At 41.6% G+C, this 288358-nt stretch overlaps 15 protein-coding genes and 1 long non-coding RNA gene across 25 annotated transcripts; 9 read left to right on the forward strand and 7 right to left on the reverse strand.

The window, feature by feature from the left end:
* Positions 1-7445: 7445 nt before the first annotated feature.
* LOC109416555 (intraflagellar transport protein 140 homolog) lies at positions 7446-30123 on the reverse strand. Its single transcript, XM_029854965.2, has 5 exons — positions 29740-30123; positions 29291-29664; positions 29007-29228; positions 15060-16063; positions 7446-11422 (listed from the first exon to the last, which is right to left on the reverse strand). Exons 1-5 carry the CDS (start codon positions 29884-29886, stop codon positions 8742-8744), a joined length of 4428 nt encoding a protein of 1475 aa, XP_029710825.2. The 5' UTR covers positions 29887-30123; the 3' UTR covers positions 7446-8741.
* A 7884-nt stretch (positions 30124-38007) lies between these two features.
* On the forward strand, positions 38008-54160 carry LOC109405082 (uncharacterized). Of its 2 annotated transcripts, none has more exons than XM_029855539.2 (7): positions 38008-38158; positions 38221-39307; positions 39413-40147; positions 40208-40735; positions 44846-45253; positions 45313-45705; positions 53035-54160. In XM_029855539.2, exons 1-7 carry the CDS (start codon positions 38152-38154, stop codon positions 53996-53998), a joined length of 4122 nt encoding a protein of 1373 aa, XP_029711399.2. In that variant the 5' UTR covers positions 38008-38151; the 3' UTR covers positions 53999-54160. The 2 variants fall into 2 exon arrangements, with proteins under 2 accessions (XP_029711399.2, XP_062701042.1); XM_062845058.1 differs by lacking the exon at positions 53035-54160 and adding an exon at positions 46306-47402 and having other exon boundaries at positions 38009-38158.
* On the reverse strand, positions 54048-62170 carry LOC109405083 (sesquipedalian-1). The gene is made up of 3 exons (XM_019678080.3): positions 61610-62170; positions 61246-61545; positions 54048-59497 (listed from the first exon to the last, which is right to left on the reverse strand). The coding sequence occupies exons 1-3, from the start codon at positions 61812-61814 to the stop codon at positions 59127-59129; spliced, it is 876 nt and encodes a 291-aa protein (XP_019533625.2). The 5' UTR covers positions 61815-62170; the 3' UTR covers positions 54048-59126.
* Positions 62171-62850: 680 nt separating this feature from the next.
* Positions 62851-67155, reverse strand: LOC134288760 (uncharacterized protein K02A2.6-like). The gene has a single exon (XM_062854612.1). The coding sequence runs from the start codon at positions 67153-67155 to the stop codon at positions 62851-62853; it is 4305 nt and encodes a 1434-aa protein (XP_062710596.1).
* A 4288-nt stretch (positions 67156-71443) lies between these two features.
* Positions 71444-72220, forward strand: LOC109416551 (frataxin homolog, mitochondrial). Its single transcript, XM_019690632.3, has 2 exons — positions 71444-71790; positions 71851-72220. The coding sequence occupies exons 1-2, from the start codon at positions 71479-71481 to the stop codon at positions 72121-72123; spliced, it is 585 nt and encodes a 194-aa protein (XP_019546177.3). The 5' UTR covers positions 71444-71478; the 3' UTR covers positions 72124-72220.
* Positions 72221-72387: 167 nt separating this feature from the next.
* Positions 72388-73717, reverse strand: LOC109405090 (uncharacterized). Its single transcript, XM_029854686.2, has 3 exons — positions 73482-73717; positions 72615-73421; positions 72388-72553 (listed from the first exon to the last, which is right to left on the reverse strand). Exons 1-3 carry the CDS (start codon positions 73622-73624, stop codon positions 72445-72447), a joined length of 1059 nt encoding a protein of 352 aa, XP_029710546.1. The 5' UTR covers positions 73625-73717; the 3' UTR covers positions 72388-72444.
* A 3235-nt stretch (positions 73718-76952) lies between these two features.
* On the forward strand, positions 76953-87322 carry LOC109405088 (late secretory pathway protein AVL9 homolog). Its single transcript, XM_019678085.3, has 6 exons — positions 76953-77430; positions 77622-78094; positions 85040-85201; positions 85269-86011; positions 86091-86274; positions 86422-87322. Exons 1-6 carry the CDS (start codon positions 77365-77367, stop codon positions 86846-86848), a joined length of 2055 nt encoding a protein of 684 aa, XP_019533630.3. The 5' UTR covers positions 76953-77364; the 3' UTR covers positions 86849-87322.
* Positions 87323-87957: 635 nt separating this feature from the next.
* Positions 87958-120602, forward strand: LOC109405078 (glutamate [NMDA] receptor subunit 1). Its single transcript, XM_062845060.1, has 5 exons — positions 87958-88770; positions 117641-117790; positions 117856-118754; positions 118812-119311; positions 119373-120602. The coding sequence occupies exons 1-5, from the start codon at positions 88596-88598 to the stop codon at positions 120445-120447; spliced, it is 2799 nt and encodes a 932-aa protein (XP_062701044.1). The 5' UTR covers positions 87958-88595; the 3' UTR covers positions 120448-120602.
* Positions 120603-124243: 3641 nt separating this feature from the next.
* Positions 124244-167364, reverse strand: LOC109416544 (protein Mo25). Of its 5 annotated transcripts, none has more exons than XM_019690628.3 (7): positions 167208-167364; positions 158210-158471; positions 131887-132003; positions 131560-131702; positions 131159-131492; positions 126540-126644; positions 124244-126469 (listed from the first exon to the last, which is right to left on the reverse strand). In XM_019690628.3, the coding sequence occupies exons 2-7, from the start codon at positions 158336-158338 to the stop codon at positions 126287-126289; spliced, it is 1011 nt and encodes a 336-aa protein (XP_019546173.1). In that variant the 5' UTR covers positions 158339-158471; positions 167208-167364; the 3' UTR covers positions 124244-126286. The 5 variants fall into 5 exon arrangements, with proteins under 5 accessions (XP_019546173.1, XP_019546172.1, XP_019546170.1 ...); XM_019690627.3 differs by having other exon boundaries at positions 158210-158468; positions 167208-167361; XM_019690625.3 differs by having other exon boundaries at positions 167154-167297.
* A 1757-nt stretch (positions 167365-169121) lies between these two features.
* On the forward strand, positions 169122-194567 carry LOC109416543 (vacuolar protein sorting-associated protein 4). 3 transcript variants are annotated; one of them, XM_029856104.2, is made up of 6 exons: positions 169122-169281; positions 169558-169743; positions 169872-170260; positions 192779-193489; positions 193650-193781; positions 193884-194567. In XM_029856104.2, the coding sequence occupies exons 2-5, from the start codon at positions 169608-169610 to the stop codon at positions 193749-193751; spliced, it is 1338 nt and encodes a 445-aa protein (XP_029711964.1). In that variant the 5' UTR covers positions 169122-169281; positions 169558-169607; the 3' UTR covers positions 193752-193781; positions 193884-194567. The 3 variants fall into 3 exon arrangements, with proteins under 3 accessions (XP_029711964.1, XP_019546166.2, XP_019546167.2); XM_019690621.3 differs by having other exon boundaries at positions 193650-194567; XM_019690622.3 differs by lacking the exon at positions 169122-169281 and adding an exon at positions 169329-169494 and having other exon boundaries at positions 193650-194567.
* Positions 194568-203866: 9299 nt separating this feature from the next.
* On the forward strand, positions 203867-206189 carry LOC109416561 (vacuolar protein sorting-associated protein 4). The gene is made up of 3 exons (XM_019690640.4): positions 203867-205199; positions 205259-205960; positions 206025-206189. Exons 1-3 carry the CDS (start codon positions 204975-204977, stop codon positions 206121-206123), a joined length of 1026 nt encoding a protein of 341 aa, XP_019546185.3. The 5' UTR covers positions 203867-204974; the 3' UTR covers positions 206124-206189.
* Positions 206190-211117: 4928 nt separating this feature from the next.
* Positions 211118-260455, reverse strand: LOC109405079 (vesicle-associated membrane protein/synaptobrevin-binding protein). Its single transcript, XM_029855036.2, has 5 exons — positions 259657-260455; positions 225124-225276; positions 224813-225052; positions 224593-224747; positions 211118-217300 (listed from the first exon to the last, which is right to left on the reverse strand). The coding sequence occupies exons 1-5, from the start codon at positions 259715-259717 to the stop codon at positions 217049-217051; spliced, it is 861 nt and encodes a 286-aa protein (XP_029710896.1). The 5' UTR covers positions 259718-260455; the 3' UTR covers positions 211118-217048.
* Positions 247034-248221, forward strand: LOC115256442 (uncharacterized). Of its 3 annotated transcripts, none has more exons than XR_009996312.1 (3): positions 247061-247585; positions 247642-247936; positions 247996-248221. It is a non-coding gene; the product is annotated as an uncharacterized LOC115256442 (long non-coding RNA). The 3 variants fall into 3 exon arrangements; XR_009996310.1 differs by having other exon boundaries at positions 247062-247585; positions 247645-247936; XR_009996308.1 differs by having other exon boundaries at positions 247034-247936.
* A 4725-nt stretch (positions 260456-265180) lies between the features above and the next one.
* On the forward strand, positions 265181-267421 carry LOC109405092 (protein Spindly). Its single transcript, XM_019678090.4, has 2 exons — positions 265181-265585; positions 265647-267421. The coding sequence occupies exons 1-2, from the start codon at positions 265354-265356 to the stop codon at positions 267314-267316; spliced, it is 1902 nt and encodes a 633-aa protein (XP_019533635.3). The 5' UTR covers positions 265181-265353; the 3' UTR covers positions 267317-267421.
* Positions 267422-273771: 6350 nt separating this feature from the next.
* On the forward strand, positions 273772-275890 carry LOC109405096 (probable 4-coumarate--CoA ligase 3). Its single transcript, XM_062845947.1, is given in 4 exon segments — positions 273772-274695; positions 274755-274880; positions 274943-275670; positions 275673-275890. Coding segments are annotated over 4 exon segments (1461 nt in total). The 5' UTR covers positions 273772-274156; the 3' UTR covers positions 275741-275890.
* Positions 275891-280146: 4256 nt separating this feature from the next.
* On the reverse strand, positions 280147-282136 carry LOC109405076 (uncharacterized). Its single transcript, XM_019678067.4, has 2 exons — positions 280720-282136; positions 280147-280661 (listed from the first exon to the last, which is right to left on the reverse strand). Exons 1-2 carry the CDS (start codon positions 281902-281904, stop codon positions 280215-280217), a joined length of 1632 nt encoding a protein of 543 aa, XP_019533612.2. The 5' UTR covers positions 281905-282136; the 3' UTR covers positions 280147-280214.
* Between the last annotated feature and the right edge of the window lie 6222 nt (positions 282137-288358).

Below are 288358 nucleotides of genomic sequence, written 5' to 3' on the forward strand. Positions count from 1 at the left end.
TGCGTCAGGCCCCAGGACTTTCGTCCCTGCTGCCCTGACAGTGACGCGTCTTGTGACGCGTATCTGTAGTAGGCTATAATCATAATTATAATTAGAGTAGGCTGAAAACGAGGAGGAAGTAAATAAACGTCATTGTGATTATTGTTTACAACCGAACAACACGGTTTATTACTATTCTACATTGGCGACGAGAGTAAAGTTCAGTTTTTCGCGTTTGATTTGATTATTGGCCCTGGAGAGGAATAGCAGATTATTACATTTGTTAACAAATAGTAGTATGTGCAGTATTTTAAACAAGGAAGAAGATGTTGTGACTTGATATAGTTTGAATGAAAGTGGGTGTTTTGGCTAAAACAATTAAAAAGGAAGGAGATAAGGAAATATCATCCTTAGTGAAGCTTGACAATGTGTAGAATAGGGAGAAATAATGTGGATCTTTCAGATTTGAACGGAAGAAGCTAGAAATGTGTGGGAAATACTACTCCGGTTTGATTAAGGAGCTGCGCAACAGGAAGATAGTGATGGTTCTGTTGAAGATCAGATCAGGAGGCTCCTGAATCAGCTTTTTAAATCTGGTATGTAATATAGAATGTGATAAACAGCGTGATATCGAAGTGACGTGTTTTCTTAACCGTTATTTACGTAGTTGCTAAACAACGAGATGGTGTACACAGTTGTTTTGTTTGAAAGAAAGTTAGAACAAGTTTACTGAGTGTGAAGGATTTAATTGATTTAAAAATTGAAAATTTATTGAGCATTAATAATGCAGTCTCCTTTAAGTAATATTGGTTATTATTTGCATTTCTTGGTTTTTGTGCGTATCAAGTTCAAAATGAGCATGTAATTGCATATGTTACCGTATCACTGTTGCTTTGCTTTGTCAACGGAACTGTTTCAGAGAAGATCATTTTTCCAAACGATCTAAATTTAGTGTTTTTAGATTTTCTAACTCACGTGTTAAAAAATTTCAACATGCATATAAAGTCATACTCAAATAAATCAAATAGTTTATATGTATTTTTTATTCTGTTTTGGACATTTTCCACCTTAGCCGGTACGGAAAACAATTAGTTTTGGTGATACAATATTATCTTTTTGCATACTCTTTGTTCACGTTGCAGCAAACGCAATTAATTAGACATTATGATTTCTGTTTTATTATTTCTGACGTACGTAAAATATTATGCAATGAAAATAAATATCATTTGATTCGGCAAATTAATTTAATTAAATATTTAGCTAGATGACGATTTAGTGTCAACATAAATACTGTTACATAATTAGCATTTGAAGAAAAAAAGCTATAAAATGTTTGGATTTAATCCATAACAAGTAATGTAGTGTGCGATAATCTCTAGAATATTTCTTGAAAGTTTTCTGACAAAATCGGGTCCTTACTGTAACATTTGATTAGATTAAATTAAACAGATTTTTATGTTCAATGTGATTTTATGAAATCTCGAACTAACATATAAGCTGCAATATAAAATCAGCTGAACATCAATCAGTTTAACAATCGTTTTAATGACAGAACAGAGGTGAAGATAAAATATATAATCGGCGATTTTGCTAAACAAATGGCTTACAGCAATTGTAAAAGAATGTTTTTTTATTGAAAGCTTCGGAAAAATGGAATGTGTCTGAAATAAGGTTTTAGAGCCAATGGATTCACTTGTTCTAAAGCTAGTTGATTCTTTATTTGGAAAAAAATAAGCAAAATCTAACAAAAATAATTGAACATCTTAGTGCTTAGGCAGATATCATATAAGTAAGCGTTAAACGCGCGGGTAATTAGTAAGACCAGGATGAGGGCAACGGGTTCTGTGTCGGTTCTTGGGTTCTTGATCAGACCCCAATCTTATAGCAAAGAAAATAGGGTATCGGTTCCCTCATTAAGCATGGGGCTATCATTTCCATTTGACAAATCTTGATTATCTGGACTAATTGTGACAGCGCAATTTACAGATGTAATGACATGCACAGAAGTCATTAAACTGTGTGAAAAGCATTACTAAACGTTGGCTATTCTTAGGCAAATCAGTTTCTTAAAAAAAATATGCAAATGTATGAAACTGGCAACACAATGTATGAAAACACAGTAACAGAGAAAATTATAAATCATCAAACAAGTCTCTGATTACGTATTCAATTTGACGCGATTAAATGGCGCAGTGTAGGAAAAGCAGGAAAAATGTTATCCCAGTTAATATTCTAGTAGTCAGCCATCAGATATATTGAACAGAGAAGTTCTGTCTAGTACGCAGAATATGGTTTGACATTCGTCAGAAGGGCTGTAAAATATGGTAAAATACCATAGGAAGAATTGATGTAGAGGTCTGTCAAGAAAAGCAAAATATGAAAATTACGAATTCGCGTCACGGAATTTAAAATAAATATTCTTATCAAACACTATATGAAACCATTAAATAGCTCTAGTATGATTCTATATCCAAATACAAGGGAAATAAAATGGAATGTAGGGGATAATAAATCCTAGTCCATTCCTTGCAAGAAACGTAGAGAACTAAGAGAGTTCTAGTCCGTTTCTGTATCCAAATATAGGGGATAAAGTTATCCTAGTCTATTTGGAGTTCGAATAGAAAAAGTAATGGAATGTAGTGGGTCACGGATCCTAGTCCATTCCTAGCATGAAACGTAGGGAGCTTTTGGCAAGTTCTAGTCCGTTTCTGTTTCCAAATATAGGGGATGAAGTCATCCTAGTCTATTTGGAGTAGAAAAAATGGAATGTAGGGGACTACAAATCCTAGTCCATTCCTAGCAAGAAACGTAGGGAGCTCAGAGAGTTCTAGTCCGTTTCTGTAACCAAATATAGGGGATAAAGTTATCCTAGTCTATTTGGAGATAAATGGATGAAGAAGACCACGAATCCTAATCCATTCTCGATTCAAGTTGATTTTATTGTATTACAGACCAAAATGAAGGAGCACAGCTCAGTTCGTTTGGCGTAATATCTAGTAATGTTTATGAATGAGAATCTGTGAATAATGTATCTTGAAGTCTATTTTAGATAATCATCATTATGAGAAAAATGAATTTTGAAAATTGAAGAATATATCAAGATAAAATCAGAAGCTGGTACATAGGAGAATCAAATGAAGAAATTTTTCAACTACTGTGGTAAGAGTATTCAACCAAATCAAAAGAAGGAGGTAAACGTATGTAGAGGCGGCTAAGTAAACGCTAATTACATCAATATATTGATTAGTTTAGTAATAGCAATTTCATATTCCTATACAGGATATTGGAGAACATAAGAAGGATTGCGTCATGAACATTGACGAATGACGAACGGATCTCCTGGAAAATGTCTCGGATATCACAATATTTGTATGCAACGTGATTTCGATCGAAAATCATTAAATGTTGTTCAATACAAGGTTTCGCATATTGAATAGGATAGTTTTACTATTTGCAGAAAGGGAGGGATGTAGTAGGCTATAATCATAATTATAATTAGAGTAGGCTGAAAACGAGGAGGAAGTAAATAAACGCCATTGTGATTATTGTTTACAACCGAACAACACGGTTTATTACTATTCTACAGTATCCGAAGCGAAATTATCGATGCCCAGCAGGGAGGTTTGAAAACGACTCTGGCCCAGCACCATAATCACAACCATCAGCATAATGAGAATGCTCAAACCACGACCAAACTCACACCTGACCCATTCCGTCGTGACGAATTCACTCAAACAGCACACACCACACACCAGGCGCACAGAATCATGAGACGGTCGTAGCAACCATCAGTTGCCCGTACAGCAACTTGTGCATGCACGCGCGTGAAAGCACTCGACGGAATGGTTTGACGCAGCTGCCGACGCTGTGATTCGCGTTCACTCTGACTGGTCAACGCGTCTCACCATGTGTTTTGCACTGGCGCTTACAGAAACTGTTCGAACGCAAACGCGTTGCACTGCGCTTCGCATCACGCAACTCTCTACTATGTCACCGCCGTAAGGTGAAGAGATCATTTCACGTACTACACAAGAGTTTGTATGTGTTAGTGCACTAGTTATGTTGTAACATAGCAACCCCTAACCTCTCCTTACAGATTAACAGTGTCTGACGTCATACAAGCTGTTATTAATGTTCTCCTCACGCTAAACATTTTTACGCCAAAGCTATTGGTAAGCTTTAACATTCACTTTATATTAACCGCCACTCACCTACTATTTATTCATTCTATTCAATGCAGTTTTGGATGACATTCATTCCATTTAATAATTTAAAATTGAGTTCAAATTACAAAAACATGATTCAATATTAATTTTGAAGAGTAATTTTGGTACGAATGAACAAAATTTTGCGATAATGGTTTTTAGCGTGCAGTGCATTGCAAACCGTGCTGTAGTTTCTAAGGGTAACCAGGGAATTGTTATCAAAATACAAACAAGGAAAATTTTCACTGCAGTGACTGATGAAGTTTCGGGTACCTAATTTAAGTTATTTAAACTTTTTTTTAATCGTTTTAGATTGCGGATTTTTGAGCCACAACAAACGACGGAGCATTCAGTAAACAATTTGGACATGATCATTTGGACTGATTGACTATTCATGATTTAAAATCGAAAGCGAATCGACGTCGAAAGTATCTGGGAAGTGCTCCGAAAAGCATAGTTTCTCTTCCATGCTCTTGGGAAAAAACGAATAGTTCAATTTCGTGTGCTGCTGTTGGGCTGCATTTACCGTTTTTATCATAATATTTGCCATTACTAAGTGTATGTTTGCACTGATCGACAAAAGCAGTTGCACATCGACCAATTTCGTTGCCAGACAAAATGGCATGCATAATGGTGACTTGTTTTTGAAACTGTATGACGTCACCACCTTCCCCTTAAATTTTGTTTATGATTTAGGTTTACTAATACAATCAAACGCCGGCTTCCTCCACACCTTATATAAATCACATTGACGGAAAGGGCCAGCAGGGACACAGATTCAGCTACCTGTGGCGGACGTCAAAAAGTCCGTTAAAGTAGGGAGCATAAAGGTGGGTTGGTGTGTATGTCACCAGACATTACACGAGCCACCAGAGGTTTGCTTCAGGTGTCTGGAACCAGGACACAAGTCGTGGGACTGCAAAGGCCCCGACAGGCGCAAACTGTGTAGGCGATGCGGCACTGAAGGTCATAAGGCCCAAAGCTGCACGAGTCCGCCCATCTGCATGATCTGTACCGGGAAATCCTCGAACAACAGTCATCCGATGGGTGGTCCAAGGTGCCCGGCCTTCAAGAAAGCCGCAGTGAACAACAAATCACAGTGCAGGTAACGCAGCTGAACCTGAACCACTGTGATGCGGCTCAGTAACTGCTTTGTGATGCAGTTTCTGAGTGGGAGACGGATATCGCCATCATATCGGACCCATAGATACCGAGTACCCGCCGGCCGGCAACGGCAACTGGGTCGCGGATGGGACCAGAAAAATGGCGGCGATATGGACGACGAGTAAATACCCCGTGCAGGAGTTGGTGTCTACTACCTATGAGGGCTTCGTGGTCGCCAAAGTAAACGGGGTCTTCTTCTGTAGCTGTTATGCGCCTCCGCGGTGGCCGATCGAGCAGTTGACGCAAATGCTGGACCGATTAACGACCGTGCTAACAGGGCGAAGGCCGGTGGTAATAGCGGGCGACTTTAATGCCTGGGCCGTGGAATGAGGAAGCCGTTTCATGAACCAGCGGGGTCAGATCCTGCTAGAAACACTGGCCATCTTAGATGTCGACTTGGCTAATGTCGGTACCAAGAGTACCTTTAGTCGAAACGGAGCGGAGTCAATTATTGACGTGACCTTTTGTAGTCCTGGCTTAACAAGTAGTTCGAACTGGAGAGTAGATGATGGCTACTCTCACAGCGACCACCTGGCGGTTCGCTACAGTATCGACTACAATAACAGCGGATAGAAGAAGAGGCGGCTAGGCCAAGGCCAAGCCCTCGCAGGTGGAAGACATCATGCTTCGACGAAGGGGTATTTAGGGAGGCGCTCCGCCGTGAGCGAAACTTAATCAGTTTAGACGGCGACGAGCTGATAGCGGTGCTCTCACGTGCGTGTGATGCGACCATGCCTAGGCGAGTCCACCCTAGAAATGGGAGGCCACCGGCTTACTGGTGGACCGACGCGATTGCGGACCTGCGCCGCGCCTGCCTACGGGCTAGGCGACGGATGCAGCGAGCACGATCAGAGGAAGAGCGAAACGAACGGCGGGTGGTGTTCGCCGCTGCAAAAGCCGCGCTTAAGACCGAGATAAGAGCAAGCAAAAAGGCCTGCTTTGAGGGTCTCTGTCAGAGTGCCAATACGAACCCGTGGGGTGACGCCTACAGGATCGTTATGGCCAAGACGAGAGGTGTGATGGCTCCTACAGAGCAATCTCCAGAGATGTTGGAGGGGATCATTGGAGGACTTTTTCCGCGTCATGATCCTAATCCTTGGCCTCCTTTCGTAGGACAGCCGGGGACTGGGGCTGGCGATGAGGAGAGGGTCACCGATGTGGAACTTGCGGGGATAGCTAAGTCCCTTAGCGTAGGTAAGGCCCCAGGTCCGGACGGAGTTCCGATAGCTATTGCAGAGGCTCCCGAGATGTTCAGGTCTGCTATGGAGAAATGCCTGGACGAGGGAGTTTTCCCAGAAGCTTGGAATAGGCAGAGCCTGGTACTATTGCCAAAGGCGGGGAAACCACCCGGAGACCCGTCGGCATATAGACCAATATGCTTGATTGACACGGCGGAGAAGGTGCTCGAAAAGATCATCCTCAATAGAATGTTGCGGTTCACCGAGGGCGAAAATGGTCCGGAAAATGTTCACTACAATTTACAAACGCAACACACTCTGAGTACATACGCAACAACTACTTTACAAACGTAACACTTTTATTCGTAGTAGAACGAAGTACGGCTCAACAATCTATAGGAAGGCTAATGCCAAAACATATCGAAACAAACTCCAAGTACCGTCTACCCCCGTTCGTTTGACCGCATCTAATCTGAACACTTTTTAATTTGACCCCCTCTAATCTGCACATCGTTCAAATTAAAAATGGCTCAAACTTCATTCTGCTAATAGAACGGGGTGAAACGGAACGCAGAATCAAAACAAAACATAAAATGAGGCTGCCAGCAGTGGGGTTTTTCGTCGTCCACAGGGTTGCTAGAAGTTCAAACTAAAAATGAACCCCGTTGGTTTGCATGAGGTGTCGTTCAAACCAACGGGGGTAGACGGTACTCCAGAACTCGTACATACCGAAGGTGATGACCTACCTCAGCTACACCCCAGTACATGTCATGCTAGCGGAACCGATGCAGCTTTCGATGGATAGAGTATTGAAAGTTTGACAAAAAGATAATTGGTAAGGACATCAAACTAAGATTATAACATACATCTGAATTCTGGGAGTATTCTTCAAAGTAAATCCATCGGACAGGTAGCTTCCATGTTTAACCCTCAGAGCCCCAGGACAAACTTTTTATTTTTGACCGGCTGATACTCAAAATCTGTAAAATATAAAAATAAGCGGTTTTCAGTATGATCGATGGGAAGAGTTGTACTTCATGCGAGGGTAGTTGTCAAACCGGGAGTCCATGCTTGAACCTGATTTTGCACCGGAAATAAGTGTTCCCTGGTGCTATGTTTGGCGATATGTTCTACAGCTGCCTTTAGGCTACTTTTTCAATAATTAGTTGTTAATTCTCGTTAGATCAATCAAGGTGGAATCTCAATCAGGCCTTAAATTTCTTAGCGAAGCGTGCTTTTACAAATTGGAATCAATTTTGTAAATTGGGACAGAAACCGATAAACGCCTAAAAGTTTGCAATGATCTAGTAATAATTCGTTGGCTAAAAGTAAGACCCGTGTTTGAATTTTAGGTGGATTAATCACATGAGTGATACTTTTAAAAGAAGGGCTTAAATATACGAAACAAATTCTTCATAGACACCAAACTTCTAAAATCATCTTTTCAGGTGCAAAATGATTATGATCACGAAATTGGGTCTTAGGGAGTCCTACCGGAAGTACACTCCTGGGACCAAGTTTCAGATGCATCTCATGCCAGAAAGCAGCCCCAGCATTGTGTTCTTGCATTGGCCTACCATTTCAAGTTGTTAAAGATTTCAGAATTTTTATAAAATACCAGATTTATAGACGACTCGCCAAAACATTGCCCCAGGGAACACTTATTTCCGGTGCAAAAACAGGTTCAAACATGGACTTCCGGCTTGACAACTACTCTTACATGAAGTACAACTCTTCCCATCCATCATAGTGAGAACCGCTTATTTTTATATTTTACAGATCCTGAGTATCAGACGATTAAAAAAAAGAAGTTTGTCCTGGGGCTTTGAGGGTTAATGAGAATACGTACCTTTTGAAGAGTTGAACTGGACAGAACTGTAAAAACAACGTAAAAGGTCAAAATTAAGAGAAGCGAACGGTACCGGAATATGGAAGCGTACCAAGCAAAGTAAATGAACGCCGAACTACTCGGACTTTTGTAAGCACTGGAACTCAGCAAAACAAAATAATACAGCACCGTCAACGCCAATAAACTATTCCACGACTGTCGGGCTCTCTTGGATTTTAGTTACAGAATAAGTTAGACATCGTCGTTTCAAGTCGCAATCTTTCCCTAAAACTCCAAACGAAGGGCTGTCATCACTATCAAGAAAACAAACTCGCCATTTACGGTTACAATCTACGTATAAGTGCACTTTATTCCACACGTAAATCCTCACTGTTCAAATTCCTCCTGGATCTCTTCCTCATCGCTGTCAATGGTCACCGTCGACGAAGTTAGCGGTCGCTGCACTCTGGTTGCACTCACGTACGGTTCCAAGTTGATTCCCGTCTCGGTGACCAACTTGTCCAGTAGCGTTCTCTCGATCAACTCCTGCTGGTACCAATCCGCTTTCTTCTGTGCCAACTGTTTCAAATAGTACAGCGCCTCCGAGTATTGGCTGGTGGAAACCAAACACTCAACCAACAAGGCCAACAGATCCCAAACTCTCACCGGAGGAGCCACCGGCTCTTCCAATTTCACCTTCAGGATCTTGATCGCAGCCAGAAACTCCCCACGTTCCACGGCGTCCTGCAAATCGATCACCTTCCTCACCTCCATCATAGCCCCTTGTAATGTTTCGTTTATCTTCTGCGAGGGTGGAGTAGCTCGCGAGAGGCATTTTCCGGCCTCTTGCAACGCCTTCAGCGCCTTATCGTAATCACGGAACTCGTCGATCTCTGCCTGAGCACAGTTCGCATAGAAATTCGCCAGCTGGTTGTAGGCCTGTCCTTTGGTGTAGAATGTCACGATGTTCTTCAACACCTTGGAGTCACTTTGCCAATTCAGAGCCTGCAGATAGTTGGCTGCCATTACGTAGACTTCCTTTTGGCGGGACATACCCGCAAAGAAGATAATCTTCTCCGTGTCACCAGACTTGAGTAGACTTTTCATCGCCCGTATCTTGTCTCCCGCTTGGGTGAACTTCTTTGTCGCTGAGTGGTAGTCGCCTTGCTCCTGGAGAACTTCTCCGAGTTTGATCAGGATTTTAGCTCGCAGTTCGTCTGAGACTTCATCCTTGGCTGGGGTTAAGAGCTCCGCCAAAGTTTCCGTCAGAGGAACTGAATGATCGGCGGCTACCTGAAGAGCTTTCTCGAGTTGGCGAGCGTTCGCCAGTAGCTGCACCGCCTTGTAGTTCTGCTCAATTCCGATGAAGAATTCGGCACAGCGTGCCACAAGTTCTGGATCAGAATTTGCGTCCAGTTCCGAAGCAATAACTTGCAGAGATTCCGGCTGTTGCGACTTGAAAGCCATTTCCACTGCCTTATGAAGCATTCCTGCGCGGTGGTAGAGCTCAACCGCCCTACGATAATCCCCGTTCTCCTCAAAGTAGCTCGCTGCTGATGCTTTGTCTCTTGGTCTAGCCGTACAAGCCACCGTCCAGAGGTCGTCCTGAAGATCGTTCTCTTTGCAAATTCTTACAGCATTTCCGTAGGTTTGGGCTCGAGTATAAAACTGAATAGCTTCCGAGAACTTTCCACTGTTCTCGTAGTATCTGGCAAGGTGATAGCAAGCAGCTCGATCCCCGCTGTTGCGAGCGATCTCATCCGCTTTCCCAACTTGTCCGATGAAGCACAGGATTCTCACCTGCGAGAACCAATCTTCGGACTTTTGATAGATCTTGAACGCTCCTTCCATGTCTCCACTGCTTTCGATGTACTGGGCCCACCATTTCAACAGCTCCGGATCTTTAGTGTTTTGCATGTACTTCTTCAACGCTGCAGGGTCATCAATAAGCAACTGACTGACATTATGCATCAGGTTATTCGTTTTCTCGTAGTACTGAATGGCTTTCTGAGTTTGGCCGTTCTCTTTCAACCATTCCGCAAACTTGTGATAGGTGTTTTTCAAATGTACACGATCGAGATGTTCAGCGATTTCCAGAGCTTCATCGAATCGTCCCGCCGCTTGATACATCTTGTTTAGCAGGTCGTATCTTCCGACCTTCTTATAGAGAGCCTCCGCTTCCGATATCATGTTCAACTCAATAGCCAAGATAGCAACCTTGCATTCATGTTCCAAGGTGGAATCTTCCATGGCCTTACGCAGGGCTCTCACCGATCGTGCGCGCTTCAAGTGGCCCAAACAGACCTTTGCGACGTCCAGGCGACCCGTGTTAACGCACAACTTGGCCAAATTAGTCCAAACCGTGTCCGATTTGAGCGATCGAATACAACTGAACGCCTGATCCATATTTTCCTGGGCTACGTTCAAACTGAAGTTTAGCACCATATTCCTCGTGGTCAAATCACAGTCTTCCAATCCCTTGAAATCCCTAAGTGGAATGCGCTCGATCTGATTCAACTTCAAGATCACAACGTGTGGAATGCATAGGTTGATCAACTGTTCACCACTCCCCAATTCGATCAGCTCAAGCTCCTTGAGCTGCGATTTCTGATCCACAAACAGTATATTGATTTGCGACTCCGGAATGCTGCTACCCTTCCCCGTCATTCCCTTCTGGCCCTGTCCGGGAATAGGCTTCGTTTCGCACGCCAGCATCCTTGGGTCGTCCGAATCCCAAAAGAAGTTGATCGGCAGATGCTGTATCACAGTGTTCGTTCCAGTCCTACTGGAAAATTCATAGTACTTGAGATTATTGCTCTCCAAATTCCACAGATAGAGCTTCCCATCCGGGAGCAGCTGTTCATTGGCGATGGTTAGGGCCAGGTGAGTTCCGGTGGAGTTTGCCTTGGCCGAGATGATTTCGCCAAACTTTTCAAACAGATCGTAGGCACATTTGGGCGGTTGGACCAGTTTCATTTCGTGGCGGGAAATGTCGAACAGCTTGAGATAGCCGTTCAGGGTAAAGATGGTGAGAAAGTGACCGAGCAGATCTGCTCCTATCGGTTTGCCTGTTGGAGTTGGGTTAACAGAAATAGACACTGTAGAACTAGAAATGTACACCTTTTTGTGGAGAGAGGGTCTGACCTCCATCTCCACGGTCTACGCTCCATTCAAACGTTAACCCTAGTAGGGTGTTGGAGTCAATATGACCCAGACAGGATCGCGGAACGTGCACCACGCCTAGCTCAACATCTTAGGAGGGTTAAAACTTTTGTTTAGACAAAATTCTACGACGGGAAGAAGGGTCTGAGATTACCTAGATCTGGGCTACAACCCCCAAGTGGGACAAGACAATCGGAGTTGACGATGAAAATCGAGGGAAATCATCTAGGGATATCTTGGAGGATTTCGCTAAAGTCAGAAATAAATTTATGTACGAATATGATGAGTATTCAGCGGTTGCAAAAGGATTTAAAAGAGGTTTCAGAAGGATATCAGTAACGATGGTCTCTGAAAGTTCTAGGGGATGGTTTCGGACGGTCGAGCACATGAAGGGTTTTAGAGGATTACGAGGGATTATCAGGAAGCTTCAAGAGAATCTCTAGGAGTTTCAGTGGATGAGTAATTTCGGAGGATTACAAGGGGTTTTGAGAGGGTTTCCAGGTGTTTCAAGGAGGTTATGGTTGGAGCGGTTTCAGATGTGATATAGGGGATTCCTGGGAGTTTCAAGTTGGCATAAGGAAGTTCCATATCAGGTATCAAGCGAGTTTCAGTCGGGTCCAGAAGGTTTTCAGAGGATTCCAGAGGGTTCACCGGAGGGTCTCAGAGGGTTTCATGGGGGTTTCATGGGATTTTAAGATGAATTATGCATAAAACTGCGGGAGAGCATGCATGTTATTAACGCTTGTAGATCCGATGACTCTGGACTCTGACAGCTCTGTATTTCAGAAGATTTAGGAGGCTTCGCACACACGCACCATGATGGTGAGCCTGTCTCGGTAATATTGACCCCAACACCCTATAGGGTTAATAGGGTTTAAGATGTTTTAGCGGGAGCGGTCCAAGACATTTCAGCGATTCAGGTGGATTCTTACCAGAATGTAGAGAGATTTCAGAAGGTTTTAGATGGTTTTAGTAAGTTTCAGATGGTTGCGCGTTTAAGAGGGCTACGGTGGGTTTTAGGGGCATTTCAGGAGCGTTTCACAGGGTTTCAGAGGATTTTCATGGGACCTCAGAGAGTTCCAGAGCATTTCCAGAGCATTTCAGATGGTTTGAGGAATTTTCAGAGGCTCTGGGCTTCAGGAACGCTTCAATGGGTTTCAGGACCATTTTATAAAAGCTTAGGGAGAGATTAAGTGACCCATCGGCCATAGATACCTGGAAGCTCCATGACATCCTCTGAAATCTCCCGAGAGCGTTTTACGAGATTGCAGTAGTATTTCAGGGGTATCGTGGGCGTTTCAGGGATGTTCCAGGGGGTTTCAGGGGCTTCACGGATATTCATGGTTGTTCCATGGGGTTTCAGGGGGTTTATTGGGCGTTCCAAGGAGGTTTCAAGCGGTTTCAGTCAGATTTTCAGAAGCGTCCCAGAAGATTTCTGACTCGTATGTAATGGCCCTAAAACCATCTTAAGCCGACGAAAACACCCCTGTAACGCTACGAAAACCCCTGAAAATCCTCTGAAACTATCTGAAATCTCTCAGAAAACCCCTCGGACGCGTTAAGCACCTGAAACTCTCCTGAAGTTTCTGAAATGCCTGCAAAAACCTCCTGAAACCCCCTTGGACCGTATGTAACGCACCTGAGACCCCCAAAACCCCCGAAGACACCCCTGTAATACCTTCGAAACCCCCTGAAACTTCCCGAAAACCCCCTTAAATCCCATGGAACCCTCCTAAACCCACATAAACACCCCCGTCCCCCATAACGCCTCCTGAACCTTTATGGAAATTCTCGGAAACTTCCTGAAATGCCTCCGAAACCCTCCTCGAACCTGAGACCCCGCCAAATCCACGAAAACACGCCAGTAACGCCTCCGGAACCCTCTGAAAATCCTCGGATTCTTCCTGAAATGCCTCCAGAAACCTCGTCATGTAACGCACCTAAGACCCTCCGAAATTCCCGAAACCATCCCTGTAGCGTCTTCGGAACCTCCTGAAAATCCTCGGAAACTTCCTAAAGTGCCTCGAAACCCCCATACACTCATAGAAACACCCCTGTAAGGTCTCCGAAACCTCGCCGAAATCCCCGAAAACTTTCTGAAATGCCTCCGAAATCCTCTGAAACTCCCTCGGACCCCCTGTAAAGAACGTAAGACCTGTCGAAACCAACCACTCAAAAACGCCTCTGAAGCCCCCTTATATCAGCGCCTCCAAAGGCGTTCAGACACCCACCTGCTGTGTAATCATGTCTTGAATCGCGTCTTGAAAGGTTAAAGAAGTTGCACTGGAGTTCAGGAACGTTTCGAGGGGTTTCAGGACCATTTTATAAAAGATTCGAGTTAGTTTAACCCTTTGGAGCCGGATAGTTTTGCCACTGCTGCCGCAACCTCGCTAGCCTCGAATAGGTTTGTTCTGAAATAGATAACTCGCCAATTGTTGAACCTATGACATGGAATTGCATTGTATTCATAGCAGTTGAAGAACTCATCTAAGATGAGATTTGGGTGGGCTTGCGGGAAAGAAGCGGCTGTGGATTCAAATATGTCAGGAGCGTATCAAAGGCGTTCTAAGGGGTTTCAGGAGTATCATAGGCGTTCTAGAGATGTTCCAGGGGGACTTTAGGGGGTTTCATTATTGAGCGCTCCAGAGAAGTTCGAAGCGGTTTCGGTAAGTTTAATGGGCGTTGCTGGGGGTTTCTCCCCAAGACTAGAAGAGGTGCTTAGAACGATCATAAACCGAAATAAAAGATATTGGGTTTTATGACAGTTCTCAAAACCTCTACAAGACTAACTGGTCATCAAAATGTTACTTGGGATGAGCGTCCCAGGAGATTTCATGGGTTTTCATGGCATTCTAGGGGTGTTCTAGGGGTCTCAGGATGTTTAATGGGGTCTCATGGACGCTCCAGAGCATTTCAAGGGATTTCAGAGGGGTTCCAGAGGCGTTCCCGAGGTGTTTTGAAGCTCTCAGATGGTTTGAGTACCACTCTGGGGTTTCAGGTTTCTGGGGCGTTTCACGGATGTTCGGTCTAGGGAAATTGAGCGAGTTTCAGAGGCATTGCTGAGTATTCTGAAGCGATTCAGGGGGTTTCAAGAGCGTTACAGAGCGTTTCAGGGGTGATCCAAGTAGTTTCAATGTGTTTCAGGGGCGGTCCAGGAGAATTCAGGCATTCCAATGAGTTTCAGGGGCATTCCAGGGAGTTCCACTAGGTTTCTCAGGCGTTTCGAAAAGTTTGGAGAGCATTTCGGATGATTTCAGAGCATTCTACAGCCTCCGGAAACCAAATAAGCCCCTAATGAAAATTATGTTTCCCCATAAATCCCATAAAATTACATTATGCATAATACGGGGACGCAACCAGTTGCACCTAAATTTAGTAATTGTTTTGGATGTTGATGAATGTACTTGATTAGGATGCCAATATATAACAAAAGAAAAAAAACATCAAGATTTGTCCAGAATCAAATACTAGCACATCGAACACTAGCACTAGCTCAATGCCTCGAAAGCTTAACACAACAGCACCTTTCAACACCCAACCTACCTTCATTTTCGTTGAAAAATATCTCCTGCAGTACGAGCCCGCTGAGCGAATAAATCTTCACCTGCTCCGCCCCCAGCGCCACCACCTGCTGCTCATACAGGTAAATCGCCACACAATCAACGCCGAAACTGCCGGTATGCGTGATGGATAGTGCATCGGCATCTTCATCAACCCTAGACGCCGCCGCCGACGACGACGACGATGTCAACCCAGCGCCACCTCCGCCGCTTACTCGATAGACGGCCACCGTACGGCCATTCGTTACGACAAGATTTATTTCGCTCAACGCAAGATGGATGATGGAATTATCGCTTTTCATCACGGCTGTCCGTCGGTCGCCGGTTTTCTCACCCCCTGCCGAGCTGCGGGAAGCATTCTGCTGCTGCACCACCAACAGTTCGTTTGACTTTTTCTGGGTGGCCCACACGGTTCGGGTGTGGCTGGACAGCAGAGCCTGTTCCTTCAGAATGAACACATTCGACAGACAATTGACCATCATGCAGGGCCGATTTGTGTCCGTGATGCCCCAGGTGAGACTTTTAATCGTTCCTCGGACCGGAGTGACATTCGTAAGCTGCCACTGATTCTCCGGATAGTCGTAGGACCTATTGATGTTCAATCGGCGCCAGGTGTATAAATTGCCTTGGTTCGTTCCGGCGCTCAGCGTTTGGTTATCTTTGCAGTAGGCCACACATGTAAAAACTTCTACGACTGGATTTCTGGTCGGCAAATTGTTTCCAGTCAATCCGGCTAAGCCATTATTTAGTTCCATTGACAATACATAGTTATCATTGCTTTCGATGTCCCATATTCTTACCGACAGATCCCCTGTGAGAATCGCCAAAGCAGCCCCCACGCCAGCCACCCAAGTGATGGCACTTTTGTAGCCAGATACTTTGACCGATCCGGACAGCTTAACTCGATCCAGTTCGGTGATTTGTCCACTGCCGTCCACTTCGTAGTGACCGATGGTAATGTCTTCCAGGAGCAGAACGATGGAGTCCCTGTTGAGAAAGTAATTTTGCAAAAATAAATAGAGGTAGGAGAACTGCTTCAGCATTAGAAGATTACAGAAATTTATTGAAACCTGTCTAAGTTTCACACTCAACCACACGCATGTTGTCAAAGCGTCCACCAAACGACCATTATTGCTCAACCTTCGTCTAGCGTGGCAATTAGGGTTTATAACAAGGGACAGAAACAAATTGTCTCTCCAATGCAGTTCAGTTCGAAAAAAAAAATATTTTGGCGCCCGCCATTCTAATCAGCGTTTTGTACATAGTTTACTTCGTGTGACAGCGAACTTTGTTTGATCGTAGAGTTCTGCGGAGTCCAAAGTAAGCTCGATTTCCTGCCACAGTGCGTCTCTGAAATTCTCTGCTGGTGTTGTCGGCGGTCACCAGTGAGCCCAAGTCGCCCAAGTACACGAATTCTTCAACCGCCTCGATTTCACCACCGTCGATAGAAATTTGGGGTGGCGGGCGCGGTGATTCCTCCCTAGATCCCTTTGCGATCATGTACATTGTCTTCGACACACTAATGACTAATCCGATTCGCCTGGCATTCTTTAATCGGATGTACGTTTCCGCCATCGTCTCGAATTTGCGAACTACTTATGATATCTATATCATCAGCGAAACCGAGCAGCTGAACGGACTTCTTGAAAATCGTTCCACTTGTATTTATCCGCGCTCTCCTTATTACACCCTCAAAAACAATGTTAAACAGCAAGCACGAAAGACCATCACCTTGCCGTAACTCTTTGCGAGATTCGAGGGGACTCGAGAGTGTCCCTGATACTCGTACTGATCATACGCCGATTTAAAATCGATGAACAAGTGTTGTGTGGACAATTTGTATTCTCGGCATTTCTGCAACACCTGTCGAATGACGAACATCTGGTCCGTTGTAGCGCGTTCACCCATGAATCCAGCCTGATATTGCCCCACGAACTCTCTTGCAATCGGTGATAGACGGCGGCATAAAATTTGAGAGAGCTTCCTGTAGGCACGGCTCAGTAGCGTGATCGCGCGATAGTTCCCGCAATCCAACTTGTCGCCTTTTTTGAAGATGGGACACAAGATACCTTCCATCCATTCCTCTGGTAATACTTCCTCGTCCCAAATATTGGTAATGACCCAGTATAGTGCTCTCACCAGTGCTTCTCCACCGTATTTTAGAAGCTTGCTTGGTGGATAATCTAATCCAGCGGCTTTGCTGTTTCTTAACCGGCCAACCTTTTCCTCAATCTCTTGGAGGTTAGGGACTGGAAATCTTTCGTCCTGCCCATGTACTCCGAGATCTGTTACCACGCCACCTTCGGTGTTTGCAACGTCGCCATTGAGGGGCTCTACGCGAGCGGTTCAGCTTCTCGTGAGCTTCCATGTGTCCTTTTAAGGCGGTAAAGCTCTTCCATCGCTTCGCGATCTCGTTCTTCAAGCTGGCGCTTCTTCCTCCGGAAGACTGAGTTCTACCGATTCCGTGCCTGTCTATAACGTGCCTCATTCGCCCTTGTAGGTTGTTGCAACGTTCTCACCAATGCTGCATTCTTCTCGTTTTTCAACTGTTCACCGTCGTACCAGTCAGTTCTGTGATTCGGAGTCGCGAAGCCTAGTGCTGCAGCCGAGGTATTATCAATCCAGCTGGAACTCGGTATTTTCGACTAGCGAAGTTGGATTTTTCTCCAAGTCCTTGCGTCGGACCTAACTTCTGAAGTAGTGCGCTGTATAGCGGACCTGGTATACTATTTATTTATATAAAATCCAACTTCGCTAGTCGAAAACTCCGATTTTCAACTGGATTGATAATACTACCTATGGCGGATCGGATATCCCTCCAGCCATCTTCAAGTGTAGATGCGACAAGCTGCTCTGTCGTTGGTATGGCCGCTGCTATAGCTGCTGCGCGTAGTTTTGAGCCACTTCTATGTTACGCAGCTGCTCGATGTTGAGCCACGGCGTTCGACTTCGACGCGTGGTAATAACCGTCGAAAGTTTTGAGCGCATGCATACAGCGACTAGGTAGTGATCCGAATCTATATTCGCACTGCGGTGTGTGTGGACATTGGTTATATCCGAGAAGAACTTAACGTTGATTAAAACGTGATCGATATGGTTTTCTGTTTGATGGAGTGTTCTCCGGGTGACTTTGTGGATATCTTTGCGGGAGGAAGAAAGTAATGAATAAATGTTTTGACTCAAATAAAGGTTACATGAATTTCTGGAAAAAGAGAGGGTCGGTAAAAGATAGACGGCAAACCATGCGGTAAGATCTTTCTGATTTATTTATCACGTGTTATTTTGTTAATACTTGTGAATTGATCACGTTCAGCATTGTCATGTCGTGGTAAACGAGTGTAATGTTTTGATTCGCGATTAATAATGCGCTCGCGAAGAAATACCCTTCTAAACCTTGGACGACGAACGCGATCTATTGTGCCTCAAAACTCACCCTACATAAGTTATTCATTCGCAACTAAGGAGAACACAATGCTAAACACCGACGCATCTGTAGTTTGCGTTTCCGCGCAAGTAGTTTGCATTCGGACGCGGCCGGCGCTGGTATTGCTTATTGAAAAGTATTGGGATTCCAGCATTTACACAATGAAGAGAAAGCTAATCCCAAGCATCATCTGTTGGTTCTTTGTGTAAATGCAGTTGTCCTTGCAATAACAGAGGAGCAAGCGCGGGCGGTCAATCATGCTCATGCTCATCTTTGCGGGAGAAAGAAAGTGTTTCGGATTATCATACCACGGGAAGCTGCAAAGCTTACGCATCGATAGCAGTTATTGTTCTGACTGCGCGTAGAACGCTTCTTTCTCGTCATCAGGTCTCCCTTGGAGTGGACAGTAGTTGAAGAAACGGCCCTTAACTCTCAACATACACATCCTTGAGTTGATCGGCTGCCACCCCATCACACGTTGTCGCATCTTGCCCAACACTATAAATCCCGTCCTAGTTCATTGGTAGTGCCACAGCTTTGGTAAAAGGTAGTCGCTCGATGTCCGCTTTTCCACACTTTCTGTCCAGTCCAACAAAGTTGCTGCAACGCTGCGATGTCGAAGTAGCGGGGATGTAGTTCGTCGTAGACTATCCTGTCACATCCTGCGAAACGAAGTGACTTGGAATTCCATGTTCCAAGTTTCCTATCGTAGTCCTTTTTTCGTCGCGTGGGTCTTTGCCGATTGTATCGAGTCGTATTGTATTCTTTGTTATTCGTAATGGGGATTTTTACGGGTCAAGGGAGGGATTGACCAGGATTCCCTGACGATCGCGGAATAGAAGCTGTGGCGGCTTCCTTGGCAGCCTTTTGAAAGTCATCTATGTTGTTTACGGCTGAGTCGAGAATTTTCGAATTTATTGATTCCTGGAATTGATACCAATCTGCTTGTTCATATTTCCAACGTAGACGCCGTGACATAGCTTGGGGTTGTTGATCGGTTAGGATAGTGATTAAATAATGATCACTTCCCATTGGGTCCTCAGCTGCTACCCAAAGAAGTCGGTTAACTATACATGGGCTGGCTAAACTGACGTCAATGGCTGAATTTTTCTGACCTCTGGCGAATGTTTGAGATCCTTCGTTGAGAACGACTAATCCGAAGGCTTCTGCAATCTCCAGTATTAGTAAACCCCTACTGTTGGAGACTTCCCCATTCAGGATGGTGGCCGTTGACATCCCACATGATCAGGATTGGTGTATCTAGGTTTCGGATTACTGAGTTTCCGGAGAAATCCGGAATATTTCCATTGGATATAACCGTTAGACGGAAGGGATAACCAAGTTTGATTCCCACTATAGGTAGATCAGTTGTCAGTTGAAGAACATGGTGAAGGTATCCCGACTTGAATAGGGTGGGGCGGGGCAAGATGGGTCAGTGCCATTTTCGGGCGCATTACTCATGTTTTGATTATGTTACTAATTTTGTTAGATGACCAGCATGAATATACAAAGGTTTGGGGCATTGATTGAAAAATTATTCACTCTCATTGGAAATAAAAAATAGAATGGTTTTTAGCCATTTTTCTTATGCGATACATTCCATATAATCTCCATATAAACGGCCGCGGGGCAAGATGGGTCACCTTCAATTTTGAACGTATTTTTGGAGCATTCAAAAGTTATTTATTTTCTATTACAAGACTATCTCATAAATGACTTCAATCAAGCGGAATGAACGCTCAAAATTATAACATAAAATGATGATAATTTTTTAGTGAAAACATCGATTTTCAAGTCGCCTTAGGACCACTTAAATCGTAAAGTATTTTATATTCCAAATAAATTTATAAAATGTTTACTAGTAGCTCTTGTTTACTCAGTATGGATATGGAGCATATATGAATGCGGAACAAATCTCATATTTTGACGTTTTTCGTAGAGTAAATATGAATTACTTAAAAGGTGACCCATCTTGCCCCGCACTTTTTTCACGGCGCAAAATCGATCACTTTTTATAACTGCTTGTTTAACATCATATTTTGTATTCAATGAACTTTTTATCGACTTTTAGCATAGCTAACTAGTGTATTAAAGAGTAGCGGACGAATACAAACCAATACGATTTTATGGTGATCCATCCTTAGGTGACCCATCTTGCCCCGCCCCACCCTACCAACCGCAGCTGAGTGGTAGATGTTACGATTACATTTTAAATTCCACTTAAACTGACCAGGGGGCTGTAGCATAATGAAAAAATTACTAATAATATTAGTCTTGTAGCTTGTAACTTGTAATTTTCTGTTGCATAAAAATACAACAAATACAAGTTACAAGTCCAATACTACAAGTCGGTTGGACTAATATTATTAGTAGAATTTACAAGTGTGTGTTGCATAAACAAACTACAAGTATAAAATATTAGCTATGACTTGTACTTTTGATTACAAGTCTCAAAGGTCTTGTAGAATAATTTACAAGTTAGATCTAAAGTATTGCAGAAGTCATATTTAGTTTTGAATATATCGATTTTGATGATTATTTATCTAACATGTCAACCTTAATTCCAGTTTTCGACGATTAAATTTGGCAATATGTAATCGAAACTCATTGAAGAGAAAATTGCGTTGATGTACACTTTTTATCCAAAATATAATTTCTGCTGAGTCTCTCAAGTTCTCCAAAGTTTCTACAATACCCATCTTTGATTGGAGGTTCTTGGTAAAGTTGCAGATGCGAAATAAATTTGAATCAATTACTTGTATTGCGCATCATTAAGCTAATCAAGAGCTACAATATACATACACTAACTCGAATCGAGTTGCGACATATAAAAGTAGGTAAAAGCTCATTTTTTGCATCCCAGATCACTTCGGATTTTAAAAAGAAGCATAATACATGTTGCTAAATCTTTATACATTGGTTTTCAACCAGTACTATTAAATCTTTGGGACATTTTACTAAAAATCTAGGTACTTGCAGTGCTATACTTTGTATAAAAATATTTCGTCAGAGCGGTCGAAAATGATCCAAACAGCACATGCTTTTCTTCATGTATCGTATAAAGAATGCAAAACTTCGGAATAAATGAAGTTATTTCCGGATGTTACGCGGAAAATGCAGAAAGTAAACAAACATCAACTGCCATTTCAAATTAATAGTGAACTGTCGGATGAATTTTGAAGATGTCTGTCCAACTGATGGTGAGTGGTAATATACTTCAGACTGGTGAGCGCCTACTGTCGTTGCAGGGAAATCTGTTTGTATGCCAGGGACTAATAGATCTGGCAAGACAGAAGGCCATGGGATGGGAATACCCTTCTGGAGTTGGAGTAGATCGTATAATGTTGGATCTTCTTCTTCTTCTTCTTCTTCTTCTTCTTCTTCTTCTTCTTCTTCTTCTATGTGGCTCTACGTCCCCACTGGGACTTGGCCTGCCTCGCTTCAACTTGGTGTTCTTTGAGCACTTCCACAGTTATTAATTGAAGGGCTTTCTTTGCCTGCCATTGCATGAATTTGTATATTGTGGGGCAAGTACAATGATACACTATGCCCAGGGTGTCGAGAAAATTTTCCCGACCGGAACGGGAATCGAACCCGCCGTCTCCGGATTGGCGATCGATCCATAGCCTTAACCACTAGGCTAACTGGAGACCCAATGTTGCATCAGAACTTGCTATTAATTGCAGGGTGCTTCTTGAGCCTTCTGACGAGACGGCATGTTATTCCACATTCGATCTATGTTGGGTGTTGGTCGAAAGCGGTGCGCTGACTCCCACGTCGTCCTTAGGGGTCTAGGATTAAACCCCCTTTCCGTCCTTCTTCTGGCCACCAAAGAGTGTCCAGGGTTGTCCGGCTGTACTGGTGTGGAGTTGACGTCCGCACTGACGGTGCCTGAACTACTCAGTGATTCCACCAGGTAGTGCGATGTAATTTGAGAGGGGCTTCACCGAATGAATATTCTGGAGGCTGATCCGCTGTTGGCGGGCAAGTTCCGCCAGGCGATGCGTTGATTCCCACGTCGTCTGTAGAAGTATTGGAATGAACTCCCTTTCCCGTCCCTTTTTCGGCCGCCAAAGAGTGTCCAGCCTGGTCAAGGTTGTCCGGCAGTACCGGTGTGGAGTTGACGTCCGCACTGACGGTGCCTGGACTGCTCAATGGCTCCACCGAGTACATTCGTTGAGCTCTAATGTGTTTGGATTTTCGGGATGCATATTTGTGAGGCGTAGTGCCATTCGGATCATCGGCTATGGTTTTGATGGGATGGGATTTGGGTAAAGATTTGCTAGTCCACTCATCATTCGTGTGTTTCTTAGTGTCAATGTCAATTGGGTGGTGAGTAGGCCGTCCCTTATTTTGCAAAAAATATAAATGTTATAAGTTAGTGGAAAATGGTCGTTTTAGCTAACAAATGATCGTGTCAAAATTTGAAGACCGTATCTCAAGGCTAAGTGGTCCCTCAAGGGGCCTGAAGTTGTCAAAAATTGTATGGGACCAAAATAACATGAAATTTTTTTTTTGACGAAACAATTATGCTCTACCACTAAAACCGCTGATTTTAGGACCCTAAAGGGCCAAAAATGTGCTTAGATTTGCGATATCTCTACTCGTTTCCAAGATATTGACAAAAAACAACCGAAAAATCAGCATTTTTGATCATTTTTTTTTTAGATTCCGAAGGAAATTTACCTTATTTTGTTCAATAACTCAAAAACGAGTAGAGATCGCAATTCTAAGCACATTTTTGGCCCTTTAGGGCCCATATAGCCGAGGCGGTAAACGCACGGGTATTCAGCATGACCATGCTGAGGGTGACGGGTTCGATTCCCGGTCGGTCCAGGATCTTTTCGTAAAGGAAATTTCCTTGACTTCCTTGGGCATAGAGTATCTTCGTGCCTGCCACACGATATACACAGCGTATGTGGAAGACATCATACTTCGACGAAGAGGTATTTAGGGAAGCGCTCCGCCGTGAGCGAAACTTACTCGGTTTAGACGGCGACGAGCTGGTAGCGGTGCTCTCACGTGCGTGTGATGCGACCATGCCTAGGAGAGTCCACCCTAGAAATGGGAGGCCACCGGCTTACTGGTGGACCGACGCGATTGCGGACCTGCGCCGCGCCTGCCTACGGGCTAGGCGGCGGATGCAGCGAGCACGATCAGAGGAAGAGCGAAACGAACGGCGGGTGGTGTTCGCCGCTGCAAAAGCCGCGCTCAAGACCGAGATAAGAGCAAGCAAGAAGGCCTGCTTTTAGGGTCTCTGTCAGAGTGCCAATACGACCCCGTGGGGTGATGCCTACAGGATCGTTATGGCCAAGACGAGAGGTGTGATGGCTCCTACAGAGCAATCTCCAGAGATGTTGGAGGGGATCATTGGAGGACTTTTTCCGCGTCATGATCCTAGTCCTTGGCCTCCTTTCGTAGGACAGCCGGGGACTGGGGCTGGCGATGAGGAAATGGTCACCGATGTGGAACTTGCGGGGATAGCTAAGTCCCTTAGCGTAGGTAAGGCCCCAGGTCCGGACGGAGTTCCGAACCTGGCCTTAAAAGTAGCTATTGCAGAAGCTCCCGAGATGTTCAGGTCTGCTATGCAGAAATGCCTGGACGAGGGAGTTTTCCCAGAAGCTTGGAAGAGGCAGAGCCTGGTACTATTGCCAAAGGCGGGGAAACCACCCGGAGACCCGTCGGCATATAGACCAATATGCTTGATTGACACGGCGGGGAAGGTGCTCGAAAAGATCATCCTCAATAGAATGTTGAAGTTCACTGAGGGCGTAAATGGTCTCTCGAGCAACCAGTATGGCTTCCGGAAGGGGAGGTCCACCGTAGACGCTATCTTGTCGGTTACAAAAACCGCCGAGAAAGCACTCGAGCCTAAGAGGAGGGGAATTCGCTTTTGCGGGGTAGTGACTCTGGATGTAAGGAATGCATTTAATAGCGCCAGTTGGGCTGCTATTGCTGATGCGCTCTTGCGTCTGGGGATACCGGAGTACTTGTACAAGATTCTCGGAAGTTACTTCCAGAATCGCGTACTAGTATACGACACGGAGGTGGGTCGGAAGTGCTTTCACATAACCTCAGGAGTCCCGCAAGGTTCCATCCTGGGTCCGGTGTTATGGAATGTCATGTACGACGAGGTGTTGAGGTTAGAGTACCCAGTGGGAGTGGTGATTGTCGGATTTGCCGACGATATTACGCTCGAAGTCTACGGTGAAACGATCGAGGAGGTGAAGTTGACTACCGACCACTCGATCAAGGTTGTGGAGGCGTGGATGCGGTCCAGAAAACTGGAGCTGGCTCACCACAAGACAGAGGTGACGGTTGTTAACAACATGCAGTCGGCGCAGCAGACGGAGATCAGTGTAGGAGAGTGCACTATCCTGTCGAAGCGCTCTGTCAAGCACTTGGGCGTGATGATCGACGATAAGCTTACCTTCGGTAGCCACGTCGATTATGCCTGTAAAAGAGCCTCCACAGCTATTGCGGCACTGTCCCGGATGATGTCCAATAGCTCAGCGGTGTACGCCAGTAAGCGCAAGCTTCTGGCTAGTGTTGCTACGTCCATACTTAGGTATGGCGGCCCGGCGTGGGGTACCGCGCTAAGTACTGAATGCTACCGACGGAAGCTGGAAAGTACTTACAGGCTTATGTGTCTGAGGGTTGCAACCGCGTACCGTACCGTGTCACACGACGCTCTCTGTGTCATTACTGGTATGGTGCCCATCAGCATTCTTATCAGTGAGGATATGGAGTGCTTCGAAATGCGCGGCACAAGAGGCATACGCAAGACTGTCAGGATGGCCTCTATGGTCAAATGGCAGCGCGCGTGGGACAGTTCCACCAAAGGAAGGTGGACCCATAGGTTGATACCGAGGGTAGATAGTTGGATTAATAGGCGCCATGGGGAAGTTTCATTCCACCTGACACAGGTCCTTACAGGTCATGGTTGCTTCCGACAGTATCTACACCGTTTCGGGCATGCGGACTCTCCCGAATGCCCAGTGTGCAATGGTTTAGAGGAAACGGCGGAACACGTTTTGTTCGTGTGCCCGCGTTTTCGCACAATGCGTGACCGCATGCTTGCCACATGCGGGGAGGACACAACTCCGGACAACTTGGTCCAGAGAATGTGTAGGGATGAGATTAGCTGGAATGCCGTTTCAACGGCTATCACCCATATCGTCTGGGAGCTACAAAGGAGGTGGCGCGTGGACTCGGAGAATGGCTAGTCCAGATGCAGTACAAGAGGTGGTCCAGGGGTTCGAAGTCGGCTTCGTAGGTCATACCGGTGCCCTGCGGTCGAGATCGACCCTTACAGCGATTAAGTGGCCGCGGAGAGGAAGTCCCGGTAGCGGTGCTGTCGTGGCGTCAGTCTACTGGGTTGGATCTGAGCCCGCGGTTGGAAAGGGGTCCCCGGCAAGGGTCGGGGTAGGTGAGACCCTGCTGTCTGCAACCTACGGATGCAGCTGATAAGGCCTGAAGGGTAGTGATACCCTTGCCTTCAGCAGGTCAGATCGGGTTGCATGTGGGCATCAGTTCTTGATGTCCGCTCAGCAGTAGGGCACGGGCGGGGTTGACCCTGCCCGCCTTCCGAGGACAAAGGGAGTGGCGAGGACCACTCGGGAAACTGGCTAAGCGCCAGCATGCTATCGTGATGGACTCTCCAGTGCGAGTCATCGATGTTCGTTGCTGCTAGGCTACGGCAGCTAACCTTGAGGGTGCGATATGCACTAGCCCCTCTCTGAAGCAATACCTTCTTGGTGGTTCCGGAGAGACGTAGGGTTTGGCGACCATAGGAATGTGTTTTAGTGGGTCGAGGAGAGAGTAGTCCTGGCTTCTACCGGCATTGTAGAAGACGGCCTCATCCCCACACTACCCTAACCTTCCTGTTAGGGTGTCTGATGAGCAGATTTATCCCCCTATGGTTTAGAAGGAAAAAAAAAAAAAAACACGATATACACATGCAAAATGGTCATTGGCAGAGGAAGCTCTCAGTTAATAACTGTGGAAGTGCTCATAGAACACAAGCTGAGAAGCAGGCTTTGTCCCAGTGAGGACGTTACGCCAAGAAGAGAGAGAGAGGTCCTAAAATCACCGGTTTTAGTAAAATAGCGTATTTTTTCGTCGAATTTCATGTTTTCTGGTCCCATACAATTTTTGACAACTTTGGGCCCCTTGAGGGACCACTTAGCCTTGAGATACGGTCTTCAAATTTTGACACGATCATTTTTTAGCTAAAACGATCATTTTCCACTAACGAACTTATAACACTTCCAATTTTTGCAAAATAAGGGACGGCCTATTATCCATTCATCAGCTTAATAAGATGCAGACAAATGTTTTGTTAAACTCTTTTGTTAAGGAATCAATGCTTGTCGAATAAATTTCTTGTTAAACTTTTGAATAGTGTTTTAATTTATCTTTGTTGATACCGATGAGGAAAGTCGAACATTGACTATTTACTCAATTGAAAAATCATTTAAACAGTAATGTGTAGAGCATAATTTTAGTTCAGCTATCATAACCATTATTAAGCAACAATTCAGCAAACTTGCTTGTTTGTGACTTGCAATTGTTAGTTGGGTGGTGCCCAAAATAGATCCTCCTGCCCAAATGGTCCCAGACCCTACACACTCAAAACAGATTCGCGGGCTCGGCAAAATCGCGCACAGCCGTCTGCTCAGCAAAATCTTTATCTGGTATCTCAGCAAAAAGTGACGATTGTTAGCTGATTCTCAGCAAAACGATTGCCGACTATTAGTAATGAACTGTCAAAATTGCCGAGATCCCGGCAAAATGATTGTTTGCTGATTGCCCGGCTGTGCGAATCTCGGCAAAAGTTTGAAAAAATGCTGATATCCCGGCAATCTGAATTAAGTGTGTATGATGCTCCTCGTGATTCGGGGTATGCTCCGTCAGTTTTCACTCCTAACAAGGGAAGGTTACGGTGGTGTCCCCCGGGGATTTCGACCGGACTATTTTTGTTGCATTCTACATGTGGAAATATGATTAAATCCAAAGCCTTTTAGGTGATGGGCCAGTGGTGTAGTCAGGAGGGGCCCTCAAAGGGGCAAATTCGACAAAATATAACATTTTGGAAAAAGCTCAAACGTCATCAATATGCAAATTTCAAAAGATATTGTAGTAGAAACAGGCAAAATATGCATGAATACATGAACACTTTTAATTTACCATAGGCCTTATTTTTGTTTTTTTTTTTTTTTTTTTTTTTTTTTATGTCTTTATTTATGAGATTTTCAGCCCGAGGCTGGTTCATCCTTATTTTTGTTAAACCAAATTAGGATGATAGTGTGTAAGTTGTTCGATGTAATAAATTCTTAATCATTTGCATTGCAAATGTAGATTATGAAAAATAATAATAAATAAAATAAAATCTCAATACATATAACTATATAGAGTAACATCTTTTTTGGCCAGTCGTCTATTTTGGTCATATTAAGGGGTTATATATGTTGAGGTCGAGCACAAAAGCGATTTTTTCTATTCTTTTATCTTAAAGTATGGGTTCTTAAGAATGCTGAGTCAAATTTTCATAGAGACCCAAGTAGTACAAGCAAGGATATAATGTTTTGCGCCTCGCTCCCTAATGGGCACGTAGTGCAAACTTGAAACTTTAAACGCGATTATCTCGGGATTAGGTTTTTTTTTCCAAAAACGTCGATGCGGTGACTGCGATTGCGGAAACAGTTCTCTACCGATTTCAACCAATTTTTTTTAGTGTTTGCTATTTATGGGTCGTGTCCTTGAACGATCAACATGAGCATGAGCATGAGCATAGATGACCGTACAATTCGTAGTTGCTACTCCGTGATTGACCAGAACAATCGAAATTGCACAAGGAACCAACAAACGGAGCTTGGGAGTAACTACTGCTCTCAATGCATCGAGGAAGGAAAGGAATGTTAGTGTGACGTACCTTCCAACTAGAGACCGAGATCACCTCATCTTCTCCACGACTGTCACGGGAAGGAGTTTTTTAGGGGGGGGGGGGGAAGTCACATGATTTGGATTCACTTTGGTAAGTGATGTGATTCATACGTTTTTTTTCTTTTTCTTCTTCTTCCTCTTCTTCTTCTTCTTCCATATGGCTCAACGTGCCCACTGGGGCTTGGCCTGCCTCGCTTCAACTTAGTGTTCTTTGAGCACTTCCACAGTTATTAATTGAAGGGCTTTCTTTGCCTGCCATTGCATGAATTTGTATATTGAGACGCAAGTACACTATGCCCAGGGAGTTGAACCCGCCGCCTCCGGATTGGCGATCCATAGGCTAACGGGAGACCCCGGTCGTGTCCTTGAACGATCAACATTTTTCAAAAAAAAATCATGTCAGTGTTATCATTTTTTTCATACATTTTTGCATGAAAAAAAGGTGATATTTTTTTTTTAATCGTCCCCGTTTGAAAACTAAAAACATGTTTAAATATTTTAACAGTTATACAATCCTTCTGTACTCTGATTCATCGTGTTGTAAGAATAAATAATACTCACTGTCTAGGATGCCACAGGATCTGTATAATCGGTATGCTGTCCCCGCGAACGATTTCTGTACAGGTGCCTGTTTGGTTTATGTAATAAAGCACCCCAGTTTGCGTACAAGCGTAGAAACAGTAATTGTCCTGCAGAGTGGAATGACCCAAGTTGCGCACGGCCGTCCTCGGTCTCCATGTCGTGAGGGTGTCCAATGCTGCCTCATCACCTGCCACCGCTGCCCTGTGAAAATTACAAACCAATTATTACACAAAATTGGTCCTAGAGGTATGAATCTTGCATACTTTGCCAAGCTGGTCAGCTCTCTATTGCTGGCGCTTTCGATCGACTTCCTGAACGTTATATGCAACAGCGGATCCCTCAGGTCGTGATTGAACATGGTCAAAAACTGTCCATGTCCGTCGTATCGCCATCCGGTCAGCACTCCCATGGCATCAGCCGTAATAACCCGGCCTCCCTTCTCGCTGAACTCCAGCAGCACAATGGGCGACTTGTGAGGCCCATTGATGGTAGTAAAATCTCGCTTTCCCTCAAACCAAGCATGGATTTCCCCATTCTCCCAACCGCTCAGAAGGATCTTTTTCTCCGGATGCCACGTGAGAACCGTGGCTTGCGACGTCAAATGAACCGGGTAGGTTACGTTCCTCAGCGGGATGCCCTTGAATGAAGAAAATTACGCATTTAAAATTCGGACGAAAACAGAATCATTTCCTGCTCGCAAAAGTAAGCTTACCGTATCGTCAAAAATGGTCACGGAACCACCCCGTTCGTTGCTGTACGAAGCGACCGCAAAGATCGACTCGTTCGGGTGCCAGCTGCTAACGGTACTTATCGCTTCGCTGTCCAGAAATTGGACTTTACTGTCGAAATAGAGCGTCATTTTCGCCGCTCAACAGCACACGGAACTAAACGTAAATTGCACAGTTTGTCCAAGAAAATTCGTATTGATTTAACATTATTCGCAGTGATGAATCGTTGATTCAGATTTTGGTACTGAATGAAACGGTACTTTTTCATTCATTAACTGTTTGTTTACAAATAATCACACAACAAACCGTTGCCAGGCGAGATGGACCGTTATCGGTCTTAGCCGTGTCTGACAACAGACCCCACAAAGAAAAAAAAACCGTTGCCATGGTGCTTGTTTGCAACCGGCGTCAGGTCAGATCACCAGTTTCACTCATAGTGGTTTCGCAGCGCGGTGTCTCGAACACTAATGCAAATCTACTGGTTGAAAATATGCCCATTTGATTTTGCTGGGAACAGCTGATCTTTGTTTACTATTTTCAACCAGTAACTCAAGTGGTGTTCGTGTAATGCAGCGTGTACGTACACGCAACACTACTAAAAGCAGAAACCACTATAGTGGTTTCTGCTTTTAGTAGTGTTGCGTGTACGTACACGCTGCATTACACGAACACCACTTGAGTTACTGGTTGAAAATAGTAAACAAAGATCAAGATTGTTGTAAGAAGATAGGTTATCTGAGTTGGTCATTTTATTGGCGAGGGACGCGCGGGGGAGGGTGGTAGGTGAGGTAGGTTGTTGCTGTTGTTTGTTATTGTTGCTTGGTGTTGTTTGTTGTTGTTGGAGTTGTTCGATGTTGTTTAGTGTTGTTTGGTGGTGTTTTCGTGACGTTTGGTGTTGTTTTGGTATTGTTTGGTGTTGTTTGGCGTGTTTTTGGTGTTGTTTGGTGTTGTTTTGGTATTGTTTGGTGTTGTTTGGCGTGTTTTTGGTGTTGTTTGGTGTTGTTTTGGTGTTGCAACCCGGCAACGCCAACAATATCACAACGTGAAAAGTGCCACAACCCCACAACACCGCAACCCAACAACGGGCAACGTTGTGTTGCAACAACAAAAAAATCGAAGATGGCCGCCATGCAACATTGGCGATCTGGATAACCTATCTTCTTACAACAATCTTGAACAAAGATCAGCTGTTCCCAGCAAAATCAAATGGGCATATTTTCAACCAGTAGATTTGCATTAGTGTTCGAGACACCGCGCTGCGAAACCACTATGCGATGCGACCTAGAACGATGCAACGAAGCTTTGCGATGCTACATGAAACATGTTTCAAGCACCAAACAAAAAAGTCTCTTCGAAATTTAAACTTCCAGCTCGCTAATCTTGTTCATTGAATATTGCAGACTACATCCCAAATTGGACTAACACACTTTTTTTTTGGTACGCCTAAAAAGTGTGATAAAAGTGCACATTTGCCTCGGATCGTCTCGACGTCTTCGGTGCACTTATTCCTCCATTTACAAGGAATAAGTGCACCGAAGACCTCAACTCGATCCGACGTGGCCCTGCGCTGCAATCACACTTTAAAGGTGTGTGCACACTATTGTGTCAGTCCAATTTGGGGTGCAGTCAGCAATATTAAATACCTACACAGAAAAAAACTGTTGTTACATCTGAACCACCGACGAACCGACGTGACAGTGGCGATCCAAAACTGTCCCCCCCCCTAATTTATCGGTCGACCAGCGAAGCGAGCGATCGCTTCAGTCAAATCAGCACAGACGCGAACCGTTTCCTTTATTAACACACGGGGGTTTGGTGTCAAATCATCGCGAGCCGTTATAGAGGTGGCGATAGTGTTCGGCTATTTTTCATCATGGCGTCGTGGACAACAAATTTGAATTTATTTGTTCTAGCTGTCACGTCGGTTCGTCGGTGTCTGAACTGCTGCAACCCGATCAATCCGTCGGTTGCATGAATATTACACAGGACGATGTACACATAAGAACAAAACATTTTACATCAAAACGATGTAATCGTACATAGGAATCGTGATTACATTGATTAATAATAATCAATTATTATTACATCGGAATGTATTCCATCGGGCGGGTTGCATTTATTTTTTGCTGTGATTTTACACGTATTCTACAACCGGCTACTTGTATTCCACCGGTCACAGCCAACTTATTTTTAAGTTACTCTTTTTACCAAACGGATAATTTGGAGGCCTCGTTGGAGGCCATACTGAAGTGACCAATGGAAAAAAAATAAGCGCAAATAAGCGCAGTTTCGAGTTCAAAAGGAATCGCCCAAGAAACTTTTTGAGTGATTCCTGGCAGAAACTTTCTTCTATGACTGCCATTTCTTCGCTACTGCGTACTGCGATCGAAGAAAAACCGGTTTCTTGAGCGATTCAGGCAAGGAATTTCCCATGCATCAAGATTGGCTGAGAAATTCCCTCTGATCTACAAACAGCGCTATAGCCAGTAAATCCACAATACTTTGAGCGGTGTGGATTTTCGATCTGTATATTAAGGTGAATGAGCCATTTTATACCCCAGACAGACATGTGATACGAGTGAGATTCCTGTACAACGGTACGCAGTGTCAAGAAAATTCTGACAAGACTGACTTGAACTGAAAGAATTTTCAGTATGGCACTCATTTCAAGCGCAATTGTACTGTGATTCTTGTATCACATGTGTGTCATAAGTATTACGAGACGTTTCGGATCAGCTGATCGCTCATTTCATGAATGAAAATTTGACAGGAGGTTGCGCCCAAGCCCATGAGTGTTAATATCAATATCAACACTGTTGTCGTTTCGTAAAATAGACTATATAGAACGAAGCCACACCTTGAATTTTCAAAAGCACAAATCTGACGAACCAAGTGTTGCACTAAGCTGAAAAGTTGTTCGATTGGTCACCACCGGCGGGAGACCAATCGATTAACTTTTCAGCTCGGTGCGATGTTTGGTTCCTCAGATTTGTGCTTTTAAAAATTCAAGGTGTGGCTTCATTTTACTTATATTCACCTTAAAGGATTTTCAATATGAAGCAAGTGGGAAATATTTTCAGATGGTTTTGCGATGATAATTGTTATATTGGAAAACAAAAACTAAACTGGGCACACTGGGTGCAAGGGACGGGGAAAGAGAGCAGAAATATATAAGCAGTCAAGTAATGTAGACACGTGTGTTTTGATTGAATTCGTTTCCAAATTCCGAGGTCCTAAATGTAACATTTGGCGACGAAGGTGGTTGCAAAAGTGTTCTGAAATAGGCACGGCGAGTTGTTGATTAAATTCTGTCGGAAAAGACTGCGAAAATTGCATTCGGAAGAAAATTCGTTAAATTGCATTCGGAGGAGGAAAAGTGCACGAAGAAGTGGTGGTGGAAGAACACGAAAGATGAACTACACGAAATATACTATGTGAAGAAATTGGAGATGTGAGTGGTGCCAGTGTTGCTGTACCGTCTACCCCCGTTCGTTTGACCGCATCTAATCTGAACACTTTTTAATTTGACCCCCTCTAATCTGCACATCGTTCAAATTAAAAATGGCTCAAACTTCATTCTGCTAATAGAACGGGGTGAAACGGAACGCAGAATCAAAACAAAACATAAAATGAGGCTGCCAGCAGTGGGGTTTTTCGTCGTCCACAGGGTTGCTAGAAGTTCAAACTAAAAATGAACCCCGTTGGTTTGCATGAGGTGTCGTTCAAACCAACGGGGGTAGACGGTAAATACTGCTTTCAAAACAAAACAAAAAGGAAAGTGTCGAAGGTGTTTTATAGTGCGCGAAACGGTCTGCATAGCTCAGTCCGTCGGAAGATAAGTTATAATGGATAACCCTGCCACGTCCAGCCTCCCGAGGTTCGATCCCAGCGATACATCAACAGTGTCCAATCGTTGGAAAAAATGGAAACGCTGCTTCGAGATTTTCCTGGAAGTGAACAACGTGACGGTACCCTCACGAAAACGCTCGTATATGCTGCACTATGCGGGCAGTGACGTCCAAGATATCTTTTTCAACTTGCGTGGAGAGCAGGAAGTTCCCGTACCAGCCGGCTCAGATCTGTACACGGAATCAGTGAAATTGCTCGACGACTACTTCCTACCGCTAAAGTGCTTGCCCAGGGAGAGGCATATTTTTAGGAACCTCGAGCAGAGCCCCGATGAGTCTATCGAGAAATTTGTGCTGCGCCTGCGAGAGCAGGGAAGCCTGTGTGACTATGGGAACTGGTTGGAGGAGAATATAAAGGAGCAGATATTCGAAAAAGGTTATTCGGATGAATTAAGAGCCAAAATACTTACGAAGCCGAATATGACCCTGGCGCAAACAGTTGAAATGGCTCGATCTTTGGAGACTATCGAGAAGCACCGAAGGAACCTCTTCAAAACTGAAAAGGTGAATCACGTTTCCGGTGCAAAAGAAGAATGTTTTCGGTGCGGTTACTCCGGACATTATGCCAACGATGACGACTGCCCGGCCCGGGACAAAAAGTGTGAGAAATGTCACCTGATCGGACATTTCAAGAGATGCTGCAAGACGAAGGGAGTTCGAAATGCCGGTCGTAACCAGAGAGACTCCAAATCACGACGCAAGAATACGGTGAAGCAAGTAACGAAGGACGATTCAGAAGAAGAAGAAGAATATTTCGATGAAGACGATTCATCCGACGATGAGGAGCAAAGTGTCAACTATGTCTTCGCGGTAACACCGAATGGCGGCGATAACGTTTCTTGCAAGGTGGGAGGAATCAAGCTAACATGGATGGTGGACTCAGGAGCGGGTGTCAACGTTATCAGTCAGTCTGCGTGGGAGTATCTCAAGAGCCAAAGAGTAAAGGTGCAGTATCAAACAAACAAAGTCAAGAAAAGGTTGCTGGCTTACGGAAACAACCAGCTCAATGTACTGGGTATGTTTGTGGCGACAAAGCAGTCGACTCTCAGTGATAAGATCTTCGTAGTGAAGGAACCAGGATCAAATCTACTGGGACGCAAGGCAGCTACCAATTTGGGAATCCTGAAGATTGATACTTCTATATGTGCCGTTCAGCCCGGTTCAGAGAAGATTGGGAAGCTAAAAGGAGTTGTAGTGACGGTTCAGATCGATCCAGAGGTGAAACCAGTTCAACATACGCAGAACCGTATCCCAATTCCGCTACAACCGAAGGTCGAGAAGGAGATAGCCAGACTGCTGGAGGAGGACGTCATCGAGAGGGCTCCACGAGATTCTCCGTGGATCTCACGTGTTGTGGTTAGACCAAAGCAAGGCAGCAACAATGATGTTCGATTGTGTGTGGACATGCGCGACGCCAACAAAGCCATCGTGCCGCAGCATCATCCACTTCCAACGTTTGATGATATCGTACCCCATCTGCACAACTGTAAAGTGTTTTCAAAGATCGACTTAAACAAGGCCTTTCATTGGCTCGAGTTGGCAGAGGAGTCGAGACCGATCACTACTTTTGCCACGCACAATGGATACTATCGCTACAAACGCCTGACATTTGGGATGAATTGCGCTTCCGAAGTGTTCCAGAGCGTAATGGAACGAGTTCTGGCAGGGATACCAGGTGTGAAATGTTTCATCGACGATGTGTTGGTGTTTGGTCCGGACAGAGAAAGTCATGATCGAGCGTTGAGAGCAGTTCTGGAGCGGCTAGAAGAAAGTGGGATGACCGTGAACAAGCAGAAATGTGAATTTGCAAAATCCGAAGTGAGTTTCATGGGACATCAGCTGAGTGACAAAGGCATAAGCCCAGCTGACGAGAAAGTCGAGGCCATTCGTCAGTTTCGGAATCCAGCGTCTGTGGAGGAGCTTCGCAGCTTTCTTGGGCTGATCAACTATCTTGGTAAGTTTATCCCAAACCTATCAGCCCTTACGGCTCCATTAAGAGAGCTGCTATGTAAAGAAAGGCGTTTCAAGTGGGAAGACAAGCATACATTAGCTTTTGAAAAAATCAAAGATGAGGTTGCTAATCCAAGAAATCTGGGATACTATTCACCAATGGATGAGACTATTCTGATCGCCGATGCTAGTCCCACTGGACTGGGAGCTGTGTTACTCCAGGAGAAGCAAGGTAAAATGCGAGCAATATGCTACATAAGTAAGGGATTGTCCCCCACGGAGCAGGCATACGCACAAAACGAGAGGGAAGCGTTGGCCTTGGTATGGGCGACGGAAAGGTTGGAAACGTATCTTCGAGGGCTGGAATTCAAACTGATAACTGATCATGAACCATTAAAAGTCATGTTTGGAACAAAACGTAAGCAATGCCCTCGAATTGAACGGTGGGCATTAAGGTTACAGTCTTTCCGCTTTAAAATTGTGCACGTCAACGGAAAAGCCAACATCGCCGATCCGTTGTCAAGGCTACCTCAGTTCCGAAAATGTTCAACGTATGACCAAAATGGCGAAGCAGTGCTGCTCAGTATTCTTGAGTCCGCTAAGCCTACAGCAATCTCTGTGGAAGATATTGTGGAGAAAACCCTGAACGATTCCGAAATGGTAAAATTGAAGGAGGCGGTCAATACCGGTCGATGGGACGATAAGCTGAAAAGTTTTTACCCATTCAGAGAGGAAATAGTAGTGGTAAACGATGTCATTATGAGGAGTAATCGCATTGTTATTCCCGTGGCCCTGAGAAGCAAGGTGTTGAAGCTGGCCCACATCGGCCATCCTGGAATCGAGAAAACCAAGCAACGTCTTCGCAGCAAGGTTTGGTGGCCGAAAGTCGATAGAGATGCTGAGAAAACGGTGAAATCATGCCTCGACTGTCAGTTGGTAAGTTCTACGGTACCTCCAGAGCCAATGACCGTTAGGGAATTACCAAATCAACCATGGCATACATTATCGATGGATATGCTAGGTCCACTACCTTCTAATGAGTCGATTCTAGTACTCATTGACTTGCACAGCCGGTTCCGCCTGACAGAGGTGATGCAGACCACTACTAGTAGGGACATAATCCACCGGTTGAGGCGTACGTATTATAGGATGGGCATACCGGCAGTGTTAGTTTCGGACAATGCGAAGAACTTCTCGAGTAATCAGATGGAAGATTTTTGTAGGGAACTGGGTATCAAGCTCGAACATACTACCCCATACTGGCCCCAAGCTAATGGGGAAGTTGAGCGACAGAATCGCTCAATTCTGAAAATCTTAAGGATTGCTCAAGTTAATGGCAGCGATTGGAAAGCCGATTTGGATGAAGCAAACTATGTCTACTCGTTAATCCAACATCCTGCGACAGGTCGTTCACCCGCCGAAATCCTTTTTGGTCGAAATTTTCGTGACTGGGTCCCGAAAATAGAGAGTGGAATGTGCAGAAACGATGATGAAGTCAGAGATCACGATTGGTGCTACAAACAAAAAGCTAAACTTCGTTACGATGCTGTCCACGGAGCTAAGGAGTCTAGCTTGCGTCCACATGATCGAGTTCTAATGAGAAATTTGGTTCCACAAAACAAATTGTCTACACCGTTTATTGCAGAGCCAGCTGTTGTCGTCGAGAAAAATGGGAACAGTGTGCTGGTCGAAACATCAGACGGAAGAAGATACCGGCGAAATTCTGCACATCTGAAGCGGCTTCCAGAGACTGAAGAACAAGATCAAGCGACCCAGGAGAGCGAAGACGAATCCCAATACGCGAGTTGGGCAACGCCCCAAGGAGTCGGGACGAGTACTCCTGTTCAACCGTGTCCGAGTATTCAGCGCGAAGGAGGACGACCGAAACAGCCTCTGCGGTTCGAGGACTACGACTTGAATGGTTAAGTTGAAATTTTGAAATAATAACCTATGTAATGCGATTAAATCACAGAAAAGAGAGATTGTTATATTGGAAAACAAAAACTAAACTGGGCACACTGGGTGCAAGGGACGGGGAAAGAGAGCAGAAATATATAAGCAGTCAAGTAATGTAGACACGTGTGTTTTGATTGAATTCGTTTCCAAATTCCGAGGTCCTAAATGTAACAATAATCACAACAAACACGAAGTGAAATTCATTAGAAAATTGTGTCAGTGTCATTTCGATTTTAAAGAAGGATGATTTTCATCCAAGAGGACGCAGTTACAAACCTCATTTTGCTGTAAAATCATTCAAAATTCAGGATTCTTCGGATCTGCACCGTACTGAATGAGAAATCATTCTCTGTACGGCGAGGATTTTGGTTCAGTGCGAAACTTGGCAACACCACGTTTCGATGCCTCAAAATAGGTAAACATCAAACAAAAACTCCGTCAAAATTGTCAACAAACGCCGTAAAAGTTGGAAAAAAAAATTTCTCGCGTATTTTTTCAGGTTTATTGTTCAATTTACGTGTTTTGCGCGGATTTTTTCATTGAATAAACGATGAAACTCTTGGCAAGTAGCTGCTAAACATCATGGAAGGTAAATTGAATCGAAAAAACCTAAAAATAGAAGATAATTCCGGTTTTAATTTTTGTAAACAGCGGAGCCAAAGCAAAAAGTCGATTTGCTGCCGCGGTGTCGCCTCTGTCTGCAGTGGACCGAAGCGAATGACGGCCTGGAGCGGTATGGGGATATTTTCGTGGAAAATGGAGATCTTTCGCTGAAGATACGTGACTGCGTGGGTGTGTTTATCGGTCCGGACGACAGCATCCGTACGGTTTGCGCCAATTGCCAGCAAACGGTGCGCTTCATAGACGACTTCCGGCTGCTGTGCCGCCAGACGGAGGAAATCTACGAATCGGTTCGGGTGCGTTGTGAGGATGAGAACAAATGGGATCGCTATAAGGCGTGCGTCGACGAGCTGCGGGCGCTGGTGCAGCAGCATAAGGATGTCGTCAAAGGCCATCTGGTGGATTGTGAAGTTGCTCCGGAAGCAGCGGAGCAAAATTCCATTTCCAATCCTTTCGTTCCCATGATGGAAGTAAAAGATGAAATGGATTTCGAAGAGGAGTATGACCCCGAGCAGATGGTTGAGCAGGTTGTGGAGATTAAACCGGAATTGGATTCCGATGACGAGGGGAGGGAATATGACGACGACGACGATGACGACACAACTATAGACCTAGATATCACTAAACTGAAATCACACCGAAGAATTCCCATTGGTCTTAAGCTAGCCATTGCACAGGAGGTCGAGAAACATCCATTTATTTGGGATACGACGCTTGCCAAGTCTGTCAGGTGTAAAGGAAAAGCGTGGAAGGAAATTGGCCGAAAGTTCAACATAGATGGCACAGCTTTGAGAAAAAACCAATGGCGCGCGCTCATATCGTTCTATCGAACTAAGAAAATACACCGAGCTGATCAACTCGAACCGGACGAAAAGTTGCGCGAGTTTATGCAGATTATGCAAAAAATCACGAAAGGACCGTCGGAGGCGGACGATGATGATGAAGACGACAAGGCAACACCAGAACAAGATAAGAAAGAATCACTGATCGAAGAAACCGTTCCATCCGGCGGATCGAAGAAATCGACAATTTTCTCGCTGACTACTCCCAGCAAGCGAATGCAACTGGCGAAACTGGTGTACGAACACGAATTCATGTGGAATCGGCAGCATGCAGAGTAAGTAGCTACTGCAAATAGACTTGAAGCAATCGTTTTAAATGTATTTGAGGGTGAAGGATTATTTATGGCTTACACAACTCTTCTATTTGTCTCTCTCCACAGCTTTAATGCTGCCTACACAAAAGAGGAAGTGTGGAGCCAGATAGCGAAGCAGTTGAAGGTAACACGAGATGAAGTTAAATATGCGTGGAAATGTTTGCGGGATTTGTATCGCGGCCGGATGAAACGGGTGATAAAAGGCGAGCTGGATCGTGATGCCCGGCTTTTGCAAGATCCCCTCTTCAAGTTGTTGGACCGCATGTTTGCGACCAATATGCGAATCGGCGCCGTCGGGTCCCTTGCGCTTGCGCAACACAAACCGGAATCGAATGACGATACCACGGAGGCGGCAGAAGGGGAAGAAAGTTCGGCACATTACGATCAGCAAGACCACTCGGAAGGTGCGATCGAGGAGGCGATCGAAAGTACTATCGAAATCAAGGAAGAGGATGTGGCGGCAAAGAGCGCCGAACCGTCAAGTTACGAACTGCAACTGATGTTTGCTCGGGAAATGCTTGAGCGCATAAATGACCCGAGCAACCCGAAACACGATCCTGCAGGTTTGTGGAAGAGAACTGCGGAAAGACTGCAGTTAGACCAATCGGTTGCCAAAACCCGTTGGAACGTTATGAGGGCGAACTATAAGGACAATCGAAGACGTATTGTCACAGCGGGGATTATGAAGCGTCTTCGGATGCAGGAGTGTGAACTGTTCAATCTTATGAATCAGATCATTCCAAAGCTGGAAGGTTCCGAACCGTACGTTGCCCCGCAAGCCAATGAAAAAATAATAGAAAGGTAGGTTATCCGGACTGGACTTAAAATTTCCTTCGTGAATTACCATACCCCCTTTTCCAGACAAAAACTTCCGATTCGATACAAAATTGCCATCGCCGAGGAACTCAAGAAGAATCCAGAAATTTGGGACACAAGCCTGGCAAGTTCGTTACAAACGATAGAAAAAGCCTGGAGCGCAATTGCCAGCAAGTTTGAAACGGATGTGATTACCATTCGGCACCATTGGAAATCGCTACAGAATGTCTATCGGTTCCACAATAGACGGGAAAAGGAAGGCGGCGTTCCCTTACGTAACAACTCGAACCAAAAGTACCGGAGGCTGATCGCACTGTTGCGGTACATGCGGGAACCAGCAGAGAATCGAGGCGATGCTGGCGAAACGGCAGAAGCGGAAGAAACAGGAGCCGAGGAAGAGCAAGAGTCGGACGATGGCGAAGAAGATGAAGTCGACGAGATGGACGTTGAGTGTCAGCTCAGGGATAAGGCACCGAAATTGGCTGAGCTGGCGTTGGCTTCCGATGTGAAGAAAATGGAACTGGCACAGTTTGTACATCAGCACGAGTTTCTGTGGAATCATAAGCATCCTGAGTAAGTATTGGATTCAACTTCTTTCGAACATGAGTGTTCTTCAGAAACCTCTTCAGATGCTACATGGGAATTCGTCCAGGAATTCCGCTGGAATCGCTCCAGGGATTCTCCAAAAGTTCTACGGGAATCCCTCAAGAATTCCTCTAGCATTTATGTAAGAATCCCTCCAGGATTTTCCGGGGAATTTCTCGAAAAAAAATTCAGGTAAGTTCTACGAGAATTCCTCCAGGAGTTCCACGGGAATTCCTCCAGGAGTTCCACGAGAATTCCTCCAGCAGTTCCACGGGAATTCATTCACGAGTTCCTCGGGAATTCCTCCAGAAGTACCTCGGGAAGTCCTCCAGGAGTTCCTCGGGAAGTTCTCCAGGAGTTCCTCGGAAAGTCCTCCAGGAGTTCCTCGGAAAGTCCTCCAGGAGTTTCTCGGAAAGTCCTCCAGGAGTTCCTCGGGAAGTCCTCCAGGAGTTCCTCGGGAAGTCCTCCAGGAGTTCCTCGGGAAGTCCTCCAGGAGTTCCTCGGGAAGTCCTCCAGGAGTTCCTCGGGAAGTCCTCCAGGAGTTCCTCGGGAAGTCCTCCAGGAGTTCCTCGGGAAGTCCTCCAGGAGTTCCTCGGGAAGTCCTCCAGGAGTTCCTCGGGAAGTCCTCCAGGAGTTCCTCGGGAAGTCCTCCAGGAGTTCCTCGGGAAGTCCTCCAGGAGTTCCTCGGGAAGTCCTCCAGGAGTTCCTCGGGAAGTCCTCCAGGAGTTCCTCGGGAAGTCCTCCAGGAGTTCCTCGGGAAGTCCTCCAGGAGTTCCTCGGGAAGTCCTCCAGGAGTTCCTCGGGAAGTCCTCCAGGAGTTCCTCGGGAAGTCCTCCAGGAGTTCCTCGGAAAGTCCTCCAGGAGTTCCTCGGGAAGTCCTCCAGGAGTTCCTCGGGAAGTCCTCCAGGAGTTCCTCGGGAAGTCCTCCAGGAGTTCCTCGGGAAGTCCTCCAGGAGTTCCTCGGGAAGTCCTCCAGGAGTTCCTCGGGAAGTCCTCCAGGAGTTCCTCGGGAAGTCCTCCAGGAGTTCCTCGGGAAGTCCTCCAGGAGTTCCTCGGGAAGTCCTCCAGGAGTTCCTCGGGAAGTCCTCCAGGAGTTCCTCGGGAAGTCCTCCAGGAGTTCCTCGGGAAGTCCTCCAGGAGTTCCTCGGGAAGTCCTCCAGGAGTTCCTCGGGAAGTCCTCCAGGAGTTCCTCGGGAAGTCCTCCAGGAGTTCCTCGGGAAGTCCTCCAGGAGTTCCTCGGGAAGTCCTCCAGGAGTTCCTCGGGAAGTCCTCCAGGAGTTCCTCGGGAAGTCCTCCAGGAGTTCCTCGGGAAGTCCTCCAGGAGTTCCTCGGGAAGTCCTCCAGGAGTTCCTCGGGAAGTCCTCCAGGAGTTCCTCGGGAAGTCCTCCAGGAGTTCCTCGGGAAGTCCTCCAGGAGTTCCTCGGGAAGTCCTCCAGGAGTTCCTCGGGAAGTCCTCCAGGAGTTCCTCGGGAAGTCCTCCAGGAGTTCCTCGGGAAGTCCTCCAGGAGTTCCTCGGGAAGTCCTCCAGGAGTTCCTCGGGAAGTCCTCCAGGAGTTCCTCGGGAAGTCCTCCAGGAGTTCCTCGGGAAGTCCTCCAGGAGTTCCTCGGGAAGTCCTCCAGGAGTTCCTCGGGAAGTCCTCCAGGAGTTCCTCGGGAAGTCCTCCAGGAGTTCCTCGGGAAGTCCTCCAGGAGTTCCTCGGGAAGTCCTCCAGGAGTTCCTCGGGAAGTCCTCCAGGAGTTCCTCGGGAAGTCCTCCAGGAGTTCCTCGGGAAGTCCTCCAGGAGTTCCTCGGGAAGTCCTCCAGGAGTTCCTCGGGAAGTCCTCCAGGAGTTCCTCGGGAAGTCCTCCAGGAGTTCCTCGGGAAGTCCTCCAGGAGTTCCTCGGGAAGTCCTCCAGGAGTTCCTCGGGAAGTCCTCCAGGAGTTCCTCGGGAAGTCCTCCAGGAGTTCCTCGGGAAGTCCTCCAGGAGTTCCTCGGGAAGTCCTCCAGGAGTTCCTCGGGAAGTCCTCCAGGAGTTCCTCGGGAAGTCCTCCAGGAGTTCCTCGGGAAGTCCTCCAGGAGTTCCTCGGGAAGTCCTCCAGGAGTTCCTCGGGAAGTCCTCCAGGAGTTCCTCGGGAAGTCCTCCAGGAGTTCCTCGGGAAGTCCTCCAGGAGTTCCTCGGGAAGTCCTCCAGGAGTTCCTCGGGAAGTCCTCCAGGAGTTCCTCGGGAAGTCCTCCAGGAGTTCCTCGGGAAGTCCTCCAGGAGTTCCTCGGGAAGTCCTCCAGGAGTTCCTCGGGAAGTCCTCCAGGAGTTCCTCGGGAAGTCCTCCAGAAGTTCCTCGGGAATTCCCCCAGGAGTTCCTCGGGAATTCCCCCAGGAGTTCCTCGGGAATTCCCCCAGGAGTTCCTCGGGAATTCCCCCAGGAGTTCCTCGGGAATTCCTCCAGGAGTTTCTCGGACATTCCTCCATGAGTTCATCGGGAATTCCTCCAAGAGTTCCTCGGGAATTCCTCCGTAGTTCGTCGGAAATTCCTCCTTCAGGAGGTCTTCCAGGAGTTCCCCGGGAATTCCTCCAAGAGTTCGTCGGGAATTCCTCCAGGAGTTCGTCGGAAATTCCTCCAGGAGTTCGTCGGGAATTCCTCCAGGAGTTCGTCGGGAATTCCTCCAGAAGTTCGTCGGGAATTCCTCCAGGAGTTCGTCGGGAATTCCTCCAGGAGTTCGTCGGGAATTCCTCCAGGAGTTCGTCGGGAATTCCTCCAGGAGTTCGTCGGGAATTCCTCCAGGAGTTCGTCGGGAATTCCTGCAGGAGTTCGTTGGGAATTCCTCCAGGAGTTCCTCGGGAATTCCTCCAGGAGTTCCTCGGGAATTCCTCCAGGAGTTCCTCGGGAATTCCTCCAGGAGTTCCTCGGGAATTCCCCCAGGAGTTCCTCAGGAATTCCTCCAGGAGTTCATCGGAAATTCCTCCATGAGTTCATCGGGAATTCCTCCAAGAGTTCCTCGGGAATTCCTCCGTAGTTCGTCGGAAATTCCTCCTTCAGGAGGTCTTCCAGGAGTTCCCCGGGAATTCCTTGGAAATTCGTTCAGTAGTGCCTAAGGCATTTCTCCAGGCGTCCTTCGGGAATTCCTCCAGGAGTTCATCGGGAATTCTTCCAGGAGTTCCTCAGACATGCGTATTGGGAATTTAGCCAGGAGATCTACGAGAATTCTTCCACGATTTTCACGAGAATTCCACCAGGAGTATCGCGGCAATTCCAGCCGTAGTTCGTAGCGAATTCCTCCAGAAGTTCCTCTGGAATTCCTTCAAGAGTTCCTCGGGAATTCCTCCAGGAAATCCTCGGGAATTCCTCCAGGAGTTCCTCGGGAATTCCTCCATGAGTTCCTGTGGAATTCCTTCAAGAGTTCATCGGGAATTCCTTCAAGAGTTCATCGGGAATTCCTTCAGGAGTTCCTCGGGAATTGCTCCAAAAGTTCTCCGAATTTCTTCTAGGAATTCATCGGGAATTCCTGCAGGCGTATCTCAGTAATTCCAGCAGCAGTTCTTTGGGACTTGCTCTAAAAGTTCTCCGAAAATTCCTACAGGAGTTCTTCTGGACTTCCTCTATGGTTCATTGGGAAATCCTCCAGGAGATCTTTGAAAATTCCATCAGCAGTACCTAGGGAATTTCTCAGGAGTTCCTCAGAAATTCCTCGGGAATTTCTCGGCAATTCCAGCAGGAGCTCCTCAAGAATTCTTTTAGGAGTTCCACGAGAATTCCTCGAGAAGTTCCTAGAGATTTCCTCCCAACGTCAGGAATTCCTCCAAGGGTTCATCTGGAATTGCTCCAGGAGTGCTTTGGGAATTTCTCCAGGAGTTCTCAAGAAGTTGCTCGGGAATTCCATCCGGATTTTTTTTTCAAGAAATTCGTCGGGAAATCCTCTAAGTAGATCCAACAGGAGTTTCTCGGGAATTCTTCCAGGATTTCAACGGGAATTCCTTCAGAAGTTCCACAGGAATTCCTCCACAAGTTTCGGGAATTTCTCAAGGCGGTCCCGGGAATTCTTCCAGGACTGCCACATGCAGTATAGTTGCCCCATGTTCTATAAGCGTCTCTATTAGACTAATGCCGTTAAATCTTTACAGCTTCGGTAACCTGGTCCTAAAAGACCACACGTGGGATGTTGCTGCCACGACGATGAAAGTCACCCGGGACGACATCAAGTACGGCTGGAAGTGCTTGCGCGATCTGTACCGCGGTCGAATGAAGCGCGTTATCAGCGGAAAGTTGTCCAGCAATGCATCGCTGCTACAGGATCCACTCTTCCAACTGTTGGACGTGATGTGCGCGGATAATATGAAAATTGGCGCCCACTCGGCCATCCCCAAGGGTCCGGCAACGGCAACGGCTACGGGCGCGAACGAATCCGCATCCAACGACGCTGGCGACGACAGGGAGGATGAATTTTCCGTCAAGTTCGATGACCCCGTCAAGTTGAAGCTGATTGCGCTGGTCGAGCAGCATGAACTGCTCTGGAACAGCGATCATTCGGAGTGAGTGCAAATCGTCGATGTCCTAATTATCATTATATTCGTTACATTTATTTCCTCAGGTACCTAAACTTGGAAAAGCGTGACCTCGTCTGGGATGGCATCGCGGAACAGATGAACGTCGCGAAGTCCACCGTGAAAGCACTGTGGACTCGCTTGAGGAACATCTTCCGTGGCCGAAAGTTACGCCTTCTGAAAGGTCTTATGCAACCAAACAGCCCACTTCTGAGCGAACCGATCTACGTGAAGCTGCATTCATTGCTGGATGCGCACATGCAGCTGGGAAAATTCACCAATGTTAGGCACCAGCTAGCCCAGCACACTAAGCCAAAAGCAACGCGCCCCGTTCAGATGGCCAAGGTCGAATCGGGTCCGTTCGGTACCATCGATGAGAAGGTCCGGCTGGTGCAGGAGGTCATGAAGCATGAACTGCTCTGGAACAGCAACCATGAAGAGTGAGTATCGTCGGGGGGAGGGGGTTCATAAAGATTAGACAGTAGTGCGCCGCCGCCTTGTAGTCGATAAACAGGTGATGCGGTTAGAACTGGTATTCACGGCATTTCGGGAGGATTGGAAAATTTTTTGTATATTTCTTTACAAGTACCCAATCTGTTCAGATGATTATAAACGTTTATTTTGAACTGATATCACTCTGGTGATATCGTTCCAGACCAAAGTATTAATAACTATGTATATATATAAATAGACTAAATCTTAGTGGAGTTTATAGCATAGAAGGATTCAGGGAAATACGTTGGTGGTTGGTATAGTAGACTCAAAATTGGGCATTGAAATTTTTAAGTCAAAATTGTTATTGTTATTTCTAATAAGAATTGTAAGTCTTTTCCCACAAGCTTTTTACAAAACCATTTACCGAAAATACTATTAGTCTCGGTGGTTTCTAATCTAGTAGCGCAATAGTATGTGTAAAACAACGAACACTTTATAATATCTTATAAAACTTCTAAGAAAAAACTTAAATTTAAGCTGTAATTTTGAGCCTTCATGTCAATATCTAACCATCAACCTGTATTTCACCTCTACCTTCTTTCCAGCTACCACAGATCCGACAAACGTGGCTCCGCCTGGGCCCAGGTTGCGGCCATGTTCGCAAACTACCAAGAGCGTGATGCCAGAAAAATGTGGTATCGGTTGCGCAACCATCATAGACCGCGCAAAGCCTACGCAAGAACTGGACTAAAGTTTGTCTATTCCGATGACGAAGAAGACGGCGAGAGCTCCAAAGGACCTTTGTTTGGACTTTTCGCCAAAATGGCGGAAAGCTTAACAGTCGGCGACGATTCGTCGGAGGTACCTGTCAAGCTCGGAAAGCGGCAGCTGCAGGAAGTAACGGAAAAGTTCATGACGCACAAGTGCCAATACAAAAAGAAGAAATTTTTCGACGATGAAGGTTGCATCAAGGAAGTAAAGGACGGTGTCGTGCGGTATATGAAGACTTGCGAGTTGTGCGGAAAGCAAGTGCAACGGTCTTTGTTCGAGGTTCATATGAACCTGCACACAGGCGCAAGGCCGTACGCGTGTACGTACGAAGGCTGTGATAAGACGTACCCCAGCACGATTAGTCGGGACAAACACGAACGTCTGGTCCATCGCCAGGATACCTTTAAATTCAAGTGTGACCAGTGCGATAAAAAATTCAGTCACCGCGGCAAACTCACGTACCACATTGCAGCCCATCATCAGAGTCAAGATATTCCGTGTAACATTTGCGGCAAATTGATGAAGCATCAAAAAATGCTGCAGAATCACATAAAGCTGCATTTTGGGCACTATCCCTGCAAAGTTTGCGGCAAGGTATTGCAGAAAAAATATTCGCTAACCGTGCACATGCGGGCGCATAACAATGAGTTGCCGTTTTATTGTGAGCTCTGCCAGAAGCGCTTCAATTCGAAAGTGCAGTTGAGAACCCACTTGCCGAATGTTCACCAACGAACGTGGGAAAACTATGCAGAACAGTACGGTGACAGTGGTAGAAAATAGTAATTGGTTTTGTCCAACATTTCTCCGCTAAGTAGAAACTGGAAGTGAATTTTGATTATTGTTGGTAGTTATTCCGAGACTCATTGATAGACTAATTACGAATCCAAAGGAAATTATGAATTAATAAAAAGGGAAACTATAAATCTCACAAACTGAATTTTTACTACTGGTAGCGGGTTTTTAAGCTCCAACTAAATTAATTGTTAGGCTTCTTTACTTTGGTGGTGTTCCAAACAAAAGAGAAACTTTTAGTCAAGGAATTCTGATTAAGAAATCCTTAGAGGGATTGATAATTGCTCAGAAGTTAGACATTTTCTAACAAGATGCTTTGATTTGATAATATCTCAGTCCAACAAAAATATAAAATTTTTGATGTTTTAAGCAAATATATTTATTTGGCCCAACAGTGCGATAGTGTAACTATTAGAGGTAATCAAGGATTGGAAAAAATCATTCATTTATTCCGTATACCTCACTCACAACCACGCACAATCTGATGCGAGTGTGCTTCTCCCCCAGCCAAGCAAAATCTTTCCACTTCCATTGCCCATTCATTTTAATCGCCGAGCACCGGGCGACGCAAACAACGACGGCCGAATGAGTCGTTACTGAATCTGTGTGCCGAAGACGAACGAACCCATATTGAACGAATGTTTGCATTCTGAGTCGGGTGCGAGAGCATTCGGTTTGGAACGTTCATTTAACGTTCAGTGGAAGCATTCAGTACTGGGAATTGAATCAGTGAGCGCGTTTTGATTCAATCAGCTGAATGCCACTCGGTAGTTGAGAGAGCGAACGTTCTTTTCGAATACATCGATGCAAAGTGATTCATTTCACACTCTATTTGTTTCTCTCCTGATTCGCTTCGATGGCGTCGGTGGCGAGCCGTTCGTGCTGCGTTCATTCTCGGTGCGCCGTGCTCTCAGTCAGTATTGGGTTGTTGGCGTACTTTTTTGCTATTTTGCATCGCCGGCATTCGGGTGAGCGAATGAGTTTTCCCATGCTTGGAGGTAATTAGTAAAAAAAATCCTTCGAAACTTCTGATTCAGCTGAGAAATGTGCGCCGAAGGCAGTTCATCCGCAGACGGGATCCACTGATTGGTGCGGTGGTCAACCATCTGAATAACGTCATCAGCGTTAAAAGCGCAGAACACCGTTACAGGGACTTCGGTTCGATGTTGAAAAATCTGGACAACGGCAGCAACAAATTCTGGAAGCTAACCCGCAGCCTCCGAAAAACGGTCAAGTACAGCCCACCGCTCAACGTCGATGGAAATCTGATTGTGAGTCCATCACAGAAATCCGAAGCGCTTGCAAGGGCGTTTGCAACTGCTCACAACAATGAGGAGCCGGGAGATCCTGAAACTTCGGCTGCAGTGGAAAATGCACTCGTCCAGATCCGTGCTGCAAGCTCTCCAGTGCCTCACGCTGCTCTGGTAAAGCCGAAAGAGGTGAAGTCAATCATCCGAACGCTAAAAAATCGGAAATCTCCCGGGCAGGATGGCATTCGGAATATCTGCCTTAAGCGCTTGCCAAGAAAAGGGCTGGTGGTGCTGACCAAAATCTTCAACGCATGCCTGGTCCTGAGTTACTTTCCAATTAGATGGAAACACGCCAACGTGATAGCTATCCCGAAAGCGAACAAGGATATCACCAATCCAGGTAACTATCGACCGATAAGCCTCCTAAGCAGCCTGAGCAAAGTGCTCGAAAGGGCAATCCTCGCCCGTTTGAACCGTCACCTGGAGACAGTGCAATGCATTCCACCCGAGCAGTTCGGCTTCAAAACGGGGCACTCAACGGTGCATCAACTCGCTCGCATAACCCAAAAAGTGAAGCGCGGGTTCCAAACGGGAAAGTCGACTGGTATGGTTCTCCTGGATGTCGAAAAAGCCTACGACACGGTTTGGCAGGAAGCCGTGGTTTTCAAGCTCTTCCGCTCGACTCTACCTCTCTACCTAGTTAAGATCGTGCAGTCCTTCCTTTCGAACCGATCTTTCTCGGTAACGGTAAATGGTGAATACTCCCGTGCCCACAACATTCCTTTTGGCGTGCCCCAAGGTTCAGTGCTAAGCCCGACTCTTTACAACGTCCTTACCTCTGACGTACTGATGGTCGACGGTGTAACATACGCATTTTTTGCGGATGACACCGCTTTCCTGGCGTCAGACAAAGACCCGCACATCGTCGTCACTCACCTACAAGCGGCAATGAACAACCTTGAGGAATTTCAACGCAAATGGCGGATCAAGCTCAACGCGGGGAAAACACAGTCCATCTACTTCACCAGGAGACGAGTCGCTCGTCACCTCCCACGTCGATCAATCATGGTCAACGGCCAGCAAACTACGTGGGATGACGAAGTAAAGTATTTGGGAGTGATTTTTGACCAGAAGCTCAAGTTCGATAAGCACGTAAACTACATCGCTGGAAAGGTGGATCGGTCGACCAAAGCCCTATACTCTTTGCTGAGTCGCCGATCGAAGCTGCGCGTGAAGAACAAGTTGTTGGTGGTCAAGTGTATCATCCGGCCAATGCTAATCTATGCGTCCGCGGTTTGGGGCAACTGCGCCAAATCGCACCGTAAACGACTACAGGTGAAGCAGAACAAGCTGCTCAAGATGGTCTACAACCTGAACCCGTGGTATCCGACCGATGATCTCCACAAGCTGGCTGGTGTCGATACAATTGACGCAAGCATCGAACGTGCTACAAGATCCTTTAGGACTTCCTGTGCGATGTCCGCAAATCCGCTCATCGAAGCACTCCATCTTCAACATCTGTGATATTAGCGTTAAGAATCATGAAATCTAGGGTTTTTTCAATCTTAAACTCGTTTTCCCTAAAAAAAGCTACTCGTAGCTAGCAATTTCTAAATGTTGTACATACGTCTCTATTAATGAAATTGAATTGTTCTCAGTTGTAAGGTTATCCAAATCTCTGAATTGTTAATGTTAAGTTCTTTCTTTAAAATAGTGTTATTGACTACAGAAAAACAAATTGAATTGAATTGAAAATCCTTCGAACGGGTTGCTCTGAAGTAAAAATAACAGAGACGTAGTCCTACGTCAAAAACTCTTGGTAATATCTTGACTATTTGGGACCCCTTCAATTATTCATCTACGCATATATCCCGGAATACCTCCCTGAATTCTCATCCCGACATTCCCAAAGGGCTCCCGAGATTTTTTTCAAGGATTTCTCCAGGAATCTTTCAGGGATACCTTTCGGAATTGTTAAAGGGCTTCTCCCAAGGATTTCATTCGGGTTTCTTTCATTGATTTCTTACAAAAACTAGCTGTCCCGGCGTACGTACAATCTACTTACAGTGTTTTTGGCATATAGCTCCAGGGAGAAGTCCCCCGCAAATGCATTTGTATGGGAGACCGCTTTTCCAGGGGTCTCAGACCATGTTAAGAACTTTCCCAAGCCCCAAAAACTCTCGCATATAAATTTTCACGCCGATCGGCTCAGAAGTGTCCTAGTCTATAAAGGCCAGACAGACAAAAATTCATTTTTATAAACATAGATATCTCCTAGGCGTCCATCAACGATTCCCTCAGGGATTCTTTTAGGGATTGTTTCCCGCATTTCCTCAGCGGTTTCCCCTCGATTTCTTTGGGGATTCTTTCCGAAATTCCTTCACCAATTTTTCATGATCCTGTCAAGCATTAATTTAGATTTCTTTTTTCTGGATTTGTTTGTGGGATTCTTTCATTGATTTCTTCAGGGTTTTTTTTTCCGTAATAATATGCCAGAGATTTCATCAGGGATTTTTCCCGGAATTCTTTCAACGATGTTTTCCGGCATTCGAGGATTCCTCCCGGGATTTCTTCATTCATTTCTCCCGAGATTTATTAATTTCTTCCGACTGTTTTTCGGGATACTTGCAGTAATTTCAGTGTTAACGAGATTTTTTGCTCGGTTTGTGAGTTTGTAGAGAGTGGAATTCTATTCCATGTTCTCGGCGTAATAGTCGCGGGCTACAACCACCTACAACCATCACACCAGGTCCGCTACACAGAGGATTCTTTGCGACATTCTTTCTAGAATTCCTCCACTGATGCTTCCCGAGTTTTCTTTAGATACTTTTGCTGGGATTCCTTCAGGGATATTTACAGAATTCTGTCAAGAATTTCCCTTGTTTTTTTTTTCAGGGGTTACTCATAGATTACTTTTCGGAACTCTTTCAGCAGTTTCTTAATTGATTTTCTCGAGTTTCCTTTCAGGTTGCCTCCCAAGATTCATTCTGGGATTTCTTCACAGATTTCTCCCCGGATTCCTTTTGTCATTCCTTCATTAATTTATTCCAGGATTTTTTCCGACATTATTTCAGAAGTTTCACCCGGGTTTCATTAGGAGTTTTTTTTATGGGTTCCTTCAGGATTTCTTCATTTGTTTCTCCCGAGATTCTTTGGATTTCCTCCGGTATTTTTTCCGGGATTTCTGAAGTGATTTCCCTGGGATTCCTTTTGGCATTATTTTCAAGATTCCTCAATTGATGCTTCCCGAGGTTTCTTTATATATTTCTCCTGGGATTATCCTTGTAGAAATCTCAAGAGAAATCTGTCAAGAATCACTTCAGGAATTCTTTCTAGGATTTCGTTAGGAATTATAATTCTCTCGGGGTTCCTTCATTGATACCTCCCGGGATTTCTTCATTGATTCCTCCCGGGACTCCTTCAATGATATTTTCCGGCATTCCATCGGGGATTTCTACCGTGATTCCTTGGGTGTTTCCCGGTGTTTCTTTTCGGACTTCTCCCAGCATTCCTACATTAGTACACCTTGGGAATCCTTCAGAAATTCACTCAATGATTCCTTCAGGGATTTCTCCCGGGATTCTTACAAGGATTCGCCTAGAATTCTTTTAGCGATCTTTCTGGTACACGTACACACCACGATATTCAAAGGAAGGTCTTTAGAGATTCTCTTTAGGGTTACTCAACATTTTTTTTCCTTTAGGGCTTCTTTCATTGATTCTTCCAAGGATTCCTTCAGTGATTCCTCCCAGAATTTCTTCAATGAGTGCTCCCAGGATGCTTTCGGGATTCCTTTAGCGAATTCCTCTGAAATTCTTCCAGTTATTCTTTTAACCTTCCGGCAGTCGCGCGGTTGGCCACACCTATTAGCACCACGCTAATCCTAGGTACAAAAAGCGAGATTTTTTCAACGTGTTGTACAAAATACAACAGCGCGATCGCTCGAGGATTAAGCACTACCCTCAAAATTCCTTTTGGGGATTTCTCCCGGGGTTGTTTCCGGCACTTTTTCAGATATTCCACCCGAATTATGTGTAGTTTGCTTCTGCGATTGCTCCCTGATTTTTTCAGAGATTCGTTCATTAATTCATCCCGTATTTTCTTTAAGGATTTGCCCCACATTTGTTTAGGAAATCCTTTCGATTCTAATGATTTCTCCAGCAATCCTTTCACGATTTTTTCAAGACTTTCTCTCTGAATACATTTCTAGAGCTCTCCTGAGATTCTTTCAGTGATTTCTTCCAAGATTAATTCAGAGATTCCACCGGGATTCTGTCAGGAATGCCTAGACATTCCAAATAGAAAATAGCAACTACCAAGGCAAAATATTAGTTAATTTTGAAGACGAACCTAGCCCCTCTACAATTGGGGGTCATTCAAATTCTTCTATTGGGTACCGTACCTGGTTCATTGCGGATCGTTTATCCGGCAGGACTTTGTCATCAATGTTATGCACTACGTGCAGATCTTATCACGAATATGTTATAGCCTAATTCTTATCATGTGTGTTTTTCTTTGTAGCTACTTCCGGTCAGACCTGCGGGGTGGCGCCTGGCGTCAGATTGCTGCCCAGCTCCAAAACTGCGAAGAGCACGAATGCAAGAACATGTGGCGCCGATTGCGCAACATGCACAGGCCCCGAAAATCTCGTAGTGTGCACCAGATTCCTTGGAAGGACCAGAGCAAAGACGATGATGATACCGAACCCATTGAGGCCGTCAATAATCCATTGTACGAACTGTTTGCCAAAATGGCGAGAAGTTTGACTGGTAATGAGGATTGTTCGCAGGATGCGCCCAAGATCGGAAAACGGCGACTGCAGGAAGTTACGGAGACGTTTATGACTCACAAGCGACGCTTTACGGAGAAAAAATACTTCGACGATGAGGGTTGTATCAAGGTGAAGAAAGGCGGTTCGGTGCGGTACGAAAAGGTCTGCGAGTTGTGCGGAAAACAAGTGGAACGATCTATGTTCGAGTATCACATGAATCAGCACAATGGTTTGAAGCCGTACGAGTGTTCATACCCCGGATGTGGTCGGCAGTACAGTAACAAGGTTACCCGGGATCGACACGAGTTATTGATCCATTGCGAAGATAACTACAAGTACACATGCGATCAGTGCGAGGAGAAGTTCAAGCACCGGAGCGCCTTCAACTATCACTACGCGGTCAAGCATCAGAGTCAAATGGTTCCATGTCCCATTTGTGGCAAACTGCTGAAGCACAAGTCTCTCATCCGGGAACACGTACGGCGCCACACCGGCCAATTCCCGTGCCCCGTCTGTGACAAAATTCTGCAGAAAAAATATTCACTGGATGTGCACATGCGGACGCACACCAAGGAGAAACCGTACTTCTGCGAGCTCTGCAGTCAACGTTTCATGTTGAAGGTGCAGCTGAAAACACATCTGTCGAAGGTACACGCGCAAACGTGGGAACAATATGCGGCAAGCTACGGCGACAGCGGTGGACTGCAGCAGTAACCTAGTCAAAGGGATTTCTCACATTTTCCAGCTAATCCAAAACTGAGAGTGAATTCTGATTAGTGTTTAATTAATAGTAATATTGAAGATAGAAACTACGTAATAATTTACAACTCAACAAGAACGTTATAATCTAATAAAAAGAGTTTGTAATAATCCTAATTGTACAGTTTTGTTCGAGTTTTTGACTGTGTAGTGTTGGCTTAAATTCCTAGACTCTTAACTCAATTTTGGCACTGCAGATTTTTATCGGGGTTCGCCGTTTGACGTTGGGTTATTTGGAATAATCGTAACTTGTAAAAGGAGTCGTTTGATATAACAAAAGATTTGATTATTTTTCATTGGTGGAATAAGTCGAATGCCAATGAATCAAAGATGGAAAAGTCTATGATTGTTACATTAGGCCTACTGGCATTCAGTCAAGTGGCTTTCGGATTAGTGGTATTATAGAACCCTCTACTGATGTTGCTGTTGAAAATTAGTTTTGCAAATCTTTCAATCTTTCGATAGCGGAAATAACTCTAGGTATGTGTCATTGAACATAGAATTGTTTGCCAGAGGATTATTTGGCATGAAATACAGTTAGTATAATGGTCGTTTAGCATAATGGACATTTGACAGAAAGCGATGAGTACATGCCAAATGTCTATTACGCTAAATGACCCGCTCCAGATTTTACATGTTCTACGTTCTATGCCAAATTTCCCCTTATTATTTAACCTCCTAAGGGCCGATTTCTTCACCTCGGCTTAACAGGGTAAGTCAGGTTTACCCATATAGTTAAACCTGGTTAACGCTTAAGCCAGGATGAAGAAATCGGCCCTACGTAAACTAATGTTACGATTCAATCCCAAGTGACCTTTCGCTAAAAACGGCTTCCTGCCCATTCGGAGCATAGCTCCTTCCTATCCCCTACACATAACATGGGTAATAATACATTGGCTTTGATGTTTTGTCCTATTCCTAAAAAGCATGCATCAAGTATAAACAACCTAAACCTAGAACCTGACGAATGTCTCGCACATACATACTAAAAATGTGATTCGAGTGGTTTTCTTTTGCGTTGGCGTTTCGCTGCTGCTGGAACGGAAAATAGACGATGGGGAAGAGAGAGAGAGAGAGAACGAGATCGAAGATTTTGATGATTTTCGGCACGGTGAGCAAAAAAAAAACTGAGTAGTGCGTGTTTTGTCATACATACATAGAAGCAGATAACTGGTAGTAACGCTTGGATTAACAATAGCAAACAGGAAGGCCATTGAGTTAACACATTCTGGCACATGGAACAGGAAACTATAGCGTTGAACAGAACAGGAAAAAGGGATGCAAGCAGTCGCTAACAACCACGCCGCATATTATCACATTTGAATCTGCAACACGCATGTAATATGGAGGGTGACATTTTAATTTCCGGTATCCGACTAAAATGAAGCATGACATGATAGCATGAATGACGCCGCCCGGTTTGATGCTTGTCAAATGGACTTTGAACCTGTTCTAAAATGTTGATATGATAGGTTAGAAGTTGAGCTGATGTGTATTATAACATTTTCCAGGTTACTTACAATAGACTTATTAATCGTGAATTAGTAGGATGCCTGAGGATTATACAGGAATGGTTATTAATGTGTATGTTTCCTAACACAAACGCTGAAATAAGTTACAGATAACAATTTCCATCTCATTCTGATCTACGGATAAACAGCATTATATTCTGAATATTCGTTTTTTAAAGAAACTGTCTTTCAAATATTTTAACATTATTTTTTTTTATTTATCAGATTATCAGATTGTTTTCTCGAGAGTCCTTACCAGAATTCAACCAGGATCATCTGCAAGATCTGCAAGATCTGCAAATGGGCTGCAAAATGGTAAATCCAACACAACTCTGGTCCTCACAAGTTCCTACCTCATGCTTCCACGGGTCAATCGATGACAAAGACCATCAGCTAACAGTTGTTTGCTTATGGTATGGTAGTGCAGCCTGGGCACTGTTGCTCTTCTGACATCAACTAGATGGAGCAGGTCCGTTCCGAGCGTTTGTGCACTAAGTAGGTGCGACTCAAACAGATCTAATCTGACATCCAGCGACTTGGTATGAAATTCTGCATCACGCCCAGCTATATCCCACAGCACTACGATGAGCACCTTAAGGGCGACGTTGCAAGCACCGAAGGCGGTGTGGTAACAAATCTAGGAGTAAGTGCGGATCATAAAAAAAGTCTCGATCTCTTTTCTCTAAAAGATTAAGGAGGAGGCGAGCTTTAAAAAAAAATGGAGAAGCACTGGTGGAAGAGCACTACTCTTAGTCATTACCAAGATTTGGGAGGGATAAATATTACCAGAGGAATATATTCAAGGTGTCGTGTGTTTCATTTACAAAAAATACAAGTTTGATTGCGGGAACTACCGTGCGATCACACTACTAAGCGATACCTACAAGGTATTCTCTCAAATTATGTGTCGCCGTCTATCATCGATTGCAAGAGAATTCGTGGGGTAGCATCAGGCTGGATTTATGGGTGAACGCGCTACAACGGACCAGATGTTCGCCATCCGCCAGGTGTTGCAGAAATGCCGCAAATACAACGTGCCCACACATCACCTGTTCATCGATTTTAAAACGGCGTATGATACAATCGATCGCGATCAGTTATGGCAGATTATGCACGAATACGGTCTCACGGATGAACTGAAACGATTAATTAGGTCGACGATAGATCGAGTGATGTGCGTTGTCGAGTATCAGGGACACTCTCGAATCCCTTCAAATCACGCAAATGGTTACGACAAAGTGATGGTCTTTCGTGCTTGCTGTTTAACATTCCTTTTTAGAGGGTGTAATAAGAAGAGCGGTGATTATCAGAAGTGATAAGATTTTCACCAAGCCCGTTCAGTTGCTTGGTTTCATCGATAATATTGAAATTATAGTTCGCTAATTTGAGACGAAGGCGGAAACGTACATCCGACTAAAGAATGAAGCCAGGCGAATCGAATTGGTCATTGATATGTCGAAGCCAAAGTACATACAGGGAGGGTTTAATTTTGAATCTCTATCGACGGTGATTAGATCAAGACGGTTGAAGAATTCGTGTACTTGGGCTCACTGGTGACCGTCGATAACGAGACCAGCAGAGAAATTCAAAGACGCATTGTGGCAGGAAATCGAGCTAACTTTGGACTCCGCAGAACTCTACGATCGAAACCTATATCTACAAAACCCTGATTGGACCGGTAGGTCTTTATGGGCACGAAGCATGGATTTTACGTGCAAAGGGTCCTTGGAGTTTTGAAATGATAAGTGTTGAATACCATCTACGGCGGAGTGCATATGGAAGATGAGACTTGGAGAAGGCGAATAAACCACGAGCTGCATCAACTGCTGATAGAACCATCTTTCGTCCACAGTCTGATAAAAATGGTTCTCGTGAGCAATCCGACCGGTACGAGAAGACGTGGTGCGCAGTGAGCTAGGTGGTTCGATCAAGTGGAGGACGATTTGCGGACCCTTCGCAGAGTCCGTGACTGGTGATTCACAGCCATGGACCAAGTCAAATGGAAACAACTCTTACGTACAGCATAGGACAATCAGGTAAATAGTTGCACTGCTGTACATGTTATACGTTGTAATGTTCATATGTTCTAGAGATAAGACTAGGCTTTTGTAATTAGGTACAGTTATCTGTACGTTCCATTATTGCTTAGATCAGAATGAGATGTCCAAGAATATCTTCTGCCAATTGATCTGGTTTCCTACAGTTATCGCTTTGTTTCTTGTTTCAACCTAAATTTACTACTCTAAAGAATTTAACCAAACTTCTATTACCGTCAGTGTACCAGTAGCTGCTCGTGTTCCAATAGCCGCTCACCGCCTTGAAAATGATGTTTATTGGCATAAATATGTATGATTGTTTTCATCCGTGTATAATTCGGCACGCATATTTTGAATATCCGTGGAAAAAAGATTATATTTTTGCAGGGAACTTTGTTTTCTACACTCGTGAGCGGCTATTGGAACACGAGCGGCTACTGGTACACTGAGGGTATTATTAAATAGTTATAGAATACTGTGAGGCAATTTGTCATTTCGAGGTTTTCTATCTAATTATGTAGAATTATATTATACACAAAATCTTAATAAGATTTTTTCGTTTTTAAATGTTTTAAACATAGCTGAATCTCGCTAATTTATGTCTTGAAGTGCAACAGTTAAGTCTTTTACAGTGCACTACCGTCGATCTACTTTACGGCCATTTTATCGATTCTGCTTTTTTCATAAATGAATTCATATACTCCATAGGCTAAGACTACTTCTCAGAGTACTTAGCAACTCAAGTTATTATTTAGGAGCTTTCTTTCCCAATTGATCATTCTGACATTCGCATATTGTGTGATGATCAAATCAATGTTCTAGATTCAAGAAAACCAAGGATGTTTCCTTTACAAAAAGATCCTGAACATTATTGTGAATGACGCTTAGTGGGTTGCAGAATGTTATAGAGACTCCACTTTAGTTTGAGGTATTCACTTATGCCTCACTTTATTCTATACCTATCTACACTGAATTGAAGGATCAGCAGATAGATTATACCCTCAGTGTACCAGTAGCCGCTCGTGTTCCAATAGCCGCTCACGAGTGTAGAAAACAAAGTTCCCTGCAAAAATATAATCTTTTTTCCACGGATATTCAAAATATGCGTGCCGAATTATACACGGATGAAAACAATCATACATATTTATGCCAATAAACATCATTTTCAAGGCGGTGAGCGGCTATTGGAACACGAGCGGCTACTGGTACACTGACGGTACATGATGATAAACACATTTTTAGATATCACAATAAATACTAGCTTTCAAAGGAAAGGTCTATTATTCGAGCATGCAATTGCTGTCCCTAAGTGCTAATCTATATGTAAAATGTTACATCCTGATCCTACATAGGAATATTCCCGTTTCACAAACAATCGCACAACCAAAAAGGGTCCTACTTAAAACATAAACAAAGAAATAAAAACTGACACGGTTAGACCAAGCACAACACATTAAAAAGAAATAGAACGTAAAAGTAGCCAGATTGCAGCTGCACTAAAGCACTTTCACACCCTACTGACCAACAACCCCCCCTCTAGAACTCGATGAGTGGTTGTTCGCTCTTCTCCATCGCCATTTTCCGCGCCTTGAGGTCCGCCATAATGGGCACACCGAGCTTACGGTGCATTTGCTCGAAGGTAAAATCTTCCGCGGAGCCGGTTTCTTCCCCGACGACGGCCAGCAGATCGACCACGCTCAAAGCACTGTTGGTGGATTGGGATGCGGCCTTGTTGATACTATTGCTATTGTTAATGCTACTACTAGTGCTGGTCATGGATTCTTCCGATGGTTGTTGAGGTGGCATACCACTACTGGAAAGAGGTGGCGGCGGTGGTGGTGCCTTTCGCGTTACTTGAGGGGAAAAATGCGACGTGGCCATCGGTAGGGCCGCACTCGGGTCAAACACTGTCGTTTCGGATGTTTTCGAAATTTTGGGATTGGATTTAATATTAGCTGTATCTAACTAGTGTAAACCTCGTCCAAAATCTGTAAGTAACAATGATTTAACTCTCCTAGGATGTTAGGATATGCGGTCCATACTGGCGTAGTATACGTTCAGCGTGCCTAGCTGGCTCATATTGAGCCCAACATCTTACTAGGGTTGATGTATGGATATTATAGATATTTTCTAAGTATGTAAAAGAGAAATATGAAATTTCAATAGGCAATAAGCATTTGTTTTGGATTGTGTTCAACACATTTTTGATTGATCACATATTTCACAACTCGAAGTTAAACTTTAAGAAATTGGACGAGGTTTTCGGTTTTGTTGGTATAGATATTATTGAGCACACACGTTAGATGACAAGGCGTTCAAGACTTCGCATTGAGAGATGAATGGAAGTGAGTAAAGAAAAGGCATTCCTTAGAGATCCTGTCTTATGCGAGTTTAATTTCATTTTTAGTTTATTTTCAAAAATTGTGTAGGGAGAATGAGATGAAAATATACATCCAAAATAAAGTTTGTAACACAGATAAGTAAACGTAACACTTGAGTCAGACCATATTAACGAAAAGATATTCGAGATGTACGTTTAGTTCTCAGATCTACATATTAGAAGAGGGCATTTAGGTAAAAACAATTTGGTCAACTGGGTATTAAATGCCACTTGTCAGACTGAGTTATTCAACCATACCATAGATTTCGTCATCAAAAGCTGATAGCGACAGAAAATCGTGAGCGAAAGTGGAGGTGGGTCAGTCACACTCTACGCAGAGGCGTTAACGAAATCTACAAGCAAGCGTTAGATTGGAACCCAGCAGAACATCGCAGCAGAGGCAGCCCCAGAGACTCAAGGCGGCACACCCTCAACAAGGAAACAAAGAAAGTCGATAGAATTTGACCTGGCCACATGCCAAGGCGATTAGCATAAGGTCATTTGGCATAAATCTCTTTTGGCATGATGGTCGTTTGGCATTATGAACATTTTGCATAGAAGGAAGAGTGCATACTAAAACGGTCAAATGTCCCACTCCATTTGGTTCCACGTGGTTGACCCATGATAGTTAAACCTAGTTTTTCACCTAAGAAAGAAGTCATAAAGGGCGTTTAAGTCATAAAGGGCACTTGACAAGGTTTAACCATTGAAGTGAGTATGAGAAAACTGAGAGATCGAAACACTTTACTGTATTTGACTAAAAATAAACGCTAAGCCATGTTCAACATAGTTACTTTATAAAATAATAAAGTATACTATTTTGCAACCTATTTTGTGGGTTAAGATTTTCATATTTTCACAAATGATTCGTTATGAATTTTAAAATGTACGTTCTACATATGAACAATTTCGTACAAATCACGAAATAGAATATATGCAAAATGGGACATCGCAAAACAGGTTAATGCAAAGTGGTTTACCAAGAAGCGCTTGCTTGTGTTGGCTTTACATTAAAATTATTATCCGAGCTAGCTGTAGCTAGTTTGCGAAACTGCTCTTACTTGAAATGCGAGAAGTAATACGTTTGCTTATCTGTGTAACTAGCCTGTCGTTGCAGAAGACAAGATCATCTAGTGTAGCGTCAATTACTAACATAAGCGAACACAAACTTAAAGGCATGCTTAAAACCGTTATTAGACGATTCTAATCGACGAAAATATTAGCGAACTCGGAACCGGAAGCAACCGAAGACGAAGCCTGCTATCGCTCACTCACCTGCATTGGATGCGTACTCGATCGGTGGTGGCCTATTGAAGGGGTTTTGCCTCCGCGGGGGTGCCTTCGGTGCCGGCAGTGGTGTCACTTCCGGCGTTTTCTCCTTGCAGCCTTCGATTTCGTCCAACTGTCGCTGCAGTTCGGCCACCATCAGCTTCATGTAGTCGTACCCGGCACAGGTCAACGCCTTCATCCACTGTTCCATGTTGTCCTGCGATTCGGTGCTAAGGTAGTACGTCCGGTTGTTCGGACCGTGGAACATAATCTGGAAACAGTACTGTTCGCCCTCTTCCGCCAGTTCTGTAATTGAAGAAAATTTGCTTGTTTATTACATTCTAGGAAGCAGCTTACATCACACACTTACCAACGGTACACCCTTCCAGGATGACCATCCCCAAAGGTTCCCGGTCACCCTTGCGCTCGAAATAGAACAGCAGGTTGCCCTTCAGGACGAACCACCGCCGCTGCCAACTTTTGTTGATTTCGCCCCGCTTGTTGAGCCATCCCTCAAGGTCAACCGGGGGCGTAGTCGCAAACATGCACAGGTTCTTCTCGTTGATCTTCATCATTAGCGGTACTGCTCCTGAACTGATGAATGAATCACACGCAATTGCAATCAATCAGAGGATGATTGAGGCTGAGATGAAATTTCGCAGATCTGGATGTAAACAAACTCCACCCAATCGTCGCGAGCGAGGAGGCAGATGCTGAGATCAGCGTCACCACCGATAAAACATTTGAAGCCCTAGCTTCTGCTCACAATATAAAAACTATTCAAACGACGTCAGTCCAAGTAAATAAGCAACACACTCAACCGTCTATTTTTGGATTAAAATCGCGAGTTTTAGCAAAATTTCGTAAATCGATCTGTTTTCCGCTGGCGAATGCAAGACTAATCTGATGCGAAGGCGGAGGCGGAGATTTGTGAATCAGCGTCGCGACGCTTTCTGTCATCATCACAAACAATCATCAAAATACGTTGTCATAAAATTTAATAAATCAAACTTTGGACATTTTTATTGTGCGTTTAGCACTAAATTGAATTCCGAAATTTTTTTTATTGACTTCCGCTGCCTTTCCTATGCGTTAAACATAACGTCGGAAGTAGTGCGCTGTACAGTAAATCTGGTTTTCTATACAGCGCACCACTTCCGACGTAATGTTTAACGCATAGGAAAGGCAGCGGAAGTCAATGAAGTTTTTTCGGAAACAAATTTAGTGCTAACGCCACAATAAAAGTTGCTCAAGATTTAATCTTGAGCAACTTTTAAGGCTCAAGCATCCGTCATCATATTTCGGAAAATAAAAAGCAGTTTTCTCGCTGCAAACCAAAACAAGGATCATGAAAATATATTCACTGCATTATATTCCTCATGTGGAGTACAGTGAATATATTTTCATAGCAAAAACTTTTGTTTTGAACGAAAAAACTGCTTTCAAATGTTTGATGATGACGATGATTTCTGAAATGTCCGTGGATAAGTCTTACTTATTTGAAGGTTGGACAAAGAATGAATTGAGAGTTTATTAAATGTCATAATCAAGTTACATTAGATTGCTTAGATTTATCGGTTGCTTGGTTGCTATGATGTAACATCTCCCCCTTTAAAACAACCAATATCCTTGAAGCTTGGATGGGAGCCTAAGCAATCGTCTAGGGCGTTCCAGCGTTTCTGGGTTTGCACGAGGTTCTTCATCTTCCGATTCTGGTTCGGGTTCATTTTGTAGCTCATCTTGTTCGGGTATGGGTTCTACCAACTCGGGCATCGGTAAGGAAGAAACTTCATCGATTGGAACCATTGGAACATCTACTCCAGCAGGTATTTGAACTTTGCTTCTTGATTCTGTAGTCGGCATTTGTCGAAGACCAAATTCATCGAGGAAAACCGTGAGTGGTGAATCTTGATGTGACGGTTGCTCTTCAACTTCAACTCGATTTCGTAGTTGATTGATGTGCGACCGAATCAGTCGACTATTTCGATTCAGCAAAACGTTGTAATTAACTTTTCCGATACGCTCGATGATCCTACCAGGTATCCAGCTCCACGAATTGCCTTGGTGAACTTGGGCATACACCGTATCGCCTTGTTTGAAGCATCTTGGAGAATCCTGATGTTTGGTAGCATCACCCTTCCGTTCGACTTTCTTGGACTGCTGCTGACGTTCTGGAGGTTTCAAAAGAGCTGCTACTGTTCGCATTGACCTTCCTAGCATTCTTTCAGCAGGTGACTGTCCGCCAAGATCCGGTGTTGGAGTGGAACGGTATACGGTAAGAAACGTCTGAAGTGAATCTTCTAGGGACTCTCCTCCTGAGCAAATCTTCTTCACGCTTCTTTTGACGGTGTCCACAAAACGTTCAGCCAATCCGTTTGATTGCGGGTGGTATGGTGCCGTGCGGATGTGATGGATTCCCAAAGATTCGCAGAATTTCTGGAATTCAAAACTGGTGAATTGTGTACCATTGTCACTTACTACGGTTTCAGGAATTCCAAACGTAGCGAACATCTGTTTGAGGTGCTTGATAGTAGCTTTTGCAGTCATCGACTTGGTGAGAACTATTTCGGGCCATCTCGAAAAGGGATCAACGACCACCAGAAAGTAGTTGCCATCAACCGGTCCAGCGTAGTCGATGTGTATACGTGTCCACGGCTTCTCTGGTGTGGGCCATGGTTCTGGTTTCGCCTTGACGGGAGCCTTAGCAGCAGTAGCGCAGTGACTACAGCGTCGAACATAGTCCTCGATTGCACCATCCAGTCCAGGCCAGTAAACGTAGTTTCGAGCGATAGTCTTCATACGAACCATTCCGGGATGTCCTTGGTGGAATTGATGCAGCAAGCGTCGCCGAAAAGCCTCTGGAACGATCACCCTTTCCTTGAACATCACGCATTCGCTGATAATACTGAGGGATTCACGTCGATTGTAGTACGGAAGAACAGCTTCGGCAACTTGCTTTGGATTAGCTGGCCATCCATCAACAATGTATTTCTTGACTTGTTGGAGAACTTCGCATTTACTCGTGGCATCTCGGAGCGCTGGAAACGAAACTGGAACTGCTTCGATTGTGGTGTTGAGGATACTTGCCATGTCTTCTTCGAGCGAAACGGCAGCAATGATGTAGTCTTCCTCTGGGCGCAAGCTTCTATCGATAAGGCGGGAAAGCATGTCAGCACATCCAAATTCGTTTGTTGAGACGTACTGAATGTCGAAATCGTAATTCAGCATGATGAGGGCCCAGCGCTGCAAGCGATTTGCCGTGTGCACCGGAATACCCTTTTTCGATCCGAAAATTGACAGAAGTGGCTTATGGTCCGTCTGGAGTGTGAATCTTCTACCCAACAGCATCTTGTGGAATTTGGTTACTCCGTAAACGAGGGCTAGGGCTTCTTTTTCCGGTTGTCCATAGGCTTGCTCAGCAGGGGTGAGAGTGCGTGAAGCGTGTTGAATGGCTTTCATGCTACCGTTCGGAAACTTGTGGAAAATTACGGCACCGATTCCAGTTTTTGATGCATCTGCAGCTACGACGATTGGGAGTTTCGGATTGTAGTGGGTCAGGAGAAGATCGGATTTCAGCACTTCCTTGAATTGTTCGAATGATCGCTGGCAATCGGCACTCCAGTTCCACTTGACGTCCTTGCGCAGCAGCTGATCCAGGGGATGACGCAGCTCGTGAATATTCCGTACGAATTTGCCATAGTAATTCACGGCTCCAAGATAGGACCTCAGCTCGGATACGTTCGTTGGTGGGGGAATGCTCGTGATTGTTTCAACTTTCTCCGGGTCAGGGCGGATACCATTGCGATCGGTGATGTGGCCTAGGTAACGGACTTCAGTTTGGAAAAACTTGCATTTTTGAATTTTCAGATGAAATCCGCAATCCGTCAGTCTTTGCAGCAACTTGTTGAGCGATTCAGCATGAGATTTCCAGTCCTTGCTGAAGATGATGATGTCATCGATGAAAGGGCGTACTTCAGGAAGATCCGCGATGAGACTTTCTATCATCCGCTGGAATGCTCCTGGCGCTGACTTGACTCCTGGGGCCAGGCGGTTGAAGCGAAACAATCCCCTATGCGTGTTGATCGTCAGAAGTTGTTTCGAATCTTCGGTTACTTCGCATTGAAGATACGCATCGGACAGGTCGATCACACTGAAGACTTGACATCCTGCCAGCTGGGCAAAAATTTCTTCTGGTACCGGCAGGGGATAGTTGTTGGCTTCCAGAGCGTTGTTCAGGCCTGTCGAGTAATCCGCGCAAATGCGAACTCTGCCATCCGGTTTCTTTACAGCTACGATGGGGGCTGCCCACTCCGAGAAATCCACAGGTGTGATTATTCCTAGGCTTTGAAGACGATTGAGTTCAGCATCAACCAACGGTACGGTATGAAACGGAACGGGTCGTTTTGGGCAGAAAACTGGCTTACTTCCGGGCTTGAGATGCAGCTGTACCTTAGTGCGGTTGCACAGTCCAAGGGTCTCGTTGAAAACTTCTTTGTGCTTGAGTTTCAGCTGCTGAATCTCTCGATCGATTTCACGTTTGGAAGGCATCACGATTTGATTGCAAATGGAATCAAACGGAATTGACCAGAAGTTGAACAAGTCAATCCATTCAATGCCCATCAGATTCAGATCACGTACGGATGTGACGAAACATCTGCCTCGCTTCGTTTCTCCTTTGATGGATACTTCACATTCGAACTCACCGACTAGGGATAGTGGATCACCCGATGCGTTTGAGGCTTGGCTTGATGATGGATTGATCGCCGGCTTACCGAGTTGCTTCCAGACAGTTTCCGAAACAATGGAGATGCCGCTGGCCGAATCGAGTTGAAGAGGGACTGGTACTCCGTTGATCGCCACGGTAACGAACTTCCGCTTGCTTTCCCGGTGTTCAATGTGGTTGACAACGAACACGCCTTTGGCTTCAACACTGGATTTCCCCTTCTTTCGTTTCTTGTTGATGGTTGATTGTGATTGTGTGGTCTTAGCCGGATTTGCTGATTTCTTGGAGCAGGAACAGTATCCTTCCTTATGGCCGACACGGTTGCAGTCTCTGCAGAGGTGGTTGTTGAAAACGCATTCCTTCACAAAGTGCATTTGTCCGCACTGCCAACAAGGTGTCTTCGGCTTCTTACTTTCTTGCTTCGAGAAATTGTTCTGAGACGCTGCACCCTTCCTGTCCCTGATGGCGTGAACCGCTGACTTCGAACTGGATTGCTGTTCGATGATGCTTGTGTCTTCCTTCAGGTTGATGAGGCGTTGATACTCGTCAATTAACGACTGGAGAGTGGCTGGTGCTTCAGGTTTCTCGTGTTCCAGGATCGAAAGAAGTCTTGCTCGAACATCGGCGTATTTTGAGGCTTTGAGTCCACTGACGAACATGAGGCATTTGAAATGGTCCAGGGTAAGGTTTTGGAATTGAAAATCTTCACAGGCTCGGTTGACATGTCCACCATAGCTGATAATATCTTCAGATTCGCTCTTCACCAACTGGAGACATTGGAACCGCTTCCGGAACGTGGAGACTTGATTTCCAAAGATTTTCTTCAGAATCTTCACGGTGTCTTCAAACGTCACGTCTTTTGGAAGCTTCGGGAGTATGTAATTGATGTAACGGCTATGCGAAGGAGTATCCAGCTTCCGGAGGAGCAGGCGAACTTTTGCGGCGTCTTCCAGCTGACGGGCGTCATTCTCGAAGAGGTCTTGATAGCGGTCAAACCAACGTCCAAACGTCACTCCGTTTTCTTCATCGAAGGCAAACTCGGTTATGTTTGAGGACAGGGACTCCAAAATCTGCTCTTGAGATTGAACCTGCGGAAGTGCTTGCTGCTGCTGTTGTGCCATCTGCTGTAGAAGCTGGGCCATTTGAAGAATGACTTGCTGGATTCCAGGAACGGCGTTATCTCCTTCTGGCATCTTCGTGAGTTCTAACTTCTCGTCGCCAATTGAAATGTCCGTGGATAAGTCTTACTTATTTGAAGGTTGGACAAAGAATGAATTGAGAGTTTATTAAATGTCATAATCAAGTTACATTAGATTGCTTAGATTTATCGGTTGCTTGGTTGCTATGATGTAACAATTTCAATGACGAAAAGTTCAACGTTAAAAATGTCCAAAGTTTGATTTTTTGTACAGGGTTCTTTCAAATATTACGTAACGCAATGGGGGAAGGAGGGGGTCTAGCGCTACACACTAAGATCAGCTCGGTATTTTTTCCATCTTTTTACTGAGTTCTCAACAGCAGATTTAACTCGGTACGCTCGGTTATTTCTTTTGCGGATTTTCTGTAAATGAGTTACCGAGCTCAGATAATAAACTGTCAAAAGTTACTGATACACGGTAAATATCATTACTGGTGAACCGTAAATACGATTACCGAGTGTACCGAGATAAATCTGCTGTTGAAAACTCAGTAAAAAGATGGAAAAAAAATACTGAACTCAGTGAAAAAATTACTGAGCTGGAACATCTGAATCTTAGTGTGTATGTTACGCTCGAGTTACGCTTCATACAAAATTTCAAAATCTTCCATACAAAAGTTAATACCTGGGGGAGGGAGGGGATCCAAAATTGGCTTCTTTAGCGGTGTTGAGATAATTCCATATTTTGAATCTGCATGCGAAACTGAGCCGAAATCCAAATTTTCATGAATTTTGGTGACCGGGAACCTATTTAAAAATCAATTTGAAGTTTGTATGGGAGCGATTTGTCGAATCACCCCTCGTCGCATTCTGTACTGGGCGGAGAAGTTTCCCAACTGTCAAGAGGTGATTTCAAAAAATCTCTTTGCAATTGATTTTAGGTATCAAAACAAAGTTCTAAAAATCTGAAAAAAGTGGCTCAGAAAAAGGTGCTCTTTTGTATAAAATTAAAAAATCAATACATAATAGGTCATATGAATAAAGTTGAGTAAATACTCTTCACTAAATCTATGTGAAGCCGTAGAACAAATCTCTGTGAATCTTCACAGAGATCTGAGTAAAGAGTATTTACTCCGTTTTATTCATATGACCTAATACTATTGCGGATTTTGCCCCGTAATAGACTCACACGCGGAAAATTTTGTCCCACCAAAATATTCTCCCACCGCTTTTCCCATAGATTGGGTTTTGTCACTGCTAACGAAAACAACATTGAACGCTCGCTCTCGGTTGGTGCATTGAATACATGGTTCGTTTAGCTGCTAACTTCCATGCAAACTGACGTGTGAGTATTTATTTTTTCTCGTCGAAGATTTGTTCGAAAGTCTATCAACGAATAAAAAATGCAATAAATTTAAAAACCCAATTGAGCAAATGTCTGTATGTGCGTGGTGGTGTGTGTATGTTACAAAAAAATGTCACTCGCGGTTCTCGTCTGTTGACCAATTTGAGTTCTCTTAACTGCAAATGAAGAAAGCTATTGAATTTTATTTTGATTGGACATTTGGTTGCAAAGTTATCTTTCGGAGAGTAATTAAGATTAGTACAATTTAGCTATTTGAGAGATGTTTGACAAAGTGTATTAATGGATTTCTCAACCGTTTGTCCACCGATTTCGATTCTCTTAGCACAAAACGAAAGCTACAAGATCCTAGTACAACGCTATTAAATTGTTTTGGAACGGATTTTGATTGAACGTTTCGTTATCGAGATATCTTTCAAGAGTATTTGAAACAATATGATATGACTATTTGAAAGATATATAACTCAGTGTATCTCAATGAATTTCTCAACTATTTCATATCCGATTCAAGATCTTTTGGTAGTAAACAAATGCAACAATGATTGTTGGGAAAGATTTGAGTTTGGTGAAACTGGCAACACGGTTCAGTGCCGAAGCAGAAAGTAAACTGTTGTGGTAAGAGGTGGATGTAGTGCGAGTGAAGATAGCAAAATCATTGAAGCTGCTCCAACCGAAAGCTGCTTTCAATTTTTGTCTATTCGTGCCGAAGAAAGTCCACCCCGCAACAAACTTCAATAATTTTGCGGACTGCTTAAAAGCTAACAATGGAGTCTGCAGCACGTAGACTGCCATTGCCAGAAGATGAGGGCAAAGATTGGCGGAAATATTATGAAGATGAGGAGCGCCGCATCGAAGAAGAGTATCAGCGAGATATAGCTGAGATTGATGAAGCGTTCAAAAAAGCTGCGGAGAAAATGCAGTTGGAGTTTGCTGCCAGGATAAACGCGGTAAAACAACAGTATGGTGCTAAAAATGCTCGAAAGGGTTCAACAAACGAACCGCACTCGATTCACGAAGCTTGCATATCACCATCTGTTTGCATTACCTCTGGACTCAAAACAAACGGTCAACAGCAGGTTTCTATACGGCAGCCGAACGTTCAATTACGACAGACCGCAACCGAGCAGAACAATAGTGAATGGAGAAAAAATATTAGCTTGTGGAATTCTTCCAAACGCACCCGGAGTCGGATGGTGACGACGAAAGTTGAACATTATTTTCATAACAGCAAGTGCTAGGTAGCTGCCGATATGAATCGGTGCAAACTACGCGTGGCGATGGTGTTAACGGCAAAGGTGCTGGTGGTGTTCGATCCCGGCGGAGATAAACAATTGAATGCGAAAACGAAAGCGACGAAGTGGTGTATATCGGTGACTATAAACAGCGAGAGCACCCATGCTAAAAATGTGAAAGCAATTCCACGGGAAATAGGGAAATAAAATAATTCGACCCGCTACCAGTTTCACCGGGGGAGGCTGTTGGGAAAGATTTGAGTTTGGTGAAACTGGCAACACGGTTCAGTGCCGAAGCAGAAAGTAAACTGTTGTGGTAAGAGGTGGACGTAGTGCGAGTGAAGATAGCAAAATGTAAGAGAGTTTTTAGTATTAATTAATTAGTTTATAGTATAATAAATTATGTATTTCCAGCATTGAAGCTGCTCCAACCGAAAGCTGCTTTCAATTTTTGTCTATTCGTGCCGAAGAAAGTCCACCCCGCAACAATGATCATAAATTTATATGCAAAATTTGGTTATATTAGGTATAATATATAGCTATATTTGATCAAATGTATATCAAATTATTTTTCGGCCATTTGTCAATTATTTAAAGAACCTTCAGCAACAAATAAAAGATACAAAATTTCCAAATATGTTTGCAAAGTTTCTTTATAACAGGTTATTTAGTAATTGAGATGTGAATTAAATAAGACTTACATATAAATAAGGCCGTTACAAATTTTTATTCAACTTTCTGTCCCACCACTCTTTGGGGGGATAAAAATAATAAAGCATTTAATCTGAAAAATAGATTGTGATACTTTGGAGTTTAATTAACTGTTAGAATCTAATAATAAGCTTTTATTTAAATTATATAGAAACTACACTAAGAACTTCGTAGCACTTTGACGTAGGTACGTCTGCACACCAGAGAAACTAATTCACGAATGCTTTACTGTACCATCGGGTTGCTTGGATCAGTGAATCATTCACCACATATATATTAAGGCTTTTTACGGCATCATCAGCATCGGCAGCCATGTTGAATATGTGGCTCGAAATTTCAAAGTGATAATTCTCTACCACCAAAGCAAATTTTCGTGTAAAAAAGTATCATCCTGTATGCTCACTCGCAGTGATTACGATGATACTTTTTCTGCTGCGTTGCTGCAGAATTGACAGTTTTTTATCACTTCAAAAATGCGAGGCAAACAATCATTGAAAAGCAAAAAGTCAATGATTCGTTTGAAAGCTGAGTGATGCATCATGACACCTTAAAAACTCATCGGATTTGTTAAAAAAAAATTAGCAAAACCCGATATTTTGATAAAATATTTTTTTATCTGCCCCCTCGAAATACAAAATCCAGCCAAACAAATTTGAAAGGGGGGAGACAAAAAGCCAAAAAGTCAAAATGAAATTTTTATCCGCCTAAGGAGATTTTGACAGAATAGCAGAATAATTAATTTTCCTTGTAATTTTCAACGATTTGTCTTCAGATTTTATAAGAAGGCCACTTTAATTCAAACACGAAACAACGAATAAAGCGAAATACGAGAAATACAGCGCAGCTTTTGATAAGTGTAAGTAGGGTTCTGTGCACCGGATTCATCGGTTTTCAGGAATCAGGTTTCGGAAATCAGGTTTTCATTCATAAATTTTCATTCCTCATTAGGCAAAATAATAAACAGGTCATTTTAGAAAGTTACGCGAGAAAACAAACGGTGATAATGATGATGATGATGATGACGAAACAGCTGTTCAGTTTGCCCGACTCAGTCCCGTCAGTATCACGCAACATGAGCCTTCTCGTATCTGCTTTCCGGCACGGTTTCCGCCGTTTACCGCGGTGTACCAGTGTTATTCACCGTTCTGATCCCATTGCAATTCAACAAGCCCTTCCCGCGCTCAAAACCGTCGATTACCCGGTCAAGTATGATTCTCAGAGACACCTCAGCTCAATGAATCCGAATGACTTCATTGCGGTTTCGCTGATTGATTCCGTTACATTCGAAACGGTTTGCTCCGACACTCTGGAATCCCTGTGCGACTATTTCGAGCACCTGGTGGAAGAGGCAAGCTTTCTCAAATCGGCCGATATTACTTATGGGGTAAGTCTAACCAGAAACACACAAGATTTCCGAGCGTTTAATCCCAGCTCTGTGTTTTAGGACGGAGTGCTTACGGTAAACTTCGGGAATCCCTACGGGACGTACGTTATTAACCGGCAATCGCCAAACAGGCAGATCTGGCTGAGCTCCCCGAAAAGTGGTCCCAAGCGGTACGACTTCATTCCGGACAAATCCAAGGTCAACGAAGGATTTTGGCTGTACAAACACGACGGCGTTTCGCTGCATGAGCTTCTCCAGAAAGAAATCGCTGAAATAGTGCGGACGGAAGTGGATTTCCTGTCGCTTCCGCACAGCACCCGGGTCGATCATTGAGGGAGTTCAAAGATTGAGTATGACATTAGCTATATTTTCACATGTCAGATACAACAAAGTTGATGCACTGATGAAATAACTGGTTTTCATTAGTATAGTTGGTATATTTTTAGTGGAATCGTTCGAACCCCCAAGCCCTTCTTCGTCATTTGAAACTCTAGTAACTCTTTCGACATTGACTGGAATCTTTGCGTTTTAATCGAGCGCAAGCTTAATACAACAACAGGGATGTTCTTTCAGATTCATCAAACGCGTAGTAATCAATCATGATTAAATACCTGCATGTTTAATGGAAATTCATTTCAAAGATGACCTATTATTTCACGATTCCGAATGAAACGATTCTTGCGAATGCTGCTGACCGATATGCTCCACGGCGGAGGAATCGCGGGTCGATTCTAACAAACTACCATCAAGAATATCCTTTAGACTAAAAGAGTGGAAGGATTCGTTTTTGGGGAAACAGAGAGGAGAGATTTCGTGCCACTTACCCAGATCCGGCCCCTTCTCCGTTCAGGAAACTGATGATATTGATGGCGGCAGAGGTCCCATCGGCGGTCATTCCCGTCATATTGGCGCCTCCTTGCGAGGACTGCGACTGACCGGGGTCCAGAAAGCTCATGTAATCCTCCTCCTTGATTTCCCGGCTGCTGCTGCTGGACTGCAAACTTTGCGCCGCCGACAGGTGATTCTCCTGCAGCAACTTATCGTACTCCTGGAAAATGTCCTTGAATTCCCTGATTTCGTTCTTGTTCCTGTTTCCCAGCTCTTTGTAGTAGTTGTGCAGACTGGTCACGCTCCGCTTAGTTACCGAATGGTAGCCTTTCTCCAACGTCAGCACATCCAGACAGGACTCGATTTCCCGTCCCTCGCTAACCAGGACATCGCGCATCGCTTCACAGAGCATCCTTAGATACTGATCCACGCCATCCACCATCATGATTAGGGCCGACTCGTTGATCTCGGAAAACCCGGCCACCCGCAACAAACCGCAAATGATCTTCCGGTGCACCTGCATCAGCACCGGTCGGGTCAGCTTGGGATAGTTTTTCGGTTCGCCGCGGGTAAATTTACTGTCGTGCGGGTGAACAAACCAAAAGGGGCGGGTGATTTTCTCGTTCCTGCACAGATCGGCTGTGTTGGCCGGCGGGAAATCGATGTTCGGCATCAACTGGCACGGATTCAGTATGTAGCTGTAGCCTGATTTGGTGGAATACGTGTCGATGAGCGTTTGAATCATCTCGGTTTGGTTCATCACTTCGACCGTTTGAGTTACCAGAGGATTCTTCAGCGGAAGCCTGGAAAACAAACCAAATAAACCTGGTTTGGGAGAAAATTGCCGAAATCAACATTCTTACCGAGTATCCCGGGTGATTGTGTAGGGTAGCTTTATCTGTTGGAATTTTTCCATCTTCGTCATGGGTAGAATGATTTCGGTGCTGGAAAGTTCTTTCTTCTTGTCACTTCCATCCTCGAAGGAGCCCCACTGTTTCCGTTTCATCTGAAATACAGGATATTCCGAATTTTTCCGCCGGAAAGCTCCAAACTGCGGTGTACACAAAACTTGAATTTTTGATGATTAATCATCAACCGTCAGTGATTGTTTTGATGCTACGGTGACATCCGTCAGTAAAAATTTCCCTCTCAAATATGGACTAACATTAGAAAAAGGCTTTATTTGATATTTCTATGGTCCACTGCACGAATTTATATTGTACATGGATTTGCTAATACTTATGACACACAGTGGTTTCGCAGCGTGGTGTCACGAACACTAATGCAAATCTACTAGTTGAAAATATGCCCATTTGATTTTGCTGGGAACAGCTGATCTTTGTTTACTATTTTCAACCTGTAACTCAAGTGGTGTTCGTGTAATGCAGCGTGTACGTACACGCAACACTATTAAAAGCAGAAACCACTATGTGATACAAGAATCACTGTACAATTGGCTTCTTTAACGGTGTTGAGATAATTCGATATTCTGAATCTGCATGTCAAACTGAGCCAAGGGGAATGACATATCTTTTTCTAACCGGAATATCCGCATTTATCCGTTTCTAACCGTCGCTAACCGTTGCTAAGCGAGCTGCTAAGTGAGCAGAAGTTAGACGCGGTTAGCGACGGTTAGAAACGGATAAATGCGGATATTCCGGTTAGAAAAGGATATGTCATCCCCCTTGAACTGAGCCGAAATCCAAATTTTCATGAATTGCGGAGCCCGGGAACCTATTTAAAAATCAATTTGAAGTTTGTATGGGAGCGATTTGTCGAATCACCCCTTGTCGCAGTTTGTACTGGGCGGAGCTGTCAAACAGTTACCCAGCTGTCAAAAGGTGATTTCAAAAAATTTCTTTGAAATTGATTTTAGGTACCAAAATAAGGTTCTAAAAATCTGAAAAAAATCATTGTGGCTCAGAAAAAGGTGCTCTTTCGTATAAAATCGAAAAATCAATATATTTTTCTTAATTTAAAAACCCAATTGCACTTGAAATGAGTGCCATACTGAAAATTCTCTCATTTCAAGTCAGTCTTGTTAGAATTTTCTTGACAGTGCGTACCGTTGTACAGGAATCACACTCGTATCACATGTCTGTCCGGGGTATAAAACACGACGAATCATAACCGTCGTTTTTGCAATCGCCGGTCGAATCGTCGTTCGATTGCAGAGCGAGACAGCAGCCAAACTGACACATCGCTTTGACATATTTAACGTATCCTATGGTCCACTGCACGAATTTATTGTGGCCTGCTTACTCTCACACGAAATTTGACGTTTGAGAGGTGTCGGCACCTCTCAAACGTCAAATTTCGTGTGAGAGGAAGCAGGCCAGAATAAATTCGTGCAGTGCACCATAGAAGCAACACGCGCGTGAGATTTTCTCTCTCGGTTGGTGTGGTTTGTTTTGATCCAAGCTGACTTCTTTTACGCTGCTTAGTTGTCCAAAAAAAGTCTCACGAAACCTACTGCAAGCGTATCCATATACGTGAGAACAAAAGATGTTTACAAAGTTCTTACAGATAGATTAACATGGGAAATCTGAACACAAACCACCACCACACAGAAATTTGGATTGGTCAATTACACATAGTACAAACTGGATGTGTCGCCCCCCTCAGTTTTGTCGGAAAACGATGTGGGAATAGGGCACTGCATGAAATTCTCTCCTTCTCTTACACTCTTACAGAAATTTTGTAAACAACAAGGCCAGGAAACGTCAAAATCCCATACAAAATCAAAACAATGCAGTGCCCTATAGGGCACTGCTCTGTTTTGATTTTGTGTGGGATTTCTTGGCCTTGTTGTTTAAGCCTTCAGTACACGCTTTGCCAAGTGTGCAAACTTTTCCGCACGCATCAACCAACATCAAAGCAAACGCTTGACATTCCCGATGTTTTGTCAATGTTGCGACCGCTGTTGGCCTGTTGGGTTATCCGTGCGGAAAAATTTGCACACGTCTTGGCAAAGCATGTACTGAAGGCTTTACCAAATTTCTGTAAGAGCGAAAGAGAAGGAAACAAAAATGGCAGAAAATCACTTCAAGCGATAATGATACAGGATACGAATAATCCAAGATAACCTTGTTCTTGCAAAAGCATGATGCCGACGCCTCACACCGTGCTCGTATCACAGAACAGTTAAAGCATCTGATAAAACGTGCATCATCGCGTGATGACCCGTTATCGGATCATGTTACAAGTCATGATAAATTTTATTCATCACATTGTTTGCCACTTATGCACCCGTAAGCCGCATTCATGATTCGAAATAATATATTCATAAGCATATCTGGAAGTTAAATCACCAAGAATGCTCAAAAAGTGAATGAAATCACTAATTTATCATTTCGACTCCACGATAACGATCGCATCACGCCCGCACATGCAGAGCGAATCATTCTTCTCGGATCGAAGTTTGTTATGATGTTTGACGACAAAATGTTATTGTTCGTGCAGTTGAAAATCGGAATTTTTGACACGCGAAAATCGATTTTTCTCCTAAACCGTGTGTCGGACGTATGTCGGGCACAGAGCGCTGGATAGAGGGCCAGGTCCGCTGTCCAGCGCACTACGTCCGACGTTAGGTTTAACGTATAGATTTTGAGAAAATTCGATTGTCGGCTGTGGGGAAACTTCGGGTTTCAACCGCGACGACAATATCGTTGTTGCTATGATCGCGCGATGCCGTTCGACCGCGACACATTCGAAATCTGATCATGATCACTAGATTTCCATCCTTGGAAAGAAAAAATTTCATGCTGTGCCCTGGACCAGGGCCCCTGGTGAAACCAGCTCATTTTTGTTTTTCCGTGTATGATTGATGCTCGAACCTGATGACGGTGCTACTGAACCCTTTTTGGATCGGTCAGCCCGGCAGCACCGCCTCTTGTCAGTCTAAACAAAAAAAAGCATAAAGTCAGGCCACTTTGAACCAAGGAGAATACATTTTACTCAAGGAGAATACATTTTACTAAGGTGGCGCAGATAAACATTGCAAACCACTGGTTGTCTCTTCCACTCTTCTGGTGTTCTTATGCAACTAAAATAGTGACGTCACTATTTCAGTTCCATAAGAACACCAGAAGAATGGAAGAGACAACCAGTGGTTTGCAATGTTTATCTGCGCCACCTTAGTAAAATGTATTCTCCTTGCATTTTACTAAGGTGGCGCAGATAAACATTGCAAACCACTGGTTGTCTCTTCCACTCTTCTGGTGTTCTTATGCAACTAAAATAGTGACGTCACTATTTCAGTTCCATAAGAACACCAGAAGAATGGAAGAGACAACCAGTGGTTTGCAATGTTTATCTGCGCCACCTTAGTAAAATGTATTCTCCTTGACTTTGAACGCTGCATCGCTGATCGCTACATCGGAGAATTTGCATCATTCTAAGCGCATAGTGTTGATTTTAAAAAGTTGATTAATATCTCATCCTCCCACATAAACAGTTTTATGTTCAAAGAACGCGTAGAATTCCGCGATTCGTGTTTCCCTTTTATTCTGTATTCAGTGCAATAAGTGTTTACTTTTATATCCTTCCCAAAGGACATTACCCCCAGAGAGTCAAAAACCGAGACAAAAATCGATTTTTTTATTTGCGTTTTTGGAAGACGGAAAAATCTGCTTGCCGTAATGTAGAGAAACATGTTTTTCGCCGATTCTGCAGCGGTTTCGATAGTGAGCTAAAGTTAGATTGTGCGTAGGAGATTACTGCGAAGTGGTTGCAGCCGTGCATGAAATGGATACAAAAAACCCAATCCTACACATTTTGGTGGTGGGTTTCCACCACAAGAAAGGATGTCAGGTTAGTGCTCATCGTCAGCAGCAGAGAGTGCAGGGCAATGTGTGGGTTGCAAGACAGGGAAATGATTCATCCGAGGCCTACAATATGCTTTCAAGATAATTTGTTTCATTCGGTCATAATAAACTTCAACACATAACATAACACAGCATACCAGCTTGATGTTTAATTCATAATCAACCTCATCCTTCCAGGTGGAATTCTCCTATCCTCCCTTGATAGCCGGGTCAGAAGGGAAACAGGAATGTCCCTCTGGATGGAAGTATCTTCCAACGTTGGCCCTCCCGGATGGATCTCATAACTTCAACAAAGACTTCGTGTGCTTCAATCTGCCCAGCCTGACGGACCCGCATGAGTCTATCTATGGCATCAGCTGCTACCGTCAGATACCGGTCGAGAAGCTCAAAATCCGTACGGCCGAGATGACCCGCAGCACGGTGCAGAAGGCAGTTTGTGCGTTACTGTCGACCCCAATCTACGGCTATGTGGAAGTTAAGCTGTCGTTGATAGCCCATGCGTTCTTCGAGCAAGGCGATTTTTCCTGTACGGATATTCTGGTGAAGGCTTTCGAGCAGCAGAATGCTTGCCTCTACTCGATGGACCCGCTGGAGCTGGCTCCGGCTAGGTTGCACTTCGTTGGATTGCCACTGAGGGAACTCGTACTGAAGTAAGTATAAAGACATAAAACATGCTCAATTTCTCTAGAATTACCTACCGTCAAAAGGGGTGACTTGCAACGGCGGGGTGACTTGCAACATTTGATGTCTTCTGTCTATGTTTATCAACAAAACATAAAAATCAGACGTTTACATACCAAAACTCAGTTGAACTATGAAGTGCACATACTATCTGAGTAGTAGCCACGATTTTTACTTTTATGAAAATAGTTCCAATAAAATATTTATAAATTTAACATTAGTCTGAAAAAGTAACAAAAATGTGAGCCTCGAATCGTTACCTGCAAAAGAATGAAAACAATATTTCCCAAAAATAATATTCTATATGCGGATTCTATACATAATGAGCTATATGAATTTCCATTTTACTTTTTAAAAATATTACAATATCTTTGTTATATTCATATGTTTTGAAATATTGTGCCTAGACGGAGTGCCTTGCAACACTCATTTTCTTAACAATTCAAAATCCAGAAAAACTAAATATTGTTGTTTAACTAATAATTCACCAGCAAAAGTCTGAAGGATCATCATATGAACTGAAAAATACATGAAAACTTATGGTAAATTAACAATTAGTAACTTGGTGTTTTTGAGCACAATATTTCCATATAAAAATTCACAATTCAATTTCCTATGTAAAAACAAATGTAAAAATAAGTATATCAGCCCAAACAATATCACAATAGTAGCAAGAATACTTATCAAATATGCTTGAAACTAAAAATTAATATCTGCGTGTTTGAAAAGGGATTTACATTGGGTGTTGCAAGTCACCCCGCACGACGTCTTGTATCAAAAACGACCTTAGAGTAAGGTGGGGCAAAAGTTCGACCCTAGTTGAAAATTCAATTTTTTTCAAGAAATCCAAGCAGATATATATAAATAAATACCGTGTGGTGATTCTACCATCCATGAGCTGAAATTATGCTAAACAAAGTTACGCCAAATGTCTTTTCAATTTTGAGTTACAACACTTTATGTATGTGTGTGTCTAATTCGAACTCTTGCCCCACCACTGGGGCAAAAGTTCGAATCTAGTGTTTGTGGTATTTTGCTAACCGTAGCACACTATTTCGACACTTTGGTAATTGAAATACCTAAAACCAATTAATATTTGATGTTGAAACTGGAATACACTTCAAAGTTCGATCTGGTTTTTACCCAAATCAGGGTTAAATTTACTTCACCAAAAATCAGTAGTTTTCCGCCAAATTCAGATAATACAACACTTTTTTTCAACTTTGATCGAAGTTTCTCACTAATTCCATCATTTTTAGAGATAATATGGACATTTTGTAGAATTTTAGGTTTTTACCTAAAGTTGCCACATGACTCGAACTCTTGCCCCACAATTCGAACTTTTGCCCCACTATGTGTAAAATATGATTTCTAAATATTTTTTGCAAAAAGTTATACATGCTAAAGCATCTTCAAAATATACCTAGTTACGCTCCACTATAAAATATCGAGTTCGATTTCATTACAATTCCATTCCATGCGTTGAAAGCACCATCGCATATTACAATTTTTTGATCAAAAACCAACATTTTGTCATAACTTTTCGAAATATTGATCAATTTTCATAATTTTTGGAGTGAAGGACTCTTTCTCAAAAAGGTTTCGAACAACCTTGACACCCGAAAGATATAGTTTGAATTGAGCTCAAAAACTTCAAAAGAAACTCTTGCCCCACTTTACTCTATTTGGCTTTTTCAAGATGAAAAAATAAATCAATCTATAACTTGTTCACTTTATTTTATAGAGGGGCCGGCTATTAAAACTATTACAAATAGTTTGAATTTTAAAATTAAGTTTAATCAACATTTTTTGTTAGTTGAAGCTGAAAAGTGTTGCAAGTCACACCGTTTGACGGTACTGTCAGGTTTCCTAATGGTAACATAGCGGTTTTTTTTTTTCATTATTGCGCATTTCCTTTCGCAGTTACTTTAGTGCGGGATCGTGAATTGAAACTGCGATTTTGCTTCGAATCGTGTCGGTGTCTTCTGCGCACTTACCCCACGTCTCCACTAGACAGATATGTCTTGCCATTTTGCTATCAGGGCCCTGTAGCATAATCGGGCTAATAATATTAGCTACAAGTTACAAGTTACAAGTACTAATATTACAAGTGCTAATAATTTGTGTTGCATAAAGGCTCAATTTTCCACTAATATTATTAGCACTTGTAATATTAGTGACCATGAAAATACAAATTGTTTTGGTTCATTGACCTGTCAAAATTCATCCGACAGTTCACTATTAATTTAAAATGGCAGTTGATGTTTGTTTATATTCTGCATTTTCCGTAACATCCGGAAATAACTTCATTTATTCTGAAGTTTTGCATTCTTTATACGATAGATGAAGAAAAGCATATGCTGTTTGGATAATTTTCGGCCGCTTTGACGATATATTTTTTTACAAAGTATGGCACTGCAAGTACCTAGATTTTTAGTAAAATGTCCCAAAGATTTAATAGTAATGGTTAAAAAACAATGTATAAAGATTTAGCAACATGTATTATGCTTCTTGTTAAAATCCCAAGTGATCTGGGATGCAAAAATTGAGCTTTTACCTACTTTTATATGTCGCAACACGATTCGAGTTAGTGTATGTATATTGTAGCTCTTGATTAGCTTAATGATGCGCAATACAAGCAATTGATTCAAATTTATTTCGCATCTGTAACTTTACCTGTGCTTATGCAGTGACCATAATAACCATAACTTTACCAATAACCTCCAATCAAAGATGGGTATTGTAGAAACTTTGGATAACTTGAGAGACTCAGCAGAAATTATATTTTGGATACAAAGTGTACATCAACGCAATTTTCTCTTCAATGAGTTTCGAATACATACTGCCAAATTTAATCATCGAAAACTGGAATTAAGGTTGACATGTTAGATAAATAATATCTTTTGAGTTCATCAAAATGGTAAATCGATATATTCAAAACTAAATATGACTTCTGCAATACTTTAAATCTAACTTGTAAATTATATTACAAGACCTTTGAGACTTGTAATCAAAAGTACAAGTCATAGCTAATATTTTATACTTGTGGTTTGTTTATGCAACATACACTTGTAAATTCTACTAATAATATTAGTCCATCCAACTTGTAGGATTTGACTTGTAACTTGTACTTGTAGTATTTTTATACAACAGAAAATTATAAGTTACAAGCTACAAGACTAATATTATTAGTAAAATTTTCATTATGCTACAGGCCCCAGAAAGAGAAAACGGAACAGAAATGATCAACACCGCTGCTTTCCATGCAAACAGCGAGAGAACATTGCTAGATTGAGTTTAAATAAGGGCGAAAGTAACATGAGAGAGTTCTCTTCATTGACTCTCTCTTCTTCAAATTAAAGTGATGCAAGATGCAAGTATGGTTCCACTTTTTGGTAATAAATCGCTAGGTTGTGATGCAATCTAGCGTCTAAGTGTAAAAAAGTTCGATTGAATTTGCATCTTGTCACTTTAATTTGCAGAAGAGAGAGTCGATGAAGAGAACTCTCTCATGTTACTTTCGCCCTTATTTAAACTCAATCTAGACTTCTGTCATGACACATCTGTCCAGCAAAATGGCAAGACATTTCTGTCTAGTGGAGACGTCGGGTTATTCAGCATCTTAAAAAGAATAAGTGCGCAGAAGGCACCGATACAATTTGATGCGATATCGCAGTTTTATTCATGATCCCGCACTTATGCTTACTGCGAAACGGGTTCAGTGGGGTGGGAAATGCGCAATAATTATCAGAAGATTATCTTTTATTTGAAACATTTGTACTATCGACATAAATAAAAGACTATTTCATCTGAGGGAATATGGGACATAGGACGAGGAAGAGGGGAAAGGTGATGAAATAGAAAGGGATACCTAGAATAGGGAATCAACGAATTAGCGTAAGTTGAGCTAATAGCGCATACCAAAATGGGTGCCATACACAATACAGTGTCCTTATCATAACGTGAAAATTGCTTATATGACACCGTGCGTCTTTCAATGTGAAATTAACCCTCTACTTCACATGGTTGCTCTAGAGCACCGTCGATTTTCGACGAACTCGGAACAAACGGAAATAGATTATTATGATGCAATAATTTTTAGAATATGCTTGCAACCTCATAATGTTAACCCAACTAATAACAGCTACTAACTACTTGTTTTAATAGTGGAACTATTGATAAACAATCAAAAACCTATTGATTTAAATACATTTTTTTCATTGATTTCGAAAAATTTAGCCACTTTGCAATAACTTTCGTGCAAACATGCTTTTCGGAAATGCTTTTTTGGCATAGATACAGTCGTTCAAAGTCGTGGGAAGGAAAGGGTTAAAATGCACGTAAGCAAAAGCAAAATCCAAGAATACACTCACAGACACGACGTTTGCGAACGCTGTATTGAAAATGCATACAACTTTATGTAATATAGTGTTGTGGACAACGCAAGGTGAGACTAGACATAGTAGTTCACATGAATATGCTTGTTAGCCATTCGGACATTATGGATGTAATGATAGACAATACGTTGTAAGCATTTGGTAAAGAAAGGGGTCAACCTGATACACTGGCGTAGCCACGAGGGGTTAGGGTTAAATGAAAATATATTTCACATATTCTTTATGCCAAACGTCCTTTATGCCAAATGTCCTTCATGCCAAACGTCCTTATGTCAAATGTCCTTATGCCAAACGTACTGAATAAGTTTGAAACTTTTTTCTTCTTCATAGGACGTATGCAGCCCTTTTCGGCATAAACTATAGAGTAACTTCTCGTCAGGATCTGGGAACATACCCAACAGTAACACTACACATTAAAAGCTTTTTGATTCCCTCTATAAGCTCAAAATATGATAAATCCTATTTCCCTCTGGAAGTCTGAAAAAAGTAGTGCCCACTAAATCGATTCTGTGGCTAGCTAGAGATCCGTAGCTCTACAACAAGATTGGTTTATCTTTATTCAGGTTTACTTGTTACTATGTTTTTTTTTGCCAGGTATATTTTTATCCAAACGTTTGTCAATTTTGTCAAATGACCATTATGCCAAAGTTTGAAGTTTGTATGGGAAAATGTATGCATAAATCTTATGTAAAGCCCTTTGGTATTATTGTAGGTGACTATATACCAAACAACTTGTCGAAGACAGTAAATTGATACGACGCCTGTTAAAAAAGTTATACCCTAGGTAAAGTAAGGCGAGACATTATGGTTGTTTTTTCAGTACATGTATCTAAAGGAATAATAAATATCAATAATGAAATCTCAATACTTCACCTCACTCTGCCTAGGGTATAACTTTTCTCACAGACGTTGGAACACTTTGCGGTCTTCGACAAGGTTGTTTGATATATAGGGTGACGATGGGTATTATCGATAGGTTTGTTCTCTTTGTCATGGGGGGTTTTTGTGGGCCGAATTGCCTGAAATTTGGGCATATAACTCAGATTGGTTGGGAAGGATTTGAGGCCAACTCTGAGACCTGAGAGTCAGAGATTATGCAGGTTGGGCATCCGGTTATGGTTGTGATGGCAAAGCGTATTGCGGCTGCCTTGGCCGAAAAAACGGAACACTGATCAGGTAGTTCTCAAGCCATTCAGGCAAATTGCCCTCCAGAGACAGCATTTCTATGGGTGCCGAGCCACTGCGGTATACGAGGAAACAATGAGGCCGACCGGCTCGCCGCAACAGGCCGATCCAGTCGCACTTTCACCGACCTGACGCCAAAAGCAGACTTGAAGACCTGGTGCAAATCCATTATCCGTTCATCCTGCGCCCAGGAATGGGCCTCCAATAGACTCCTATTTATCAGGAAAATTAAAGAGGATACTACAAAATGGACAGATACAACCGACCGATGCGACCAACAAATTCTTTCTCGCTTACGAGTGGGACACAGTCATCTTACTCATAACATGACAAACCATGGTCCTTTCCGCAAACTATGTCTAACCTGCAACACAACTATGACTGTTGAACACATAGTAATCAACTGTCCCTGCTACCAATCGGCACGTGATCATCGCGCTATTCCCCACTCAATCAGAGATGCTCTAGCGAACGAGCCGACCAACGAAGCAGCATTAATATCGTTCCTGAAGGATACTGGACTATACCAAAATATTTGACCACTCTAATCTCAACATACATCTCTGAAGACTCTGCTACTCTCCCGGACAGATTTTAACTAACGTATAGAAACTATTTGTATTGTATCTGTATTGTATTGTAGTGATTTAGTGTCCAATTTAATACTCTGTAGTGATCATCGCCAGGTGGGCCTCTCATTGCGAAGCCCTCTCCAAACCTTCCAGGAGATGAACCAGCCATAGGCTGAAAATCTCGATAATAAAGATATAAAACAAAAACTCTGAGACCTACAGGTTTCAAAAACCCCCCATGCCGAAGAGAACAAAACTGCCGAGAATACGTAAGTTCCCCTATTTACCTACAATAATACCAGAGGGGTTTATCATTAAACGCTTACAGCGCCATCTATCGGCCAAAATAAAAAACTTAGGATTTTTGCATACATTTGACCACATTTTCTCATACAAACATCAAGCTTGTTGAGCGCCCCCTTAGGCTTAACTGATTTTGCTCAAATTTTGAACGTAGTTTTTGGGAGTCCAAAACAACCGATTCAGAAGGTAAGACTTGGCATTTTTATTTTTTTCCGACGGCAGAATGGAACATTGAAATTGCACCAAAACTAATATCAGTGCACTTATACTTCATAGGTGAGACAATTTACTTTTTCAAGCTTTTCCAACAACAAGTTTTCAAAATTCAAATGCCGTTTTTTTTTCAATTCCTTTACTTCTTACAAATGGGACAATATGGGGGATCAGGCAATATGCCAAAAAGGTTAAATGTATTTCTCTTACAATTAATTAATGTTATCATTTTTGTCTTTTGTAGATGGCGACATAAACTACTAATGCTGTACAAGATGCTAATGTTGCAGAAACGTGTTATCTGTTTTGGATCACCAGTACAACCGACGTGTGCATTAATTTTGGGGGTCGTGTCTCTGCATCCGGAGCTGTTGTCTAAAGGATTCCAAGAAGTGGCATGTGTTAAGTATGTCGAAAAGTACCTATGTTTTCAAAGTGTCTACATTAATCTGTTTATTTCTTACGAAATGTAGAACATCTCGACCGATGTCACCGATGCCAAATTTTGGAACGCCCCTAGATGAAACCAAGAAATTTTCCTCCGAACCGAGCTCACCCGTCAAAGAGTGCTCAACCGGGGACCCGGATCCCCAGGGTGAATCATCCGGGTCGGCGTCATCAACGGCTCAAGTGACCGTCCAACAGATGCCACACTCACAGGACACGGATTCCGGCAGCACAAGCACCACCCGGGAAATCACGCCCTGCTCGGATGATGCTCAACTCGGCTCGCTGCAAGAGGACACGACTGCTGGCCGGAATGGATCCGCCCGCCCAGGGTTGGCCCGCGAAACCAGTGTCGATACCATCGCATCGAACTTCTCCAGCCTTTGCGCGGTCAAGCCGGAAGAATGGATGGCACCGTTAAAGATCTTTCACGAGGGAAACCTCTGTCTACCGTATCTGTCGCTGCCATACATGGACCTCCTGACGGATCCGTCGGTCAAGGGCTACATTATCGGGGCATCGAATGTCCTGTTCCAGCAGAAGCGACAACTGGCGGACGTTATGATCGATGTGGAAAATGCCGTGATCGACGTGTATGATCTGGAGCTGAAAAGGCAAACGCAGCTGAGCACCGAGGACCTGCGGTTTGCGGATTTCATCATACGAAACGTACAGAACCCCAAAGAAGATGCCGAAGGGAGCGAAGTTTGGATTCGGGAACAGTTCTACGGCTACATGGTGGCACTGCTCAAGTCGTCGCTGTGTTCAGGTTAGTACGGGTGGAATGGACGGTGACTAAAGTTGTGTTTATATGTACGTTTTCATAATACTGATTCTGGCAATTGCAGAAGGCAGCAAAGAGTTGGAACACTTCAACGTAAATTTCATGAGCGCTCTCAAAGGAACCCAATGCTACCAAGACTGGCTGGAACGGAGCGGTGGCGAAACAAACCCTGCTTTCGAAGCTTTAGCTGTCGGACATCCTTTCGCAGGAACACTCTCAGTCGCTGATATGAAGCTACGCATCGCACAGTTAGTATCCAATAAGCTGCCGTGAAACGCATATCTGTCCCATTTGCATAGGAAATCCAGCAAAGATGGGACTGATATGCGATTCACGGTAGTAAGAGTCTCTATAAAAAGAGTGATCTACCTGATTCATATCCCTATTTTTTCTAGAACCATGCAAAACAGCGAAAGTGGCCGCAAGCTGAACCAAGCTGTTAACACTACTAGTCGAGCGGTAGGTGGAGCCATTAGTACCGCCAAAGGAGCATTCTCCACATGGTGGACGTCGATTACAGCAGCAGTTCCGGCGACAGCCCCAGCAGCCGAACCTAGCGCACAATCCGACAATGCTCAAAGCAACAGTAATAACAACAACAACGGCGATCAATACTCGGAATCGAGTGACTATGACGAGGATGATCCGGATCCGGAGAACAGTAGCTACAGCGATAGCGACCAAAGTCAGAGCGATGGGCCACCGGCATCCAGTAGGCCAATAGCAACGGCCGAACTGACCGCAGAAAGAACCAACAACATCATCGAAATCGGTAAAGAGGCTGAACTTTTGGATCGAAAGCAGAAAATTCTCGACGTTTAGGTAAAAGATGAAATCACCCACCGCTGATTTATTGGAGAAGAGTGCAAGCTAAGCTAGGACGTTCGAAATCATTCCAAATTGACGAATTTAACGGTGGGAGGCAGATTGTTTAAAGAATCATGTTGTAAGTTGCATTGTGTTTCCGTTCCTCTATATTGTACTTACAGCCTACCCCACAGCTGCGCTGAATCACTCAAATTGTAATAGCCAGTAGTAATGGATATTCATCTCGCTTCAATGAGAAGTCAAAGGTACATAAATAATATAGTGCTAGACTCATTTAGGCTTCGTTATAAGTAAAACCATAGTTTGTTTAGAGTCATATTTTAGGTTCTCGCGTCATCGAGAACAATACAATATACAAATGTGTGATAAGACATTATATTCAAACTTCGATAGGTTATCGTCACGAAATAGCTGTCTAACAACATTAAACGCATGTGTTACAAATAAAAACCAATTAAACCACATGAAGCAAGAACCGTGCAATTCTTCGCAAAGTTCTTCGAAAAAGCATCCCTTTATTGAGATTATCTTAGGTATGATGACTCATTTATTCAGTAGAATGTTACGAGGTACGGCAAATAATGGTAGAACATGGTCTTCTGACGAAACGGATTAGGGTGATTAATGCAATGCTGAATGGATGTAAGTCAGGATGAGATTTTGGCGTCCTTTGTAACTGTGGATGGATTGAAGCAGAGTGTTGCACTGTCGAACATGTGGTTTGATGTCGCTCTTGAAGGACCTATTAGGAGAGCATGTGTGCAAAGGAGCGGTACCGTCGTTTCACGGTCGCACATATTACTAGGTTTTGCGTACGATACCGATACCTATTATCAGAAATGAAAGTTGACACGTAGAAGTCGTCTTCCAGACAAGAACATTCCGTAACCAGCCAAAGTTCCGTTTGCTGAAGAAGTCTAAATTCGCGTTGCAAAAGACACTGATCATCCCGGTTGCTCTATACGGCTAAAAGTCATGCACGTTGAAGGAAGTTTATTGAAAACGTTTGGTGTATTTGAACGTTAGATGCTACGAACAATAGTGAATGCATCTTCTTCTCGAAAAAAAAAAACATGTAGGTTTTCGGGTAACAGCCTTCCTGGGAAATGGGGCATTTGGGGGACATTCGAGAAAAAGTAGCATAATCAATGGTTTCAACGCATTATTGTACAGCGGTTTTACTAACAATGATCTAACAAGGTACAACGATAGATCGTGCACAATTCGACACAAAGTATTCCTCGGTCGAGCCAGCGAAATGAAACCCACATCGCGAGAAGGAATGCTGCAGAAACCACGTCGCCTTATTAAATATTCAAACGTGCCATACTGTGCATCTTGGCGGGCCAATTTCATTGATGGACACGATGATTACGCGGTTATAATTTGGTCGTGATTTCTGTTCATTCTTGTTCATTGGCTACCTATTAAATTGCATTGATCGATTTTGACGATTCCTCAAAAATGCATAATGTGGTGCGGGAACCGCGTTATTCTTGGGAACGCCTCTATGGCAGCGTCCAGTAGCTACGTAATGTTAAACATATCAGACATTGATTCCCTACGCATACTGTACATAAACATCAACAGCTCAATATCGGCTGTAACGTTCGAGCCAATTCCGTTCTGTCCTTACAGTGTTACGGAATCAATGGATGACAATATAGTCATAGTTGAAAACGAAGACAAATTTTCTATACTACGTCGACTGATTTAAATATTCCGAGTTCAGGATGGAATTATGTTAGTGTCTTTTGTAAATTCGAATATTGAACACGTAGGGAAAACTATGTGGTGGTCTAAGCGACTAGCGGTTCAGTGGTTAATATTGAAATTTTGCATTGGATACGGCGAAATTGCTGCGCAAAATAGTTCTGCAGTTTTCGACGAAAATGGCAATTTAATGATTGGACTAGGTGATTGATTTTAAAGTTTGTCTGCATTTTGAGAAATATTATTGATTTCTATGGTGGAGTTTATTATTTGTTACGAATGCTAATTATTGCACATATTTTTTCCATAACTTCTGATAATAATGTTAGTAAGCAATAAAGAAATCAATATATTCTATATAGAGCAAGCAGCACGAAGTTGCACTGCACTAGCCTGTGTTCAAGTGACTCCAACTACGTTACGTAATATATGTTTTATTATTTCGGATTATATAGTGCTATTTTTAAATGGATAAAACGGAAATCAGATAAAACTTGAAACTTTGTTGGTGAGCATCTTCTAACGGAACACTTTCCTGAAAAATCCATGCTCATAGATAAGTTATTGGTGGATTCCCTGAAGAACATTCTAGGATTAAATCTGGAGATATTGTCAACTTATTTCCGAAACATTTTTTCGTGAAATTTCTTTGGTGAAACTCCTTGAGTTGCTTTTGTTAGAATTTCTAGAGGAAGTGTAATAGTAGGTTGGTGGAATGCCACGAAAATTTGCCTCGGATTTCCTTTAAAAAATCAGCAAGGCATCACAGATGCATTACAAGTATTGAAGCGGCTTATTGTGCAGCGTCATTGAGGATGAACGGGGAAATATTCGCCATTGCTCTGTTGTTACCGTTGAGATGGTAATCTCAGATTCTACTCCATATTAAGGAATAGACATTCATCATTGTGTAGGGTAGAAGCTTCAGTTTTGGCCAGCCCGGAGTTTTGGCCATAGTGCGGTATTCAGTCTGTTACGATCTAAATCGGCATAAATTTATTTTTTATTAGTAGATTCTAATGCAATATGATGATTAAAGCTGTGAAAACTATACATTTTGATTGAAAACTAGAAGAAAAAAAATAATTTTCCTTAAAAAATCAGCTCCCATATGTCTATTTTGGCCAGGGTGCTTCTAATTTGGCCACTCCCATAAGAAATACACGTGATTGGCCAAAATAGAAACCAAAGTTGAGAATATGGCCAAAACTGCGACAGTGCTTCTATTTTGGCCAGTGCCACTTTTAATACAAAAATCAAGTATCAGCTTGATTTCTGCATTTTTCTTATAAAGTATAGATATAAACCTTTCATTTGACGCATTGGTTGTTCCCATAGGGTTATTGGTTATTTTTATAAAAATGATTTCTCTTAGACTGGCCAAAACCGGTGCCCGCACCCTATGCGTATCACCTTGCATACAATTGAACTAGGTAAATCATAAAAAGCGATATCTCGTCAACTGCTCCATATATGTTATGGATGTTAAAAGCAACAACGTTGAGAGTGACGTTGCTAAGAAAGGCAATGCCACTTCATTGAAGGCCTTCTTCCTGGGATGAGACATAGGAATTTTCGCCAATTGTCCTGGCTCGTAAGATTAGGCTTAAGCGGCATTACTCGCTCTCTAAAACGAGAATAAGACCCAAGTAACCACGCTGTTGAAGCCGTAATGCATGCATACATACTGTGAATTTAAAGCAATAACTTTTTTAACAGGCGTCGTATCACTTTGCGGTCTTCGACAACGTTGTTTGGCATATAGTCACCTACAATAATATCAAAGGGTTTTATCATTAAACGCTTACAGCGCCACCTAGCGGCTTATCGAAAACTTAAATTTCTGCATACATTTGGCCACGTTTTCCCATACAAACTTCGAGCACTTTCAGCGCCCTCTTAGGCTTAATCGATTTTGCTCAAATTTTGAACATAGCTTCTGAGAGTCCGAAACAATCGATTGAGGAGGTAAGACTTGGCATTTTTCAAAATGTTTGTTTTTCATATATGTGTGGCCACCCTAGTAAAAAATGATAAATAGAAGCAAGAGTTGTCCTGTTTTATTTCGCACAACATTGTTTTCTCAATTCTACTGTTGAAAAAAAAAAAATGAAAAAAAATACCCTATCCTATAGGGTCTCATTGCCATTAATAATCTCAAACTCCTAAATCCATACGTCCTTTTTGTTTTCATGCGTGGCCACTTTTAACAAAATATATGTAAAAAAACAAAACAAAGAGCGCTTCAATTCTTTCTTTTGAGTAGGATGACAATGGAAGCCACATACCTACTTAATAAGGGAATCAACACCCTATTTTGACGCACCAATATAAAACGTCTTTAAGAACAGATTCCCCTGAGGCACTTGGGTGGCACCGAAAACGGACATACTGGTTCACTTTTCACAACAATCGTTTCAAAAATCCTGGAGGAGTTCTTAAAAGAATCACTTCATATATTTATGGAGGAATTTTAAAAGATTTTTCTGAACCCTGAACCTTTGGACTTTGGAGGAATTCCTAGAATAATTTCTTCAGGAATTTCAAGATACCTGAACAAAAATTTCTGAAGCAATCCTTCCAGCGTAGATTGAGGTTTCAGGGGTGTTCCCGGAGATTTCCATAGATTTTCCCAATATGCTTTCAGAGTTTCTAGAATGATCCCTCCCGAAGATCTTCCGAAGTTCCTCCTTGAGTTTCCCTTATACGTTAATAGTTACCCCCTAAGATTACTCTCAAAACCTTTTGCCGAGACGCTCCAATAAGTCGCCAGATTTCACATGGATTTCCCATTTCCAATATTTTCGTGATTTTTTTACAATGTATTTCGTAATTCATCCCGGCAGACATTCCGAAGAAAAACTTCGGGAACAACTATTAAAGAAATCCCAAAGGCATCCTGAATCCCGGGAAATTTCTGGTAGGGATTCCGAAAAGAGTTCTGATAATAATCCCAAGAAAATCTGTAAAAAAATAATAATCTAAGGGTGATCACTGCAAGAAATTCGATAAACAACAGAAAAAGCTCTGAGGGACATCATGGGACCAGCAGCGACCTTGACCTCAACATCCTACTAGGGTTAAGAAGCTCTAGGCGACATTCCAGGAATAACTCCTGTAGCAAATCTGGGAGAAATCACGGTAAATTCTTTGGGACATTGGGTTTCAAGGGTTTTCAAGGCGTTTTAGTTGCGGTCCAGAGATTTCCAAGGAGTTTCAGGGGCTGACCAGGGGCTTCAGGGGTGTTCCATGGGATTTCATGGGCGTTTAACTGTTTAAGAGGCTTTGAAGGAGTTTCATAAGTAGGTATTCCAGTTCGTTACAGGAGGTTTTAAAGGTTTTCAAATAATTTCAGGGGTGTTCCAGTGTGTTGCAGAGGCGTTATTATTCTTTTTTATTTATTTATTCATGTGTGTTTTAACATTCAACATTCAATTCTACACTCACCCCAGAGGCGTTACATATGTTTTCAATGAGTATTAGGGGTGTTCCAGATGATTTCAGTGACGTTCCAGGGGATTTTAGGATGTTTCGTAAGCGTTCGATGGGGTTATTCTGCGCAGTATCATAACGTGCGAGGCCATAATGTCCCAGGACTTTATGACGCATTTTTCCGGGGCATAACATCCGAAAATGCAGATGCGTCACAAAGTCCCAGGAAAGCAGGAACATAGGATATTTTGACGAATCTGAGTTTTTGTACGCCATTTCGCAAAAATACTATACGACCGGAACATTATTTCCTCGGACTTTATGATCCGACCCCTCCAGGGACGTTCCAAGGGTTTCAGGAGTGTTCCATGGCATTTAAGAGACATTCTAGAGGTTTTCAAGAAATTCCGGGAGTGTTACATGGCGATTCAGGGGCGTTATACGGGTTTCGAGGGTGTTCCAGGATATTTTAGTAGCGTTCCTGGAGCTGCAGGGGTGTTCCGGAGGCTTCAGTGCGTTCCAAGAGTGTCCCAGGTGATCTCAAGGAGTTTCAGAAGGGTCAAGAGCGATTCAAAGGGTTTCATGAGCTTTCAGAAGAGTTCCAGGGGCGTTTGAAGGGACTCCGGGAGGTTGCAGGGGCGTTCCATAGACTAGCACATAATCCCAGGGCGTTGCAGAGGCGTTCCAGGAGATTTCAAGAGCGTCCCCTCGATCCAACTGAAAACTCTGAAACTCTTATGTGAAACTCCCATGCAGGGTTCCTGGTTCCCACTTTACATCATCTTCCACATTTGAACGCTCACTATCATTCATCACCATTCGCCATTTATTCATTCGCTTGCGATCTAAACTGCGACGAACAGCAACGAATATCCATGTCAAACAACTTGCGCATCGCTTGCCAGTGGTAATGGGGCTGCGTGTTTGATCACGACAATCCTTTTACTGCATCTTTACCGATTCGCTCCAACAAAGAGGAGTGAATATGAATGGAATGAGGCGAATATACCGATCATTGCTCCCAAGAAAAAAAAATGAATTTCTAACACTTTTGTATTTGAACTATCAGTGTGAATCGTTCAACAATTGGGTTGTTTAGTGAATAAAATATTGCTATTGTCTATAGCCTAATCGAAAGAGCTCATTTTTCTGAGTATAACGTGATTTTATAGGATTCCAATACCTTTGTTTTGATGGCTAAATTAACAAAACAGTTTTAATTTTCGTGGATAGAATGACAGTTCAAACGATAAAGTGACAGTTTCACCCGAACAAAAAAATTTCTCCATACAAACTTTAAATTAATTTTAAAAATAGTTCCCGGACTCCAAAAATTATGAAATTTTGGATTTCGACTAATTTTTGGGCGGAGAATCCGATTATGACATAATCATGATACCCCTAAAGAACCCAATTAACAAGTATCGATAAACATTAGGATGAGTTAGCTTGAAAATGCGTTCAACATTTGGATTCACGACAGCGGTGTTCTAAAGGGTTTCAGGAGTGTTCCTAACGGTTTCAGCAGCGTTTCATGAATGTTCTATGGGCTTTCAGGGGAGTTCCAAGGGGCTTCAGGGGTGTTCTAGGAGTTTTCAAGGAGTTTCAGGAGCTTCAGGAGGAGTTCTATGGGCTTTCAGGGGAGTTCCAAGGGGCTTCAGGGGTGTTCTAGGAGTTTTCAAGGAGTTTCAGGAGCGTGCCTAGGTATTTTAGCGACATTCCAGGGGCTTCAGGGGTATTCAATGGGATTTTCGGGGGGTTCTAAAGGGTAGGGCTTTCAGGGGCGTTATTAGAGGTTTCAGGGATGTTCTTGATGCTTTACAAAGTTTGAGGGGGTGTTACATGGAGTTTCAGAGTCGTCACAATCAGAGACGTGCTGTTTTGAAAGGAAAACATAACGCACAAAAGTTGTAGGTAATCGTTTCCCACACACTAAGATTATCTCGATATTTCCCATCTTCTTACTGAGTTCTCAACGGCAGATTTTACTCGACACGCTCGGATATCTGTTAAGCTGAATATACTGTAAATGAATTAACGAGTTCAGCGAATCAACTGTCAAAAATTACAAAAACCCTTTATAAGGCATTGGCAACTATATTGCCACCTTATACACATATTTTTTTCAGTTCATTTAGAAAATTTTTACAACTTCTGTTTTAACTGATGGATACATTAGGTTTTTGTGAACACTCATGATTTTTTGAGCCATAAAAAATATGAATGGGATTTTTTAGAACAAAATATCTGTCCAAAAACTGCCATTTTTAGGTACCGTCAAATGGGGTAACTTGAAACACTTTTCGACTTTGAAGCAATATCATTGAAAATCTAAACATTTGAAACATCCTATGAAGCATCGTGTACGCTAATTACCCCGGGTAGAGTACAATACAGCACTTGGTTTATCAAAATACGTTGTCACCTAATCAGGAGGTGCGAAATACATGCTTGTTGCAAGTTTCCCCATCTGTGGGGTAACTTGCAACATAGGACATGAAGCTAAGTTAGCTATCATTAAACAGCACTAACATTCTAGTATTTAGTCGTATTGTAAATTTTTGATGTTATGCATGAAATATACCATCAAAAGATGTACACTAACCAATTGACATATAATTTTTCATGAAAGGATTGATAGTTATTGCAAGCGAGAGTATATCGTTTAGCAACAGGTCTCACGTCCCTCAAACACAAAATATATATGACTCTCGTGACTTAGCACTCATTACAAAATGTCAACAATGTTTATTGTCATTTCTTGAAAAGGTAGAGTGAGTCATCTTCAAGTAGTTTTAGGTTTGAAGTGGTGTTTGGCAATTTCATCTAAATTAACATGATTGAATAGGTGTGTTTCTACTTTGTAAATGTGAAACTCGCTAATTTGGGTATTGAACTGAAATAATTTACTCCATCTAGGCAGGGCTGGCATTTCCTCACTCACTGCGCGCAATGCGCAGTTTCTAAACGCAAAGCGCAAAGAGCAGGTGGCTACGCAATGAGAAATAAAAAGAACGCAGTGAGCAAACTCACGCGCAGAGAGCAGTTTGCCATTACACACTGCGTTATTTGTTCTGCTCACTGTCAAAGAGTGTGAAAGTAAATTGACAATGAGTGAGGCAAAACGAAGTGAAATCAGAGACAAACAGACGTAACACTGTCGAAATTTGATTCCTATATTTGTCAAGATCCTGATTACTTTGAGAATTTATGTTTTCGGTAAAGTTGTTAGGCTGATCAAGGGCCTAAAGGTTATAGATCGTTTGATTCAGTATTCCACCACTAGGTGGTGCTAGAGGTCAAACAAATTTTATATTTCATATATCTCAGGACTCTGATCACTTAGAAAGTTGGTGTCCTCGGCGATGTTGTTTGGTAAGTCAAGGGCTCAAAGTAATTGGACCACTTGTTTTGAAACTCCGCCACTAGGCGGCGCTAGTTACACATTTGCAAGATCAAGAAAATGATTCATTTTTATCATTAAGTATTCAACATGCTGTAATTTTGTTTTCTTTGAACATATTCAAAACAAGTCAAATGTTTTACAAAGACCAATATGTTAGCCGTAAATGTGCAAAATTTCATTTCATTCGGTTCAATAAATTTTGAGATGTAGCAGTTTAATGAAAAATACTCAAATATGAATCATTTAACTAGAATCGCTCTAACTTAATGTAAAATTATCCAATCAACTCCAAATTTGTACCATGTAGAGCTAACTAGTTGTGCAATAAGCGATAAAAATTTGAGAATTTAGCTAGCGCCGCCTAGTGGCAAAATTTCGAATCAAATTGTCCATGAACTGTAAGCCCTTGTCCTACCAAACAACAATGCTGAAGACACCATCTTTCAAAGTGATCAGAGTCCTGAGATATATGAAATATAAAATTTGTTCGATCACTAGCGCCGCCTAATGGAAGAATTCCGAATCAAACTACCCATTACCAGTAGGTCCTTGACCAGCCTAATAATTATGCCGAAAACACCAACTCTGTAAGTTATCAGAATCCTGAGATATATAGGAAGACATTTTCGTCAGTGTTACGTTCGTTTATCTGTGATTTCTGTCATACCAACTGCGCAATGAGCAGCGCAATGAGTATGCGTGCATCATGTGTCTTTTACTCTTTGCGTGAAACAGATACATTACGCAGTGCGCCAAAACGCAGTGCGCCTCAAAGAGCAAAAGATCCGTGAGAATGAGCATCCGTACGCAGCACATTCGTTTGTGTTGAATGCGCGCAGCCAGTGGCTCACTGCGTTTTTACACTTTGATGAGAATTCCAGCCCTGCATCTAGGTTCAAAATTGATGTTGGTGATTGATTTACAGCGTTCATAAACAAAAAATGAACTTTTAACATGATGAAACATAAATGAAACTTCAAAATGTGGTATTTCCTAACAATGTTTGAAGGTCACGTGCAAAAAAATGTAAAAAATGAATTATCATTTGAAAATGAACGCGTTACGTAATTAATAAATGATCCATTTCGGTTATTTCTGTCAAATATATCGTGAAATGAAGATAAATAATAGAAGATTTCGTCAAATTCAACTGTTGCAAGTTACCCCATAGTGGTTGTTGAATATAATAATGATTTTTTGCATTACTTAGTCGATAAGTTTATCAAACTTTTATTGTTTAGCTAAGCTTACTATTAGGTACCCTAACTGCAAGCAAGGTCATCAGACTTATCGCACTTACCATAAGGGAGAGGTGAAGCACGATTTTCATACTTGTTTTTATGGCATAACAGTGTAGCAGTGTAACAGTGTAGCTAAACCATAAACAAAGAAACAAAGCAAATTTTTATACTAAATCGATCTTTGATACACATAATCTCTATAACCGAAATAGTAGGGCATATTAGTTTTCATTATTATTAGAAAATGCTTCACATTTAGTGTATGTCATCGTGTTGCAAGTTACACCGCTGTTGCAAGTAACCCCGTTTGACGGTACACAAAGGTTTATAAGCTCAAACTTTTGCTGTGGTGAGCGAATTGAAAATTAAATGATGGGGAATGAAAGGCCTATGTTCCTTATACTTGTGGACAACATTTCAACTCGATGGCTTCATTACTTTTAGGAACTCAGCCTTTTGAAAAATTGTACTATTATAAATGGACATGTACTAAAATTGCCATATCGTCCAAAATAATTTATCAATCGAGTTCAAATCCACAAATGTAACTCATGTATATTGGGGCAATAACTTATCAAAAAATCAGAATGAATTATAAACCCATAACAAAATAACAACATTTCAAACTTTGTTGACAAGAAGTTGAAATTTAGACCAATTTTTTTCATACAAAATCGACCATGGAATTTTTTGAAAATAAAATCATTTTTGTTCATTGCACCACATGTACTGTAGAACGAGTGGATTCGGTGCCTGGTTTTCTCGGCCTTATAAAGGGTTAAGCCTGGAACACATAGCATCCGTTCCGTCGAGTTATGCGTTTTTGGCAGCTTTCCCACGGGAAATCTGTCAAACTACTGTCACGCACACGCAAACGTATCTATTATGTGGGGCACTTACTGGTGAACGGTGAAACTTTCCGTGAAACTCCCATGAAATTAGTTTCTAACATATATTTAAACTAGCAGTGTGAACCGTTCAACAATTGGGGTTTTAAATTAAGAAAAATATATCGATTTTTTGATTTTATACGAAAGAGCACTTTTTTCTGAGCCACCATGATTTTTTTCAGATTTTTAGAGCTTCATTTTGGTACCTCAAATCGATTTCGAAGAGATTTTTCGAAATCACCTTTTGACAGTTAGCCAATTGCTTGACAGCTCCATCCAGTACAAAATGCGACGGGGGTGATTCGACAAATCGCTCCCATACAAACTACAAACTGATTTTTAAATAAGTTCCCGGGCACCAAAATTCACGAAAATTTGGATTTCGGCTCAGTTTTGCATGCAGATTCTGAATATGCAAATATCTCAACACCGCTAAAGAAGCCAATTAAGGCTCATATGAGCATCTTATATTATCCAAAACTGCACTTTTCTTTACAATGACGAAAAAGCGAACGAAACCAGCGTGTTTGATTGTCACAAATGACTAAATAAACTAAATTGTCACAAATGACTAAATAAACATTCTAATTTTCTTCGATTTGTGAGTCATTTTGAAAAAAGGGCCTTTTAGTCCTAGAACATTTGCCATTCTCAATTCTCAAGCCTTAACAAGAATCGGTACATATTAGGATGAGATACCTTGTCCTACAATTGGGTTCCCGACTTCCGGAACAAATGGAATTTAGAGGATTCAAATTCAATGGGAAGTGTAAGAGACACGCAGAAAAAAGCATGGTGAAATCAAAAATATTTCAGGTAAACTCAAATAAATTGTCAATTTGTTCTGGCAACAAAAATAAAACTGTTTGGAGCAAATCGAACGTCAAATTTGAAGCAAATTCAATCCATTTTTGAAACAAACATGCATCTTCTGACAGGTTATGTTAGAAACAAATGTAAAAATTTTTGTTTTTTTGTGGCAGGTCGGCCATACGGAAATATTTGTTTTCCAATTAAATTTACAAAGACATTTCCTTCTCTAGGAAAACCCACTTCCCGCGTGGCACTTGCAATGCCAACATCATGTAGATAACATACGCTCCCGAAATCAATGGGATTTCGTGGAAACTTTTGGTGAAACTTGACTTTTTTTGCAAGAGGAAATCTTGTTTGGTGCTGCAGCTGGAACTTGTTTGTTTTGTTTATGTTCTCGACGGCGGAACGGGGGGCTCTTCATACATTGGCGTATCTAGGATTTTTTCCCAGGGGGTGCCTAGGGGGTGCCAGTTTCAGTGGCTTCTAGGTTATTTTGTTTTTTTTTTTGTAAAAGGAAGTACCGATCGTCCCTCAATTTTTTAGTATAATGATATACTGCGTCGCGGAAAAAATAGAACGTAAATTTAAACGCGCTATATTTTAAAGAACAGTTTTTTTTTTTTTGGAAAATCCAAACCGTTGTACTGATGTGAGGTTTGGAAACTTGATAACTTGATTGCGTATAATACATGGAATTTGTATTTTAGAAATTGTTTTGCAATTTATTACAATTAAGACTTTTGCAAATCTCTCAGAAATTCCTTTGGATTTGGCAAATTTCTTCGGAAATATCTTTGGATCCCCTTCGGCAATTTCTTTAAGAATTTATTTGGTAATATGTTTAGAAATTGACACTAAACACCTTTCACGCATCTTTTGATAATTTTACCGGCAATAACTTTGAAAATTTAATCGGAAATTCTTTTATATATCGCTCCAATAATTGTTATGAAAATTCTTTAGAAATTTTTTTCTGTAATTATTTAAGGAATTCCTGCAGCAGATAGTTTTGGAATACCTTCGGCAATCCCGATATTACTTACTTGCATTGAAAATTTATTTGGGAATTTTATCAGCAATTTCCTTGGAAATTTTGGTAACTTCCATTATTACTGTGAGAACTTCTTCGGTAATTCATTTGGAAATTGATTCGACAAATTCCTTAAAAATTTCCTTCGAAATTTTATTTGAAAAAAAAATCTTTGGTGGTTCTTTAAAAATTCTGTCACGGTGATACTACGACAATTACTTCTGGAATTCTTTCAAAATTTTATTCAGGAACTCCTTTGATGATTTCGGAAAATTCTTTGAGGATTTATTAGAAATTTTTTGTGAATGTTTGTGAAAATTTTTAAAGAATATATTTCGGCAATTTAGCCTTGATGTTTTCTTTAGGAATTCCACCGGTAATGAATTCCTTTGCAACTACTTTGAAAGATTTTTGTTATGTCTTGCCTCATGTCGTGTCTCGTGTGTGTCGTGAAGTTCTTACGTTAGCTTAAACTGTAAAAGTTAATAATTCCTTCAGCATGTTTTTTTTTAATTTCTGTGGTAGTTTCATTGGAATTTAATTTATTTAATTTCTTTTTTTTTTTTTTTTTACTTGTTCGTTTATTTGGAAGGCTCGGGCGCCACATGGGCATAACTGAGCCGAAATCTTTTGTTTTTACAATGGTTTTACATTTTACAATTTATTACTGCCTTAAGACCAGTCTTGCGAATAATCGCGACCATCACGAGACAATCACTTGAACCGCTTTCTGGAGTCACCGTTCCCAAGGTGATACGAACCAGCTAGCGTGTCACGCCTGGAATGACAAACATGTTGTGGGTTCCACCCTTCGCAGCTTTGCAGCGATAGCAGTTGCTGAGTATGCTTCAGGCGGGTTGCGAGAAAATCAATCTCTCTGAGCAACGATGCATAACGGGCGAAGTGAGAGCGTTTGCCGTAGCCAGGGCGAACTGCGTGGTGCGCTCAATGTGTGCGTTTAAACTGAGCTATGCAAAACGAATAGGATTTATGACGTAGTACCGTGCTTGTGATAATACACATGCATAGTTTTACATGCTATTGCGCGTGCATCTGCTTGAGGTGACGGAGAGAGTCATGACACTCACATGAGCCGTATCCAAGTCAGGATGATTGTAGCAAAACAAGGGTGACCGGGTGACTATGATGGGATTCTGTCTTTTCTGGTGTTAGCGACTGTAGAGAGAGCGAATCAGAAACCGCAGAGACAGGGTGACACAAGCTTGGTGCTTATCAGCTTTTTTGTGACTTGTACGCTGATGCTTCGCGACACTGCTTAAGACTATGTTAGTTTGGGAAGCCGAAGTACTCGCGGCTGTTTCGAGGTTAAGGATTGAAAAAAAAAAAAATAAAATAATATTGGGAAGGAGGGATTAATGGGTTTAAAACTAAATTATTTGCTAACTTATACTAAAACATTGATGGGACAATTGTCCATATCTGTAATGGAAGAAAGGACTTTATCGGTAGACAACGACAAGAAGAGGACAAACGGAAGGGGGGTGACGACAGACAGGGGCGAACAACAAAACCAAAAGGCGGACAACGAAAACAAGGAATGTACTACATCAAACTCTGACATCAACACGTTTCAAAAACTGATAAATCAGGTTCATGTATTCCAAATCAAGACCTGCCAACACTTCTCTAACGGGTTTCTGTTGTTTTCCTCGGACCCGGAGAATTTCATGCAGCTCAGATCTGACCTCACGATACTCATTGCATCCCCACACGACATGTTCGATATCCTGGTAAGCCACGCCACAGACACAGAGATTGCTTTCTGAGAGCCCGACACGGAAGGTATGTGCGTTCAACAAATAGTGGTTGGACATCAACCGACACATTACACGAATGAAATCGCGGCTCAAATCCAACCCTTTGAACCATGGCTTCTTCGACACCTGTGGAATGATGGAGTGCAACCATCTACCCATCTCTCCATCTCTCCATTTGTGTTGCCAGCTGATCAAGGTCTCCTGACGGGCCAATGCAAAAAATTCATCGAAGGCGATTTGACGCTCGTAAATATCGCCTTCGCTAGCACCCACCTTAGCCAGAGAGTCCGCTTTCTCATTGCCCGGAATTGAGCAATGTGAAGGGACCCAAGCTATGGTGATGATGTATGAGCGTTTGGACAAAGCACTCAAGACTTGGCGTATTCCTTTCAGGAAGTACGCTGAGTGCTTCATCGGTTTCATTGACCGAACAGCCTCCAGAGAGCTTAGACTGTCGGTAAAAATGAAGTAGTGCTCAGGTGGGAGAGTGCGAATGTACTCTAAGGTGTAGTATATAGCCGCTAGCTCAGCAATATATACCGAACATGGCTTTTGAAGCATAAAGGTGGCGCTATGAAATTCGTTGTAGACACCGAATCCAGTCGAATCATCGGTTTTGGAACCATCTGTGAAGAACTGTCTGGCCCCGCTAACATGCCCGAACTTACTTGCAAAAATTTGTGGAATACCTATGGAACGAAAAGATTCCGGTATACCGGTGATCTCATCCCTCATAGAGAGATCAAAATCCACAAAGGAGCTGTCGAAGTCTGAGAAGTTGTCACGATTGGTGTTAACCGGAGATGGGCTTACCTCCAGCGTCATGTACCAGTAGTACACACTCATAAAACGAGTTTGGGGATTCTGTTCGAGCAGCTTTTCGAAGTTTTCTATGACTAACGGATTCAGAACCTCGCATCGGATGAGGAACCGGAACGACAACTCCGCAAAGCGGTCTGTCAGAGGCTGTACACCAGCAAGTACCTCTAAACTCATTGTGTGAGTCGAGTTCATGCAACCTAACGCGATCCGAAGGCAACGGTACTGAACCCGTTGAAGCTTCAGCAAGTGTGTTTTCGCCGCGGATTGAAAACAGAAGCTACCGTATTCTAAAACCGATAAAATGGTTGTTTGGTACAGCCTGATCAGATCTTCCGGGTGTGCTCCCCACCATGTTCCGGTAATAGTTCGCATAAAGTTGATTCGTTTTTGGCATTTCTGTATCAGATACACAATGTGCTTCCCCCAGGTGCATTTGGAGTCGAACCAGACGCCGAGATATTGAGAAGACATGCTATGAGTGATTGTCTTACCCATCAGAACGAGCGGAAACTTAGCCGGTTTGTGTTTTTTAGAAAAGACAACCATCTCAGTTTTCTCCGGAGAGAACTCGATACCCAGCTTGAGAGCCCAAGTAGACAAATTGTCCAAAGTATCCTGTAGTGGTCCTTGCAGATCAACTGCTATTGATCCCGTTACAGAAACAACACAGTCATCCGCAAGCTGTCTTAACGTGCAATTTTCCATGAGACAATCATCTATGTCTCTAACATAAAAGTTGTAAAGAAGGGGGCTTAGACATGAACCCTGGGGGAGGCCCATGTAGCTAATTCGTGAAGCTGTCAAGTCGCCATGAGCGAAACTCATCTGCTTTTCAAACAGCAAATTATACAAAAAGTTGTTCAGAATTGGTGAAAGGCCACTGTCGTGTAGTTTGTCGGAAAGAACATCGACACAAACTGAATCAAAAGCCCCCTTAATATCCAAAAACACTGAGCCCATTTGCTGCTTTTGAGCAAAGGCAAGCTGAATTTCTGAAGAAAGCAACGCAAGACAGTCGTTCGTACCTTTGCCTCTGCGGAAACCAAACTGTGTATCTGACAACATGCCATTCGATTCAACCCATTTGTCCAGTCGAAAGAGAATCATCTTCTCCAACAGCTTCCGTAGACAAGACAACATCGCGATTGGACGGTACGAATTATGATCCGACGCGGGTTTCCCGGGTTTTTGAACAGCTATCACCCTCACTTGTCTCCAATCATCCGGAACGATGTTGTTATCCAGGAACTGATTGAACAAGTTCAACAAGCGCCTCTTAGCGACGTCGGGGAGGTTTTTAAGCAAGTTGAACTTGATTCGATCCATTCCTGGAGCGGAATTGTTACATGAAAGAAGAGCAAGTGAGAATTCAACCATTGAAAAAGGCCTATCCATGTCGTCCCTATATTCAGAAACATCACGAATTATTCGCTCGACGGGCACGGAATCTGGACAAACTTTTTTTGCGAACTTGAGAATCCACCGAGGAGAGCTTTCTCTATCCTCGTTTACCGACGACGCGTTACGCATTCTTTTTCCGACGTTCCAAAGTGTTCTCATCGAAGTCTCGCGCGACAAACCCTCGACGAACCGACGCCAGTAACCGCTTTTCTTCGCCTTGATCAAGTTCTTGAACTTGCTTTCAAGGGAAGCATACCGCTGAAAGTTTTCGACCGAACCGCGTTTCCGAAACACTTTGAACGCCGCGGATTTCTCGCGATAGATTTCTGTACACTCACTATCCCACCACGGATTGGGGGGTTTCCTGCGAACCGACGGACCTGACACTGGTCGACGTTGTGCCTGAAGCGCGCTACTGATGATCAGCTCCGACAGAAACCGATACTCTTCCCGCGGTGGAAGAACTTCTACCGATTGCTCACCGTCGATAATTGCTTCCGCGTACTTCTCCCAGTCAATGTGCTTGGTGAGATCGTAGGTGATATCGATCGATGGAGACTGATGCGACCCGTTGGAAATAGAAACAACAATCGGCAGATGATCACTACCATGGGGATCCTGGATAACCTTCCATGTACACTCCAGCGATAGTGAGCTCGAACAGATTGAGAGGTCTAATCGGCTGTTTCTGGGGCTGCCATCTTGAGCTAGAGGTGCCACTCGTGTAACTTCTCCGGTATTCAAAATTGTCATGTTGAAGTCGTCGCAGAGGTCATATATCAACGTTGAACGGCTGTCATCGTACAGTTCCCCCCAGCCTGTACCATGGGAGTTGAAATCTCCCATGAGCAGCCGAGGCTCGGGCATAACCGAGCAGATGTGAGCGAGATCCCTGCGAGATATCGCAGTTCTCGGAGGAAGATATATGGAGGCAACACTGAGGGTTTTACCTCGGATAGTCACCTCACATGCGACGGCTTCAATCCCTGTCATCGGATAAAAATCGACTCTGTAAAATGGGTGCTGCTTCTTGATCCCTAGAAGCACCCCTCCGTACGGGTCGGATCGATCAAGGCGAATGATATTATAATCGGGAAAAGGTATGGTTACATCAGGTGTCAGCCATAGTGCAAAAACATCGCATTGTAAATTGTTAACTAAAAACTTAAAAACGTCTAATTTCGGTGTAATACTACGACAGTTCCAGTGTAGAACCGAAATCGTATCTTCGACCTCGGTGGTTAAATTAGCCATCGAAAGATACGATTGTCGCAAGGAGGGGCATTTTAGAAGCCAACTGCTTCAAAAGAGGGGTCACACAAGGAAGAAGTCCTTTTACAATGTTCTTCACGGAATCTGAAGCATTGAAGAAGCTGAGGATGATGTCTACGATGCCAGAGAGCGTAAACAATGGCGCACCCTGAGGTTGCTCCTGGTGCTCCGAATGCTGTCTTTCTGGTTGAGAATTCGAAAAACGTGGGACATCTGGGATTTTAGATGTTCCCGGGAGTAATGGAAAGTCTCGTTCGTCCTGGATTTTGAATCCCGGAGGGGAACGTTTTGTGACTTTCTTACCACTCTTGAAATTTGTCATGGTGGGTTGGGGGTCGCTGCTAGGCAGATTCCGAGGTTTTTTGGTGGGTCTCTGGAGCCTCATCCGTTTCCTCGTTTCACCCTTGAAAACAAAGGGAACCCCGTCCCCGACCTCAGAGTCAGAGCCCTGATCATCGAGAGATAAAGACGAGTAGATGTTACGGGATTCAACAGTCGGGGCAGCTTTTTTCAGCATTTCGGCGTAGCTTCGCCGTGATCGCTGCTGCAACGATCGTTTTTGATGTTTTTTCTGCTGTATGTACCTTGGGCAATCAATCAGATCATGTGGACGGTCGCTGCCACAATAAACACACTTGGGCGGCGTTTTACACGCACCGTCCACATGTCTCTCCCCGCATGTTGCACAGCGAGGTTTATTGCTGCAGTACTGGGCGGTGTGACCCAGCTGCTTGCAATTGATGCAATTCATTACCTTCGGTACATACAGCCTCACAGGTAGCCGAAGTTTGCCAATCGCCAGCAGATCTGGTAATGCAGATCCGGAGAAGGTCACACAAAATTCATCAGATGGTGTGTAAACCTTCTTCTCGCCCTCCTGGGATACCGAATGCAGTTGCCGGCAATCCAGTATCTGGACAGGAGGTAGAGAAGGGTTATGGAAACGACCACAGCCTTCCATGATCGTTTCGCAGGTCAAAGATGCGTCGGCGACCTTCCCCGAAATCTCTATCGACGCGCTCGGAAGGTAAACGAAATACTCAAGAGCAGTCTTGCGAATAATCGCGACCATCACGAGACAATCACTTGAACCGCTTTCTGGAGTCACCCTTCCCAAGGTGATACGAACCAGATAGCATGTCATGCCTGGAATGACAAACCTGTTGTGGGTTCCACCCTTCGCAGCTTTGCAGCGATAGCAGTTGCTGAGTATGCTTCAGGCGGGTTGCTAGAGAATCAATCTCTCTGAGCAACGATGCATAACGGGCGAAGTGAGAGCGTTTGCCGTAGCCAGGGCGAACTGCGTGGTGCGCTCAATGTGTGCGTTTAAACTGAGCTATGCAAAACGAATAGGATTTATGACGTAGTACCGTGCTTGTGATAATACACATGCATAGTTTTACATGCTGTTGCGCGTGCATCTGCTTGAGGCGACGGAGAGAGTCATGACACTCACATGAGCCGTATCCAAGTCAGGATGATTGTAGCAAAACAAGGGTGACCGGGTGACTGTGATGGGATTCTGTCTTTTCTGGTGTTAACGACTGTAGAGAAAGCGAATCAGAAACCGCAGAGACAGGGTGATACAAGTTTGGTGTTTATCAGCTTTTTTGTGACTTGTACGCTGATGCTTCGCGACACTGCTCAAGAGTAAACAACTCGCAGGCCACAATCTCATTAGCGTGTTTTCGGTCGCCTACTGTCACCCGAAGCTTAGCTGTACCGACCATGTCAATGGAGACAACGGAAGAATACCGCTTAGTCAGATCCTTGCTGATTTGAACGGTGTTCAAACGTTTGCCTTTGGGTCGGAAGAAAACAACATATGGCCCGCCAAAGTCGGGAGGGTAGGCCTTGAGGCGGGGGGTCGTCGAAACAGATTTACTGTTGGTGTCCATTGGAGAAGCACCAGGGTGAAGGGAGACAAAGGGGTTAGCATTTATATCGCCTTGTTGGCTCGAGCAATCCGATGCCAATAACAAAGCTTCGTTGATGCGGTACGACGTACCCCCGCCATCGTCATCATCGCCCATTGTGGTAGCTAACTACCACCACGGGGCACTCAAAAACTAACACTATCACGGGGATGAGAAATAATCAAAAAAAAACAAGGGACAAAATTAACGCTACAGGAAAAGTGAGAAAAATCTGCTTATGTACCAAATTAATTCTAATCAAAGAGTCAGTGGAGAGGGGGGAACAACGAGGGGTAACTTTATTTACTTATCTTTGTGCACTCTGTTTAGCCACAGGCTCGACGACGACAGGTCCAAGCGATCGGATCGCCCGCTCTGGGAGGAAGCGAGCTGCTGCTGAGCGCCCGTCGTGGTGTGCGGCGGTTGAACGCTCTCTGCTCTTCTCTCGGTGGGCTGCTGCTGTCGACGACGATGAGCTTGGGTACTCACTGGAAGAAGCCGATCACGGCCGCGCGAGCGGCGCGGTGTGCGGGGGGTGCTGCACTTCTGTGCTCGATAGTCGGTCAACGTGATATAATGAAAACGTGAACTTTACTCAAATCAAACGAACTTTTGCGGCAAAAAATGTGGCCTAGCCAACCGCACTCGTCCCACTAGGGACAGTCACTTAATAACTTGATCACTGGGGAACACTAGCACTTTGAAAATAGCCACCGAACTGGAAAGTATCGGGAGACAAACCGGACGAACTAAACCTTGCGACTGTCTCGCACGAACGCCCGCCAAAGAGTGTTTTATTTAATTTCTTTAGTTTTTTTTTATAATTTCAATAGCTATTCTTCTGAAATTATTTTAGAAATTTTTTCCAGGTGTTTCGCTAATCTCTCAGGCAATTTCATCGTGATTACTTTTGAAATTCTTTATGATTTAATTCTAATTATATCTTTTGCTTCCGAAAATTGCTGAATTGAAAAATCAGAAATTCTAAACTGGGCTTGCTTGAAGAAAATCCTATGAAATTCATGGAAAACTTCCGACAAATCCCAAAAGAAATTACTGGAAAAATTTCCATCAAAATTACCTTAGAACTTTCGAAGTTGTGGAGTGAACCTGGTGTGATGGTTAGATCACTTGACTATCACGCCGAGGAGCTGGGATCGAATCCCACTCACAAAACAATGTGAGTTCTTCCTTCGGAAGGGAAGTAAAGCGTGGGTCCCGAGATGAACTCTTCGTTTTTGGACGTGTACGAACAACGTACGAAAATCAACGCAGTCAGTCGGACATTGTCCTGTAGATGGGCTAGATCACGCCCGAATCCGGCAATTTTTATCTTTTCTTGATGATTGTAAGAACGATAAGTGTCTTGTCTCATGCCGCATCTCGTGTGTGATGCTGAAGGAACTTGCAAAGAAATGGCCATACTGTGGTCTAGCGAACACGAAGTCGTGGGTTCGAATCCCACCCATCTCTCAATTTGTCAATTAGCTATAATCTGTGGTTTCTAATTAATTATAAGTTTTTCCCGTACTTCCCTAAAGGATTTCACTAGAAATTTTTCTAGTAATACCTCCTAGAATTTCTCTGGAAATTCCAACTATTCCCGAAATTCGTTTAGGGAATCCTCTAGAGATTTATATTGGAATTTCTTCAGCTGGAATTCCTTGAAGAAGACCAAGAGGAATTCCAGGAGTAATATCATGATTAATTTCTAGAGCAATCCTTTATTAACTCTAGAGGATCTCCTGGATGAGTCTTAAGAAAAATCCCTGGAAGAATCAAATGCATTTCTGAAAGTATCCAAGGAAAATTGCCTAGAAGAATCCCACCAAGAATACCAGAAGAAATCCCTAGAGGGATTCCTGCACGTATCACAATAATAATTTCTGGAGGAGACCTAGGAGGCATTGCTGACACATTAGAGGCAGCAGGAATCGCTTATGGAACCCCAGGAGGAGTTCCTAGATGAAAGTCAAGAGGAATTCCTGGAGGAATCCAATGATAAATATTTAGAGAAATCCCAGGAAAAAATCCTTTGAGATTTCCAGGAAGAAACACTGAAAGCAATGCTCCTATTAAGATTGCCTTGAATGAATAATCCCAGCAAGTTTTTGGAGAAATTCTTAGAAGAATCCCCAGAAGAACTCCGTGAGGTATTTCAGTAAGACTTTCAGGAGGAGGCCTAGGAGGAATTGCTGGAAGAACCACAGCAGGAATATCTTGAGAAATTCAGCTAAAATTCCTGGAGGAAGAGCATGAGGAGCTTATGAAAGAATCCTTGGTTAAAAATTCCTGGAGGAATCACCGGAGAGCTGCTGAAGAAATCACAGGAAAAATCTCAAAAGGTATTATTTGCAGCATTCTGGGATGTATCATTGTAGAAATCTCAGCATAAATCCTAGGAGAAATTGCTGGAGGAAACTACACAGAAAATGACTGGGAGAATTCAAAGAAAAATCCTTGGAATACCTAGAGAAGTCCCTGCAAGAAAAGTATTTTGAAAGAATTTATAACGAAGGCCCTGATTGAATCGCAGAAGGAATTTCTGAAGGAATCTCAGGAAGATTTTCCGGAAGAATTTTAGCCACAATTTCTGGATGTAGTCTAGTAAGAATTTATGGAGGAATTGCTGGAAGAACCGCAGGAAAACTTGTTTGAGGCATCCTTGAAGGAAGGCCAAAAGGAGTTTATGCAGGAATTTCTGGATGAATCTTTGGATAAAATCTCTGAAGGAATTCCTGGATGAGTGCTTGGAGAAATCCGTGGTAGAAGAATCAAAGAAATTTCTGCAAGAATTCCAGGAAGTTTGCCTGGAAAGATCCCAGCAAAAAAGCTAGGAGAAAGCTCTAGAAGAATCCGTAGCATAATTTCTAAATTTCCACAGTTAGAATTTCTGGAGGAATTCTTAGCTGGAATATCTGGAGGAATTCTTAGAATCAGGAATACCGGGGGTATCCTAAAATTAGTTCCCCTAAAAATGCCTGGAGGATGCCTAGAAATCTCAGGAGGATTTTCCGAAAGTATTGCAGCAAGTAAGTATGCCAGGAAAATTCCCTAGAAGTATTTCTGAAGGAGTTCTAATGATTGCTAATTGATTGCTTGAAGAATTCCAGCTGGAATTCATGGAGAAAGGGCAATAGAAGTTCTTGGAGAAATCTTCTGTGGAATTTCTGGAAGAAACTCTGGACGAAGTCCTGGATAAATCCTTAAAGAAATCTCTGGAAGAATCACCGAAGGGATTTTTAGAAAAATCCAAGGGAGATTTTCCAGAATAATGTCTGGAACTTCCCTAGTAGAATACCTGGAGGTACCATATTGAGAATTTTTGGAGGAGTTCTAAGAGAAATTGCTGGAAGAATCGCAACAGGAGTTGCTTGAGGAATCCTAGCCACAATTCCCGGAGGAATGCCAATATAAGCTCCTAGAGGAATTCCATGAGAAATTTCTGGAAAAATCTCTGAAGGAATTCCTGAAAGAATCACCGGAGAAACTTCTGAAAGGATCCTGTTTCTTTACTTTACCGGGACCGTTGGCGAAAGATTCTTCGGATACTGGTTCATAAACTCGCGACACAGAACTTAACTCAAATCGACCGATTTATTGAAACCACTACTTTGCACAAAAACTACGTATTTATTGCTCGACCGATTTATTTGCACAATTCGAGTGCGACGCGATACTGCGAGTGGTTGTATTCAGACTAAACTGCCTCTCGTATTCTCTGCGATACGATGAGGTCAGTGGTGAATATGACACCGAATGATACCGATCAGTAGCTATCGATCGGACTACCTGTGCTATCTACATCTATCTGCTGATATAGATGGGGCAGTTACTAATGGGAAGAAATGGGACGAACTGATCTGCGTTTGTGGAACATGTGTCTGCGTTGCCAGACGGACCGACCTTCAAGGGTCTAAACATGCCGGCCGCCTTGAAATCACTAGGATTTCAACCTATCTAACTAATTCAAATTTTGGTTGCTACTGTAATTTAGAATTCTAGCTATTTCTACCTACATACTACGGTTTCTGTCACACTCATTTCAAGATTTCATTGCTATACTATCACTGGTTCGGTGTAAACAAAACTTCGGGAAACTGCTAATCTGCGACTGTTACTGCTGTTGTGGTGACTGGTGACCTTGACCGACTTAGGTACAGCTGTACTGGAGACGAACTGCATCCTCTGTTTCGGTGACGGTGGGCTTGCCGACCGGAAATGGTGAAAAATTCCAATCGGATACGGGCGACAACTGGGAAACGGACTTCTGCTGGCCTTGGTCATCTTCGGTTCGCCAGGTGGAGCTGGGTGGGTTCAACGTTCGGGGCTGTGTCCTGGTATCTCCTGACGGGCCTCGGCCGCCGATGGGTGCAGGCCTCCGGGCCTGAACTGGTGCACGATTCTACAAGACATGGAGAGCTTTTTACGAGGAAATGAACAATTTTGAAAGAACTTGCCTGGAGCGGAGGCCCTTGCGTCCGGGCCTCCGCGGGTGCCCCTGGCACCGCGGTGATGCTACGGAGTGGTAGCGATTAGATGGATGGTCGCTTGCTAGTGTTGGACGTCTATGGTGCTGATCCTGGTTTGACGATGGCCTTCAGTGCGAGTGATCAATTCGCTTGATGACCGGTCGGGTAGGACCAACGGAACGAGCGAAGGGCCCTTCGCTCTCGGGATGACATTGGATGACGACCTTGGTGAGGTGATGAGGGAGACCTTGTGAATTGGGAATGCAGACCGTGCACCAAAACCTTGGACAGAACATGTGTGACGACACAGGACAAGCTTCATGCGGAACGGACGAATGACGGTTTGGAAAACGGATGAACTTCTGACGACTTCTAGGTGATGACCGGCCCGTCCCGTTGGCCGGGACGCGGGTGTAGCTATGGGGGATAAACATTCCTTGAGCTTTTTGAATTGAACTATAAAACAATTACTTAACTGGACTGCGGAGGACCGCCATTTGGGGCCCTCCGCGGTGCCGAAGCACCTCGTTGGAAAAGCTATTGCTCTTCTGATGGGGACTCCTGGTCGTTGTCCCGGATAGGCAGGATGCAAATCTTTGAAATTCCCCTTTTGAAGACACCATCCTGGGTACGGACGCTCACCACGCGGACGTTTCCGTCCTGACTCGGGAAAATCTCGGTGACTCTCCCTAGCCGCCACTTCTGAGGTGGCAGGTTGTCCTCTTTGACGAGAACCATGGTTCCGACATGAATGTTGTCCCGCTTTCGAGACCATCTCGTTCTATTGTGCAGATCGGAGAGATACTGCGTCTTCCATTTTCTCCACAGTTGCTGAACGAAGTCTTGGGTACGCTGCCAATGGGAGAGCCGGTTTTCAGGAACCTCTTGCAGGCCCGGCTCTGGAACCGCCGTGAGCGGTCGACCTACCAGGAAATGACCTGGAGTGAGCGCAGAGAAATCGTTCGGATCATTGCTCAGTGGAGTCAATGGCCTAGAGTTAAGGATCGCTGCAACCTGATGAACCACGGTGTGGAACTCGTCGTAGGTCAACACTCGATCTCCGATGGTCTTCCGAAAGTGACCTTTAAAGGATTTTACGGCCGCCTCCCAAAGTCCGCCGAAATTGGGGGTGCGCGGCGGAATGAACCTGAACTCAATTCCATCTTCTAGTGCCGCATTCACCATCGCATGTTGGACTTGTTGGTCGTTCAGCAGCCGACGGAGTGCTTCGAGCTCCTTGTTAGCTCCAACGAAATTGGTCGCGTTGTCACACATGACCAATCGTGGCTTGCCGCGAATGGCAACAAACCGTTTAAACGACGCCAGGAAAGCTTGGGTTGACAGGTCTGCTACAATCTCCAAGTGTACGGCCTTGGTGGCCAGACAAACGAAAATGCACACAAAGGATTTTATCGGTGCACTTTTCCGGCCGGGGTATCGGATGTAGAACGGTCCGCAGAGATCGATTCCGACTTTCAGAAAGACTGATCCAGGTGTGACCCGGACGGAGGGTAGATCGGCCATCAGCTGTTCATGGACCTTGGGCTTGTTCCGGAAGCACGACACGCATCGGTGGACAGTCCAACGTGCGACATCGCGGGCTCGTAGTGGCCAGAACTTCTCCCTGACGGAGCTAATCAAAAGTTGCTGTCCGGCGTGAAAAAGCTTACGGTGGTAATGCTCCATTATCAATTTCGTCAGTGGATGTTGGTGATGGAGAATCAACGGATGTTTTCGGCCTTCCGGGATGGGAGCATGCTGCAACCGGCCGCCGACACGAAGTACGCCTTCCATCAGGCTGGGATTTGCTGCGAGAAGTTTCGATGATGGACTGATTTGTTGGTTCTTGGATAATGCCGCTATTTCTGCCGGGAAGGTTTCCGACTGTGCCAACCACACCAACTGCAATTCCGATTCGTTGAGCTCTTTCGTAGATAGGTTTCCGCTTCGTTTGCAGGATCGATTCCTTGAAACTGCGTTGTGCCGGAATCGACGGATCCAGGCAACGATGCGAACGAGCGCCGAAAATGACGATCGTAGCGAAAAAATGGGATTGGGCGGTTTAATTTGAACGGGAACTGATGTTGAAGGCCTTTCCTCCAAGAGCTCGCTGTCCAACTCCGACTGAACAGTAGCTGACTTTGGCCAAGTAGACTGATCTTGGCGCAACCATAAAGGACCTTCAAACCATAGAGTCTGATACGCTAGCTGGGCTGGTGTCATTCCTCGGGAAACTATATCTGCCGGGTTTTCAGCGCCGGCGACATGGTTCCATATTCCAGACTTGGTGATATGCTGGATTTCTGAAACCCGGTTGGCAACAAAGATTTGCCAACGCGACGGCAGCGAGGATAACCAGCATTTGACTATCATGGAATCTGTCCAGAAGTAAGCCTTGGCGGGAATCTGGACACTCGTGCAGAACTTTTCGTAGAGGTGGCTGAGAAGTAACGCTGATGATAGTTCCAGCCGCGGAATCGACTGCTTTTTCTTCTTGCGAGAGAGGTCTTCCAATGGTGCCACACGAGACTTCGAAGTTATCAGTCGAACGGTGACCGATCCGTCGGTGGTTTCACACCGCAAATACAGGCAAGCACCATATGCTGCCTCTGATGCATCGCAGAAGCCGTGTAGTTCTACGGATGCTAACTTGCTATTGGAGCCTATCCACCTCGGCACAGCAAGAGACTCCAGTGCACTGGCGTTCCAACGAAACTCGTTCCAAAAGGCTTGGCAGGAATCTGGCAACGGGTCGTCCCAATCCGACTTCTCCTTCCAGAGTTGCTGAAGGAAAATCTTAGCTTGAACTGTGACCGGACCGATGAGTCCGAGGGGGTCGAAGATACGAGCGGTATCGGAGAGAACGACACGCTTGGTGATTACTGGTTCTGCGCTCCAGCGTGGAACGGCAAACTTGAAGCTGTCCCTTGAAGGCTCCCAGATGAGTCCAAGGGTTTTGACAACGGATGTAGACGAATCGAGTTCTAGGGTTGTTCGATCGTCTCGAAGCTCTGATGGAATCGTCGACAGTAGTTCGGGATTGTTCGAGCTCCACTTGCGCAGGTTGAAGCCTGCTGAATTCGTCAGGGAAATCAGCTCCGATGCAAGTGTTTTTCCCTCTTCTATACTGTCCGTACCGGTTAGCAAGTCGTCCACATAGAAATCTTTACGGACAACCTTTGCAGCTACCGGGTGTGAAGCTTCTCCTTCTGTGCCTAGTCGTTGGAGACATTTGGTTGCCAGATAGGGCGCTGATGCGGTTCCGTAGGTGACTGTGGTCAATTCGTAGGTCCTGACAGGCTGATCAGGCGAATCCCTCCACAAAATCCGTTGAAGTGGCTGATCGTCTTCCGCAACTTTGACCATGCGGTACATCTTGGCAATGTCCGGCTCGAAGGACCAAAATGTTTCTTTACTTTACCGGGACCGTTGGCGAAAGATTCTTCGGATACTGGTTCATAAACTCGCGACACAGAACTTAACTGAAATCGACCGATTTATTGAAACCACTACTTTGCACAAAAACTACGTATTTATTGCTCGACCGATTTATTTGCACAATTCGAGTGCGACGCGATACTGCGAGTGGTTGTATTCAGACTAGAACACACCATGTGGACAAGAATCGTGCTCCACTTCGACGTGTCCTCGCCAATTTTGTCCAGCATCTGGAGATTGCGGTCGTACTCGCTGATCAAATGGCAGAGGGAGTCGTAGTTCTCTCGCTTTAATGGTTCCACTGCAAATAGGGCATCGATATGGGCCTTGACGATGAGTTTTTTATTCTCATACCGCTTTTGCAGCTGTTCCCAGGCGATGATGTAATTTGCAGCGGTAATCTCAATCATCCCTATCTCCCGAAGTGCTTCACCTTCGAGCGACGACCTGAGATAAGTGAATTTATCGATGTCAGTGAGCTGCTGATTTCGGTGGATCAGGCTCCTGAACATGTCCCGAAACGTCACCCAATCTCGGATTTTACCGCCAAAACTAGGTAGACGAATCTCAGGCAATTTCACCGTGGATAAAGCTGTTGGGCCTTGGATTGACGCCACGGATGGACCAGAAGATGATCCGGAAACTAGGTTTGCTCGCAGACGTTGCAGGGACGACTTCAACTCGCAGTATGTATCCTCAGCCTGCTGAATGATCGCACTGTGTTCTAACTGCCGCTTTTCGATGAGTGCTTCTAACTGATCATGCAAGTCCGCTGGGTCGGCTTTCGACTCCATCAACTCCCGTTCATCAGCTTCCTCGGTGAGCACCTCAATCTTCCTCCGGAGTACATAAAACTTCTGCATCGCTTCCTCCAAGATTTCCATCCTTGTTTCGACCTGCGCTTCATGCTTCTCCGGCTTGAATTTGAGGATGAACTGCCGTATCCCTTCAAAGGTACTCCGAACCTGCCGTTGTTGCGACTTCAATTCCTTCAGTTCACTTGCCATTTTTAAATCCCTCTCGAACCACTTCAAATTGTTCTGGAATAGTTTGAGTTGCACTGTTTGTCCACAAAATTTCGCAAATTATCACCTTCTTTAACCACAGTGCACACACCGGGATCTACTTTAGTTTATTGCACTAGCACTTGAAATCACTCACTCCGCGCTCCGCGACTCTACTCGACGACCCACAAATTGACTGGAGACAGAACGACCAAATTTGACTGCAAGCGAGGGGAACCAACCAGGTGAAACAACGAGCCGAAAAATAGCCAGCAGAACCGAAGACCAACCGTCAATAGCAACTCAGGGAACACAAATTCGCATGCAAATAAAAGATCAAATTGGTACCACCATTTTATTCTAAATCCCACAACTTCTTTCGGTGCGCCCTACATGCATGGCGCCACCACAAATAACATGCAATTTACTTCCCTTGCCACAGCCGATCCAGGGTCCTAGGCGAATTCTCGTTGCCTGTCGAATCGCTCCTACGCATTCGCCGTGTGGACGTCCGTCGTCGTCGTCGTCGTACACTGCCGCCGTCAATTAACTGCTATTGCACAGCAGTGCGCCGCGACCGATGATAATCAGCAACCGTTGAAACGTTGATGTATAGCAGCATCCACTTTCTTCGCTCAGTTGAGCCACTTCACGATGGCGGATTTTCGTTCAACGCCAGAGGCACTTATTGTTCACTAGCCGTGTCACTGACCGGCGGGACCACAGTTCGCGGGTCCTTTGCACTAAGTCCACTGCTATCAATCGTCCAACGGTCATCCGGCTCGAAGGACCAAAATGTTTCTTTACTTTACCGGGACCGTTGGCGAAAGATTCTTCGGATACTGGTTCATAAACTCGCGACACAGAACTTAACTCAAATCGACCGATTTATTGAAACCACTACTTTGCACAAAAACTACGTATTTATTGCTCGACCGATTTATTTGCACAATTCGAGTGCGACGCGATACTGCGAGTGGTTGTATTCAGACTAAACTGCCTCTCGTATTCTCTGCGATACGATGAGGTCAGTGGTGAATATGACACCGAATGATACCGATCAGTAGCTATCGATCGGACTACCTGTGCTATCTACATCTATCTGCTGATATAGATGGGGCAGTTACTAATGGGAAGAAATGGGACGAACTGATCTGCGTTTGTGGAACATGTGTCTGCGTTGCCAGACGGACCGACCTTCAAGGGTCTAAACAGATCCCAAGAAGATTGTCTTGAATAATCCCGCCAGGAGTTCCTGAAGGAATCCCAATAGAATTTTTTAGATGAATCCCTAGAAGAATTCCAAGAATTTCCTAAGAAATCCTAGGAGAAAATGCTGGACCAATCTCTGCAGAAATTGTAGAAATCAATATGTAATTGAGTTAATAAAAATTAATATTTTAATTTTAAATATTTATCAGTTTACCGGATGAACATGAATATTTTTGTTTCAAACGAACGAAATTTGTCTCCGTGGATCATGCACGGAAAAACAAATGAAAACAAAAATTCCAGTACTCACTGATAAACATTTGACGAATTACCCTAAGCATTTCTTGGCACTTTGTTAGGTAAATCCGGAAAAATAAATGTTTTAGAACACCAACACACCTGCCTTGTTTTCATTACGGGGCCACCAGTTTTACTTTTAAATAACACTGAAGCAATGAGGAAACTGCTTAGGAATTGCCAGGGCTTAAACCCAGGACCCTATGGATAAGATTAAGAAACTGTAGCGACTAGGTCATCATGCATGTTTTTTTCAATAAAATACCATTAAAAAAAAAATAGGTAAATTTCCACCATAACTGCACTATTTAGCAGACAGCTATGTAATGGCCGCCTTTTTTCTGCACGAATTTTCTAGAGTCAAACGTATTGGTGTAAAAATGTTACACATGGCATGTTACAAAAAATATTGAGTTTTCGGATCGATTTGTTTGGCAGCTCTCTAGATTCATGCTCGAGAAAATGCGAGCAAAATTATTGTTTGAAAAAGTCCCAGTGAACCGCTATCTTGAATAAAAAATTTGCGCATATGTTCCAGATCTGATTTTATATTAGGGTTTTCTCGGTGGCATATATTTCGTCTGACATCTACACTAGGCGTCAGCGCAAAAAACGCATATTAATAGTTTGAATATATTCCCTGCAGTCGTAATTCACGAACGTGAGCAACCGGAAGTTCCCGCGCTGACGTCGCAAGCGATCCGCTCCTTCTTAGCTGGAACCAGCGGCGTATCGATATTTGACTACTACATTGTCTACAATCGAGAACATGTGGTTTTCACAGACAACCCCGAACGTAACTATCCTTCTCATAGACGCTAGAATTATCAAATTTAAAAAGTGTTTCCCAATTTCTTATAGTTTGTTCGGCGATGAACCGAGGCGTCAGCGTTATCGTGGATTTCACATGGACCGACAGCAACCGCATCATGACGGCCGCCAACAACTTCAATGTTCCGTACATCCACGCCGATGCGTTTTCGCAAACCTTCCTGAAGGTAATGGAAAACTATCTACGGGCACGTGGGGCCAACGACGTAGTGCACATCTTCGACTCGACCGAGGCAGCCGATTCGGCAATCTACTTCCTGATCACTGAGTCCCAGCTGCGAACGATAATATTCGACCGGCTTAGCGACACGTCCATCGCACGGATTAAGGCCGTCCGGCCTTATCCGTCGTATTTCACGATTACGGCCAAGACGTCTGAAATGAATGCGCTGTTCAGGAAGGCCACGGCACATGGGTTGGTGCTGAAACCGGACAAATGGAACTTGATGTTTTTGGAGCCCAACACGGATGGATTTGAGTATCACGATTTATATCCGACCATGAGTCGACTGATGTTAGATAATAGCACCTGCTGTATGTTGCTGAACCTGGACAGCGATTGCAAGTGTCCTGCGGGTTTCAAGCCGTGGGAAGCTCATTTGGGGAATGTGGTGACGAGTGTGTTGGAGAAAATCCGGTTGGATCAACATCCGTTGCTAAGTCAGGATGATTGCAGCGTGGATGAATCGGCAAATAGATCCAATAATGCCTATGACATAGCAAAGGATCTCCGGATGGACGCCCGCTTCTGGATGCCTGATGGCAGTCGAATGTTGCGATACAATATGAATGTTTCAATTTGGACATCCACCGAAGAAGACAACTCGGATGCCATACAGCTGGGGACGATCGAGAAAGGCGAGGTTATGCCGTTCGACGGACAGAAGATTAAACCGACCAAGCGGTACTTTCGTGTAGGAACTGCCGAGGTTGGTTCGTAGGTTTAGAGACTGTGTTCGAAGTCTAATACCAAATTTCTTTTGCAGTCAATCCCTTGGGCCTACCGGAAACGTGATCCACTTACCAATGAGATAATTCTGAACTACGTCGGTGAGCCGATTTGGGAGGGATACTGCGTAGATTTTCTGCATCAGTTGTCCAAGGTGATGGACTTCGACTACGATCTGGTATCGCCTGAGAAGGGAACTTTCGGTATGAGAGACAAAGCAGGTAACTGGGATGGCTTGATCGGTGATCTGGTGGTTGGTGAGATCGATTTTGCCATGGCTTCAATGAAGATGACCGCTGAGAGAGAAGAGGTGGTGGACTTCGTGGCTCCGTATTTCGAGCAGACCGGTATTCTGATCGTGATGAGAAAACCTGTCCGTGAAACGTCTTTGTTCAAGTTCATGACCGTGTTGCGATTGGAGGTATGGCTGAGCATTCTACTGGCTATCGTGGCAACTGCCGTAATGCTGTGGCTGCTGGATAAGTTTTCGCCGTATAGCGCTAAGAACAACAAGCAAGCTTATCCGTACGAGTGTCGGTAAATTACTAGGATGTATTTCTCATAATAGATAACAGTTCAAAACGACACTTCATTTCAGGGACTTCACGCTCAAGGAGAGCTTCTGGTTTGCATTGACCTCTTTCACTCCGCAAGGAGGAGGAGAAGCACCTAAAGCTCTCTCCGGTCGTACCTTGGTGGCCGCGTACTGGTTGTTCGTCGTATTGATGTTGGCTACCTTCACCGCCAACTTGGCTGCGTTCCTTACCGTTGAACGTATGCAGACTCCGGTTCAATCCCTAGAGCAGCTGTCCCGCCAGAGTCGCATCAAGTACACAGTGGTGAAGGACTCCGACACGCACGACTATTTCAAGAACATGAAAAACGCTGAGGACGTCCTGTACCAAATGTGGCGTAACTTGACGCTTTCTAGCGGTAACGATCAGACTCAATACCGTGTTTGGGACTATCCGATCAAAGAGCAGTACATAAACATTCTAGCTGCCATAGAATCTGCGAATCCAGTTCCTTCGGCTGAAGTTGGATTCCAGCGGGTTAACGACGGTCTAGAGGCCGACTTTGCATTCGTTCATGACTCGGCGGAGATCAAGTACGAAATATCTCGTAACTGTAACCTTACTGAAGTGGGGGAAGTTTTTGCCGAACAGCCGTATGCAATAGCGGTTCAACAAGGAAGCCATCTGCAGGATGAGCTGAGTTATTATATTCTGGAACTGCAGAAGGATCGTTACTTCGAATCACTGACGGCAAAGTTTTGGAACAATTCGGTACGCGGAGTTTGCCCGAATACGGACGACAGCGAGGGAATTACGCTGGAAAGCTTGGGCGGAGTGTTCATTGCGACTCTCGTGGGACTTGCGCTGGCGATGGTCACTTTGGCCGGGGAGGTGCTGTATTATCGCCGTAAGGATCTGAAAGCCAAGCTGGTTCAGGTTGAACCGATGAACGAAGGAAAGAAAAAGGATGGGAAGGATAAGCATTCGCTGACCTTCAAGAATTTGCTGAACACTGCGGACATGAAGAACAATTTGAACAAGGTCGTCGAGAAGAAGATCCCGAAGGAGATTACCATTGGAAATAAGTTTGTGCCGGCATCGGAGAAGCAGCAGAAAATTAGCTATATATCGGTGTTTCCGAAGAATCCTGTTAATTGAAGATTTCAACCACATCAACCACATCTTGAACCACAGCGATGGTTTTTAGTGGTTTTTAAAGTAGTCGTAGCAACACATTTTGGATTAAGTTTTGCACTTCTTATTTAGATCATAGCTGTACTACATGAATAATCAAAATTATCTGCTTATATGTAACCAAATAGCGTCGTCTCTCTTATTAACCCATACCGCCCAGCATTAAAGATTCCTCCCAGGATTTCGTCATTGATTTCTTCCAGGATTCTTTAAAGAATTTCTTCCGGAATTCGATTTCCCCGCGGCAATCCTTCATTGATCCTTCCCGGTTTTTCTTTAGGGATTTCTACCAGGATTCCTTAAAAGCTCTGTCAAGAATTCTTTCATATTATTTTTACTGTCCGGAGTTCCTCACGAATATTTTTATCGATTGCTTCCAGAATTCCTTTAGGGATTGCTCGCAGGGTTCTTTCGGGGATATTCTGCAGCATACTATCAGGGATTCCTCTCGGGATTCATTTATTGATTCATCTAGGGATTCCTTAAAGGATTTCTTCCGCGATTCATTCCAGGGCCGCTTTTCATAGATTAAGAATTCTTCCATAGAATCTTCCCGGGATTCTTTTAGAGATATTTCACGAGATCCCTTCTGAAATTCCTTCAATGATTTCTCCTAGCATTCCTTTCAGCTTTCTTTCAGGTATTCCTTCCGAGATACATACATCCAGGGATTCCTCTTGGATCCTTTCAGGGATTCCTTTAGAAATTTCTCTCGTGATTTCTTCTTTGATTCTTATCGTTTAGGTTATTTCAGTGGCGATTCCCTATCCTCAAACCCACTTGTTTAACAGGTGGAAATACTTTAATTTTCTAAACAAATTAGCTTGTAATGGATTACCCACAGGGAGTGCGTTCAATGCTGATAAGCAGGAGTAAAATAATGTTATTTTGTATGACGAAAAGCATCTAAACTCGAATTTATCGAAATCAAAAGCTTTTACCGAAAAAATATTTGGTAGGCATCAAACCGGTCATCATTGTGCACAACCGCTACCACATTTTTTTTCGAATAATGTGTTCTACTTCGAGAGATACGCCTTTAGATGCTATTCGCCATACAATATTTTTGAGATTTTCTTTTAGCGATTTTTCGCGCATTGAAGCTAGCGCCACATTGGTCGATGCGGAGAGTAGGAAAACAGCCAAAGCATTTAATTCATTGATAGATAATGACGAGATTAGTTGTTTTCACTAATTTTCAGTTTGATTTTGGTTGTAAATTCTTTGCAATTATAAGTTTTTGAGTCATTGAACAGGTAAAAAGTGAGGTTACGAGACGCCACTGGGTTATTTTCTTTAGGAATTTATCCTGGTATTCCTTTGTGATTCCCTGCAAGTTTTATATAATAATTCCTTCAGCGAAACTTTCAGGGATTCCTTCCGGGATTTTTTAAGAAACTTCTTCCGAAATTCCTTCAGGGATTATTTCCGGGATTGCTTCATGTGTTCCTTCCGAGATTTCTCGAGTGACTAGAGGCAGGATTTCTCACGGGAATCCTACATGAATTCATCTTCTTGGATTCCTCCAGAAATTTCTTCTACTATCCCTTCAGAGATTTCTCCAGAGATTTCCTCAAAGGTTCCTCCAAAATTCTTTCAGTGGCTTCTCCCGGAATTCTATCAGGGATTCCTCCAGGATATTTTTTTAGACTCCTTTACTGATTCTTTCAGGAATTACACAAATATTATTTAAGCGATTCCATCTGGGGTTTCTATCGGGACTGTTTCTGAATTCCTTCGGGGTTTTCTCCCGGAATTTCTCTCGGACTTCCTTCATGGATTTCTTTCGGGGATCCTTCGGGAATTCTTCTTAGTAATCCTTCTATAAGGCTTCCTGGGATTTTTTCATTGATTTCCCCGGGTTTCCATCAGGGATTTCTCTCGAGATTATTTCAGGAGCTCTTCCAAGGATTCCCCTGGGCTTGCCCCTGGGATTCTTTCATCAATTTCTATCGGGGTTCCTTCTCGCATTCTTCCAGGTATTTCATCCGAAGTTCATTTAGGGATATTCTCGGGGATTTCTCCAGGATGCTTTTACAGAGATTCTTCCAGGATTCTTTCACGAGCTGGTTTTGGAATTCAGGGGTTTCAGCCGGAATTCTTCCTGAGGAGTCTTTGGAATTTCTTCCGGGAATCGTCCATGAATGCCTTCCGGGATTCCTCCAGAGATTCTTTCCGAGATTCCTTCGAGAATTATTCCCAGAACTATTTGATTCCACTGGGATTCTTTCATCGATTTCTATCGGGATCAGTCCTGCAAAATATCAGTCTCAGTGCCTGTTTTTCAGCCGAAAATGAATGACTGCGGCGATCGTTTTCAGTTCCTCGATGTGAGAACTGACAGAGTCCGAGAGCTCCATTCGTGAGCGACCCAACAAGATCAATTCTCAATCATCCGCACACTACTCATGCTGAAAGGCCATTCGTCTCAAGCGGTGGCTTGTGAGAGTGAGTGCCCTATACGCTACCACGGGTGAAAACACTCAACTACAGAAAATTGAATGGAAATTTAGCCCTGTCAGCTCTCGCATTCAGTACGCTGCGTGAGAGTGTGAGTACCTATTTCATTTCGCTCTCCTGTTGCTGATCGGAAAGCAACATTGACAGGAAAACCAAAACGGAGAAAATGAAAAAAAGCAAAATATCGCTTTCATAAAGGCCTGTCGAAAAATTGCAGCACTGATCGGGATTCCTTCTCGTATTCTTCCGGGTATTTCTTCCGAGGTTCATTTAGGTATATTCTCGGGGATTTCTCCAGGATGCTTTTACAGAGATTCTTCCAGGACTCTTTCATGGACTGGTTTTGGAATTCAGGGGTTTCGGCCGGAATTCTTCCTGAGCAGTCTTTGAAATTTCTTCCGGGAATCGTCCATGAATGCCTTCCGGGATTCCTCCAGAGATTTATTCCGAGATTCCTTCGAGAATTACTCGCATAACTATTTGATGAATTCTTCCCATGATTCCTTCCAATATTCCTCCTAAGATTTCTCCTGAGACTAGGTTTCTACAGATGATTATCCTCGGATTACTCGATGTGAGGGGATGGACTTTCTTCGACAGTGTAACGAGCCTTATATATAGATGCTATAAGAGGCAGAACATAGGGCAGAAGAATGACAAACATTTGTTAAAATATGCAACATGATTCATGGATTTCCTTTTAAGTTAAGAGCCTGGACCGACCGAAAATCGGATTCAGGGGACCTGTCCTTGAACTACGTAGACTCTTAGGAGAGAAGGGGGTTTCTGGTCAAAGTCTACGCTCCATACAAATTTCGAAAATTTTGTTAGAACAGAAGTCTACGAGGGTGGAGGGGTGGATGTGGTTTCGGAGATAACCAAAATTAAGTCTACGTAGTTTATGGACAGCGCCGTAATGTGATCTGGCAGTCGTGTTTCTATTCGTTTCAAGTAGTTATCATTTCTTTCACATGTTTAGAGTTGTCTTGTGTCTATAGTATAGACTCTATAGGGATCAGAATGCTTCTCAGAGTCTTCAATGTGTAAGTATTGGCCATCTTATATTAATATGACACCTGGTCAAAGAACAGAAGGTAAGGGAAATGATAATGCAATCGCTCGTCCACTGCAGATCGTACAACGACGTCTGCGTGGGTTCATCCGGATGTCAAAGTGTTGAGAAATGACTGTGGCAGAGGAACTGTGACCAGTCATTCGGAAGCATAGTCATTAGATCACCAAGCATGCAAAGTGTTTTAAAGTGCTTTCGAAGAAGTAAAAACAAAATAGTCCCTCGGTATCCGTTGAGACTCGTATGTGTGTCTTTATTTCGTGCCTTTTCGCTTTCAGTTCCTTGTTTTTCGCTCGTTCGCTGTTTCTGTGTATGTGTGTTTGTGTGTATGTTTTGGGACACAACAGTGTAGTCACCTTAAATACTATTTATTTGCTGTAATTTTCTTGATTTTCCTTCTGTTTACCGTATTCGTTACGTTTACGTCCATTCCATGACTTGACTTGGCTAGAGGGTACAGTATACGTGTGAACAACACATACATTTTTTGCTATAGGCGTGGGAAGATTGTAGAGGGAGCTGCATACTTTCTCGAGAAAATTCCAGTTCTGTTTTATGAAGCTTGTAATATAAGTGCACCAACGAAAGATATATTATTTGCCATCAACAAAAGAAACTAAGGGAAAACGATTGGCTTTACGCAGGTAATCGAGTGAACAACGTTTATTCCACAATCCACAATTGCTACTCAGTATACATCTAACGAAACGATTCACTTCATGATATTGCATTATGTTCAGCTCTTGGGGGAGTGCAACTTTTCCTTGCATAACGCATGCCCCTTGCGTGACTTGTATGTGTTGTTGAGCTACTACTTCTATAGACATCCATTTCATCTCGTTTGTTAGGAACAGTTTTCATAATTGTTATTCAGTGACTTGCATGTGTGTCGTGCCTAAATTGAACGGAATCCTGTAGGTTGAACGGCACTACGGTCTTGAAAAGCTTTAAGACCCTAGCGCGTGTCACCTTGCTAGTTTTATTAAGTCTCAAAAAGTACACAAAACGTTTGCTTTCCTAGTCCTAGTATATAATAGCCCTTTTAGAACGTCTAAAACCTAATCGCTCGGGAGCTGTGATGGATCTCTTACTAGTGAATAGCGGGTAGAATGTTCGTTTGTTCGTCGTACCTCTCTAAAGGGAACTAATGAGGTATGGAGGTGTCTAACGAAGATTGTGTATGTGTGTGAGTGTATGCATGCTAGTTGTAAAATCATAAATGGAGGCGTGGCGACATCACCGAAACGTTCATAACTTATGGTGTAATAGAAAATCCTATTTTCTGCTAAAATAATCAAACATTTTTATATTTTTCAATACACATCATCTGACTTCAGATAATAACAGAAAAAAATAAACAGGGCACAGGCTAGAACCACATACTTAAAAGTAGCAATAAAACTAAAACATACTTCAGAGCAGTTTGTTCTCCTCTGGTGCCTTTTCTACCACCTTTTAATCTAACTCTCACTTGCGGCGGGGCAAGTGAGTAACCAAAACTTTCTACACAACAGCAAAAAGGCGCACAAAAACAAAACAAATAAAGATGAAACATAGATCAAACACAGTTTATAGTTTGCATTATAGTTCTGCTTCTTGGCATATCCATTCTATAAGAATCCTCACAATTAACGTTTTGATGCTTCCATCCAGAAACTAAACACGTGCAATTAAAAAAAAGATACAGTAACTGCGCAGCTTCATTTCGTTACATTTTTTTACAGCATTTGAATTACAGTTTTTATAATATATAGGGTTCGGTATTTTAGCAGCCGCGAGAACGTCCGTTTAGTCTTAATAAATATATATTACTCTGTTGCTGTTTAGGGTATTTTTTGTTTATTATTTTTCCTGTGGTTGGACTAAGGTTATGCAAGGTTCTTGCTTTGTTTATCCTAAACACTAGCTTTTAACTTCTTTCGACTTACTAGCATTTGTTTTGTTTTGCTTATTATCTGCTTATACATGCGTGTATGTGGTTTTATTGAGTTTTTTTGTCTGTACTTAGGGGACTGAACGGTTGACCCAAAAATTTAGTTTATAACTTCTAGAGTAGTTAAATTTATCATATGCTACGGGTTGAATTGTATTTATAGATATTACCTTTGTTATTACGATGATTTGTTACAAAATACTAGTGCACGGGGGCAGGGGCAACAGGCGGGATGCGAGTAGGAAAGGGGCAGGAGTGTGGGCGAATGGGGTGTGTTTGTATGCGTGCGCGCGCGTTTGTGTGGTTGCAAAGACATCTAGCTTGCATCGCGCGTATTACTATTGATCCGGAGCCGGTTTCAGCTCCTTTATCTGCTTGATTAGGTACGCCTTTTCGTCGTTGAACTGTTCGTCCTCGGATCGGTCCGTGTGGAATTTCGTTAGGAAGTCTACCAGCTTCTCCTGATTCCGCAGCAGGATGTCGAGAATCGGTTTCGGTTTGTTCGGATTCGCTACAAATACCTGAAACGGGAGGTAAGTGAGGATTTACTTAAAATGTTGTGGTCCAACCCTAGTCAATCGTATGATTTACCTTAAACACGTGAAATGCTTCAAACTGAATATTCCGAGATTTTTCTTTCAGCATATTCATCATTAGCTTCAGGTTGTCTGGGTTGGAGATGTATTTCGTCATTACCTGTTTAGAATTATCATGCATTAGCAAACTACAGGTAACTTAACCTAAGCATAACTAGAAGAAAAATATATATTGGATACATTCTATCGTCACCTTCCAAGGATTTGATGCCCTGATGACACGAAGAATGTTAATAGCGTGACGTTGCAACGTTGTAACGTTCTTTTGAAAATTCATTCGACAGTCAGACAGTTCGAAAAATCTGAATTGATGAAGGAGTTCACAAAGAAATTTGGAAAGGAAGTGCGATTATCAAAAGAACTAACGAAATAATTTGAAAATAGAATTTTCGAATAACTTTTCAAAGGAATTGTCAGAAAATAATAAAAAAAAAAACTGCCTGAGAAAGTTCTAAAGAGATCGCCTAAGAAATTGATATATAAATATCAAAAAATCTCATATTGCCAGGGAAATTCCCAAAATAATTTTTCAAATTGTCAGGGAAATTTCCAAAAGAATCCTCTAAGGAATTACTATATGAATTACCGAAAGGATTATAAAAGAATTTCCAAATAAAAGTAAAACAAAAATGCCGAAGGAATCCCCTGAGGAATTGCCAAAAGAATTGCAAAAAAAATTGTCGAAGAAATTGCCATAAGAATATATAAATTGATTACCGAAGAATTGTCAAAAGCAATAACCGAACAAGTTCACAAAAAATCCCTGAAAAATTTTTGAAGGAATGGATCATTGAAGCCAATTTTTCTAGCTGTTACCGCATCATAACAAAGGAGCTACTGTATATGACAGCAGTCGGGATATGTCAAACACACAAGGCTACGGTAGCGCTATCTGTTCATTTCATAGCGGCCGTTATTTTAATGATTCATTGCTAATGAATTTTACAAGAAATGTTCGAAGCAAGTTTCAAAGGAATTGCCAAAAACATTCCCAAAAGAAGCTGCCACAGGAATACCTTTGATTGCATTTATGAAGAATCTAGGAAGTAACTGACTGAACAATTTTCATAGGAATCAATTTATAAGGAACCCTAGAAAGTTCTGGAAGAAGCCCAAAAAGAACTTCTGGAGGACTCCCAAAACGAACTCCTGGAAGACTAAAAGCAATTTCTTAAAAGCAATTTCTGAAAGGACTCATGAAAGATTTCCATAACTCTGGGAGGGCTCCCAGAACGTATTTCTGGAGCATTTTTAGAATAAACTTCCACAGCATTTCCAAAAGCAATATCTGGATTATTTCCAAAACAAATCTTAGGGATTCCCTACAAAAAAAAAGTCCTGGATAATTCCAAGTATAATATCCTGAAGGGTTCCCAAAGGGAACTCCTGGAGATTTTCAGAAGGAACTCAGAAAATCTTGAAGAATGTACAAACTTGAATCGGGAGAGAATCCAGCTGGAACTTTGGAGGAATCCAAGAACAAACTTATTGATGTATCCCAAAATAAACTCCTACATGTATCCCTAAAACAAATTCTGGAGAAATTGCTATACGAAGACCTGAAATATTTGGAAGCCCCTGAAAAAAGGCCTTTTGGAAGAATCCTAAACAGAATTTCTGAGGGAACCTAAGAAGAAATTTTTAGAGGAGTCTCGGAAATTCCCATAGGAGCATTTAAAGAAAACCACGGAGAAACTATTGGAGGAATTCCAAGCGAAACTCAGAAGGAGCCCCTGGAGAAATTTTAAAATGATCTCTTGGGTAAAATTCAGTATGAAATCCAATTTCTGGTGGAAAACCCTAAAGAAATCTCCATAGAAACCCCATGAGAAATTTCAAAAGAAGCATCTCTGTTTAATTCCCATTCCTGAAGAAATCTCAGAAAGAACTCCTGGAGAAATCCCAAGGGTCAGCAACCTTTTCAGGTTCTTCTTCTTCTTTATGGCTCTAGGTCCCCACTGGGACTTGCCCTACCTCGCTTCAACTTATTGTTCTTTGAGCACTTCCACTGTTATTAATTGAAGGGCTTTCTTTGCCTGCCATTGCATGGATTTGTATATTATGAGGCAAGTACAATGATACACTATGATGCCCAGGGAGTCGAGAAAATTTTCCCGACCGGAACGGGAATCGAACCCACCTTCACCGGATTGGCGATCCATAGCCTTATCCACTAGGCTAACTGGGGACCCCTTTCAGGTGTCCAATCAAAAGTTATCTTGGAATTGGAAGTCTTCTTCTTCTTTCTTCTTTATGGCTTTACGTTCCCACTGGAATTTGGCCTATCTCTCTTCAAATTATTTTTCTTTGAGCACTTTCACAGTTAGTGAGCTTTCTGTGATGCTTTTGCATGAATTTGTATATTGCGAAGCAAGTTCTATGCCCAGTGAGTCGAGAATTTTTTTTCGACCGGAATGGGAATCGAGCCCGCCGTCTGGATTGGCGATCCATGGCCTTAATCACCAGGCTAACGGAAGAATTGGAAGTCCAACTCCAGAAATATTATTGAAGAATCTAAGAAGGAATGCTTAGGGGAAACCTAAAAGTAGTTCTGGAAGAATTTCAAGAGAAACTATACAAAATGCTATGGGACTTTCTAAATGTATTCTAGAAGAAACTCTTAAAGGAATCCGTTATAGAATCTCTGGAGGTATCTCAGAAGAAACTAATGAAATAAATACTGGTGGAACTTTTAATTCAAATCCTAAAGCAACTCATGGAGAAGTCCAGAAGAAACTCCTGGTGGGTGTCCCGGAGGAACTTTTGGAGGGATATCAAGAGGAATTTCCGGTGAAAATCCCAGAAGGAACTTCTTAAGGAATGCCAAAAGATGTTCATGTATTGATAGGCAAAGAGAACCCTTCAATCAATAACTATGAATGTGTCAAAAGAGCGCTAATTTGGGCGTGACAGGTCAAGTAATCACTGGAAGAATGACTGTATAAGTCTCGGCAGAAATCTTTAGGGAAATTTCTGTAGGTAAGTCGGCCACACTCTACGCAGGGACGGAAACGAAATCTGTAAACAAGCATTAGTCTGGACATCGCAGCATAGTCTGACCCAGAGGCTCATGGCGGTGAAGCCTCAACAACGATATCAAGCAAGTCGATAGAAATTTGACCTGGCTACAGATCAAGGCGATGGCTGGCAATCGAAGTAAGTAGTAATTCCTGGTGGAAATCCTAAATGAATCTCCAAGAATCCATGGATCCATAGACATGAATCCAGAAATCTCTACAGGCATTCCAGGAGAAATTTTAAAACAAACATCTGTTTGATACGAAGACAGAAGGAGCTTCTTAAGACATCCCAGAAGGAACTCCTGGAGAAATCCCAAAGGTCAGCGATTCTTTCAGGTGTCCAATGAAAAGCTAATCTTGAAAGTCCAATCCCAGAAATATTCTCGAAGGAATCCGAGAAGCAACCCCTGATAGAAACCTAAAAGTAGTTCTGGAACATTTTGAAGAGATTGCATACAATATCCTATTAAATTTTCTAAAGCTATCCTACCTAGAAGGAACTCCTGATTCTGCTATCGAGTTTCTGAAGAAATCTCAGACTTCAACTTCTAATTGAATTTCCAAAGGAACTCCTGAAGAAACCCAAAAAAAAAACACTGTTGGCTGGTCTCAACCAAGAGGAACTTCTGGTGAAAATCCCAGAAGAAACTTTTGAAAGAAAGCCAAAAGATGTTCATGCATTGTCAGGCAAAGAGAAACTTTCAATCATTAACTGCGGAAGTGCCGAAAGCGACCTAATTTGGGAGTGGCAGTGGAAGAATGACTGTAATCTTTAGAGGGTCTTCGGTAGAAAATGTTGGAGGCATCGCTGGACAAATTGAGGTGACTATCCTTGGATATATTCCCGATTCATCCAGGATTGCTGAATGCCCGGACTGATTATTGAAGAAAGCACTGATTATCCTAGAAGAATTTCCGAAAGAAGCCTTGAAGAAATCACTAGAGAAATTCAAACAATAAACTTGAAAGAAATTTTAGAATGAAAATCTGTAGAAAAAAAAAGTAGTGAAACTAATACAGCAATTACCAGAAAGATATCGCAATCGGTTTACCCAAGAACTCTTCCTCTTTGAGTTGCCACCAAGTAAGAAATTCCTTCAAGATTTTCCTAGTGGAAATATTCTTCAGCAAATAATCCAGAAGAGTTTCCAAAGTTCCCAATAACGAGTGCTGTGGAGATTCGTAAACTATTTTTTAGATATTTTTTCTAGAGTTTTCTTTAGCGATTGCTTTAAAACTCATCCATATTTTTTCAAAAATAACCAGACAAAACTCGAATAATTCCAAAAGTTTCGGGAACTCTGGCAGATTACTATAGAATTTCATGTATGGGCGTCAGCTGGATTTCTCTGGGAATGCCTTTAGAAGTGCATTTTTTTTTAATTTCATAAATAATATGTTAGAGACATGCCGGAAAGCTATCGATAATGCATCGAAAAAATTTCAACATATACGTATGTATTTAGTTTCTTGGAGCATACTTGAAGAAATCAAAGAAATAATTCTTCAATTTTAATTCAAAATCCCCTAACAACAATCAATCATTCTACCTTGTTCTCACATCACCAGAACTGCACGCACTACTCCTACTCACCGTGAAGTTGTGTCGATCCAGCAGCAGCTCGCCGAGCAGCTTTAAGCTCTGCCTCCGCGTCACGTAGTTCTCCGAGTTGAGCAGGTGCTGGTAGTGGTCGAACACTTTGTCGTAGTTCTGCTCCAGGAACTCGGCGCACAGGATTTTGTGCCGCGTCAGCAGCTCCTTGAAGGTCGAGAAGGCATCGGACGCGATGTCGAAGGTGGACACTTCCACGTAGCGGAAAAAGTTGAAGAACTCGTCCGAGTGGAGCATGATTTTGGCGAGCGCCTCGTACCGTGCGCACTCCCGCAGCATCGTTCCGCAGTTCAGTGCAATCTCCTGGTGTTCGTAGCTAAAAAGAAAATGAAGGCCATCGGATATCTTGGAAGCCTGATCTTTTTTTTCCAGAGGACACTTACCCCGCCATCAGTGTGAACAGGATTTCTGGCTTTGTGCAGATGTACTCCACGGTTGGTGACCGGGTGCCGATCTGTCGTCTGAGTACATTGTTGAACACCTGTGCGACGTCTTTCTTGCCCTCAAAATCGATACGACTAAGGTTCTGTCAGTCATCAGTGAGTGGAAGTGAACAAAAGTTATCAACAGTTTGGGAAATCAAGGCTTCAATTTCGTTAGGAAGATGTTCGCATGGGACCAAATCTCTTCGAAACTCATTTTATGAATAATTTCGTTTGACATCAATCCTTCTGAAATCGAGCCTCAACACATCATCGGCGCCCACCTACCTGTATCAGTAGCAAGAGTAGATTACTGTTATACAATTCCTGTGCTAACTGGGACACCACAATTTCCGTCTGTGGTTCTGCGTCTGACGTTCCGTATAGCATATTTTTGATAAGAACCTACAATCAGACCGCGCGAGAGTTGCATGAGAAAGAAAAAAAAAGCTTAAATTAATTCAATATTGCTATACACAGCGTCAGATTACGGTGCGATGACGGAGATGACGATGTGATGCGATGATCATGCTAATAGTGTCGATTGTTGAGCGCCGTGGCGCTTCGATTAATTCATTCATTGATGAAGAATGATCGGATGGGTAAGACGCAAGTTTGTTGCTTTGTAAATGGTTGTATACGTGTCGCACGCAGCTTCACCAATTAGCATCATTTATGGATGTTTCAAAGTGTCCTAGATTCATTTAGGTAAGGTCGAAATCTTTTGGCTTGATTGTTCATTGGAACAAATAGACCAAAAGATTTCGAAACCGGAAAGGAAACATACATTTGTTACGTTGATATCTCGATTAAGAGAAAATATTTGAAGTTGATATCTTATTCAGCAAAATGATTCATAGGGTATATGGATCATTCCTTGGCCTAATTTGCAAACTGCCTTGACAATTTTGACCATAACTCATAAATTAATAGCACTAGACATAATATGTTGACCCTATTACGCACTCTAGGCAATGCATGTTTCACCAATTAATTAATTGCAATTGGAAGTAAACTTACGTAAATATTCAAGAATTTACTTAACTAGGGTGACAATGGGTATTTTCGGCAGGTTTGTTCTCTTCGTCATGGGGGGTTTTTGTCAGCCAAATTGCCTGAAAGTTGGCCACATAATTCAGCTTAGTGGGGAAGGATTAGAGACCAAATCTGAGTTCAAAAGATTTCAAAAAACCTCCAAAGACGAAGAGAACAAAACGGCCGAGAATAGGCAATTTCCCCTATGTTGAAAAGATTCAATGTGATGGTATGCAACGTTGGTCTATGGTACAAAAATTGGCCTATTAGTGGATACAACGTTGGCCTATTGCTTTCCATGCACTAGAACCACTTATTATCTCATTTTTTTCAATATTTCTGCTGAAGTATTATCTCTGTTTGTTCACCAATCATACTTTCAAATTACATTTTCGGAGCCAAATTTTCAAAAAAACTATAAATAAATCACTTATACTAAAGTTCTTTCTTTATTAGTAACGAAAACAATGCAACCCGATTATTGTGTTATATTTTTACAGTCACCGCACACAAAATCTATTTTTCTGTTCGTTCTCTCTGGTTCTTACGCAAGCAATGTTTTTGGCGTCACTTTACTGATGGGCCAAGATTTGAGCATGAGCATGAGCATAGATGACCGTACTATTCGTAGTTGCTACTCCGTGATTGACCAGAACAATCGAAGTTGCACAAGGAACCAACAGACGGAGCTTGGGAGTAGCTTACCGTCCTCAATGTGCATCTTCGAGAATTCCAAACTTTATTAGGTCAATAACAGCGCCGGCCACGTCCTTACGGTCATCGAGGAAGGAAAGGAATGTTATTATGACGTGCGTTGCTTACTAAAGACCGAGATCACCTCTGCGTCTCCACGTCTGTCATGGGAAGGACTTTTTGTTAGTGGGGAGGGGAAAGGGCGCATGATATGAGTTCACTTTGGTAAGTGGAGTGATTCATGCAACCCTATTAATATCAAACCACTTATTTTCATTTGGACTAAAACAAAACACATGCCGACATCGAAGATGACGAACCATTCAGATAGTTTCGAAAATAAAGTGATTTGAACCAACGTGGCTTTGGAACTTGGGCCGACACTTGACGTGACGAACATTTCAATGTCTGTTGACTAAAATCGCAAAAAATGTTGATGTTGCATTTATCGTATCATAAATCGCCCCGTACGAAGATGAGCAGTCAAATAGACGACGACGACGACGACGACCGAATGAAAACGCGGCCTGTACACTTTTCAAAGCCAGCGCGCGATGCTTTGCTGCTGCCGAACTAGAACTACCGCACACTACTGACTGCTTGGCGTCCCGTCGTCGGAGCCCCGCAGAGAAAAGATAAAAAATCGCAAAAATCTAGCAAAGCCAGCGCGCGATGCTTTGCTGCTGCCGAACTAGAACTACCGCACACTACTGACTGCTTGGCGTCCCGTCGTCGGAGCCCCGCAGAGAAAAGAGAAAAAATCGCAAAAATCTAGCAAAGCCAGCGCGCGATGCTTTGCTGCTGCCGAACTAGAACTACCGCACACTACTCTTTACTGATGGGCCAAGATTTGGGTACATAGTGAAAAAAATGTCCTCAATATTCGGCCCACATGTAATTTGTAAAATAGTTATTATTCTTTCAAAACAAACATACAAATTCAAACTAGCATCTTTGACCGTCGCATCATATGTTCAGTTATTTAAAAGGCATTTCGAAATATTCCACAATCATGCCATTTATAATCATGTGTATAGACTACCCACTAAGCCGAAGAATCATGGCGTCTACAAAAGCAAAACAAAGTGACATTTTCATTCATTTTTAATGCTCAAAAGTGCTAAAATTGAAACGAAATGTTACAGTTGTTTGGCGCAAAGCTTTTCCGATATCCAGTTCGGCATGTTTGTTTGAGTTTTTGGTTAACGTTAAGATAGGCCGAACGAGGGGACTATGCCAACGAAGCATCCCGATACCCTACGAATGTAATTTTTCAATTTTAATGATCTCTTATTTGAAATTATCTCGCTAGATGGCGCTTCTGTACAAAAATCTTATTTCGCCGATATCTATGTCCAACGAAAAGATATAATTTTAGTGTTTTCTGAAAGGATGTTTGTCTGGCTTAGCGTTGCCGTTATTAATGAAAATTCCCCTACCATGTTGCCGAAAATAGTGTATTTTACTGAAAGGTTATAAAGTCGACGTCTTTGACGAAATCGTGCCAATTCCAGACTAGCAATTGAAAAGGCCGCAATAACATTGCGTAAACAAACACGATTCTGTCGACTTAGGGGTTTCTGGGATCCACCCACGCATCTCACCACCATTAACAGAAAGCTTGATGTTTGCGCTTTCTGTTAGTGGTGGTGAGGTGTGTGAGTGGAGCTCAAAAGGCCTTAAGTCGACAGAAACATGTTTGTTTACAAAATGTTGTTGTGGCCTTTTCAATTGTTGGTCTTGAATTATTGAGAGCAGCTTATTTGAAAAAAAAAAGGCCTGGTTCGAAATCATCTTACTTGTTCCTTTCCAGATTTTCTTCAGGTATATATTTTTCTATATATTCCTTCAGTGATCCACCCAGAGGATTCCCTCAGAATGCCTTTAAGCTGGTTCCAGCCATTGGCATTGCTTCAGGGGTTCTACAGAATTGCCACCAATAATTCCATCGATAATTGCTCCAGGAATTCCCATGCAGATACCTTCAGGAATTCCCATCCTTCCGGAATTTCTGAAGAACTCAAATCGGGATTTTTTTTTAAATATACAGGGAAATTTCAGTGATTTCTTCTAAGGTTCCTCCTAAGTTTTATCTAGGAAAATGTTTGGAATTCCCCAGAATTTTATTCAGGAATTTATCCTGAGATTGGTTTAGGAACTCCAGCAGCGATTCAAACATAAATTCATAGAGGGATTCCTTCAGAAATTCCTCCAGGAACTTGTCCCAATATTCATCCTGGTATTCCTCCATGATTTTGTTATCCCAAAATTCTTCCACGAATTCCTCCTGAAGTTCTTCTCGGGATCCCTCCAAGGACTCGTCCAGAGATTCCTTATGAAATTCCTCCCGATATTCCTCTAGGAATTTATTCCGGGATTCCTCCAGAAATTTCTTCCGGGATTCATCCAGGAATTTCTACCAGTATTTCTCCCGGGATCCCTTCAGAAATTCCTCCCGAGAATCCTCGAAGAATCTCATACAGCCTATTTTTCTTCTTCTTTGTGGCTCGACGTTTGCAATGGAACTTGGCCTGCCTCTCTTCAACTTAGTGTTCTTTGAGCACTTCCATAGTTATTAATTGAAGGGCTTCCTTTGCCTGCCATTGCATGAATTTGTACATTGTGTGGCAAGTACAATGATAGACTATGCCCAGGGAGTCGAGGAAAGTTTCCCGACTGGAACGGGAATCGAACCCGCCGTCTCCGGATTGGCGATCCATAGCCTTAACCACTAGGCTAACTGGAGATCCAAAACAGCCTATTACGATGAAGAATTGCAAAATAGTAGTTTACGCAACAAGGTGCAGAATGAATATTTTTACAGCACGAGTCGTGCATAAATCGTGGATAAATATGACGAGTGCTGTAAAAAACGAGTTCTGCACTGAGTTACGTACAACGTTTTTTGCAATTTCATAAATTTTCGCTTGAGGATAGTATTTAACAAAATTTTACCTCAAACTGCACACTGATGTTCATAGCCATATTAAAGAAAGTCTGATCATAGCATGTTATACTGTGCAGTTGTCACAATTTTTCAAAGCTGCGTCCAGAAAGCATCAAGAAGTTGATCAAAACTGAAGACAGTGCTGTAATGGTTCATTACGCAACGCAAATCAGTGCTGCAATGAACCATTACAGCACTGCCAATTTGGAGTGGGAAAGTAGGCCTTTTCCTGACAGATTTGCGTGCGGTAAAAAAGTCTATTACGATGAGAAACTGCAAAAAAAAAAATGCATTACTGTAGACACCATCTCTATAAATAATAAGCATCCAGATGTACAACAGATATAGTATATACATGTTCATTAGCACCACCTAATGGCAGAGTTCCGAATCGCATGGTCCATCAACTGTGAATTTTTGACCCATCCAACAATTGATTAACCATGACGCTGTATATAGAGCATTAAGTTCGCTTTATAGTGTATTATATGACATGCGATATAAAGTTGTTTTGTTATATACCTACCATTAAAGTAGGTTTAAAGTTGAAAGTGGCGCTACTATTGTTAATTTAACGCAAGCTTTACTGTGGTGATTGCTAAAGCATATAAAATGCTTGTACCATATAGCTAATGCAATCAAATCGTATGGAATGCATACTTAAGGCATCATGTCAAAAAAGAAAAAAAAGTATGTTTTTCATTTTTCTATCTATTTTTATCTTCTCATACCTGATCCGATGCTCTCACCCTGATGTTTTTTCATTGTATTTCGGGAATTGAACCTAGACTGCTGAAACTGGACCACGATGAAACTCGGACGCGCTAACGCTGTGTGCTACGATTACCATGTATTTTGCACCTGAAAAAATGTGCAACATAAGGTAACGTATACTTAGCTCGTGTCTTATTGAGTTGTGTTTTTAGCAGCTCTAAAAAAAATGTGCTGGGGTCTGAATGCCATCAGTTATCTTACTCTCCCAATTTCATCATATTCGAAAACAAGCAATTACAGAACCGATTGATTCCACAAACGAAGATAATGCAAAGATATAAATTCGTCTGTGTTGATTCTGTACTTTTTGTTTTCATACGAGCTCACTTCTACCAAACAATACAATAAATAAGAAACCATACAAACAGCGCTTTAATCCTTTTTTTATGAAATCGGGGTGCTATGTTAAATAAGGAAACCAATACCCCACATAATTTTTGTTCCCTCAGCATCTGATTGTTTTCATGTCCCAACAAAAACCCAAAACACCATAAATAATATAAATTTTCAAACAGCAACATGATAACACATGATAATCTAAGTGCTACGCAGCAATCCATGAAAATGTTGGTTGTTTTTTCCTTTCTTTTGAATGGTTCTGTTTATAAAAATGTTTTCAGTTTTTTTTCGAACTAAGGGGTATTTTTCTGTTTACAATGATGGAAACTTTAGTAAAGGCATATATAAAGTAATAAATGCTTGCATTATTGTATGCCATAAAGCTTTTAACATGGTAATGCAATGAAGCATTAAACAATGGCCCTATAGAACTATACCGAATTGTCAAAATCCCATAATGCTTCAATGCTTTCATAATGTAGATTAAACGCCTCATTACCTGACAGATGTAGAATAAAAGTTATCTGGCATTAGCTAAACTATAATACGATTGAATTAATGTTATGATATAATGCTTGTGGTTACTTGGGTGTTCTCTCGTCGAGTCGCATGGTTCACGAAGGAACACAAAGAGGATACTCCGATATAAACAAGCTGCGGCGATGAGCGGGCATCGCTAAGTGTAACACTTACCGATGATCGCTCATCGTTGGCTTGGGGCAACTGTGAATAATCGTTATTTTCATCAGTATTTAATGCGTTTTCGCTTTAAAAACATGAAATACTATTTAATTTAACTGTATTCATGACGTTGCAGGTTGTGTAGTCACAATAAAAAAAGAATTATGGCAATAAAATATTCTTACCGAATGCATCGCTTTCATTAGCGTCATCGAGCATCTTCTCTCTTGATTGCGTTCTCGTATCGAACCGGGCAAGAGAATGAACAGCATTTCGGAGAGCGTTCCCGAGCATGTTGGTTCATGAAATGTTACATTCGCGAATGTATCACTTGCTGAGCATGGACCATTCAGTGGTTCGCGATAAAAATCCACACACTGTGCAGGAATATATGTTGGTGAACCATTATTTGGCATTCTTTTGAGGGTTAATGAGAACTATGACAGAATTCTTGAAGTATGTACTTTCCAGCGTATCTTTTCAGAAGATTTTCAGGGAGAACATCGAATAAATAAACGCTAAACTTTTGGAATATCTTGTGACGAAAAGTATAGAAGAATTTGTAACGTAATTTCTCATTATATTTTTTCCCTGAGCAATGCTATCGAACAATTCTGGAAAATTCTATAGAATACAATTTCTTAATTAGGCCGATGCAAATGTTATTTTCTTTGATGTCCTCTCATCGGTTACGAGTCATGGACCACCTTGTTCTTCTTGTCGCCCCTTTAATATTTTGAGATTTTTTAAGTAGGAGGGGGGAGGTGTTTGGTTACATAAAATAATTTAAATTGCACCGGCTTTATCAGGGGAAAATTTCTGATAAATTTTCGAATGGATTTATAATCAATTTTTTATAACATGCTGCGAGAAGTGTTCTGGTTTCTTGTTGACAAACCTTCTCTCTAAGTTTACAATGAAATCTGAAATATTTGTGTAAAAATTTAAAGGAAATGTTTGGCAAATCCTAAAAAAATGTCTACAGTAAATTTGGAAAAATGTCTGAATCTAAAAAACAAACATTTCAAAACTTAAACTAAGGCTCCGCGGCAAATTTTTCAAAAATTTTCATTAATATCATCAAGACCTCCAGGTAGCCTTTAAAAGTTTCTCCAAGAATTAATATCTACTCAATTAATTTTGCTGGTAGACATACGCGTAACTACAACGCATTTGGCCCCACAGCTCCAATGTCAAGCACGCTGACTGTAGTGCATAGTAAGCGAGCATGACATTGGAGCTGAGGGGCCAAATGTGCTGTAGTTACGCGCATGCTGGTAGGTCCATGAACTTCCTAAATAAAAATCCTTCAATATTTGCTAAATTTTCTAGAATATTGTCAATTAATTACTGCAGTATGTTGCCTAGAAATTCGAAACTTCCGTTTGAGTATTTAAATTTCAAATTTATTAAAAAATAAAAGATTTTTCCATTGTTCCATTTTTCACAATAATAATATGAAAATTAACCAATAAACAATTAAATAAAGAAATTGATGAATGAATAAAATACAGCAATAGTGGAGCGTAATAAGCATATCCATGAAACTAGAAGCTCAAATTTGGTGAGCTGAAGTTACAATCACTAGTTTTGACACGTCTCCTTCGAAATTCACAGTAAGGTTTAGTATTTTATTTCACGATGTGTTGTGTAGAACAACTTTATAATAAAAAAAAAGTAAGTCTGAAATTTTGCCCAATGATAGGGAAGTGGAACCATCTCGGCAGGGGTCCTATTTTGGGCACTTTTCTGCTATAACTCAACCAATTCTGAACCAATTGACACAATTTTTGGAACGCGATGAGATACGTATAGTATCTAGCCGTGTACAAAATTTCAAGTCAATTGGTTTGGAATTGACTGAGTTATAGCTAAGAGTGCCCAAAATACCGGCCGCTGCCCAAGTAGTTCACTACCCTACTTTGGGCCATTCCCTTCAATTTGCTGGGTCGGTGGGAAACATCCTTCGGGGAGTCTAGAACAAAAATTTTTTTGAAGGTTTTTCATGCAAAAACTGTTAAAAGCGCATATTGTAAATTATTGCATCTCCTACAAATACTCACAACTTTTTTGTCTTTGAAGATTGTTATGGTTCAATAAATAATTAATGCATAATAATAATTGCAACATAATGACAGTGTGTGTGTTTGCCATACCAATAAGTGATTGGGAGGCAGTGCCCGAAGCTCTCGACAATTAAAAATAACTTCCTCTCCCGTTTGACATACATGTGCACAACAGACAATGTGTTAGATATTCATCTAATCCCATACGAAGGAGGTTTGGATTGTGAAAAGATGATAACCATTAGTGTGGGACACGCTTGTATGGAAAAAATAAATCCTCGCTCCAGTCGACTTTTTAGATCCCATTTAGGTCCCATATGAACTGTACAAAATTTCAGCGCAATCGGTGAAACTATAATTTAGCGCAAGCGGTTCAAAGTTTTCATAGGATTTACTATGGGAAAAGTTACACTTTCAATCAAAAAATCCCAGAGGTCGCCCTTTGCCGCCTTAATTCAAATCGATCAACGTTTCTTATAGAAAAATCATTTGTGAAACTTTCCTTCGAAGACCGCAAAACGATTGGATGCTTGTGGAAAAAGTTATTGATTTATTACCGATTAGTGATCCAACGAACGGCTTTTTGTTTTGTTTTATCAGCAGCACTGCTGCTGCCGTTGTTGCATGGGGTGGCGGGAGGCATCACCACCCCCAGAAACAGCAGCAGCCAAGGCAGCAGCTACAGTGCTGCTAATAAAACAAATCAAAAATCCGTTCGTTGGATCACTAATCGGTAATAAATCAATAACTTTTTCCACAAGCATCCAATCGTTTTGGGGTCTTCGAAGGAAAGTTTCATAAACGATTTTTCTACAAGAAACGTCGATCGATTTGAATTAAGGAGGCAAAGGGCGACCTCTGGGATTTTTTGATTGAAAGTGCAACTTTTCCCATAGTAAATCCTATGAAAACTTTGAACCGCTTGCGCTAAATTATAGTTTCGCCGATTGCGCTGAAATTTTGCACAGTTCATATGGGACCTAAATGGAATCAAAAAAGTCTACTGGAGCGAGAATTTGATGTTTGTCCCATACTAATAACCATGTGCGATTGTGGAATCGAGTTCAGTTCTAGGCCTACTGACGACGGAGATAGTCGAGTGGCTCCGTAGCTTGAAGGAATAGAAGCGCCCGTCTAGCGAATTGGGAGTCGTGAGTTCGAGTCCCACCGGAGTACGTGGATTTCTTTTCATAATTTCAAATCTCAATTTGTTCATCGAGCACATGTTCTGTTGTGCACATGGATGTCCAAAGTTCCTGAAAAAAAGATGGAAGTCATATTTGAATCGACCCTGAATTGTGTGCATTAGATTTTACATATGTCCGTCATGCATTACTGCTCCTTAGAACCAACATAAAACCAAATCAAATCTCTTTAAGGAAAAGGTATTTGGAGTACATTGCTCAAAATTTCTAGAGCACCGTTTTTTTTTAAAGGGTTGAATGGATTTGGATGAAAATGCATCACGCTAATTGTTCAGTGGTTGTCAATAGCGTTCAACGATTCTAAAAAACGGTGCCCTAGAAATTTTGAGCAATGTACTCCAAATACCTTGTCCTTAAGATATTATGATGGTTTTCACAACCTCTCTAATACTTGTTTGATTCGAAACTGTTGTTTGGTTCAGCAATTTCCGTTGCTGAAAAGAGCCGAAGGACAAATATCACCATAAAAATAAAATAAAATAACTTAAGTGGACTGCCTAACCCTAATGACGAAATCCAAAGAAAAATATAGGTCTAATCCGAGGGCTAGAAATCTCGATAATAATTTGATGACGGTATTTTTAGATGGACTACGTATATCGGTAGTCTATAAAATTGCTAATATGTACATTTAAAAAAGCATAACATTTATCTAATAAAATCGTTCTTTAAATAAGACCTAATGTACATTTAAATAAGACCTATGTACATTTAAAAAAGCATAACATTTATTTAATAAAATCGTTCTTTAAATAAGACCTAAAATTTTGGAAACTGACGTAAACTGGCAGACATTTGAACAAGCAAGATTAGTTTGGGGAGATATCCGCCAATTTGTTCGGAAAAGTGCCAGTAAATTAATTAAATCTTTGTTAATATCACCTGAGATTTTTTTCTACATCAACCACGGTTCATCTAGATTTGAAATTTACTTTCAAATGGAAATAAATACTGTATCAAATAGTACATATCAAGTTGAAAGATATTTGTAGTACTTACAATAGTAATTTACGTGTCGATAATTTTCTTCATAAATACCGATGCGTTGTGATTGTTCGTCTTTTTGCACTATCTTGCTAATGTATCATAAATGGGCATTATTTGCGTTATTTTAAACTTATGCAAACAAATAAATCGAAAATATGGTGGGCCTACATAGACCAGGCAGCACTTATACTTGTTCTTGAAATTGTCATAACATCTCAAATGGGACAAAGCCTGTTTCTCAAAATGTTTTTTAGACTACAGTCCCGGTTATCAACGTGCAATTCAGTTTGGTGCATTAGGCAAAAAATAAAAAGTAGTTTTATCATCTAAATTTTACTATCCAGGTTTGAAAAACGGTCAGCTTAATTCTATATAGGCTCATGGAATTGTCGTTTCTGTGTTATTTTAAGTTGAATATAGACGAGAAAACTGCATTTTCAATTTTTGGATATGCAGCAATATGATTTGCTTCATCTGATTGATTGATTTGTCTTTATTAGAGAGACTTTCAGCCCTTGGCTGGTTCGTCTCTTACTTCTTCTGATATTTTTCTTTGTCAATGATCATTTTGCATGTGTATATCGTCTGAAGGCTTGGTGGACCGTCCCCACTGGGACAAAACCTGTTTCTCAGTATTCTATCAGCACTTCCACAGAAATTAATTGGGAGTTTCTTCTGTCATTTATCATTTTGCGGTATACACATTCGTGTGATAGGCCCGACGATACTCTAAGCCCAAGATAGTCAGGGGAATTGTTATTACACGAAAAGTGTCGAATATATGGGCCCTTAGACCAGCACTAACTGGCATGCTTAATTAGAAGACCATTTTGAGGGTCTTTCGGATCGAATACTGATCTGATTGGAAACCTTTTCGGATTGAAAATTGTCCCTGCCACCCAGAGCATTAAGTGACTTTGTGACTACTACCACACAGTATTTGAGTACAGAAATGGTCAGGCATTGGCCTGATGGTAATGTAGAAAATGTAAAAAATAGTTCCGCCTAGGAAGAAGCTAATATTTTAGTTAAAGTAAAAATGCTAAACACATTTTATTAGGGAAGCATGTCTACAGATAACTATCGCAGAACTGGTTATAGAGTAACAGGCTTAAATGCAAGCGCTAGCCAACAACATTTTAATACATTTTTTCTACTAGGGTCAAAGTACCATCAGTAATCTCACGCTCTCAAATTCATCCCATTCGAAAACAAGCGTTTACGGCACCGATTGATTCCGTTCTTTTTGGTTTCATGCGTGCTCACTTCTAACAAGAAATACAAAAAAAACGAACAGCGCTTCAATTCTTTGTTTTTAGTAGGATGAAAATAGGAGCAACTTGTTTAATAAGGAAACCATTACCCTACTTCTGTTTTTTTTTTTTGCAAACAAATACTAGGTCCTTTTAAACCTTTGGTTTAAACTGAGGTTAGTAATTTTGTTGAAGATCGTCCTCTAGGTATTTCGAATGATTCAATTCTATTATTCATCTTTAAAGTCCGTTAGAAACTAATGGAGTAGAATGATTCCACGGTGTTTACGAGCTTTTTTTTCCACAGAAGTACACTTGTCGAACTAGAATTCGAGTGGCAATACTAGAGGATAAATATAGTGACTGAAGGTCGCAGTTTCGTAGTTATTCAGTACTCATTGAGAACACAAAACTGCAACGCTCATTATTTATTCCCCCGTATTGAGTACATCATCCATCATATTGCAGTTAGTCATCGAGTTTTCTTATCAATAATTGTTGTCTTCCTCTGTATATAGATATGTATGTATAATTAGATAACGTTAGTGATGGCATTTGATTTCGCTTCTCCAAGTTATGGATGGGTTGTGCAACGACGAAATCATCATCACATCGAATTTCAGTTATCTCTTTCATACCTATGTATGAATTTGCTATGAGTACTTCCGCTGTTGTACCGAGATAATAAGCTTGATATTTTCTATTGAGCAATTGTTTAAGGACAAACGTCTTGAAATCCCGCTTCAACATTGCATCGAAACTTCAGACGCACGAATCTCAAGAAGCAAGCTTCAAATAACAATGTATTTCATTATTCTGTTCTTGCTCACTTGTAATTAGCTTAAAGTAAAGAGCTCAGGTGCACTGGTTTTGTTTACAAAGAGATTTGTGCCAGAAATAGTGAGTAGAAATAGGTGCCAAAGTCGACCATTTAGGGATTCTAACAAGTCTGTCCTTAATGGACCACGAACTTTTCAAATCATAAACCTAAAATGATCTCCGAGCTAAAAACAAGAGAAAAATAAAAATTGAACGATGCATGACGTTGAGTCTATTACATTCTTAAGTTATAGAGTAATCTAAGGATATCAACAATCACGAACTTGAAAGCTATCTTTACCTATTTATTACCTATTTGTATTATAACAAAAATCAAGGAAATTTCCATTACTAAAAGTTCCTGAGGCGACTGGATATCACACTTGCAGCATGTTCTTGATGAATAGCCACGGCTAGATGGATCCAAAAGGGGCAAATATTGTTGTGAAATTGAGAATTGTATGTCATTCCATTTCGTATGGCAATCAGCTTATTTGAGTTGACATATCGCTGACGTCCAACGCGCCAGACAATACCACCATTTCCATTCAATTTCGAAAAACCACGACGAAAAGGACGACGCCGAAGACGTTGGTGGGATGTTTGATTTCTTGCTGCTGCTGTTGCAGACGGGGGCATCTATTGTGGCACAAGCCACCGCCGTCGAAGGTCAACTTGGCCAAATATCCATTAGAGAATAAAAGAGCCTTCTCTTCATCGGCCCCTGTCTCACTCGTCTTCTTAACCAAAAAAAAACTATTCGTGTCTGCATCATCACGGTGCCAAAAATACTGACTGCAAATGCTGTTTGACAACGCTATTATCGTCGCGAAACGGCTGCTAGTTCTTTCTTCCATTCCATCATAATTGTCACAAGAATTGTAAAACGGGGTAACTTTGATAATGCGAATATGTTTGATAGTTGGACGCAATGTATTCAAATGTTTTTTAGAGGATTTTTCATTCAGTACTTCACAAAGTCATATTTATACGTGAAATCTCGTGGGAAAATCCATATTTTGATAGGGAAATGTAATATTGATACAGAATGCGGAACCATTTGAACAAGGAGTCCTATTTAAGGAATTTACGCTTATAACTCAGTAATTTGTTTACCGATTGGCTTGGAATTTTACAGTGGCGATTCCCTAACCTCAAATCTACCTGTTCAACGAACATAAATTCTTGAATTTTGTCATCAAATAAGCTTGTAATTTGTAGAAACTGACGAGAATTGCCATTTCCGTCCATTTTCTATTTGAAGCTGTTCCTGAAATCTTTGCAAATTTAAGTTTTAGAGTAGTTGAACAGGTAAAAAGTGAGGTTACGAGACGCCACTGGAATTTTATATACAGTTCGATACTGTATGCATCTCATGAGTGAAAATTATCCAAAATCGAACTTTTTAAATGGTTCCGAACCCTGCTTTCCATGCATTCTTTAACCCTCTTAACCCTCTTTTGGTATTTGAGTCATTTTTGACCCAAACCGTACACTGCGACAGTGAGCTGCTCCCAACGGGATGCAAAAGAAAGGTTATGATGTTAGGCTAAGTGCACCGCGATGACGTGGTGCACGTTCAGCGAGCCTGTCTGGGTCAGGGTCATATTGTCCAAAACATCTTACTAGAGTTAATTGTGTTTGTGTTCCAGAGACTTCAATCTAAAATTAAAGATATTATTATGCTGTTTAGGACACTATCAAAGTTAATCCGAAATAGAAATATTAGCTTTCTCTCACTTTTATGAGTCACCCAAAAATCTACACTAACATCCCAAAAACGGCTGAAAAACTATCAAAGTTACTCTATTTTATGATATTTATGTATGGACAGCAGGACCATATATGTTACCTATGATCGCTATAAATGTTCGAAGCAGCAAACCAATCCTTTTCATAATACAGACGATGGTCAACAAAAATAATTCAAACTTTTATTGATTTAGAATACTCTATCTTAAGCGTTCTCATGTTGAATAGGAATCATAACATTTTGGTTTTTTACCTCTTATTACCAATTGAGTAATCGCCCATACTGCCCAAGTATTGACTTCTGCTCAGTCAGTGATCAGGTTGACTGGAATAATCTTCAACGACGGAAACCATCGAAAATGGCGGTTTCCAAGTACTTTCTTTGAATGTGCAATGCACCGTGTCGGCAACTTAAAAGTATATATGCATATGGTTTCGGTGGTGAAGGTAAACCGTGCAAAAAAGAGCATACCTGCGACGTTGCTGCAAACAGAGGACAAATGGAAATTGTGAATCACAGCAGCGACAGCACATATTTGAGTGCATGACGTGTATATCTATCAACCTCTTAGAAGGAAGTATATAACATGCAGTACCAAGCAAGTTGACAGGTTGTCCTTGTACTATATACAACACAGATTGACCCGAGAGGTGTGAAGGTGGACAACAGGTCGAGCACATTTGGCTTATTCGATTCCGACAAATTTGCATATGACTTACGAATGGGGCACACGTGAAACAGATCGATCGCATCCATTTGGAGGTGTGTCCGTAGATTTTCACAAAAAATATATTTGAGAGTGTAATTTACATTTGTTAAAAAAAACCTTGACGTTCGATTGTCTATGTCTAAATTTAAGTGTAGAATTAGCATTTAAGTTAAAATACACGTTAATATAAACAAAAAAAAAATATGTCTAAATTTATGAATTAACCAAAACCAAAATAAATAATTTAAATAGTGGATTAATAGGGGATGAACGACCCAAGTAAAACGTGCAACTTGTTTATGATAGTGATTTTCTCAACTGCAACTTTATTCCTGTCAGTTGCCCCGTAACGTGGGTAGATCACCTTGGAATGGTGCGTTACGGTGTAGGATCGGTGTCAGGCCATTCGGCCGAAGGCTATTCGGCCGAAGGTCATTAGGCCGAATGGTCATTAGGCCGAATGGTCATTAGGCCGAATGGTCATTAGGCCAAATGGTCATCAGGCCGAATGGTCATTGGGTCTTCTTCTTGCCGTTACGTCCCCACTGTACAATGGTCCACGAACCAGATTTACGAGGAAAGATGCATGCAGCGCCTTCAAATGGTTTTTTAGAAAAATATGGTCTTCTACAAAGTTGTCTCTAAAAATAAGGTCCTCTTTTCAATATACATGAAAATTAGGGTGGTCCATATTTTCAAAGAAATTGGTAATCAAACTTTTTTATTTGCAAGAATAACTGTATACAGGGTGGCAACGTAGAAATGATACACTCGAAAACTGATGCAAAATTTAAACTGGATTTAATTTTTTTGCAAATTTACTTTTAATAACACAACAAAGTATTACACTTACAAAGTATTTAGCTCAATTAGAACCATTCCCCTTTGTTTTGAATTACGGCCCGCAAACGCTTCTCGAAGTTATTACAAGTCGCACGCACCTCTTCGTCCGGCATTTCATCCCAAATTTTTACCAAACGGTTTTTGAAGGTATCGAAAACCAAGTTCTTCGCGTCGTCCAGGTTCTCTAGCATGCATTCCCATGAACAAAAGTCCAGTGGGTTTAGATCGGGAGCAGGGATAGGGTGCGACTCAAAACTCTTTGCGTGCCGCACACTCTGTTACGAGACAGCACAACAAACTAGAAGGAGACGAGTACGCGCAATCGGTTGTGTGTTGCTCGCTTGCTTTGCCGCGCGCTGGAGCTCTCCTGTCTCTCACGCTTTTTCGTATGCACTCTCTCGGTGCTTGTCTCCGTGCTTGGCACTTGGCTTGATACTACGCACGATTGGAAAAATTTCGAATCAAACGACCCATCACTTGTCAACCCTTGACAAGCTTAACAACTTTGCCGAAAACACAAATTCTTCAATTAATTTATTAATTGATTTTTTCTGTTTGGAGACAAGCGCAGTCCCAAGCACCGTGCATTACTCCCTGCGCCGTAGAGCTAGTGCTGCGATTGCCTCTCGCACAATTATGAAAGCTCTCACTCATACGTCTCTTGTCTCTCGGCAAAATGGGAGACGAGCACTTGCGATTGTGTGAAGCACACGCTTTTTTCGCACCGCACGGTGCATGCCGCCAATCCCTGATCGGGAGACGAAACCAGCTATTCCGATGAGCTGATGAAGCACGGTAAATTTTGCTTGCATCACTGTTCAACAACCACTGCTTTATGCGTCGGTACTGAGTCCTGCTGGAACCAAAAGCTTTCTTTTCCAAACAGTTTCTTGGCACTGGGGAATAGGTGATCTTTGATGACGTGTTGTAAAAAGTCCTCTTTGTTGATTTTTATGCCCCTGTCGATGAACAACAATGGTAATTGGCCTTTTGTTGATATGACGCCCCAAACCATCACCGCTGCAGCACTTCGATATCGTTGAACCTCTCGTTTGTCGGCAGGAATTTCGCGAAGACTTGCTTTATACACACGATCATTTTGTTTATTCGGAGACGCTTCCAAAGTAAAAAAAAATCGTCCGAAAAAAAATGTTGTGAGCAGCGTGCATCTTGAGCAGAACGCGAGATCTGGCAACCCTGTCGGAAATATCCTTCTGAGTCAATCCGTGAATCCTTTGTATCTTAAAAGCCCCCCATCTAAGATCCCGTTTCCCCAAGCACACTTGTTTTCAATGCAACAGCATGAATGGCAACGTATGGCTCCGAAACTAGTGTATCACTTTCACACGTTGCCACCCTGTACATTCTTCGGGAAAGTTGTAGATCTATCAATTCTGAGCAAGTTTGCCGAAGACACTATTTATGTAGCTTTAAAATTGACCGATCTAGAGGTATTTTTCTGAATAAGCTTAGGGTGGTTCAAGAAAACCAGGTTTTCTGGCGTTAACTTTTTCAGTTTCGATTTTTCATCAAAGTCGCCCAAGAAACACTTGTAGAGCATTTGAAGATGATCGTTATCTCTTTTGGTTCAAAAGTTATAGGCATTTTTCTTAAAAAATCATAGTTTTTTAAAAAGGTGTTTTGACGGGTTGGGGCAAACATAAAAAATATCTTTTGCCCGCATTCAAAAGAAGAAATGTTGTTATAAAACATATCAAAAAATTAAAGGGGTGTTATTTTTGTAACTCAAGTGAAAAATACTTGAAAAGTGCCAATTCTTCCTAGAAAATCATCAATATCTTTTGAACGGAAGGACGTAGCAACATTCTCAGCACTCAAAAATTTGCGTTTTTTAAAGCTCTAAAACTGGTTCTTAGACAACTTTGATGAGAAATTTGAAACAATTTTTTCGTCAGCACAGAGATAGGTGCTGAAGTGATTTCACATTTGATTTTGCTGGAAGTTCGGCACTGGTGCCGGGAATTGGTGCTGGACTAGGTGCAGTGAACTCGTTCAAAACCAACTTTCCGGTATAAAATCTTTACAACAATCACTGTTAACAACAAGTTCACGCAATTAGGTATATGGTTCAGATGGAAGAAGTAGACAAAAATGGTCTTTTCGTCAAGAATTTAATGCACAATTTTGTTTACCTATGGACATATGGAAAATTCCTGTCCTGTTCTTTGATATATTTAATCTTTTTGGGGCAGTATGTTTCATCATCCATTACAACTCAAGGGAATTTTGTGAGAAGTTGTAAATAAGGAATAGGGATTTTCCAAGCATTTTTGCAAGATAGATTTTCTGCGTGCTTACTCAGATGTCGCTATATTGAATACCGAAAGCGAATTTGAGAACAATGTATTTAATTCACGTTTGTTTATGTAATTTGTCTTGAGCATGGCAAGTTTTGGACTAAGAAACAGGATCAATACTTAGTCCGTATTTTGGTGTGAACGGCTTTTAATAACCGTGAAAGTGCGAATGCGTGACATTTTATATGTTTTCACAATCAACATAAAGTACTGGGCGTTCACGTTCACAAAAGATAGTCGCACTCATTTAAACTCCACAGTTTCCTCAAATCAGGGTAGAAATAAATCATTTTCCTTAAAATTTCGGCTTCCTTGCACCCTTTTTCGCCATAGTGTACCAGTTATGGCTAACCCCATAAGGAATGCATGCAAATAGTGCGAAAAAGAACCGTAGTTAAAAAATGTAATCATAACTGGTACAGGGTTCCTATCATTGGCACACGCTGTAATCAATACTAAAAATAGTTTTGGCTCCGTTTCTATATTTTTCCTGTAAAGAATGGAAACTAAGCTGTCTTTTAACTTATTGATGATATTCGTTGGTCTTCTCGTTATTTTTATATAAATAGCTTTCCTTAGGTAGTGCCATAATTGGTACACCCACCCTACTTAAAAGCTAATAGAAATTTGTAATATGTAGGATCGTCCAAACTGCCACGGAGCTGAGTCGTAATAAACTGTAATATCACAATGCATTTCTCGCGCTTAGTATCATATACGGGAGTATCTGTAATGGCCGATTTGTCTACATCGATTCATTCTTCGGAATGTTCTGGAAAATACGATCAGTTTTTGGAAGATCTCTTGATGTAGTCCGATAGTGGGACTCCATAGTCAGAGCGAAACAAAAAGTTGTATCCCCTTTCCAGCACGCGAAACTGTTATATCTTTTATAAAAGGCGTCGAACTGTCGTTTATGTTGGTAAACAAAAACATTTGATCCAACCTGTATTCTAGTTTTGGCAAAGAATACAGGAACGAAGATTGGCATCTAAGACATGCACAAAACTAGCTGCTGGAAATCTACTTATTCATTTTGTCATAAATTAATTGAAATCTGCGAAATAACACATCCACGTTTCGTATATCGATCTGCCGTTATATTTAAGGCTAGAAAACGGTTTTTTAATGTGACTTCACAAAATTTCACACAATTTATATCTTATTTTAGATCTCCACGTGCTGCCAGTCTACATCTATGAGGTCTTTGTTTTACTTCACAGCAATGAAAAATGGTACACATGCTGAAAATTGCTATGACAATAATAATATAACTATTTGAGCCAGAGTTCCACTTATGTTATGTGCCGATAGAGTACGACTAGGATGATTTACTGGTCAAGTTATTAGTAGAAGAGTGGTGTTGGTGAAAACAAATCGATACTATACGCTAGATATTATATTTTACAAACTTGACAAAACTACTCTGGAGTTCTGATCGTCCAGTCTACACTTATGACTAGGTAGTTACACAATCAACCATATTTACTAAGCTTCTTGAAAACCTTTAGGCAATGTAATATATGTTTGTGGTGTTCTGGGTCGTCTAAACTGCCTCGTTCTTAACACCAGAACTACCGTGTGCAGCGTAGTCCCATGTTAATAGGAATTCCCATAGAATATGGGACAACTATGCTGCACACGGCAGAGAAGATCTTGTTATTAGCAGTCAAGTTTCATGAGCAAGTAGATCCATGAACTTCTTGCAATCTTAAGAATCTTTCCAGAATACTTTTGAGATAATTCAGGTTACACTACAATACATGGACCATTAACTCAGAACGTTTAAGCGTTCCCCTTTAGCTTTTTTCATATACTGAACATCGTTACATTTATAACCATGTTGTCTGAACTAAAATAAACAAATAAATAGGCAATGTTCAGGAGCCTCTAGGTTCACTATCGAGAACATAAAAAAATCACAAGTTCTAGGAGCGAATAAAAATTCTCTTAAATACATTTTGTTTTTGGGAGAAAAGGTAAACTACATGGCGTTGGAATTGAAAACGCCAAAAGGTTGGTGATTTATATTGCAAGAAGGATAAGTTTTTAAATATATTTGCAAAATAAATATTTCATATCCTGTCAAATTAAACTTTTTTTACATTTATTTCAAATAGAACCTGTTTGAAATAAATAAATGGCTCGCATGCGTGACACACATTTGGGAATTAAGAGTTTCTGTGGTTTTGTAAATATCATAGCTGCCATTGTCTCACTTGGAATATAAACAATAGGTGCACGTGTTATCGGTGAAGGCTGGGTATTTCGCGCAGTAACAGTAATTCTTCATTACACCAACAAAGCTAGCCATGAAAAGGTTTGACAATTCTCAGGTCATTTTGACAGACCACACACATGCACGAAAAAGACGGATTATATATTCTACTTTATCGATCTTGTTGCCGTCCTTTTCATGTTATATCTGTCAAAATGACGTGAGAGTTGTCAGTCATTTGGAGGTTAGGTTCGTTGGTGTAATAAAGAATAGTAACAGTAACTCGTATCCCTGGAGCCTTTGGACGAAAACGATGTCTCTGGAAAACTCACTAAACTGATAAAAGCAACGATAGACTTTGTAGAAAACTGCTTAAGGGTTTCGGGCGATATGTTTGGTTCGTTCGAATCTCACCGGGACTACGACAAGGTGATAGACTCTCATGCCTGCTGTTCAATATCGCTCTCAAACGTGTTATCCAATGCGCCGGGACACGATTTTTACGAAATTATGCCGATTTGCCTGTTTTACGGATGAGATGGATATTATTACTAAAACATTTGGAACGGTGGCAGTACTGTACTCCGGCCGGAAACGTGAAGCAGAGGAACCACAAAAGAAAGGGTAAATCTAGGCAGCAATGGTATGAGAGACGGGGATACCTTCGAGATGGTGGAGAACTTCGCCTACCTTGGATCTTTTATAACGGCAAAGAACAATGTTAGCTGGAAGAATACGATGAGCAGGACATGTTGTGAGAATTGCGGACAACAGCACTGCTAAACTCTCAAATGTTCGCAAGAGATCCGGACAGTACAAGAACACCTGAAGGGCAGCGTGCAAGGTGGGCGGAGAGATCTGACCAGCGTTGGGCGAGACAGAGGTTTGAGATTGACAGTCACGAACCGTGTGTTATGGAGCAAGAGTGTTGATACGAGCTAAAGGCTTCTGCTTCCTGCTGGGATGAAAATGCGCGAAAGATTGGTTTCGTTGGGATGAAAATTCGCGAAAGGCTTGTTATCGCGTGAAAAAAGTGGTCAGTTGATTGTGCGCGGAGACCAGTATCGATACTAATGGGCATGAATGTCACCATTATTGACCTGACTAAAGCTTTACCCATCTGTACATATGTACGTTGAGTTATTTGAATTTCATAATTTGACCACACGGATTGGTATTACCGAAAATTTGCACTTCAAGTGAGTCGTTTTCGAGCATCTACCTCTACGTAGTTACCCGTCGTATCAAATAGAATGCGAACGACGCGTTTGATCGCCTTCCAGGTAGCATTGTTCTTCCTCTACAAGTGGTTGAGGAAGCGTTGCCTGTACGATAGGCAAACAGTTTCAAACAATAAACAAATCGCTTTCGCTCTTCGTACATATGTACAACAGAGATGGTTATATTTGCGGTTTAGGGGAAGATGATATAGATCGATGAGATTAGAATTGAACCTTATGACAACTAAGTTGCCGGGTCATTAATTGGATCGGTAGCTTAGTTGGTAAAGCACTTGTCTAGCGAATAAGGGTCGTGAGTTCAAATCTCACCTGAGCTGTGGATTTTTTCCCAATTTAAACAATAATTTACCCATCTGTACATATGTACGTTGAGTTATTTGAATTTCATAAAGATAGAAGTTTTCGAACTATGCACATTTATAATGATTTGCGGGTTTACAGCTGGTTTGTGGTGCCTCGTAGTAGCCTCTGATTGCATCATGTTCAATGATAAACTCGAATCGAATTTGCAGGTTATTGTTGGAGTATTTATAATTTCTGAAATAATCTATAGATACTAGTGAATTTTATGCTGGAAAATGCGTAGGGTCATGGTGACGTTAGAAATCTTATGCTTCCAAATTCCTCCTACAAATCTAAAAAAAAATTAACATTAATACAAACATAAGAAACAAAGCAACCAACGCTTCAGTTCTCTGTTTTCACTGAAAACGTTTCAGTAGGATGAATATAGGAGCGCCCTGCTGAGCAGTGTAGGTACGGTGTGCCTACTACGATAGCTTCCATTAGATTAATTTGCTTAGCTTCAGTTTATATCTATGTTTGGTACTCCGTTGTTCGAGTTATAAAGGCATGAGCATTGGTGACCGTGCACTTCGTGCTACTCCGCGATTGACCAGAGCTAGCGGAATTGCACAGGGAATTAACAGATGAGGCTAGGGACCAGCACAACATGTACACGTTCCCAGAGCTCTAACTTTATTGGGTCAAAAACGGCGCCGGCCACGTCCATACGGTCAACCGGGGAAAGGAAGGAATGTTAGTTTGACAACCGTTGCTACTAGAGCTTGTATTGTATATACTACTGTACCCTCCACAGTTGTCACGGGAAGGAATTTTTATTAGTAGGGAGGCATAGATAAGGCTTCACTTTGGTAAGCGATGTGATCCATGCAACTGTGATCATGAACAAAACACATGCACAAGCAATTGCGTCACCTCAAAATTTAGAAGAATGGTGAGACCCAGATGATTTAGCATAGAAATTAGAGGATGCCTTATGTAACGATCTTGTGCTACCTCGCAATTAGGAGGACTAGTGTACAATTATTGAATGTTACTTGCTTTTATTGCCATGAAATCGAGATATTGAACCACGTTAGAGGTGATGGCTGGACTAACACCGTTAGTAGGGTGGCCCACACTTAAATTTCGAAAAATACCAAGTCTTACCTCCTAAATCAGTTGTTTTGGACTCCCAGAAGCTAAGTTCAAATTTTGAGCAAAATCGGTTGAGCCTAAGGAGGCGCTCAAAACGCTTGAAGTTTGTATGGGAAAACTTGGCCAAATGTATGCAGAAATTTTAAGTTTTCTAATTTTGCCGCTAGGTGGCGCTGTAAGCGTTCAATATTCAAACCCTTTGGTATTATTGTAGGTGACTATATGCCAGAGAACTTTGTCGAAGACCGCGAAGTGATCCGACGGCTGTGAAAAAAGTTGTACCCTAGGCAAAGTGAGGCAAAGTATTGAGATTTCATTATTGATATTATTCCTTTACTTTACATGTATTGGAAAAACAACAATAAAGTTTATCCTCACTTTACCTAGGGTATAACTTTTTTCACAGACTTTGGATCACTTCGCGGTCTTCGACAAAGTTGTTTGGCATATAGTCACCTACAATAATACCAAAGGGTTTGATTATTGAACGCTTACAGTGCCACCTAGCGGCAAAATTCGAAAACCTAAAATTTCTGCATACATTTGGCCTAGTTTTCCCATACAAACTTCAAGCGTTTTGAGCGCCCGCTTAATTGATTTTGCTCAAATTTTGAACTTAGCTTCTGGGAGTCCAGAACAACTGATTTAGGAGGTAAGACTTGACATTTTTCGAAATTTTTGTTTTTCATATAAGTGTGGGCCACCTTAGTCTGAAGGCTTCAGACTCAGTTAAACTCAGTAAGTTTAATTTAAACTTGCTTATTTCTCGATATCATAACAAGAGATACCACCACATAAACTCTTTGTACTTCAGCAAGCGACATCGACTCATCCAGTAGTCGAGTGTAGCGTGGCATTACGGCGTTTACCGTCAGCTTTTGTTCTGACCTGGGCTCGTTTTCGAACAGCTGGTAAACAAACCTTGGAGGCATATTTTACGGTAGCAACCCGCGGTAGTAAAGTAAGCACCTGTTTGTACCAAACCGACGACTATCAGCGAGATGCTGGTGGCATTATTTGCTACGACTACGAGGTATTGGCGCGCAAGGTGAGGTGAGATAGCGGAAAAGCTTCGTTTTCACGTTAGCACTTCTCGATAACTTGTGCGATTTCGCGCGAACAAAACACGTCGCGCAGAACAGATATTCAAATAGAAGACGATAACACAAGTGCAAACAACAAATGGGAACTTTAAATTCGAATTAACAGTCGCGGAGGTGTAGACTCTGTATGAATCGGTTCGTAAACGTAGCTATTCAACAAGAACATGCAGAAGGTGTATGAGTTGGAATCCCGATCGATCCAGGAACTTTTCATAATGGAAATTTATTTGACTGGCTTGGGTACAGTGTAGCATCATGTCTCCCTCAAAATATGTGAACGAAAAATGATCAAATGGCGACAAACATATCTAAAGGACCAATCTGCAAAAGAGAGGCTCTCTTTGTTACGATTCTCTTTAAATTATTACGATGTCACAGTGGACATTTTGACAATTGTTTATGATGTGTAGATCGGAAAAGGATTGTTTAACCCTAAAAGGGATACCTGGGGTCCATTGGACCCCAGGCGCCTTTCAGAGCTCGTCTTTGATGGAACACACTCAGCGAGGTGACAAAACTGAGGCCATGAAGTTATCCCTTTTAGGGTTAATCTACCTTCCGACGCAAGAAATAAATCAAAATACAAGCACGTTATAATCGAAAGAGAGGAGACTTAAAAAGAGCCTCTCATCTGCACTTAGGACCTATAGAAAAGTTTGGCCTGAAATAGGAACCGAAATCTTTCAGCTATTGTCTTTTATTGCTTATCCCAAAAAGACTATAAAACCTACGTTCTATATTGTAATCAACTAGGTACCATGTATCATCATCATTATCCCCATCATCTTCGTAGATACCTACAGCTACAACAAATAGGAGCCATGCACAGAGGTGGTAGCCTGTGCAGACGAAAACGGACACAGCATGTGTACCGTTCCACGCCGATCGGTTGGGGATTTCGTCAGTTTGCGTTCGCTTTCTCCGGTAGCGCGCTCATATTCTTTGCTTCGAGCTAAGGTAAATAAAATGGATTTGATTTCAATGCAATGCTGCTGACCGAAGAATGGGATTGATAGTGATACCAAATGCTACGAAATCGATACGATAGCCATCCATATGGAATTGTGGAGATGCGTCCGCCGCCAGTTTAGTATGGTGTAGCAACGGATGAATCTCCCGTTGGACGCGGGTCGAAAACGTACTGATACCGAGATACGGTTAGGTCATAAATATGAACTTAAATCGAGTGGTAACCGTTAATCAAGATAGTTTGGTATGTCTGTTTCGACCAACTGGCTCTGATACGGGTGTACGGACGGATGCTAGCCATAGCCATGCAGTTGAGTTCAAAATCCAATGATATTGACCAACATTGAGTGGTAGAAAAACTGTACGTCAGTGGTCTTCAACTGGGGGTACATATTTGAACAAACAAGGAAAATTGTCCATTACACGCACAAACACGACAACCGGGAAGCAGCATGCATTTGCGCAACACAGCTCCTCAAAAGATCCTACCTCATACTTCCACGGGTCGAGAGATAGATAACAAAGACCATTATGAGCTAAGGGTTGCTGTTTCGAAATAGAACGTGCAAAAATTGTCCGATTATCGAACAGAAATGTACAACATCAAACGCATCGGAAATCACTGCTCGTCACAAAATGATGCATTCGATCTATGTAGGGTTTTTTGCCCTATTCCCGGCACAACATGTAAACACAATTATTTAGAACCTAAATTCACAACGAAACGACTGTTTTCAACCACTTCTTCCGTCTGAATCAGATACCTTATTGATTGAACTTGTTGTTAACAGTGATTGTTGTGAAGATTTTCTGCCGGAAAGTTGATTTTGAACGAGTTTACTGCACCTAGTCCAGCACCAATTCTCGGCATCAGTGCCGAACTTCCAGCAAAATCAAATGGGAAATCACTTGGGCACCCATCTTAGTGCTGCCGAAGTGCATCCGTCTGCGAGTAATATTTGTTTTGAGCACTTGTGCGGCTTCAGAGTGAAAGTGTAGCTCATTGACTGTGGATTCTGTTGCGAAAAGGTTGCGGGAGACGATTACCTACGGAAGGGCGTTTGGAAAATATGCGGCAAGTGATATTTTGATTTGTATTGCTGTGAGGTGCCGGAAATTGACGCGGGTGCCGAAGTAGTTCGAAACCCTATGTATAACGTGAATGGCATAAGCATGGTCATGATAATGACTGAGTACTAATTGAGTGAACCGACTTACCAGATTTTTACTGACGTCCTCTTGTGCCTTTTCCGCCTTTTTGTCGCCTCGTTCCAGCGAGTTGACCGCTTCCTTCAGTGCTTTCACGAGCTCCTGCGGACTTTTCTGCGATTTGCCAAAAAGAGGCATTCTGTCGGCTGGTTGTGGCTACTTCTTCTCGGAAATCGCGACACTTTTCCACTCACTTTTCCACTGTGCTGCTGCTCACGATTGATTGCCTATTTTCACTGTTCCGTTTCGTCACTTATGGTGATCACACCTACTAGGTAATCAGGGGAAAGATATTTAGAGGCGAATAGAGAAAACTGATTGATTGCACTTTGCGCCACCACCACCACTGGTCATGAACTCTCTTCGCAATCTTCGATGTTTGACTTCCTTCCTTGCACCGATTTTTTCGGTTTGGTTTTACTTTGCTGCAATTTATTGCCCCTATCTCTTGCGCGTATCTCTTCAATCGAGCGAAACGGAGCAAGTTTCACTTCACGGGCACAAGGTTGCGAGATGTGATGATAAAATTTCCCAAAAGGCACACGCGGCGGTTCGATTAGTGTATACGATAGCGTCGATGACGAAGTTCGAGGAATTCCGATTGCCTAGCACCTGCAGAGTGATTGGGCGGGATTGGTGATTATGAACTTTGGATGATGAACCCGCCTGTGGCTACGGATTAACATCATGAGTGCGGTGACTCACAATCAGAAATACCGTCCAGTATATACAGCTGTAGTATAGCAGTGGTTGACTTAAAGCTTTAAAAGCCCGCACAATTGGTTGATGATCATTCAAGCTTCCTATAGTTCTGTTGGTCATGAATGCTATCAAGGTTCTAAGTTGAAACATAGCAGTTTCAAAATATTTACGAACACACAGCTGCAACAACGATGACGTTTCCTTTGTCATATACTAGAACATGTGTCGTTTATTGCAGTCACGAAAATATCACTAAAGAGTAAAGGGATTCTCGCTTTCAGTCGAAGGAAGGAAGACTGAACTCAACCATACATACCTTCCTTCCTGACATATACACAACCATGCTTTTCTTTCAAAGTACCTACATACGGAGGCAAAAGCAAATGTGCAAAAACTAGAGACTGTCATCATAGATATACATACGTCAACGTGATTCCCTGTGATAGCTACTGTTCCGTCTGTGCTCCTCTCAGTGTTTTTCTTTTAGGGTAAGAAATCAAACTTTGAACTAGTCAAATTGTAATCTTAATTTGAACCATTTCAAAATTCATTAAAACGACGTACTTTTCAGGCAAATATTGTCCCGAAAAAGATGTTAAACAGCTTTCCGTAATATAACTTGATAACATGGACTTTAAAAGCATTGAAAAAAGCGTGTTTGTCATGGAAAACAGGCAATTGAAAAATCACTGTGATTTCACCCATTTCCCCCCAGAGAAAGCACATTTTCGGTGCACTCATACAGCTCATGCATTGTATCACACGCAATATGTGAACACGTCAAATGAAAGCTTATTTATCGTAGAATCGACCAACCAAATAATATTCTGCATTATTTGTCATAAAACTATCAAATTTAAGTGATTCTTACTTGGAGAATGTTATCTTAAGTTGAACCATTTGTAATCTAAATTTGAACTAGTAAACAAGGATGAGCTTCTAGTGTTGGCCTGTAGATTGCGCTAGTGGTTGCTTTGTTTACTCTTGGGGGATGAAAAAATCTAAATTTAGTTTCCAAATTCCTAAAGAATTTCGAACATTCTGAGTTGAGATTCCACTGCCTAATGAAAAATAGGTATGAGAATTAGCAGATTCATGTGATTTTTCATTGTTTAGTATGGAATTGGCTGTTTTGTGAGTTGCTCGAGCTGCTGCCGCCAGTAGTTCAAATTAAGATTAAAATTGGTTCAAATTATGATTACGATGGTTCAAATTAAGATTAAAATCATTGTTGATGAAAAATCAAATATTTCAATGAAATTTGGTGCAAATACAAACTTTTTACCATTTAACAAAAAGCTTATACCCGTTGCTTTCATGCACATACGATTTTGCCGTAGTAAATTATTTCCATGTGGGAGAAAAAATCACTTCAAATTTGCACTGCTTCAGAAAGCCGCAATTTGGTTCAAATTTTGATTACCTACCCTATTGCAAATGCAAAGAAAACAAATATTTATAAATATAATTTCACTGCTGACACCCGTGGTCGCTTATCTCGTTCTACGATAGAATTATACGGTGTGTTGAGGTGTACTATAGACTTTACTCTTCCTCACGGACACCACAATGCAATGAATGATGTGCCTCCATGACGTACACGGCCGTACGTAGCGAGGGATCATATGAATAAATAGAGTTAATAAACCTCGGCGAAGAAGGTCTTCAAACATAAACTCTAATATAAACTAGTGAGTTCTGAAAATCATGTTCAAACTAGTTTATTCATTGAGGTTTTAAAATTAGCTTCCTGAGCTACGTCCTACGATCACAAATGATGTTCTCAAAAATTTGTTAAAATCTGGCGTTCGATTTGAATAGGTCAAATTTGCATAGGAATCACAGTAAACTTACGAGCTATTCAAATCAAACGAAAACATTATTTCTTTTGATGATTGAAGCGATATTTCATATGGCTTCTAGATTTTATGTAGTTTTTAAGGGTGAAAAATGACGTTTCCTCGAAATCATTACCAATCTAGTTGAAAAATTGTCCAGAAATTAGTTTAAACTTTACCATTGAGATGTGAAGGTGACTTATAATTTTATATTTATTTATGTTTTTATGAAAGTTTACTTTGGAGTAGACTCACTAGGAATAGAGGCCGTTCACACCAAAATCCGGACATACAACACATATTCTAGAACAACAACAGCATGATTATACAAATGTGATACTCAACACAACAGCATACATATAGGTTTACATGGATTTGATTCCATAAGCTGCTGAGGGCACTTTCTTATTTACACCTTTCGTGAAGTTTTGCATGGTAAACTTTAACTCGATTTTCTTCTAAGTAGTTATGTCGCTTAGAACGAAATAATTGGATCGATGACACCTGTCCACTGCTTTTTGAGGTCTTCCTTCATCATATTCCAGTTTCCAGTATGTTTCAAATGGTCGCCGCTCGCCGCAGCTGTGGTCTCCAGTTAGCCTAGTGGTTAAGGCTATGGATCGCCAATCCGGAGACCGCGGGTTCGATTCCCGTTCCGGTCGGGAAAAATTTTCTCGACTCCCTGGGCATAGTGTATCATTATACTTGCCTCACAATATACAAATTCATGCAATGGCAGGCAAAGAAAACCCTTCAATTAATAACTGTGGAAGTGCTCAAAGAACACTAAGTTGAAGCGAAGCAGGCCAAGTCGCAGTGGGGACGTCGAGCCATAAAAAAGAAGAAGCTGTGGACGATTTGATGAATAACAATCCTTAATTACATAAGCAACGTTGTTTTGATCGTACCAAGTGATTGCATTTTTTAGGTTGACAGCTGGCCAAATCAGACCAGAACAGGGTCACGTTTTTTTTTTTTGTTCAGAAACCGTAAGCGATGGTTTTGGAGCATTCTTTTGCAAAAATGCATTTATGTTGTTACAATAATCTGAGATTTTAGCTCACACGAACATATTGCTTGCCATATTTAATATTTTTCAGGGAATTTGGTTTTCAATTTTCATTTCATACGCTCAGAAACTTATTTTTAGTTAGTTGCTGTCTAACAATTCTGTCCTGTGAGATATTCGAACTTTTTGAAGCAGCATGTTTCATCATTCATTAAAACTCAAAATGAAAGAAACAGGATCAATAATTTGTTCGGATTTTGGTGTGAACGGCCTTTAGGCAAACATTTGGCTGTAAAGATTACATATGCTTTCATTTTATAAAAGGTATTTCAAATCTTTTACGCTGATATGAAATTGGAGTCTTTTGTTCATACGAATGTAAACCAACTATCAAGCCGTAATTCTGCAGTGATTTGAGCGACATTGACAATGTTGGCACATTTTTGGTTATAATCATCAAACTCTGGGTCATTCACTAAGTTTCCTTGCATAGATGCTAGAATAGAGCTAGATCTTGCATCCTTAGATAGCAGGCATGCCACAATGTTATTCACCAGATATATACCAAGAATTGTCCAAACCGGGAATGGCGCTTACGTGGCTAAACTTGAAAATATGGTACATGAAAAGCTTGTCCGGTCAGACCAGTTCTACAAGAAAGTCACGGGAAACCGTTCTCACTTTGATACTTAAGGTCAATGACATCGGCTATCTTCGAAAAATGCCAATTGATATTCATGATGACATTTACCTTACTGTTTTAAGATAAAGCGGTTTTCCAGTGACTTTCTGGTAGAAATGGTCCGGCCGAACAAGTTTTTCATATACCATATTTTTAGGTTTAACTTCTGAAATGAGCTGTAGGCATTGAGTCAACATTCAACCATCGCGCAAACATAATGACAATGTCACAACATGCATTTGTTGCGACAATCCTGTCCCTACTTAAACAGAATAGGATAAAGATCGTACACCTGGAGTTAACAGATTTTCAAGCCTTGCATTTCTATTTTCAAGGGGTAACTTGAGTCGGTTAACATTACAACGTTTTTGAATATCTGGATTGGAGTTTGGATTTTTGTTAGTAATAATTTATTATTCACGAGTTGAAAAGTACGCAACAAATTTAGCTTCTTTTTTGTCACCAACAGGAATGTACGAGATCATGTTATTTTCTGTTACCAGTTGGGATAAAGAGTAATCGCCTCGCCTTCTGTGTTGCTTGTTTTGTGCCTATTTTGTCCGACAATTTTCTTTTCTGGCATCCACCGATTTGGAACATATTTTTCTTCGAATGAATGTAATCGGTTTGTACCTTTTAATTCCGCCTGTATCCACTAACAAGAAGATTACAAGTGGTAGTCGAAATACGCGGATCTGTCGAAGGATAAGCATAACACAGCATACTTGTTTTCATATCTTTACTGACGAGTGTTTTACTGCCTTGAATCGCATATCAGTCCCATCTTTGCTGGATTTCCTATGCAAATGGGACAAATATGCGATTCACGGCAGTTTAGCCCTGGGCAAGATCATCTCGCAACACAAGGCTTTACTTTCCCTCCGAAGAAAGAACCATCTTGTGAGTTTGTCGGGAGTGGAATTCGATCCCAGGTCTCGGCGTGATAGCAAAGAGTTCCAACCATCACACCAGGTCCACTCCACACTAAAAAAAATCCTTTAAGTTCCTCCAGAAGTTCCTTCCTCAGGGAGCTTCTTCTAAGATTCGTTCAGGGATTTCTCAGGAATTCCTTCAGCGGCTTCCTTTTGAATTGCTCCAAGAACTGCATTAGAGATTCCTTCAAAAATTTCTTCAGGAATTCGTTTCGAGATTCCTCCAGGAATTTCTTTAGTGATTCTTCCAGGAATTTCTTCTGGGACTTCTGCAGGAGGACTCCTGAAGTACCTTCTTTTGAGATTTTTCCTGATGTTTGTTTGTAATGTGTAATTTATTAATAACATCACGACACCCTGTTTACAGGCCATATATCAGGTCTTATATAATGATGTGCATTCGTGCCAGTTTCCTTACGGGATTTCTTCTGTAATTTTTCTAGGAATCTTCAGGATTTCTCCATGAATTTCAGAAATCCTTTAGGGATAATTTCCGAGGTTCTTGCAGGAATTATTTTTGATATTTTTTCAGGTGTTTCTGAGATTCCTCTAAAAGCTCCTTAAGGGATTCCATCAGAAATTCTTTCTGGGATTCCTCAACGAGATGTTCATAGGACTCTTCAATAAGTTCCTTTCAGGAGTTCTCAATCCTCAAGCTTCTGAAATTTCTCTAGGATCTTTTCCTGGGCTTCTTATAGATGTCCGGATAGGAATTCCTACCGGAGTTCCTACTAGAACTCCTTCAGAAGTTCCATCACACTGCCCATAATCGCATAGTTGACGTAAGTGCCACTGTAGTTTTAACCACACTTTTGAAATTTTAATAATGATTAATGAAAAGTTTATGACTTTTTTCACGTTGATATTTAACTAGTGATTAAATCTTGTGCTCTATTGAATGAGGCTAGTCACAATTATGCACATTTCAGTAACAAATTTTGAAAACGACGTATAACCAATGCTACAACATTGATTATACGTCGTTTTCAAAATTTGTTACTGATTTGATAGATACATGTATTAGCTTGTGAGTGCTGACATTGTCAATGGTGGTTACGTCAACTATGCGATTATGGGCAATACAGGATGGCACTCCTGCAAGAATCCCGGACCTTTTGGAGGAATCCCAGGAAAAAAATCTGGGGAAATCTCGGAGCAAATTTTTGGAGGAATTTACTTAAATTCTTAAATTCTCGATCAGCCTAGAGAGCTGTGTAGTGTCGGTAGCGATTGTCCACGAAAGTCCACCAGCAGCAGCCTAACTTTACCAAACACCGTATCTAACAAAATCCACAAACGGAGAAAATCCAAGTGAAAGTTAGCTGTTCCCATAGCAACTCATACATTAAGCATTTCGGAAACGTGAAAAATTTGAAAAAATTCGGGTATTTTTTACAAATCATTCCCAAGGTGAATGATACAAGTAATCCTCAACGAAATTCAGCGCCTCAGTTAAAATTCTTTTTTTTTTTGTTCACATATGTTACATACGGTGTTTGGTAAAGTTAGGCTTGAATTCATGGTGTGATGCGGCTTTATGCTTACCGTGGCTAGAAATGAATGGCTAGCGGATCTAATATTTAAAAACCTAACTGCTAACGGAGCCTATGGAGCACCAGAGCGCACTCCACAATATTTTACCCATACTGCGCTAACCGGAGCAATAGTGCAGTGGCCCTTATATTTCTCCGAGACAATCAGCTGCTCTTCTTTAGTCTCAAACACAAACTAAGGAAAAACTTTAGAGAATACAAAAATGGCTGCCAAAATGGCCGACTTGGACTCATACTCACGTGTTCAAGACACAGTAATCTTAGAAAATCGTAAACAAGTGCGCTCGATTTGGAAAAGCTGCCTCTTTGAAGAGTTGATTCTTGCCTAGTTTGGGTAGTGGCTACGGTTGGGATAGCTCAGATCAATCTTCAGCATGTTCTTTTACGCAACGATCAATATTTGTACTTATGTAAAATGGCACATCCCAAGTGGCCTTGGTCCAAAACATTACTTTCGTACTTTCTATCTAGAAAACCTTGTGAACCCGGTGTTTGCTACTTTCAGTAAAAATAAAATGGCAAATTCGCGTGTCATACCTCGAGCTGTGCAGTAGGGCCCATATAGCCGAGGCGGTAAACGCACGGGTATTCAGCATGACCATGCTGAGGGTGACGGGTTCGATTCCCGGTCGGTCCAGGATCTTTTCGTAAAAGGAAATTTCCTTGACTTCCTTGGGCATAGAGTATCTTCGTGCCTGCCACACGATATACACATGCAAAATGGTCATTGGCAGAGGAAGCTCTCAGTTAAAAACTGTGGAAGTGCTCATAGAACACTAAGCTGAGAAGCAGGCTTTGTCCCAGTGAGGACGTTACGCCAAGAAGAGGAAGAGGAGGAGGACCTCGAGCTGTGTGCTTGTCAACAATGCAATCGTTGCTACACTCGTCTTTGAATTAACCACTAGAGATATGTGTCCTGTCACAACACAATCGATGTATCGATGTATGTGTAGGTCGAAGATAGTTATCGCTTGTCGAACTCATATCAGCAGGAGCTGAATTCAGCAATAGGCTGAATTGGATGATGAGATAGCTCACACTGGAGCATCACATGACTTGATTTGACCTGAGCCAGCTATTCCGATATCGAAGTGTTGGGTTAAGCTTCGGATTGACACCTGGCCTGCACTCAACACAAACAATAGGACAGATTGGTGAAGTACTAGATTTGTAGTAATGAGCTGAATTTTAGTATGGTGAGAAGGTCAGTTCTCCGTTTCTGCAATGAAATGATGCAAAAAGCGTGGGTATTATGATTCCTTGCCTAATTTGATGCTGTTTGAGCAAAACTTTGGATAACTATGTTGTTTATGTTGCAAGAAATGGAGAAAACAACAACACTGTTGCCCAAAGTTTTGCTCAAACAATTGACTGAGTTATAGTGGCAAATAGACGAATATAGAAGCCACCGCTCAAGAGGCGCGATACCCTACATAAACAATAAGACTACATAATAGGACAGATCGGTGAAGTACTAGATTTGTAGTAATGAGCTGAATTTTTGTATGGTGAGAAGATCAATTCTCCGTTTATGCAATGAAATGGTGCAAAAAGCGTGGGTATTATGATTCCTTGCCTAATTTGATGTTGTTTGAGCAAAACTTTGGGCAACAGTGTTGTTATTTTCTCCATTTCTTGCAATATAAATAATATAGTTATCCAAAGTTTTTCTCAAACGGCATCATATTAGACAAGGAATCATAATGCCCACGCTTTTTGCACCATTTCATTGCAGAAACGGAGATGTGACCTTCTCACCATACAAAAATTCAGCTCATTACTACAAATCTAGTACTACACCGAACGTGCCCCATTATTATTTTTCTATGAACAAGTACTTTGCACGTCTATGTCACCATTCTTTAGCAGAATCTCCTCTACAACATTCTCGGTCACTAGAGCAATCGGATCCATAACAAACTTTTAAGGACGATTTCATCGACAATTTCGTCCACATATGCAGCACAACCCATTTTTCCTGGATTCCGACACTATCCCTTCCGGAATCGGACCAAATCCTAGCCCGATACTGTTCGGAACCGTTCAGCTTCTAAAGCGTAGTTTATTTTCCTCTCTTCTCCACTCTTGTTTCCGCCTCTGGCAAGCTCTCTTCTTTGCATGCGGAGCCTCCTCCACCGAGGGCAAACTTCCACCAACAAAAAAAAAAAACTTCACTCTTTCCGCGATTTTCCATCAAGCACTTTCCGAACAATCCGACACCGATCGGGAAGTCCCACCGTTATAAATACCCCCGGAAAGCACTCGGAATTACGTGACAATGAAATTCGTACCACTGGAAAGGACGGGAACACTATTTTTTCCTGCGCGAATAGCCACACAACACGAAGACGACCTTTTCGACGGTGCGACGATTTTCGTTTTAACACTTTTTTGGCCTTTGCTCTGCGCTCCCGTTGCGTTGATTTTCACTATTTTGACAGTTCGCTTTTGTGCTGCAAATTCGTTCTTGCCCGATGAAAGCGAAAAATCCCTCTCAATCAGATGGGAAGGGGAGGGCACTGCACAGTGGTTCTACAAAATTGTATACATTTTTGAGTTGCATAATTCGCCTTGACGGAACTCTTTGAGAGAATTGCTCTGTGCGTGAAAACATTTTTTTTTAACATGGGAAAGGATAGGAGCTGCATTTTCAAATGCTTCTAAAATATTTTAGGGACTTCAGATTGAAAAAAGAGTTAATGTTTTGCAATATACTTTCAATTAGCTACACTATAACTGGTTTTAGACAAAATGTTTTTAAATCACAATGTTATGTCTATAATATAGCTTATCAAAATCTCATTCGATAACATTAAGAACGTTTTGCTTAAAAAAATTTCTATAAAGAATTAGAAGCATTTGAAAATGCAGCTCCTATCCTTTCCCATGTTAAAAAAAATTGTTTTCACGCACAGCGCAATTCTCTCAGAGAGCCTCCGTCAAGGCGAATGAACCAGTTAGGAAAAAATGATCATTATGCTATTATGGATGATGGGGGATCAAAGGCCTATATGCCCTTTTTAAAATTTTGATCCAGAATTCTGGAGCAACATTTGAAAAGGGCATACAAGCATGAAAAGGGTATAAGCACAGACAAACAGACGTATCACTTGGAAAAAATTGCGATAAAAATCATCGTCACGAAAACATAATCGCCCAATGCTAACCAGGCTGTGTTACGCAAATCACTCAGTAGGTGGCAGTAGTGAGCAAACGTCAAACAGGAACAAAAACGATGCGAGCGCCGTGACCGAGCGCTTTGCGAAGTACAAAATATTTGAACTAACCGTTAAAAAGGGTAACGATGACAAGTGAGTAGAGTGAGACGTCTGTTTGTCTGTGATTTTATTATTCTGTTCTTTTTCACTTGTAATAAGCTTAAAATAAGAAGATCAGGTGCGCTGGTTTTGTTTACGAAGAGATTTGTGCCTTCAAAATCGTGAGTAGGTGCCAAAGAAGGCCATTGTGGCGGCCATTTTGGGATTCTAACAAGTCTGTCCTTAATCCCATAGTAAATTAGAAAAATAAAATTTAAAATTGTTGGCCAAATTACCCCGACGAGGGCTGAACAAAAACACCACATAAGACTTCTCTTGTTTAAATACCTTAGATGACTTTCAAATTAGTTTATTTTCCATATACAGTTAACTTTCGTACGTTGCACTAATCCCATACAGATGAAGTTGCGGGGGACTTCTTTATAGTGGTTTCGCAGCGCGGCGTCACGAACACTAATGCAAATCTACTGGTTGAAAATATGCCCATTTGATTTTGCCGGGAACAGCTGATTTTTGTTTACTATTTTCAACCAGTAACTCAGGTAGTGTTCGTGTAATGCAACGTGTACGTACACGCAACACCACTAAAAGCAGAAACCACTATAGGGAACTGTGTGACAAAAACACAGTAGGCAGCCAGAACGACTGTCTGTCTGACACTTATGGATTCGGAAACTACTGAACCGATCGGTGTGAAATTTTGTATGTGGGTATTTTTGGAGCCGTGGAAGGTTCTTAGATTGGTGTGAGATCTCTCCGGTCGAAATTAAAGCTCTACAGCGCATTTTTGAAAAATAGGGACAAAGACCTCTTGGTGGCCCTTCTCAAATGTTGCTCCCAGAATTCAGGTTTCAGTGCACAGTTGCAGAATCCATCTATCACAAACCTGTCACTTTCTATTTTCAGTGTTTCTTTATGTTTTCTCACTTGATAGCTGGTGCTGCCGGTGGCGATGGTGTTTTTCTCCGAACGCGAAGAAAATTGATTAGCGGAGTCAAAAATTCCCAAAAACAGGTCGCAAAAGTTGCAGTTTGTAGTTTAATTTACGCTCCGATTTTTCGTTTTAAAACATTTTCCACTTGCATAGGTGAGTTAACAGGTGAAGGAAAGTGAAATGTGAGCGGTTTCGAAGAATTTGAAGATTTTTCATCCGCGCATTGTTTGTATGTTGGCAGTGTACGTCACTTCGAGTAGAGTACAAAAATAATCAGATTTACGAGCCCATCCGGATTAGTCATCCACTCATTAATGCAACTTGGAATTGTGGCTCGGTTTTAGTGTTTGGTACCGGAAAACAAATGTGCAGTTTACGTAAATAGTTCGAAAAAGTGATAAAAAAGTCGTGATTTTCTGTTTCCCACAGCGTAACTTACATTTGGCCCGAAGGTAAACAACCTCCAGGAGAGGCAAACAATGGCTGCTGGATCAACGCTGCAGAAGGCGATCGATATCGTCACGAAGGCCACCGAGGAAGATCGCAACAAGAACTACGAGGAAGCGTTACGCCTGTACGAGCACGGAGTGGAGTACTTTCTGCATGCCATTAAGTGTGGGTATTTCAGTGGATATTCCGAATCGATGCGCGTCGATGGCCTTGAACGCTGCTGGATGAACTCTGGCTGGCCGTGACCTTTCGATGCTGGCAGGATGTCTAATTCTAGCTACTTCTAATTCTAGACGAGGCACAGGGAGACAAGGCAAAGGATTCGATTCGAGCGAAATGCCTTCAATATTTGGACCGTGCCGAGAAGCTGAAAGCCTACCTAAAGAAGGGCAAAAAGAAGCCTGTCAAGGACGGTGGCAGCAGCAGCTCGAAGGACAGCAAAAGCGGTGGCAAGAACAACGGTGATAGTTCCGATTCCGACTCGGATGATCCGGAGAAGAAGAAGCTGCAGTCCAAGCTGGAGGGTGCCATTGTTGTGGAAAAACCGCACGTCAAGTGGTCGGACGTTGCCGGCTTGGAGGGCGCCAAGGAAGCGCTGAAAGAGGCCGTGATTCTGCCGATTAAGTTCCCACATTTGTTCACCGGGAAACGCATCCCCTGGAAGGGAATTTTGCTGTTTGGGGTAAGTTTAGTATAACTTATTGCTAATTATTTATAATTGATTGAAGGGTTCCTATAGCCACATCTAAGGCCGTGGGTGTTCAGTATGACCATTCTAAGGGCGACGGGTTTGATTCCCAGTCGCTCCACGAACCTTTCGTAATGCAAATTTCCTTGACTTCCTTGGACATAGTATGTTTGTACCTGCCGTACGATATACACATGCAAAATTGTCATTGGCAGAAGAATAAATGTCAGGCTTTTCCCCAGTGGGGACATTACGCCAAAAATTAGTAAACGAAGATTTGATTTAAGATTTACGAATTACAAAAATTAGATGCTCATTTTATCTAGGTATTCGATTTTTCGATTCGATTTTAATAGAGACGTATGTACTACATTTAGAAATAGCTAGCTTACTTATCTTACCGATCAGGCTGGGGTGGCCTCTGCTGTACATAGTAGCCGTCTCCATTCCACTCGGCCCATGGCTGTTTGTCTCCAGTTCCGCACTCTGCGTAGGGTCCGCAGATCGTCCTCCACTGGGTCACCTAGCTCGCTGCGCACCACGTCTTCTTGTAGCGGTCGGATGACTCTCGAGAACCATTTTAGTCGGGTTGCTATCCGACATCCTGATGACGTGACCCGTCCACCGTAGCCTCCCGATTTTCGCGGTGTGGACGATGGTTAGTTCTCGCAGCAGTTGATGCAGCTCGTGGTTCATTCGCCTTCTCCAAGTCCCGTCTTCCAACTACACTCCGTCGTAGATGGTACGCAACACCTTCCGTTCGATAACTACAAGGGCGCGTTGGTCCTCTGCACGTAGGATCCATGTTTCGTGCCCATAGAGGACTACTGATTAGACCAGCGTTTTGTAGATAGTTAACTTCGTGTTACGGCGAACTTTATTCGATCGTATAGTTCTGCGGAGTCCAAAGTAAGCATGATTTCCTGCCACAATACGCCTCTAAATTTCTCTGCAAGTACACGAATTCTTCAACCGTCTCGATTTCATCACCGTCAATTGAAATTCGGGGTGGCGGGCGCGGTGATTCATCCCTGGAGCCCTTTGCCATTATGTGTTTTCGACACATTAATGACTAATCCGATTCGCCTGGCTTCACTCTTTGGTCGGATGAACGTTTCCGCCATCGTATCAAATTTACGAGCTATACTGCCGTGAATCGCATATCAGTCCCATCTTTGTTGGATTTCCTATGCAAATGGGACTGATATGCGATTCAGGGCAGTATAATATCAATATCATCAGTGAAACCAAGCAGCTGAACGGACTTCGTGAAAATCGTCCCACTCGTGTTTATCCCCGCTCTCTTTATTACACCTTCTAACGCAATGTTGAACAGCTAGCACGAAACCCTCTGCGAGATTCGAAGGGACTCGAGAGTGTCCCTGATACTCGAACTACGCACATCACTCGATCCATCGTCGCCTTGATCAATCGTATCAGTTTATCCGGGAATCCGTATTCGTGCATAATCTGCCATAGCTGATCTCGATCGATTGTATCATACGCCGATTTGAAATCGATGAACAAGTGATGTGTGGGCACGTTGTATTCGCGGCATTTCTGCAACACCTGACGGATGGCGAACATCTGGTCCGTTGTAGCGCGTTCACCCATAAATCCAGCCTGATATTGCCCCACGAACTCTCTTGCAATCGGTGATAGACGGCGGCATAAATTTTGAGAGAGTATCTTGTAGGCAGCGCTCAGTAGTGTGATCGCGCGGTAGTTCCCGTAATCCAACTTGTCGCCCTTTTTGTAGATACCTTCCATCCATTCCTACGGTAATACTTCCACCTCCCAAATCTTGGTGATGACCCAGTGTAGTGCTCTCACCAGTGCTTCTCCACCGTGTTTTAGTAACTCGCTTGGTAGTTGATCTGCTCCAGCGGCTTTGTTGTTTTTCAACCGGCTAACCTCCTCCTCAATGTCTTGGTGGTCAGGGGCCGGAAGTCTTTCGTCCTGTGCACATACTCCTAGATCTGTTACCACGCCACCTTCGGTGCATGCAACGTCGCCATTGAGGTGCTCATCCGCCACTTGAGGTGCTGCCGCCACCTCTCGATCACCTCACGCTCGCTCGTTAGAATATTCCCTTGATTATCTCGGCACATGTCGGCTTGTAGCACAAAGCCTCTGCGTGAGCGGTTCAGCTTCTCGTAGAACTTTCGTGTGCCCTTAGCGCGGTACAGCTCTTCCATCGCTTCGCGATCTCGTTCTTCCTGCTGGCGCTTCTTCATCCGGAAGACGGAGTTCTGCCTGTTCCGCGCCTGTTTGTAACGTGCCTCATTCGCTCTTGTACGGTGTTGCAGCATTCTCGCCCATGCTGCATTCTTCTCGTTTTTCAACTGTTCACATTCGCCATCGTACCAGTCGTTTCTTTGATTCGGGGTCGCGAAGCTTAGTGCTGTAGCCGAGGTACTACCTATGGCGGATCGGATGTCCCTCCAGCCATCTTCAAGTGTAGCTGCGCCAAGCTGCTCTTCCGTTGGTAGGGTCACTGCTAACTGCTGCGCGTAGTCTTGAGCCACTTCTACGTTACAAAGTTGCTCGATGTTGAGCCGCGGCGTTCGACTTCTGTCGTGGTGATAACTGTCGAAAGTTTTGAGCGCATGCATACAGCGACTAAGTAGTGATCCGAATCTATATTCGCACTGCGGTATGTGCGGACGTTGGTTATATCCGAGAAGAATTTACCGTTGATTATAACGTGGTCGATTTGATTTTCTGTTTGTTGGTCGGGTGATCTCCAGGTGGCTTTGTGGATATCTTTGCGGGGGAAGAAGGTGCTTCGGACTACCATACCACGGGAAGCTGCAAAGTTTACACATCGCTGGCCGTTATCATTCGATACGGCGTGCAGGCTGTTTCGCCCGATTACCGGTCTGTACATTTCCTCCCTTCCTACCTGCGCGTTCATGTCGCCGACGATGATTTTCACGTCACGCGGCGAGCAACCATCGTATGTTTGATCTAACTGCGCGTAGAACGCTTCTTTCTCGTCATCGGGTCTCCCTTCGTGTGGGCAGTGGACGTTGATGATGCTGTAGTTGAAGAAACGGCCCTTAACTCTTAACATGCATATCCTTGCGTTGTCGCATCTTGCCCAACACTATAAATCCTGTTCCCAGTTCATTGGTGGTAGGGTAAGAAATCAAGCTTTGAACTAGTCAAATTGTAATCTTAATTTGAACCATTTCAAAATTCATTAAAACGAAGTACTTTTCAGGCAAATATTGTCCCGAAAAAGATGTTAAACAGCTTTCCGTAATATAACCTGATAGCATGGACTTTAAAAGCATTGAAAAAAGCGTTTTTGTAATGGAAAACAGGCAATTGAAAAATCACTGTGATTTCATCCATTTCCCCCAACAGAAAGCACATTTTCGGTGCACTCGTACAGCTCATGCATTGTATAACACGCAATATGTGAACACGTCAAATGAAAGCTTATTTATCGTAGAATCGACCAACTGAATAATATTCCGCATTATTTGTCATAAAATTATCAAATTTAAGTGATTCTTACTTGGAGAATGTTATCTTAAGTTGAACCATTTGTAATCTAAATTTGAACTAGTAAATGGGGGTGAGCTTCTAGTGTTGGCCTGTAGATTGCGCTAGTGGTTGCTTTGTTTACTCTTGGGGGATGAAAAAATCCAAATTTAGTTTCCAAATTCCTAGAGAATTTCGAACATTCTGAGTTGGGATTCCACTGCCTAATGAAAAATAGGTATGAGAATTAGCAGATTCATGTGATTTTTCATTGTTTAGCATGAAATTGGCTGTTTTGTGAGTTGCTCGAGCTGCTGCCGCCAGTAGTTCAAAATAAGATTAAAATTGGTTCAAATTATGATTACGATGGTTCAAATTAAGATTAAAATCATTATTGATGAAACATAAAATATTTCAATGAAATTCGGTGCAAATACAAACTTTTTGCCATTTAACAGAAAACTTATACCCGTGGCTTTCATGTACATACGATTTTGCCGTAGTAAATTATTTCCATATGGGAGAAAAAATCACTTAAAATTGGCACTGCTTCAGAAAGCCGCAGTTTGGTTCAAATTTTGATTACCTACCCTACCACAGCTTTGGTAGAAGGTAGCTGCTCGATGCCCGCTTTTCCACTAGACCGATGCAAGTTTTGAAATTTTTGCTCCCCTAGGCTTAAACGATGCCATTTTGGGTTCTGATCATCCTACCAAAATTTGAAATTATTCGGATCAAATTTGACTGAGCACACGCCATTTAAAGTTTGTATGGAAATTACTATGGGAAATGTTATCTTTCATTTGCACAGGCTGTAGTATTTTTCTATGATGTCTTAAGAATTGAACCTATATTGAGTCATATAGCTTACATTGTCATCTATCAAAATGCCAAACAAACATGACACGTAAAACCTATAGAAAAATTGTTATTCAATAAAATTGAATTTTGAATCTTTAGTAATGACGTTTTACTTTCCTTTTTGGGAACACCGCGGGAGGAAAAATTTACCTAGTAGGCAAGGACAAATTGAGTAGTGCAATGTGTCAAAACGAAAACAGAATGAGCTGCACTTGAAGGGGATCCGATGAAGGTGAACTCCTAATAAACATTTTTTTCCTGTGATTTCCTGAAATTGTGATTCCGCGCACCAATGTAGGTGCCTGGCCACTGTAGAGTCGTCCCCGGGAAGCTTTGGTTCCATTCAATCCTTTGGACACGTCCACTCCTCTTTGCTCGAATTCCTCTCCTCCATTAGATTCCCCATATCCGCTCCGCTTCCAATGTGTAACCACTCTGATTATATGTTTCGTGTCCTTTTCGTTTGTTATTGACGTTGCTGTCATCCGCACCGCTACACTCGACCAAATGCCACTCTCATATCTCTTTACATAACTCTACATCCTTCTCCTCGTCCAGAAAATTTCAGGAACTGAAAAAAAATCTTAATTTATGCATCTAGTGGTGACGCTACCTTTCTCGTCAAATATGTACCTACGATCTTTCCATCTACGTTAAGCGAAGTGTCCCTGAAACCTAGTACAGCCTTGTTTTAATTTTATCACACCATCCGCGCATACCTTTATATCTCATAAATACATTTCCTGTTACATTTGAAGCGCAATCTCCTCTTCCTTTCCTTCCTCCATCAGCATACTGCAGACAGTCTGAGATTCGCTGTGTGGTTAAGGCTTTTTTACGGCATCATCAACATCGGCAGCCATGTTGGATATGTGGCTCGAAATTTAAAAGTGATAATTCTCTGCCACCAAAGCGAATATTGCGTCTTGCTTTGCTTTATAGATTACCGTGCAAATGTTCAATCGACTGAAATATTTGTTCACACGTCAAACACCAAAGAAAATAGCAAGTAAACAAACCGATTATTCCATGCACCACCCAAAAAGTGTAACAGACGCTTAAAATTTCTAGCAGCGAAACGAACCAATGTATGCTGAAACTGGTGGGAACATATTGTGGTGTGACAAAAAATTTCTGCAGGGGGTCGAATACGGTGCAAAAAAAGCAATATTCTTATGAAAAAGTATCATCCTATTTGCTCACTCGCGGTAATTGCAATGATACTTTTTCTGATGCGTTGCTGCAGAATTGACCGTTTTTTATCACTTCAAAAACGCGAGGCAAACAATCATTGAACATCAAAAAGTCAATGATTCGTTTGAAAGCTTAGTGATGCATCAAGACACCTTAACTGCAGCTGCAGGAACATCTTTCACGATCAAGGGGCGCCGTAAACTTCCGAGATACAATCCCGGCGACCAGGTGGTGCCACCACATGCAACTCTGTCTCTCGCTTTGCAAGAAGTCATCGGATACATTCAGATCTTCACCTATGTCCAGATACTTGGAAACGAGCTCTCAGAAAATCGACGTAGACGTGGACGATAGCACTTTTCTTGTTCCAGTGCCATGTTGGGATCAATCTTTAGCTCTTTTGATAGCCGAGGATATTGCACGGACCGCTCGAAATATACTGGCAAAAACATAGACTAATTTTAAGACCTCGATGTACCACAGAAAATCATTAAATTGTGTGTATCTAGTCCGGTACCCAACCATATTCATTTCCGTGTATTTGTTTTGTGTAAATTGCCTTTTATGTAAATTATATTTAGCGTATTATATCAATCTGACAGTAAAGGACTACTTATAAATTACGTAATTGGGTAAAGAGGATTGTTCATAATCTGCAAACTCGACTGCGGAAAAATCGCTATCATGACGCCGTTGGTAACACCGAAGAGATGATACACGATGTGGAAATGGGGTTTATCAAAAAATACAATCAATGCACATGTCTACCAACGAAAGCTAATATCCGGAAGGTCACCGTTATCATGCATCATCATCACTATCACCATCATCAGCATCATCATCACCATCATCATCCCTATCATCATCACCATGATTATCATCATCATCATCATCATTATCATCACCATCATCATCATCATCATCATGATTATCATCATCCATCATCATCATCATAATCACCATCATCATTATCATCACCATCATCATCATAATCCTCATCACCATCATCATCATCATCACCATCATCATCATCACCACCATCATCATTATCACCATCACAGCATCATCATCACCATCATCATCCCTATCATCATCATCATCATCATCATCGTCATCACCATCATCCATCATCATCATCATCATCTTCATTATCACCATCATCAGCATCATCATCACCATCATCATCATCATCATCATCCATCATCATTATCATCACCATCATCATCATAATCCTCATCATCATAATCCTCATCATCATCATCATCCATCATCATCATCCATCATTCCAGAATCGGTGAAAAGTACTTGCGGCGGTCCGGAAGTCTGCGCACTTCCGAATTTGCTGCCTCTGTTGGAAAAAACTTTCTCTTAGCAGATCCGCTGGGAAAATCACACTTCCCCCCGACTGAAATCCTCGCATTCGCAATGCTGCGAAACCATCCCGTCACACTATGTTTACAACGCTACGGAGCTATCCGGACTCGTTTTACCCTTGTCTAAGTTGGCGCTTCGGAACACATCCGGACTCGCATCTTTTCTGAAGCTTCGAAACACATACAAGCTCTCTCATTGTTTTCATCATAGCGCTTCGGTTTACACCGGACTCGCTTCTTTTCTAGCGCTTCGGAACACATCCGGACTCGCTTATTGTTTTTTCATGGCGCTTCGGACTCGCTTCTTTTCTATCGCTTCAGAACAAATCTGGACTCGCTCATTGATTTTTCGTGGCGCTTCGGTTTTCACCGGACTCGCATCTTTTCTAGCGCTTCGGAACAAATCCGGACTCGCTCATTTATTTTTCTTATGGCGCTTCGGTTTATACCGGACTCGCATCTTTTCTAGCGCTTCGGAAAAGTCCGGACTCGCTCTTTATGGCACTACGGTTTTAGCCGGACTTGCCTTGGTGCGCTTCGGAATACATCCGGACTCGCAATCGTCACCTCTTACTCGTCTTCCGTTCTCCTTCCTCCTGCTCAGGGAAAAAAAACTAGACCACTGAAAATACATACCGGCTGCGCCAAATTGTAGAGTCGTCCCCGGGAAGCTTTGGTTCCATTCAATCCTTTGGACACGTCCACTCCTCTTTGCTCGAATTCCTCTCCTCCATTAGATTCCCCATATCCGCTCCGCTTCCAATGTGTAACCACTCTGATTATATGTTTCGTGTCCTTTTCGTTTGTTATTGACGTTGCTGTCATCCGCACCGCTACACTCGACCAAATGCCACTCTCATATCTCTTTACATAACTCTACAGCCACATCCTTATTTTCTGTATACCGATCCCCAAAGAGCCCACTATAAAAAAAAATCAGGTCACGATCTTACTACGTTTGATCACCATCACCATGAACTTTAACTTTATCTTGTTATTGGGAGGTAAAGTTCAGTATGGCATTGGAAAAGCATTTTTGGGAATGATTGAGACATTTACTGGTTGAATGAAAATTAATAAACTTTAAGTATCAGTTCGTCTGTGGTTAAGGATCCCTGAACTCTATGGCTTAACTTTATTTAACATTTAACTAATATATTAGACTATAAACTTATTGTTCTGGTCAACCCCAAATCGATTTTAAATTATCTGGATTATAATGTGTAATACCTAATTAATGGTATGACCGCCGTGAACACCCGGATGAAGGATGTTTTGAGTTGCCGAATATTAGCAATAAATTGGCTCGATTCGACCCTATCGTATTGTATTTCTGAGTATCTGAAAGTAGAAGAGTATCCTCTTAGGTAATCCACGACTTTTTGTTTCCAGCCGGTTATTTTTTGCCCAATTTATAATCACACAAATACTTGGTGCTGCTGTAGTCGTTTTTGCTTCACGCCTTTGCATTTCCATGTTGACATTTGGCATTGCAAAATTTTCATGTGGCCTACTAGGCATAATTTTCCTCCCGCAGTGTTCCCAAGAAGTAAAATAAAATATCATTGCTAAAGATTAAAAACTAAATTTTATTGAATAACAATTTTTTTATAGGTTTTACGTATCATGTGTCTTCGGCACTTTGATAGATGGCAATGTAAGCTATTAAAATCAATATCGGTTTGATTATTAAGACATCATAGAAAAATATTACAGCCTGTGCAAAAGAAACACGAGATTTCCCATAGTAATTTCCATACAAACTTTAAATGGCGTGTGCTCAGTCAAATTTCATCCGAATGATTTAAAATTTTGGTAGGATGATCAGCACCCAAATTGTCATCGTTTAAACCTAGGGGAGCAAAAATTTCGAAATTTGCATCGGTCTATTTTCCACACTTTCTGTCCAGTCCAACAAAGTTCCTGCAACGCCACGATGTCGAAGTTGCGGGGATGTAGTTTGTCGTAGATTATCCTGTCACATCCTGCGAAACCTAGTGACTTGCAATTCCATATTCCAAGTTTCCAATCGTAGTCCTTATTTCGTCGCGTGGGTCTTTGCCGATTGTATCGAGTCGTATTTTCTCCTATGTTATTCGCAATGGGGATTTTTACGGGTGGTTTTTTGGGCCTACGCCAACACTCCTGTCTCGCCGGAGGGCCATCGTGCCAGTTCTGTTTAACGTCCCAACCAACACTGGGACGACCACGCTGATGGGGCTAACACCTTGGGTCTAGCTGGGCGTGGTGCAGCGTTTCTTACTCAGCCGCTGGATGCCAGAACAGACGCTGTTTGAGCCGCACCTCCTTGGTGAACAGACACTCGGATCGTACCTCCTCAATCTAGCTGAAGTCAGAAGGACAACAGTGCCCAGGCTGCACTACCAGCTAAGCACACAACTCTTAGCTGGCGGTCTTTGTCATCGCTTGACCCGTGGAAGCATGAGGTAGGAACTTGTGAGGACCAGAGCTATATTGGACGCTCTCCTTATCGACTCACCGTTTTGCAGCCCAGCTTTTGATATATTGTGCTTATTAAATTATCGTTTAAAAATGATAAAATTTCTGAATGCAAACTAGAGTGACTTTGGATATCCCTTTCGGGACGGAGAGCCAAAAACAGAAATTTCCATACAAATTGCTTAAATTTGGCTCTTCAGAACTCTCAGACTTTTTATTATATCAACATTTTTTCTTTGGCATTTGCAAGAACTACTCTTTAACTTTAGATTCCTAGCTTTGTCCACCTAGACAAATCAAAAATTAAAAATTTGCGACAGATACAACTTTTTCATGTTTTACTATTTTTGTTCACTTTTTGTTTAACTTGTTGTGATAAATCTCACACATAACATAAACAAAAGTTTGTTTGCACACATGCAATTATATGTAATGGTTCAATATATAAAACAATTTACATGAGCATGAGATGACCGTACAATTCGTAGTTGCTACTCCGTTACTGACCAGAACTAGAAATCCTCTACATAGAGATAAGCGGAAGTTACATATGTCGATTCGGCAACGCTGTTCATTTTGTTTACATCAGCTGCCAACACTTGATTCAAAGCTAGATGTTCAAACTTTGTGCGTGACTTCGTAGTGGTTCAAGTTGTTTTGTTTACATTTTCTAATTATGGTAGATTTTTTTTTTTTTCAAAATTTTGAAATAAAATAGCGGAGCAATCGATGAAATATCGGCAGAAATGAAGCAAGAAGCAGCAATGAAAGTTTTTTCGAGAAGTGCAGCAACAAAAGTTTCGTCATAAGCTTGAGCTTTTGAAAGCAGAATTAATTAAATTCTATCTTTTTACTAAACTTACATATACCGTCAATTTCTCGATACTAAAAATAAATAATTTTAATTTATTTAGTTCGGATTGCAATACCGTTCAATCGACGCCTTCTTACAAACGATCAGCCTGTTCATTTGGCTCACACTTTGACAGTTCTTTCTGCACGATTGGCTTACAATGGCCGCCTCCGCAGATCTCTATAATGTAGGATTACTAACCAGAACAGTCAACATTGCCCAGGGAACCAAATGGATGGGGCCTGGGTGTAGCTTTCCATCCCCAATGTGCAATTTTGAAGGTGCAATATATAAAACAATTTACAACAGGTAAACCAAAAACTAAAAAGTTGAAAAAAATACGCAAAACTGTTACTGCTCAACAGCACAATTGTGCTGGTTCGTCACGAAAAGGATATAGGGCACTGCATAAAATTCACTCTTACAGAAATTTTGTAAACAACAAGCCCAAGAAACGTCAAAATTCCATACTAAATCAAAACAATGCAGTGCCCTATTATCGGAAGGTTTGTTCTCTTCGTGATTAGGGATTTTTGAAGGCCAAATTGCATGAAACTTGGTCCTATAAGTGGGTTGGGAAAAATTGAGGTTAACTTTGAGTCCAACAGGTTTAAGAAACAAACCATGACGAAGAGAATAAAGCGGCCGAAAATACGTAAGTTCCTCTATTAGAATTTTTAAGAAGAGCAAAACTATTTGAATTTATTTAACTTTTCCCACTCTGATGAGACGATGAATCACAAAATGCAAACCGTACTAAACACAAAAATACACTATCGAAGAATCCCCTTCTTTCCACATGGGCTAATCCTCATAGGAAACTTGAAAAAATTACCAGGAAGAACACAGTTTTAGGAAAAATCTCGGGGAAAATCCTACGAGGAATATTGGAAGGAATCACGAGAGGAATCCTTGAAAGAATTCAGAGATAAATCTCGGGAGAAATCTCAGGGGAATCCCAGGAGGCATCTCTGGATGATCTCGGCAGAAATTGCCGATAGAATCCCGGGAGCATTCCCATAATAATAAAAGAAACCGAGAAATTTAAGAGGAGTTTCTGAGAGAATCTTATAAGAATTCCTGCATGAATCACATACGAAATCTTCCGAGACGAATATATGAAGGCAAGGCATCCCTGAAATAATTTTAAAAGGAATAAATAAAGGAACTACTTTCTACTTTAAGTCATGAACACTCATAGTGGTGTAGAGGGTCGAATTGAACGGCTTTCTGGTCAGTTGTACAAATGAAGGATGTCTCGAAAAAATCGTTCAAAGAATCCCGGGGAATCTCGAAAAAAAAACGAAGGAAATCCTGAAAGAATCCCAGAAAAATCCCTAAAAAATTCCTAATAGGGTTTTGAAGTAATATCTCTTAAAGAATTTCAATGGGTGCTCCTTCGAATATCCTAGAGTAATCTATGGAAAATTCCTGGGAGCATTATATGAAAGAATCCTGGAGCAACCCCTAGAAAAATCCTTTGACTAATCCCAAGAGGAGTTAATGTGGAAATCCTGAGAGAAACTTCAGGGATTTCTCCGTGGAATCCCGGAATAAATCACTGGGGGGAATTCCTAATGATCAGAGGCGTCGCGTCCGCATGTGCAACATGTGCATTACACGTGTAGCTAAAATTGAAATTTCGTGAAAAAATATGTTTGACACCCATATGAATTTAACGGAAAAGTGTGTAACGATTTATTTCAGCTTTCCCCTATCTTTACTATCCCCAACATCGCGCGCAAACCACATGACGAGCGAGAAGCAACTTGCATAAAAGTAACGCGGGAATCGCGATCTTGCACACTCTGAAAGAGGAAACATCTTATTGGAAAGCGGTCCTAGTGCGATAGTTCCCGAGCAACGGCTGTGTGTATAGGTAGGCAAAGCGGCACCCATCTGCTACGCACCGCATGCTTTCGCTTGGCTTCCAAACAGCAACACGGAAACCTCGGTTGGAAACGCTCTGGCGCATATCGTATTCCCGTAGTGGTTTAACAGTATTGGTTGCTGGCTGAGAAAAATTTCAAACACATAGGCAATCAACGTGTGTCATCGCTTTGGTGCACTTGATGCTTCTTCGCATAGCTTTTGCAAACGGGGGTGCGGCGCTCACTGTTTCGTACTGATCTCTCGCGCAAAAACGTTTCGCTCTCCCAGTAGGGTGGTCGAAAGCTACAAATTCAAATAGCGCTACAAGTTATTTTGTCAATGAAGATTCGAGAATAACTTCTGATTCTAAACTCTAATGCTAGAAATACGTATTTGTCAAAATGTACCGTTCTAAGATCGATCGCATATTGCCTAAACAGAAATCTTAAAACCTGTCTTTTAAAAAAATTGGCAGTACGTCTCCCGGGAAAACTAGTACATTTTAAATATCGTCACAATGTCAGATACTAACTGTACTTAGATTGTATGAAGTTTCAAACTAGACAAAGTTATTTTCCCAAAGGAAAATAGACAGTTTCTGTGATCGATTAAGATCGACAGTTTTGGATGTGATAAACATTGAATTGTCGACTAACACCTATTTTTCTTTAAAAAAGGTAGATTTCCATAGAGTAAACCGTATTAAATTTTGAACGGTTAGCGGTAAAATTATAGTACCCTCATACGAGCAGTTTAACCATTAAAAAAAGATCCCATAAAGTGAACTGGAGTGAAAATCAATTTATGGCCGTATAGCCTGTCCCAGATCAATGGCAAGTCCAAGCTCACAAATAAACTAGCACTTGTGTATGTCCAAAAAGGGGAAACTTTATTAGAAGGAGGTTAGGGAATCACATTTTAATAGTACCGAAGTAGTAATGTATCGTTCCGATTAAAATTATAATGATCAATCAGGCAAAATTTAATATGTAAGGAAATGGGATGGAGGGTGATTTGAGATGGCTAATAACTGGTCTACATAATTTATGAAAAATCTGCAAGTGCACATGTGGCTAAACGAGGCACGCGACGCCTCTGCTAATGATATTCTATGGGAAATTCTGGAAGGAACCCCGAGTAGAATCCCTAAGCAAACAGGGTGTCTACTACCTGGAAAAACCTGGAAAATCGGGAATGTTTAGGAAATTTTATTTAACCCTTTGTTTCCCACAAGGTTTGTTGACATTTAAAAATAGCCAAAATGGTGTCTAAACAAATCACCAATACAAAAGATGTATAGTTTTATTCCAAAATATCGATAGAAATGAAAAAAAAATCGGAGAGGATCGCCTATGATCCATTGGGAAGGTAGATTTTTTTTGGAAGCAAATTTATATATTTTTTTTATATATTTGTTCTTTTTTTTCAAAAGTAGGTATATATTTATAAATCGTACATTATAAATACCGATTTCGCTATTTATTTAGCTCTAGAGCAAAAACGAGCAGAGATATTTTGGCCAATCTTGGCATAATAGTTCATGATCAGTACGCTGATCATAATGTAAATTTGTAAATAGTTGAATTCTGTAAATAGTGTAATTGTAAATAGTACCTAGAGATAAGTTATACCGAACACGCAACTAATTGTATCCGTCACAATATTTTCACACCACACTGTATACATTCAAAGCTAAACCCACTCCCATGAAGACACTGAAATTGAATTGTAACCCAACCCAGCAATAGTACAAAATAGACACCCAAAACAATCGGTCGCGTTCTATTCTTTTATCCCGGCCTCGCTCAATAAACCCAAGTTTAAGTGCAAATCATATCAGATCGAATATCTATCCCCTTCCGAAACCGTCTCTGCGGTAGTGGCCGACGGTGGCAATAAAACATTCAATCGATCGTCAGATGTGCGTGCGTGCGTGCGTGAAGGCACAGTGAAAAGAGTGGGATCTGGTACCTACCGTGAAGTGTGTCTGAAGGTGTTGATCGTGCCTACAACTTGTGATACAAGGATCGAAGAAGCGATCCTAGTGGCAATTCCAACGTTCCCGTGATTTGGTGCGCCGCTGTTGCTACAGCGGGCAAGAAAAACCTCCGGTGGCCGGCAACTTGAGCTCCACGCTCGAACAGTTCATTAAACATATTCAAGCATGTGATGAAAAAATGGAAATGATCTAACTTATCCAGTTTTGTATGAACAGTGCAAAGTAGTGGATCATCTGTACAACAATAAAACATTGGGTAGTATATGAATAAAAAATAGCGAATTTTATTACTTGTAGATCTACTCAAAAATCCACAGAGTTTACTACATCATGTGTCTGAATAAAAATGTTTTCGATTATGTAGTGCTAGCGTATCCATCTAGAAAATCAGCTACAACGGTTTTTCTAGATATTCTGTCAGTGTTTCTTTCTGGAATTTCTTTGTAAATGCCTCTTAAAATTCCTCCCAGGGTTTCTTTTTACAAGATTCCTTCCGTACTTTTCACGCCTTTTGTCTTGGTATTCATTTTTGAATTCCTTCCGGAGATTCTTCCGGATTCCTACCAGCATTTTTCCATCATTCGAACATTTTTTCCGGTATTCTTCCTTGAGAATCTTCCAGGATTCCTGGATTTCTTCTAGAAATTTTACCGGGATCATTCAGAATTTCTCTTGAGAATTTCCCAGTATTGCTCCCAGAGTTCCCTTGGCTTTCTACCAGGATTTATCCTGAGATATCCGCAAGAGTTTTTCTCATGATATATAGCAGATGTTGTCGCGGAATTTCTGTCAAAGTTTCTCTCGGTATTCCTCTTGAGGGAGTTATTCCTGGGATTGCTACTAAAGCTTCTCCGACGATTTTAAGGAGTTTTTCACTATTTTTCGGCAGGAATTCTTTCCGGGATTTCTCCCAAAGTCTTTCCTGAGATTTCTTGCTAGAAATTTCCGATAGCTTGCTTCTAGAGTTTCTCCTTGGATTTTTTCTACAGAAATTTCAGCTGGTATATTTTCCAAAGCTTCTCGCGGGATTTCTTTTGAAATTTCACTCGGAGCTTCTGTGAGAAAGATTCCTTCCGGCGTTGATCCTGGGATGTCTCTCAGAGTTTTTCAGAATTTATCCTGGACTTTCTCCTAAGATGTTTTAGAGAGTCTTCTGGTATTTCTTATGGAGTTTGTCCCGTATTTTTTTCGGATATTTATCAAGGCTTTTCCTTGTAGGTAGTTGATTGTCTAATTTCTTGTAGTGATCCACCTGAGATTATTTTCTTACAGATTTTCTCCGGATTCCCAATGCTCTTTCAGGAATCTCTATCAGAAGTTATTCCGAGTTTTTGAATGCTCCTCCTTAGGATTTCTTAAAAAATTACTCCCGGAGTTCCTGCACGTTTTTTTTAAACCAAACTTCTCGAAATATCTCCTGGGATAACTTGCGAGACTTCTAACAAGAAATTCTTGGAGAAATATCTGAAGGAATCCCTGTCAAATTTTGCGAAAATCAACGCACGGACTCATTGAAGAAAAGAGGAACTATGAAATAAATCCTGAGTGAAACTGGGACATCTCGGAACAAAAAAAGTTCTGCGGACTAATCCCAGGAGGAAATTTATTTAAGGAAACTTAAGGAGGATCTCTGAAAACCTCTAAAAATAATCCCGGAGTAAACTACGTGCGAAATCCCGCAAGGAAATTCACGTGAAATATCTGAAAACTGTGTCTGGAAGAAATCTCTGGAATATAACTTCTGTAAAAACCCCTAGAGAAACTCTTAGGAAACCATCCCGAAACAACCAAGAAACATTCCTGGAAGAACTTTGGAAAGACCTCTGGGAGGAATTCAGTGAGAAAATTTGGAGGAAAGTCCGGTCTCTAGCAGAGACCCCGTGAAAAAACTCGAAAAACCTGAAATTGTGGAAAATCCCGGAAGGAGTTATTTATGGAAGCAAATACGTAAAAAACTCTGGACATACATCGGAAAACTGGAGAAAGCCAAAAAAGAAAAATATTTCATAATTTTAAAGAAAAACTCTGCGAAAAACTGTAAATAAATTTAAATTTAAAGAAGGAATTCTGGAAGGATTTGAAGGAAAAATCATGGGTAGAATTTCGAAATCCCAACATTACTACACTACCAGCATAGAGTACAAACATCCAAGTTCAGATTCGAAACTGTGTATGGAATTTAACGTTCATATGTTACATAATCTGTGGAATTGTAGGTGGAAATGTTAAAAAAATTCTTGCAATTAATCCAAAAGAACTTTAAGTAAAGTTTAGAAATATTCCTCAACTGATTTTTGCATTACATTCAAAAGAGTTTTGTTAAACAGTTCATAAAAGAATTCAGTGATTTGGTGGAATCTCTTGTATAATAAATCTTGTGCATTTTCCTTAATTTTTACCCTTCTTACACCCATAAGAAGGGTATAAATACCGCTTGGAAAACCGACTTTCGATCCGAGGCCCGCAGGGCCGAGTCACATATACCAATCAACTCAGCTCGACGAATTGAGCAAATGTCTGTATGTGCGTGTGTGTGTGTATGTGTGTGTGTATGTGTGTGTATGTATGTTACAAAAAAATGTCACTCACGGTTCTCAGCCGTCTGTTGACCGATTTGAGTTCTCTTGGAAGCAAATGAAAGCTACTACATCCTAGTAGAACGCTATTGAATTTTGTTTTTATTGGACGTTCGGTTACCGAGATATCTTTCAAAGAGTGCTAGGGAGTAGTACAACTTAATTATTTTAGATATTTTTGACAAAGTGTATCACCATAAATTTCTCAGCCGTCTATCAACCGATTTGGGTTCTTGAGGCCCCAAACGAAAGCTACTACATCCTAGTAGAACGCTATTGAATTTTTTTTTTGATTGGACGTTCGGTTACCGCGATATCTTTCAAAGAGTGCTAGGGAGTAGTACAACTTAATTATTTTAGATATTTTTGACAAAGTGTATCACCATAAATTTCTCAGCCGTCTATCAACCGAATCGAGTTCTTAAGGCTCGAAACGAAAGCTACTGCACCCTAGAAGAACGCTTTTGAATTTCATTCCGATTGGACATTTTGTAACCGAGATATCTTTCGGGGAGTACTTTGGAGTAATACAACTTAACTTTTTAAGAGGTCTTTGCCAAAATGCTTCATAATAAATGAATCAGCCGTGTGTCAATCGATTTGAGTTCTCTCAGCATCAAATGAAAGCTACAGCATCCAAGTAGTATGCTATTAAATTTTATGCCGTTTGGACATTTTGTTTCCGAGATATCTTTCCACGAGTACTAAGGAGTAATGAAATTTACGCTTTTGAGAGATTTTTGATAAAATGTATCATAATACATTTCTCAGCCGTTTGTCAACAGATTTTTACCCTTCTTACACCCATAAGAAGGGTATAAATATCGCTCGAAAAACCGACTTTCGATCCGAGGCCCGGAGGGCCGAGTCTCATATACCAATGAACTCAGCTCGACGAACTGAGCAAATGTCTGTATGTGTGTGTGTGTGTGTGTGTGTGTGTGTGTGTGTGTGTGTGTGTGTGTGTGTGTGTGTGTGTGTGTGTGTGTGTGTGTGTGTGTGTGTGTGTGTGTGTGTGTGTGTGTGTGTGTGTGTGTGTGTGTGTGTGTGTGTGTGTGTGTGTGTGTGTGTGTGTGTGTGTGTGTGTGTGTGTGTGTGTGTGTGTGTGTGTGTGTGTGTGTGTGTGTGTGTGTGTGTGTGTGTGTGTGTGTGTGTGTGTGTGTGTGTGTGTGTGTGTGTGTGTGTGTGTGTGTGTGTGTGTGTGTGTGTGTGTGTGTGTGTGTGTGTGTGTGTGTGTGTGTGTGTGTGTGTGTGTGTGTGTGTGTGTGTGTGTGTGTGTGTGTGTGTGTGTGTGTGTGTGTGTGTGTGTGTGTGTGTATGTGTGTATGTGTGTGTGTGTATGTGCGTTACAAAAAAAAAGTCACGCACGTTTCTCAGCCGTCTGCCAACCGATTTGAGTTCTCTTGGAAGCAAATGAAAGCTACTACATCCTAGTAGAACGCTATTGAATTTTTTTTTCGATTGTACGTTTGATTACCGAGATATCTCTCGAAGAGTACGTATGAGTCATACATCTAAACTTTTTAAGATTTTTGACCAAATGTATCATAATAAATATTTTGGCCGTTTGTCGATCGATTTGGGTTCTCTTGGCACCAAATGAAAGCTACAGCATCCTGGTAGATCGCCCAGAAATTTTATTTCGATTGGACATTTGGTTACAGAGATATCTTTCGAAGAGTACTTAGGATTTATACAACTAAACCTTTTGAGATTTTTGACCAAGTGTATCATAATAAATATTCTGGCCGTCTTTCAACCGATTTCGGTTATCCTGGCACCAAATGAATGCTACAACATTCTAGTAGAACCCTATACAATTTTATTAGGATTTGACATTTGGTTACCGAGATATCTTTCAAAGAGTACTTGGGAGTAAGGTTAACTTTTTGAGAGATTTTTGACCAAGGGTACCATAATAAATATCTCAGCTGTGTGTCAACCGATTTGGGTTCTCTAAGCACCAAATGAAAGCTACAATATCCATGTATAAGGCCTTGAAATTTTATTTCGATTCGACATTTGATTACTGAGATATCTTACGAAGAGTATTTCTATAAATTCTTTTTTATTAATCTATTCACTTACTTGATATCTTGCATTAGTTTTTGACCAGTCTATGGGAAATTATTTTTCAATAAATAATGCTGACAAAGTGTATTGTTGTTTTCAATAAAATTATAAATAGCAAATTACAAATACACAGGAATTTTATGAAAACTAACAATATGTTCATTGAAAGCTTTGAATTTATATATTGTGGGAAAAATGCAAGAACCGGACAGCCAGAATAACTAGCTAATGCCAAAACTGATTAACTTAGTAGATATATCATTGTTGTCCTTTTTGCACCATAACCATGAATACCAAGTACTTCGGAGCTAATTTAATCGACTGATTAAGAGATATTAGACAAAGTATACCCAAGCAACCAAAAGTTCGGATAAAATAGCATGTTTGGGCTTAATCAGCTATTCGAAGGTATATGAATAGCATTCTATTCAGCTCACTTTTTAAGTAATTAACCGAACTTCAGTTCACAAAAAGTACACTTGTGTCGCTGAAAGGAACGCTATTCAGCTTGAAAATAAACTTCGAAAAAATGAAAAAAAATGTTTAGTCCTCAAAAGTAATTTATTATTAAGAACCATTAGTTCATGTGGAATCCAAATTGACTAATACCTTGAAATAATGTTTGATGTTTTTTACTTACTGAGATTTGAACTCGGGATCTCCTCGTTGAAAGTCGGTGCCTAACCACTACTCCATGTATGTGTTGTTATGCACTGTGGGATTTTACTCAATGTGCTGATATCATATAGTAGAGCTCAATCAGGTTCGCGTGTGAACTTTCCCTGAACTTGGAATAGTTTTTGAAGTCGAAAGTTCGAAAGAAGTTCACGTGGAACTTCTTGTGAACTTACGCAGTTTGACATTTTCAGTTTGTTGTGGTTCGCAGTGCAAAGCAATAAATTAAGGCCAGTGTATCGACTTCAAGAAAAAAATAAGTTTTCAGCTTGGTTTTCAGTGAATACGATTGCGTCGATTACCGGTGCGCTGCAGTGACAAGTGAGACGGGTGTGAAAACATCCAGCAAAGCTGGACAATTTTTGTGCGCAGCCGAAAAACCCCCGGCGGCATCCTGGGGGGAACAGTTTTCCGCTGCGGGAGCAGCCTTTGATCCATACAATACGGATCCTTTGCGTTGATTACAAGTAAGTACGTTCAAATATTATAGTGGAACAAAGTGTACTTGTGGAATTAACACAAGCTGTGGCTGCTGGGCTCGATTTCCGAGTGATTTAATTGAATAAGAACTTCTCCCCGGCCCCGCTGTCGCCGAAGTTCAAGTGAAGTTCACTTTTGGTACGGTTAATATTTATCCGAACTTTCAGTAGTAAGTTCAAAACAAGTTCGGAACGGATGATTTCAAGTTGTTGGAATATGTTCAAATGAACTATATTTGAATTTTAAAGGCACGCAAAAGTTCAACATGAGTTCGGTTAATATTTGATTGAACTCTGTTTTAAAGTTCAACATAAGTTCTTTTTGAACCTTTTTTCGACTTTAATGTCGTTTTGAAGAGAAGTCAAAAGCTTGTACATGTACTTCCAAGTTCATAAACAATACAAGAGTAACTTTTTGGAGAATTAAGTTCAACGAAACCTGGAATTGAACCGAACTTGAACTTCTGAGTTCGTTCTTCAAGTGGAATCCGAACTTTTGGTTGCTTGGGTATCTCGCTGATTTTCTTATCCATTTGTTAATCGATTCAAGGTCTTTTGGCAGTTAACAAAAGATACAATATTCCAGAATATGTAAGCTATTTTTTAAAAATTTCACACAAGATTCCAGAAGGTGTCTGGCATTTCTGGTAGTCCATGGTCCATGATGCTATTTTGGAAACCAATTCACTAGATGCCAAATCCACAATATTTTCTAGAACTTTTGGTCCATCACACAAAATAAATATTTTAAATACAAACTATTGTTGTATAGTTTTAATAAGTGTAAGAAGGGTTCTGTTCACCATAGGTGGATTAAATCGGGTTTTTTACCTTCAGTTTAGTATAGAAGCTTTATAAAATTTGGTCTATTTTTTATTTATTAACAAAATTTTACCCTGGAAACTCATTTTGTTTTATGAGTAGATACACTGCTAAAGGAATTCCGAAAAAGTCTCTGAAGAAATCCAGGAGAAATCCATAGAAAAAATACCGAGTAGAATCTCTGAAAACGTCTCTGAAGTAAAAAAAAAAACCTTAGGAAGAATCCCGAAGGAATATCGAGATAAACCAAGAGAGAAATTTCTGTATCCCTGAATGGACCTTGGAGTGAATATCTAAAAGAAACCTGGCAAAATCAATGAAGAAATCCGAGGAGGAATCAACGAAGATATCCTGGTAGGAATCCCGGGTGGTAACCCGTATGACGAACTCATGAAGGAAGTCCGGGAGAAATCTCTAAAGAAATTCTGGAAGAAACCCCAGGAAGGATTCCGGGGAACTCCCAAGCTCGGAAGGAATGCCGGGAGAAATACCTAAAGAAATCACTGAAAAAATCCGGGAAGAATTCCCTGAGTAATCCCGTGAATCAGTATAAGAGAAAATCCCTACAGAGAATGCGATAAGGATTAATAAAGGAATCTTGGAAACAATCCCGAAAGAAAATTCGGTAGAATCGCGAAAACCGCTGAAGGAATCCATAAAAGAATATCGTAGAAATCTATAAAGAAATACCAAGCGAAATCTCTCAAAGAAACCAGGGAAGAATCCCTGATAAATCCTTGACAGAAACCCAGAAGAAAATTCTTAAGAAATATCAGGAGAAGACACTTAAGGAATCCCGTGAGAACGTAATGAAAGAATTCCTGAAAAAAAAAATAACAGGAGGAATTCTCAAAAGTATCCTCAAATGAATCTCGGGAGGAATGCTCGAAAGAATATTGAAAGGAGTCCTGGGAGAAATCCCTAAACGAATCCCAGGAGAAAGCAATGAGAGATGTCTGAAAAATCTTTGATTGGTATCCCTAAATATATGAAACCCGTGAAAAAACGATAAATAAATCCCTGAAAAAATAACTTAACAGAAATCCAGAAGTATTTCCAGGAGGAATCTTTACCACAATCCTAGAGGAACCTCTGAATGAATCCCAGGAGAAATCTTTAATTAAAATCCGGGCAGGATCACTGACAGAATTCCGGAAAGAGTCCCGAGCTAAAATAAATACCTTCAGGAAAGCACTGTTGTTGTGGTAGAGGGGTAAATAAACCCACTTTAGTATGAATCCCTTTGGGAATACCGAGAGGAACCACAGAAAAAATCTCGGGAGGTATTCTTGGAGGAATCCTTAGTAGCATACCGGGAACAATTCCAGAAGAAATCCCGGGACAAATCCCTACAGATTCTTGGATAAATCCCTGCGAGAAGCCTTGTATGTAGACCAATATATCCGTGATGCATGTTGCATCATTGCCATCTATTTCAATAATTTTTAACTGGAAATCTTTTCCACACATACTGTTGATGGCTCGTATTCTCCCTATGATCGCATAACTGTCCTATATGAACAGAAAACCCAGCAAATATGGGACTGATGTGCGGTCATAGGCAGTAATCATAATCTGCAAAGTTATTCAGCCTGGTCATTTTAATAGTCGCATTGTATCATCGCTGATAATATCTATAACTAACTAGGTAATTTATAAAATTAAACAACGTGATGAAACAGGAAATAATAGGAACCTCGGTATCTTATCTTGAGTGATCATTAAACTAAGCAAAACAGTTTTGATTCTTATTTAACAATTTACCATTTTTTATACTTCACAGCCACCCGGTACCGGTAAGTCCTATCTGGCTAAGGCAGTAGCCACGGAGGCCAACAATTCGACGTTCTTCTCCGTTTCGAGTTCGGATTTGGTATCGAAATGGCTCGGCGAGTCGGAAAAGTTGGTCAAGAATCTATTCGAGCTGGCCCGAACCCATAAACCTAGCATTATCTTCATCGACGAAGTGGACTCGCTCTGCTCGTCCAGGTCGGACAATGAAAGCGAAAGTGCCCGTCGAATCAAAACGGAATTCCTGGTCCAGATGCAGGGCGTGGGCAGTGATAACGATGGAATTTTGGTGCTAGGCGCCACCAATACTCCTTGGATTTTAGATTCCGCCATTCGGAGACGTTTCGAGAAACGTATCTATATCCCGTTGCCTGAGGAGCATGCCCGGTTGGTCATGTTCAAGCTCCACCTGGGAAACACGTCCCATTGTCTTACGGAGGAAAACATTCGGACGCTGGCCAAAAAGACGGAAGGCTACTCCGGAGCGGATATTTCCATTGTGGTTCGTGATGCTCTGATGCAACCGGTACGAAAGGTCCAATCGTCGACACATTTCAAGAAAATCACCGGCCAGTCCCCTGTCGATAAGGAAACGATTTGTGATGATCTGCTGGTCCCATGCAGTCCGGGTGATGCCGGAGCCATCGAGATGACCTGGATGGAGGTGCCTAGTGATAAACTGTCTGTACCACCGGTTACAATGGTAAGTTTATTTGTGTTTGTTCTATGTTACATTTTGCTGTACTATCTCGAGGTCGTCATTAGCCCCTTGTCGATAATAGATTAAAAAAACTATCGAAACCGCCACTTACCCTATGCTAGATTCTAGGAGTTCTCAATAAGTAAATCTTTTTTTTTTGCAGGGCGATATGCTAAAATCGCTTTCCAGCACCAAACCGACCGTCAACGAGGAAGATATGAAAAAGTTGGACAAATTTACGGAAGATTTCGGACAGGAAGGCTAGACCGTCCGGGTGTCGTCAAGAGTTGGCTTCGTAAGTTCGTCTTTGCTTTCAAAACTCTATTTCAACCGTGTTTTCGATTTAGTTTGTATCTAACGGCTTTAAGTGTCGACCCTAATCGGTGGTAAATTTTAGAGCGGACTCGTGGAACGTGGACCATAAAAGTGCGCTGGATATCTGCACGGGGATATTCCCAATATACTTAATAGATTTTTATTTTTCTGAGTTCCAATACAGATTCAAACTTCATCGGTGTATAAATACGAATCGTTTTCGAACACGTAGTGAGATAATTTTACTTTTTCCCACTTTACTTTCTTTCCGCCTTTTACGCTATGAAATTGTACGAATAATATATAAACATACACTGATTTGAAAGAAGTGAAAAATCACTCCAAAAACAGTGCCGTTTCATTTTTTTGTATCCATCCATATTCTGCAAAGAGTGGGCTCTCAATAGTGTACCTAATCTGTATACTTTCGGAAATGTCCATAAGTCGCGTTGCGTATAGAAAAGTGATTATTTTGGCAGAAATATGGACCCAATCATATGATATTTGTGGGTTCATGTTTAAATTTTGAGTAAAGGGACACAGATAAACGCAGAGTTTATGACAATGGTAATTTTTGCGGGACGTAATTGATGGACATTTCTCTACATATAGTAAATGTATATGCTGCGGTTGGTTGGACACTGCTGAAATAGATTCGTGGACATTATTGCTATTATAGATTGGCAGCAAACGAAAAACAAAAAAATGCTGATGAAATAGGAATAAGTGAATGAATACTACTACACTGTTATAATATTGCTGAAAATTTCGTTGGTATATTCAGTTGAAAGAAAGCCATTTATCTTATGTTAACAATGTGCTACAGTCCCTCTAGTAACGCTGTAGTTTGAATAAAGGAAAACACGACTTCGACAGCTTATTAACCCTTTATAAGGCAGTGGCAACTATATTGCCACTGCTTTATAACAATTTATTTCGAACTTTTTTTTTGGTTTACGCAAAAATGGGACTACTAACAACGCCTGGTATTTTTTTGGTACTAAACAAAGCTTTAACAACAATTTAGGAGCCACTTGTAGTCTCAAAAATGGCTAATTTTGACCGCGTGAAGAAAATTAGCTCAAACTTATTGTAAAATTATAGATTTGGTAAATATTTTAAGAAATAATCAAATTCTGGGTTGACATGAGCTGAACTACACAATTGATATTATGGGTTAAGCCCCAATCCACTTTAAAATCTCTTTTCCGGCTTTTTGTCGAAGTCAAAAGAAGAAAAGTACCCTAAACGGGCAGTGGCAAGAATATTGCCACCAGCGCTGGTGGCCTAAACGGGCAGTGGCAACTATATTGCCACCTCAATAGCGCGTTTTTGGGGTTAACGGGCAGTGGCAACTATATTGCCACCAGCGTTTTTGGCCTAAACGGGCAGTGGCAACTATATTGCCACCACGATTTTTGAGAGTTTCTTTCAAACAAAAATTGTTTTGTACATGTAATCATGTATATAATCATTTCCATAATAGTATGCGTTGACAACTCTTCTAGTTTTCTCGGCCTTATAAAGGGTTAAAATATTAACTTCAGGGGGTAAATTGAGTTGGTGGGGGCTGGCTCACCAACACTTCCGGTCCGCTTTAGTGCTTTATGCATCATTGTGGCCAGGTGTTGTTCTAGTTTTTCCAACTGTATTGTAAAGCATGAGCGGTGATCCTTGGTATTCTTGTGTAAATTGGGGTACTCGGAATGTTGATCGATCACCGGTTATTGCTGGCAGATGCAGTGGAAAGTTTGTCTTAATACACTCAGCGAAGTAAACTACCGAAATTCATCAAAATACCTTATGAAATTTAGCCATAACTGTAAAGTATGGATGCCATAAGAATACCTTATGAAAATTAAACATGCTTATGATGACCTAATTACATAAGATAAACTTATGAAAAGAGCAGAAAAATCGTAAAATGATGCAGACTGGTATCGATCCATGAACGTCGAGATCACTGAGCTCGTGCCCAACCCACGCGGCTATCGACGCTTGGGAATATCGTGGTGCTAAATGTGTATAAAAGCCAAACTGTGAGTCGATTTTGCGTCATAAATCGACCTTATGAAATTCAATCTAGCCGTTATGAATTGTTTAAAGGCCATTTCATAACGTAGACCTTATGATAATCTTAGGTTTATTTGCCTGAGTGTACGTATCAATCGTCTCTGACAAACGAGAAAAACTGACCTCACTGATTACCTGTCTCTGAGCCAAATTTGGTAAGGAGTCTTCAGTCTCCGATTAATCGCTTCATGTTTGATGGAGGCTTTTAATCCAATGGGTTACATAGCCGCTATCCGAATGAAGAGAGTAATGTTCCGCGTAATATATCACAAATCAAAAGAGGTGCGGTACATCACGTGGAGCGGATATACTGAATTGGGTACCAGACCAAGTCCCTGCTGGGTGGCACGAAATAGGCGAGCCATAGACAATAGGATCGTCTATGTCGTAGGGCATAGTATGTGACTATTGTCGAAACAACACTATTTTTGGTCATTGTCCAACCAAAATCATAAGCGGCGTCTACTTACACTAAGCGCATAACTATGTTAGGGTCAAGATTAGGATGAAATCATTGGTAAAATATAATAACACTTTTTAGTTTGTGTAGTTAGTTGAACTAGAGTTAACTTTTTATTGAGACATTTTCTGTAGGTTTATTCTGGATTACAATACATTAGCTGTCCTTTAACTGAATTATTTTATAACAGTAAACAACTTTATTCCTTCTTGATAAAAGTTGTATTAACAAAAGCATTTCAATGTGGACAAAGAATTGTCAAACAATACATCTGATCAGATATTTTTCCGGTATTAAATTTGGGGTGGAGAGTTAAACACTTACGGCAAATAGTTTTTAAATGTCAGACAAACATCACATGAACACAACTACCAATGAACCAAACCTTCTCTACTGTCTTCTCATTTTGCCGCTTCCTATCCTCAATTGAACTTATCTGATACTAGTTAGGACTGTCTGTGGAAGATCCGGGTTACTAATTCTGTGTAGGACTTGTTAAAACGGGATGCCTGATATGTACTGCGGACAAATGGGCTGGAAGCACTGAGCAATCACAATTACTGTCGTACTAATCATATTAAATGCATGCTTTTCTACTTACATCCCGAACGTCGCCAACCGGCAAAGAGGACATGACGAAAAAACGCGAGCTGGCCCTAACAAAAACTAGAAAGGCGATCAAAAGGTCACCGATGCAACGATATGGAAACAAAATAGATGAGAAATTATCGACCAAATCAAAATCTATGAACATATCGCTAATGTTCTTTATCATTCTTTCTTTTTCTCGTTTCAGCAACAAAATCGAAACCTCTCTACTATCTCTTCATTTTCTGCCTCTTCCCATCCTATTCCCACATCTTCTTATATCCTCTACCCCATCTATTTAATGTATCTGACACTTGTTGGGACTGGTAACGCCAGCGCCTGCCTGTGGAAGATCCTGGTGTGCTAATTCGGTGTAGGACATGTTAACGGGGGAGGCTTAGTAGGTCCACATCTGCCTACAAGCAGATGGGCTGACAGTTGTCGGCCTGGGTGTGGACTGAGCAATTACAATTACAATTACAATTACAACTTCAGGGGGTAAATTGAGTCATTGCACACTCACATGTACGTTTCAAACCATTGAACGTTTCACGTGTTGGGGCAGCAGAAGGCTAACCCCTTGGCAAGGAGTGGGTTGGCTAGGCCTCCACCAGGAGAAGTGAGGAGTCATGAGCTGGATCCTGGGCACCCAGCTCCAGCGTGGGAGCTCCAATTCATTACCCGGCCAGCCTGCCGGGGGATACAGTGGACGGAGCGTGGTTGATGAAGGCTTGGCAAGATCATCGACTTTGCTTCCACGAAGTCCAACATAAGCAAGCAGCACCTTAAAACGGCCCTGTTGCAGCTTCGTAAGTCGATGGATGATGCCAAGGAAGATCACGAGAGACTCGCGAAAACTTCAGCAGCGGCAGAACCGGCGAAAGCAAAGGTTATGAAGTCTACCCAGACGGAGGCGTTCGTTTTCGCAGGAAGTCCAAAAAGTATGGCGGATGCTAATGCTTTTGATAAGCACTCGCAGAAGTAGATGAGGAGCTGTCCTGCGGTGTCCGCAAGGCTAGGCGGATACTAATCCCGAAGGTCGGCAGTAATGCCGGGTAGTCGGTCCCCAGCCTTGCGTCCCGGAAAGGGTGGGCCTGAAAAGGCTGGCCCGTCCCGGATGGAAGGGAACAGGAGATTGCGAGCGTTGCTAGGCGTTCAACAGCCGCAGAGAAGGGCGAACCAAAAGAAGGACCCCCTTGGACGAATATCAAGCGGAGGAAGAAGAAAACAAAACCGCTTGTAGAAGAAGCTAGGGACGCCAAGCCAAGACGTAAAAGAGTTGGTGCCAAACGCGAGAAAGATGACGTGCTCGTCATCAAGACCGAACAGTCGAAGCACTCGGACGTCTTGAAGGCGATGCGAAGCGACGCCGAGCTCGAAGATCTGGGAGCCGACGTGCGCAGTATCAGACGTACTCGTACGGGTGAGATGATCCTGGAACTAAAGCGTGATAAGGAGCGCAAGGGCACCGCCTACTAAAGTTTGGCGGAAAAGGTCCTTGGCGAAGAGGTGAGGGCTCTCATACAAGAGGCGACTCTGAAGGTGAAAAACCTAGACGAGATCACCGAAGTGGGAGAGCTCGTCACGGCACTGCAGGAACAGTGCGAGGTGCAGGTGGGCCGCAGCCGTTATGTTACGGAAGGGGCCGGCACGGACACAGGTTGCTTTGGTTCAGAAAAGTCCATTAAAGTAGGGAGGATTAAGGTAGGCTGATGCGTATATCATCTGACGTTCCACAAGCCATCGGAGGTTTGTTTCAGGCGTCTGGAACCAGGACACAAGTCATGGGACTGCAAAGGCCCTAATAGGAACAAATTGTTTAGGAGATGCAGCGCCGAAGGCCATAAGGCACAAGGCTGCACGAGTCCACCCATTTGTCTGATCTGTATCGGGAAATCCGTGAATAACAGGCATTCAACGGTCAAAGGTGCCCGACCCTCAAAAAAGCCCCAGTGATCAAATCAGAGTGTAGGTAACGCAGCTGAACCTGAACCACTGTGACGCGGCTCAGCAACTGCTTTGTCAGGCGGTTTCTGAGTGGGGGACGGATATAGCCATCATAGCGGATCTATACCGAGTACCCGCCGCCAACGGCAATTGTGTCGCGGATATGCCGTTCAGGAGTTGGTGTCTACTACCTATGAAGGCTTTGTGGTCGCCAAAGTAAATGGGCTCTTCTTCTGTAGCTGTTATGCGCATCCGCCGATCGAGCAGTTCACGCAGATGCTGGACTGTATGATGACCGTACTAACAGGCAGGCCCGGGGCCAGAACAGATGTGGTGGAGGCCCCTCGGAGCGATGAGCAAAACAGTTTTTCCATGTTTTTGAACAGTATTTGAGCAAAATGAAGAATAAAGTTAATGTGTAGCAACCAAAAATGATTTTGTGGGGGGCTCTAAAATGTGGGGGCCCGGGGCTTAAGCTGTATAAATTTAAACTTTGCAATTTTATCAGTGTAGACGAGTGCATCGCCTATTGATTACTTGCGTCATACTCCATAGAAACTGTTCCGCTTCAAGAAACTCATCCTGCGTCAATGGCACCTTGCGGACGGCCCCTTCTGAACTCAGCAGATTTGCTTGATTTTCAGTAGCTTGAATGGTTTCTATTGGTTGTCCAGATAAGCGCAAACGGCCGCAATTACTGAAACTGATAAAACCGGTAAATGCATGCCATGGTCCACAGCAATACACTCCACTTCTAAAATCTACCATAGTCTATCATGCTCACGGGAAGCACGATGTGAGCAAGCAGGTAGGCCGACCGTAGCTGGTCCGCCCCGTACACATCTGTTCAACAATCTTGTCCGGAGTTATATCTCTACCGCATATCTCGTGCATACTCGACCTTCGTTCCACGTAGCGTGGACATTCCAAGAGCACAAGCTCTGCAGTTTCGTCGCAGTCATGTGACGATGCCCTCGTTCAACGTGGAAATTATTTCTGGTACCGGAATTCGACCGGTTGTACAGATCGCCGCCAGCTTGGTCTTAACCGCTACCAAGTTCCAGTTGTCGAGAGGGCGATATCTGTACTTGAATCCGAGACTGACTGCCACAACAACTGTTGTAGGGCTTCGCAGTGGTTTAGGTTCATCAGCTGTATAACCTGGCGAGCATGTGGCACCGAACATTGCTTGCTACATCTGCGTTGCAGACTTCTGCAGCATGTTGCGAGTCGAAACGAAACAGGAACCACTGGAAATATTTGTCTGCTGTCTACATTCGAAGCTGCCGAAACATTTCGCGGATATCATCTCCAAATGCAAGGCAACACGCTTCTCCCGGAATTTGCAGATCATGATGATCATCATTATGAAGGCATCGACACTAGCAGGTTTTGCCATTGCCTTATAAAAGGTTAAATACCTATTCATATTCCAAAATTATTTTATTATTTTGAAAACAATATTTTGAACATCAAAAACCGAAAAGAAGGACCAGTGTAGAATTAGCTTTAGTTAAAATACACAGAAATAAAAACCAAAAAAAAAAGGACCAGATTTTTTACCAAGGTAAATTTCAAGTTATTAACAATGCCCAGTTGAAGCACGAAACGAAGTCAATCGAAACTGATCTTCAGAGCTTCGAATTCGAATATTTTTTGTAAAATCTGGCATGTTTTACTTCATTTTGTCCAATACTGTAAGTTCTGTTTGACGAAATAAATACCATAAATTTTGTCTATGGTAATGTGGTATTGTAAGTTTAATAACACTAGTTTACAGCATTTTTGAACTCGGTAAGCTGATGATCGTTTTTGGTGTAGAATCATGCCCTGAGTTTGAAAACACGAAGGAAAAAAATTACAGTAGAGCAGATTTTTTTTTCGACATTCCATACAAGGTTGACGATTTGAAATCGTTTTTTGTTCTATTTTTAAGCAAAGTCGCTCACTTCACACATCTCATTATCCGTAATCAATGCTCCGATAGAGCTGAATTTTTTACCGTAACTCGCCTACATATGATATGTCAAATAAACGTTGAGAAAGAATTTTTTAATTGTCCTTTTCTTATTGAAAAAAAATACATCTATCTATATACAGGGTGTTAGGTTCCTGAGTGCAAACTTTTTAAAGGGTGATAGAGGACCACAAATGGAGAAAAAAATGTTCTACGCATATGGTCAAATCTCAACCGTTACGTAGTTATTGAATTTCCCATGTTTATGACTCTTATTGCCTTAACTGGCAATAACTTGAAAATGGTCAAACTTATCGAAGTTTTTTTACCCTTATTCGAAAGATTATTGAATTTTCTAACAAATGGCATCTTTGAATCGATTGGTTTAGTTAAATAACTAAGTTTTCTAGAGCAAAATAGCTAAAAATAGTGTATTTTTATTGGTTTTTGTCAATTATCTTTGAAACATGCGTAATAAATTAAAACTCTTTCTTTGGCAAAGTTGTGGCCCCTGTCGCACTCTACAATTCGTTCTTTGATACCAAACTTCTAGCTCTTATCGTTTTCTTGCAATTTTGATTTAAATGTGCGGCATAATGCGCAAAAAAGTGCTTTCCATGACAGTTGCAAATTTATGATCTGAAATGCGATGGTAAAATCGAAATTGCAACAAAACGATAAGAGATAGAAGTTTGGTGCCAAAGAACGAATTGTAGAGTGTAACAGGGGCCACAACTTTGTCAAAGAAAGAATTTTAATTTATTACGCATGTTTCAAAGATAATTGACAAAAACCAATAAAAATACACTATTTTTAGCTATTTTGCTCTAGAAAACTTAGTTATTTAACTAAACCAATCGATTCAAAGATGCCATTTGTTAGAAAATTCAATAATCTTTCGAATAAGGGTAAAAAAAACTTCGATAAGTTTGACCATTTTCAAGTTATTGCCAGGTAAGGCAATAAGAGTCATAAACATGGGAAGTTCAATAACTACGTAACGGTTGAGATTTGACCACATGCGTAGAACATTTTTTTTCTCCATTTATGGTCCTCTATCACCCTTTAAAAAGTTTGCACTCAGGAACCTAACACCCTGTATATAAAAAATGTAGTGGCATACGTGGGACCGCGCATAACTCGCGAATGGATTTAGGTCGTCTTTGTTTTGTTCTGTTAATTTTCACCCAAGGAAGGTTTATGAGGCAAAAAAAACAAGAAAAAATCTAAAGTTTTTGAAAATCGAATTTTCATACATTTTGTGACCGACTTGGTCTTGGATAGAAACTTGAAACGTCAAAAAACGCAGTAGGCAAGACAAAGTTTGCCGGGTACAGCTAGTTTCTTCATAAATTTTTGGAAATTTTGCAAAAATTTAAGGAGATCGTCCCCAAAACTCGCCAATATCTTGAATTTCATCAATCTGATGCAAAACTTGCATTTAGATGATCGAATGGTATTATATTCAGCTTTTAATTTATGGAAAAAGATTTAAAATTGGTTGAACAAAACGCAAGATATTTGAATTTTATTAAATTCCAAATTTTAAAAAGTTGAAAAACTCGATATTGAGCTCTCAAAAGCTGTGCTACTTTAAATTTTTTGAAGCACGGTTTCGCAATCAGCGCTAAATTATGCTTCAAAAATTTTGGTCGTTGACAGAAGTTCACGACTTTCATTTTATTTTGTAAACTAGTGTAATAAGCAAAAATAGTTATTTAAGTGAAAAGCCATAAAGTTCAGTTATGATTGTACTTTGAAACATACATAGGGTGACAAAGGGTATTATCGGCAGGTTTGTTCTCTTCGTCATGGGGGGTTTTTATGGTCCAAAATGCCTGAAATTTGGGCATATAACTCAGCTTGGTTGGAAAGGATTTGAGGCCAACTTTGAGATCAACAGGTTTCAAAAAACCCCCCATGACGAAGAGAACAAAACGGCCGAAAATACGTAAGTTCCCCTACATAATACATTCATTCCGATTAGGAGTCGCAGTACCGACCGCTTTTGGTGAGTACCGGTATTTCGGTACTGGAGCTGACAGTACCGGTAGGTAGTACCGGTAAAATACCGGTACTGGGAATTTTTTCACTAAAATGAAGAATAATCTTTTTTGCACAGAATATCTACAATTTACCAGATATTTTTGAATTCCGGTTTTCAGGGATATCATATAAGCTAACCAGAAAATACTAAATTAATCAAAAAATATAGATAAACAAAAAATATAGAAAGAAATGAGTTATATGAAACTTCTTTTGGAGCCATTCTTTAGCTTCTGCGCAGCTTTACAGCCAGTATCTTGGTCGGTCTAAAATGAAACAGGAACATCCTTACATTAAGGCTTTGGATCACCAATCCGGAGACGACGGGTTCGATTCCCGTTCTCGACTCCCTGGGCATAGTGTATCATTGTACTTGTCACACAATGTACAAATTCATGCAATGGCAGGCAAAGAAAGCCCTTCATTAATAACTGTGGAAGTGCTCAAAGTTCCAATGCGTCGTGCAATACGTCATGCCATAAAGAAGAAGAAGATGAAGAAGCTGCAAAGTGAAGACGGAATTTAACTGATTTTTCCTTTATGATGCAACGGATTCTAAAAACCGAAATAATAACAAGAAACAAGATTTATTCTAAGCTAGTAAATCCATTTCCAAAATTCAATGTTCATTAAATCAATCATTGCTATGATATCCTGGATTTGCAGAAAGATAGCATATATGAAATGTTTGTTTATGAAAGTACTTTGTTTTAAATGTTTTCGTTTATTTCTATTTCATATTGGCTATACTAATGACCGAACTCAGCACTTCGGAAAGTTTTCACGGTACCGAAAATACCGGTACCAAGGTTCAGTCAGTACCGGTATTTCGATACCAAAAATTGGTCGGTAATACCGGTATTTTTGGTACCGGTACTACCGGTACTACATCCCTAATTCCGATTACTTCTCTAGCATCTATGACAAAATGCTTCATATGTTCACTCTCAGATGTTCACTATACGCCTCACCTATATCTGTGTGGCTCATTCAGTAAAAAATGACTCATAGGGTAATTCATGTATTTTGGACAGGCTGAGGACAACGTTGGAAAAATCGTCCCCTAGCTTCCTTAGAAAGCATTTGATTATTTTGCAAAGTTACTAATACGCTTATAATATGATTGTACTTTGCCTTCCTGGCGATAAAAACCTTAACGAAAGCATTTTAAGCTGAGAAAATCACAATTTTTAATCGCCTGTTAGAATCGCATTTTGGACACCGAATATATGTTTTGGACACCCTCAGGTATATATAATTTGGACAGGGCAATTATCTCAATGTTTAGCCATGAATACTGCTAAATCACGGAAGTAGCATAAATTAATAAATATTTTCTTGCAAATAATCAAATTTCTCCGCTTAACAGGCATCTAATTTGATGACTATTACAGTTTTTGTTGAAATCGTGGAAACATCGCCAGACCCACAGAATACGCCTCCAAGTATGCAATCGCATAGCATCCCCATGTAGTTTGTCAGATGACCAAAATATATTTACAGTAGAAAACATGCAATGTATTTTGGACACCTCTTATTTTAAGCGTTCTAGATGAATGTTAAGAGATTGGCTGCCTAATGCTTCTTTATTAAACATTTTTCATTGCAAAAAGGCATTTCAATTTCTTACAATTATTATTTCAACGTTTCTGGGGTGAATATTGTATGTGACTGTGAAGTGTATGTTGTCTTGCATACCTGTGCATTTGAGGGGTTTTAGTGAAATAATTTACATTTTCAATAATTTTGAAGCAAATCCGTAATTGCTAAGCATATTTTCAACGTAAGTGATCAGAATAGGGTCTGTTTGATCCAATAATCCATATTGAGAAATGTCTACTTTAATTAGCTTTCCAGAACAAGACATACATTGCCGTGCATGTCCAAATTATATACATGTCCAAATTATATTTTTTACCCTACGATAGGTATCGATAGCAAAATAAAGCATCACCACACAGCTGATTGAATGATGTCGTATGAAATGGGAATCCTAAGTGTGTGCGGGCAAGTTGCGGTCGATCTCACAAATGTTATCGTGAAAGATACCTGAAGATTTGTTCGTGGATTTATGAAAAAAAAACTTCCGGATAATATCGAGAATGACCGGAACCAGTGCCATCGACCCGGATGTATTAGAAGGGAATAAATTGCTACGCGATTTTGAAACATCAATTCTTTCCAAAGACACCAATGTTCAATGGTCGGAGGTTGCTGGACTAGAAGATGTGAAAGAAGTACTGAATGAAGCTGTAGTTCTACCAATCCAGAATAGGCAATCGCTTACGGGGGTGCCAACATGCTGCAAAAGAATTTTGTTGATTGGTGTAAGAACCCTTCCTAGCTATAATAAGTCTCCATCAATAATTAATTTGGTTTATTTCAGCCTCCTGGTACTGGAAAAACGTATATAGTCAAAGCATTAGCAACACAGGTGAACAGTTCAACGTTCTCCTGTGTATCAAGTTCAGACTTGGTATCAAAATGGGTGGAGACATCGGAAAAGTTAATACCGCATTTATTTGAAATGGCTCGAGCCCGGAAACCCAGTATTATTTTCATCGATGAGATAGACATGCTGTGTCAATTAAGATTGGACAACGAAAGTGTCCGAAGAATAAAAATAGAATTACTGTCTCAAATAAAAAATTTAGATAATACTGATGAAATTTCCTTACTTGGAGCGACAAACGCTCCTTGGTTTTTAGATTCCGATGTTCTGGAATGTTTCCGGAAATGTGTCTACGTTCCATTGCCACACGAACAAGCTCGGCTGATGTTGCTCAAACACCATCTAGGCAAAGCTACCAATAATCTTACTCAGCAAGATATCGAAATCATTGCCAACCGGACCGAGGGTTACACAGGGGCCGATATCATTTCGTTAACTCGGGATGCACTGATGCATCCAGTACGGAAGGTTCAATCGGCGACGCATTTCAAAAAGACTGCCGGTTCGTCTCCTAACGACGAGAATACGATCGTAGATGATCTATTTGTGCCTTGTGATGCAAACGATGCCGAAGCCATCGAAATAAGTTGGACGGAAGTTGCCAGCGAAAAGCTTTGCATTCCGCCAGCTACGATGGTGAGGTTATTCCAAATAATCTGAAAGTGATTCGATTTTGTTCAACAACATTTTATTTTTACAGGACGATGTTCTCGCGTCGTTTTCCAATGCCAAACCAACTGTAGACGAACAATATGTGGAAAAGTTGAACAAATTTGTGGAAGATTTTGGAAATATATAGGCTACAGGTAACACTAGAGGTGTATGACATGCAAATAAAAACTAGCATTGCAGTGATCCAATGTCCTACCTTTTATTTAGTTTAACATTTTCACAATTAAAAGCTAAGTGAACTATTGTATGTCACAAAGCTTAGTTCCCTGTTGCTTTCTTCCAAACTCGGGTACGTCCCAAACTGACCAGTCCACCTTATCCGTTGCTCTTTTCGTTGTCTTGTACCTTTCGCATCTCCTGCGGACACTACCTTTACATAGTTGCAATCCGGAATTCTTGCAATGTGCCCTGCCCACCAAATCCTTTCGACTTTGGCTACTGGATTCGTCGTAGAGAGCAGCGAGTCCCCCGATAACATCCATGTCAGATTCTCCGGAAAGCCGTTCTTGAAATTGATGAACAGGTGAACTGCCCTGCCGCCTTGAAATTGATGAACAGGTGATGGGTGCATTTCTGGGGGATTTGGCCATGGTAGATAACCCCTTTCTTGCATTCCTCCGGTAGCTGTTACGCTTTTTAGATCCTGACAATCAGCCGGTGCTGACTAATGGTCAACATTTGCGGGTTCATATTAATGAGTCAAGCTGCAATATTATCCTTACCAGCCGCCTTATTGGTTGATTACCATCATCTGCCTTGCTGACGTAATAATTTTCATCCGTTGCCTTGTTCCTCTGTGCCAGCGTTTTCTGCATCATTCAGGTGTCCGTCGAAGTGCTACCTTCACCTTTCGATCAGCTCAAGTTGGTCCGACAAGAAGCTCCCGTCCTTGTACCTGCCATGTTCTTGAGAAGGGCACAGAAGTTCAATTTATTCGCTTTCCACTACATCCAAGCGCCGTTCTTCTCCCGCATCCGCTTGGATGTGGGAGATTCTATGAAAACCATACCCCGGACGTTGAGCCCAGATCGTCGCATCCTACCTTCCAAAGCAGGCATGAGAGCCTTGTTGCGGTCGAAACTGTTGTATATCGTCTTTAAGTCGATAAACAGGTGACGTGTTGATATCTTCTGATAGTTTTCTGGATAGTTCACCCGCAACCCTTACGCTGTTTTGCACACCGTCCATCGTTGCTTGAATCAGTCTAGTCAGCTTCCCAGGAAAGCCGATTTCGTCCATGATTCTCCATAGCTCTGTGCGGTCGATACTGTCGTATGCCGCTTTGACGTTGATGAACAGGTGATGCGTTGGGACCTGGTATTCACGGCATTTCTGAAGGATTTGCCGTACGGTGAAGATTTGGTCCGTAGTCGACCGGCCGTCGATGAAACCGGCTTGATAACTTCCCACAAAATCATCCGTTTTAGGTGGCAGACGACGGATAATGATCTGGGATAGCACTTTATAAGCAGCATTCAAAATAGTGATCGCTCTGAAGTTCTCGCATTCTAAATGGTCGCCTTTCTTGTGAATGGGGCCGATTACCCCTTCATTCTACCCCTCCGGTAGCTGTTCGGTTTCCCAGATCCTGCCTATCAATCGGTGCAGACAGGTGGCCAACTTTTCTGGACCCATCTTGATGAGTTCAGCTGCGATACTATCCTTATCAGCTGCTTTGTTGGTTTTGCGCTGATGAATGGCATCCTTAACTTAGCGTGGGAGTTGGTTCATTTCCGTCTTCCGCTGCGTTCTCCACGCCATTCAGGTGCTGATCGAAGTGCTGCTTCCACCTTTCGATCACCTCATGTCAGTCCATCAAAAGGCCCGCGTCATTAGCCTTGCATATTTCGGCTCGCGGCACGCATCCGTTGCGGGATGCGTTGAGCTCCTGGTAGAACTTCTGTCTTTCATGGGAACGGCACAGCAGTTCCATTTCTTCGCACTCCGCTTCTTCCAGGTTTTTTTCTTCAGAAAGAGGCGGGTCTGCTGTTTCCGCTTCTATTTGTAACGTTCCACGATCTGTCGAGTCCCTTCCTGCAGCATTACTGCCCACGCTGTGTTCTTCTACTCCAAGTGTGAACTAGCAAGGAATTTCTCAAAGAGACATAAACACCTACACATCATTATTTTGGAATAATATTTTATTATACGATAAAAAGAAAACAAAATAACCACGATCCTTAGGGGTTTTGCACAAAACAAAAATATGAAAAATAAACAGAAATAATAATGCAATCAATCACAAAGAGGCTGTTTGTTGTATGGTAGGAAACGAATAGTAGAAAAAAAAACGAAATCTACATCAGCGCGCTATGTAACTATTGTGTCTAGGTTAGGTTTGATTAGTAATGTAACGTTCGTTTTTTTGTGGTTTCCAGAAAAGCATTTTAGCATTCTTAGGTTTTACACTGGTTTCAACTTCCAAAAAACTGTATTCTGTTTCTAGTTTGTTTTTTCTTCTAGTAATAAATTTTGTGTTGTGGTTTTGGTAATCTCCTCCCTTTTGGTACACAAGTGCAACACCGCCAGCCACACCGACAAGAAAACCTATAGAGATGGTTCCACAAGTTTAGAAACTAGGAGGAAACAAACTTCGCGCGCCACTTTGAATTTTGTATTGGCAAACACTGACTTCCGCGTTTCAAACTCTAGTTATGATGTTTCAATTCTGGTTTCTGGTTCGAATAATAAATGAACAAGTTGCACAATTTTCATTCTTGGATCGTTACGTCTTCTTCCTATCCTTACTTTTGCCGGTTTACACGCATTTTCAAACGAAATGGTTTCGCCGAGCCAATCCCCTCCCTCTTATCTGGTAAATCGCGATTCCTAGAAATGTATCGTCTTAAAGTTAAACAAAAAAAATATAAACCGCAGTTCAACAAGGTTTTTCAGAGTGATCTCTGTAGCAGAGCTGTTGTGGGGAATTAGTGCAATAATCGGATAAATTTGGGGCCCATGGGGTCGACAGGTTTTTCAAAACAGTTTGATTATTCCTGGCTTCACTAACTTAAAAACTTAATGCTTCTCGCAATTCCAAAATTTAAAATGAATTTCTAACAGCTCATATAGCCAAAGACGTGAACGCGTCGACCATGGTAAGGGTCTGATCTGCGTTCGATTCTCGATCGATCTAGGATTTTTTTTTCGAAATGCATATTTTCTTGGGTCAATATAGCCGTTGTGGCAAGCGCACCAGTATCCAGCACGATCATGCTGGGGGTGACTGACGGGATCGATTCCCGGTCAGTCCAGGAACTTTTCATGAAGGAAATTTCCTTGTCTTCCTTGGGCATAAACTATCTTCGTGGCTGCCACACCATTTGCATATGCAAAATGGTAATTCGCAGAGGAAACTTTCAGTTAAAAACTGTGGAAGTGTTCATAGAACACTAGGCTGAGAAGCAGGCTTTGTCCCAGTGGGGGCAAGAAGAAGCAGATCCTTCCTCGCGGTTTACAGACAAATTTTTGATAGAATCTTTCCAGAATATTTTTTATGTTTCAACAACATGATTCAGGAAGTAGGTGATGATTCTGCGAATGGAGTGGCGTAACGCAGCTCACCTCGAATATCGAGATGAGAAATCTCGACTTGAATAAGGTCGAATTCGGGAATTCGAGTCCAGATTTCTCACCTCGATAGTCAGGTCGAGCTGCGTCACGTCACTTCATTCGACCTAAGAATGAGCACAAAAAATATGTGTGTTACTGGGAGACGAGAAACTTTGCAGACGTATTCACTTTTGAATACCTACATTTGATTAGTTTGAATCCGTAACCCTTTCGATATTGTAGGTGTAAACGGAAATGCCAACCAGAAGTTTTAGTTTTGTAAGCATACTTCCACCGGAACCTAATTTTGGTTTCCCGTAAGCTTCTGAGAGCACCACAATGAAGAGTCAGCCAATGCTTTCGCTTTAGTTAGTTTTACGACGATCTACGAATTTCTCCTTTCGCACCATTTGCGGAAAAACTACCCCCGACAAAAGAAACGTTGAACTGTCATCATAACCCGACGTCTCCACTAGACAGAAATGTCTTGCCATTTTGCTGGACAGATGTGTCATGACAGAAATGTTCTTTCACTGTTTGCATGGAAAGCAGCAGTGTTGATCATTTCTGTTACGTTTTCTCTTTCTGGCAGCAAAATGGCAAGACATTTCTGTCTAGTGGAGACGTAGGTTACCCGACGTCTCCACTAGACAGAAATGTCTTGCCATTTTGCTGCCAGAAAGAGAAAACGTAACAGAAATGATCAACACCGCTGCTTTCCATGCAAACAGCGAGAAAACATTTCTGTCATGACACATCTGTCCAGCAAAATGGCAAGACATTTCTGTCTAGTGGAGACGTCGGGTAAAGCAGCAGCACCCATGTTGGACAAGTAAAAACTTAGAACGTTCCAACCACAACAATTTTAATATTGGTTAACAAGAAAAGAACACTAAAAGCATGAATGTCATTATTATTCGCGGTCACGTCCATCTTTACCGTAAAGTCTACGAGGGGAAGGGGTCTGAGATGACCAAAATTTGGTCTACGTTGTTTAAAAACGGTCCCTAGCTAGAAACAGCCCAAATGATAAACACACAGAACTACAACGCCAATATGGTGCCATTTCCCGGATAAGGGCAAATATTTCTTCGTTGAGATCCTGTTCCGGAAGATGTGTTTGAAAAGTTTTAGAAGTTAGTGAAGCCAATCAAAATTTGAAATAATTAACTCAAGTTTTCCAAAAAAAATAAACGACGTCCATGTTTTGAATTTTGTTTAGATTCCAACTTGCCAGTTAGACAATTCGGTCCCGAATTTTCCGATAATAGAACAATCCCCTGATAGCAAGCCAACACAACACAAAGGAAAGCTCCAATTATGCATCCCTAAACTGGTTATAGAACGACGGTTGCGGTCAACCGATGTATAAACGTAACAAATACGACTTTTGCTTTACCACCCCCCTTTCGATCGTACTTTTCTATTCTGGTTGCTGTTGTAGTCCCCCTACTAGTTCTCTATTCGTAGCAGCTGTAGTAGTTCCTAGTCGGTAGTGTTCTTTTTTAGTTGGTAAATCTTATCCGCTAGAGAAGGGCTTTCGCTTTCTGATAAATGAAAAATTTCAAATCACTACACGACTTTTATGTATTCTTCTCTCTTCCGCGTCCACGTCCGGTGCCAGCGCGTGCGCTCGGGCGCACAAACGAACGAATAAATTTATTATATAGCGTGGCATGGTTGGTAATCCTAGTGTAGTTGTTGTTGTTAATAATGATTCCCGATCCTAATAATGCTCATCATCGTAAACATTCTCCGCGGATTGCTCGTCGTCGTAGTCGCTCATCTCTCACATATGCTTATTCCACTCGTATCGTGTCCTGTTAGGTGAGAGGAATCGTGCCAGACGGGGACGTTTCGTCTTAGAATTTACGCCGTGGGAAACGTCCACGTTGACTGTCCACAGTGGGGGGTAAAACATGGATCTAAAATCGTATTTGAAGAAATCCAACATTTTCCTTGAATTGCCCTATTCAGCTACATTTTCCACTGATGTTCTTCAAAAAGTTCACCAAGCTGTGTTACTAGATAACCCATCCATTGCCAATAGTTTTTTTTAAATTTGAATACAAGTTAACGGAAGGGTTGAACAATTTTCCGATTCCTTAAACCATAATGGACACTTCAATACTGAAATCTACAAAAACAACTGAACAAATATGATTGGGCGTCTTTAGGACCTGCTCAGGTCCGACGATAGCAGCATTGCATATCTGTAGACTTCTATATACAATTGTAGATAGTAAATATATTCTAAACCACAAGCAGAAAACATAAAAAAAAATAACGCCATCATATGGGACAAATCGAGGTGATGCTAAAACCTGCACAGGTACGGGAACCTGTGCAATATCTGAATAGCAACTAGCATGCGCATGAACACGTGAAAAGCTGCATAACTTTCCCAACAGTTAAGTGGAATTAAGCCGGAAAAAGACGACATAATCCATTCCCACGTTCGATCCACGTTTTACCGACTGTGCATTTTGCGAGATGACTTCCACAACTCCATATAGGTATTTTGCTTAACTTTGTTTTTTTTTTTGCCTTTTGATAAAACTACGTCTAAGCGAGAGCATCTTTGTATGCGCGTGTTTGTGTTTTTTATGTATTTGTTTGTTTGTTTATATGTGTGAGTGTTGTTTTTCGTTCGCATTTACAATTGCTTTCAAATGAAAAAAGGGTTGACTCAATTGTTTTACCACATTATCCCATTATGGTTAGAAATCAGCAACAAGAGAAAATCTCGATAACTAATTACGGTATCCCTCTCTCTCTCTCTTTCTCTCTCAGTTCCTGTAACTTGCTTTCTTCTGGCAATTTTGTTTTTTGTTGTTTGAATTTTAGGATAAACACGTTTTCATAATGTTCAGTTTTTATCTTGCTTTTTTCCATGGAACCTGCCACTGGCAGACGATGTTTGATTTAGTTTTTCTTTCATGTTTTAACAGTTGTTTTTTTTTCTGCTGTCCTTTTCGAATGGTTTTCTGTTCGAGTTATTCTAGTTTTAGTTCAGCTTCACATTGATTTTCATGTTCTTTTGTATATTATTCTTTTATTTTAACCATTTAGGGCTTATTTATTTGTTTTACTGCTAGGGTCTCCTTTACAGCGAGAACTGCTTTGTGTTTGTTTCATTTTTATTGTTGGTAGTACAATGAATGCCGTATCGGTTTCCTATATTTCTCAAAGTATGGTAGACCAAGCGCAGAATGGGTTCCACTTTGCGCTTACTCAACCGTTCCCCATTTAGTGTTCAATTAATTATACGCCTACTTGCTTATTTTTGTCTCTCATATAAGTTTATTTCCTTATTTTCTCGTTTTCTTTGTTTTTCCCTTCCCAATTCCCAACCTATATGCCTTTAAATAGTTTTTTTTGTTTCTTCTGGTTTGCCTTATGTTGTTATATGCTACTACATTCTGAACTCAGTTATTTAAACTTATTATCATTGCCGTCGCTGTTGTTAGAGCTCATGCCACTGCCGCCGCTGCCGGTGTCCGGGTTCAGTGTTCAGAGCACAAACTTGCCCAGAATAAGCCCGAATATAGCCATGGCAATGGCGACGGCCACGTACACGATCGGCAACTGCTGCTGGTTGGCCAGCTGAGGCGGGCTGTATGGGTTCTGGTACTGGGCGGCCGCCGCTGCCGATGCTGACGAGGGCGAACCACCGGACCCCAAACCGCTGGAAACCGACGATTGCTGTTGCTGTTCCTTGGCGGCACTGTTTTCCATATCTAGCCGCATTCGGAGCAGTTTTTCCTATGGAAGATAGAATCATAAAATAGAAATATGGTTAGTTGCTTGTGCAAGCCTGATCGTCTGTTCTCCAGAGATAGCGGCTCCAACAGCGTTTGTCCCCCATGCTAGAACTCTGAGCTTAACTGTGCACCATGGTCCTCCAAAATTTCGGATGATTGGTGTCCGTGCAGCGCTGCGGGCCAGCCGTACGTAATAATTGCACCGGGAAGTCAGCAACAAAACCAATGGCGACGATCTCAGCGAACACCAAGGACATGCGATTGGAAGCTCGGTACGTAGAATCTCTCGTACGATCTCTCAACTTCATTGGGAGCACCCGCATTCTCGGCAATCATTGGAAGGACTGCCATTGGAAGGGTTCGCCATTGTAGCACCGCAGGAAGTGTGCTGGACAGAATTTAACACACGGCAAACTGTAAACAGCTTTCATCGTGATGGGCGCAGGTAGGCCAGGAGAAGGAATTCAGATCGACGATTGGATAGATCAGCGCTCACCAGCAGACGAACGAAAACGGCATACGACTCATCGATTTCGAAGCCTCCAAGAACATGACCATACGCAGCACAGTTTTCCAACACAGTTTGCTATACGAGGACAAGCTCAATGTTTCCTCAATTCTAGAGGACTGATAGCTGGTGTACAGAAAAAGCAGTCAAGTGCACCATTCGGTACCAACATGGAACGGAATTGACGGAATGAATGATTCGATGAGTAGTGTAGAGAAATTTTGGAGGAGTATTATATTAATAACACAGCCCCGGCCGTAATGCTGCAGCATGGAACCCGGCATCGTGTGTCCCATCTACAAAAAAGGGCGACTAGTTGGATTGCGGGAACTATCGCGCGATCACACTACTGAGCCCTGCCTACAAGATACTCTCTCAAATCTTATGCCGCCGTCTATCACCGATTGCAAGATCAGGCTGGATTCATGGGTGAACGCGCTACAACGGACCAGATGTTCGCCATCCGCCAGGTGTTACAGAAATGCCACGAATACAACGTGCCCACATATCACTTGTTCATCTATTTCAAATCGGCGTATGATACAATCGATCGAGAACAGCTATGGCAGATTTATGCACGAATACGGGTTCCCGGATAAACTGATACGATTAATCAAGGCGATGATGAATCCAGTGATGTGCGTAGTTCGAGTATCAGGCACACTCTCGAATCTCTCAGAGGGTTACGGCAAGGTGATGGTCTTTCGTGCTTGCTGTTCAACATTGCGTTAGAAGGTGGAATAAGGAGAGCGGGGATAAACACGAGTGGGACGATTTTCACGAAGTCGTTCAGCTGCTTGGTTTCGCTTATGATATTGATATTATAGCTCGTAAATTTGAGACGATGGCGGAAACGTACATCCAAAAAGAGTGAAGCCAGGCGAATCGGATTAGTCATTAATGTGTCGAAGACAATGCACAAAGGGCACGCCCGCCACCCCGAATTTCTATCGACGGTGATGAATTTGAGGCGGTTGAAGAATTCGTGTACTTCGTCTCACTGGGTACCGCCGATAACGACACCGACAGAGACCGGTCGTCTTTTTTTTTCAAAGTGTTTATTTGTAAGGCTCATTTGTTTACTTAAAAACTTTACGGAGCCGATCAGCGTATTGAAAAAATTACAATTCTAATTACATACATTTTCAAAGAAATTCAATATAATGTTCTACGTCCAACTTTCTTCCTGGGGCGTGATCCAGAACCAGAACTAGATATTGCGTATTCAGCACGTCGTTGGTTTGCCTGTGGATTCCTCATCGCTTCCTGTATTGCTTTGGCTACCTCTTCTAGTGTTTCCAAGCCTTGTTTCCGGCGTATCTCCTTTTCTGATATCGCTTCAGCAGTACGACTGCAGCGACCAACATGTTTGGTCGTGTTTCGCGGCGTGCTCGCCAGAAAGTAAACTCCATTGGAGTATAAACGAAAACTCGTTGGCAATATAGCGCTAGTTCGCTGCGCCATTTTTCGCTCTTTGGTAATCCAAGAGCATTCAGAATTAAGAAGAAGAAGATACCGCTTCACACTGACATTGATCTGCTTCTAATTGCTCCGTAGGCTCTTCTTCCAGTTCTTCTTCCAGCAGTTCAATAATATCACCATCATCCAAGTCATCCGTTGGTTGCTGAACTTCCGATATGATTCCTTCGCCAGACACGATCGCAGCATACGAACTTGTTTCCTTTTCTTTTCTCGTCTCTTGCTTGTTCCGATGCTTTCGCTGAAGACAAACGTTTTGTCGATGTCCGATACCACAACACAATAGTTTTTTTTAAATTTGAATACAAGTTAACGGAAGGGTTGAACAATTTTCCGATTCCTTAAACCATAATGGACACTTCAATACTGAAATCTACAAAAACAACTGAACAAATATGATTGGGCGTCTTTAGGACCTGCTCAGGTCCGACGATAGCAGCATTGCATATCTGTAGACTTCTATATACAATTGTAGATAGTAAATATATTCTAAACCACAAGCAGAAAACATAAAAAAAAATAACGCCATCATATGGGACAAATCGAGGTGATGCTAAAACCTGCACAGGTACGGGAACCTGTGCAATATCTGAATAGCAACTAGCATGCGCATGAACACGTGAAAAGCTGCATAACTTTCCCAACAGTTAAGTGGAATTAAGCCGGAAAAAGACGACATAATCCATTCCCACGTTCGATCCACGTTTTACCGACTGTGCATTTTGCGAGATGACTTCCACAACTCCATATAGGTATTTTGCTTAACTTTGTTTTTTTTTTTGCCTTTTGATAAAACTACGTCTAAGCGAGAGCATCTTTGTATGCGCGTGTTTGTGTTTTTTATGTATTTGTTTGTTTGTTTATATGTGTGAGTGTTGTTTTTCGTTCGCATTTACAATTGCTTTCAAATGAAAAAAGGGTTGACTCAATTGTTTTACCACATTATCCCATTATGGTTAGAAATCAGCAACAAGAGAAAATCTCGATAACTAATTACGGTATCCCTCTCTCTCTCTCTTTCTCTCTCAGTTCCTGTAACTTGCTTTCTTCTGGCAATTTTGTTTTTTGTTGTTTGAATTTTAGGATAAACACGTTTTCATAATGTTCAGTTTTTATCTTGCTTTTTTCCATGGAACCTGCCACTGGCAGACGATGTTTGATTTAGTTTTTCTTTCATGTTTTAACAGTTGTTTTTTTTTCTGCTGTCCTTTTCGAATGGTTTTCTGTTCGAGTTATTCTAGTTTTAGTTCAGCTTCACATTGATTTTCATGTTCTTTTGTATATTATTCTTTTATTTTAACCATTTAGGGCTTATTTATTTGTTTTACTGCTAGGGTCTCCTTTACAGCGAGAACTGCTTTGTGTTTGTTTCATTTTTATTGTTGGTAGTACAATGAATGCCGTATCGGTTTCCTATATTTCTCAAAGTATGGTAGACCAAGCGCAGAATGGGTTCCACTTTGCGCTTACTCAACCGTTCCCCATTTAGTGTTCAATTAATTATACGCCTACTTGCTTATTTTTGTCTCTCATATAAGTTTATTTCCTTATTTTCTCGTTTTCTTTGTTTTTCCCTTCCCAATTCCCAACCTATATGCCTTTAAATAGTTTTTTTTGTTTCTTCTGGTTTGCCTTATGTTGTTATATGCTACTACATTCTGAACTCAGTTATTTAAACTTATTATCATTGCCGTCGCTGTTGTTAGAGCTCATGCCACTGCCGCCGCTGCCGGTGTCCGGGTTCAGTGTTCAGAGCACAAACTTGCCCAGAATAAGCCCGAATATAGCCATGGCAATGGCGACGGCCACGTACACGATCGGCAACTGCTGCTGGTTGGCCAGCTGAGGCGGGCTGTATGGGTTCTGGTACTGGGCGGCCGCCGCTGCCGATGCTGACGAGGGCGAACCACCGGACCCCAAACCGCTGGAAACCGACGATTGCTGTTGCTGTTCCTTGGCGGCACTGTTTTCCATATCTAGCCGCATTCGGAGCAGTTTTTCCTATGGAAGATAGAATCATAAAATAGAAATATGGTTAGTTGCTTGTGCAAGCCTGATCGTCTGTTCTCCAGAGATAGCGGCTCCAACAGCGTTTGTCCCCCATGCTAGAACTCTGAGCTTAACTGTGCACCATGGTCCTCCAAAATTTCGGATGATTGGTGTCCGTGCAGCGCTGCGGGCCAGCCGTACGTAATAATTGCACCGGGAAGTCAGCAACAAAACCAATGGCGACGATCTCAGCGAACACCAAGGACATGCGATTGGAAGCTCGGTACGTAGAATCTCTCGTACGATCTCTCAACTTCATTGGGAGCACCCGCATTCTCGGCAATCATTGGAAGGACTGCCATTGGAAGGGTTCGCCATTGTAGCACCGCAGGAAGTGTGCTGGACAGAATTTAACACACGGCAAACTGTAAACAGCTTTCATCGTGATGGGCGCAGGTAGGCCAGGAGAAGGAATTCAGATCGACGATTGGATAGATCAGCGCTCACCAGCAGACGAACGAAAACGGCATACGACTCATCGATTTCGAAGCCTCCAAGAACATGACCATACGCAGCACAGTTTTCCAACACAGTTTGCTATACGAGGACAAGCTCAATGTTTCCTCAATTCTAGAGGACTGATAGCTGGTGTACAGAAAAAGCAGTCAAGTGCACCATTCGGTACCAACATGGAACGGAATTGACGGAATGAATGATTCGATGAGTAGTGTAGAGAAATTTTGGAGGAGTATTATATTAATAACACAGCCCCGGCCGTAATGCTGCAGCATGGAACCCGGCATCGTGTGTCCCATCTACAAAAAAGGGCGACTAGTTGGATTGCGGGAACTATCGCGCGATCACACTACTGAGCCCTGCCTACAAGATACTCTCTCAAATCTTATGCCGCCGTCTATCACCGATTGCAAGATCAGGCTGGATTCATGGGTGAACGCGCTACAACGGACCAGATGTTCGCCATCCGCCAGGTGTTACAGAAATGCCACGAATACAACGTGCCCACATATCACTTGTTCATCTATTTCAAATCGGCGTATGATACAATCGATCGAGAACAGCTATGGCAGATTTATGCACGAATACGGGTTCCCGGATAAACTGATACGATTAATCAAGGCGATGATGAATCCAGTGATGTGCGTAGTTCGAGTATCAGGCACACTCTCGAATCTCTCAGAGGGTTACGGCAAGGTGATGGTCTTTCGTGCTTGCTGTTCAACATTGCGTTAGAAGGTGGAATAAGGAGAGCGGGGATAAACACGAGTGGGACGATTTTCACGAAGTCGTTCAGCTGCTTGGTTTCGCTTATGATATTGATATTATAGCTCGTAAATTTGAGACGATGGCGGAAACGTACATCCAAAAAGAGTGAAGCCAGGCGAATCGGATTAGTCATTAATGTGTCGAAGACAATGCACAAAGGGCACGCCCGCCACCCCGAATTTCTATCGACGGTGATGAATTTGAGGCGGTTGAAGAATTCGTGTACTTCGTCTCACTGGGTACCGCCGATAACGACACCGACAGAGACCGGTCGTCTTTTTTTTTCAAAGTGTTTATTTGTAAGGCTCATTTGTTTACTTAAAAACTTTACGGAGCCGATCAGCGTATTGAAAAAATTACAATTCTAATTACATACATTTTCAAAGAAATTCAATATAATGTTCTACGTCCAACTTTCTTCCTGGGGCGTGATCCAGAACCAGAACTAGATATTGCGTATTCAGCACGTCGTTGGTTTGCCTGTGGATTCCTCATCGCTTCCTGTATTGCTTTGGCTACCTCTTCTAGTGTTTCCAAGCCTTGTTTCCGGCGTATCTCCTTTTCTGATATCGCTTCAGCAGTACGACTGCAGCGACCAACATGTTTGGTCGTGTTTCGCGGCGTGCTCGCCAGAAAGTAAACTCCATTGGAGTATAAACGAAAACTCGTTGGCAATATAGCGCTAGTTCGCTGCGCCATTTTTCGCTCTTTGGTAATCCAAGAGCATTCAGAATTAAGAAGAAGAAGATACCGCTTCACACTGACATTGATCTGCTTCTAATTGCTCCGTAGGCTCTTCTTCCAGTTCTTCTTCCAGCAGTTCAATAATATCACCATCATCCAAGTCATCCGTTGGTTGCTGAACTTCCGATATGATTCCTTCGCCAGACACGATCGCAGCATACGAACTTGTTTCCTTTTCTTTTCTCGTCTCTTGCTTGTTCCGATGCTTTCGCTGAAGACAAACGTTTTGTCGATGTCCGATACCACAACACAAGAAACACGTGTCGCCCAAACCGTCATAGAATATCCTTTCTTTGTGTTTACCGACGTCAACTGATGGCGGAATGCTTTTCTTCACGTCCATATATACTCCCCGTATACCGTTTGGGAGATGGTCGAGGCCCAAGTTTGCCGGGAATTTTTCCCGCACCACTCGTTCAACTTCTCCGTACTGCTGGAGGACCAACGATAACCTTTCGTCGGTCAATTCCGGCGGCAAATCAAATACCCGGACATACTGGGTTCCCGCGACTGACATACGTACTTCCACTGAGTTTCCGCTAGTGTAGTCGAATTTCCTGGGATTCCGATTCTTCTCCAACGACAGCATCATTGCTTCCAGAGACGAAAACTTTATAAAAAGCGAGCGATCGTTCGCTGTTTTATAGACTGCTTCCATCACCATCAAGTCCGTATCCAGCTGTTTGAGAAAGCTGGCGATTTCCACCCATGATGGACGTGGGCTACCCACCGGGAAGCGGAATTGAACTGTGTTCACTATCGACTCAGTCATAACGATTATTAAACGCTATTTCAATGCACATAAAGTACTACCGAGCCGAGCGACACTGATGTGAACGACCGAGAACAACGGACAACCTAACAGCACGCGCTCGCTGTAGGCATAGAAAAACAATCCGAAGAGCACACTTGCCTCCGTCTGCACAGGATGGCAGTAGCGACAGAACTGAGAGATCGGTCGTCCTCAATGGACACAAAGCATGGACTCTACGTGCAGAGGACCAACGCGCCCTTGAAGTTTTCGAACGGAAGGTGTTGCGTAACATCTACAGCGGAGTGCAGATGGAAAACGGGACTTGGAGAAAGCGAATGAACCACGAGCTGCATCAGCTGCTGAGAGAACCAACCATCGTCCACACCGCGAAAATCGAGAGGCTACGGTGGGCGGGTCATGTCATCTGGATGTCGGATAGCAACCCGACTAAAGTGGTTCTCGATAGTCATCCGTCCAGTATAAGAAGACATGGTGCGCAGCGAGTTAGGTGGGTCGACCAAGTGGAGTATGATCTACGGACCAGAGGCGTCGCGTGCCTCGTTTAGCCACATGTGCACTTGCAGATTTTTCATAAATTATGTAGACCAGTTATTAGCCATCTCAAATCACCCTCCATCCCATTTCCTTACATATTAAATTTTGCCTGATTGATCATTATAATTTTAATCGGAACGATACATTACTACTTCGGTACTATTAAAATGTGATTCCCTAACCTCCTTCTAATAAAGTTTCCCCTTTTTGGACATACACAAGTGCTAGTTTATTTGTGAGCTTGGACTTGCCATTGATCTGGGACAGGCTATACGGCCATAAATTGATTTTCACTCCAGTTCACTTTATGGGATCTTTTTTTAATGGTTAAACTGCTCGTATGAGGGTACTATAATTTTACCGCTAACCGTTCAAAATTTAATACGGTTTACTCTATGGAAATCTACCTTTTTTAAAGAAAAATAGGTGTTAGTCGACAATTCAATGTTTATCACATCCAAAACTGTCGATCTTAATCGATCACAGAAACTGTCTATTTTCCTTTGGGAAAATAACTTTGTCTAGTTTGAAACTTCATACAATCTAAGTACAGTTAGTATCTGACATTGTGACGATATTTAAAATGTACTAGTTTTCCCGGGAGACGTACTGCCAATTTTTTTAAAAGACAGGTTTTAAGATTTCTGTTTAGGCAATATGCGATCGATCTTAGAACGGTACATTTTGACAAATACGTATTTCTAGCATTAGAGTTTAGAATCAGAAGTTATTCTCGAATCTTCATTGACAAAATAACTTGTAGCGCTATTTGAATTTGTAGCTTTCGACCACCCTACTGGGAGAGCGAAACGTTTTTGCGCGAGAGATCAGTACGAAACAGTGAGCGCCGCACCCCCGTTTGCAAAAGCTATGCGAAGAAGCATCAAGTGCACCAAAGCGATGACACACGTTGATTGCCTATGTGTTTGAAATTTTTCTCAGCCAGCAACCAATACTGTTAAACCACTACGGGAATACGATATGCGCCAGAGCGTTTCCAACCGAGGTTTCCGTGTTGCTGTTTGGAAGCCAAGCGAAAGCATGCGGTGCGTAGCAGATGGGTGCCGCTTTGCCTACCTATACACACAGCCGTTGCTCGGGAACTATCGCACTAGGACCGCTTTCCAATAAGATGTTTCCTCTTTCAGAGTGTGCAAGATCGCGATTCCCGCGTTACTTTTATGCAAGTTGCTTCTCGCTCGTCATGTGGTTTGCGCGCGATGTTGGGGATAGTAAAGATAGGGGAAAGCTGAAATAAATCGTTACACACTTTTCCGTTAAATTCATATGGGTGTCAAACATATTTTTTCACGAAATTTCAATTTTAGCTACACGTGTAATGCACATGTTGCACATGCGGACGCGACGCCTCTGCTACGGACCCTTCGCAGAGTGCGGAACTGGAGACACACAGCCATGGACCGAGTACAATGGAGACGGCTACTATGTACAGCAGAGGCCACTCAGGCCTTAAGCTATCAGTACACGCTTTGACAAGTGTGCAAACTTTTCCGCACGCATCAACCAACAGCAAAGCATACGCTTGACATTGTCGATGTTTTGTCAATGTTGGGACCGCTTTCGGCATGTTAGATTATGCGTACGGAAAAATTTGCACACTTGACAAAGCGTGTACTGGAAGGACCGGTAAGGTAAGGTAATGGAACCCGACAGAACGTGGATCGATCCAAATAGAAGCGGAAACAGCAGACCTGCCTCTTCCGAGCGAAAAAACTGCCTGGAAGCGGAGTACGAAGAAATGGAACTACTGCGCCAAGAAACACGAAAGTTCTACCAGAAGCTCAGCGCATCTCGCGACGGCTTTGTGTCGCGTGCCGAAATTTGTAGGGCAACAGCACTTCGATGAGCACCTGAATGGCGTGGAAAACGTATGCACGGGACACCACGGCAACGGAGGGAATGATTGCGCTAGTCCAGCAGAAGACGGAAACGATCCAACTCTAACGCTGAGGGAAGTTAAGGATGCCATTCAGCAGCTCAAAACCAACAAAGCAGCTGGAAAGGATGGTATCATAGCTAAACTAGGTAATCAAGATGGCCCTAGAAAAGTTTCCCACTTGTCTGCGCCGGTTGGTAGTCAGGATCTGGGAAACCGAACGGCTAATGGAGGAGTTGAAGGAAGGGATAGTCTGTCCCATTCACAAGAAAGGTAACCATTTGGAATGCAAGAATTTCAGAGCGATCACCGTTTTGAATGCTAACTATGTACAACATAATATCCCATATTATCTTTCGTCGTCTGTCAAATTCATGGGAAATTATCAAGCCGGCTTCATCGACGGCCGGTCGACAACGGACCCGGTCTTCACCGTACGGCAAATCCTTCAGAAATGCCACGAATACCAGATCCCAACGCATCACCTATTTATCGACTTCAAGGCGACATACGACAGAGCATAGAGCTTTGGAAAAGCTAAGACGAAAACCAGCTTTCCTGGGAAGCTGACTAGACTGATTAAAGCAACGATGGACGGTGTGCAAAACCGCGTAAGGGTTTAGGGTAAACAATCCAGTTCATGCGAATCTCATCGGATACTGCGACAAGGTGACGGAACCTCATGCCTACTCTTCAACATCGCTCTGCAAGGTGTGATGCGACGAGCCGGGCTCAACAGCCGGGGAACGATTTTCACATCACATAATCCGTTCAATTTGTGTGCGTTGTGTGACGACATGGACATTATCGCCAGAACATTTGGAGATTTGGAACGGTGGCAGAGCTATACACCTATCTGAAACGCGAAGCAGCAAAGGTCGGACTGGTGGTGAATGCCTCAAAAACAAAGACCTGATCTGTCTGGGTAGAAATGCTACGATAGACGGGGATACCTGCGAGGTGGTGGAGGAATTCGTCTACCTCGGATTCATACTGACGGCTAACAACAATGTTAGTCGTGAAATTCGAAGGCGCATCATCAATGGAAGTCGTGCCAACTAGGGGCTCTAGAAGAAGTTGCGGCCCAAAAAGATGCACCCACGCACCAACTGCGCTATGTACAAAACGATAATAAGGCCGGTGGTCCTCTACGGACATGAGGCATGGACTAAGCTCGAGGAGCACATGTAAGCATTAGGATTTTACGAGCGACGCGTGATAAGGACGAGTTTCAATGTGCGCAGAAGAGTGGTGTGTGGCGAAAAAGGATTAACTACGAGTCCACTTCACTCTACGGCGAACCCAGCATCCAGAAGGAGGCCAAAGCCGGAAAGATACGGTGGGCAAGGGGAGCGGGACATTTGGCATAAAGTCATTTGGCATAAGGTCGTTTGGCATAAGGTCACTTGGCATAAAGACATTTGGCATAACGGTCATTTGGCATAATGGACATTTGGCATAACCGAAATGCACCCTTCTTTATTATGCCAAGTGTCCATTATGCCAAATGACCGTTATGCCAAATGACTTTATGCCAAGTGACCTTATGCCAAACGGCCTTATGCCAAATGACTTTATGCCAAATGACACAGACCCGTGGGCAAGGCATGTTGCAAGAATGCCGGACAACAATCCTCTAAAGTTGGTGTTCGCTACTGGATCCGGTTGGAACAAAGGGATCTGTGTCATTTGGCATAAAGTCATTTGGCATAAGGTCACTTGGCATAAAGACATTTGGCATAACGGTCATTTGGCATAATAAAGAGGGGGCATTTCGATTATACCAAATGTTCATTATGCCAAATGACCGTTATGCCAAATGTCTTTATGCCAAGTGACCTTATGCCAAACGACTTTATGCCAAATGACTTTATGCTAAATGTACCGCTCCCGGCACAAAGTGCAGAGAGCAAGATGGACGGACTAGATGGAGAGTGACCTGGCGAGCATTGGGCGTTACCGAGGATGGAGAGTGGTAGCTATTAACCGAGTGTTTTGGCGTACTGTTGTTGATGTAAAATCATGAAATTCCGGCGCTGTAGGTAGAAAAAAACCCTTTCAGACACTCACCTTCAGCAATAGATTTTCGTGACGTAAAGAGCATTCAGATTCCCGCAGTTTCTTCACTTCCGTCATTAGCGCATCCTTGTCTTCTTCGTTGCTGACACCGCTGCCGTACTGTGCGTCCGCCGCCGGGGCACCGGATTCGTTTTTATTCGGTGTAGCTAAAATAACGAAAGTAGGTATTAATAGCTTGAACAATGAAGTTTTAACTGAATTTGACCCTTACCGTTCGCTGACTGACTGGTAGTAGTGCTGGTGGCCGTAATAGGTCCTCCCGGTGCAGCCTGGGTGGTGTCCGCCGGCAACTCGAACACGCACCGCAGTTTGGAATCCATCAGGTCGTCCGGGCTGACATCCTTCCACAGCTGTTCGGCGCTGACGTCGCCTTCCGGCATGATCATCGACTGCACCATGAATTTGTGTTTGTTCTTTTCGGCCGCATCGAAGATGAACGGCTGGAGAATAACTAGAAGAAAAAGAACAGGAATTATTGACAAACGCTTTGTTTGTGCGTATTCTTCGTCAACGTGATCGTACTTGCAATTTCGATCGTCGTCTTTGGTTCTAATACACCACAGTTTGGACGCACACAGTACTTTTTAGGCGCAGTCGTTTTGATTTTAAACAGGATAACATGCTCCGTCGGGTTCGTCAATCGCATATAGGATGAGACAGCTGTGCAGAATGGTCCTGGAAAATGGAGAAAAAGTGTGTGCATTAGAGACATGAGTATTTAATACCTATGTACGAAGATTAGTGAAGTTAAAAATAGATATCTGATTACTGAGGAATTCAATTTCTCCTGGAACTAATGAGGGATTCCCAGAAGAAACATCTAACGGAATCTCAACCGTTAAGTTTGTTTTACAGGAAAAATTCGATAAAGGTAACAACTTTTACCGAAGTTCGTTAGACAGATAAACGATAACATTTTACCGAAATTTGTTACTTTGTAATTTGAACTGCTTTTGGGATTCCTTCAGGAATTTCCTCTGTATACCTGTGGTATCTTCTGAGAGCCCTCCAGATTTGCCTTACAAAAATCTTTCAGGAGTTAATTCTGGAAATCCTATAGAAATTTCTCCTGAAAATGGGAATCAGCACAGCTAATCGCGTTCGGTAACTTTTTACCGAAATCTCAACCGCTGAGCGTTCGGTAATGGATTTTTAACGAAATTCTGTAGAAAAATAACAAATTTTGGTAAAATGTTATCGTTTATCTGTCAAGCTCTAACGAACTTCGGTAAAAGTTGTTACCTTTACCGAATTTTTCCTGTAAAACAAACTTAACGGTTGAGATTTCGGTAAAACATTACCGAAGTCGGGGAATTTTTCTGTGTACAAAGAACTTGTGGTGAAATTTTGGGATGATTTTCAGAAGAATTTCCTGAAGAAATATTAAAAGAAACTCTTTAAAGAATCACAAAAGGAACTCCTGATGGAATACTAGAAAAACTTTCGAAGGAATCCCAGAAGAAAATTTTGGGGGAACCCCAGAGGGAACTCGAAGACACAAGTACGTAGCCGGGGTGAACGATCCGCACCAATTCGAATAGACCGTTTCCAGCAATCTGCTCGTTGTCAACTCTGGTGGCACTGGTGACGAAGTCTGCTACAATGTCCCTCATTCGAAGCCCCCTTCAAACCAAGTGACGGCCAAACGTTGCGAGAGACACTTTTAGCCCAGCAGGGTACATTGGCATAACTAGCCAATGAGCCATGCCGTATAAAGCTTGAGATCCTAGGACTGATCCAATGTTACGCGCCAACCGATGCTGCCGAATTGCAAGATAAAGAGAACTTTTACAGTCAACTGAATGCTGTCGTGGACAAGATTCCGAAAGGTGATATCAAGATCCTCATCCGTAGTATGAAATCGAACAGGGCCCCACTGCCGGTGGACGCATAAATGTCCCATGTGCAAAAACAGACAATCGAGAAAATTGCGTCCAAAGTTCGAAAAAGTAAATAGTCTCAACTATGAAGTACCTATAAGTGCCGAATCGTGTTCTAACATCAACCAGTTTTGATTTTGAGCACTAATTTTTGTTCTAGAGCGATTTTGAAGTTTCATAGGATTTCCAATGAAACGTGACACTTATGCGTCCACATTTTAGAATGTGACAAATCGGCGTTGCATTTTTTCAACAATTTTCGGAACAAACTACCTATTTTTATTTCCCTAGGTACACCATACTACATGGTCATGGGCTGCAAAATCTCAATATTGCCAAAAATGCACATGGGACAATTATGCTTCCACCGGCAGCCCAGGGGTCGTTTGCATATCAGCTGAGATGCTCAAATCTGACCCCGTAGTATCCGCACAACTACTGCATCAATTATTCTGCAACATATGGGAAACCGCGATATTTCCGGCCGACTGGATGCAAGGCGTTTTACCCAAAAAGGGTACCGTGATTTCGGGCGAAATTGATCACTTTCGTAGTTTTTGGCGAATAATTTTTAAACACTTGTCGATATGGTTAAATTTAATGCTTTAAAACAAGTACGGCCATGGTTTTCATCAGTCAACGAGGTTAAAAATTCTACTGCAAATCATTTTATTACAAAAAATATCATTTGAAGTAAAAAATCTGAAATTTTAATTTCGGGGTGAAATTGATCAGTCAGTGAAATGTTTTTGTATGTGCTGAAAATATATTTTCCTTCTGAATTAACCACTCCGGAATGCGAAAAGCTATGCCAAATTTCTACAAGTCTACTAAATTTTCAATTATTATAATTTTAAGTTTATTAAATCTTAATAAAACGCCTGAAAGTATGCAATTTCCGTACTAAATATGTTATAACTTCCGAAAAAGTACAATTTTTTGCATTAATTTCAATATTTATAGAACTTTTGATGAAAAAATCAGGTTTAGCGAAAACTTGGCAGCTAGGAACATTCATTCGAATATTCATTACATTAGCGATACTGTTATGACAACAACAGTTTGAAAGTGTCTTTGAAACTCGCCTGACAGGCAGTTTCGGAAAACATTGAGTTTTATACAAAAATATGTGACTAGTTGACTGAAAAACATGTAAACTTATCATTCAATAACTCTTGAGCCAGATGATGAACATTTTTTACAAATTGTTTTAAGTTTAAAGCGTTATTTTTAACAATTAAAAATAGTCCTCTCGTCGATCAATTTCACCCCACTGATCAATTTCACCCGAAATCACGGTACCCAAAAGGGGTGACCTGACTGTATGCGATTATTGGCGGGGCATCATTTTACTGTGTATCGTTCTCAAACTTCTCTGCAAAGTTATCCATAACCGGATACGAGATTGACGCAACTCTCCGACGGCAGCAAGCAGGATTCCGTGCCGGACGATCCTGTGTGGACCATATTGTCACGCTCCGTATCATTCTGGAGCAAATCAATGAATTCCAAGAGTCTCTCTATCTGGTGTTCATTGATTAAAAAAAAAAAACACGGACAACGTCTTCAGCTTTCGGCTGTACAGACTGTTTTAAACTTAACATTAGACAATGGACAACGGAGCATGCACCAGTGGAAACGGGGAAGAACCAATTCACACGAAAAGTTTCAACACCCGAAGCGGGATTCGAACCCTCACCCCATAGCATGGTGCGATTATAAGCTTGGTGACCCTAACCGCATGGCTACGAGGCTCCACGAGGCTCCATGATTAAAAATAAGCTTTCGACTGTCTCAATCACGGAAACATGTGGGAAGCCCTCAGGCGCAAGGGTGTCCCTGAGAAAATCATCGGCCTCATTGAAGCACAGCACAAAGCATTTTCGTGCATAGTACTGCACAACGATGTTTTGTCCGAACCTATCTGGGTCGTTGCTGGAGTGAGGCAAGGATGCATACTATCACCGCTACTGTTCCTTATCGTAATCGACGAGATCGTGGTAGGTGGCAGCCCATTACCTTGGAGCACCTAAATGACTTCGAACTGGCTGATGACGTTGCTCTCCTAGCTCAACGGCGCTCTGATATGTAGAGCAAGCTCGATGATCTTGCCAATCGCTCCTCAGCGGTAGGTCTTATTATCAACGTCAATAGGACCAAATCGTTGGATGTATACACGGTCAACCCTTCCAGCTTTACGGTAGCTGGGCAATCAGTTGAGAATGTTGAAAGTATCCAATATCTTGGTAGTCAAACGGTGGAACCATTTTTGCGAGTTTAAGAAATGTATGGAAAAACAACCACATTAGTCGACGCACCATAATCCCAATTTTCAACTCGAACGTGAAATCTGTGCTGCTATACGCCAGTGAAACCTGGTGTGTATCAGTGGAGAATACTCAACAACTGCAGGTCTTCATCAATAGATGCCTGCGGTATAAAATTCGTACATGGATTGGATCTCCATCGTCTGCAAATCTGCAAGTAAGCGTTAGATTGAAACCCAGCAGGACATCGCAGCAGAAGCAGACCCAGAGGCTCATGGCGGCGCAGCCTCAACAACGAAATCAAGCAAGTCGACAGAAATTTAACCCGGCCATCCTGATCCTGGCAATCGCCCAGGATGGAGATCTTTCAATTCGGCCCTCTGCAACACCGCGGATGCCCAGGACTGAAATTAAAGTAAGTAGTAATATGGAACGAACGCACCAACTCTTATATCTTCCGAAGAACATACCAATGCATAGGGTAAGGGAGGTATTTTGGACCCCTTAAGGAAATGGATGAACAATTCAGTGAAAAAAGAAGGTTTTCACTATAAAACATGGGTGATTTCAGTAGGCATTACTGAGCAACATGTGTTTTATCGAAAAAGGCCAACCAGACAGAACTTAAAATTGTTGTAGTAAATACAAGAAATATCAAAACTTCTAAAAAATCTTGGGCTTCTATTTTGGACCATCTGACTTTATTTTGGACCACCAAGTGAACATATTTTGGCCCAACTCATTAAATTTTGATTTCATGATGAAATGAAGGCACCTCAGCAAAACTTTACATATAGTTAAAACTACGTGAGTATTACAACTTTTTTTCGCTTTTTGAGGCAGGGAATGCTTAAAAATTACGTAACGTTAAAAAAAATTACGAAATATTGTTGCAATCGTCAGTTTTTACACGTTATAGTATAATGTTTCATAAAAAAAATGTTAGGCAAAACGTGAATTCATTAACCAATAGTTAGTGACGTCAGTCTCCATGCATACATTACGTAACGCTTCAGAGGAAGTGTGAAAATCTAGTGATTTTGTTAAATATAGGGGTGGTGGGGGTGAAGTGGACAGGTGGGGTAAAATGGACAGGGTACAGTTTCATGACTTTTATCGTTTTTCAAAATGTTTCAACGATTGAAGCTTATGCCTAAGCATGAATCATTATACTTTTGCTGATCTTGAACATTAAAATCAAATAAACCTCTTCAAGATGACAAAAATGTTAAAAATCACGTGAAAAATCGGAAATGATGTAAAATCTGCTTATAATTGCTAAGGTTTTCTCGTAAGCTATTTTCAAATTCTTACAAGTTTTACACCGTAAACCAATAAAGTCCACGTAAAAGAATATATTTGACCGAAAAAAAAAAATTTAGTTTTGCAAAAAAAAAAAGTTTTGGAAATATTTTTAACAAAATCAGACCGTGGGGGTAAAATGGACAATCGGTTCAAATTTCACCAAAATTTCATATTTGTTTTGCAAACTTCAGAATCATCAGCCGTCATACCCATCGTGAGATAATTGAAGTAAAAAGTTATAAAAAAATATTTTATATCAACAAAATATAATTTTCATCCAAAACAGTGCTTGCTTTTTACTCTATTTTTACAATAATTATTTAAGTGTGTTTCAAAGTTTGTATTAAAAGTTTGAAAACAACAAAATAAAGGCATCGTATGAAATTTGATAGTTTGTATTTAAAAACATAGAAACAATATGCTGTTATATAACTTTCAACGACTTGTTCATTTTACCCCATCGATTGTCCATTTTACCCCCACCAATTTTTTTCATGCTATTTTGATGCACGATTTGTTGAAGAAAATAATCAAAGAAAACAATATTTTTTTAAATGCAACTCCTTACAAGATTTCTAGAGTATATGATTACCTTCCATGTTACTCGGAAAAGCAGATGGATTTTGCCGCATTTCCGCGGGAAACGTCCAAAATGCTTAGATTGTCCACTTTACCCCCACCACCCCTAAGGGCATTCCACACATATTGTAATGAGTGGGAAGGCCATCAAAAATAAAGTAATTTCAATGGTACGTAATTTGTCAAACATACATTAGATAACACATTGTCTCAGTCATCAACTAATTTGCGAGAAGGATAACTGTTCTAAACTGGATGACTGAAAACCTGAAATTTTTAACTTGTAGAGCACATCGAACCCACAACAATCTCATTATAAAATAAACGTATAACAATCCAGATCACGGGAGGTCCCAACTTATCCTATTTATCTGTTTTAGAGTACATTACATTGGCATAAATATTTTCTCCCATTAGAAGGAACTGGAGAGATGGATCTGACAGGTGGTCCAAAATAAGGTATGCACACAGCAAAATCTAGCCACCGCATTTGGGATAGAAATTTCTCTATTTTCAACGAATCGTGGCAATCTCTGGCGCAAATGAAAGCTAATTGTGTAAGGAATCGAAAAATATTTACTTCGGGATATATTTTGACATTTTGTTTAAAATAGAGTCAAGGGAACAAGAAGTCCTCGAAAAGTTTTTGCACAAACGTGCTGAAAATCTGACAATGTACATTAATGCGACCGTCCCCGCAGACCTAAGTTAGCTTTCAAGTATTCGGTTATATACATCATTACAACCTGGAAAGGTTGCAGATCAACTTAAGAGCAAGAAAAAATCGAAGTTTGGCAAGAAATACATAGTTTGGTCAACAATATGAATTTGTGGTTTGAAAAACCGAACTTTTAGAAATACATGTACAGCAAATCATCTTTTTCACTAGGGGAAATGTCGGGAAAAATGGCTGGCACCCCTTATTCAAAAGCTTAGATATTGTGTATTGATTTGAATTGATTTTTGTCCCCTGTTTTTGGCGGAGAATGCTTGCGTTTGTATGCAGAAAACTATGTAGAAATTGTACTGCATTTTTCCAAAAAACGTAAAATCTCATACACTTCAAAACTCAACCCAATTGAAAAATATTGAGTAACCGTGAATTGGAACCTTCAAAAAATGTCAAGAACGACAGCTTTCATCGAAAAATAAGATTGATTTTGACACAAAGGTGGTAAAAATTTCTTGGCATGCGGTCGAAGGTACTGTGCAAAACTTTACGGAAGGACTCAAGCTCAAAACTTGAGATGACGGATATAACAAGTCAAATCAGCAATGTCTTGATGTTGATTTAAAGTAAAATAATGCTTTTTTACGATGAATTGCTTTTGGTTTGGGAATAAGTTGGAATGAATTATTACTGCTTGATTTTCTTTGGCCAGATTTTGCTGTGCGCATACCTTATGTCCACATCTGATTATGTTGAACATATTTTGGTCATACCTCAAACCACCATTTTAGTAAATATTATCGCTCCAACGAGCTTAAAAACAGTTTATTTTGAGTTCTTACAAGGCCATAACTACATTCACATGAAATAAATATTTATTTGTAACATTTATTACCTCTTCGAAGCTACAAATTTGTCACCTTCTTTGTTTTTGGTGCTTTTTCGTGCGTTTTAGGAAGTGGAAACATTTTTTCTATTTTTGATACTGAACAGCATATTTAACTGGCATAAAAAATGAAGGTCATCACATAGTTGAATACTTTTCGTGTTCCAACAAAAAATTACCAAGATTTAGTAGAGATTATGTAATAAATATCATAAAACTCTCTAAGTGGGCCAAAATACCTGCCCGGTCCAAAATACCTCCACTACCCTAATCACGTAAGGTGAAACTGCTGTACCCAAAAAAATATTTCCATTAACCCTCTACTTCCCATGGTTGCTCTAGCGCACCAACGATTTTTGACGAACTCGAGACAAACGGAACTAGATGCATATGATCCAATAGTTTCATTAAGTAAACTCAACTGTCAATTATTTGTTTCAATAGTGGAACTATTGATAAACAATCTAAATACTATTGATTTACAAATTAATTTATTTTTCGTTGATTTCGAAAAATTTGGCCAATTTGCAATAATTTTGTTCCAGTACTTTCTTCGGAAACGCTATCTTGGCATAGAAATCGTCGTTCAAAGTCGCGGGAAGGAAAGGGTTAAAGAACTCATTAAAGAAAAAGATTAGCAGCATTGCTTGTTTACAGCCGAAACGAGCACTAAAAATATTTCACTATCAAGCTTGTGGTATTGCGACAGGTTGAAATGTTAAAAGGATTTCGCGATTTTCAATATCAATGATTGTATGGTAAGTGGGGGCAGGATGGGTCACCTAAGAAATGGATCCCTATAACTTTTTGAATATAAATCGCATTTCGCTGTATTCTACCACGACTCTCAGATACACTAGTCAGCTATAATATAAGAGTATAGAAAGGTCATAAAGTTTGAAACCTGCTTCTTGACAAGCAATTTTCAAAACATGACCCATCTTGCCCCACCCCTTTTTTGCGGGGGCAAGATGGGTCGGCTATCAGAAAACTCGATTTTTCTCCAACAAAAAATACTACAGGGGATGGCCAAAATGTTTGGGATAGGCAACTTTTTTTTCTCTCACAAAAAAGTTCAACATGCTATAACTTTTCATTGAGTGTAATAAAAAATCCCAAATTTTGACTGCTTGTCAACCTATTATGTGTGCATCATTGGTACAAATTTGAGCTCGATTGATTAATATTTCGCAAAGTTAGAACCGTTCGGGTAAAACACTATTTTTCAAACAACTCATTTTTGAGGTGTCATATCTCGGAAACCAGTGAACCGAATTTAATGAAATTTTGAACGTTTGCTAATAATATGTAAATGCTTCACAAACTATTAAAATATAGGTACTTTTTAAACGTTGAAAAAAGTTATCATGAATTGAGATTTTTTGGACTTCTCTCGAAAAAATGTAATTTTTTTACATCAATGTCAATAAATTTTAGTGTTGATATCCAAAGATTTTCCACTTCTGATTTCAAGCTATCTCTAATCAGATATATTAGAGCCTATTTAGATTGAAGAAAGAACACATTTAATAATTTTTGCAATTAAGTTGCAAAATAGCTAACTTTTCACTCGCGAGAATAGCACTAAAATGTGCTATTTTTCGATACTAAAAGAAGTATGCCGAAAAGTACTACTTTTCGGCACACTTAAAAGTGCCGAAAAGTACCACTTTTCGGCACTTTTGTTCCTATACACTTTTGTCAAACTACAGTGAAATTCTCGGGATTTCTAAGGGAACATTAGACCGGGGCCAGATTCTACTGCTACTTCTACGTTCATTGAGTAGAGGAAAAAACTGCTATCGTTGACCTACTTCCGGAAAATCAAAATTCTTTCACGAAGGTTTGTCGCACTGATTTCCTACGGCTGCCTAAAAACTTCTGACACCCAACTTTAGCACAGCATACCTGATTGAAAAACGTGCTCCAGCGCGGCATGGATGCTTACACGTGGTATCTCTTGCAACATAGTTGTGCAGCTAGAAATGACCCAACTCAATGAGATTTTTTTCAATTGCAAAAAATGTTGTATGCAACTCGTTGCAAAACTCGATTTTTTCAGCACTCGTCATATTTATCCAACTCGGCAAGCCTCGTTGGATAAATGTAAGACTCGTGCTGAAAAAAACCATCATTTTGCAACTTGTTGCATAAATAACTATTTTGTGTAGTATTGTGAATTTGACTTATTTTCCTTTATATGGGTAAAAATTTCAACCAAGTATAACTTAATTCGTTGTGAGAAAATATTACATTTTATAACGTTGTATCAAGTATCAATATATTGTTGATAAACGCTAAAAAATTCATTCAATTCGGTTCACTGGTTTCCGAGATATGACAGTTCAAAAATTAGTTGTCTATATAAAAGTGTTTTAACCGAACGGTTCTAACTTCGCGAAAAATTAATCAATCGAGCCCAAATTTGTACCAATGATGCACATATAATAGGTTGACAAACAGTCAAAATTTGAGATTTTTTGATGTACTCTATAAGAAGTTATAGCATGTTGAATTTTTTTGTGGAAGTAAAAAAGTAGCCTATCCCAAACATTTTGGCCATCCCCTGTATATCTTCCATTTTTTCTCTATACATCTAAGCTTCACAGACGTACAGATTACATGAAAAAAGTGTTGAAATATATCGGTAGATTATTCTCAGAATTAGAAGATTTTTGTTCAGGTAGCCATAAACAAACTTTGAAAACCTCTATTTTTTGTAGAAAAATTTCAAAAATAGTTTCACAAATTCTCAGTGCTCTAATTGCTTCGATAATGTAGGTCACAGAATAGCCTTTCAATGAAGAATAAAACATATTGAAAAACTATGCAAACATACCGAAAAATTAGGGTGACCCATCTTGCCCCGTCTACACAATACACGTAGTAATATGGAATGTATAGCATAAGGAGTATATCGAAAAAATATTTTATTTTTTTTTTCTGCGCAAGGAACGTAAAGAATTTTCCAAACAATAGACACATTCCACGCACCTCTACGCCAAGGGTGTGAAATATCAAAGTGATTGTTTCGCCCCAAGCTTTCCAGCATATGAAAAAGGGTAGATTCAATCTTAGGAAAACCATTTGTTTCACTTAAAATTTGACTGGTTACGTATTTAAATAGCTAGGTGAAGTAATAGCATTTTATGTAAGAAAAATGAAATTTTTCATTGATAATTTTCAAATATGCCTGCTGGCACGGTAATGTTCGAAAACATTTAAACTATTTTTTTATTAATGTAGTATAATAACGTATATTTTATACACCCAAAGGACACTTTTCATAAAAATAGGTTTTGATATGTTTTAAGCACTTTTTGCAATAGCCGCAATTTAATGGTGTCCCGTTACGAAAATAGTATATTTGTTGTAATAGCGAATTTATCACTAGCTTTAGAAAAATGATTTTCAGGATTCTCTTAGTACTCGTGGAGACCTTTCTTCCAACATATTGGGTTACCTTGATCGACGCGTTATCTTAGGCGTTACTATGGGTGCGTAGATTTGGTGTCCCGTTACGAAAATTTTAAAGACATTCATAAGTGGATAAATAAGTGTGGTTTGATCAAATATTTAATCAAAAATCTGTAACCGTGATGAAATGATATTATAGGGTGTATATATTTTCATTATCCTTCTTGGTGTAACGCCCCTACTGAAACAAAGCCCGCTTCTCAGCTCTCCACGGAAACTACGTAAACAAAGGGCAGGTATTCTGGTGGATCAGTATAAAAAGTGATGATAGCATACTCTTTAAAAGCTATAAACTTTTTAACGTGTCCTATGAATTACCACCATGATGTATAAAATGGTTTATAGAATCACAAAGCGTTCAAAACTTGAAGATCCCGAAGTGATGGTTGGCATTCCTTCCTTACCCCATTCATCACCGTATAATTTACTTTTATGACGACAAACATATTTTGAAGCTTATGTTCTTATTAAAAAAAAGTGTAAAATGCATCACGAAAATAGCGTAGCATTACTTTTTGTGATAACATAATTTAGTAACCGTTGATTGAAAGTCTAGCGACCTCCCTCTTGTCGTTTTGGTTGACAACTTTTTTTTCTTCTCGAAATCCGTTTGTTTGTATCGTTACTGGTTGTCCTTAGCTAAATATCAACGGAAAGCCCCCATAATCTCATCCCCTCAAAAAAAACTTTGTTCTCTCTAACCTCGACCAAACGACAAGTTCAACAGTTCCCCAAAACTAACATAGAATAAAAGAAAAATCCCTTTTAAAATGTAAAATTTATTTCAACGAAAATTGGTTCCTTTATTCCCAAGGCGCATAAGCTTTCCAATAAAGGATTAAAGCAACATGCGACATATGCTTGAAAAGACTGTGTTGGAAGAATGTACTATAGATATCATTGGCCATATCAGTTGATACATACTTAAGTCAATTTTTTCTATCCCATTCTTTCGAAATGAAGATTGATACGTCGCTCGGCATGTTTTGGTTACAAACCAGAAATGTTCCCGATGACACCCCCGTGGAACCTGTGCTAAATGTTCCGAGGTGGCCATTTAGTTGATACATACTTAAGTCTATCCACAGACAAACAGACGTAACACCTAGAACAATTTTCGTGAAAATCATCGCCCAGTTCACACTACCATCACCTGGTGGAAAAGTTGCACGAATCACTGTGTTGTGCCATATCGTCAACAGAAGGCGCTAGTGTTGAACGTCAAAAGCAAATAAAAACAATGTGCCCGCCTTTGGTTGTGAAAGCGACAACTATGAAGATATAAAATGATCGTTAAAAGCATGGTCGATAGAAATTTCGCCAGTGTTACGTCTGTTTGTCTGTGGTCTATCGTTTCTGACTCAGTTATTTGAAATCATGAAGATTGATATGTCGCACGGCATGTTTAGGTTGAAAGCCAGAAGTGTCCCCAATGAGGCCCCGCGGAACCTGTTACGGGATTCCGGATGGGCCAACTGATTCAAATCTTGTTATAGCAGTTGTGTTTCACTATTCGCAACAAAAATTTCGTTGAAAATCGATGGTTCAAACACAACAACATACGGAATAATCACTTTGAGCCATTTTGACAACCCCCTGACCCTAGCACAATCCGGAATATCTCCGGAATGGTTCCGGATATTGCATGGCCACTTGTGTATAATAAACTAGCTCCAATTTATGATCAATTGAGGGCGACTTCAAAAAAATCGGATGAAAATTGGCGAAATGCCAGCATTTTGAAAATGAGTTGTAGAGGGTCGGATACGTGAAGGTTAAATAAAACTCGAAACAGGTTCCCCAGGGCCCATTACGATGGCCACCACACCATAGAGCCAGAGTGGGTTTGAAGGACTATTGGTGTCCTGCCGGACAGCTACTATCTGTAAAACTCACTTCGGCAATCTTGTTCACATCAATCCAAAGAAGAAATGTCTAGAAGACTCTATTATTCAAAACTTCATAACAGAGCTAATATACGCATTTCAGAATGAAAATTTTAAAAAGAAGATTTCTGCGATGGTGTCCCGTTACGAAATGTAACATGTTATATAAAGTAAATTGGAACCAAAACCCCATAGAACAAGTATTGCATCAGCAAGTATATCTAATAAGCTTGTTATAAAACCTGTTAAACCATATGATCATGAACATTATAATTGATTGCAGACGTCATTTGTTCACGAAAGTTAGTTCCTCGCGGTGTCCCGTTACGCTGGAATGTGTCAATATATCACTTTTTTGTGTATCCACTTGGTTCATCTGGGAAAATTATTGAAAGATTCAAAACATATATAGTACGGTTAACCGTTATGTGTCCGACAAACTTTTTGCTTTTTTCTACACCGTGCTTTTCAAATGGGCGCTGGGTACCCAGGTACTCTGTCGGCCACATAAGGGTTAAAAACGGTACTGACCCATCTTGCCCCCTGACCCATCTTGCCCCCACATACCATACAACTGGCATTTTCGGACGCAGGCTTCTAAGTAAGAATCAATGAAAAGCAACATATCCAGTTAAAAGATTATTATAATCCGTTGATGTTTCGAAACATAATTTGCAACTGCGATATTTTTGCTGATAAAAAAATTCCGGGAAACGCATGTAACTCCTCATGAAGTTCCCGTTCGTGTAATCAATCACGTAACTATACCAGCACGTGCTAGGTACTTTCCACATCATTACGGAATGGTGCAAAACACGAAATTGGCGCTACACAGGAGATTCATCGAATTAAGCAAATGTAATTGACTGAGGTTGTTTTGTTTGTTTGTTTATTACCAGGGATTTTAACCATTTATGGGTCATTCATTCCGTAATTGACTGAGGTGTATCTTCAGTTAACCTAGTCGGATTAGGGAGTCGGAGACGGTGGTTTGGACTCTTGAGGATCTGTTAGGGTAGAATTGTTATACGTATTCTTGGGCATACCGCAGGGCAAGTCATTGCGATTATCATATAAAATACAAATTAGTGCAATTCATTGCAAAAGCCAGAGAGAGACATCTTTGTCTAGATAGGTTCCAGCAGGTGCGTAGTAGTCGAAAACGAATTCATCGCATCGAGTAGGAAGCCGCAAATCAGTCTGACTTTGGAAAGCGATACTGAACAAATCATGGTTGAAAGAAATTATATTGCGAGGTCGAAGGCCAACGTCAATTCACTACCGTCTACCCTCGTTGGTTTGACCTCATCTAATCTGAACACTTTTTAATTTGATCCCCTCTAATCTGCACATCGTTCAAACCAAAAATGGCTCAAACGTCATTCTGCCCATGGAACGGGGTGAAACGGAACGCAGAATCAAAACAAAATAGCAAAAACGGTTGCCAACAGTTTGTTTTTCGATGCCCACAGGGTTACTAGAAGTTCAAATTAAAAAATGAACCCCGATGGTTTGCATGAGGTGTCATTCAAACCAACGGGGGTAGACGGTACGCTACCTGTTAGGGGTAAATTGATATACTTTTATCAGCTGCGCTGTAGTAGCACAGATTCTTGAATTTTTCCACCTTGAATACATCAGTCTTCTCCGCACGATACCCTGCTATTGTCTATTGGGGAAGGTCGATATCGTGCGCGCGTTTTTCTCTGCATTGGTGTAACGGAAAAAAAGTTTTGCGAAACACTACAAATGCATTGTGCTCCCGATGGGTACCACAATGTAGACAACTGCTAAAAGAACCCTTCAAATGCGCATTTTATTATCCGCATCGAGCCCCATATTTTGAAGCTAGTGGGATACGAAAAGTAAAATATAACGAATACATTGGAACCTTACAAATGCACATTTTATTTTCCGTATCGGGCCCTACGTCTGGGAACTCAGCTACGCAAAATAAAATGGAATATCACAAATGCACAAAACACAAACATGCAAAACATAACATAAATTGTGCCCAGTTATCCACATAGATAACTAGGTCCGAACCCAGGATGACGAGGTTTCATTTTTGTTCTTGGTCCATCAGTCAATCCTGTAATCGTATTTCTTCTGGCGGATTGCCTTTTGTTTGCAGCGTTACTTGCTTACATAGCTTGTTTTGGTCTAGGAATTTCTAATCCTAAGGGGGCATCCTGATTTGGGCAACAACACAAGACCGTCTACAATTTGATGTCCGTGTTAGGGGACGGCTTGCGTGTTTTGTGCTGGTTCGCTCCTGAAATGTTTGGAGCGCTACAAATGCACATTAAAATTTAGGGGCAAATGAACAAATCACAGTACAAAACAGAAAATTAACTGACAAAATGTTCACAACTATTTACAAACGTAACACACTCCATGCAACAATCGAAGAATTTTCTATGAATTGCATTCTCCAATTCATGGAAAATTCTTAAAACTACTTTACAACGTATCAACTATATAACAAACGTAACATTGGTTAAACATCGTCATATTGAGAAGCCCAGAGTGCCATTGTCGTCCGTCCGAAGCAAAGAGGTAAGAAGCACCAAAACTCTTGCCACCATTCTTTATCAGCCCGAACACAATTGCAGACGACTAACTACTTCAACTGGCAACAACGGTTGATACGGGATTATGTAAAGCTACGCGATAAAGGTGCCGGTTGGAGTGACGTGTATTGTCTTGCTGATTCTATTTTTTTTTTCGACAATGCAACATCATCGTGGGTGGGTGGCTCCATGAATGTTTGTTTTGCTTCAAGAGCACACTTAGTATTGGAGAAGCAGGGTCACAAGCAGTTTATTTAAGTTAGAATGAAGTCTAAAATAATGTATAAAATGAGAAACTCTGCGTTTATCTTCGAGTTCGATTCCAGGGCGGTCCAAGAGCTTTTCGTAGTACCTAGAGTATCTTCATGACCAAAATCCAAATTATCATAAATTTTAGATTTTAGTTTTAAATCAATTTGTGCGATTTGTTGAATCACCCCTCGTCGGATTTTGTCAAGTACAGTCGGAACCCGCTCGTTGAGCGACAACCTCCACCCAACCAACGAATTCGATTCGTTAGTTGGGTGAAGTGACAGCAGCACAAGGGGCGTGCGCATTGTTTTTTAAAATCATGTTTAGGTTGGAAGCAAAAAGCGAGGCAAAAAGGAAGTTATTTCAATTTGTTTCACATTTAGAGCAAAACTGATACGTCTTGCAATGGCCAATGCGAGAAATAATTACAGGGGGTGGCCAAAATGTTTGGGATAGGCAACTTTTTTTTCTCTCACAAAAAAGTTCAACATGCTATAACTTGTCATTGAGTGCATCAAAAAATCTCAAATTTTGACTGTTTGTCAACCTATTATATGTGCATCATTGGTACAAATTTGGACTCAATTGATCAATATTTCGCAAAGTTAGAACCGTTCGGGTAAAACACCAATTTTTAAACAACTCATTTTTGAGCTGTCATATCTCGGAAACCAGTGAACCGAATTGAATGAAATTTTGAACGTACACTAACACTATGTAAATGCTCCACAAACTATTAAAACATAGGTACTTTTTGAACGTTGAAAAAAGTTATCATAGATTGACACTTTTTGGGTTTTTCTCGAAAAATATATTTTTTTTTACATCAATGTCAATAAGTTTTTGTGTTGATATCCAAAGATTTTCCACTTCTGTTGTCAAGTTATCTCTAATCAGATATATTAGAGCCTATTTAGATTGAAGGAATAACACATTTAGTAATTTTTGTGTGGTATTGTAAATTTGACTTATTTTCCTCTATGTGGGTAAAAATTTCAACCCGGTATAATTTAATTCGCCGTGAAAAAATATTACATTTTATAACGTTGTATTAAGTATCAATATATTGTTGATAAACGTTAAAAAATTCATTCAATTCGGTTCACTGGTTTCCGAGATACGACAGCTCAAAAATGAGTTGCCTAAAAAATAGTGTTTTACCCGAACGGTTCTAACTCCGCGAAAAATTATTCAACCGAGCCCAAATTTGTACCAAAGATGCACATATAATAGGTTGACAAACAGTCAAAATTTTTTGATGCACTCTATGAAAAGTTACAGCATGTTGAATTTTTTTGTTGGAGAAAAAAAGTTGCCTATCCCAAACATTTTGGCCATCCCCTGTATTTTCACCCATTTTTAGTCGATGAAGTGAAAATATAGATGTTTATGAAACAACCCGGACCAAAAGCAAGCACAAAACGCTTCCAATGATCGACAAAATAAAGATTACCGATGTTTTGCATTTGTTTCGAAGTAATTGTACATATTCTTTTTTTTAAGAAATATGAAATAGAAATTCTTTTCGATTATCAGTGAAGTTTAAGAAACCAAAAACTCATTAGGTCGCCCCTCGGAATTACAGATTGGTTGTCATTTCAGTTTGACATTGAATTATGACATCCAGGTACTTTTTAGTTGGCTGACAGCTCAACTAACGGGGCCCCAACTAAAAAGTCACCCAACTATTAAGCCCCCAACCAGCGGGTCATGACTGTAGTTGCCCCACTGTCAAACGATGATATCAAAAAACCTATTTGAAATTAATTTTATGCATCAAAATAAAGTTCTAAAAATCTGAAAAAAATCATAGTTGGTCAGGAACAGTTGCTTTTTCGTATAAAATAAAAATAAAAACAAATTACTAAATCCAATTGGTAGAGAAAGCTTTAGGTAATAGCTATGGAAGTGGTCGATAGAACACTCAGCTAAAGAGCAGGCGTTGTTCCAGAAGAGACATAATTTGTGTAGAAGAAGCACATTTTCCAAATCCTACTAAAACTCTATGATTCTTAGATTCTTTACGACTTATCGCCATTTCGAGATTTCAGTATCTCTTCTTTGGAATTTTCATGCAAATCCTCCAAAAATGTAAGACATTATTGAAATTACTTTGGAAGCTATCCACGCGGTCGAACCCAACTCAACCTTTCGTTTCCTGAAAAAAAATATCTCGACCAATAATAATTAGCTTTGACTAATAATTACGCCCAGATAACTGGCAACTTTGTGTGAATTCAGATAGTAAGATGTATCCCATTAGTCGAAGATACTGATCTGTTAACTACCTATTACGAGAGAACAAGCAAGTTGTGGGTATCAACCTTCCTCCACACAGGAATATGAATGTTGCATGGGCTTCTACCTACCTACATGCCAATAGAAGAAAAGCACGGGAGAATATGCGATGCATGCACCCAAAAATAGAATGCAGTTCCACCAAAATATGTTTTCACTTGTTGTCTATCATTCATGCCACTTGGTTGTTGGTAGCAAATGAGCATTGATGGGTGTTATGGTTAAAAATTGGTCATGGTTCATTAAGTGTAGTATTGTCTTAATATTAACTTTTAACGAACTCATGTTTTGGATGCAATATAAAGATGAATTAAGAATACAAGTATTTATATTTGAAATTCTGTTACAAACGTTTATGAAATTCACAATACACGACGAAACGAAACTAAATTGACTAAACTATGCTATTTAAAGCATACACAAAAATCAAGCCTAACTTTACCAAACACCGTATCTAACAAAATCAACGAGCGGATAAATCGAAGGGGAAGTTCACTGTTCCCATACCCGGGTAGAGGTGAATGGCAAACCAAAAACAAAAGAATAACAAATTTTATTGTCATAACTTATTTTGTCATTCATGAGTTCTTCATGAAGAGCTTAAAACAACATGTGAATAGCATAATATGATATCATAACAAAATATGCCATTCGCTTGTCATTTATCAAATTTGGAAGAACAACTACTGAATGTCTTATTTTGCTATCATAGCAAATTTTGCAATTGGTGAGATATTGTTGACCTCTTACGAGTTTGATGAACCATCGCAGTTTGGCACTTATAAAGAACAACATAATGACAAAATTTGAATTTTGGTTACTCTAATGGTAACTTTTGATAGTTGACAGGCGAATAACTAATTTTGATATTGTTCTGTTTTCAATAACTCAATAATGGTATATTTTGCAATTGTCAACCTTAATTTTTTTTTGTTCTTGGTTTGCCATTGTAATGTCAAAACTTGACAATCTTCAGTTATTTCATAGAACAATGTCAGTTATTTTTTTGCCCTTTTGTTACTTATTTCAAACAAACCAATGGCAAATTTTACCATTCAATAATTCTTTTTGAATGGTATAACTTGCAATTGTTTTGTAATTCTTTTCTGCCCGGGTAGCAACTCATACATTGAGCATTTCGGAAACGTGAAAAATCCAGGTATTTTTTCACAAATCATCACCGAAGGTGAGTGATACAAATACAAGTAGTCCTCAACGGAATTCAGCGCCTCATGTAAAAATCTCTTTTTTGTTTACATATGTTACATGCGGTGTTTGGTAATGTTAGGCTTGATAATGTTGAAAGCACACTCATAGCTGTCATTTGATTCTGGAAGATCATAAACACGTTGAAAAGTGCAAAAAGGCCGTTCATAAACCAAGGCTTCTAGGAAGTCTGGGGGTCTGATCAAAGTCCACACTCCCCATACACATTTCAAAATTTTTGGATGGATACAAGTCGGCGGAGATCCCCCTAACGGTCTGTGATTCCCAAAATATAGTTCGCGACTCGCGTGGTTTATGAACAGCCTCAAAGATTACACTCAGTTCACTCTGACCAACATTTCAGAGTAACACTCTCTATGCAAGGTTCTTATGCACTTCACTGGATTTCCACCGATCAGACCTACACGTCATGTGAATGAGGACCAGCTGTTCAAAAGGGGCGTTGGGCTAGTGATTTTTTTATTCTTTTGATAGAACTTTTTTGTTAATAATCTGTATTTGAAAGTTTTTTCCAGCTAAAAGGTGTTTTGCATTCTTGTAACTATTCATACCGAAACGATTCAGATACATGCAATGTTTTTCTATTCGCTTTCCAAATGCTAAATCATCATTAATAATCTATGAATTTTGTTCAAAGACTATGTTATCTAAAAAAAAGCATACCAAGAGTAAACCGTACAGCGCATTGTTTGTAAACTAACCAACACTTGAAGAGCCTCGATTTCTTCACCTTAGCTTAGGAGCTAAACTAGCTTCCATCAAGTTTACGAGGTAAGTGAAGAAATCGGACACAAGTGTTTAACGTTTTGTTAACTTTTTATTTACTATTTGAACAAAGGTTTTTGTTAGATATGTGTTTCATCATTATTGTTTTTTATGGCTGTACGTTCATTTGGAGCTTAGTCTTTCTCTCTTCAACTTAGCGTTTTTTGACAAGAGCTTTTTCAAATGCCATTGATCGAGGCAGGGCTACATCCCAACTGCAAGCCGCTAAGATAAATTTTACAATAGCAAATCTTTGACGTTTCGTGGCCTTGTTGTTTACGTTTTGGACGTCAGCTTATGGAATTGGATTTTTAAATTTTGAAAAATGTCTTGTTTTTTTCAATTTCATACAAAAGAGCATCTTTTTCTGAGCCACTATTATTTTTTCAGATTTTTAGAACTTTATTTTGGTGCCTAAAATCAATTTCAAAGAGATTTTTTTAAATCACCTTTTGTCAGCTGGGTAACTGTTTGACAGCTCCGCCCAGTACAAAATGCGACGAGGGGTGATTCGACAAATCGCTCCCATACAAACTTCAAATTGATTTTTTAATAGGTTCCCGGGCACAAAAATTCATGAAAATTTGAATTTCGGCTCAGTTTGGCATGCAGATTCCGAATATGGTGATATCTCAACACCGGCAAAGAAGCCAATTGCCAGCTTTTGCCAGCTTTTAATGGGCAGCAACAATTTTGCCAGCTTTTAATGGGTAGTTTAAATTCAAAATGTGGGATACACGTGCGTGGGCAGCACGCACTTGATGGCAGCAGTCTTTCTGGGATTCCAAAGGAATTCACAGAAGCTCTTGATGAGATTCTTCTGGGGGTTTATTTAGGATTCCTGCAGAAGTTCCCTCTGATTTTTTATCAAGATAAATCTTCTGAGGTTCCTAAAGCTGAGATATTATCAAACATTCTTGCCAGGATTCCCCCAGGAAGTATTCCTGAGATTCTTCCAAATATTCTTTCCTGTATTTCTCTAGATTTTTTTTCGCGAGATTCCTCCAGTATTACTCCTTCTAGGAAAGAGTTCCAGGAATCCCAGAAAAAGTTCCCGGAAAAATCCACGAAAGAGTTACAAAAGAAAATCCCGAAGCTATTCCTGACAGAAGTCCAGCATAAAGTTCCCGGGGAAATCTCTGAAAAAATTCCCGAAAAAATCATGCAAGTAGTTCCTAAAGGAATCCCGAACAAAGTGCCTGGTGGAGCTACCCGAATCCCGAAAGGAAATCTATGCAATCCCAAAAATAGTTCCTGAAAGAATTCCGGAAAAAGTTCCTGGAGGCATCCCGAAGAAGATTTTGGAGAAATACTGTTTCGTTACGGTTAGCTTTCGTTAGTATTCTTGTAGGATTCCTGGGAGGATCTCAGAAAGAATCCCTGAAGAAATTTCTGAAGGAATTGCGGAAGGAATCTCGCATGGAATTCCTAGAAGGAATCTTTGACAGAATTTTCGCTGAAATTTTTAGGAATATTTTCTGGAAGACGAAGTCCAACAAAACTTCCAACAGAAATTCCGGAAGAGATCCCAAAGAGATAATTTCTGGAGGAACCCCAAAAAGAAGCTCAGATGGAGTTTCTTGAGGAATCCTAGAATAAATTTGTGGAGAAACCACGGATAAATTTTCTGTAGGAATCACAGGAAAAAAATGCTGGAGTAATCCTAAAAAGAGTTCCTGAAAGAATCTTGGAATTCCTGAAAATGTATTCCCTAAGAAATCCCAGAAAGTAGGCACATTAGCCTATACGTACTTTCCACCTTACGGCGGTAACTATCGGTACGTAGCGCCGGGCCACCATACCTAAGTTCGGACAAGGCGAAACAAGCCAAAAGGTAGCGCTCACTCGCATACAAGGGTTTGACGGGGCGCTTCGAAATGATAGAGTAATCGCCTAAACAAATCATCTCTTACTGCTGCGACTACCGGTTGTTAACAATCACCTTAGTTTTGTGGTGAGCTAATTCCATTTTCCTGAATCCCATCCACTCATTCACAACTGCGAACGAGTGGGCAGCAGTCACTTCCACTTCTTCGATCGAGTCACCGCCGTCCATAACACCGGATCCAGTAGAGAACCTTGCGGGACTTCTGAGGTTATGTGAAACCATAATATTTGGTGAAACAACTTTCAATCCATCCTTGTGGCGCAAACTTCCGAGAATCTTATACGCACAACCGGGTATCCACAGACGCAGGAACGCATCGGCAATAGGCGTCCAACTGGTAAGGGCCTGTCCATAAACTACGTAGACTCTTAGGGGGGGACGGGGGGGTCTGGCCAAAGTCTACGCTCCATACAAATTTCGAAAATTTTGTATGAACAAAAGTCTACGAGGGGGGAGGGGGGGGGGGGGGGTCTGAGATGGCCGAAAAAAAGTCTACGTAGTTTATGGACATCGCCTAATTCCTTACATCCAGAGCGCTATCTCGGCGGTCTTTGTAATCGACAAGATAGCGACTACGGTCGACCTTCCCTTCAGGAAGCCAAACTGGTTGCTCAAGAGACCATTTACACCCTCGGTGTGCCTGAACATTCTGTTGAGGATGACCTGTTCGAGCACCTTCTCCGCAGTGTCGTCTACAATACCTACAGGTCTCCGGGTGGTTTCCCCGCTGCTACAGTTAAGAATTAGCGATGAATTTGTAAACCTAGATAAATTTAAGTGTACGCTAGAAAATAAAATCATCGACTAAATAAATCATGAGCACCCCCCCATTGCTTGAAATGTCAAAGGGTATGGAAAATTATATTGCTGATTACCATGACGTGCTAGGCCAGCAGCGAAGCTTCCGCCTAAACACACAGACGAACGGGACACAAAAAGAAAGCCGTCCGACCGAGCGGTGGTGAGTGCTCCATAGTGCCGAAAATTTTATGATCGCGCAGGCGGTTCGATACCAGTTCTAGCTCGCGAATGTGAGTAATACCGCATATACGAGAAACCCAGATACAGTAATTGATGTACTCCCCAGCAGACGACCTCTATTCGGTACTTTCGGACTAGGCCTCGCACGAGCAGGCAATTCGGGTACAGCACGTGGTGTTCACTGTGCCATTCATCAGAACTGTAGTTCGTTCATCCCGATCGGCCTCGCACCACTGACATCGCAGCGGCAAGCATCACTGGAACGAGCCCAACTCGTTATCGTAGGCTCGTAAGACCAGAACGCGAGTAGGAACGTCGAATTTCACTCCGGAGATACTGCCAGAAGGCGGCAAGCAAGCGAATCAGAGGATACACTTCGACCGAACAAGCCCCGTAACCGGGTAAGGAAACACACACTAGTGAACCTACGTACCAGCGTCTAACAGAAGCATTTCGATAGGGCTTTGTTCCAGATCTCTCAGGTGTCACGAGCGCACTTGCTTCCGAGAGCAATCTCCGGTTGACGGTGCTGGTTTTCCAACTGCCAGAAGGTCCGGCTTGATTAGGCGCAGGAGGAGCGCCTGAAGCGAGGACGGAGACCAGACGGAGAGTTGAATTTCCGATCGCGGCCGACCTCCATCTTAAGAAGGAAAAGGAACAAGCTTCCTGGCACATCTCGCGTCATGCATGGTATGTAAGAATCACTCCACTGAGTGCAACGTTCGGGTGAGCAGCCCCGTCTAATCATAAGCCAACATGTATTAGGTGTAAGAAACAGAGCAGGGACAGTTAAGCTCATTGATGCAGAGCAATAAATCTATGCAATGTTCTAGAATTCTTGGGCTGTCTAGCTTGGTTCATTTAAGCAATTCTTTCCCATTGATGGGATGATTGGTATAAGCAACACCGCCTTTGGCAATAGAAGCAGACTCTACCGCTTTCAAACTTCTGGGAAAACTCTCTCGATCAGGCATTTCTGCATACCGTGTAAGCACCAAACTTTGCGCAGTGCCAAACATTGCGCATTTTAGTGAGCACTATTTGCTTGAAAGGCAATATTTCCTGAACTCATATTTTTCACATATGCCCACAATCACTTTCTAGTCTTCTAGGAAAAAAAAAAGTTCACATTATGAACCAGAACCAGCAGAATGTTTGGCGATTTTTTGAAAAGTGCGCAAAGTTAGGCCCTAGGTGCGCAAAGTATGGTACGTTTACGGTAGTAGAGCTGAACATCCCGGGACGTCTACTTATCGTATTAAGTTCGTCTTTTGGATGTCTTGAGGACGTCTCCTGAGCGCCTTTGCAACAGCTACTTTTAAGGCCAAGTTCAGAACTCCGTCCAGACCTGGAACTTTGCTATCCCCGCAAGTTGCTCATCGGTGATCCTCTCCTCATTGCCAGTCCCAATCCCCAGCGGCACTACGAAAGGAGACCAAGGACTAGGATCATGACACGGAAAAAGCCCCTCCACGATCCGGCGCTGTCCATAAACTACGTAGACTTTTTTTCGGCCATCTCAGACCCCCCCTCCCCCCTCGTAGACTTTTGTTCATACACAATTTTCGAAATTTGTATGGAGCGTAGACTTTGGCCAGACCCCCCCGTCCCCCCCTAAGAGTCTGCGTAGTTTATGGACAGGCCCTCCTCTCCAACATCTCTGAAGACTACTCTGTACGAACCATTACACTTCTTGTCTTGGCCGATCACGATCCTGTAAGCATCACCCCACGGATTCGCATTGGCACTCTGACAATGACCCCAAAGTGGGCCTTTTTGCTCAGTTCGTGCTCGCTGCATCTTCCGCAGGTTCGCAATGACTTGAGTCCATCCGTAAGCCGGTGGTCTCCCATTTCTGTGGTGCAATTGCTTAGACATGGTCGCATCGCACGCATGCGAGAGCGCCACTACCAGCTCCGCTTAAACCGAGTAGGTTCAGCAATACTGTAGCGAACCGTCAGGTGATCGCTGTGAGTGTAGCCATTGTGGAGCCATCACACTACTTGTTAAGCCAAGATTATGAAAGTAACGTCGATGATCGACTCCGCTTCGTTCCTGTTAAAGGCACGGCTAATGTTGGTATTAGCCAGATCGACATCGAGTATTGCCAGTGGCTCTAGCAGGATTTGACCCCACTGGTTCGTGGAACGGCTTCTCCATTTCACGATGACAGGCACCCTGTCAACATGGCTGCTATGCAATCCAGCATCTGCATAAGCTGCTCGATTGCAGCAACCTCAAAAGAAGACTCCGTGGAGTCTTGGCTCCAGTTTGAAAGAATACTAAAGTAGTACAAATCTTGGATGCATTAATGGACTCGGTCAACCGCTTGAGATCTCTTAAGGACAAGGTTATTAGAAACGAAAGATGGCCGCCACAATGGCCGTCTTGTAATTCATTCAAAACTTCAAGAGCATGAATCTGATTATTAAGCAGGCCATAAAATTGAAAATGCTACTTATGGCTTGCTTACTCGCAAGGAATTCACTAAACAGCGTAAACCGATTTAACCAGTGGTTCCCAAACTTTTTGCTACCGCGGCGCTTTTTGAAATTTTCAAAATTTTCGCGGCGCACCAAAAACTTTTTACAAAGAATTTTAATAATTTTAACACCTTCAGTTCAAAATTTCAAATATAAATCGTAAAAAAGCCTTCAATAACATGTTTTTTTATAAATAAAAAAAAAACAAAAATTGCTTAAAGATTCGCAGAACTTAACACAAATTTTAGATTTCTGTAGGATTGCATTGCAAAACTTTTATTTTTTTTAAATAAAGTACGTAGATAACCAAATTTAAGGGAAAATAGTTATAAAATGAATTGTTCAGAAGCTGCCAGAACGGCTAACAGTAAGGGGTCAAGTTTTTGTATTCGGAACTCAAAAAACTCAACTCAACAACACCATGTACGAGCCCAATACTCGCGTGGCGTGTCTCCGGAGATGCAATCCGAAGTCCCTGGGTGGAAATAGAGATAAGTGACATTTCAACACACGAAAACTAGCGCAAATTTTTCCTCACACAAAAGTGCACGCCGATTGAAAGGCTATTCAGATTGCATATGCAAATATTACCCAATCGAATTGGGTAAAACGGGTAAATAATGATAAAATTAACGTCCGGGGCAAGAGTGCAAATATTTTCCTCGCATTTTCACAACTACATCTACAAAAAAGGCACGCATACATTTGAACGTGATTACCTCCATAGACCTGAATTCCAGCGGTGGGAGCAATCCTTTAACTGTGTGCACTACCAACGACTAGACCGACGAGATAGATATTTCGGACAACTGCAACAGGCAGAGAAATACGTCTGCACTCTCGAACGGTACGTTTTCAATTCATGCATGAAATCGACACATAAATTGTCGCAGGATTTTTACGATAAGGAGCTAAACCAGTCTATAGGAGGAAATCCCAATCATAGAGACAAACTAACAAGTTATGATAGTGATGTAAGTAAAAATGTCGTCCCAATACGTTTGAGACGAAGACCTGGAGATTGACAGTAATTATAGATGACAGTATTATGCAAAGAACTTCAAAACAGTTTCTTGAAATATCTACTTTGAATTGCAAGCTATTGATAAAATCGAAAACTAAGCCGAATCATAAAAAGTCCAGCAATTTGAGAGTCTTACGAAAGTTTTCAAAATTCCGGGAATATGTATGAACATTTTGTAAAAATCTAAATGTTTCATGAGGATATTATAAATTCCGGAAAACATTCGTAGACTTTGGAATATTTACTAGGGTAAATGTACCAATAGTGGTGCTATTAGTAGCTCCTTTTAGTAAAATAATTGAATAAAATTGATAATACTACAAAATAAAAAGTCTAAAAACGTTTATCGGTAGTTTTCCAGTTAAATTTGCTAGGAAAAATGTAAAAACCATTGTTTATTTCAGTTTTTGCTAATAATAGTGGTGGGACCCACCACTATAGGAACACTGCCACCACTATAGGTGCAAAGGAGCAAAAAAATTAAGGAAAGCAATTGTTTAAAATAGGTTTTTCGAAAAATCCTGAACATAAAACTTAATTAATGTTATCAAATAGGTATCTATGAAAAATATCATTTGCAAGCTTTTTGGTCAAAATAGTGCTAAATTGCCACTACCACTACTATTGGTACTACCTCCACTAAGGGAGCTTTTACCCTATTTAATTGAAAATTTAGAAGCGGGAAAACCCCTTTGGACAACTTTCTTTTAAATTCTTCCACAAAAAAGCCAAAACATTGGTTTGGGCTATACAAAAAAGGTTTTGAGGTGACACTAGCTTTACAAAACATTACAAAAACAGCTAAAATATATTCTGCCTTCAATAATAAGAGTTTGTTCTTTGTGTTTTGCCCAAAAGCCTGCGGCGCACCTGAGAGATGTTCACGGCGCACCAGGGCGCCGCGGCGCACAGTTTGGGAAGCACTGGATTAAACTGATTAAACATCGCGATCACCAAGCCAATCTTTGATTATTTCATTCGCAAAATCATGAAACATTTTAAATAAGCAGAAAATCATGGCTTACGCAGCAATTTAATCTGTTTACTGAGTGCCCTTATTAAATAACATTTTCAGGCCTCTTCGTTTGACGGATCTCCAGATTTGTGCTCACTAAAACGTGAGGCAAAATTCAGAATTTGGAAAGTGAACGCAAGGAACCTTCACTTCAAGCACATACAAACAGACGTATCACTTGGAACAAAGTTATATTCTGTTATTCTGTTATAATCAACGCACCCCCGGGCCGTGGCCAATCTGCGTTGAATCGCTGGGCGATACGTCTACCAGTAGACTTGTATTTGCCCTATGCTAAACCGATTAGCATAGCAAGTCCTTTCCACTGATGAGTAGGCTCGAATGTCCCGCCCCTCCCTATAACCCATAGGGGGAAATAAGGAGTTTTCAGTTTCAAGTTTTGCATGGATCATGACACCAACTCTTTCTACCATAATGCTTTAAAAAATCTGAAATAAAAGAAAACTAATATGATAAAAATAATTGAGATACAAGTTTTTATACAAAATTTAATGATCAGTTATTTAAAGGTGAATTGAAGAAATGTTAAGTACGGTACATATATTATAAAATGTTCCGCACCGCCACGAATGTCATGAATAACCAAACACATAAATATTCTATTTGCCTAGTAGTAGAAAGAGTTGCGTGCCTGTTTATAAAAGTTTTTACTTATCTTGATTGCTCCGGACAATTTCCGTTCGTATTGGGAAACTTCGTGAGTGTACCAGGATAGGATTTCTTCAAAATTATGGCGTTTTCTGGAATTAAAAAAAAAAAAAAAAAAATAAAAGGAAATACTGGGCCGCACAGCTCCGCGGCCCACTTATATTAGTATAATGTTTATAACAAGTGATAAATTTTAGAGAATACAATTCTTAATCAGTATAAATAATAATTACTGGGTTCTACTTTATATGCTACAAGATAGATTTTTTGCCCTCCACCATTTTTACTATTGAAGTGTACGAACTTATTGACATATTAAGACATCAGTGATTCAAATACAATGTAGTGAAAATCTTGAGTCGATAGCATTCAACATCCGAGTTTTTTATGCATATAATAACGTTACAGTGATTAATTTAAATATGGCTCAACAAAAAATACTATTTAATTTTTAAACAGATACGCCTACCAAATTACTGTTTATTAAATAATTATCCTTAGCCATGCAAAATAATAACGTGATACAAGAGTTCTCATGTTATATCAATATTGTCATGCTATCCGCTCCTGAGTTCAATTTCATTTGAATTAAAGAAAACGTTTACAAAGAAGAATATCTAAATTACATTAATCTGCTTGTTTACACTACTCTTGCTACTTACTATTACGTCTACAAATGAATAATGTTAGTAGAGACTACTAAGCCTTGTCGGTTTCTCCAGCACTACTTATAGTCAACTGTTGTTAGATCATGCAACAGTGCCTAAGTTCATGCTGGAAGAATGACAAAATCAAGCGTGTGAATAGACAACAATTTGATTATTTGGAGTCAGATAGGGTCACATTGGGCAGGATGCAGTAGAAAAAAGGGGGAATATTTGAGACGAATATTTATTCTATTATTATTCTAATTGTTAGTTTACTACAACGCTTGACAATAAACGATAAACCAATTCCAAGCTTACCAGTTTGGCACCTTGCCAGGGGAACTTGGCCGTGTATCCACAGCTCAGGGATTAACTCCATACCGTCAATAATGTAAATTATCAACTATAGTCTTTTGTGATACTATGACGGAATATTATTTGGAGTAATCTTCTGAGACACACAATCCGGGCAAAATGGATTGTCAGATAATCAGTGCCCTTTCAGCACCAGGTGTTACATCACGATCATTAATATACAGGAGTATAAAAATTACAAGATGTGATGGCCGGAAGAATACAGTGTCGAACAAAACTACTGCTTTGTCCGACACTGCAGGTAAGCTAACTCCCCCACAAACAGACGTATCACTTGGAACAAAGTGCGATTAAAACCATCGTCACAAAAGTACAATCGCCCAATGCTGATTATGTGAGCAAACGTCAAACAGGAGCAAAAACTATGCCAGCGCCAAAAGAGATATTTACGAACTACAAAATATTTTAATAGTCCGTTGAAACGCGAAATGATGGGAAGTGGGTAGAGTAAAACGTCTGTTTGTCTGTGCTTTAAGTTTACTGATTGAGTTGCGGCCACATTTTAAATCCATTTCACCATCCATTGACATTTCAAGGGATTTAGATGATGCAATTGATATTATAACGTCCTTCATCTGTAAAGCTTTTAAAGAAGCGTGACCTTTGCGGTCTATGAAGATCACAGGGGAACCCCTTGGTGGTCACATAAATATAATCGCCCAATACTAATTATGTTGTGTTTCGCAAATCCACTGAAGAGTAGATGGCGGTGTGAGCAAATGTCAAACAGGAGCAAAAACGATACGAGCGGCATAAGCGAGATGTTTAAGAACTACAAAATATTTAAATAGTCCGTTCAAACGCGAAACAATGGGAAGTGGGTAAAGTAAGAGGTATGTTTGTCTGTGACTATATAATCGATTGAGTGGGCACTAAATGGCTTTGTTCCTTTCAAATCTCCTGGAGCAGATGGGATACACATATCCTATTTTTTTTCACAAGCACAAGGGCTTTTGATTCTTTCCAACTACTTGTTTCCAGTTTAGCTAAAGGGTATATTCTCAAATCTTGGCGGATTAGTACTGTATATTTGTCGATCATCACATCCGTGATATTCATCTGGCTGACGTGCCTCTTCATGTCAATCAACATACTTAACTTATCAATCTGGAAAGTCCTATGTGACACTTTTAAACAAACAAGCAATATTGTTTGAATGTTTTCATAGATTCCTACTTATGGCTTTGCCAACGACTACCTAAAATTGTTAGTCGGTATGTCCATTAGCACCCTTTTCGCCCTTCAGGTAGTAGAGCATTGGTTTCGCCAATATGACCTTTCGGTAAATCCGAGTAAACGCCTATTGTTCGTTTCACGGAAAGGCGAAATCGTAATGACATTCGACCTTTGCGTCTCTTTGATTCTGTAATCGATGTAACTGATCAGGTGAAGTACGTTGGAGTTATTCTTAATTCCAAGCTTTCCTGGACACCTCACATTGAGTTCAGAATCAAGAAAGCTTGTATGGCCTTCGGGCAATGCCAGCGAACCTTTGGTAAAACTTGGGGTCTAAAACCCAAGTACATCAAATGGGGTTTACATAACTGTTCGATCAATTATGTCTCATGGATGTCTTGTGTGGTAGCAAAAGGGCGAAGTGAGAATGATCAACCCAAATATTTTAGACCCTCAAGTTTTACCCCAAGGCTCGCCGGCATTGCCCGAAGGCCATACAAGCTTTCTCAATTCTGAACACAATGTGAGGTGTCCAGGAAAGCTTGGAATCAAGAATAACTCCAACGTACTTCACCTGATCAAATCAAAGTTAGGCCATCTGCAAAGGATGTGCTTGATGGCGATGTCTGGAGCGTTCTCTTAAACTCCCACGGCCGCACTCGAAATTTTTCTTTGACGTTGCCCCACTACATTCGTCTTAAGCAAGAAGCACTTTCTTGCACTTGCTGCCTATGGATACTCGGTTTACTAGAGTAAACTCCTATGAGATCAACACGCACCTCGTTGTTTCCACTTTTGGTGGATTGGGACAAAATTGCAGGTGCTGGTGTCCACTCTCGTATGCTAAGGCTTCATCAGTCTTGGCACACTTGGCAGACACTGCACCCAGGGTGGCCACTAAATATCAGTTTTGAAATTCCCGTCTTTTTCCCGGTTTTCCCGGTACGATTTTTGAAATTTTCCCGGTTTTTAAAATGCACATTTTTAGTACGTAACGCCCAATTTTCGTATCATATGGATGATAAGTACCATGTAAAATACACTTGCAATCCTGTGAATACTATGTACTAGATATTTATAGTTTAATATTATTCTTGCATCTAAGGAAAAAATGGAAGTAACTACCAATGATGACATAAAAGGCGTATGCTACACAATTACTTACAACATATTTTCATTCAGCTCCAAATAGTGCATAATTCAAGCTTTCACTCACTCATTATTTTACTTATTTTCTTGTACTTAAAAAAAAAAAAACAAGTGTAGAAGTGGTAGCTAACTATGACAGATCTATAATAGGTAAGATGTGCATATAAAATCAGCAAAGGTCGCACTCGATTATCCGGGACATGGAGGATATTCGAACTATTTTTTTTTTTAAATTTTATTCGTTAGCGTAGGTGCCCTAACGCAACTTCATTGGTGTTGTTTCCGGGGATTCCTCCAGGATGTCCAACTGAGTATTCCCCCAAAAACTTACATCTGGAGATTCTTACAAAGTTTTGTCCGAGATTTCATCTTTCGATTACTCAAAAAATACTATCTTGGATTTCTTCAGTAAATTCTGTCAGCGATTACACCTTGTATATCTTTTGTGGATTCCTCTAGATTCCTTAACCGTCCATAACTAGCGCGGTTGGCCACCACCGCCAGCACCACGCTAATACTGAACACAAAAAGCGAGATTTTTTCAACGTGTTGTAGAAAACACAACAGCGCGATCGCTCAAGGGTTAATGGATGTATTCTGGAAGAGGTTCCTTTAGGGAATTTAGGATTTTAGTCTGTTGACAATTAGGGAATAGAACTTTTGGTCTGGGATCATGAATTCGATCTAGGGATTTCTCCTGAAACTTCTGAAGAATTCCCAAAAGAATCTCCCACATGTCTAGAAGGTTTCCCAAGGAACTCTTGGAAGAGTTCTCGATTAAAAAACTCCCACAGTAGTTTGATTTTCAGGATTCTGGAGTATTTCCAGAAATAGCTATCGTAAAGTTTTTGTAAGAAATTTTGGGAGATCATCCAGAAGAAACTCCTTGGTGATTTGCAGAGGGAGCTTCTGAAGGATGCCCAAAAGCAACTCCTGGAGCAACTCCAAAAGTAACTTTCATAAGCAACTCCTGCAGGTTTCTTTTAACAAACTCCTGGAGGGTGCCCAAGAAGAACTCTTGAAGGAAACGCAGTAAGAAACACTGAAGAAATTCCAAAAGCAAATATAAAATAAAGATAAAATTCAGCAAAATCTCTTGGAAGTTTTCAAAATCCAAGTTTCAGAAGGCACTCCTGCAGAAATCGTGCAAAGAACTCGTGGAGATGGATGAGTAACAGAATGATATCCTGGAGAAATACCAGAAGAAACTCTGTAAAGGATTCCAGAAAGAGCTCCCGATTGATTTCTAAAAAAAACTTTCGGAGGCATTCCAGAAGAAAATACTAGGGAAACTCCACAGGAAGCTCCAGGAAGAAAAGGAAAAATTTTCTGATAAAAAAAATAATCTGGGAAGACTTCCCGTAGGAAATTTTGAAGATTGCAGCAACGCCTGTTATAATTGCGGAAGGAAAATCTTGATGAATCTTAAAAGAAACTCTTGAATAAATTGCAATAGGTTGTCTTGATAATAACCCAGTTTAGTGGTTATGATTTTCTTATCTATTAAGATTCCTGATGAAATTTCGGAAAGATTCCCTGAAAAAAAACTAGAATAAATTTGAGAAAGGACACGGGTTAATCCAAAAAGAAACTTTTGAAAAAATCTCAGATGTAAGAAACTCTTTCCTCGAAAAAATCTCATCGAATTCCAAGAGATAATCAAGCTATGTACCGCTTGACCTAGAAGAATTCTAGAAGAAACTTCTTGAAGAATCCCAAGTTCTGTTTCAAGGAAATTCCAAGTGATTGCACAGGCGAATTCCTTGAGATTTCGTAGAAGTATCCCAGGAGTATTTTGGTTTGGCTTTGATTTTGCAGATTTTCGATGAGGTGCAGCATTCAAATATGCACATTAAGTTACTCTTAACAACAATTTTCCCGGTAATCATTCCAAATTCCCGGCTTTTTCCCGCTTTTTTCCCGGTCGTTCCGAATTCCCGTCTTTTTCCCGGTTTTCCCGTTTTTCCCGGTTCGGTGGCCACCCTGTGCACCGTTTTTCAGGCTGAAATCTTTGCTCTTATGTGAGAAGTGCAATCAGCACTTCAGCAACACGTAATGGGCAAAGCCATATACTCCTGTTCAGATAGCGATAGTCAGGCTGCTATTGAAGCACTTGCTTCGGCCAACTCTAGGTCAAAGTTAGTTATCGCTTGTCGAACTTAAATCGAATTCAGCCAACGTTGTTTACCTTGTATGGGTACCAGGCCATTCTTCCATCGCTGGAAATGATGGCTGATGAGTTAGCTCGCACTGGAGCATCACATGACTTCATTGGCCCTGAGCCAGCTATTCCGATATCGAAGTGTTGGGTAAAGCTTCAGATTCACACCTGGGCTGCTACTCAACACAGACAGTACTGGAATAGTTTGGAGTCATGTCGTCAAATAAAATTATATTGTACAGAGGCATCTCCATAGATAGTAAAGTATCTAACTATCTGTCTAAGCAGAATTGCAGCATGCTGATCAAAGAAGGGACTGGCCACTGCCGACTCAGCTATCACATGGCGAATATTCAGCAAGCTGATTCATTTGTATGCGATAGCTGTGAATCCAATTATGGGACATTGTATCATTTAATTTCGAGTACTCGCTAAACACTTATTAAGTGAAATTAACTTCAGAAATCTGATTCTTAAAAATGTTCTGTAGTTCTTAATTCGCTGTAGTAAAAAGCTATAGGCTGTCTACGCTTTATGCGTCATTACAGTGGCCTTTTCAAGGCGCTGTTTGAACCCATTGTGGTACGCTTTTGCGTTAGTACCCTCTTGCAGGGTATCTTTTCCTATTTTCCTACCTGTTCCTATCCCCATCGAAATCCCAATTTCCTTTCTTTTCCCTCAGATAGATGATAAAATAAGCATTTATTATGACGAGGTCACAAATGTCCCAAATAGCGGATAACGTGCCTCTGGAGCCATCCTTCTGATACCTGTTCGTTGACAGCTCGAAGTAGCTCCGATTCATGATACGTTGCCCACAGATGGAAGAAGGAAACAAAGTCAAGTCAAAGTGAAGTTGCTCACAGTAACTTTGGCACAACAAAAAGGTACAAACAAGTTGAAACGGTTGAAACAGCTTTGAGCTCGAATCAATTCATTGAACACAGCTAATGTGGATAGGCATAGCATCTGAATTCATCCAGCTATCATTTCTTTTCCAAGCTAGTACCGGAACGGTTTGATATTTTCTCTGAAAATCTAGCAGAATTTTTCCTGATTTTTATTTTAAACATTTCAATTACAGCGAAAGAAGGAAAAAGTCCCCACAACAATGCGATAAGCTCGATTATTCATTTATCACATTGATACGCAATATGCAATGTCATTTAATTCGTGATCTGACAGTCATGCAATGTTTGACAATGCAATCATCATCAGCGCTCTGTTGTTTTCAGTGCTTGAAATAAGCACGAAACTAGCAAAGAGAGATGATTAAAATTCTGTTATCGATGAGGCCCCCAAAAACAACCTTCGACCGTGTGTAATCACCATGACCTGCACGGTGCCATTGTCGTTATGCCGTCCTTCCCCATATCCCGAAAATCCCCGAATCCTACCACCAATCCCCTCGATTCTACCTACCTACGAATTTCAGCTCGTTCGCAGGCTCGATAACAAGCAATTGCGCTGGTTTGTTCGACATCTTGGCTCTCGTCCCGGATTACCAGTGATGATGACCTAAACGCTTTCAGCTGCTTCCGAATCCACTACCACCCGCCGGGGGATTGCGTTTTCTTCCCGAAAATCTCCTCTAGTTACACAAACACACACACTTTGCACACCGCACTCTTTCTGCCGTTCGTTCCGATGGTCGTCGATTCGTCGGGAAGAGAATAGGCAGAAAATCCTAAATGGATCGATAAAACACTCCACTCACAGGCAAACACAAAACGCACTTCCACACACTCTCGCTCTGCCCCCTTGGCTCGTTGTCGTCGTCTCTCTTCCCTGGCCTGGCTCTGCTGCTGCCGTGCGGGCACAGGTTACGCGAAAAATCTATAAATCCACGGAGTCTTCTTCGCTCGGCTGCGTCGTCTCTCCTTTGAATCGAGTAGCCGCGTTTTCCGTCTGGTTCCTCTAGCGCGCACGGAACCGTCACTTGCCGTCGATAATCCGACCGACCTCCGGAAACAACACCGAACTAGGATTTTCCTCTCCACACAGGGACAACACTTCACGGAGCACGCAAGAAAAATCAATTTTCACGCCCCGGTTTCGTTTCGCTTTCGTCGTCACTCGCTCTCCACGACCGATTTCGGCTCTTTCTTTTTTCTTTTCACTGCGTTTCGTCTGTCGTCGCGGGTTTGACGTTGCGGTTACAAAACGCAAATTTCGCCCCGTTTTTGAAGGGGATTGTTTTGGGCAAGGTTTATTCGATGCGAGGTTTCGAGTGGGTACTATCTCGCTTTCTCTCAGCTTTTGGAAGCTGTATCCTTTTCATGTTCGTGACTACCTCGTGGGGTTGCAAAAGACCTTGCAAGAAACTTCAAAAAATTCGCCCGTGGAAACAAAATTTGGTGTTGCCAGAGGCGAATGTGTGAGTTGGATGAAGGTGTCGGTTCTGTTGGCATAAAATGATTTAGTATATTGCGCGCAAACCCCAAAATTTTATTCCCACCTTTGGGTTTCCGCGCCGAAGACCCAGCGCCAGATTCGGCGACAAAGAAAACTGACAGCAGTCGCCGGACAGTTGGCAATCCTGATATTTGACGGCGGCCGCCCGGTAGTCATGGGAGTGGATTGTTGTCACGCAAATAGATCTTTTCTCTGAAAATGCATGTGTATTGAGTTATTGTTGACAGATTTTCTGCAGTGTTAGTGTGAAATTCAGCGATTTTCTGTATCGCGTAAGCCTCCGCTGGAAGAAAACGTCATGTTGTTCAGCGAAGCAAGTAAAATTTTCAGTGAAAAAAGCAATAAATAAAACTATTCAAAGATTTAAAAAATCTGTTGCCATCAGTGATCCGAATCTACATTCGCACTGTGGTGTGCGGACATTGATTATATCCGAGAAGAATTTACCGTCGATTAGAACGTGGTCGATTTGGTTTTCTGTTTGGTGGTCGGGTGATCTCCAGGTGGCTTCGTGGATATCTTTGCGGGGGAAGAAGGTGCTTTGGACTACCATACCACGGGAGGCTGCAAAGTTTACGCATCGCTGGCCGTTATCATTCGATACGGCGTGCAGGCTGTTTCGCCCGATTACCGGTCTGTACATTTCCTCCCTTCCTACCTGCGCGTTCATGTCGCCGACAACGATTTTCACGTCACGCGGCGAGCAACCATCGTATGTTTGCTCTAACTGCGCGTAGAACGCTTCTTTCTCGTCATCGGGTCTCCCTTCGTGTGGGCAGTGGACGTTGATGATACTGTAGTTGAAGAATCGGCCCTTAACTCTCAACATGCACATCCTTGCGTTGATCGGCTTCCACCCGATCACACGTTGTCGCATCTTGCCCAACACTATAAATCCTGTTCCCAGTTCATTGGCGGTGCTACAGCTTAAGAAGGTAGCCGCTCGATGCCCGCTTTTCCACGCTTTCTGTCCAGTCCAACAAAGTTCCTGCAACGCCACGATGTCGAAGTTGCGGAGATGTAGTTCGTCCAAGAGTTCGTCGTAGATTATCCTGTCACATCCTGCGAAACCTAGTGACTTGCAATTCCATGTTCCAAGTTTCCAATCGTAGTCCTTATTTCGTCGCGTGGGTCTTTGCCGATTGTATCGAGTCGTATTTTCTCCTATGTTATTCGCAATGGGGATTTGTACGGCCCAATTGGGCCTACGCCAACACTCCTGTCTCGCCGGAGGGCCATCGTGCCAGTTCTGTTTAACGTCCCAACAAACACTGGGACGACCACGCTGATGGGGCTACAACCTTGGATCTAGCTGGGCGTGGTGCAGCGTTTCTTACTCAGCCACTGGATGCCAGACCAGACGCTGTTTGAGCCGCACCTCCTTGGTGAACAGACGCTCGGGTCGTACCTCCTCAATCTAGCTGAAGTCAGAAGGACAACAGTGCCCAGGCTGCACTACCAGCTAAGCACACAACTCTTAGCTGGCGGTATTTGTCATCGTTTGACCCGTGGAAGCATGAGGTAGGAACTTGTGAGGACCATGGGAGCTATGTTGGACCTGCAGAGGAGCTATGGACCTGCAGAGCTATGTTGGACGCTCTCCTTATCGACTCACCGTTTTGCAGCCCAAAACCAAAACATTGCTCTTGTCAAATGAGATATCAGAACACCTTTATTCAGGTCTATCCAACGATACCGATAATAACGATAAAGGTGTCGTGGCTAATCTTTGTGCTTCGATATCAATGGGGAAAGTTACGTTGATATCGAAAATATAGTTCCGAATAGTTTCCGATAAATCTTCATGAAGAAAAACAAAATTTCAGTGACAAAACGGAATTTAACGAAATTAAGTTACGTTTCGGTAAAGATTTATATCTTATCACCGATAAAGGACATATTTCAAGTTTTGTTATCGATCGATGAAGTTGTTTGAATATATGTAAAGATTTTTAACGAAGTTTTTGAAATGGTTGACCTGGTGGTGATGTCAAGGTTCGAATCCGTTTGCCAACAGAAAGTTTTTTTTAATTGAAAATCGAGTCCATGGTAAAATTGAAAACATTATGCTGTTGAATTGAAACGAAAATCAGTCTGCACAAATTTAGTGGCGTTGTGTATTTAAATTAAGAATAAAAATTTTCACCGCAAGCCGCCCTTCAGTGTAGGGTTAAAATAGTTATTTATGCAACAAGTATAAAAATAAATTTATTTTATACCACTTGACTTTATGTCAATGGATTGGAACCCTCACTCTGCGTTCAAAACAAAGACGACTATATAAAGTACACTGAACGAAATCTCCCGCCGTACAGAGAATGATTTGTCATTCAATGCGATACAAATCCGCAGAATCCGAATTTTGAATGATTTTGTGGCAAAATGAGTTTATTGCGTTTTCTTGAATGAAAATCATCCTGTAACAAAATTAGAATTGACTCAAATTACGAATAAATTTGAGTTAGAGTTTGTTGTGATTGATTATCATCACAAAACCATCTGAAATCGTTTCAACATGTTCCTCATACTGAAAACCATTCAATACACAGAACGAAAATCCTTACGACCCAAGTATGATTCCTCATTCAATAGGACAGATAGGTGAAGTACTAGATTTGTAGTAATGAGCTGAATTTTAGTATGGTGAGAAGGTCAATTCTCCGTTTCTGCAATGAAATGGTACAAAAAGCGTGGGTATTATGATTCCTTGCCTAATTTGATGCCGTTTGAGCAAAACTTTGGGTAACAGTGTTGTTGTTTTCTCCATTTCTTGCAACATAAACAACATGGTTATCCAAAGTTTTGCTCAAACATCATCAATTTAGGCAAGGAATCATAATACCCACGCTTTTTGCACCATTTCATTGCAGAAACGGAGAATTGACCTTCTCACCATACAAAAATTCAGCTCATTACTACAAATCTAGTACCACACCGAACGTGCCCCATTGTGTGCTCAATCCATCAGTCCTAAAAACGTTATCAAATGATTCTCCGCGCATTTTGTGTCGGATTTTTGTTCAACTTCTGTATTATTATTTTCTGCAAGTTGTCTGACAAATTTGAATTGGCAGAATGTGCAAATGAGCATAATTCGAAAACAAGCTGAATGTATTCCAACACAGCCCCATTCTGAAAATCATTCTATTTTAGTTTGGCTTTTCATTTTGTTGTTGACACATCAGTTTAAGATAGAAAAATAAAACAAATGTGGCGGTCGAAGTGGTCGCCTGAAATTTTCTAATTTGAACGAAAAAAATATTGCAGCCTGATTTCAGTGAATTGTGCAATGTGCCCAAGCAGTGGTCAGTTTAGTCAGAGAAGAGAAGGGCATCTCAGAACAAACCGAACACACGAAAAGTGATTAATTTTAGGCGTGAAAAATCGACTCGATTTATTTTGTTTCTGCCCATTTCGTTTCCATCGTGTATAAACGTCAAAACAACTGCATGGATCAAAGTGTATTGATTATTTCAGGTATAATCAAAATTAATGAACAGATGACGTCATATCGCCGATAATTTATCTTATTCTTCAAAATTTTGTTTCATTGAGAGCATATCAATTGTTGTTTCGACCACTATTGCAATAATATGGTACACGTACCAAAGATGGTTTTTGCAATTGCAGGCTGTTATGAAGCATTATAATGGGGTTTTGCCAATTTTTCTTAATTATCATAACGATTTTATACATATTCCCATCACTATTGTATCGCGTACCCTATTTACGGTTTTAAGAGATAAGCAACTTTGACTGTGTCCCCGAAATACATTCTAGTTAAACACATTTTTTTTGCGAATCAGTTTTTGAGTTGGTGTACCTGCCTCCGAAATACTTTGCTTATTCGTGTCAACACGGTTGAAATTTTGCGTGTAAAAAGTGTGGCTTCAACCGCTAGGTGTCGCGACCAACAGCATGAAATATTTATCAATTTCTGACTCGGGAGATGACCTTCTCTTCTCTGGTTTAGTGGTAGTGATAAAATGCTTTAATCGTGTATGTCCTGTGCCATTTTTTTAAATAAAGCGTATTTTTACAACTAAATTTTGTCTGTTATTATTTTCGAATATTCTAGGAAAAGTAATGTCATAACCTTTCCAAGTAGTACGAGAGAAATTGACTCTCAATTTCTCTTAAACTAGTTGAAATGGTTGTGATTTTATTTTTTCTAGGATATTTGAAAAAGAATTGAAACAAATTCAAGAGAATGACACCTATATGAGCAACATTAGATTTTACAATGACTTTCATCTATATTTGAACCGTAAAACTGGATGGGTTTTGAATGAGAATCATCCTTATCTAGATTTGTTTTGATTCCGAATAGAATGATTATAATTATAACATTGAATGATTTCCATATCGCTTGTTTTGTATCTGTCAGATCTGGAATTGAATGACGGCCTTCTACAAATCATGTGATTTTAGGCATGGGGCTCCAATGAAGCACTTTTCATTCAATTTATGGCGGGGATTTTCGTTCAGTGTACTGTAACCAATGCAGTAGTAGATTCGAACAAAAGAAGTAATAGAACATCATTTAAACAGACGTAAACAAACAGCAATCAAACGGCATAACAAAGCATGATAGCTGCGACAAATCAACGGTTCTGGAAAGATTTTGCAGTTTTTTCGGTGAAATTTTGCATTTTCTCAGAGTTTTATTAATGTAGAAAGTTTACCAGCCGAAAAGCGTTAAATATGAGTGCCGCGAACCAAACCATCATTGCCGACATCCAGTCACTAACCGGGGACGAGCTGGCCGAACAGTACCGCCGTTTGGCCGATGCCTACCGAACGTTGAAGCGAGCGCACGAAGACGAGCTGCAGGCCAGCTATGAATTGCGACGGAACTACCAGACGGCGTCCGAATCGGTGACGTACATGAGCGCCGAACTGGAATCGATCGATTCCGTCCACAAGGAGGAGCTGGGTGAGTTTTAATTCTGATTCTGTTTTTTTTTTGTGGTTGATATTGAAATCATCCTTTTCAGCCAAATTGAAGGAGAAATACGTACTGACGCTGACCGGCCTGAAGGACTCCAATGCCGATCTCAAACAGTACAACTCCACCCTGGAAGCCACAGTGGATGATCTGCAGAAACAAACGTCGGCACTAAAGGAAAAAATCGAAGAGTTGGAGGCGGGTTCCGCAAACTCCGAGTCTGTGACGGGAAACTCAACATTGAATTCGGAAAAGGAAGCTTTCTTGGAGAGGGAAAATGAGGAACTCAAGCAAGCCATAGCTGAACAGCAGGAGAAAATTGATACGTTGATGTTGCAACTGGTCAACTCCGAAAGCACAGTGGAAAATCTCAAGGAAAAGATTGAGTGTGTTGAAGACAATCTGAGTTCGAAACGGCAAGAGCTGGAGGAGATTAGAACACTGTTGGATTCGACACAGGAAGAAAACATGCGATTGAATGGGGAAATTGCTGCGCTGAGGAGTGCACCTCAAGATGCGAACAAGAAAGGCAACTCGCTGTTTGCCGAAGTAGACGATCAGCGACAGAAGATGATCGAAATGCTGCAAAGCCAGCGGAAGCGATATACCGAGATGAAGAAACTGTACAGTGAAAGCCAGTTCCAGATCAGGAGGTTGACTCGGGAAAACGAGGAACTGTGCAACGAAATCAAGGCATGCAGTGAGCTGTTCGCCAAAGCGGACAACACCTTTCGTGACGAGAGCAGTCGACAGATCAGTTCCCTGGGGAAGGATGTCCAACAATTGCGGGAACAGCTGGCAGCGACCGAGAGGCGTCTGTTGGAGAAGGCCAACGACATTAATTGGGTGGATCCTTTTGTTTCGTTCTATCGAAATGAGAGTGGCAATTTGAAGACTGCGCTGTTCCAATCTCAGATGGCCAAACGATTGGTAGACGAGATCTGCTGGGAAGCTCAACGAGATTTGGCCAAGTGGCGCTTTGAAGCCCTCAAGTCGCGTTACATCATAATCAATCGCGAGTCTCTTCTAGAGGAACACGGAATCGCTTTTGAAACTCTGGACGCTTTTCAACTGGGAATTCACATTGATGAAGCAACTGTGGCCAAAGCCACACCCCATGTGGGCTTCACTCCAGCAGTTGTGAAGTCCACTCAGGAAGCATGCCCTGACCTCAATCCCCTGGGTGATCTAGAGAATGATTTGAATTCTCTCGCCCTAGATGAGTTGCATCACCCTTCTCCTTTGATACTACCACCTCCGCCGCCACCAATGCCTCTGTCGAAGCCCCCTACGAAACAACTGCCGGAAAAGGTCGAAACAATCACACCGCTTGCTACGCCTCTGGTAACACCGATCCAGTCCCCCAAGTCCGACCAGAAAAGCTCCAAACCCCTAACAAATCCCCTCCCCTACCGAGACATTGTGTTCATCCCGAAAAACGCCCCCCTGACCGACAGCCTAAAGAAGAAAAATTTCGCCGAAATGCTCGAGAAGACACAAGCGGAGGATTCTGCCTCGAAATCGTCGGCATTCAGCGCCGTAAAGATCGCAGATGACGAAGAGAAAGAAAATTTGGGACGACGGCAACAGGAGCAAGACTCAGCGCAATCCAAAGCCTGGGGCTGGATATCGGAGAAACGAACCAAGAACAACATCGTGGTGAGGAGGTTCAAGTTTCCCGAACGAAAGTTCCCCGTCGAGGGGCAGAAGGAAGCATGAATATAGGTATTAGTGATTGAGAGTGTGTTCACGTACTGGACATTTTGAATGTGGTTTTCAGAGTTATTTTGGTTGAATATAGACTTGTATTTTGGCTATAGCATATACAGTAGAGGCGCTCAAGGTTTTATGATCCGAACAGGCCTTCTATATAGACTATTGTGCTGTGCAGCAATGAGTTTTGGAATCACCCGACAACATCTTTTCTAGGTAAGTACACACCCTATTTTGATTTTTTGGAACCACCGTAGGTACGGCATTTGCAGTGTACGCAGGGCATACACAAGGATTTTTTTTTAATTTCCAGAGAGAAAATTATACATTTAATATCCCAAGTAACCAAAAGTTCAGATAAGAAAGTACTTTATAAGCTAAGAAGTTAAAAAAAACTTCAGTGTATTGCGAGAAGGAGAAAACCAAACTTATTTAAATACTTTTATATACATTTTTATATACATGATACTCCTATGTAGATTTGAATCGCGTCCTCCGGCGTGATTACCCGCTGTTTTACCGCTGTGCTGCTATAAATCGAAACTTGATATTGATAAGTTGCGAAGTTAACTGGACAAGTGTGTGTATTATTGCACGATTACCGTTACTTTTTTGCGCTTCCGCGAAATTACTGTTTCTTCTTGTGAAAGACGAATGCTAAACTTAAAATTTGTTTGCTCGATAGTGGATAGTACTCATCCGCACCGATTGCAATCTGCCAAGATCCACCAAATATCATTCAACGTTTAAAAAGCGAATTATAATCGATCATCATCGCCCAAATACTCTATTGGTTTTGTCGACGACAACATCCAGCAGAGGCGCCGGCAGCAGAATGGAAAAAGCGAAACAAATGGTTTGTGTGCGATGTGTTCTTCTGATTGCAGCGGATCAATTGTATACGGTTTGCAAAGGCTTTTGCACAGACGTTTATCATGCAAAGTGTGCAAATCTCTTTCCCGATGACGTCATGAGCTGCAAACGAAATTGTGGCCTTTTGTGGATGTGTGGAAGCTGCGGGAAGCTGATGTGCCAAATCCGAAGTGATGAAACACTGATTGCGAAACGATCGACACTAGCAGCAAATACCGTTGCTAAACCCTTGGTGAGCTCCCTACCAGTTTTGGACCACGATTTGAAGGAAGAGATTCAGGACCTGAAAGTGAAAGTGCAAGCCATGCAACAGTCAATTGCAGATTTGAGTTTGTCTCGCGCCGTTAGTTCGTCCGTACAGGAGGATGTTCCACTTGCACGATCATCGCCAAAATGCAATTTGACACTTCTGCACGGATCAAAGTCGTCTGCAGGGATTAACGCCGAAAACCGCTCATCTGCACTACAAGACAAATTTTGGCTGTTCTTAACTCGGATCAAAAATACCGTTAGCGAGGAACAGATTTCCCGAATGGTGTCACAAGTCGTAGGATCGAAGGACATTATAGTAAAGCGGTTGTTAGCAGATTGGAAGGATCTTTCACTGCTGCCGTACGTTTCGTATAAGATAGGAATAGATGCAAAATACAGGGATGTCGCAATGATTTCGTCTAACTGGCCTAAAGGCATCTCTTACAGGGAATTTTATTTAGATTATAAAGTATGGGAGCCGTAATAAGAAAAGATCATGGAAAAGATTATGATTTGATTTTGCCGATCTCTATCGTATATTACATGTATGTACTATTATGTAATGTCTGATGTTTGTCAATAATGTATTCGTAAATATTATTGTAGTATTATTTATCTTTATTGCTGCCGTCAAACTGTTAACTGTTTACATATTAGATATAAGCCAAATTCAATTAGATCCATATGAGATCCGTTGAGTTCAAACAATAAAATAATAAGTGTGTAAACGTAGCTGTCTACAGACAACTATTTTGTACTTCATATTTATTAAATTGGTAAATTTAAATTGGTTGTCTCATCTTGGTGGTAAATTTAAATTTGCTTGACAAACAAGATATAAACTTCTAGGGACTTGAAAGTTCCAAGAAAGCATGGGGAATGACATATCCTTTTCTAACCGGAATATCTGCATTTATCCATTTCTAACCGTCGCTAACCGCGTCTAACCGCTGCTTACTTAGCAGCTCGCTTAGCAACGGTTAGCGACGGTTAGAAACGGATAAATGCGGATTTTCCGGTTAGAAAAGGATATGTCATTCCCCTTGCAAGAAAGTCCCAAGTAGGTAGCATCTTGAGCAGCTTTCAAGACGCCTAAAAGACTAACAATGAGCCTCACTGGAACTTTATGTGCGAATTCTAGCAAGGCTCATTGTTAGTCTCTTAAGCAGCCAGAAAGATTCAGTCAGATCTTTATCTGAACTTTGTGGAACTTGTCAAGGGAAAGAGGATTTTGTCAAGGGAAGCGGGACTTTTGGTTACTTGGGTTGGGTAGGAGGGCAAGTGCAAGGTGCACCGCTTACCTTCATCCAGCTAACATGACTTTTTTTTATCTTCGGAAAAGCATTACAATGATCATGAATTTTTATGTTTTCGACGGATTTTGATAAAACTTTTACAATTTTCCAAAAAAAAACTCTTCTAGTTTATGATTCCGAGTTTATGAGATAGAATGATGCGTCTTCAGCAGTATTTCAGCAAGCTTAGAAGATTCTATAACATTCCCCAGAAAACCAATCCCCAGAATTCCATTCCCCAGAATGTACCATTCCCCAGAAACCCATTCCCCAGAATCTACCATTCCCCAGAAAGAAAATAAAACTATTGTTTTTTTTCTGAGTGGTTTATATTAATCGCTAAAAATCAAATATTTATTCGTAAAAAATCACCGGAAGAAACATCCTGCCAAAAATTCTTATTTGACAAGAAAAACTTTGGAAATAAGCATGATTTGCCTTTACAATTTAGGCTATTGGTATAATTATTGGCATCGCAACTGCTTACTTTTTCAACATAGGCACGGCGTGTGTATGGGAAAGGTTTATAACAAAAAAATAGGCATCGTCAAACTTTTCGCTATTCAAAAATAGAGGCTTTCAGCTTTCATTTGCGCGGTCCCTCAAAAAAATCCACCGAGGGATCTCGAACAACTTTTTCAGAATACTGTTTTTCCCCATACAAAATGAACGGTCCCAAATCAATCCCTATTTCTACTTAACAAACATACCCAATTTTTGTATGAAAAAGTTCCCCCGATGGAATATTTCGATGTTGGGCTTGAATGAAAGCTAGAAGCGTCAACTTTCACGTAACGTAAAAATTAGCGATGCCTATTTTTTTGTAATAAATTTCTTCTACCAGACACACCGTGTAGGGTAAGAAATCAAACTTTGAACTAGTCAAAATGTAATCTTAATTTGAACTATTTTGAAATTCATTGAAATGACGTACTTTTTGGGCAAATATTGTCCCGAAAAAGATGTTAAACAGCTTTGCGTAATATAATCTGATAACATAAACTTTAAAAGCATTGAAAAATGCGTTTTTGCCATCGAAATAAGCAATTGTAAAAACACTGTGATTTTCACCTATTTCCCCCCAGACAAAGCACATTTTCGGTGCACCCATACAGGTCACGCATTGCATCACACGCAATATGTAAATATGTCAAATGAAAGCTTCTTTATCGTAGAATCGGCCAACCGAATAATATTCTGCATTATTTGTCACAAAATTATCAAATTTAAGTGATTCTTACTTGGAGAATGTTATCTTAAGTTGAACCATTTGTAATCTAAATTTGAACTAGTAAACGGGGGTGAGCTTCTAGTGTTGGCCTGTAGATTGCGCTAGTGGTTGCTTTGTTTACTCTTGGGGGATGAAAAATTCCAAATTTTGTTTCCAAATTCCTATAGAATTTCGAACATTCTGAGTTGAGATTCCACTGCCTAATGATAAATAGGTATGAGAATTAGCGGATTCATGTGATTTTCAATTGTTTAGCATGGAATTGGATGTTTTGTGAGTTGCTCGAGCTGCTGCCGCCGGTAGTTCAAATTAAGATTAAAATTGGTTCAAATTATGATTACGATGGTTCAAATTAAGATTAAAATCATTGTTGATGAAAACTCGAATATTTCAATGAAATTCGGTGCAAATACAAACTTTTTACGATTAAACAGAAAGCTTATACCCGTGGCATTCATGTACATAAGATTTTGCTGTAGTAAATTATTTCCATGTGGGAGAAAAAATCACTTAAAATTTTCACTGCTTCAGAAAGCCGCAATTTGGTTCAAATTTTGATTACCTACCCTACATTTTTCCTTCTTTTCTACATAGGCTGTTTTTTCGAGTTACACTATTCAGGTAATTATCGGCAGAAAAGAAGGGAAAATCTATGTTAAAAAAGTAAGCAGTTGCAATGCCGATAATTTCTTGAAAAGTGCAACTCGACAGAACGGCCTATGCAAAAGAAGAGAAAATTGTTGATGAACATATAAACAGTTGTAATGTCAACAATTCTTATAACTACTCAAACATTTTTTTAACGAAGAAGGAAACGTAACACTCTGATAATTGCCATCGTACATCGATTTAACGGTTTATTTGAAAATTTGAGGGTTGACCAACTGCCAATCCGCGGCGCTCGCATCATTTTTGTTCGAGTTTGACACTACTGCCACCTAGTTGATGGTTTAGTATTTTTAGAATTAAGCGAACCTGTTTCCGAGACTAAAATTTGAATCGACAAATGTTCGAAGTGTTACGTCTGTTTGTCTGTAGTGACACTGCTTTCCTTTCGGCATTTAAAAACCCAACACTGTTCCTTTTTTTAAACAAGCTTTTTTTTTAGAATTTAGGCAATTGGTACAATTATTGGAATTATAACTGCTTTAATTTTCAACATAGATTTTTCCTTCTTTGCTGCATAGGCTGTTCTTTCGAATTGCACTTTTCAGGAAATTATCGGCATCACAACTGCTTACTTTTTCAACATAGTTTTTTCCTTCTTTTCTACATGGGCTGTTCTTTCGAGATACAATGTTTAGGTAATTATCGGCACCACAAGCACAGGTGTTTAGAAATTTGAAAAAAATATATAATAAATATAACAGCAATTTAACACCGGTGGTTGTAATAATGCCCATAATTTCATGAAAAGTGCAATTCGAAAGAACAGCCTCTGTACAAAGAAGGGAGAATCTATGTTGAAGATGTAAGTAGTTATAGTTTCAAAAATTTTAGTAATTGCCTTAATTCTATGAAAAATAATGTTTAAAATGAAGGAACATTGTTTGAATGCCAAAAAGAAAACAATGATACTTTTTTCCTACTTCATTAAAAATATTTAGAATTGTTGGCATTAAAACTACTTATATGTTCACTTTTTCTATCCCATAGTATTGGAATAATGATAAAAGCCCTTATCATACCGCATGAATGAAGAACCTTTGAAGCGAATAATTAGGAACAGCCATTGGGATGGATCCCTCCAAACATTTGCGTAGAAAAACGTGGTCACTTGAGTCTTTCCGAGTAACTCAAAGTTTTCGACAGATTTTTTTTTAATGTCAACCGACCATAAACTGGTTCATTAGCATCTTGTACACTGAACAATATCAGAAGAAAATGCGTTTTCTCTGTAAATTTTGCACATCACTTTTAAAACGTTATTCGTCGTGAAACAAGCGCTGCACAATTTTCACAAATCTGTCAAAAACAAAACATTTTATAGTAACGCAACTGGAATGATGACAATTTGTGAACTTTCAAGATAGGTTTAAAGATCAACATGCAACTGTGTATTATGCTTTTGGTCGAAATACGAAGTGACCGAACGTGCGAAAATTGATTTTTAACCTACTTAGAAATATCGCAACTCAATTTGGATTAGTGCATATTGTTGCTCTTAATTAGCTTAATGATGCGCAACAGAAAAAATAGATTCAAATTTACTTCGCAGCTGCAACTTCGCATGTGCTTCTAGCGACGACTTCGATTTGGTGGTGCGACGATAATAATTATCTGCTATTTTACCGCTGTGCTGCTATAAATTGATACTTGATATTGATGCAAACCTAGTAGTGCGCAAACTTAGCTGTCGACAGGTAATCTGTTCAAGTCAGATCTAACCCACAATGCATATCATCTCAATGTGGTATTGGGGTATAGTATCAGTATAGAGCTCTCAAGCAGCAGCTACCGGTTTGAATCCAGTGGGCGACTTTTTCTTCATTTGTACTTTATACTTATTGAATTGGTAAATTCAAATTGGTTTCTATGAAAATTTTGCAAGACAAAAAAAAATCAATCAAACATCAGGCCACAGAGATGAATTTCTACTAACTTTAAAGTTTCAATAAAGTCCCGAGTAGCATTTTGAGCAGCCTTCAAACTACTTGGGGTCTTGGGGTACCATAATTTGCCACATCCTCTGTCTGACTATTGGTTAAGTCAGCTCGTTAATAACTGCAGAAGTACTCATGGAACACTATTCTGGTAAACAGACTCTATTGCATTTAGGATATTACGCCAAGAAGAAGGTAAAGAAAACAATGAAAAATCCGAGTTTTGCGTACCCGCTGGATACTAATCTGAGAGGCAGACTATGTCTCACTGAGCTTGTTTTCCAAGAAGATAGAGACATTGACTCAACCTCAACGTTCCACTGAGATACGACCCCTCAAGTATTAAGTATCAACGTAACTAGTAATCCAATCATTTCGATATCTCTTCCCGCTGAATGAATTGCTAAAATTCCTATCAGCCTCCCGTACGCATCTCGTGCGAACGAATCGGTAACCCGTATCTCGCAGACACTCCAGTCATCGTGATAAGATATATTGGGTGGGCTGGTTTGTGCCACTGAATTCGCCATAAATATGGCAGTTAGCGTCGTTGCTCCGACACAGAACACAGTAAACTTTTGGCTAATTCACCATGTCCACCTCGTACGATCCGGAAACGAAAATTTGGTCCGGCGTGAAGCTGCCGGGGCCATTTAATCCACATGCGAACCTGGGACATTTGATCCTCAACGTTTTGGAACGGAATCCGTCCATGGTGGCCCAGGTCAGCGTGGAGTCTGGAGTGGAACTAACCTGTGACGAGTTACGTCTTCGCTCGATACGAGCTGCCCAGAATTTGACCAAGCTGGGCTACAAGCAGGGTGACATGATTGGTTTTGCCGTGAGGAATCGGGAAAATGTGGCTCCGTTGGTGTACGGCTGTTTCCTGATTGGGGCCCCGATGAACTGTCTCGATCCGGACTTCTCGGTGGATGATATGGCGCACATGTTCCGTATCAGTAAGCCGGTGCTAGTGATGGCCGATGAAGATAATGTGGAAACCGTGAAAAGTGCTTGCAGAGTTGCAGGGATTGATCCAAAGTTCGTTGTTGTGGCAGATGGTGATCGTGATACAGATGATCTGTCTAGTTTGGATTTGCTCCAGAAAACCGGAAGTGAACAATTTTATTTGTGGGTTACTTGTGTTCTGTGCTACTAAGTAGGTTATTGGAATTTTGTTCTCCTTCCAGTCCACCGTATCTTGGCGACTCGGAGAAGCTCATCGCTGCAATTCTTTGTTCATCTGGAACTACCGGAATGCCCAAAGGGGTCAGTCTTTCGCACGCACACATCATTCACCAAAGTGGCTTAGTATGGTATGCAAGGCCCGATGAAATTGTCCAAGCAAAGTTTCATCCCCTTTTTTTCTTTCTTCTAGCAACATGCATCTATCCAAGCCTCCGTTTGCGTTCAGCTCTCTCTACTGGGCTTCGGGATTCTATCAGTTGATCCAGTGTCCGTTCAACAACGCCACCCATTACATCTCAACCCGACGATTCAGTCCAGATGTACTGTTCGAAATCGTACACAAGTACGCTCTGACGCACGTGTTCTGTCCACCTGCCCAGATGGCGATGATTCTTCAAAGCCCGCAGTTACCGGAAGCCGATCTGTCCAGCTTGAAGAGCTTCTATTCCGGCGGCGGGTTTGTTTCACCGGGGCTTCGCAAGTCCTTCGAGAAGCTGCTACCCAATTGCAAGATCAGCATCGGCTACGGAACGTCGGAGATTGGCTATGCCGCTTCCGATGGCTTTGGGTTGGTGCGGGAAGGATCCGTTGGAATGTTGGCGCCTAACATCGAAGCGAAGGCGCTGGATGACGACGGAAATCAAGTGGGGGTTAACGAAAAAGGCGTTCTCTGGTTCAGATACGCCATCAGACCACTCGGCTACCTGTACAACCAGGAAGCAACCGACGAGATTATGACCGATGATGGCTGGGTTTGCAGTGGAGACATAGGATACTTCGATAAGGATGGTTTTCTGTTTGTGGTTGACAGGAAAAAGGAAATCATCAAGTACAAAAACTACCAGATATCTCCGGCGGAGATTGAAGCCGTGATCGAGCAACTTCCGGAAGTGGCCCATGTCTGCGTTGTGGGTCTGTTCGATCAGGTGTTGCATGTAGATTTACCCACTGCCGTGGTTCAGCTGCGACGGGACTGCACTCTAAGTGAACAACGTGTGATTGATCACGTGGCTGAAAAGCTAGCGGATTTTAAACACCTTCGCGGCGGAGTTTTCTTCGCAGATGAACTGCCAATCACCAAATCGGGTAAACTTCAAAGGTACGAGATTAGAAAGTATGCAGAGCGGCGGGCAGCTTCCGGAAGTGTTGGAAACAAAGTCGTTGATACTGTGCGATTATTTGAAAAGCGGTTCTCTAGTATAGATAAATAGGTTTAACAGCAGTAGATTTAGAAAGCTGAAAATAAAACATATTAACCAAAAACAGTATATCCGTTACATCCGTGGTATCCGAATAAGTACAATTCAATGAATTTCTAGCGTTTTTTTGTGGGGGTTTATACAGGGGATGGCCAAAATGTTTGGGATAGGCAACTTTTTTTCTCCCACAAAAAAAATCAACATGCTGTAACTTTTCATAGAGTGCATAAAAAAATTTCAAATTTTGACTGTTTGTCAACCTATTATATGTGCATCATTGGTACAAATTTGAGCTCGATTGATTAATTTTTCGCGAAGTTAGAACCGTTCGGGTAAAACACTTTTTTTTAGTCTCTTTGTACTTGTGAATTTTAACTTAATGTTAATTCTTCACAAGAGGGTAAAACACTATTATTTAGACAACTCATCCTTGAACTGTCATATCTCGGAAACCAGTGAACCGAATTGAATGAATTTTTTAACGTTTATCAACAATATATTGATTCTTAATAGGACGTTATAAAATGTAATATTTTCTCACGGCGAATTAAGTTATACCGGATTTAAATTTTTACCCATATAGAGGAAAATAAGTCAAATTCACAATACCACACAAAAATTATTAAATATGTTCTTCCTTCAATCTATATAGGCTCTAATATATCTGATTAGAGAAAACTTGAAAACAGAAGTGGAAAATCTTTGTATATCAACACTAAAATTTATTGGCATTGATGCTAAAAAATTTACATTTTTTCGAGGAAAATCCAAAAAGTGTCAATCCATGGTAACTTTTTTCAACGTTTAAAAAGTACCTATGTTTTAATAGTTTGTGAAGCATTGACATATTGTTAGTGTACGTTCAACATTTCATTCAATTCGGTTCACTGATATGACAGCTCAAAAATGAGTTGTCTGAAAAATAATGTTTTACCCGAACGGTTCTAACTTTGCGAAATATTAATCAATCGAGCCCAAATTTGTACCAATGATGCACACATAATAGGTTGACAAACAGTCAAAATTTGAATTTTTTTTATGCGCTCTATGAAAAGTTATAACTTGTTGAACTTTTTTGTGAGAGAAAAAAAAGTTGCCTATCCCAAACTATTTGGCCATCCCCTGTATGTCTATAGGTCACAGGTCATCCAACCAACTGGTGGGCAATTTTGCATCCTCCCATTTTCTTTGAAAGAATCTGGTGAATTGATTGATGCAGCTGCTGCTCGTTTCTGGTCTCAAGAAATTCATGTGGCAGGCTGAAGCAGAGGCAGTATTTATCCAAAGATAAGCTGGAAGATTCTATGTACAACAACGTCACATAGTGGAGAAGTTCACCAAAAGCGCACTTCCATCTGGCTTGGATGTATTCATCTTGCCGGAAGATTATATAACAGAAACTCTACTTTACGCACTTCGCGTCCGTTCTCTTTTCAACGTTTAGTTCAAATACTACACAGTTCACGAATCTCTCGCTTGCGGCACTCACATAGTTTTAGACCTGTTTGACGTTTGCTCACTACCGCCATTTACCAAACGATTTGCGCATCACAGTATGGTTAGCATTAGGCGATTATGTAGTAACAAAATACATTGGAACCCTACAAATGTACAAAAGACGCATCACAAACTTACAAAATGCAACACTTAACACAAATCGTGCCCTGTTACCCAAATGGATAACAAAGCCCAATCCCAGGATGACGAGGTTTCATTATTGTTCTTGATCCATCAGTCAATCCGTGGTCGTATGTTTCTGTCTAGTTTCCTTTAGTTCGCAGCGGAAGTTCACGCAGAAAAATAAATTGTAAACACAATAAAATTCTAGTTCAAATCAACCAATTTTTCAGTTTACTATAGCGACAAACTGATTTCTAGTTTAAACTGAATTGTTCTATTGTTTGATAATACAAATATTTTCATTTGTCGAAATTTTTGACAGTTTGTTAAAACAAACAGAGATATGGTATTTTCAACATGAAATAATGGATTGATTCAAACGATTGCTCTTTTGCCACTAACAAACCCGGAATGTGATTGTGTTGGTGACGGCAGCAACTGCGACAGCTCGGAAATATATTTTTAGACCGTCGGTAAGCGGATGGGAGGCGAAACCGACCAACTTTTTTGTGGATGCTGTCGTGAGTACCTGCGCGTTATCCATCACGGCCAAAGCTGCACTTGGATGTTGGCGTGATGGATTTGCTACACCTTCTTCGTTGTGGCGATGTTGGGGTAAGCATTTTATAAAGATGTGTGAGTGCTTTCGGACCATGTTTATGGTTTTTATTTTGTTGAAACAAATAAAAATTTTGACATTACATGAAATGATGGTAATCGGTTGTTTTTATCGATAAACTCTAAATGGAAACAAAGAAATATAATTTTGGTATAAGTGAATTCTCAGTTTGAAAATCAACCATGCGTTTTATTGTTTTAAACATGCGCCATTTTTCTGCGTGGCTTCTATAGCTTGAGATTAGTCTAAGAATTTCTAATCCTATGGCATGGTACACAAATTACGTAACGCTAAAATCGTCGATTTCAGACTCCCCCCCTCCCCCCTTGTAACGCTTTTTGTATGAAAACCAAAAATATTTTGTATGGCTCGTAACGCTAAGCCAGACTCCCCCCCTCCCCCTATAGCGTTACGTAATTTGTGTACGATGCCTAAGGGGGCATCCTGATTCGGGCAACAACACAAGACTGTCTACATTTCGATGTCCATGCTAGAGACGATTTGCGCGTCTTGTACTTGATCGTAGCCCGAAACGGTCTGAGCACTACAAATGCTCATTAAATACTAGGGACAGACTCACAAACTAGAGTATACTTCATATTTAACAATAAACTAACAAAATGTTTACTAATAAATATAAACGTAACACAACATTACCATTGCGGAAGAGTTTTTCATGAGTGATGGATAATCGTCAGTCGGTGGAGCATGAGACTCCTCGTTGGGCGCCATGTGACGAAAAAATAGTGCTAAACACTACAAATGCATCGTGCTGCACGTTGGGCGCCAATGTTAAGCTGTTAGTACACAGGGTCAAATATTTGTCCAAAAAGTAACCAATGCTCAAACATCTTGTTTGACTCGGTCGAATTTTCATTAGTGTCAAACTGATGTTGTTTCTTGATTTCTTTCCTTGTCAAATATTTGACCCTGTGTACTACTGGCCTTACAAATGTGCATTGGAACCTTATGAATGCACAAGTCCCACGTTGGGCGCCTGTGTAACAAAATGCATTGGAACCCTACAAATGTATAAAACACGTATCACAAACTTACAATATGCAACACTGTACAAACATGTAACAATGTTTCGTGGAAATGATTTTATTCGCCTTTTCTTCTATGTGATACCTATGTCTGTTTGTCTGTGATTACTAGCGCCACGCAGTAAAAGCATTCTGAAGCCGTTTATTCATAACTTGGACACGATGGATGTCTTAAACTTCTTTGCTGAAGACAGTGTCCTTCCATCTGACTTAGATTGTGAGATTTATTTCGACAAAGCCAAACCGAAAGCTTTTAGGTACACTAGTGCCACTCAACTGGAAAATTCTCAACTATGTACATATTGTGTTTGTTCACCACATGGAAGTGATCGATGCCCTGAACAACTTTATTGAAGACAGTTACACAGAAATCCTGTTCTACGACGTAGATTGAACTTGCTCGAAGTTGCTTCATCATTTGTCAAGAAATTGATAAGAGCAGGATGCAGTAACTTCGAGCAAGTTCAACCTGCGTCGTTGAACAGGACTACAGTTTCTTTGTGACATTTACTTCCCAAGTAACAGAACTAGCTGAATAACAGTTTCTTAAACTAAAGTTTGCTTAAGAGTGGTTTGTTCGACTCCTGTACAGCTGAAATGTTTGTTGGATTTCCAGCTTGCTTGGATTTGGAGATATCTTGTGCCAAAGTGAGACCGGAAGATTCTATTTACACTAATGCCAAGAATCGGTGAATTTAGATTTATTTTGTTCGCCATCTGGATGTAATCGATGTCCTGAACAATTTTGCGTTTCCATGTGTCTTGGATTATCAGATATTCTCGTCAAAGCCAAACTGGAAGGTTGTATGTACACTAGCACCACGAGGCGAGAGAATTCTGAACCATTGTGCTCAGCAGTTATTGACCTGAGCAACTTTGTTGAAGACAGTAAAAGTCTAACTTATCCAGGTTTCCATACATGAATATTTATTCATATAACAATAATAAACTATACACATTTTAAGATTCTAAACCTGTTCAATTATGTGTCGCATTATACAACTCCACTGCAACATCCCGACACTTGCGTCGCAGAATCTTCCCCGAGGGCGTCATCGGAAAAGTGTTCACAAAGTAAGCACCTCCCCGCAGGTGTTTGAAATCGACCATATTATCGGCCACCGTCTGGACGACCTGCTCTTCCGTCACTTCGGATCCCAATGCCTTTATCACCAACGCCACCGGCAGATCGTTTCCGGGCACTGGGATACCCGTTACGCAGACGGCCACCACCCCGGGGACCTTCATAATTACGGTTTCGATCTCCGTCGGCGAAATCTGGTAGCCCGCGTACTTGATGATGTCCTTCTTGCGGTCCACTATGTAGAACAGGCCATCTTCGTCAACGCGAGCGATGTCGCCGGTTTGCAGCCAACCATCTTCGGATTTCATCTCCGCGGTAGCCTCCGGGTTGTCGTAGTATTCCTGAAATCACTGAAATTTTTAGAAATTATTTCCACCTGAAAGTTTTATAATTTTATACCATGAAGATGAACTGTGCTTTAACAAGCAGCTCCCCATCTTCGTTAAACGGTAGTGAGTTGCCCTGCTCGTCCACGACCTTTGCCATAAGTCCGTTCGATAGGATTCCAACTGATCCATTCTTGTAGGCCACTTCGCTCATACAGCCAGCTCCACCCAATTCGGATAAACCATATACAACGTGCAGTCGGCCCTTCGGCAAATACATCTCAAACGATCGCTTCAAATCGGCAGACACCGGTCCTCCACCGCAAAGAACCATCCGTAAGCTGGAGAAGTCCACCATTCCTATAGTTGGGTTGTTCAGAATTGCCAACGCGTGCGATGGAGGAAAGAAGATCACGTTCACCCTGTACTGCTCGATCATGCTGATCATCATCTCAGCAGTGAACCGCTCCGTCGTGATAATCCGCGTTGCACCAGCTGCCGTGCCCGTCATGAGCGTTCCTATTCCCGATATCCAGTAGAGAGAACTCAAACACAACACGCGGTCCGATTCGTAACACGTCCAAATGCCCGTCATGTTCGTCACGCAAAGGCTATGCGACAAAGATACTCCTTTGGATCTACCTGTTGTTCCTGATGAGCAGAGCACGATCGCCAACTCATTGGCCGGGTCGTCAATGTGCGCCGGCAGGAAGTGCTTCTCCGTACCGGTTTCAACCAATAGGTCGTCAACCTTTCCGTAACCATTGATCCTAGGCCCGAATAAGATCAGCTCCGGAGCAATGTCCACCATCTCGAATGCTGCCACCATTTCGTTCACCAGGTCTCCTTCGCAGATCACCAACTTCGGCTTGATGGTTTCGAACATGTGCGCAAAGTCCTCTCGGTGAAATCCAGGATCCAGCGTGTTCATCGGCGTTCCCAGCATGAAACACCCATACACTATAGGCGCAACTTTCTCGTTGTTCCGAGCCACGATGGTCACCATGTCTCCCTTCTGGATGCCCACAATCGAGGACAAGTTCTGTGCTACCCGTATGGACCTCAGTCGCATCTCCTGGTAAGTTACGCGAACGCCACTCTCGGCGCTGATCTGAGCGATCTTCCACGGAGCCCGGTCCAGCAGACGCCACACAAGCTCACCGACACCTTGGTTCGGATTGTACAGCGGTGGTACGTTGCGTCCACGCCACGCCTGTTCGTCCTCGTCGAAAAACGTATACACATCGCGAGGAAACATGCTGCCAGATTGACTGTCTACGCTGGAATGACGGAACCCTTCTACGCCGGTTGGACCAATCGATATGGACTATACTCGGGACGCATGGCAATTACCCGAAGTAATTTGAATCATAGTGGCATTATTTGGTTTTAAAGACGTTCATTTACCTCCGAACTTCCCTCAGGCAGAACGCCCCCCGGAACGACCTTGGTGGACATATAATTCTTTGCTCGCACAAGCGAGCCAGACAGCATGTCCGTCTGTGGATGTGATCCCGAGCAAAAGATTATTTTTGTAAAGTTTTTTTTTCAGTTTTGTGTTCGAGTTTGTTTGAGTCACCAGGAACCAGGAACCATCATGATCAGTTCTATTCGGAGTGATTCAAATAGCATAAAACGAGTATTATTGCTCGGGTCTCGCAGGCTAGCATGTGCAAGCTATATATACACAATGCAACTTGAATCATCTGTCCGTTCCCACGGTCTCGAGGTACTTTATAAAGAATAAGTGATATGGGTTTTTATAAAGTTTCAGTGGCACGAGACCAGTCATGCACGATGGTTGTAATAATTTATCGGTCAAATGATTGGCTTGAGAGAGCTAACGAACAAGTTGGTGATTTCTGGAAGTGGAACATAGAATGTGACATAGATACACGTCTCAGGATACACACAGTCTGGTCTGGCCAATCAACAGTCGGGAAAGGGTCATTACCGTGAACGGATTTATTATTGCAAGGATAGGTCAACAGTTGTTGCTTGCAGTCACTGAAACAAAACTTCTAAATTGACTTGTGGTAACGTCTTCAATAATGGAATCAATAATGTATGGTGTCAGCCAAACAATAATTTGAATTTGAACAATTTGATTACATTGCAATTGTCGAAAGTCAGCCGCTAATTTGAACGTGTATGCAATCATGTAATCCTGATTGTATAATTTCGCGATCGCGAGGAATCATGATAATTGAGGCAATAAACCATTTCTAAAACATAGGGCAAAGTCATTGGAGAGAGAGAAAGAGAGAGGAGAGAGACAAGCATACAGATTTGCAAATGATCTTCGTGGTATTTTGAAGTATCGATAGCAAAATCTGAACATCTAAGCATACTTTTATTATGGCGAACGCTTGCGAAATATTATCAATGCTACTCTTTGAACCTCAGAATGTAATTATAATATATAGCTTTTCAACATTCACATTATTTGTCTATGTCTTCCGAACTTTTCTGAAATAAAGAAAATAAAGAGCTACAGACTTCTCCAATGTTTCCCTTACTCTAGTCATGCCAATCTGCAGTACCTACTTCGCACCTAAGAATAACTGAAAACAAACCTGGTAACATTCAAGTTTCAATTTATTTGTTTTAATTTATGGGCGACATTTTTTGGGTGACATAGATGTCCCAAGCAACACGACTTGTTGCTAATCCAGTAAGAGCAACCTTAGTGCAATTTATTCACTGTCCGTATTACGGACGACAGAACACAATTGCTTCTTCTTTGAAACCCAAAAAGCGCAGATTCTGGATTCTTATGCAACATAAACGAGGAGGAATGATAAAAAGATGGGAAAAGATTATGTCCAGACTCGAACCATGGACACCAGGAGTATTATCTACTCACCTTACATACTACACCAAAAAAAAAATCGATGCTCAACATACCATAAAAGCTACTGAAGTTACTTGTTACTTTATTGCACCTTCTTTGTCACAAGTTAGAGAACTGTCAAAATAAAAAGACGCTCAAGTTTTCTGTAACGCATATGGAACCTAATCTGAACAAACAAACCAGAGTTAGATATTCCATGCATGTTACATAACACATTTAATGTAAGCTGACTGTATTATCACTTGCGAGCAATATGCAAGCTCCGCCTCCACGAATCGATGTCAAACACGTTGTAATTTGTGATTTCTATGAAACAAATCCGCAACTTTACGATTTTCGGAGTTTAAATGCAACTCAACTGACAAGATGGAAGTTTCGTGTGCTTCTAGTGCGACTCATTTAGACCAAAGCATAAAAAGCAACAATCTGCATGATGTTGCAGGTGCTGCTTGGGGTGACCGAACGGGCTTGGTGGTCTAGTGGCTACCGCTTCTGATTCATGTGCAGAAGGTCCTGTGTTCAATCCCTGGCCCGTCCCTTTCCTCCTACTTTGTATCTTTACTTTCTCCCTCCTCTCTACATATACAACTCATGTATATGGTCCACTGCACGAATATATGCTAGCCTGCTTACTCCCACACGAAATTTGACGTTTGAGCGGTGTCGGCACCTCCCAAACGTCAAATTTTCTGTGAGAGTAAGCAGGCCAGCATAAATTCGTGCAGTGGACCATCGCTAGAACAGAAACGGGTTGAAAAAGCCGTTTCCCTTACATCCAAACTTTCACAGCACAGTGTCTCAATCCTATTAGATACTGTGCCGCACATCTTCAGAATAATAAAAATACACAATTCTATCACCTTACCCTGGTATCCACAAACCAATGTGTGAACCTTCTGCCATCCAAGTCCCACCAACACTCCGACTTCCGCATGAATTTGTGCTGACGCAGAGGTATATTCGGTCAGATGTGGATACAAACGATTGCAATCATCACTTCCTTCCCCTTCCCCACATTGACCTGCATCCTGACGTAGCAGGCGCCATTGTCGCCTAAAAATAGAAGATCACCAACGCTCACACACTGAAGATGCCTGCTAGTCCCCGCTAGATAATCTCATTGGTTCCTTGTGTTATTGTAGCTGGTCTGGCGATACTGGAGTAGCATCTACGGGCGGTCAATCAAGCTCAAGCTCAAGCTCATTTTTCGGTTGACATAGATGTGACCGAACATTAACTCGGATCATTCCAACTAACAATCGCCAGCCGCAAACAAGCATGCACGCTGAATTGTTGCTTTATAATAGTAATTATAGCTGAACTAAAATTATGCTGTACACATTACTGTACAAATGCTATTTCAATTGAAAAAGTAGCCAATGTTCAATTTTTCGTATTGGTATTAACAATGATAATTCAAAACACTTTTCAAGCGTTTAATAAGATTTTTATTCGACTCGCAGTAATTCCTTTACAACATCGTTTAACAAGACTTTTTTCTGCTTCTCGTTAAGTTCATACACAAATTAGGACATGTATCTGTATAATGTGTTTTTACAAGTCAAATAAGCGCTTACGTTTCATCATACTTCGACTCAGAGTACATGATTAAAAACACGTGTTTTTGACTGAACAACAGCTGAATTAATCTGTTGTTCAAACGTTAATCATAATGTTGTGCTAATTCACCACTGCTGAATAGGAGTCGAAGTCTGATCATTATTAAACCACGGGAAGTTTATGTTTTGATTTGAGCGCTGCAATTCATCATCTCTAGGATGGCGCAGATAGGAAGGCATGCGGCTGGCAATCGACGAGTCTCGAGTTCGAATCTGGATTTAGGTAAATTTATATGTAGTTATTATTTCACAATATTTGTTCACAGCATTAAGTTCCAATCATAAACTCTCGTGGAAATTGAAAAATTTTGCATTTTTTTATTTTTAATCATTTTTGATCAAGCTGAATAACAGCTTTACTATATAGTTGTAAAACGATTTAACAACAAACAGTTCAGTTGGTACACTACACTATGCTTAATAGTTCTCCAAATTTGTGTGAACAAAACCTGAACAAAGGTTGGGCCTGAAAACAATCCAAATGTTATTCAGCATCATGCTGAATCAATTCGTCGTAAAGGTGCTTGTAAAATGAGTGTTTGTTAGTTGGGTTATCTTCTGTCGCGAAAATTCAACTGGGGTTATTCAACGTCACGAGTTCAATAAATAACAAAACCAAGTGTTTCAATATCCAACGCTGGTCAGCTGCACAGTACCATCAGAAACTAGACAAGGGGTTAGGAGAGATCAACGGATCTAGCGATGTCAACAGTTTATGGGAGTTTATCCATGAAACATTGACAACAACAGCGCAAGAGGTGATAGGTACAGTGCCGAACGAGAAAAATGCCTTACTTACTTTCCGGTCAGACTAAGGCCTGAGTGGCCTCTGTTGTACATATTAGCCGTCTCCATTCTACTCGGTCCATGACCTTATGTCTCCAGTTCCGCACTCTGCGAGGGGTCCGCAGATCGTCCTCCATCTGATCGACTCATCTAGCTCGCTGCGCACCACGTCTTCTTGTACCAGTCGGATGACTCTCGAGAACCTTTTTAGTTGTTGTCGGCGGTCACCAGTGAGCCCAAGTACACGAATTCTTGAACCGCCTCGATTTCATCACCGTCGATATAGGGGCATAGAGAACATATGTCGTTTTGATTGCACAACGAAGACTGCAAGGCCGAAAGAAACCTCCAATTCCAAGAATCAACAGCCAATAGCTTTCACAGAATCGTCGATATAAATTCGGGGTGGCAGGCGCGGTGACTCCTGCCTGGAGCCCTTTGCCATCATGTACCTTGCTTTTGACACATTAATAACTTATCCGATTCGCCTGGCTTCACCCTTCAGTCGGATGAACGTTTCCGTCATCGTCTCAAATTTACGAGCAATAATATCAATACTATCAGCGATACTTAGCAGCTGAACGGACTTCCTGTTTATTCCCGCTCTCCTTATTACACCCAGAGCCGTAGCGTGGTCCCATGGCGCCCTTGGCAAGCATCCAGGTTGGCGCCCCGCGACATTGTTAGTTTGTAGTCATTCATTTTTTTTCAAAGTTTCTTTAAAAGTTGCTCTTTTCTTAGAAACAAGAAACAAATTCCACTAGATTTTTTTGTTTTCTTATAATGTTTTTCAATCGTGTATTTTTTTTAGGAATTTCAATGGGAATCACCTAACAATTTTCCGAAGTTAATTTCTTTTATACGAGTAAGGACTGTTCAATTTATAAAACGGACAACTTTACAATGCTATAAAAAGAAGACGCCTAGTTCAAATTTAACCACCCTTGTTTCGTTGTTCAGTGCATCATCATGCATTATAGTAATCATTTTTGAATCGAATAAAAATAGTTTTATTTTCAAGAAAATCGGCCAGGTGTTAAATAAGGTGATTTTTTCGATTGCTGAAAATTGAAAATATATATAAAATTACTGTTCACCTATGGTATATCACTATTAATACCAGAAAAGTATGTGCCATGCTGCAGCAGCATGAGTAGTAAACATTCTGGCAAAATTTAAACTCAATTGGAAAATTAAGTGTTGAGATATTGAAGTCTCAAGTGAGATTCGATTTTTTGAATAAAATTCAATTGAATTGAGCAAAAAGAGTATGAAAATATGAAATAATCAATTTTTTTATGCATCCAGTCGAAAGTGGGCATAATGTGGTTTTAAATTCAGAAAACTGCTTCTTAATAGCATTGCTGGTTTGGATACTGTACGCCATTACAGACACAGTAATCAAAACAGTTTCGTTCTTTGAAAGTTCTTCCAAATAACAATGCAACCAAATGCAAAATTTTGCATAACAATGATGTTGGAAATAAAAAGTATGCATCCGATTATTATTAAATAAGGTATACAATAACATAGGACCAACTTTGTTGAAAATAAATAATAACAAGATTCGCTAGAGTCCAAAATCTGCATCAATGGAGCAAAAAATATGAAATATTTTAATATAATCATCTTCATGGATTAAATTTTTGATGAAAAATGCAATTAAAAGTAAATTTTTCTTCTGTATCATTCAGAGGGCAACATTCAACTCTGGAGAAATTTTTAGCCGAATCCGTGATGCTATTGCAACACAGGACTTAAATGAGCATTTTTTAATAATTTCTATGAAAACAAGGCAACTTACTATATCAAGCTGGAGAATGCTTGGTGCATTATTACTGACCAACTATTGAGCTTTACCTTTAGTAGAATAGTATAAGATTTCAATACATTAAAAACTTCATGAAAATGTGCATGTTAAGTATGTGGAAAGTTATGTCGAATTTTGAGAAATGGGTTTTCATTGATGTTTTACGAAAACCGCTTCAGTTAAACAATAAAAAACATTTTGCATAATGTTATATTTTTCCTACATTTGAGAATAGCTATAGAAAGTTACGCAAAAAACTGATAATGATTTTATTGAAAAATAAAAAAGATATCGCACAAGCAAGCTGTCCGTTTTATAAATTGAACAGTCCTTATAAGTACGAACATTAAAGATTTATAACATAAAAATGATGCATAATTTTCTTCAGCAAATCTTACAGAATTTTTTGAATTTTTGTTTCTGGATTTTTCAACTCAATTTTGTTCTAAAAAATATTTAATTGAGTTTAAGAAGTTTTCAGAGATCCTCAAACGATGTATTTTATAAATTTTTGTCTATTATTTTAATAGACTCCACCAAAATTCTCCAATAACTTCACCAAAGAAGTGTTCTGAAGTTTTTTCAAACATTTCTCAAAAGATCTGTAAGAAAATGTTCAGTAATCATTAGACAAACCATGAAC

This window comes from Aedes albopictus, chromosome 1 (genome assembly GCF_035046485.1).
Source record: "Aedes albopictus strain Foshan chromosome 1, AalbF5, whole genome shotgun sequence".
Taxonomy (NCBI): domain Eukaryota; kingdom Metazoa; phylum Arthropoda; class Insecta; order Diptera; family Culicidae; genus Aedes; species Aedes albopictus.

Coding starts and splice junctions, on each gene's coding strand:
- LOC109405090 (XM_029854686.2), bottom strand. CDS start 73,624: ATGAAACGGAAACAGTGGGGCTCCTTCGAGGATGGAAGTGACAAGAAG. Junction 73,422..73,481: donor ACAATCACCCGGGATACTCG/GTAAGAATGTTG, acceptor TTTGTTTTCCAG/GCTTCCGCTGAAGAATCCTC. Junction 72,554..72,614: donor GGAGAAGGGGCCGGATCTGG/GTAAGTGGCACG, acceptor CCACTCTTTTAG/TCTAAAGGATATTCTTGATG.
- LOC109416555 (XM_029854965.2), bottom strand. CDS start 29,886: ATGACGCTCTATTTCGACAGTAAAGTCCAATTTCTGGACAGCGAAGCG. Junction 29,229..29,290: donor GAGCTGACCAGCTTGGCAAA/GTATGCAAGATT, acceptor TAATTTTCACAG/GGCAGCGGTGGCAGGTGATG. Junction 16,064..29,006: donor ATCCTGTGGCATCCTAGACA/GTGAGTATTATT, acceptor CTTTCTCAACAG/GGACTCCATCGTTCTGCTCC.
- LOC109405078 (XM_062845060.1), top strand. CDS start 88,596: ATGTTAGTGTCTTTTGTAAATTCGAATATTGAACACGTAGGGAAAACT. Junction 88,771..117,640: donor CAATTTAATGATTGGACTAG/GTGATTGATTTT, acceptor TATTCCCTGCAG/TCGTAATTCACGAACGTGAG. Junction 119,312..119,372: donor GCTTATCCGTACGAGTGTCG/GTAAATTACTAG, acceptor ACTTCATTTCAG/GGACTTCACGCTCAAGGAGA.
- LOC109405083 (XM_019678080.3), bottom strand. CDS start 61,814: ATGATGAAGATCAACGAGAAGAACCTGTGCATGTTTGCGACTACGCCC. Junction 61,546..61,609: donor CCTGGAAGGGTGTACCGTTG/GTAAGTGTGTGA, acceptor CTTCAATTACAG/AACTGGCGGAAGAGGGCGAA. Junction 59,498..61,245: donor CGAGTACGCATCCAATGCAG/GTGAGTGAGCGA, acceptor CCGAAACGACAG/TGTTTGACCCGAGTGCGGCC.
- LOC134288760 (XM_062854612.1), bottom strand. CDS start 67,155: ATGCCAGAAGGAGATAACGCCGTTCCTGGAATCCAGCAAGTCATTCTT.
- LOC109405088 (XM_019678085.3), top strand. CDS start 77,365: ATGGATACAAAAAACCCAATCCTACACATTTTGGTGGTGGGTTTCCAC. Junction 85,202..85,268: donor CAAGAAGTGGCATGTGTTAA/GTATGTCGAAAA, acceptor TACGAAATGTAG/AACATCTCGACCGATGTCAC. Junction 86,012..86,090: donor CAAGTCGTCGCTGTGTTCAG/GTTAGTACGGGT, acceptor TGGCAATTGCAG/AAGGCAGCAAAGAGTTGGAA.
- LOC109405076 (XM_019678067.4), bottom strand. CDS start 281,904: ATGTTTCCTCGCGATGTGTATACGTTTTTCGACGAGGACGAACAGGCG. Junction 280,662..280,719: donor AAGCACAGTTCATCTTCATG/GTATAAAATTAT, acceptor CAGTGATTTCAG/GAATACTACGACAACCCGGA.
- LOC109405092 (XM_019678090.4), top strand. CDS start 265,354: ATGAGTGCCGCGAACCAAACCATCATTGCCGACATCCAGTCACTAACC. Junction 265,586..265,646: donor CGTCCACAAGGAGGAGCTGG/GTGAGTTTTAAT, acceptor CATCCTTTTCAG/CCAAATTGAAGGAGAAATAC.
- LOC109416543 (XM_019690621.3), top strand. CDS start 169,608: ATGGCTGCTGGATCAACGCTGCAGAAGGCGATCGATATCGTCACGAAG. Junction 169,744..169,871: donor CTTTCTGCATGCCATTAAGT/GTGGGTATTTCA, acceptor TTCTAATTCTAG/ACGAGGCACAGGGAGACAAG. Junction 170,261..192,778: donor AGGGAATTTTGCTGTTTGGG/GTAAGTTTAGTA, acceptor TATACTTCACAG/CCACCCGGTACCGGTAAGTC.
- LOC109416544 (XM_019690628.3), bottom strand. CDS start 158,338: ATGCCTCTTTTTGGCAAATCGCAGAAAAGTCCGCAGGAGCTCGTGAAA. Junction 131,703..131,886: donor TACTCTTGCTACTGATACAG/GTAGGTGGGCGC, acceptor GATGACTGACAG/AACCTTAGTCGTATCGATTT. Junction 126,470..126,539: donor AAGCATTTCACGTGTTTAAG/GTAAATCATACG, acceptor CTCCCGTTTCAG/GTATTTGTAGCGAATCCGAA.
- LOC109416561 (XM_019690640.4), top strand. CDS start 204,975: ATGACCGGAACCAGTGCCATCGACCCGGATGTATTAGAAGGGAATAAA. Junction 205,200..205,258: donor AAAGAATTTTGTTGATTGGT/GTAAGAACCCTT, acceptor GGTTTATTTCAG/CCTCCTGGTACTGGAAAAAC. Junction 205,961..206,024: donor GCATTCCGCCAGCTACGATG/GTGAGGTTATTC, acceptor TTATTTTTACAG/GACGATGTTCTCGCGTCGTT.
- LOC109405082 (XM_029855539.2), top strand. Junction 40,736..44,845: donor TGGAATCATAAGCATCCTGA/GTAAGTATTGGA, acceptor AAATCTTTACAG/CTTCGGTAACCTGGTCCTAA. Junction 45,254..45,312: donor TGGAACAGCGATCATTCGGA/GTGAGTGCAAAT, acceptor TTATTTCCTCAG/GTACCTAAACTTGGAAAAGC.
- LOC109416551 (XM_019690632.3), top strand. CDS start 71,479: ATGAGCCTTCTCGTATCTGCTTTCCGGCACGGTTTCCGCCGTTTACCG. Junction 71,791..71,850: donor CGGCCGATATTACTTATGGG/GTAAGTCTAACC, acceptor TCTGTGTTTTAG/GACGGAGTGCTTACGGTAAA.
- LOC109405079 (XM_029855036.2), bottom strand. CDS start 259,717: ATGTCGAACAAACCAGCGCAATTGCTTGTTATCGAGCCTGCGAACGAG. Junction 225,053..225,123: donor GACGACGATCGAAATTGCAA/GTACGATCACGT, acceptor TTTTTCTTCTAG/TTATTCTCCAGCCGTTCATC. Junction 217,301..224,592: donor ACGAAAATCTATTGCTGAAG/GTGAGTGTCTGA, acceptor TATCTTCCATAG/GAAAAACTGCTCCGAATGCG.